Source organism: Lepidochelys olivacea (genome assembly GCF_965140295.1).
Source record: "Lepidochelys olivacea isolate rLepOli2 genome assembly, chromosome: 8".
In the NCBI taxonomy this organism is placed as follows: domain Eukaryota; kingdom Metazoa; phylum Chordata; order Testudines; family Cheloniidae; genus Lepidochelys; species Lepidochelys olivacea.
This window is the reverse complement of record NC_140418.1, coordinates 38,723,401-39,011,758: the sequence shown is the minus strand read 5'-3', so window position 1 is coordinate 39,011,758 and position 288,358 is coordinate 38,723,401. Positions and strand designations below refer to the sequence as shown.

At 47.5% G+C, this 288,358-nt stretch overlaps 2 protein-coding genes across 7 annotated transcripts; both read left to right on the top strand.

The window, feature by feature from the left end:
- The first annotated feature begins 20,522 nt into the window (after positions 1-20,522).
- On the top strand, positions 20,523-48,440 carry HDAC3 (histone deacetylase 3). Of its 6 annotated transcripts, XR_014712735.1 has the most exons (16): positions 20,527-21,918; positions 26,300-26,382; positions 30,150-30,292; positions 32,035-32,116; positions 32,519-32,575; positions 32,671-32,726; positions 34,671-34,804; positions 35,116-35,196; positions 35,279-35,352; positions 35,594-35,658; positions 36,093-36,182; positions 36,378-36,436; positions 38,476-38,555; positions 40,236-40,393; positions 46,934-47,279; positions 47,932-48,070. XR_014712735.1 is itself a non-coding variant. In XM_084637291.1 (15 exons), exons 1-15 carry the CDS (start codon positions 21,864-21,866, stop codon positions 48,080-48,082), a joined length of 1,368 nt encoding a protein of 455 aa, XP_084493417.1. In that variant the 5' UTR covers positions 20,523-21,863; the 3' UTR covers positions 48,083-48,439. The 6 variants fall into 6 exon arrangements, 5 of the variants coding, with proteins under 5 accessions (XP_084493417.1, XP_084493418.1, XP_084493421.1 ...); XM_084637291.1 differs by lacking the exon at positions 46,934-47,279 and having other exon boundaries at positions 20,523-21,918; positions 47,932-48,439; XM_084637292.1 differs by lacking the exon at positions 46,934-47,279 and having other exon boundaries at positions 20,524-21,147; positions 47,932-48,440.
- Positions 48,441-62,812: 14,372 nt separating this feature from the next.
- Positions 62,813-226,826, top strand: DIAPH1 (diaphanous related formin 1). Its single transcript, XM_084636395.1, has 27 exons — positions 62,813-62,997; positions 109,708-109,734; positions 110,595-110,753; positions 111,946-112,047; positions 126,948-127,078; positions 127,277-127,363; positions 131,110-131,173; positions 132,146-132,285; positions 132,471-132,579; positions 132,856-132,966; positions 135,761-135,879; positions 138,412-138,528; positions 141,685-141,800; positions 145,053-145,117; positions 145,779-145,958; positions 154,632-155,285; positions 157,705-157,819; positions 190,706-190,801; positions 190,976-191,070; positions 191,335-191,436; positions 196,574-196,813; positions 196,975-197,104; positions 198,556-198,682; positions 200,886-201,048; positions 201,233-201,368; positions 213,682-213,768; positions 223,861-226,826. Exons 1-27 carry the CDS (start codon positions 62,893-62,895, stop codon positions 224,022-224,024), a joined length of 3,741 nt encoding a protein of 1,246 aa, XP_084492521.1. The 5' UTR covers positions 62,813-62,892; the 3' UTR covers positions 224,025-226,826.
- The last annotated feature ends 61,532 nt before the right edge of the window (positions 226,827-288,358 follow it).

Below are 288,358 nucleotides of genomic sequence, written 5' to 3'. Positions count from 1 at the left end.
CACCACAGAGGATTGCCCAAAAAAAAAGAAGGCTGTCATTCAATAAATTTTAAAGTTGTAAACTTTTAAAGTGCTGTGCTTAAAGTGTTGTGTGGCATTTTCCTTCCCTCCTCCACCACCCCTCCTGGGCTACCTTGGTAGTCATCCCCCTATTTGTGTGATGAATTAATAAAGAATGCATCAATGTGAAGCAACAATGACTTTATTGCCTCTGCAAGCGGTGATTGAAGGGAGGAGGGGCGGATGGTTAGCTTACAGGGAAGTAGAGTGAACCAAGGGGCGGGGGGTTTAATCAAGGAGAAACAAACAGAACTTTCACACCGTGGCCTGGCCAGTCATGAAACTGGTTTTCAAAGCTTCTCTGATGCGTACCGTGCCCTCCTGTGCTCTTCTAACCACCCTGGTGTCTGGCTGCGCGTAACCAGCAGCCAGGCATTTTGCCTCAACCTCCCACCTCGCCATAAACATCTCCCCCTTACTCTCACAGATATTGTGGAGCACACAGCAAGCAGTAATAACAGTGGGAATATTGGTTTCGCTGAGGTCTAACCGAGTCAGTAAACTGCGCCAGCGCGCCTTTAAACGTCCAAATGCACATTCTACCACCATTCTGCACTTGCTCAGCCTGTAGTTGAACAGCTCCTGACTACTGTCCAGGATGCCTGTGTACGGCTTCATGAGCCATGGCATTAAGGGGTAGGCTGGGTCCCCAAGGATACATATAGGCATTTCGACATCCCCGGATGGGGAATGTTTTTGTACCATCCTTGAATATTGGGCTCTGTTTGCATGAGCACTCTGTGACTAGCACTTGTTAGGAATGTATATTTCTGCAATATCAGCCCTATTCTTGCCAGATTCTGTGAGCAGATCCTGCCTCATACCAGGCCTCTGATACAAGGGATTATGTTTTAGGCTCTCTTCCTACTACACAAGTAACAAATGTGAACTCCTGGATCACTGAACCAGTCTCACCATGGAGTCACAGATAGTCCTCTCAGACTCTCCAGTCTATCTTGCCACCCTAACAAACTGGACTTTGTGATAAAAGGTCACTTAAACCAAAAATCACACCACAGCAGATTACTTACAGTCCTAAGAGACCAGTCACTTACCCCAGATCAATTGATACTCCTGATCTTACACCAAAGCCAATCGACAGCCAATTCTATAGTAAACTAACTAAAGATTTATTAGCTAAGAAAAAGAATGGGAGTTATGGAGAGGTTAAAGCAGGTAAAATATATGTACAGGTGAATCTCAGTTTGTAACTGCAAATGGTGACAGTGATGTAATAAACTGCCAGTTTACCAAAAATCTTTCAGGGTATCCAGATAGTCTCTGGGGCTCTCTCCTTTGCATCTGGTACACTTCTTTGTAAGAGTCCAAACAGTTCAGAGATGATCTGTCTTTGTGTAAGCAGAGTCAGGATGAGCTCCACCCTGACATCTGGTGGTGAGGTGTGGCAAGTTGTGGAAAAGAACTGTTGTGGGATCCCCAGTGTCTCTGTTATTGGGGTGGGAAGAATAAACTGTTATTACCCTGATTATGGGAACTGTGCTTGGAACTGTACTTGGCCTTTTGTTATGATGGAGGGACTCACCATCATCTAAGTAGCACTCTCTAGGCAAGGGACATGGGTTCCAATTCTCTGTGAATTGAGAGAGGCTTGAGACAGGTATTAGTACCTGGTGGTGTGGGCCTGTAACACCAATTACACCTCTGTCTCTCTCCACGGTGGAATGTCAGGGCTAATTTTGGGTCTATTAAGAGTCTTGCTACAGGTATTGTGCTGAATTCACTTTGGCCTTATGGTGCACCAGCACTAAGGCTCCCACTACTATGAGCTGAAATCACTGAGCACTGTGTCAAGTAGTGGGGAGCCGGAAGATCTAGAGTGCAATGGTGCTGTTCATGGATAGGCTGGTGAAGTGTTTGTGAGACGTTGAGCAGAGCTGTTCATGAGATGGTGGAGTGGAGTGTTTGTGAAAGAGCAAGCTGTGCAGAGCGGAGCCGGTCGTGGTGGAGCAGAGCCCTGTGGGGCAGTCAGCTTCAGGACACGTAAGGTGCTCCTTTCCCCCCCACACACAGGCACATTTTAGCCAGACTGGGGAGTAACACTATGCAGATGAACTTTTGAACTCTGGGGCTGGACTTTTTTGGGCTTTGGGTGATTTGTGGATTGCTGGACTCAAGAGACGTTTGGGTTCTGGGACTCAAGAACCCGAGGGAAAGGATGTGGCCCAATTTGCTGGGGTGGGTCTTTGCTCATGGTTTGGTTAATGAACACTAGTTGTGGTGTTTCCCCAATTTAATGCTGATGTCCTTTACCTCATGTTATTAAAGATTCTCTGCTACACCGACACTCTGTGCTTGACAGAGGGGAAGTATTGCCTCTTTGAGGCACCCAGGGGGTGTGTAAGATTTTCCCAGGTCACTGGGTGGGGGCTCGAGCCAGCTTTGCATTTGCTTTGAAGAGAGGGAACCCCTGTGTACTGAACCCAGCCCTTGCTGCTATCAACTTGGCCTGGCAGAAGGGTTACATTTTTGGGGGCTAGTCTCAGGGTGGGGTGGCACAACCTTCTCTAATGCTTGCCCCAAAGCCTTCAACCACTCATCAGGTGATGGAGCAGCCTCCCAGGGTGAGACTCCTGGGTCAAGGACAAACAGACCCGGCATATCAGCCAAGGTCTTCCCCTCTTTCCCCAAAAAGGCTGACATTTTCTTTAAAAACTCCACTTCAGAGGCTGGTGAGGGCTGGCTCCCAGTAGTTATTACCTTCCACTCACCATCTTCCACTGCTATCGTGCCTGGAACCTGTAGAGGGTCCACAGCCGTCGACAGCTCACACAGTACAGCAAAATTTCCGTCCTCCCTCACAAACATGCGCTCACGCATTTTACACTTACTCAGGTACTCAGTGGATGCCCTTAAGGCAGGCTCTATTGAGCCTTCATCGAACGCCTCCGGCACCCTGGTCACCAGGACACAGTTCCTAGGCTTAATATTCATCCCCCTGCACCAATCCTCTAGCAAGTGTAGGGCCATTATACAAACTGTAATTTCTTTCCCAAATATAACAGATCAAAACAACAACAACCAGATTTTGGGTTTTCCCAATTTAATGACTCACCTAAGATGTGCTTGCGAGGGGTACTGACCCAGTCTTATCCCGGACGAGCCCCCAAAAATGTAACCCTTCTGCCAGGCCAAGTTGATAGCAGCAAGGGCCAGGTTCAGTACACAGGGGTTCCCTCTCTTCAAAGCAAATGCAAAGCTGGCTCGAGCCCCCACCCAGTGACCTGGGAAAATCTTACACACCCCCTGGGCGCCTCAAAGAGGCAATACTTCCCCTCTGTCAAGCACAGAGTGTCGGTGTAGCAGAGAATCTTTAATAACATGAGGTAAAGGACATCAGCATTAAATTGGGGAAACACCACAACTAGTGTTCATTAACCAAACCATGAGCAAAGACCCACCCCAGCAAATTGGGCCACATCCTTTCCCTCGGGTTCTTGAGTCCCAGAACCCAAACGTCTCTTGAGTCCAGCAATCCACAAATCACCCAAAGCTCAAAAAGTCCAGCCCCAGAGTTCAAAAGTTCATCTGCATAGTGTTACTCCCCAGTCTGGCTAAAATGTGCCTGTGTGTGGGGGAAAGAGATAAGGGGCACCTTACATGTCCTGAAGCTGACTGCCCACAGGGCTCCGCTCCACCACGACCAGCTCCGGTCTGCGCAGCTCACTGTCTCACAAATGGCTCCGCTCTGCACAGCTCACCTCGCCGTCTCACAAACACTCCGCCAGCCTATCCACAAACAGCACCACTGCACTCTAGATCTTCCGGCTCCCCACTACTTGACACAGTGCTCAGTGGTTCCAGCTCATGGTAGTGGGAGCCTTAGTGCTGGTGCACCATAAAGCCAAAGTGAATTCAGCACAGTACCTGTAGCAAGACTCTTAATAGACCCAAAATTAGCCCTGACATTCCACAGTGGAGAGAGACAGAGGTGTAATTAGTGTTTCAGGCCCTCACAAAAGGGCCTACACCACCAGGTACTAATACCTGTCTCAAGCCTCTCTCAATTCACAGAGAATTGGAACCCATGTCCCTTGCCTAGAGGGTGCTACTTAGATGATGGTGAGTCCCTCCATCATAACAAAAGGTCAAGTACAGTTCCAAGCACAGTTCCCATAATCAGAGTAATAACAATTTATTCTTCCCGCCCCAATAACAGAGACACTGGGGATCCCACAACAGCCAAAGTGACCGTTTGGGCAGTTATGGCCTCATTCTAGGTGGGGTAGGTGTGCCTATGCAAATGAGATCAGCCCCTGAAGTTCTTTTCCACAACTTGCCACACCTCACCACTAGATGTCAGGGTGGAGCTCATCCTGACTCTGCTTACCTTTGAATCTATTTTTATATCTTCTTCTGCCAGAGGACAAGGTGATAGTATCACTACCCACATGGGTTTTTCCTTGGATGATGGTGAGTGAAGAATGCACTTAGTCTTTGAACTCAATCATCACACACAATGACCACTTCCTTTGAAATTGGCCTTTTTTTCTGTTAAAGTTCTTAATTTGCTGTCCAAAAGGCTTCTTTTACAGGTTATTTAGTTACAGGGTTAACACAATGTAAATGTTTGCTATTGCACTAGGACACAGCTAAGTGAAAACAATGCAAGGAACTTTCCACTAGCTTTCATGAAGTTTAAACACCCAATACACTTATATATTTAACAATCGCTTTGATCTACACAAGTGAATTGACCTGAATACACTCTAGCATGACTTGGCCAGCCAGTATCAAACAGGTTGGTAAGCCTAACTTCAGGACCAGGCCAATTGGTTGAACCTATGTTAAAGAACAGAATTATCAGACACATAGATGAACATGATTTGTTGGGGAAGTGTCAACACAGCTTTTGTAAAAGAAAATCATGCCTCATTGCTCTATTAGAATCCTTTAAGGGTGTAAGCAAGCACGTGGACAGGGGTGATCCAGCTGATATAGAGTACTTGGACTTTCAGAAAGCCATTGACAAGATCCCACACCAAAGGCTCTTAAGCAAGATAGGAAGTCATGGGATAAGAGGGAAGGTCCCCTCATGGATCAGTAACTGGTTAAAAGACAGGAAACAAAGGGTGGGAATAAATGGTCACTTTTCACAATTGAGAGAGGTAAATAGTGGAGTCCCCCAACAATCTATACTGGGAATTATAATGTTTAACGTATTTGTAAACGAGCTGGAAAAGGGGGTAAATATTGATGTGGGAAAGTTTGCTGATGATACAAAATTACTCAAGCGAGTTAAATCCAAAGCTGACTGCGAAGAGTTGAAAAGGGATCTCACAAAAACTGGGCAACAAAATGGCACATGAAATGTAAGGTTCATATGTGCAAAGTACTGTAAATCAGAAAACATCCTCACAACTGTACATTCATAATGATAGGGTTGAGATCTTAAAGTCATCATGGATATTTCTTTGAAAACATCTGCTCAGCATTCAGTGGCAATAAAAAAAACTGAATAATGTTGGAAACCGTTAGGAAAGGAATAGATAATAAGACAGTAAATATCATAATGCCACTATATAAATCCATGTTACACCCACATCTTGAACACTGCATGCAGTTCTGGTCACCCTATCTCAAAAAAGATATGTTAGAAATGGAAAAAGGACAGAGAAGGACAACAAACGACTGAGGGCATGGAACGGCTGCCCTATGAGGAGAGATTAAAAAGGCTGGGATTGTTCATCTTAGGAAAGAGACAACTAAGCAGGGTATGATACAGGTCAATAAAATCATGAACTGTGTGGAGAAGGTGAATAAGGAAGTGTTATTCACAAGAACCAGAGGTCACCCAATGAAATTAATAGGCAACAGGAAGTACTTCTTCTAACAATACACAGTCAACCTGTGGAACTTATTGCCAGGAGATGTTGTGAAGTCCAAAAGTATAATTGGGTTCAAAACAGAATTAGATACATTTTTGGAGGATAGGTCTGTGACACTGCACCCCATACTCATCATAGTGGTATGATTATGATATGGTTATGACATACTTATGATGCACTTTGTACAAGTTGTGTCCAAGTGTCATTGGCAAAGTTGTGATTTGCTGAATATGATTATCCTATTTGTGTGCATATATCATTTTTGTATCTGAAGTTATGAATATTGACTATGTAGCTGTACTTCAAATATGCTTCCTCTGGGTAACACCCACAACTAGCCTTTCAGGTACAACAATGAAGAAGCTAGACAATGCTAATGACTGTTAGGATTGCTAGTGACAATGTAGGATTCAGGCCTGTATTTTTGCCTGAGATAGAATTTTGGGTTTTGTTTGCCCATTTGATTTTTAATATATTTATATTTTTACTAATATGTGTAAACAAAGGACAAAATCATTGTGTATGTTGCTTTTGCCAAGCCACATGGGGTTCTTAGTATAATGGAAACAAATAAGAACAGCTAAAGTGTTGCAGGGTATGGTGGAAGTGTAATATATAAGCATACACTGGAATGCTGCCTGGCTCCTTTCTCAAGCCAAGTGTGATGGTGTAGGGAGTGGGGAGTATTGATCTGGTAAGGTTGTGTGGAAGTTTTTCCGGTTTACTGTCTGCATTGGTGCTGGATAGTGGTGGGATATCAGGGTGTGACTTCACTTGAGGGATGATACTTGAGCATGTAACCTGAGCCCAGGAGGGGGTTGGGGCCAGGTGACACCTTCTGCCCGCGAAACTGAACAAAGGTTAGAGGAGGAGCCGGGGGTGTGTGGCTAGGTGGAGACTGCTGGAGAGGGTTTCAGTTTAGAGCTGGCTGGGGAAACGGAGGGAGGCCCAGAAGTGAGGTCCTGTTTTCTGTACCTACAAGCTCTGTTTTGGACTGTGTTCTTGTCATCTAATAAACCTTCTGTTTTACTGGCTGGCTGAGAGTCACAGTGAATTGCAGGAAGTGGGGGGTGCAAGATCCTGAATCCCCCACACTCCGTGACAATTGGTGGTAGCGGGGAGATGTACTGTACCCTGTGGATGGCGCTTCCTGCAGAAAGTGACTGGGGAGCAGTAAAATGAAGGGGGATTAACGAGGACCAGGTGTGCTGAAGGCCCAGAGAGGAGCAGTTTCGGGGGTGTAGGATCTGCGCTTAACTCCTGGGAGTGTCTGACCAGCAAGAAGGACTGTTGCAGTAATGGGATTCCGGGGTGGAGGAGTCTGCGGCTTGACCCTGGTGGAGAGAAGGACTATTGCAGGAACAGGGTCCCCCTGGTGAGTGGTTCCAGGGGCGGAGGAGTCTGCGGCTTGACCCTGGGAGAGAGGTGGTGACCTGGAGAAGGGCTGGCACAGTAGGGGTTCTTCCGGGAAACCGTGGGAAGCTAAGAGCACACAGGTCTGTGAGTCCACAGCAACTTGGGAACAGTGGAAAGATGTATAACCATCTCCTTAAGAGGGACCTGGTAGAGCTGTGCAAGAAGAGGGGGCTGCGTGTTGGAAAGCTCACCAAAGAACAGCTGATTGCCCAGCTGGAGGAGGAGGATCAGTCAGAGGAGCTGATCCCTGTCTCTGAGGGAAGCAGCCCGGCAGATGCAGGACGGACACTGGTGTCTGTCCCAGCTGGGAGGGGTCAAACTGCTGCTGAAGGCATTCCGAGACCTCTCCTACCTATGGCTAGGGGAGGGGCTGGAAGGAGCCCGGTGAGCACCGGGGGCACCGTGACTCCAGTGGCCAGCAGGGGATCCTCACGGCAGAGCTCCCCATCGCTAGAGCTGAGGCGGCTGGAATGGGAGAGGGAGATAAAACTGAAAGAGCTGGAGCTGAGGCAGCATGAACTGGAGGAGCGGGAGAAACAGCGACAGCATGAACTGGAGTTGGAAAGGCTGAGGAGCAGAGAGCCCTCTGCTGTGGTGAGTGAGGGGGGACCCAGGACTGCATGGAGCTTTGATAAGTGCATCTTGTCCCAGTTTAAGGAAGGGGAGGACATAGATGAATTCTTGATTGCCTTTGAGAAGGCCTGCAAGCTGCACAGGGTTGACGCTGCAGACAGGCTCCAGTTTCTCACCCCCTTACTGGACCCCAAAGTCGTGGGGATGTACAGCCGAATGGAAGGGGTGGAGGCAGGGGACTATGAACTGTTCAAAAAGGCCCCGCTATGCAAGTTTGGGATGACTCCTGAGGCATACCAGAAAAAGTTCCAGAGTCAGCGTAAAACCCCTGAGGACACATACTTGGAACTGATCCTCCAAATGGAGGGATATGTCCACAAGTGGGCAGATGGGGCCCAGACTAAGGAGGACATGGTTAAACTGATTGTTCTGGAGCAACTGTATGAACATTGCCCATCTGACCTGAGGATATGGTTGGTGGACAAAAAGCCAGAGGACTTGCAGAGCATCTGGCCGACGAGTTTGTGGACAGCTGGTCAGGGGGTGGAAAGGAGGAGTCCCAAAAGATTAAGCCCACCATGATGCAGCGAGTCACCCTGGGACCCCACAAAGGGGAAATGTGGAGAACCTCTCCCAATGGAAACAACTGACATCTGGACCAACCGCCCAGCTCAAGGGGACCAATGGAACATGAACTGCTATTACTGTGGGCAGAGAGGTCACATACGGACCCAGTGCCCCAAGCTCAAGGACAGACTGAGCAGACCAAACCCACACAGGGTTAACTGGGTAGAGACACAGCCGGAAGAGGGGCAAGCTTCCTAGGGAGGGGCGCTGGCAGCTTACCAACTGCTCAGGGGGGAGGAGTTACCCAGACCAGCTCCACTGGGGGGCTGGATGCTCCGGACTCAAGGTTCTCAGTTTACAGGGTGGGTGTGGGGCTGTCCCTGCAGAGCGAGTGCCTTGTTCCCCTAGAGGTGGATGGGAGGAAGGTCAATGGATACTGTGACATGGGCCCTGAGGTGATGCTGGCACGGCCTGAGGTGGTGGCCCCAGATCAGGTGGTGCCCAACAGGTATGGGCAGGACCCCATTCAAGGTGCCCGTGGCGAGGGTACTTCTGAAATGGGTAGCCAAGGAGGACCCCAAGGATGTGGGGGGGTGCACCATCATTTGCACACTGAGGTGTTGATGGGGCATGACCTAGATGATTGGCCAAGCAACCCCCAGAACACCCTAGTCGTGACCTGTAGCCAGAGCTGGTGAGGGGTGCTATGCCCTGACATCGGAGAGGGTACCTCACCAGAGGCACAGGACCCTACCCTGGTGGGAGGGAGTGCCCAGGGGCAAGGCTTAGAGGGGCAGCGGCTTCAGACCCAGCAGGCCAAGAGGGAGCAGGTCCCCATCCCTTCCCCAGCTGCTGAGTTCCAGGCCAAGTTGCAGAAAAATTCCCCCTTGCGGAAGCTAAGGAACCTGGCTGGCCTCAGTGTGGCACAGACCATGGGGAGAGGTTGCCAGGAGAGGTTCCTGTGGGAAAAGGGATTCCTGTACCAAGAATGGGCTCCCCCAGGGGAAATGGAGTCGTGGGAGATCTGGAGGCAGCTGGTAGTCCCCCAGAAGTATCACTGCAAGCTACTGTACCTGGCCCATGACATACCTCTTTCAGGACACCAAGGAATTCAGCGTACTGTAGCAGCCTCTGCCTGGAACTTTTACTGGCCTAGAGTCTTTACTATTGTCCAACAGTATTGCTGATCCCGTGACCCCTGTCAGAGGGTGGGGAAGGCCTGGGACAAGGGGAAAGTGGCTTTGAGACCTCTGCCCATTATAGAGGAGACTTTTCAGAAGGTGGCTTTGGACATAGTGGGTCCTCTCAGCAAGACGACCTGGTCGGGGAAGAAATACATTCTGGTGGTGGTAGATTTCACTACCCATTATCCCGAGGCAGTGGCCTTGTCCTCTATTGAAACAGACACCATGGCAGATGCACTGCTGACCATTTTCAGCTGAATGGAGTTCCCCAAAGAAGTCTTGACAGACCAAGGATCCAACTTCATGTCAGCCCTGCTCCGGTGCTTGTGAGAGAAATGTGGTGTCTGGCACATCTGGGCCTCAGCATATCACCCCCAGTCCAGTGGGCTGGTGGAGAGGTTCAACGGAACTCTAAAGATGAAGCTGAAAACCTTAATGAACCAGCACCCACAGGATTGGGACAAGTACTTACCTCACCTGCTGTTTGTGTACAGGGAAGTGCCCTGGTAGTCTACCGGGTTTTCGCCTTTTGAACTGTTATATGGAAGAAGGATAAGGGGGCCCCTGGACCTGATGAGAAACGAATGGGAGGGGAAGGCCACTTCCGGTGGAGAGTCAGTGGTGGAGTATGTCTTGACCTTCCGAGAAAGACTTGCTGAGCTCATGGGCTTGGCCAAGGAGAATCTGGCCAGAGCCCAGAGGAAACAGAAGGTCTGGTATGACTGCACGGTGTGGGGCCTATGCCACTAGAGACCAGGTGATGGTTCTCATCCTTGTGAGAAGAAACAAACTACAAGCCACCTGGGAAGGCCCTTTCAAGGTTGTCAAACTATGTGGCGCAACTATCTAACTGAGCGCACTGCCACCGGGTGTACCATGTGAATATGATGAAGCCATACTATGCCAGGGGGAATGTGGTGCTAGCTGTGTGTGGACATTGGGAGGAGCAGGGAGATGACCCCTTAGTAGATCTATTCCCTGAGACGGGAGTTGACTCCTCCCTGGAAACAATTCCCCTCTCTGATGAGCTAACCCCTGCCCAGCAAGCTGAGATCAGAGGGGTGTTGCATTTGTACCAACAGCTGTTTTCCAACCAGCCTGGACTCAATCTGATTGTCCACTGGGTGGAGACAGGATCGCACCCACCCATAAGATGCTCCCTCTTCCGAGTCACAGGGAAAACTGCTCAGGACCTGGAAAGAGAGGTCAGTGGCATGCTGGCTTTGGGGGTGATCCAGCCATCTGCCAGCCCTTGGGCCCCGCCTGTGGTGCTGGTCCCCAAAAAGGATGGGTTGATCCGGTTCTGTGTGAACTATCAGAAGCTTAATGCCATCACCGTATCTGATGCCTACCCAATACCCAGGCCTGATGAGCTCCTAGACAAACTGGGAGGAGCTCACTACTTTACCATCATGGATCTTACAAAGAGCTACTGGCAAGTGCCACTGGATGCTGATGCCAGGCTGAAATCTGCCTTTATCACCCATCTGGGGCTCTGAGTTCCTGACCCTGCCTTTTGGCCTCAAGGGGGTGCCCGCTACCTTCCAGTGCCTGGTGGATCAGCTACTGAGGGGGCTGGAGAGTTTTGTCATGGCATATATCGATGACATCTGTGTCTTTAGCCAGACCTGGGAGGACCATGTGTTCCAGGTTAAACAAGTGCTGGACTGACTCCAGAAGGTTGGGCTGACCATCAAAGCTGAGAAGTGCAAGGTGGGAATGGCTGAAGTATCTTACCTGGGCCACCGGGTGGGGAGTGGCTGCCTAAAGTCAGAACCAGCCAAGGTGGAGGGGATCAGAGACTGGTCCTCTCCCCAAACCAAAAAGCAGGTCCAAGCCTTTATTGGGATGGCGGGGTATTATTGAAGATTTGTGCCACACTTTAGCTCCATAGCCAGCCCCATCACTGAGCTATGCAAGAAGGGGAAGCCAGACCAGGTGGTCTGGACCGAGCAGTGCCAGAGGGCTCTCTGTGCGCTGAAGGAGGCTCTGGTCAGTGGCCCACTTCTGGTAACCCCAGACTTTGACAAGCCCTTTATGGTGTTCACCGATGCCTCAAACACGGGGCTGGGTGCAGTGTTAATGCAGGCTGATGAAAAGGAGGAGAGACATCCCATCATGTACTTGAGCAAGAAGTTGTTACCTCGGGAGCAAAACTATGCGGCCATAGAGAGGGAATGCCTGGCTATGGTATGGGCCCTTAAGAAACTAGAGCCATATCTATTTGGGCAACATTTCACTGTGTACACTGACCACTCCCCCTAACCTGGCTACACCAAATGAAAGGAGCCAATGCCAAGCTCCTGAGGTGGAGCCTGCTCCTGCAGGATTACTATATGGAGGTGGTCTATGTGAAGGGGAGTGCCAATGTGATAGCTGATGCGTTGTCCCAGAGAGGGGGGCCTGAACTTCACCAGATCACTGGTTAGAGTGACCCCACTCAGTTCAGTCTCGAAGGGGGGAGTATTGACCTGGTAATATTGCTTGGGAGTTTTACTGGTTTTGGTGCTGGATGGTGGTGGGATATCAGGGTGTGAAATCATTTGTGGGATGACACTTGAGCATGTAATCTGAGCCCAGGACGGGGTTGGGGCCAGGTGACACCTTCTGCCCATGACACTGAACAAAGGCTGGAGGAGGAGCCAGGGGGTGTGGTTGGGGGGAGATTGCTTGAGGGGGTTTCAGTTTAGAACTGGCTGGGGAAACGGAGGGAGACCCAGAAGCAGGGTCTGGGCTCCCTACCCGCCAAGATGGACCTGACTGAGGGGTCCTGTTTTCTGTACCTACAAGCTCTGTTTTGGACTGTGTTCCTGTCATCCAATAAACCTTCTGTTTTACTGGCTGGCTGAGAGTCACAGTGAATTGCAAGAAGTGGGGGGGTGCAGGGCCCTGACTCCCCCACACTCTGTTACACCAAGGTCGAGCAACCAGTTAGGAAGAGCAAGGGAGATGGTGGGAGAGGGGGGAAGAGGCATAAAAAACACTAAAACCCAAAAAAAAGCCTGTATTGGCCAAAATACAACCTTGTTCATTACCCCTCTCATGGAATATAAAAAAGGTGGGACAAAGACCCCAGGCTCACCACCCTTCAAAACGGAACATAACCATAAGTTGTAAAGGGTGTGACTAGGTATGTGCACTGCAGGTATATTTGGGCCTGGTAAGAAGAAGGAGGTGGGAATGGGGACACAAGCAAGGCTCTGCGGCATCAGAGCTGGGAAAGGGGACATGGGGTAAATGCTCTGTGGGGAGTCAGAGCTAGGAACGGAACACTGGTGTAACCCTTCTGCCTGTCAGAGTTGGCAGCAACAAGGGCCGCGTTCAGTATCTAGGGTTTCCATTCCAATAACACAATGCAAAACTGGCTCGAGCCCTGGGACAAATATATACCACCCCTGCTGGGTGCCTCCAAGAGGCAATACTTCCCCTCTCGCAAGCACAGAGTCTGAGTGTAGCAAAAAGCCTTTTAATAACAGAGAGAAACAGTGTGGCATTATGTTGGGGAACCACCACCAACAGGATTCATATCACAACCCATGAGCAAAAAACCCACCCCAAGCAAATTGGGGCGTGTCCTTTCCCTTTGGTTCTTGAGTCCAGCAACCCAAAATCACCCAAAGTCCCAACAGTCCAACAACCCAAAAGCCTCTATCCCTGGTCAGGGCAGCCCTAGAGTTTGAAAGTTTATCTGCAGAGTTTTACCTCCCAACCTGGGTGGAGATTGGGGTGGGGGGGGTCACCTCTCCATGGGGCTCCACTCTGCCAGCTGCCCCATGAGCTGCTCTAGGCATCCGACAAACTGCTCTGCTCTACCAGCCGCTCTGCTTGCCATCCCACAAACTGCAATGCTCTGCTCTGCCCTGCCAGCCGACCCGCAAACTGCTCCACCATATATCTTCAGGCTCCCCCACTACTTAACAGAACACTTCTGATTCCAGCTCTTAGTAAGTTTAGCTCTTTTGTGATTTCAGCTTGCAGTAGGGGAACCTCAGTGCTGGTGTACCATTAGCCCAAAGTGAATTCAGCTCAGCAGCCTGTAACTAGACTCCTAATAGAATCAAAATTAGCTCTGATATTCCACAGTGGAGAAAAGAGGAAGTGCAATTACCCTATAAGGCCCTCACCAGGGGGCCCTATTCCACCAACTATTAATACTTACTCCCAACCTCTCTCAATTCACAGAGAATTGGAACCCGTGTCCCTTGCCTAGCAAGTGCTATTTAGTTGATGGCGAGTCCCTCCATCATAACAAAAGGCCAGGTACAGTTCCACTGTCCTTGATTCACATAATCAGGGTAATAACAATTTATTCTTCCTGCCCCAATAACGGAGACACTGGGGATCCCACAGCAGCCAAAGTGACCATTTGGGCAGCTATGGCCTCATTCTAGGCGGGGTGGATGTTCCTATGCAAATAAGATCAGCCCCTGAAGTTCTTTTCCACAACTTGCTACGCCTCACCACCAGATGTCAGGGTGGAGCTCATCCTGACTCTGCTTACACTGGAAAACAAATTCTGCCAGCATGTAGCGCTATGGATGTGCTTGCTTGGAACTAACCCCAATAAACATTGCATTGCCTGCACTTCGGAGTTCTGATCTTCTGCTTTCTGTTTGCGTGACAAGAACCAAGGGAGGGGGTGAAGGGAAAGCCCTCTAACAGTGGCACATCAGCAAAGACAATGGATCATGGAAGAGCTTTGCCTTCCTGTGAACATTTCAGCCAGACTATGAGTAATGGCTGCTATTACTCAACAAGGCATGCAAGGGCATGTGACCAGACCACATGACACTGAACTCCATTTTGGTACCTATATTTTTCCACAAACTGGGCTGGGAACTTAGCTTGGAACAAAGGGTTCCCGCCATATGGAAAAAAACTATATAAAGTGGGGAGTGACATCATCTTGTGGACTCACCTCCCACACAAGAGAACTTCTGGAAACACTTGAGGAACAAAGACTCAACTGGGAGAAGTGCTGGTCCTAGGCTAAAGGCATTTCTATGGAAACTTAGTAGACTGCTTATATCATCAGTCAGGGTTAGAAATTGCTAATCTGAATCCTATTTATCTAGTACGTTAGGCTTAGTTTGCATTTTTATATATTTGCTAGGTAATCTGCTTTGATCTGTTTGCTATCACTTAAAATCTATCTTTTTGTAGTTAATAAACTTGTTTTATCTTAAGCAGTGTGTCTTTAAGTGAAGTATCTGAGAAAAATCTCAGCTTGCTTAACAGAGGCTTGGTGCATATCTTTCACACATTGAGGGAAAAGTGAAATATATTAATGAGCTTGCATTGTACAGATCCCAGTGCAGTGCAAGACAGTATAAGTCTGGGTATATACTACAGCAAGGAGGCAAGGCTGGAGAGCTGGGAAATTGGCTGTTGTCTCCTGATTGTCCTTGAATGACTTAGGTAAAGCACTCACCTAGCTCAAGTGGGTGTGTGGCGCCACCTGCTGTCATGTTGGGTCATAACAGGGCGTGGAGAGGCTGGCTGAATCACCGGCAGAGCAGTGTGACAAGGGCCAACCTAGTTGGCTGGTTAGGGGGCACAGCGGTTCCCACAGCTCCCAGACTGCACCTGTCACAAGGTCCATCAATGGTTATTAGCCAAAATGGTCAGGGATACAACCCTCTTCTCCGGGTGTCCCTAAACCTCTGACTGCCAGAAGCTGTAACTGAACAACATGGGATGGATCACTCAATTTTCCTCTTCAGAAGCCCCTAGCACCAGCCACTGTCAGAAGACAGGATACTGGGCTAGATGGACCTTTGGTCTGACCCAGTATGGCCATTCTTATGTAAGAACCTGTCAAAGTCAGATTCAGGACTCACATAATTTGTCAGACCACTCTGTTTATTAGCAAAGCGCTTTGCCAATGCACCCAGATACATGAGCCCCTCTCTGAGGCTCAAGCTAACTTATTTATACAAATAAGCCAAAGCCAATTTAACATAAGAGACAAAAGGAAGCAGAAACTGACAAATATACATACATATCTTATTTGCATACTAACGTTTACCAATCTCCTAGCTCAGTAGGAGCTTGAAGTTAATTAATTTGAGGACCCATTGTCTCACACTCCTTAACGTTTCTCTTCCTGACAACTATATTTCAACAAACCCTTCAAGTAGCATTTCTTTAATGAATTATAATTTCAATATAATTCATTCTACTTTCACAATCCCTCCTTTTGGTCAAGCTACTGGCCAGCTTAATCCTGTAGAGTCACAAATTTTAGCAAGCTTATTCTTAAGTACACCATTTCCTCTTTCAACTGCACCTGCACTCTGTGGGTGGTAGGGACAGTGCAACAGGTGTTTGATATGCAATATACAGTCCAAGTGTTGAACAAGTTGTCCAGTAAAATGTGTACCCTGATCACTGGACAGAGTAGCAGGAATTCCCTTGTCAGGCATAATATCATTTAACAAACATTTGGCAACAGACAGTGAGTCAGCCTTGCGACAAGGAAAGGCTTCAATCCAACCAGAGAATAAACATACCATAACCAATATAAATTCATATTGTTGACACTTAGGCATTTGTACAAAATCAAGTTGCCAATGCAAGAACGGTGCTTGAGGCAGGCCCCGGAACCCCTGGGCCACTTTTACAGGTTTACCAATACTATGGCTTTGGCAAATGGTACAGGCTGCACAGTGGCGGGATGCAAAAGAGCTAAAATGGGGGGGCCCACCATCCTGTCTTAGTTACAGCAGAGACCATCCCCTCCTTTCTGACATGCGAAACACCATGTAGCAGGGCGGCCAGAGACGGGTAGAGTGAAAAGGGGCCTACAAAGACGCCAGTACGCGAGCGCCAAAAAGAATCGGGATGTAGAGAGCAACCTTGGGCAACCCAGGATTCTTTCTCGGTTTCTGGGGCAGAGTCTTGGAGCGGGGTGAGGTCAGTGAGGGACAAGGAGGGTAAGAGGAGAGCGGAGAGCAAGGGAATCAGACATTTTGACTAGGCGTGCTGCAGCAGCCACAGCACGCAGGCAGAGGGGTAAGCCCTGGGCAACAGGGTCTAAAGTGGCAGAGAAATAAGCCACTGTGCGGTTCTTTTCTCTGTGCATCTGAGTGAGAACTCCAAGTGCACACCTAGATTGTTCATGGCAGAAAAGGGTAAAAGGCTTAGAATAGTCAGGCAGCCCTAAGGCAGGGGCAGAAGCCAAACCCTGTTTGAGGGAAACAAAGGCAGAATTGGCCTCAGGGGGCCACGGCATAGGGTCAGGCACAGAGAATCAAGTGAGTTCCTGGAGAAGTTTTGCAAGGGAGGCATATTGGGGAATCCATTGTCTGCAAAATCCAGCCATGCCTAAAAACTTCCAGACCTGGCATGGGGAACAGGGTCGGGGAAAGCTAATGATAGCTTGGTCGCGGGTGGGAGAAAGTGCACAGGAACCCTGGGAGAGGAGAAAGCCAAGGTATGTGACAGAAGCTTGACAGAGTTGTAGTTTAGAGCGAGAAGCTTTGTGACCCTTATTCGCTAGGGCAGTAAGGAGCACTAAAGAGGCAGTTTCAGAAGCAGACAATGAAGGGGAACAGAGGAGTAGATCATCTACATATTGGACTAGTGTGGACCTGGACGGGAAAACAAGGTCAGCAAGGTCTTGGGATAATCCTTGGGAAAAATATGACAGGCTTTCAGTATACCCCTGGGGCAGTGTGGTCCATGTGTACTGTTGCCCCTTGTAAGAAAAGGCAAACAGGAACTGGGAGTCAGGGTGAACCGGGACAGAAAAGAAAGCAGAGCACAAATCAACAACAGTAAAATGAGTTGCACCTGGTGGGATAGAAACCAGAATCTTTGAGAGGGGCAAGTTTTGATTCTGTCCACCTATGATTTGCCTCTTTCCACCACTGTATGAATTTCAATATAATTCATTCTACTTTCACAAACCTATGCATCTCCACCCTTCGTGGTCTCACCTGTTTCCATACTGCATACCATCAAAGGAGCTGAGAAGTTTTTGGAAAGTGTAGGGGACAACTTCCTGGTGCAAGTGCTGGAGGATCCAACTAGGGGCAGAGCCCTTCTTGACCTGCTGCTCACAAACAGGGAAGAATTAGCAGGGGAAGCAAAATGGATGGGAACCTGGGAGGCAGTGACCATAAGATGGTCGAGTTCAGGATCCTGACACAAGGAAGAAAGGAGAGCAGCAGAAAAGCAGAAGGACTTCAGAAAAGCAGACTTCGACTCCCTCAGGGAACTGATAGGCAGGATCCCCTGGGAGAATAACATGAGGGGGAAAGGAGTCCAGGAGACCTGGCTGTATTTTAAAGAATCCTTATTGAGGTTGCAGGAACAAACCATCACGATGTATAGAAAGAATAGTAAATATGGCAGGTGACCAGCTTGGCTTAACAGTGAAATCCTTGCTGATCTTAAACGCAAAAAAGAAGCTTACAAGAAGTGGAAGATTGGACAAATGACCAGGGAGGAGTATAAATACATTGCTCAGGCATGCAGGAGTGAAATCAAAAAGGCCAAATCACACTTGGAGTTGCAGCTTGTTAAGGGTAACAAGAAGGGTTTCTACAGGTATGTTAGCAACAAGAAGGTGGTCAGGGAAAGTGTGGGACCCTTACTGAATGGGGGAGGCAACCTAATGACAGAGGATGTGGAAAAAGCTAATGTATTCAATGCTTTTTTTGCCTCCATCTTCACGAAAAAGGTCAGCTCCCAGACTACTGCACTGGGCAGCACAGCATGGGGAGGAGGTGACCAGCCCTCTGTGGAGAAAGAAGTGGTTCAGGACTATTTAGAAAAGCTAGATGAGCACAAGTCCATGAGGCCGGATGTGCTGCATCCAAGGGTGCTAAAGGACTTGGCAGATGTGATTGCAGAGCCATTGGCCATTATCTTTGAAAACTCATGGTGATCGGGGGAGGCCCCAGATGACCGGAAAAAGGCTAATGTAGTGCCCATTTTTAAAAAAGGGAAGAAGGAGGATCTGGGGAACCACTGGCCAGTCAGCCTCACCTCAGTCCCTGGAAAAATCATGGAGCAGGTCCTCAAGGAATCGATTCTGAAGCACTTAGAGGAGAGGAAAGTGATCAGGAACAGTCAGCATGGATTCACCAAGGGCAAGCCATGCCTGACTAATCTAATTGCTTTCTATGACGAGATAACTGGCTCTGTGGATGAGGGGAAACCAGTGGATGTGTTATTCCTTGACTTTAGCAAAGCTTTTGATATGATCTTCCACAGTATTCTTGCCAGCAAGTTAAAGAAGTATGGGCTGGATGAATGGACTATAAAGTGGATAGAAAGCTGGCTAGATCGTCGGGCTCAACGGGTAGCGATCAATGGCTCCATGTCTAGTTGGCAGCCGGTATCAAGCGGAGTGCCCCAAGGGTCGGTCCTGGGTCCGGTTTTGTTCAATATCTTCATTAATGATCTGGAGGATGGCATGGATTGCACCCTCAGCAAGTTTGCAGATGACACTAAACTGGGAGGAGTGGTAGATATGCTGGAGGGTAGGGATAGGATACAGAGGGACCTAGACAAATTAGAGGATTGGGCCAAAAGAAATCTGATGAGGTTCAACAACGACAAGTGCAGAGTCCTGCACTTAGGATGGAAGAATGCCGTGCACCGCTACAGACTAGGGACCGGATGGCTAGGCAGCAGTTCTGCAGAAAAGGACCTAGGGGTTACAATGAACGAGAAGCTGGATATGAGTCAACAGTGTGTCCTTGTTGCCAAGAAGGCTAACAGCATTTTGGGCTGTGTAAGTAGGAGCATTGTCAGCAGATTGAGGGACATGATCGTTCTTCTCTATTTGGTATTGGTGAGGCCTCATGTGCAGTACTGCGTCCAGTTTTGGGCCCCACACTACAGAAAGGATGTGGACAAATTGGAAAGAGTCCAGCAGAGGGCAACAACAATGATTAGGGGGCTGAGGCACATGACTTATGAAGAGAGGCTGCAGGAACTGGGCTTATTTAGTCTGCAGAAGAGAAGAATGAGGGGAGATGATAACAGCCTTCAACTAACTGCACGGGGGGTTCCAAAGAGGATGGATCTAGACTGTTCTCAGAGGTAGCAGATGGCAGAACAAGGAGTAATGGTCTAAAGTTGCAGTAGGGGAAATTTAGGTTGGATATTATGCAAAACTTTTTCACTAGGAGGGTGGTGAAGCACTGGAATGCGTTACCTAGGCAGATGGTGGAATCTCCTTCCTTAGATGTTTTTAAGGTCAGGCTTGACCAAGCCCAGGCTGGGATGATTTAGTTGGAGATTGGTCCTGCTTTGAGCAGGGGATTGGACTAGATGACCTCCTGAGGTCCCTTCCAACCCTGATATTCTATCAGTCTATGAGATGATTCTATGATTAGTATATCCTGACATACATAAGAAGAAAAGGATTGTGGTGGGCAGATTTTGTCAGTGAATTGCTAAATCTTGGTTAGCTCCTCTTCAGAAAGGCAGGTACCTGAAACTGACTCTTAAATTCATGAGACAGCAGCTGCCTCATTAAGTTTGTTATAGGGCTGATTTCCTCTTTGGGACAGTTCCTTCTGTTGAGACAAGAATTCCCTTGGCTTCTGCAGCCACTGCAAAATCAGCCCTTTGAATACTAACATAGCCATTATGTTACATATATTATACTAACATAGCCATTATGTTACAAAACCTCATTATCAGCAGGTTTGATGTATGAGATGTAAAGATTTTCCCATTTGCTTTCAAAGATGCCCTCAAAGGCTGGAGTTAATGATATTGCTAACTTTTATTACCTGAAGCTTTAGGGAAATACTACTTTTTTAAGGTATATCTTTATTTAGGAATTCTTAGCAAGCTTGCACATACTATCTATGTAAATATCAGAGACAATACAATAAACATTACAGGAGTGACCTTATGTACAGTGAAATATTATATGATAACATTACTGGTGTTCTCTCTATTTAACAGGGTGTTACCATATTAGAGGAAAATATTTTTAGTGGATTTTTAATTGCTATATCAAGTGGTGAGTCTCAGATTTTTACCACCCTTTCTCTCTTTGATTCAAGTAGTTCTGGAGTGGATAATCTCTCTTTGAGGCTGTGGGTCTGGCCTTCTCTTGTGCTGATATTGCTGCCTTTCTGTGTGGGAGAAGGAATCTGTCCCTATTTTAGTGCCTATGTGTTTTTTTTCCTGCCCTCAGACACAAGGAGAGACTGATTTCCAAGTCTTTTATGCTTCATTTTTTATTTTTAACAATTGCTGTGGCCCTCCCTTTAATTATCAGACTTCTTACTATCCTAACCCTTGCCAGTTTGCAGAGCCCTGCAAATATGTGGATATCCACTTTATATCCAGGGACCGTTTGTGGATCGCATGTGGATACAAATTTTGTATCCGCGCAGGGCTTTAGCAGTTTGGATAGAGGCCGGTAGGAGGAGTCGGTTTTGAGTGACATTGACAGACAAGTCCCGGGTCATAGGCATCCACTGGCATTTCCTGTCCGTGGCATGAGGACCGAGGGCTGCACTGGCGATGTTAGTTTTTACGCTGCGTCCTTTCCGCTCTTGGGGTGGCCTTGCCCCTGCCCGCCTCTGAGCCCTGGGAGACAGCTCGGACTCGCTCACCCGGAGGCTGCTGCTGCGCTTTCCGGAGCCGGGGCGATCGCCCTAAGGCTTCTCCGTGCTGTTCACCGAGGCGCTAAGGCGGCCTGCGGGACCCCGCGGCCTCTCCTCCAAGCGCCGCTGCGCGCCTCGAGCGGGCCGCCGCTGGCCGGGGAAGGAAGAGCTCAGTCCCGGGCCCCACTCGCCGCCGCCTTGTTGGGTACAGCGCTCCCGGCAGCCCGGCCCGGTGTCAGCGCGGCCGCGCAAACGGGCGGGTTCCGGCTCCCGCGCCCCAGGGGGCCGCGCCAGGCTGTGCCCGGGGCGAGGCCGGCCGCGCCAGGCGCTGCCAGAGGCTGCAGGGAGCCGCGAGGACACGAGCTCCCCCAGGCTGCTCCGTGAGGACAGCGGGGTCACACCCCCTCTAGCTGCGTGCGCAGAAACCCTGATTGCAGCGCCGCGGGGGATGGGACGGGCCGCGAACCGAGGCTCGTCCGCTCTGCAAGGCCCCGCCCCCTGTAATTCCGCTCAGGGCCCAGCGGGGCGGGCTCGTGCGAGCAATCGGCGTTGGGGGCGGGGCTCGGAGCGCGGCGCGCTGATGTCACCGGTTGTGGGGGTGGCACGGAGGCGGCAGGTCCTAGCGGCGGCTCGCCATGGCTAAGACCGTGGCCTATTTCTACGACCCGGACGTGGGTAACTTCCATTACGGTAAGGGGTGCGTGGCCGGCGGCGGTCAGCGGCCCCGTCCTAAGCCCTGGGCGGCGGGCAGGGAGCGGGCCCTGCGTGGGTGGTGGAGGGTAGGGAGCGGGCCGTGGGCGGATAGGGCACCGGGGGGGGCAGGGAGCGGGCCCTGGGTGGGTGGTGGAGGGTAGGGAGCGGGCCGTGGGCGGATAGGGCACCGGGGGGGCAGGGAGCGGGCCCTGGGTGGGTGGTGGAGGGTAGGGAGCGGGCCGTGGGCGGATAGGGCACCGGGGGGGCAGGGAGCGGGCCCTGGGTGGGTGGTGGAGGGTAGGGAGCGGGCCGTGGGCGGATAGGGCACCGGGGGGGCAGGGAGCGGGCCCTGGGTGGGTGGTGGAGGGTAGGGAGCGGGCCGTGGGCGGATAGGGCACCGGGGGGGGCAGGGAGCGGGCCCTGGGTGGGTGGTGGAGGGTAGGGAGCGGGCCGTGGGCGGATAGGGCACCGGGGGGGCAGGGAGCGGGCCCTGGGTGGGTGGTGGAGGGTAGGGAGCGGGCCGTGGGCGGATAGGGCACCGGGGGGGGCAGGGAGCGGGCCCTGGGTGGGTGGTGGAGGGTAGGGAGCGGGCCGTGGGCGGATAGGGCACCGGGGGGGCAGGGAGCGGGCCCTGGGTGGGTGGTGGAGGGTAGGGAGCGGGCCGTGGGCGGATAGGGCACCGGGGGGGGCAGGGAGCGGGCCCTGGGTGGGTGGTGGAGGGTAGGGAGCGGGCCGTGGGCGGATAGGGCACCGGGGGGGCAGGGAGCGGGCCCTGGGTGGGTGGTGGAGGGTAGGGAGCGGGCCGTGGGCGGATAGGGCACCGGGGGGGGCAGGGAGCGGGCCCTGGGTGGGTGGTGGAGGGTAGGGAGCGGGCCGTGGGCGGATAGGGCACCGGGGGGGGGCAGGGAGCGGGCCCTGGGTGGGTGGGTGGTGGAGGGTAGGGAGCGGGCCCTGGGTGGATAGGGCACCGGGGGGGCAGGGAGTGGGCTCTGGGTGGGTAGGGGACCGGGGGGTAGGGAGCATTGCTCTGTGGAGCCACAACAAACTCTGAGTTTCACTTACATCCAGAATCATCTCTAGAACATTAAGAGGACTTTCACATAACCAACCCCCTTTCAGGCAAGCTGCTACACTCCATGGTTAAAGGGTTGGAAGAGGCATGCTCTTTCTCTCTGCAGCTTTTCTCACTGGCCATGTGTAGGTTACCACCCACAAGCTTAGGAACACTTCCTTCTTGAGTTTCAGTTAAGTCCAGAACCACCTCTGGGACAACTGAAATATCCTCAACCATCATAGGCTGAGAGGAACCTTCTATCTGCTCCACAAAGGACTGGAGGTACATTCTCCTTCATTTGGCACACTGCTATTTGCAACAGATAAAAAATTGGAAACCGTTTTTTCTTCAACAGATAAACTGTTGCCTTCCACAAACAGTGGCTCATCACACTGAGCTACTTTAAGCACATCACTTTTACCTATTTCAGGCTCACTTCTACAAACTTCACTTGCCAGCAATCCAGCACCCACCAGAAATCTACCCTTACCTTCCTCAGTTAGGGCTTCAAACTGACCAAGTTTACATTGCTCTGAAGAAATGTTTTCCTGAGCTGCTTTCTGTACTTCCTCTAATTCCAGATTCACTTCTGAGATATGACACACCGTCAGAAATTTCTTCACTATATAAACTGCTTCTCTCACTGGACAAACAGCTATTTTCCGCAATCCCAAGGCTGGAGACACACACTCTTCCTTGTTATAGCACATCTGGTTAAACACCCCCTCTTCAAAAAATCTCCCTGTTAGCTACAGATAATACAGAGGATTTACATTCATACTTTTTCTGGGACTGGGTTATGATGTTACCCTGATTAAACATAGTTACCACATCATTATTAAATAACAAACCAACATTCTTATAAACTGAGCAGATTCTGTCTCCATCATTGCCGTAGAGAGGAGCTGGACTTCCAGGATAACACAATTCCTGCTGTTCTTTCATTATTTTGATTTGGAATTTAAGTCTGGCAACTTGGGTCTCAGCTTGCAGCAGCTCCATTCGCCTCCTGTGAGATTCTCTGGCTCTCTCCTCAGCTTCTTTTTGCAGCTGGGCCAAGGATTGGTTCTCTTGCATCTGAAGTTCTGCCATTTCTTTCTCATGCTGAAGACACTGGCTATCTCTCATGCTTTGCAGTTTTGATTGTCGATCACTCATTGTGACTAACTTTAACCTTTAACACTTTCAGTATCAAAATTTTAAAGTTTGGAATAACATGAGATTCTGATCCAAAACCCAAACGGTCTGGTTCTGTGGATCCTGCCAAGACTATGCCAATGTGACCTGTAGTGCCTGGGGGAGCCCTCATTGGAAATGCCAAGGTCAGGGCAGGCTGCAAAAGGGAGAGCAGGTACTCCCAAGATTGGTGGGTCACACTGAAGTTAAACTCTCCAACCAGTCACAGACTGTGCTTCTGATCCCCCACACTGGCTATCAAGAAGCAAATAAATAAACCACACTGCCCCGTTTATTGCATTCCAGTTCTCTGGCTCTCAGTCAGCACCTAGATCCAGTACAGTGAGAAGTAATTTTAAAATTCTGCTCACATATACAAAATGTTCTTCTGACCCCAAAGGGTCAGCCGTGTTACCAGGTCAGTATAGGTTCGGATCTTACCCAAAATACCATGCTGCCAGCCAATCCTTTAGAGTCAAACAGGGGAGAGCAAACTTTTTGGCCTGAGGGCCACATCTGGGTATGGAAATTGTATGGTGTACCATGAATGCTCATGAAATTTGTTTTGGGGTGCAGGAGGGTGTGCGGGCTCTGAGGGGGCCAGAAATGAGGAGTTCATGGTGTGGGAGGGGGCTCCAGGCTGGGATTGAGGGGTTTGGAGGGCGGGAGGGTGCTCCGGGCTGGGATCGAGGGGTTTGGAGGGTGGGAGGAGGATCAGGGTTGGGGTATGGGAGGGGCTCAGGGGTGCAGGCTCCAGGCGGCACTTACCTCAAGGAGCTCCCGGAAGCAGGGGCATGACCCTCTCTGGCTCCTACATGGAAGTACGGCCAGACAGCTCTGCGCGCAGCCCTGTCTACAGGCGCCGCCCCTGTAGCTCCCATTTTCTGCAGTTCCCAGCCAATGGGAGCTGTGGGGGTGGTGCTTGGAGTGGGGGGAGTGCGCGGAGCACATAGGAGCCAGAGGCCGGACATACCGCTGCTTCCAGGAGTTGTGTGGAGCTGACCCCACTCCCTGGCTGGAACGTGGGAGCAGGGCATGCCCCAGACCCTGTTCCCCAGCAGGAGCTCGAGGGCCGGATTAAATCATCTGGTGGACCGGATGTGTCCCGCGGACCATAGTTTACCCACCCCTGGTCTAAAACTAAAGGTTTATTATAAAGAAAAAAGAACAAGAAGAGAACTGTTAAATAGTAAAACAGTCACATACATACAAAGACTTCAAAGTCCATATATCAGGTTCCTAGCAGTATTCGTGAGTTCGTTGGCTTGAAAGGCCCTCTGGAATACGTCCGCAGCTTGGATGGGTCATTCAGTCCTTTGTTCAGAGCTTCAGTTTGTAGCAAAGTTCCGCCAGAGGTAAGAAGCAGGATTGAAGACCAAATGGAAAAGATGCAGCTGTGTTTTTATAGTCTTTTGCCATGTGGCTTATGCTTCCTTTGTTTCAAACACAAACTGACTAGCCCATGGCTTGGAAGCCTTTTCTGTCCATAGGCATGCATTCTTGCTGAGTCCTCTGGCTTCTCTCAGTGGGTCAGTTGTATAGCTGATAGTCCTTAATGGGCCATCAAGCAGGCTAGGCAGTGCTGATGCTAAACTGTCTGGGGGTGTCGCCCACAAGCATAGCACAAGTTTGAAATACAGACATACATGCATAGCTATAAACCATAATACAAAGGTGATAGAAACACATAAATGAGATTATCATATCTGGCAAATTATAACTTTTGCAGATATCTTACATGGCATGTCTGGCATAAATCATTGCAATTTTACAATATTGGTATTCATAATATTCTGAAGTGTCCCCCAGATTCCATACAGCATCACAGAGTTCCTGTGTGTGGGGTGGGGAGGGGAGAGGACAGGGGGAGCTGGCCCTGTGTGTGAGGTGGGGAGGGGAGAGGGAAGGGGGAGCTAGCCCTGTGTATGGGGGGGATGAGGTGGGAGAGGGCAAGGGGAACTGGCCATGTGTGTGGGAGGGTGGGGGTGGGAGAAGGCAGAGGGAGGTGGTTCTGTGTGTGGAGTGGAGTGGGGAGGGGAGGGGAGAGGGCAGGGGAAGGTGGGGAGGGTTGCAGAGCGTGGTGTTTCTAGCTATGAATCCACTGTGTGTGATATGTGGGTGCTGACTGTCTTCTTTTTTTCTTTGCAGGTGCAGGACATCCCATGAAGCCTCATCGCTTGGCACTGACCCACAGTCTGGTGCTTCACTATGGCCTCTACAAGAAGATGATAGTAAGCCTCATGTATCTGATGATGCTGAGACTCCCGTCTCGGGGGAGCATTGTCTGTACCTGTAAAGCCCTACATATGCTGCAGACATAACCACGTTAAAATACAGTTATGAAATATGCTTGTCTGAACCATTTTATATTATGGCTTATTCTTGCCTGTATACACAAAAGTAATGGAACTGTATTAGGATAGAACATGGTTCTCTATCTGTCAGGGATGCTTTAAGCCAATGGTTTTCAACCTTTCCAGACTACTGTACTCCTATCAGGAGTCTGATTTGACATGCGTACTCAAGTTTCACTTCACTTAAAACTACTTGCTTATAAAATGAGACATAAAAATACAAGTGTCACAGCACACTATTACTGAAAAATTGCTTACGTTCTCATTTTTACCGAATAATTATAAACTATATCGATTGGAATATAACTATTTCAGTGTGATACTTGAGCGTATTTTTCACTTATGAGCCTTGTAATTCTGGTAGGCAGTGAAGTGACAGCAAGATTTCCATGCATACAGTTTCCACAGTATGCATCCGATGAAGGGAGCTGTAGCTCACGAAAGCTTATGCTCAAATAAATTGGTTAGTCTCTAAGGTGCCACAAGTACTCCTTTTCTTTTAGCAAGATTTAGGTTTTTCTTCACATTAAGTGTATTCCTATTCTTTGTCTTGGTGGCAGACATAGCCAAAAATGAGACTGCACAAATATATGTTGACCCAAAAGAAAACAGAACATCCAAAGCATGGTTCCCAAGGTTAATATACTCTTTCTGTACTAAACACCAGAACTAGGTTTGTGTAGAGTCATTAAACTTCATTTGCAGACTGTGGTCTGAGGAGAACTCAAGAAGATTTTCTTGCTGCCTGGCAGACTTGTTTCTGCTGCTAACATCTGATAAAATGAATGGGTTTCTTACCCAGTTGAGTTGAGCTGAGTTGGGGAATGAGTTGAATGTTGGGGAAGTAATTTGGTGTGCTCAGTTTCCCCTGTTCAGACCACATGAAGCATTGGAAAACAGATAAAGTTTTTGTATTGACATTTGGACTTCCAGAATTTAGTTTCCTTGGATATAAGCTTTCGCATTATCATAGAGATTCAGACTGTTAGTGTCATGGCCTTTCATGGACAATTTAGATCATTCAGTTTGCTAAATATATCTGTGAGATAGGCAAGTTAAGCTAACCACAGAGTGTTGTCAAAAACAGAAGTAAGAGGGGATTAATTATCAGAAAAAAACAAGTTAACCTCTTTGCATAATTCCAACTATCTGTCAAGTGCTTTCCCTCTTGAAAGCCAGTGAACCTCTGTGTGAAGCAACAGTTGCTGATGTTCTGACCCCATCTCTTTACAAGAATGCGAAACAGGTGAGCACTGAGTGGCCTGGACTTGATAAAGTTGACAGTTTTGACAGACTCATTAAAAACTTTATGCAGCTCAAAACTCATCTTTTTTGAAGCAAATTCTTAGTGCCCTGACTGCAAGGAAGGACTTTCTTTCCTGATCCTAGCTACAAGCCTGTTCACTCTCTTGGTCATTGCAGTGGCCCCATCAGTGCAGAGAAATTTGCATAAATTCCAACTCCTATTGTGTTTTTTAAAAAAAGTCAGTTTAAAAATGTACTCTCCATACTTTATCAAAACAGTATGTGCTTGTTGATATCAGTGGTTTCAGGGTAGCAAACATAAGCACTCAGCTGAGCTTCTCCACTAATATCCGTGGACTCATCAAGCTGAAGGGCAAATGTTTTTGCCATTTTAAGTTTCTCTACAAGTTGAGAAACAATATCCTCAGCAATTTCTTCAATTCTCTGATACAGTGTCATCTGATAAGGGCACTTCTTTGCGAGTATCACCTGCTTTTTTAATCAAGCATGTTTTCTGCAAGCACCACAGTGACAGGCAGAATAAGATCTTTGATTTTGCTACAAGAAAGGAGGCAGCATATGAAACTTTGAGTGTGTTTGTAGAAATAGTTGAAGTTTTTCATTTTAAGCTGACAAATATGGAAGTCAGAAAGCTTTCTCTGAATGGCAGTCCTAGCTCCAGCTGTAATATGAATTTCATCTGCAAGGGTAGATGTGCCTCTGTCCTGTGCCTATAGTACTATCATCTTATAATGGTGACCTAGACAAGCCTACCTTCTTCAGATACTCCTACTTGTTCCTGGGTTTTTGCATGTCTCGGTTTGGATTTTTCTTTGCACCTCCAAGAGTCTCTTTTTTTTTTTAATCCCATCTAAGAGGATTATTTCTGCATAAGTTGGCTCATGGTTAAATAAGTCCCACAGGCCCTGAATCATTGGAGCTAATAGTTCTGGTGTTCTTCTGGAACAACTCGTAAGTGAAAACTGATAGGAACCATCTTGAGCCATTGCCTCTTTCTTGCCTGATCCATCCCAGGACGTCTCTTAGTGAGAAGCACTTAAACCAGAATATTCATACAGAAAATACCATTCCTTATCCAGGCCAACATACAGTTCTTGCAAATTATTACAGGGCACATCATATTTGTCACAATGTACCATCTGGTGTCAGAAATATATACTCTGCAACACGAGTGGGTCATATGGATTAAATAATATGTCCACAGCCAAATGTACCATTTAAGTGTTGAGGGGAAACGCCAAAAATACATGATTTCAGATGTGGATTTCAAGATACCTGTTTGAAATTGTGAGGTAATTATTTTTATAAATAGCAACCAGCCATGCTAGAAAGATACTTGTTGGTCTCCATTTGTACCTTTCACAGAAGAGCTACTGATTGGGAAGAATAGCTTATTTGATGGGCCTTAACTGTAAATTCTCAAACTTCCAATGTTTGGGTTTTTTAAATATAAATTATTTAACTTCCTGGATCTCTAATCTTTCTTTTTAAAATGATAACGTTCTTTCAGGTTAAAAGTTTGATACTTTCTTAAAGTTAAGGCCAGTTTAAAAAACTCTGTGTGGGTATTTGTCCGTAGTGCTCTGTAGTTGCATGTTTCCATAGGCTCACGTTGTGCTTCAGCTATTTTTTTTCCTGAAGCTACTGAGTGTTTTAGTTTAAAATCTGTGAAATAGAGGATAGACACATTTGTGCATATCTGTAATTGTGGAGGTTTGTTTTTGTGCGTCAAATAGATAAGTAGTTCTGTTTTGCAGCTCTCTGGGTTTGGCTATGCAGGAAAATTTAGCAGAATAACAATAACAATATAATTATACCGATATAACTATACTGGTATAACTCCCTGTGAGGTCACTCTTATTCCGGAATAACCCTGTCCACATGGAGAGTTATACCTGTGTACTTATGTGAATACATTTCCCCAGGTACACAAGCCCATACTTTCTCCAATTTTTTTAAAAAGCAAAAATTTCTTAATTTTGTTAAAAGTATAATTTTAATTAGAGACAGAAAAAGAAAGGCAAAACTTAAGGTTCTGATTAATCTCAGAGCAGCTTAATTTCATCTCATTGTACATATGTAGTATTCTTGACTGTTAACTTAGTTAAAAGTGTACTTTAATATGAAAAAATGCAATGTTGGCATATTCATAATGTTGTGAACACCATCTCTTGAATCAATCCCTACTTTCCTGATCACTTTTTGTTTAAAATTTGCATGACACTTGTTAAGCTGAGCACATAGTTGAGCATTTTTAGACTGACACAGTGATTTGGGGTATTTGTCTATTTGGAGTTTATTTGGTGGTGAGATTTGTGGTAGCCAAGGTAAACCCAACTCTGAGTAGGAAATAACTGTTGTGTGTCCTTCTCTTGAAGGTTTTTAAACCATACCAGGCATCCCAGCATGATATGTGTCGCTTCCACTCGGAGGATTATATAGACTTCTTGCAGAGAGTGAGTCCCAACAACATGCAAGGATTCACCAAGAGCCTCAATGCCTTCAATGTGGGTGATGACTGGTGAGTATATAGCACCTGGCAGGTGAATGGGAAGCACAAGGGTTACAGTAATCTCATGTGATTACTTGGTGTGGTATGTATGCATCATAATGGTTCCATTAAATGTATGAATTTTACATTTTTAACTAAAAAAGCCCTGCAGTTTAATGGAGCCATCAAGATGTTGCACACACCTTATTGAGTAACTGTTGCTGCTGTAAATCTTCCTCTCCCTCCTCTTTTTAATCTCTTTGAGTTTCAGTTGTTAGAGTTTATGGTCTAGATTCAGACCTAAGTTAGGGACTGTAACTTTACTTGGGTTCGTGAGGCTCCTAGCTCTTGAAAACTTGGACAGAGATTTTCAAAGGAGGCTAATAATTTTGGTAGCCTCAGTTTTTTGGGTGCCAAACTTGAGAAAACTTAAAAGATTCTGAATTTCAGAAAGTGCACATAAACTCTGAAAATCAATGTCTCAAACTTTGCATCCCAAATCACTAGTCAATTTTGAAAATCTTGACCTCAAGCAATAAATAATAGGATAACAGTACAGTCTCTGTATACTAGTATTCCCACTAATCAGTGAGGACAGGATGAGAAGTGATGAGATTTAGTTGTCGGAGGCAGAGGCTGCTATCCTTGCTTTTCCATAGTTTCCTTCTCTCCAAACTGAATAAGCCCAGTGTTCTTAAATACAGTCTGCTTGGAGTTTCAGCTATTTGCAGGACTATAAAGTGCTATAGATGCAGGTCAGGCTGCCACCTGCTTTAGGGTGAGCTGATTTGTCATTCTTGCTCTCCATTGGTGGCCATATTACATGTTTTCACACACCTCGCAGGCCTGCACTCCTATGGCAGTGGTATTTGCTTTCTCCCTCAGCCAATCTTCTCATTGGGTTAATTTAACTATAGTTCTACTTTTGTGAAAACAGTGTGGTCAGATACAAGCTCTGGGGCCTGTTAACAAGCAAAACACATGGGAACAACAGATTTGAGGTCTATATTTTATTTCTGGTAGATTGTGTGTACACATTGATATGTTATGACTTGCACTTGTTAATGTGTGCATGCTGTGAGTCACTGAGAGTGAGTAAAGGAGTTCTTCTGCCGTAGCGATCCTGCCGGCGAGAGTGGGATTGCATGGTGGAGATGAGACATAGTTTGCTACTCTGAGCAAGTGCATTGTGCGTCCATAGATACAATTTATTGCTCACAGCAGTCTATGCACTAGGTAGGTGAATAACTGGGGAGCATCTACAAACTAACAGACTACAACCGCATGGGAAGATGGTGTGTGAGCAGATCTCTTGGACAGCCATGTTCCATATTATCATTGTTTTGCTGTGAAGTCCTGCTGTCTCCCTTGCACAGGATGCTTTGTGTTTTCTCTCTCCAGGACCTATCCCCATATACGCATCAGCATGGTAGAGGGCAGGATTTAGTCTGTATGTTTCCCATTCTCCAGGTCTGGAGTATATGATGAACATGATTGTTCCAGACTAACTTGAAAGTTTCTTGTAATTATTATCAAATCCACCAAGTTTTCCATAGTGTTTGCAAAGGATGGTGTAATGGTTGCCTATTGTCGTGTAGTCTGTGGTGAACAGGGTCAGAATGACCCCAAATTAACATTTCTCTAGCAGAGACTGCATTTTGATATTATTTGTCCAGTGTCACTGAGAGTTTTGTTCTGATCTCAATCCTGGAGACGTGTATCTGAGGTTGGGAGGTTCTATTCTGTTTGAATTTTGTGTTCTCTTTTTGCAGTCCAGTGTTCCCAGGTCTTTTTGAATTTTGCTCTCGCTATACAGGGGCCTCACTGCAGGGAGCAACGCAACTGAACAACAAGGTAACTCTGAGCTGATATTCTTGTCCTCTTTGAACACTGACGTGCCAACTGGCTGCTGTGGGGGATGGAGTCCCTAAACTAACCTATACCACATATGTTTATTGTACAAACACCAACTCGGTGTCACCTGGCTGTTAATTTGTGGGGAAATCTCTTGGATTCCTCCTGCCCCCACACTGACCGATTGCAAACACTGATTTAGTACAGCGTAAGTAGCTTGACTGGATGACAGATAGCGGGGCATCTGAAGGGACTGGATGGGTGGGGAGAAAGGGGAAAAAATAATTATTGTGAGCCACAACATGGGGGCAGGGCTGACGTCCATACTGACATGCAGGGTTGGGCTTGGGTTTGTTGCTATCTTGCTCTTATCTTTGAGCTAATCAGCTCTTCTTTTCTTAGATCTGTGATATTGCAATAAACTGGGCTGGAGGCCTGCATCATGCCAAGAAATTTGAGGTAATGACACAAGTCTAAGTATTTCTGTCTCTCACTCAAAGTTGGGCTCATTGCTGCTCTTCTTTTGACTCCATTTTATTTTCTTTGTACTGCAGGCTTCTGGGTTTTGTTACGTCAATGACATAGTTATCGGCATTCTGGAGCTGCTCAAGTAAGGACTCGGTGTGAGTGCAGCTGTGATACTGTTCTGGATTAGAAGTGATGCTCTGGGAGGGTAATGCTGTGTGATGTGGTCGTAATAGGATCCCCTCTGCTGATGGAGGGTTCTTCCCTTCTTGTTCTTCTTAATTTCAGTTATGCCTTAGACATAGCTCATCATTGGATGCCCTGGACAGTCTCTATTTCAGGCGTCTTCTATAGCCTGACAGCTGTTCAGATGGATCCCTGGCATGATTCTGCTCTTACGTCTCCAGACTCTCTCTACTGGTAGCTTTGCTTCTCTGCCAAGACCCTGCCATTGCAGAGTCTCAAACGCTCAGTTCTTGACTTACTATCCTGTCCTCATCCTCAGGAGCAGGAATAGTTCTCAGTTAAGGCAGAGGACTGAGAATAAGGGTAGCTGGTGCTAGCTTTGTTGATTGTTTTCTCAGTTTACCATCTGTGAAATATTTTTCTATTTCACAGGGCACTTGTGAGGCTTAATGTGTGTATAGTTCTTGCCATTGTTAAGCACTTTGTGATAAATGCAAAGTGTTGCTCTTTGGAAGAAAAAATTTGAACTACACGAGAATCTTTCTGGATTCTGAATTTAACTGTATTGGCTCAGGAAAGGGAGCTGAACATCACTGGAGACAGCATAATGGGGACCTCCGCTTTGGTCAACAAAGTGTAATTGTGGTCCAAAAAAAGGTCTAAACTCATAAGGAATGGGATGGAGAATTCTAGAAGGGCATTCTAATATTTTGTGGATTAATCAAGATTTGCCACCTCTAAACGTTACTACATTACTAGTCACCTCATCTCAAACAGGGTGTTGGCTCTGTTGAGGGTTATGTCCCCTCTCTCTTTAACATTAGTTAACATTTACAGTGGGGACTTACATGTTTTGATGCTTTATCTGACCTCTGCCTCATGGACCCAGTAAATTTATTGCCCAGTAAGTTTAATCTCTCCTGCATTCCCCTGAATGTCCACTTGACAAGAGGACACTTCTCAAGCCCAACTGCATCTCCTTTCTCTCCCCTGCATTCAGACCTCCGTTCTCAGTAACTTTGGCTTCAGCCTTCACTCAGCTTGCCTTTTTCCACATTCCCTGTCTCTGCAATGCTGCCTGTTGCTGTCTATGCAATAGTGCCCCTGGGCACTGTGTCCTTCTGCCCACCGTGGCTGGGATCCACATTCAGGCGTCCATCTGGATGACTGCACTTCGTTCCCCTGACCTCAAGTCCTGGCTCTCCAGACTCCAGAGTGATGATGCCAGCGCTGTGGCACATACAGAGAAGAACAACTGCTTCCATCTTCAAATTACTTTACTCCCCATTCGTTTCAGGAGCATTTAAAAATTGCTCTAATTTTTAAAGATTAACTAGATAGTAAATTCTTCAGGGCAAAGACTTTTGTACATAAAGTGCTTTCTAAACTTCTCTGACTATATAAGTCAGTCAATTCATGGACTTGCACTACCCAGCCTCATCGCAGGTTCCTCTCGCTTTGTGTGTTCAGCAGTGGCTTTGCATAATCTTGCTTCTGCCAGTGCAAGAACCTTCTCTGCAACCTTTGCCATCTGAACGAGCCCTCTGCATCTCTCTCTTTCATGTGCTTTCCATTGTGTCTCTAGTCTACTCTTCAAACCTGTTGTTCCTTGTTTGTGCCTCTTAATTTCTCTCTCTCTCTCCAGATATAACAGACAAGAGTATTTTAAGGTACTGTTTGTATGGTAGATGCTCTACGCAAATATTACTTTATGGTCTAATGACAGAGATATTCTCCAGAGACCTTAGTGGGGACCAGATGGGGTTCCTGAGCTGGAAGGCCTCTGACACATTACAGACTTGTGTTATGGGGGGTGGATTTTAGGAAGCCATAGCAAAGTGGTTGCTGTAGTTGGGATGGCACCAGTGGACTGTAATGCGCCTTTGTCTCCTGTTTCTGGCAGGTATCACCCACGTGTTCTCTACATTGACATTGATATTCATCACGGAGATGGTGTTCAGGAGGCCTTTTACTTGACAGACCGTGTCATGACAGTATCTTTTCACAAATATGGGAACTACTTCTTCCCTGGTACAGGTACAGAATCTTCACTGCCCCAGTGAAATGCAGATTTCAGGCCCCAATCACTGCTGTTATGTAGTAGTGTGAGGTTCTGGGTCTCTGGTTTCAGAGAGAGATGATTGAAGAAAGGAGTTCTGGAGAGTGGGGAGAGGCTGGGTGAAGGATATGGTCCCGTGGTAGTTTACAGAGTAGGTGGAAAGGATCTTCATGCCGTGATTGGGTCCATTGGCAGAAGTCTTGATTTGCTGTTGTCTGTACTGCCCACACCTGTGAAGTTTCAGAGCTGATCCTTGTGTGCTGTGACTGTGCCTCCTTTCCTCTGCCAGGTGACATGTACGAGGTTGGGGCAGAGAGTGGCCGCTATTACTGCCTCAATGTGCCACTGCGGGATGGCATTGATGACCAAAGTAAGTGGAATGCTTTCCCTGCCCCGCGATGTCCCTGCTTGCCCTCTTGAGCCATGATGACAATCTGCCTTTCTCTCTAAAGGTTATAAACACCTCTTCCAGCCAGTCATTAACCAGGTGGTGGACTATTACCAGCCCACATGCATAGTGCTGCAGGTAGGAGAGCGGGTCTGTGTGCATATGTTGCAGAGGGTATGGATAGGAGCTATGCACTCTCCAGTATTTGCATCTGTGGCTCCCTGGGGAAATATAGACAGATGGGGGCTGGCTGGCTGGAATGCTGCTTGTGGCTCTGTGGTAGGTGGGTATATCTGTGGGGTGCTGATGGCTTGTTAGGATGTGCATTTGGAGAGTAATGCTTCTTAGCCAGGACTCAGCTGTTCTTTCTCTTCCCTAGTGCGGTGCTGACTCCTTGGGTTGTGATCGTCTGGGTTGCTTTAACCTCAGTATAAGAGGACATGGGTAAGTTCAGCAGGGGTGTGGATGGAGCATTTAAAGGACCATCATTGCAGTCTGTGAAAGAATGCATTGGGTCCTTCACTGCGAGACTTGAGCTCAACGAGAGCAATCTAGTTCCCTGTGTGATAGGAGGCTCTCCTCAGAAGAGTGAATAAGGGGTAAGATTCTGCAGAAGCAGATTCCCCAGACTAGATTTGGGATCTCACAACATTTCTTCCGGCAATGCTCTGCCAGAATGCATGAATAACAAAGCTCAGATTTCTCTCAAGCCATGAGAACAGCTCCCATCAGGGCAAGGTTTGGGTTTCACTGATGGGAGCCCTGAACTCTGTGTATCATACGGTTAGGTATGTTACTGGGTTGCGCATGGTGCTGCATTGATGAGCTTAGATCAGCTGCTAACAGTCACAGGTTCCCCTTCTGCTTTGGGTTTTTAGGGAGTGTGTGGAGTATGTAAAGAGTTTCAACATCCCCCTTCTGGTGCTGGGAGGAGGTGGCTATACCGTTCGTAATGTGGCACGATGCTGGTGAGTCTTTCATATGCTTGTTGAAGAATGTCCTATTTGTTGCAGATGGCGTGAGGGTTATCAATGCTTGTGCTTCTTAGGACCTTTATTCAGCTGTAACTGGCTCTGAGTTTCAGGCAGACTGCCAGTAAGTACTATGTAATGGGGGGAAAAGTTGATCTTTTCTGGACTGAGTATAATGTTCTGTGTTTTTAGGACCTATGAAACGTCGCTGCTTGTGGATGAAGCAATTAGTGAGGAACTCCCATACAGTGGTGAGTCAGCATCATCTTGTTACAGATTACCATGTTGTGCCAATATTTAAATAGGGTAAGTGGGACGACCTGGGTAAGTATAGGCCTGTCAGTCAGACATGTGCGTGCGCATGCACACACACACACGCGCGCACACCCACCCACCCACACCCCCCCCCCCAAATATTTCCATGTTTAAATATGAATAGATAATACTATAGTAAATGAAACAATTAATTCCATGACTGTGGCTTTTTTGGGTAATACTCATTGCTAATTTGGCTCCTGAACCAGAGGCCTGAATATCACTGTTCTAATCATATATATATATTATTTGTCATGTCAAAATGACTGACCAAGTATTTACTGTATCAACTAAAATTGATTGATAACATAGTAAGAGCATCTTGATTGGTTAATAACTTAGATTGGTTAATAATTATATTACTCAGCGTTTTAAAGAGCCCACTTGCAGCTTGTGAGCTGCAGTCTGAGTATCATTGGATTAGAAAGACATAAAATCAACATAAGATACATTAAATGGAATAAAAACTGGCTAACTGACAGGTCTCAATGACAAATGGGGAATCATCATTGAATGAATGTGTTTCCACTGAGGTCCCACAGGAATCTGTTCTTCGCTCTATGCTATTTAATATTTTTATCAATGACTTGGGAAAAAAACATAAAATCATCAATGAGAAATTTTGGAGATGACACACACGAATTGGGGGAGTGGTAAATAATGAAAAGGATGAGGTCACTGTTACAGAGCTCTCTGGATCGCGTGGAAAGCTGGGTGCAAGCAAGCACTATGCATTTTAATATGACTAAATGTAAATGTATACATCTAGGAACAAAGAATGTAGGCCATACTTTCAGGATGTGGGACTCTATCCTGGGAAGCAGTGACTCTGGAAAAGATTCAGGAGTGGTGGTGGATAATCAACTGAACACGAGCTCCCAGTGCGATGCTGTGGCCAAAAGGATTAAAGTGATTCTTGGATGCCTAAACAGGGGAATCTTGAATAACTATAGAGAGGTTATTTTATCTCTGTATTTGGCACTGGTGTAATGGCTGCTGGAATCCTGTATCCAGTTCTGGTGTTCACAATTCAAGAAGACGGTTGATAAATTGGAGAGTGTTCGGAGCCACAAGAATGACTAAAAGGATTAGAAAACCCACCTTATAGTGCTAGACTCAAAGAGCTCAATATATTTATTTTAACAAAGAGAAGGTTAAGGGATGACTTGATTACAGTCTATAAATACCTGCAGGGTACCTTCAGATATTTGATAATGGGCTCTTTCGTCTAGCAGTGAAAGGTATAACACGATCCAGTGGCTGGAAGTTGAAATGAGACAAATTCAGATTGGAAATAAGGTATAATTTTTTAACAGTGACAGTAATTAACCATTAGAATAAGTTGCCAGAGTTGTGGTTGATTCTCCATCACTGGCAATTTTTATATCAAGATTGAATGCTTTTCTAAAAGATCTGTTTTAGGAATTATTTTAGGAAAGTCTCTGACCTATGTTGTTATAGAGCAGGTGAGACTAGCTGATCACAATGGTTCCTTTTAGCCTTGGAATAAATTAATCTGAGTTTCCCCACTCTCTTCATAAATTTAGCTAATGTGCCTCGAGGTTCTAATGCTTCAGGGACGTTAGCTGGATTCCACACTCTATGTTAATGAATGTTAACTAGAGTGGGGCTGAAGCAGTAGTATCTTCTGATCCTAACCCATGTGTTCTAGATCTTTCTTGCTTCCTACTATACACATCCCCCATCTGTGTTGGGCCTCACTGGGCAGACATATCTGCATTACAGTATCATGTTCTAAATTCCTCACACAGTGTTCCTGTGGGCTTTCTCTTTTCTTTCTGGCAGCGTACCCCTCATGATGACGGAGTTGGCTCTCACTGTGCTCTTGATGGTATGGTGACAGCTAGCATGGTGTAGGGTAGGCTGTTCCCATCTCTGCAGAACAGTGTTTCAGAAAAACTAGTTTCAAACTCTCCTCACCCCGATCTTTAACTCTTTACTGGTTCCCTCACAGAATACTTTGAGTACTTTGCTCCAGACTTCACCCTCCACCCAGATGTCAGTACAAGAATTGAGAACCAGAACTCTAGACAGGTGAGTGGCTCTGGCCTTGTCCTGGACATGCTACTCTGCATCACCCAACATAGCTATGTGATGTAGTCTGAAAAGAAAAGGTCTCTGCTTGATGCTAGATCCTGTGAAACCAGGTGGAGTTCAGCCAGTAGCTCACCCAGGAAAAACTTGTCAGGGCAGGGGCAACAAGAGGCTTTCCTGCTCATCACAGTGTTGGACACCATGCTTTCTTCTTTGCAGCCACAGGCACCAGCTTCTAATTTTCCCCATCCCCCACTACATCCCTTCCTCTAAGCCCTCACCCTGCCTCTTCCCACCCCTACTCCACCCTTGCCCCACCTCTTCCCTGTCTCTGCCCCTCCCCTGAGCGCGCCCCATTCCCGCTCCTCCCTCCCTTCCAGCGCCTTCTGCACACCCAGCTGTTCTGTGGCATGCAGGAGGCAGTGGGAAGGAGGGGGAGGAGTTGATTGGCGGGGGCTGGCAGCGGGAGGGAGGGAAACTTGGCTGCCAGTGGGTGCTAAGCACCTGCTAATTTTTCTCTGGGAGCTGGCACCTATGTTTGCAGCCCCACAGCATCTTTGAGATGTAGGGAGCTCTCTAAAGATACTTCATATTTGAGAAACTCGAAGGTCCTTTTACAATTTCCTTTCCACTTCTGAAGCCCCTGCCCTTAATCTTAGGCTTGGTCCTACGTCAGACTTATGTCTATATAACTAGGTCGCTCAGCAATGCAGTTACACCAACCTAACTCCCAGTGTAGGCTAGTGCTAATTGACAGGAGAAGTCTCCCATTGACATAGCTACTGCCTCTCAGGGAGGTGGATAACCCTTATGGCAGTGGCTCTCAACCTTTCCAGACTACGGTACCCCTTTCAGGAGTCTGATTTGTCTTGCGTACCCCAAGTTTCACCTCACTTAAACTATTTGCTTAAAACAGAACTCAAAATCAGACACAAAAATACAGAATTGTCGCAGTACATTCTTACTGAAAATTTTTTTACTTTCTCATTTTATCCTATAATTATAAACTAAATCATTTGGAATATAAATATTGTACTTATATTTCAGTGTATAGTATTTAGAGCAGTATAAGCAAGTCATTGTATGGAATTTTAGTTTTTACTGACTTCAGTAGTTCATTTTATGTAGCCTGTTGTAAAACTAGGCAAATCTCTAGATGAGTTGATGTGTACCCCTTGGAAGACCTCTGGAAACCCCTAGGGGTACACATACCCCTGGTTGATAACCACTGACCTACGGCAATGGGAGAAGCCCTCCTGTCAGCGTAGATAGTGTCTTTGCTGAAGTGCTACAGCAGCACAGCTGCATCCTTTTAAGTGCAGACCAAGCCCTCAGTGCCTGGGTTGAGTATATTATGTTCTATGCTACAGTTTAAAGCCATTTGCACTGATGGCATTTCACAGAATCATAGAATATCAGGGTTGGAAGGGACCTCAGGAGGTCATCTAGTCCAACCCCCTGCTCAAAGCAGGACCAATCCCCAATTTTTGCCCCAGATCAGCCCCCTCAAGGATTGAACTCACAACCCTGGGTTTAGCAGGCCAATGCTGAAACCACTGAGCTATCCATCCCCCATTTGCTTGGCCTTAGGGCATGCATGGTACAGGCAGGTGTTAATGCCAGCAATTGTGGTACTGTCTCTTCAATCTAAGCTGATCTGCTCCTTCTGTTCCTAACCAGTACTTGGATCAAATCAGACAGACAATATTTGAGAATCTGAAAATGCTGAACCATGCCCCCAGCGTCCAGATCCATGATGTTCCTTCTGACCTGCTCAGTTATGACCGTGCGGACGAGCCTGATCCAGAGGAGAGAGGCTCTGAGGAGAACTACAACAGGTACTGCACCTCTGGTTCTTGTTCTGATGAGCTGGGAAAGGGGCTCCTCTCTTATGTTCATCCCATCCCAGTGAGGGGAGATATGGTGGGGACTGTCCACATCCCAGAGTAGATATTGCATCCCTTTTTGTTCTCTGGTTCCTATCCAGAGAAACTTCTCTACTAGCATGTGGTTACATGCCTCAGAGGACATATCCTATGTCTGCTAGGCCAGGAGATGTGTCCCTCTTTCTAGCAACGTGTTCTTATCCCTTTGTCTAGACAAACTCTGCTCTTCTGAAAATGCTGGAAAAGGCTGCCTGTCCTTATGTTCTTGTCTGTCTTTTAGGCCTGAGGCTTCTAATGAGTTCTATGATGGTGACCACGATAATGATAAAGAAAGTGATGTCGAGATCTGAGGGCTGAGTTGTTGGACTCTGAACTGTGGGGCGGTCCCTATTAAGATGTTGGTGCTTGGTGGAGATGACTGGGATACACATGAGCCAGTAAAAGGTCTCTTCTTGGACCTCCCCTTTATATTTGATGCATGTGGCAGCAGGAGCAGCACTGCTGGGGCAGGCTGGCTATCTACGGAGTCATAGAGCAGTGAAACCTGTTCCTTACCTTCTCCAGTCCCTCAGGGCTCTGACTCTCACCACTAGGGCAAATGGAAATTCATGTGACACTTGGATCCACACCATGGTCTCTGTGCTGCTGCCATACAACCAGTTTCAGAGGCCAGTCTGCAGTGGCTTCACCAGCTCCTCTCAATACAGCTCAGGCTCCAGCCAGAGAGATGGGAGTCAGTGCTGTGGTGCCTAGAATCTCCCTGTCCCCTTCATCAGCACCACTCAATGTGTCCTTGTCCCTCTGCTCAGGCAAAAGATCTGAAGTCCACTGAAACCAGCAGTGAGGTTCACTTTCTGCCAGCTTTTCCAGCCATCCTAAGTTACTGTATTTGGGGAAACCCAGTAAAGAGGCAAGATCAGTTCTGGGTTTGAGACTTGGGGAAGGGGTGAGACTGGGCAGTTCTGGGTCCAACCTGGTGGAACAGGGAGGGGAGAACGTATTCAGAGTGTAGCCTTTGTCTTACTCTGGAGTAGCTTTGTTCTGTGTCTGCTGACAAGAACCACAGCTATTTGCCATATTTGGTTTTGTCCCAAGCTCCCTATCTAGATTTTTCCCTCAGGCTCAAATTACTTTGGAGCAGAGGGTGCAGGGGTTGGTTGCAGGAGGCTGTACCATACTTGGTGTGGTGCATTCCCACTTCTGTTGTAACCTTCAGACACCTTTCCCTCCCCTAGCCCAGGTCCTTTTATACATGGATAGAGAATTTGGGGTGAATCACATACCCTAAGTGGAAGGCCTTTCCCCTCACTAACAACCTGGAAGAATTCATTCTGTTCTGTGGTGAGGGAAGTGGCGCCTGAAGCTGAAAAGATGAGCTTTTCTACCCCTACCACAGTGTAGGGACCTTTCTCCTAGGGGGTACCCTCAATCCCGAATGCTCGGTCTGAGCCTGGGGGCTCGTGCTGTCTCTGTTTGGAGAATTTTGTCTTAGCTGGGGAGTGGAATGGGCATCAGCCTCCTGCTCTCTGTTTTCTGTTTGTTTTACCAATGTTTTTAAACAATAAACCAAGATGGTATTTTTTTGTATGTGATTTGCTGTTTTGTCTGAAAAGCTTATGTATGGTTTGCTTCTGTCCATGCCTCTGAGTGAAAGCACCAAAGGCTTCTAGCTAGTGCCCTCTGTGCAGATGAACTGACCGCCTTGCAGGGAGCAACAAGCCTTTGCTCTTAAGGGCATGTTTGGAGAAGGCATTTACAATCAATGGTCCTTTCCAGCCACAAACCTCCTTGAGTCTCTGCACCTTGCTATGTGTCCCACCCTTATTTCCCTAACCCTAGCACCCAAGGCTGAGTTCCCCATTACTGGGTCTCTAACTGTCCTCCACGACTGCCCCGCATGGTGATTGGGCCCCTCTCAATTGTTTAGAGTCATCTTTGTTAGCTAAAATGTTATCAGCTTTTATTCACCAGATAAGCTCTCACTAGCCAGAGTCATTAGTTGTTTCTCTTGATGTCTGTGGAGCAGTCCACTAATAAAACTTCCTGGATCATGTTTTCCTTTCTGCCCTTTGCCACTGCAGACACAGGAATGTTGAGAAGAGGCACAGAGCTTGGGATGTGAGGGCCTGAGACAACTGGCAACTTGATCTGATCTGTTAGAGGAGTGAACATGCTAAAAGGAACGTGTGTGTCATTAATGACAGGTTTCAGAGTAGCAGCCATATTAGTCTGTATTCGCAAAAAGAAAAGGAGTACTTGTGGCACCTTAGAGACTAACATTTATTTGAGCATAAGCTTTCGTGAGCTACAGCTCACTTCATCGGATGCATTCAGTGGAAAATACAGTGGGGAGATTTATATACATAGAGAACATGAAACAATGGGTGTTACCATACACACTGTAACCGGAGTGATCACTTAAGGTGAGCTATTACCAGCAGGAGAGCCGGGGGGGGGGGGGAACCTTTTGTAGTGATAATCAAGGTGGGCCATTTCCAGCAGTTGACTAGAACGTCTGAGGAGCGGTGGGGGGGGAGGTGGGAAACATGGGGAAATAGTTTTACTTTGTGTAATGACACATCCACTCCCAGTCTCTATTCAAGCCTAAGTTAATTGTATCCAGTTTGCAAATTAATTCCAATTCAGCAGTCTCTCGTTGGAGTCTGTTTTTGAAGTCTTTTTGTTGTAATATTGCAACCTTTAGGTCTGTAATCGAGTGACCAGAGAGATTGAAGTGTTCTCCGACTGGTTTTTGAATGTTATAATTCTTGACATCTGATTTGTGTCCATTTATTCTTTTACATAGAGACTGTCCAATTTGACCAATGTACATGGCAAAGGGGCATTGCTGGCACATGATGGCATATATCACATTGGTAGATGTGCAGGTGAACGAGCCTCTGATATTGTGGCTGTGATTAGGCCCTATGATGGTGTCCTCTGATTAGATATGTGGACACAGTTGGCAACGGGCTTTGTTGCAAGGATAGGTTCCTGAGTTAGTGGTTCTGTTGTGTGGTGTGTGGTTGCTGGTGAGTATTTGCTTCAGGTTGGGGGGGTTGTCTGTAGGCAAGGACTGGCCTGTCTCCCAAGATTTGTGAGAGTGATGGGGCGTCCTTCAGGATAGGTTGTAGATCCTTGATGATGCGTTGGAGAGGTTTTAGTTGGGGGCTGAAGGTGACGGCTAGTGGCGTTCTGTTATTTTCTTTGTTGGGCCTGTCCTGTAGTAGGTGTCATTAATGCAACTCATAGCCTAAAGATGCAGAATAATGGGGAGAGATATAAAGGTTGATGTTTACCACTGAGTCACAGCTATGCACAGTGGGCATTAATACAAAATATGTCAGGGAGCAGCACACCCAGAGAAATCTCTGCCTCTGACACTTAAGTTTTATTTATTTTGAACATTTCCACCTCCAACTGAATAGGCACATACCTGATCAGACCATTTGGTGCATTTAATGTAGCATTTTTCAGCTGAGAAACCCAGTGCTTTACAAATGTAGGTACTAGCCCCTTTTCATAGCTGGGTTAATAGAGGAACCAAAAGGTGAAGTGCCTTACCTGAAATCACACATTGAGTCAATGTCAGAGCCTGAACAGAACCCAGAATTTTTGACTGCTGATCCCATTCTGCTCTTCTAGTACACCTCACAGCATCAAAGAGTTACTCCAGAGCAACTTATCTCTGGCTGTATCAGACCATTTGGCAAGAGAATTCAGTGTCCCAACTTTGGCACTGGTCGGTACTTGCTGCTTCAGAGGACTGTAATACCTCCCTTTATAAGATACTGGTGGTTATTCTGTATTGTAGATGATGGTGAAATTCATTCCTGACCCTTACAGCCAATCTGCCTATTCACTGCAACAGGACACGCTGATTACTCTTATAATTAACTTACCTTGGAAATCTAACAGCCATTTCTTACAGTCAAAATTATTTCCCTCATAGAATTTGATTATTTGCTCTTGTGCAGAAGTGAATTCTGCAGTTTGTATGCTCCTGTTTCATTGAGTACCTTACTGTCTTTTCATTATGGAATAAAGTGAGGTGTGGGGTTGATTCACTGTATTTTCAGCCCCTTTCCTCATACTCCATACACAAACATAACCTACTTTTTGCTGACCACCACATGGTGCAGATCACAGGCACAGACTGGGCTACTTTAGGCATTCTTGCTTTTCCAGAATGCAAACTGTGTATCTCTACTGCTAGGTTTTGAATTGATGCAATGAATTTGGACGACAGTGCCAGGTTCTACACATCTAAAGTCTCTCATTTGAAAGGCAAGACTATCTTCCCATTGGTGTGTGTTCTTGGGTTGATCTTGCCTGTCATATCAGCAACACTGCACTAAACCCAATTTGCTAATGAGGCAAATGTATGTATTTAATAAAGGGCCATCCCAAACATTGAGGCCCTAATAGGTTACTGGGTTAAATAAGTAATGCAGTGTGATTATAGGGCTTTGGTCTGAAATACAGGATGGGGCCAAGGTCTGGTAACAACTAAAAGTAAATGAAGACTGATGCAATTATTTTGGGAAACGCTTTAGGACGGACAAACAATTGGTAAAACAATTACAATTTATAATGTACTTAGCTTTCTGATATATAGAGAGACTGAATAAATGCATTGAATCCCTGTTTTATCTGTCTTAAGGTTTTGCAATGCTACTCCTTCACATGTGAGCTCCTTCCACATAGAATAACTTAATATTGAAGTCCCTAAGGGAATTCTTGTCATCTCTGGCTCGTCTCCCTTTTAGTTATAGAAAGCTCTGTTTAAGGTAGATGGGATACTTTTGGGTGTGGTGGCTGATGATGCAAATGTCATTCTCATCATGCTGGGAAAACTATCAATTTTTGCAATGCCTCCTAAAGATGATAAAACCCTGAATTCATCTAATCTCCTCTGGAAGTTTATTCCAGAACCATATCCCTTTGACTTGAAAATGCTTTGTCCCCAGATATCTCTCACTTTATTCTGGGCTTTATGATCTGCATTGCCCTAGAGGAGCACGCTGTCTTGATGGTTTGTAGATTAAAATGTGGTCTACAATGTACCTTGGACCTGATCCATTATTGCTTTGAGGATTAGGACCAAAGCCTTAAACCAGTGGTTCTTAACCTTTACTGCAGCCTGCACTCCTTTGGTTCTCAAACTATGTTCTTGCACCCCTATCAAAAATCGCTGAAGTAGGTCAGTTCTCAAACCTAGATGTATTTTTGTTTGTATATTACAGTAATCGTTAAATGTATAATGTTAATAAATACATAGGTTTGATGAAACAAGTTGTACTTACGTGCCTGTGCTTAATTTGTGTCTTCGATGGTTTACCGTCTAAAAAAATCTGGCATGTCTTGCACCCCCAGAAAGGGCATCTCGCACCGCAGGTTAAGAACCACTGTCTTAAACTGACATTGGACCTAGACTGGGAGACAGTGGAGGGACTAGAGCATGGACTTGATGCGTTCATAGCAGCCTGAACCATGGAGAAGGCAGACAACCACATTCTATAGCAGCTGGAACCTTTACATTGTTTTTAAAATCAACTTCAGATGCAGTGAATTACAGTAATCTGGTGCGGAGATGACAAATGCATGGATCATTGTGGCCAGGTCCTCGCCCAGGAGGAAGGAAGGGGTGATGTTTCCTAGCAAGCTGGAGGTGAAAGAAGGGGGGTATTTAGTCACTGAAAGCTTAGGCCTTGTCTACACTACCAAGTTTTGTCACCAAAAACTGCCTTTTGTCGACCAGTGAATGCGTACACACTGCAATACAACTTTTGTCAGGAAAAATGCCCAGTTTTGGCGACTAAATACATCCACCCCGGTGAGAGACTTATGTCTTTTTCCTCTACATTTTTCTCAACAAAGTGCCAGTGTAGACACCATGCTTGATTTCATCACTTTAATTGGCCTCCAGGAGGTGTCCCACAATGCCCATCCTGACTGCTCTGGTCAGCAGTTTGAACTCCAATGCCCTGCAGCCAGGTAAACAACCATCCGCCCCTCCCCCTTAGAAGTCCGGGAATTTTTGAAATTCCATTTCCTGCTGGCTCGGAGTGGAGAGGTCTCATTGCATCTTCCCAAGTGACCATGGAGGGTTATTGCACCAAATGCTCTTCCGCTTGGACTACTGCAGAGCTGTTGGATCTGATCAGTATATGGGGAGAGCAGTCTGTGCAGTCCCAGCTGCGCTTGAGCCAAAGAAATTGGGATACCTACAGGCACATTTCTCAAAGTTTGTGCAAAAAGGGCTATGATCAGGACACGCTGCAGTGCAGAGCAAAGATAAAGGGGGAGGAGGGAAGCTCAGTGGTTTGAGCACTGGCCTGCTAAACCCAGGGTTGTGAGTTCAATCCTTGAGGGGGCCATTTAGGGATCTGGGGCAAAAATTGGGGATTGGCCCTGCTTTGAGCAGGGGGTTGGACTAGATGACCTCCTGAGGTCCCTTCCAACCCTGATATTCTATGATTGATTCTAAAGGAGCTGAGGCAGGCGAACCATAAGGCAAGGGAGGCAAACTGTCGCTCCGCTGCGTTCCCTAAAAGCTGACCATTTTATAAGGAGCTGGACACTATCCTTGGTGGCGACCTAACCTCCACCACCAAGAGCCCCATGGATATTTCGGAGGGCACGGAGGTGGCAGAAAGAGGACCTAACCTGGAGGATTAAGTTATTGATGAAGAGGTGGAGTTAGACGAGGATGTGCAGCTCCCAGCGTGGTCTCCCAGTGGGGCAGGCAGCCAGGAACTGCTCTCCACTCCAGAGGTGTCTAGCCAGTCTCAGCAGTTGCTCTCTGGGGAGCAAGAAGCAGGATATGAGATGCCTGGTAAGTGGCTGTGGCTTGTGTAGTGCGGAGGTGGGTTCAGGGTATAGAAATGTGGGAGGCTGGCTGTGTTTCTGTGAGCTGGACAATTCCCTGTGTAGCTAATCGGTACGGCGGAACAGAGTTTTGATTCACACTGAGATCTTCAGGAAAAAGTTTCCTGGATGTACTCGGTAACCCTCTACTGAAGGTTCCATGCCAGAGCAGCTTTGTTCCTTCCCCCATTGTAGGAAACTTTCCCGCACCATTTGGTAATCACTTGTGCAGGGACCAAAGTGGCACATAGGTGAGCAGCATAGGGAGCAGGGCAGAAGCCACAAGCATGGAGTAGGTGTACCCTGTTTCCCTGTTTACCTTTAGCAGTGAGATGTCTGCTAGAATGACCCCTGCCTGTGGAAAAGTGTGGGAGAATTTTAGAATTTTTTCCCTAGAATGCTGTATCACAACCCTTGCAAAGAGTATGTGCTCTTTTCCCCATGTGGCTCCCCCACCCCGCCAACAACATGCTTTGGGTGTTTGCAGAGATGTGTGCCTGGCTAGGGTCAGTGAGAAAGTGATGGCAATGTTGCAAAAGGTGTATTTAACTGAAATGTTACAAGGCTGTGTGTGAATTTAACAATCCCGCTTTTGTGCATTGTCCCTTGTGCTTCACCAGATGTGGCTTCCAGGAACACCCCACGCACCCCAGCCGAACATCACAGCCAGATAAGAAAGCGCCCAAGACACAGCAAAGAAGACATGTTCTGGGAGGTACTGCAGTGCTCCAATACAGAAAAAAGGGAACGCAAGGAGTGCTGGGAAGTTGAACGACAGGACAAAAAAGAGAATCAGGCATTTGTTAAGGACGCAACTGAGCAGATTAAAATAATGGAGGAGCAAACGCAGCTGCTGAAGTCCTTAATAATGCAGCAGTCTGAGCGCATCTGTGCTCAACCTCCATTGCAGCACATTCAGAACTCTTTTCCATGCCTCCCCCAAACTCCGCCCGCACGTTCCTTTCCACTTCCCAGGACTACTTAGTTTCTCCTTCACTCCACCCTCTTGGATAATTTTCACGATAGCTGGATCTACATACAGTTGTGAAAATTTGCTCTTCACAGGTTCCTCCTTTTCCACGAAGCATCTGTGTGTTTGTGTGTGCTGTTTCTTGTGCAATAAAAGCAAAGTTTTATAATGGTAAATCATCTTTCTTTTTTTCTACAAATTGAGATTGCAGGCACTACGAATACATGCACAGGCATTTTAACCATTTTCTTATTGGCAGATAAGGCCCCAAATGTCACCATTACCCCCTAGGAAAACTACATGTAATGTAACATTGAAGCATCTCTGACAGAGATATACATTACTTGTGCTCATTGTCAAAGTGCTGCCTCAAAGCCTCCCTGATTCAAATTGCCCCCCTCTGGGCTCCTCTGACAGCCTGGTATCTAGCTACTCAAAATCAGCGGCCAAGCAGTCTGCCTCAGCACTCCACCCCTGAACAAACCTTTCACCCTTAGCTTCACAGAGATTATGCAATGTACAGCATGCGGCTATGATCATGGGAATATTATCCTCATTAAGATCTAACCTGCCATAAGGGCATCACCAGCGTGCCTTTTAATCTGCCCAAGGCACATTCAACTGTCATCTGGCACCTACTCAGCCTGTTGTTGAACTGCTCCTTACTGCTGTCCTGGTGTCCTTTGTAAGGTTTTATGAGCCACGGCTGTAAGGGGTACGCTGGGTCTCCCAGGATCACTATGGGCATTTCAACATCCCCCACTGTAATCTTCTGGTTTGGAAAGAAAGTCCCTGCTTGCAGCTTTCTGTACAGGCCAGTGTTCCTGAAGACGCATGTGTCATGCACCTTCCTGGACCACCCCACGTTGATGTCAGTGAAACGCCCATGGTAATCCACAAGCCCCTGCAACACCCTTCCTATTGATGTACTCTGTCACAAGGTGGTCTGGTGCCAAAACTGGAATATGTGCAATTTATTGTTCACCCCTCCACAGTTAGGGAAATCCATTTCTGCAAAGCCTTCCACTATTTCACACACATTTCCCAGAGTCACGGTCCTTCGTAGCAGGATGTGATTTATTGTCCTGCACACTTGCCCCAGTGGTCAACTTCCCCACTCCAAATTGATTCACAACCGACTGGTAGCAGTCTGGAGTCGCCAGGTTCCACACAGTGATTGCCACATGCTTCTCTACTGAGAGGGCAACTCTCCTTCTGGTGTCCTTGTGCTGCAGGTCTGGGGCAAGCTCTGCACACAGTTACAGGAAGGTGGCTTTCTGCATCCAAAAGTTCTGTAGCCACTGCTAGTCATCCCACGCTTGCATGACAATACGATCCCACCATTTAGTGCTTACTTCCTGAACCCAAAAGCGACGGTCTACCCTATGCAGCTGCTCTGTGAATGCCAAAAGCAATCTCAAGTTGCTCCTATCCATAGCATGCAGAATATCAGGCACCTGCGAGTCTTCTTCAGTTAGGAACTTCACGATTAACTGCACTGCCATCTGCGATGTCTTTATGACAGTTAACAGAGCATAGGAGAGCAGTGTGGTATCCATCCCCTCTCACAAAGAAACCGGGGTGCACACCAAAGAAGGGCTGTTGCAAAAATGCTGGGAAAGAAAGCTGGAAGCCCATGGAGTGCTGGGACAGAAAGCAATGCATCACGGGACATTTAACCTGGTCCCAAGATGTGCGGCGATCTGCTCCGTCTTGCCACAACACCTAGTGACAGAAGGCGTTGAGCTGGACTGTGAGATAGGTACCCACAGTGCATTGCTCACACTGTTGATAACGGTGCCCCAACTGTGGATGCAATCTGCCGACAGAAGGAGCAAGTGTGAACATGAAATTCCGAATTTTATTGTGTTGACTTTTGGGTGTTGACATCACTTTTGTCGACAAAAATTGGTAGTGTATACATGGCCTTAGAGATTAATCAAACAGTAGCCTGAGGCATCAAACCACTTTGATGAATGGAGCCAGTGTGCTTTCAGTAGCAGAGGAGACTCTGTCCTGGCTAGTTCTTCCAAGTGTTTTTTCCCCTTTCAACCAGCATCACTTTGGTCTTGCCAGGGTTGAGTTTGAGCCAGCGGCCCTTTAACCAGGAGCCAATCTCTTGTATGAATTCTGAGATCTCAGCAGTGCTGGTGGTTGCAGTAGTGGAGAAGGAGAAAGATAGTAGTTGAGTGTCATTGGCATATGCTCCGCCTGTGGAGTCTTAGTACAATATTTCTCCAAGTGATTTCTGTAGATATTGAAAATGGGGACAGGTATTCATCCCATTGAACATTTCAAGTTCTGTATACTCAAAAATCTAAACAGTAGAAGTAGTTGTAGAAACATTGTCAATGCTTCACCAGTGTTCCATGTACATAAACATGCTGTCTCACTCTCCAGCCAGCAGAAACGGTGACTGCAATCACTGAGAGTTTGGCTTCCTTTTTAAAGGGGATCCTTGTTTGGATGAGCATGTCCTGTGAGATAATGGATAACATCAATGAAATACAGAATAAGCAAAGAGGCAGTGTCTCGGTTATTAAAGAGAAGGTGACTCAGCCATGTTTGCTGAATGCATTTCATGGGGCTGTTTGAATGTTTTACTTTCAGTTCAGCAATGAAATACAACAAAAAAGGTTTAAATGAGTTTCGGGGTGTGAATGATTGTTTAAAAATTGCATATAATGCATAAAATGTGAAACAAAAAGGAAGGTTTACTTACCAGTATGGAATTCTCAGAATCTATTGCCTCTGCAGATCTAACTATGCTTTAGGACTCACCTGTTCTGTGCCAGGGAGAACCTATGATGGTGGAAAGTGGTATTAGAGGATTTACATCATGCATCCTCCAATCATTCTGGAACAAAGAACATGTATGAAAAACCTTGCCCCTTAATTGTTCCTTGGTTCCTCTTAGGACCTCGTTCTGAAAAGGGAAGGATAGCAGGATTCAGTTTGGAACTGAGGAGGCAATATATTCAGAGAAACACCTGTCACCTCTTTTCTCTCACAAAACTGCCTCTGCAGATCCCACTTTAGGAAATTAGTGAGCAGTCAGGGGGAGGCCTGAGAAGTGCTAATTAGAGATGGAAGCACTGCACTCCCACTGAGAGCATCTGATTCAGCTTCCAAACTGAGAGACTAACATTTCAGAAAAGTCTAAGGCAAACTCTAAGTATCCTATTAGCAGGCTTTAGGAACTGACGTTACTTAAACAAGCAATAGTGGCTGCCTTTCCTCTGATGGAATAAGCTCAGTCCTCCTGGCACTGATATGGCAGTTAGATCATAACAGCTGAATACACAACTTGACCTCAGACAGAAGTCACCTGATTCTTATGCTCCTTATGTCACAAACAGTGTGACTTGCAAATGTTATGGCTTCTCTACAACAACTGAAACTAGGGCTACGTCTACACTACACAGCTTTTAGTGACATGTCTATGTTGCCACAGCTTCACCGCTAAAAACTGTGCAGTGTAGCCGCTGTTTGTTGGCTCTCTTGCCAACAAAAAACTTCTATCCCCAACGAGCGGTGTTGGCATTGTTGTCAGGAGAGCGCTCCTGCCAACAACGCGCTATTCATACTGGCACTTGCTGGGTTATTTCAGGGTTATTTTTTTTAACATCGCTGAAAGACAAAAGTTTTGTCATTCAATTGCCAGTATAGACATAGCCTAGGATTTTTAGAGGTGCCTAAGGGATTTAGATGCCCCAATTTAAAGTACATTTTTAATGACTTGCCTATCCAACCTAGCATCTTTGGGAAGATCAAGCACTCCACCTAGTTAGAAAAGATTGGGAACTGCATAGACTTGAGAGATGGAATTCTATAACAATCTTGGGTATGGATACTGGAAAAAGGCTGCAAAACTACCTTTTCTTATTTGAAAAATGATACAAGGACTTCACATATTCTAGAAGTAATGGCCACTAGAAATGTAACCTTGAGGGAAAGATCATGGAGAGAACATTAGCTTAAACTCAAAAGAGCTTCCAAAAACTTGATCAGGATTAAATGCACATCTCACAACATTCTAGATCTATTAGTTGTTGCATACAAATTTAATAGCCCTTTAAAGAATCAGTTTATCAAGGTATGAGAGAGAGAGAGCAAGTTAAACTACAATGGCTGTGAGATGAACTATGCTCCTGGACAGAGAGTTGTATTGGGATTGTGTCAGATTGGTGTGGCCATACTGAATGAATGGTGAAAGCATAACGTGACATGACTTAAACATGGCTGCAGAGGATCTAGGGAGCAGGTTCCCTTTAAGCAAAAGCAAATTTTATAAAGAACTGTCAAAGTCTGCATGTACGATCGATATTGAACCTATTGGTCAGTAAATATGGGCCCATGCAAAAGTAAATATCACATGTAAGTTCCAGAATTGAGCACAGGTGGACCTTACAGCAAGGACATCACACAGGGAGCCAGAGTGAATGATTGATAAGTGAGTAAACGTGGGGTGATCTTCATTCAGTACCACCCCGCCATGCCCCTTTTAAAACACTAATTAGGTGAAAATTAGTAACCACACACCCACGGGGCATGCTTTTAAGACAAGTGACTCCTTTGAGGAAAAAGAACATAAGAATCAAGTGTCAAAGTCAGATTCAGGACTCACATAATTTGTCAGACCACTCTGTTTGTTAGCAAAGCGCTTTGCCAATGCACCCAGATATGTGAGCCCCCCTCTGAGGCTCACGCTAACTTATTTATACAGCTAAGCCAAAGCCAATTTAACATGAGAGACAAAAGGAAGCAGAAACTGACAAATATACATACATATCTTATTTGCATACTAACGTTTACCAATCTCCTAGCTCAGTAGGAGCTTGAAGTTAATTAATTTGAGGACCCATTGTCTCACACTCCTTAATGTTTCTCTTCCTGACAACTATATTTCAACAAACTCTTCAAGTAGCATTTCTTTAATGAATTATAATTTCAATATAACTCATTCTACTTTCACAATCCCTCCTTTTGGTCAAGCTATGCAATGACCAACAATGACTGGGTTCCACATAGCAATCGTTCTTCATCTCTTTGTTCATCAGTGATATTTAAAATCATCAAATTAGCACTCTGGTTTGGGGCAGCTATCTGTGTAGCATGCCTGACACAATTTTGGATACAACAGGAAAGTAACTGAAAACATACAAAAATTACTAGGATTCCAAACAGGAGAGTTAGGGTTCCCTGAAACAACCAGTTTCGTATGCCAGATAAATAGAAAAGGTTACTTAGCCACTTCCATAAAGAACTTGGCTCTTTGTGGGGAAGATATGCGATTTGTTCTAAGTGGCTAGCATGATCTATTACCTCATTGGTGTTGTCTGGTATATACACACAGCAGTCTTTTCCAATGAGAGCACAAGTCCCTCCTTTTGCCGCCAGCACTATGTCCAATGCCTGACGGTTTTGGAGGGCCATCTGTCCGATTGCCCGTTTCTTTGGCCAGGGCTCTTAAACTTTCTCCGGTTTCATTTGCCATTATTTCAACTACTGCTTGTAACCTTAGGAGCCTTTTTGCATGGTGTATTACTCCCCCTAATGATATGAAGGAACCACCAGTGGCCTCTTCCCAGGTTAAGGGGCTTATGTTATTTACATACCATTGGGCATCTGTTAAGTCCCTTCTTTTTCACCTGAAATTGCGGAGGCGTTCTCGAGGGAAGGTTCCTAGCACTCGGAATTGTGGGAAGAGTCGGGTGGGATAACAGATTCCTGACCAATTAGCTGGTAGTGCGGTATAAACTCTGGTCCCACACACCCAGTGATGGCCTATTAAGGCCGGGAAGGGTTGGTTGCACCCATTTGTCGTATAGGTGTTTGCAAAGGAGGAGGAGTATCCCCCAAAGGGTACAGGGTAATTGTCCTTACGAGGAGTGGTGTTATTTGCATGACTGTAGGGGGAACATGAGATTGATTTCTCTGTTTGAATTCATATCTCCATACCCAGCCTGCCACTTTTTAGTTTTGTTTGAATAATCCCGTACACCCTTGGCCACAATATGCTGACGGCAACAGCTTTTCCCCAGATCCAGCCCTGTCCCATTACACACCCAACACCAATGACCTTTTCCCTCCACCACACTTATCCATTTAGATGCATTTATTCCCACTGCTTCCCAAGTGTCATTGCTGTTCCATATTTTGTTAAACGGACGAGGCCCTCCAGTGAGGTCTGGGGACTTGAGTGGGATAGCCAGGACAGGAACACCAGTTTGAGAGTGGGCTGGGATGTGGCTGCAGACCCAGCAATTAGAAATATTAAGGGTCTGAGCTATCCGCACCTGCTGCTGGATAAAAGAATTGTCATTGTGGTCTCCCCAGATCGTAAGATACCAGCAGTCGAGGAACGGCGTCTGCTTCTGCCAACCCTTACAAGAGCATAGATTGTAAGATATTGCAGACTGTTCCTCTATGTCTTCTTATGGAGTCAAAATTGACTCTGCGTCATCCTGAGGTGATGATTGGTTCTCTGGGGATGGTGCCTTCTTATACTGTGAAGCATGTATCCACGCTGTGATGCCAGATAGTTTAACAGCTGTCTGTGTAGTTAGCAGTACCTGATGAGGACCTTCCACCGGGGCTCCAAGGCATGCTTTCGATGATGGCGCCGTACGTAGACCCAATCACCTGACTCGAGGTTGTGGCAAGCGTCGGAGGTGGGTTCCGTGGGCCAGGCGGCTTGAACCTGTGAATGGAAGTGACTTACAGCTTGCATTAGTCCCTTGCAATACTGAAGGAGCGCACTGTGAGTCAAGTTCAAATCTGGAATGGGAGTAATGGTAGTCATAGCTCTCATAGGGCGTCCCATAACAATTTCAAAGGGACTTAATTTATGCCTTTGGGATGGAGTGGATTTCAAGTCCATAAGGGCTAATGGTAAGGCTACTGGCCAGCTTAATCCTGCAGAGTCACAAATTTTAGCAAGCTTATTCTTAAGTACACCATTTTGTCTTTCAACTGCACCTGCACTCTGTGAGTGGTAGGGACAGTGCAACAGGTGTTTGATATGCAATATACGGTCCAGGTGTTGAACAAGTTGTCCAGTAAAATGTGTACCCTGATCACTGGACAGAGTAGCAGGAATTCCCTTGGCAGGTATAATATGATTTAATGAACATTTGGCAACAGACAGTGAGTCAGCCTTGCGACAAGGAAAGGCTTCAATCCAACCAGAGAATAAACATACCATAACCAATATAAATTCATATTGTTGACACTTAGGCATTTGTACAAAATCAAGTTGCCAATGCAAGAATGGTGCTTGAGGCAGGCCCCGGAACCTCTGGGCCACTTTTACAGGTTTACCAATATTATGGCTTTGGCAAATGGTACAGGCTGCACAGTGGCGGGCTGCAAAAGAGCTAAAATGGGGGGGCCCCACCATCCTGTCTTAGTTATAGCAGAGACCATCCCCTCCTTTCCGACATGCAAAACACTGTGTAGCAGGGTGGCCAGAGACGGGTAGAGTGAAAAGGGAGCTACAAAGGCGCCAGTAGGCGAGCGCCAAAAAGAATCGGGATGTAGAGAGCAACCTTGGGCAACCCAGGATTCTTTCTCGGTTTCTGGGGCAGAGTCTTGGAGCGGGGTGAGGTCAGTGAGGGACAAGGAGGGTAAGAGGAGAGCGGAGAGCAAGGGAATCAGACATTTTGACTAGGCGTGCTGCAGCAGCCACAGCACGCAGGCAGGGGGGTAAGCCTTGGGCAACAGCGTCTAAAGTGGCAGAGAAATAAGCCACTGGGCAGTTCTTTTCTCTGTGCATCTGAGTGAGAACTTCAAGTGCACACCTAGATTGTTCATGGCAGAAAAGGGTAAAAGGCTTAGAATAGTCAGGCAGCCCTAAGGCAGGGGCAGAAGCCATACCCTGTTTGAGGGAAACAAAGGCAGAATTGGCCTCAGGGGGCCATGGCATGGGGTCAGGCACAGAGAATCAAGTGAGTTCCTGGAGAGGTTTTGCAAGGGAGGCATATTGGGGAATCCATTGTCTGCAAAATCCAGCCATGCCTAAAAACTTCCGGACCTGGCGTGGGGAGCGGGGTCGGAGAAAGCTAATGATAGCTTGGTCGCGGGTGGGAGAAAGTGCACGGGAACCCTGGGAGAGGAGAAAGCCAAGGTATGTGACAGAAGCTTGACAGAGTTGTAGTTTAGAGCAAGAAGCTTTGTGATCCTTATTTGCTAGGGCAGTAAGGAGCACTAAAGAGTCAGTTTCAGAGGCAGACAATGAAGGGGAACAGAGGAGTAGATCATCTACATATTGGACTAGTGTGGACCTGGACGGGAAAACAAGGTCAGCAAGGTCTTGGGCTAATGCTTGGGAAAAATATGACAGGCTTTCAATATACCCCTGGGGCAGTGAGGTCCATGTGTACTGTTGTCCCTTGTAAGAAAAGGCAAACAGGAACTGGGAGTCAGGGTGAACCGGGACAGAAAAGAAAGCAGAGCACAAATCAACAACAGTAAAATGAGTTGCATCTGGTGGGATAGAAACCAGAATCTTTGAGAGGGGCAAGTTGTGATTCTGTCCATCTATGATTTGCCTCTTCCCACCACTGCATGAAACAATCAACCTCTTCTTGCAGTGGGGGAGGTTTAGGTTGGATATTAGGAAAAACTTTTTCACTAGGAGGGTGGTGAAACACTGGAATGCGTTACTTAGGAAGGTGGTGGAATCTCCTTCCTTAGACATTTTTAAGGTCAGGCTTGCCAAAGCCCTGGCTGGGATAATTTAGTTGGGGATTGGTCCTGCTTTGAGCAGGGGGTTGGACTAGATGACCTCCTGAGGTCCCTTCCAACCCTGATATTCTATGATTCTATGATCCTTTTGCCAATTTAGTTTTAGGTTGGCCGAGTTTGTCTTTTAAGACGTCTACTTGGTCTTTGTCCCAAGATCCTAACAGTGGCCACTGAATTTTGGGATTCTCCTGAGTTAGCCTAGACCATTTTTCCAGAAATTTACAGGAGTCCGGACTCTTCCTAAAATACATAAAATGAGTCGGCGTTCCTTTAGGGAACTGTCCCGACTTAAACATCTGGTTACCCATACAGGAGGACTTTACACACCAATCACACAAGAAGGAAAGTCGGGTTCGTCAGAGCGATGCCCGGTGCAACACACAAAAGGAGCCCACAGGCTACTGCCTCAATTGCCCTTGCTTTCACACCAAGCGTTTTACCCAAGGCGTGGTGTGGCTCCGGTGGTGCAGATTTCACTCATTCAGACCATGGGGACAGGAACCCTTTGGTCAGCCAATCCCCGGATGGAGACGGCGCCCAGACTCAAACACACCACAGGGAGAACGGATAGACACAGAGACAAGACAGTCCTCAGTCCCGACAAAACACAGAAATAATTACCTGACCAGATTCCTGATGTCAGATCCTGGGATCCCTACCAGAACAGAGTGGGAACCAACATGTTCGATGGCGTAGACTTCACTGTGGTCATGCACCCTTCCATTCTGGCGGAGGACCGCTCGGGCCAAATGCCCAAGTGCCAGCTTGCCACAGCTGTCCTAAGAACAGTCAGGAGTCACACAGCCCCAGTGAAGAAGGTTGCCATCTCAGTGGAACCTCCGAATTGTCGAAGTCAGATTCAGCACTCACATAATTTGTCAGACCACTCTGTTTATTAGCAAAGCGCTTTGCCAATGCACCCAGATATGTGAGCCCCTCTCTGAGCCTCAAGCTAACTTATTTATTCAGCTAAGCCAAAGCCAATTTAACATAAGAGACAAAAGGAAGCAGAAACTGACAAATATACATACATATCTTATTTGCATACTAACGTTTACCAATCTCCTAGCTCAGTAGGAGCTTGAAGTTAATTAATTTGAGGACCCATTGTCTCACACTCCTTAATGTTTCTCTTCCTGACAACTATATTTCAACAAACCCTTCAAGTAGCATTTCTTTAATTAATTATAATTTCAATATAATTCATTCTACTTTCACACAAGCAAAGTAAATTACTGTGGTTGGGATTCCTTAATTGATGCTTGAAGAAGCAATGCTGCCAGACAGAGTAGCCAAAACTCTGCCCCGTGGCCTTGAGTAGGACTGTGAACCAGAGGGGTCTCAAGGCAACTAAGGCCTTGCTTCAAGGGAATCCGAGACAGACCAGAGGGCTGAGAAGAACAGACCAGGAGAGAAGACGCTGTCTGTAAAATTGGTAACCACCTTCTCTGTTTGCCAAGCAGGAACTGCGTGAGGCTAGCGCAGGGCCTGTTTGTGTATGTTTGTGAAAGAGAGACTTGCTAAGAGGAATGTGTAGCTCTTAATGTCTAACATAGGAGTTATGTACTTAATATAACCCTTTACCGCTTGTGTAATTCCTTCTCAATAAACTGCTGTGTATTGCAGATAATTACTGTGGACCTTTTTCACTGGTATGACAGTAATCTGCTCCACCGGGAGCCAGTAAAGATCCATTTCAGGGGTAGTAGCACTGTTGTCAACAAGTTGTAGCAAAAAAATAATGGAAGCACTTTACTTTTGATCATCTCAAACACTTTTTTTCATATATATTAAACTCCAATCATACATTCAGTGTCAATGTTGAAGTTACAGTCCAGTGATCTCTGGCTCCCCTGTTTAAAAATCAAGCGCTCCTGGGAATATGTACACTTCAGAATTAACTTAATAGTAGGGACTTTTCTTTTTGTTCCACACAGACTTGTTTATATTGGGGCCTACCAAAACGGGCACATATTAATTCACAAGGACACTGCTTCCTTAGAGACCCATTAAAAGCAAAATGTCTGATATTACAACACTGGAAATGCCTTACGCTTCCCAAGATAGGCATAAAAATGATCCCTGTAGACTAAAATACACAGCAGGGCTCAAAACAGTAGCATATAAAAGAAGGGAAGAGTTCCACAAATGTGATGACATTTGGTCTTTATTTTTAGAGTGATCTGACAAGTCTTTCCAGGAAGGTGATGTGTATGGGCAGATCTCTGGATGGGTCTGATGAAATACTTATAGACTGAGGATAGTGTTGTATAATGACAATTTCCTGGCTCTGCATGGCATTTCTTCTCATTGGTACGCTGTTCTGAGTGCCATCTTTCCCTCACTTCCTATAGCTCATTTCTATTTTCTCTCTGCTTTGGCCCTTTTTCTTTGAGATTTCTTACATCATAAAGCAGTGAACAAATCATAGAAGATCAGGGTTGGAAGGGACCTCAGGAGGTCATCTAGTCCAACCCCCTGCTCAAAGCAGGACCAATCCCCAACAAAATCATCCCAGCCAGGGCTTTGTCAAGCCTGACCTTAAAAACTTCTAAGGAAGGAGATTCCACCACCTCCCTAGGTAACCCATTCCAGTGTTTCACCATCCTCCTAGTGAAAAAGTTTTTCCTAATATCCAACCTAAACCTCCCCCACTGCAACTTGTGACCATTACTCCTCATTCTGTCATCCACCACCACTGAGAACAGTCTAGATCCATCCTCTTTGGAACCCCCTTTCAGGTACTTGAAAGCAGCTATCAAATCCCCCCTCATTCTTCTCTTCCACAGACTAAACAATCCCAGTTCCCTCAGCCTCTCCTCATAAGTCACGTGTTCCAGTCCCCTAATCATTTTTGTTGCAATCTGCTGGACGCTTTCCAATTTTTCCACATCTTTCTTGTAGTGTATGTAAAATATCAGTGTATGAGATTATGAATATGGCTCTGTTGTGTTTATCTTTTGTATTCTTATTTCATTGTTTTCCTTCATACAATAATAAATAATCAGAATAGGTTAGATAACATGATTAACATTGTAAAGGAGTGGACAAATTCTAGGAATGTTTCCACTTCAAAGCATAAGAATGCCTGGTGGAAGGTTTCCTGGATTGCAGCAGAACCTGTTCAGCCTCTTCGTAGAAAAGAAAAGGCTCAGCAGCTAGCAGCCCTCTCCTGCTGAATTTTTCTGACCATCCTAAGTAGAAAGAGGGAAGGATGGAAATGCACAGAGCCTATTGGCAACTTCTGGACTGTGCACCCAGGCTCTGCACCTTCATTCCAGTACCTTGAATGTTGTTTGTTGGTAAAGAAACACCAAGTTTGTACTAATTTGTAAGATACTAAAAGCTATATGTGCAGACATCACTGAACGCTGCCCTTGAAAGGAGGGTGCTGTGTACTATGGTACCCTAGTAATCCATAAAAGTTTAAACTTTGTAAGGGCCCTGTCAAGGTTCCTCCCCCACTCTGAACTCTAGGGTACAGATGTGGGGACCTGCATGAAAAACCTCCTAAGCTTATCTTTACAGCTTAGGTCAAAACTTCCCCAAGGTACAAAATATTCCACCCGTTGTCCTTGGACTGGCCGCTACCACCACCAAACTAATACTGGTTACTGGGGAAGAGCTGTTTGGACGCGTCCTTCCCCCCAAAATACTTCCCAAAACCTTACACCCCACTTCCTGGACAAGGTTTGGTAAAAAGCCTCACCAATTTGCCTAGGTGACTACAGACCCAGACCCTTGGATCTTAAGAACAATGAACAATCCTCCCAACACTTGCACCCCCCCTTTCCTGGGAAATGTTGGAATAAAAGCCTCACCAATTTGCATAGGTGACCACAGACCCAAACCCTTGGATCTGAGAATAATGAAAAAGCATTCAGTTTTTTACAAGAAGACTTTTAATAAAAAATAGAAGTAAATAGAAATAAAGAAATCCCCCCTGTAAAATCAGGATGGTAGATATCTAACAGGGTAATTAGATTCAAAAACATAGAGAACCCCTCTAGGCAAAACCTTAAGTTACAAAAAAGATACACAGACAGAAATAGTTATTCTATTCAGCACAATTCTTTTCTCAGCCATTTAAAGAAATCATAATCTAACACATACCTAGCTAGATTACTTACTAAAAGTTCTAAGACTCCATTCCTGGTCTATCCCCGGTAAAGACCAGCATATAGACAGACACAGACCCTTTGTTTCTCTCCCTCCTCCCAGCTTTTGAAAGTATCTTGTCTCCTCATTGGTCATTTTGGTCAGGTGCCAGCGAGGTTACCTTTAGCTTCTTAACCCTTTACAGGTGAGAGGAGCTTTCCCCTGGCCAGGAGGGATTTCAAAGGGGTTTACCCTTCCCTTTATATTTATGACAGGCCCTTTCTTTTGTTTCGCTGCTGTTAAAATGCCAGTAGTAAGAACAGTGACTGGATGAGAGAGAGATGAATCTGATACCTGGTTGTTTTTCTTCTCTGAGTAATTGGAGACTTGCAAGAATGATTTATACCTTCATTTCAGTGATAACTTGTTTTTATGTTCTATGAATGGGTTTATGGGGGAAGTTAGTTAATATACACTTACACAGTGTTGTTTTCTAATGTTGAAGATAAGCTGTTTTTCAGTCTTGGAATCATTGTCAGGGTGGTTTCCTTAGGGAAAAAAGGGAAGGGGAGCTGAGCCCTCAGTCTGGTGTCTTCCTTGATTTTTCATAATTGTAGTGGCAAGAAATGCATTTCAGCAACCTTAATGCTGTTTAAATTAAATTCCTTGAGAACTTCCTTGACATTTTTTAAAAAGAAAATCTCAAAAGTGGTTGGGTGGGTAGTGCTGAGTGGGGGAAATCGCTGCCCAAGTTCTGGGAAATCTTCAGCAGTGGGACTCTTTGTCCCCCTAACAGTTATATGGATTCATCAGCCCAGAAATCTGGGCAGCTTGCCCAGGCCCTGGCTCTGAAAGATGAAGTTATAACTCGGTCAAGTTAGTCTGTACACTGGGCGGTTAGCCCTTCCCCTTAGGATACAGGTGGCAGACCTTGCACTGTGGGGAGTGGGCCCCTGAAAATAACAGATGAGAAGCAGATCTGCTGGCCAGCAATGAAGGAGATAACCCAATAGGAGATAACCTTTTTGGTTTCATATCTGGTTGGGCTTCCTGGTTTTGGAGCACACAGCCATGGATATTTTGATTCACTTACTATGGGCTAGTCACTGATTCATTATCAGGTTGGTTTGGGTTTTCATCCCATAAAACTTAGTCTCTAAAAAGCCTTCAAATCAGAAAATTGCATGGGAACTTTCCTGGGGATGCGGAGCAGGTACACTTGGGCCCCTCCTGGGTTTGGTAGTTCTTACACAGGCACTGCTTCTCCAGTCTGGTCCAATCTAACTGAAGGCAGCGATGGGGCACCGCAGAGCTCTGTACCCTCTTGCTCCAGCAGCCAGCTGTGCCCCAGCAGCAGGTGTGGCGGGGCAGTGCCTTCAGCAGACACGACATCTGCCACCAGCGCTGCAGCAACACGCCAGAGGAGCGCCGCTGACTGCTCCCTCCCTCGGGAACAGATGGGCGGGGCAGGTTCCTCCAGCGAGGCCGGTCTCGGAGCCGAGAGCTGCGCCGCCCGCTCTAGCCGGCAGGTGACGCTGTTTCGGGTGTTGTCGCGGGCAGAGGGAAGGGAAGTGGCGTTTCTCGGAGCTTGTAGCCGCTGCCCCAGGAGGCCGGAAGCGGAAGTTTCGCCTCATGAATATTCCGCTCCCTATTGTGTATGCTAATTAGATGTTGCATGCGGAATGAGGCGGGCGGGGCCGGACGCGGCAGCGGTGCGGGGCGGTTGGGCAGCGCGGGCTCCGGGGCCTGAGGAGCCGGCGGCGCCATGGAGGGCGGTGGAGGTTCGGGGCGCAGTGGCCGGGACAAGAAGAAGGGGAAGGGCCCGGAGGAGGCTGCGGGGTCCGGGGACCCCGGCAAGTCCAAGAAATTCGTGAGTAGGGGGGCACACACACCCCGTGCGGGCACGCGCCGCCCCCGCGCGCGGCCCCGCCATGCTGCGCCGGCTCCCCGGCCCTCACCTGCGCTGCGCGTGTACCTGGCGCACCTGCTCGCGGCGCGGGCGGCTAGCCCCAAAGCTGGGATTGCCATAGCGGAGTAAAGGTCCCGCAGCCTGTTAGCAGCCGCCTCGTGCGAGCTTAGCCAGAGCAGGCAGCGTCTTCCTGTCCCTGGCTGGCGCTTAGCCGGAGCCCTGCAGCCTGTGGATCGCGGGCCCGGGGCAGGATCTGCTCGCCCTTACCAAACCATCGTGTGCCCGCTACCGTGGGGAGCTGGCAAACCCATGGCTGCCCTCCTTCCGGGTAGAGAGTTAGCCTTGGGGCACGGCCAGTGGCGGGCGCAACGGGGGGGTTAACAAGAGGTGTCCTCTTTTCCTGGGATGGGGTGGCTTATTCAACCTTGCTCCCCTCCCTGGACAGAAATTTCCTAACATCTCGTCCTACTGCCTTCAGTCTCCTTCCCATGAATTGCAGCCAGTGTTGAGTTTCCAGTGACCTCAGTCAGCTCTCTCGCTTTCCAGTTCATTTCACTCCACCCTTGTAGTTTATCTAGCTCTGGTGTGTTCCTCTGATTTGTGAGAGTATGTTATTCTGTAGAATTGGAGGCAGAGCTGCCTGTGGGACTGTAATAGTTTCTTCCCATCCTGGCCTACTTGACACATTTTGGATAACCACATGTTACTGTATGCTGAAATAAATTGGTTTGAATTTGTTTTGATTTTGGAGGAGTGGAGTTGAGCAAAACACTGTGTTTCTTCCAGGGATATTGTGCTTTACTATTTCCCTGCTGAAAACTCAGTTTCCAATTTCTTAGGTCTGAGGAAAATCTGTCATTGGTGGGGAAACTCTGACAGTGGGCCGAACTGATCTGGATTTTGTATAGTAAAGCATGCAATCTGTTTGACCTTTTTGCTTTATTGTGAAATGTCATCTGCCCAGGCTTGACCAGTGGGACAGCAGCATCCTGTGTGACCACGTGGAAAAGCTTCTCTTACAGTAGGCAAGCTACGTAGATCCAGCAAAATTTTAATTGAAGTTCATTTCTATTAGGGAAGGGGTGTCTGTGTGTAAAATCAAAATGTTGTCTGAACCCCTCCAAATTTGGGCTGGGGAGAAAATTCCAACTGTTTTTTTTAGACTTTGTCTTTACTACCAAAAAAAAAAAAAAGAGTGTGCTCTTGAGTTAGTGAACTAGAGTTAAGAATGCACATTTTTTTGGTAGTGGTAGTGAAGACAAGAACTTAGTGGAAGGCATTAGGTAACTGCTCTATTAGCAGCGTGCTATATCAGGTTGCTTGGATCTTCCTGGGTCCCTTTCCTGTTCATGGCATGTAAGTAACTCCACAAGGAATCTCAGTTTAAATTAGGTTTTTATTACAGGCCCTTTGGAGCCCTGTGTGCTGCAGACTAAGGTCTCTTACTGGTGATTGTTTTTGTCCAGTTATGAGGTGCTGCTAATCCGTTCAGTAGTACATACCTTTCTCTGCTGTAGGCAGGTTCTGATGGCAAATCCCAAGAGAGATGTGGATTAGCAGAAGGAGCTCTTGGGAAAAGAGATCATTGGGGCTGCTGTTAATCCCATGGCTCCTGAAATCCTGTGTGCTTGCAAGAAGCAGAGTATCCCCAAAGGGTGAGAGTTGGAGAGAAGGGAGGACAGGGTGATGTTTGATGTGCAGTGCCTATAGATTTCATACCATGCTTAAGGCATTGCATGTACTGGGGCCTTTATTGAGAGGTGGATATCTAATGTTTAGGGGTTTTGGAAAGTGCCAGCGTGTTGGATGCAGGCTTCTTCCTTCCCTAGCATGCTGTATTTCTTATATTTGGAATGAAACTAATTTCCATTTAAAGAACCATGGTGGGAGTGTCCAGTACTGATCACAGAGGAGTTGCCATTATTGCTGAAACATTCTGTATTATCATCTGCAGGTAAATTTAGATATGAGTAGGGCTTCATGGTGCACTTGCCAAACTGCAATAGACAGTGGAATTGTGATGAATGCACTCCTGCTTGGCAGTACACATTTTGCTCTCTAACCGCATAAACGAAATGAGAGGGAAACACCGATCACAGAAGTGCTCTTTGCTATGAAAAAGGGGGAAGCAAAGTGCCAGTATGCTTTCAGGCTGACGGTGGAAAGGAGTGTAGGGCAGTGGTTTTCAAACTGTGAGTTGTGGAATGTAAGGCACTAGGTCGCAGCGGCTCTCATCAGCACTGCTGACTGAGCCGTTAAAAGTCCTGTCGGTGGTGCTGCCTGGCTAAGGCAGGCTAGTCCCTACCTGTTCTGACACTGTGCTGCACCCCGGAAGTGACCAGCAGCAGGTCTGGCTCCTAGGCCGCTTGTGGGGGGTGGAGAGGGAGGGGCATGGGGCTGCATGCACTGTCCCGAGCACTGGCTCCACACTCACATAGGCCAGGAACCGGCCAATGGGAGCTGGGGCGGCAGGTGGTGCCTGTGGGTGAGAGCCGTGTGGAACCGCTTGTGTGCCTCCATCTAGGAGCTGGACCTGCTGCTGGCTGCTTCTGGGGCACAGCATGGTCCGCGGTGCCAGGACAGGCTGGAAGCCTGCCTTAGCACAACCACTGACCGGGAGCCGCCCAAGGTGAGCCCAAGCCCCTGTCACAGCCCTGAGCTCCCCCAAACCTGGAGCCCCTTCCTGCACCCCAAGCCCCTCATCCCCGGCCCCACCCTGCAGCCTTCACCCCCGCACCCCAACCCACTGTTGCAGCCCTGAGCCCCTCCCACACCCCAAACCCCTCATTCCCAGTTCCGTTGGGTGGTGGGCACGAACAATTTTCTTAAAGTGGGTTACCAGAAAAAAAGTTTGAAAACCACTGGTGTAGGGCAATACCCTCACCTCACCTCACCTCTGGAGTGCTTCTGGGTCCTTTGCTGTTTGCTTGCCACTAAGCAAATGCTGTCCTTTTACCCTGTTGGGTGGCCCTCAGTTTTGTCAGTGGGTTTAATTCTTTGTGGTTAGGTGTCAAGTGAGTTTGTGGTGTGGGTATGAGCTAGGATTGTGATATCAGAGAAAAGATGATATCACAGACCCTCGTCTGTAGTAGGTATTGGCTGCTGCTGGATGCAATGAAGTCGTATTAGATGGGTTAGAGGTTTGTTCTGGCATAGCAGATTCTGTCTGTAGAAGGATGAAGCCAAGTTGGGGGTGATTCAGACAAGAGCAACCAGAATGAATAAGGGGCTAGAGGGGCTGACTTGAGGAAAAATTAGGAGCCTGTAGTTCAGCTTGGCCAAGTGACAACAAGGTGGGGGAACGGTCTACAAGATTATGAAGGGTGTAAGAAGAAAGTATGAACTGTGGTTTGGTATGGAGAGAATACAAAGAACACAGCTCAAAAATGCATACAAAACCAAACTCCCTCCCCTTGCTAACACAACTTGAGATATTTAAACTGGAAAACCTTTTAAAATCTAATTAATTTTTCATTTATGTATATTGAAATATGTAAAATCTCCTTTTTAGGAATTAAAACAAAAACCCAGCTCTCTCCCTTTTTAAGAAAAGACAAAAGAAGGCTGAATATCAGGAAACATTTGTGAATGATAAGATCTTCTAGTCTGTGAAATAGTCTCTTAAGGGGAATATTGTGAAACCCCCATTGCTGGGGGCCAGGTACATTGGGACTAAGTATCAGAGTGGTAGCCGTGTTAGTCTGTATCCACAAAAACAAAGAGGAGTCTGGTGGCACCTTAAAGATTAACAGATTTATTTGGGCATAAGCTTTCATGGGTAAAAAACCCACTTCTTCAGAGGTTTGACTCCATGCATCTGAAGAAGTGGGTTTTTTACCCATGAAAGTTCATGCCCAAATAAATCTGTTAATCTTTATGGTGCCACCGGACTCCTCATTGTTTACACTGGGACTGTTGCCCAGGAGAAAATAGAGTAGGGAACAGTTCTGAACTGGCCTTTGAAGAAAGATGGGTGTTGGTTGGAAGCACAAATAGACTTAAATGCTCTAATAGCTTTTTTGCTTTTTATGATTAGGGGATCTCCTCACCTTACCTACAGATCTAGGATAATTGTGTGTCAGGAGAACTGGATTACTTCTTTCAATCTCTATGTTGCGGCCAGCAAGATCCCCTGTCTCTGGGAGTTGATGATGCCGCAGCTCAGAGTGGAGTGAGCAGATAGAAATACTAGCTAGTCTATAAAGCAGATTGCTAGGCCACTGTTAGTTTCGTCCTACATTATTATCGTCCTAAAGTAATTTTATTAGCCATAAAAGCAGGCTTTTTAGAGTGCTTTGGAATCAGCAAAACTCAACATCTGTGCCATAGTAATGCTCAGATCTGTGGCATGTAATCGTTTTTGCTGAAACTTCCAAGTAAAAAAGCAAGCAAACAAAAAGAAACACATTTTTGTTGAATTTTTCAAATGAAAAAGAATGAAACAGCCACTACAATATTCCTTTTGTTCATTTTGGTATTACAATTGCTAAAAATCTCGAATTTGGAACGTGTTTGAATTTAATGATGCCTTCAGATTTACAGTGTGTTGCATAATTTTTCACTGACTGTCTTTAACAGCAGGGAAGAGGAAGAGTTGGAGGTGCAGGCAATTGGGACTGTTGACACACAAAGGGCAGGAGACCATTTGCTTTTGATACTCAAGAGGTAGCTGAAAAGTTTTGCTGCTTGGAAGAGGGTGCATCTCCTGTTTCCCTCCCTCTTCTCCGCAGTGGTAGTGGTAACTTAACATTTTTGTCAAGGGCTTGAGCTCCTACTTTCCAGCTCCATCAGTTCTAGTCAGGAACCGGCTGCTGCCTCAACTCCCTCCCTCCTGCTAACACTGAACTCATATTATCTGGACACTTCTGCTATTGTGACTCAGCAGTAACATAGTTAAATTATCCACTTACATTGTCACTACTTTTGAGTTGTGACCCCATTGACTTGTTTTCTGACTGCTCTTTCAGCATCAACTTTGGTAGTTTCTCAACTTCCCTTCTTCTCACTTGATGTTCAATGGGGCTCTGCCTTTGGGCCCTTCCTAGTCTTTCTCGACAACTTGTCCTGGAGTAACCACATCTACATGGAAGTATCTTTGTATACTGATAACTCACAAATCTCTCTCTTCAAAACTTACCCGTCTCCCACGGCTTAGTTTTGCACGTGTATTTGATAGTATTTCAGAGAGACAATCGTGGCTGTCTGGATGCCAGCTCAGCGTAAATATGGCCCAAACTGACTGCCCATATTTTTCTTTGCAAACCTTCTCTGCTTCTGCCACCATCAAACTTCTTGCTCCTTGGCCTCCCCTGTGACTTCTCCCTCTTCTGTTTCCCACCCATCGAGGCTGTTACCAAGTCTTCCTCCTCAACATCCAAATTCTAACCTTTCTTTCCTGTCTCAGTGACTAAAATACTTATCTATTCCCTAGTCATCTCCAAAATTCTTTACTGCAGCCTTCTCCTTGTTGGCTTCATGGGTTCCTCTGTTGCTCCATTCTATCCAAAGTGCAGCTGCTATAATTATCTTCTTTGTCCATTGATCAAAAGAAATGTAGGGGGTCAGACATGAGAAGTTCAGTTTACACTAAGAAACTGAATCATAGTTGGAAGTTGACTGTTCCTGAAAAAGGCTTAACTGCTAGCGTAGAGCAGATGATAAATTCTCCTCATGAAGTCCCTTCACTGATTTCCCCCCTTGCCTATCCTATTACTTTTGCTCACTTTCAAAAACACTTTCTTGTCATTTTTGCCTTGGCCTACATCTCAGTTCTTGTTTCTTGTTGTTACCCACTTCACTTGGCCAATGATACCTGTTTCACTCTCCCCTTTATTTCTTTCTCCCATTTCTTTCATCATTCCTTCTTTTATAATGGGGTCCTAATTGGTGTCTGCTATAGACCACCAAATTGCACTAGGAAATGGGATGACTGCTTCCTTATGCACCTATCTACAATATGTAGGGGAAAAAAGCTGCATGATCATGGGGGGCTTCATTTTGAGTGGCATGCTGGAGGTCTCATGCTACCAGTACTAAAACATCCTTAGAATTTCTAAACATAATAGAGGACAATTTCATAATTCAAAAAGTGTTGCAGCCAGCACAGGGAATTCTATATTAGACTTTCTCCTAACAGATAAAGAGGAACTGACCATTAATTTTTAATTCTGTGATATCTTAGATACAAATGATCATGACTTGATCACGTTTATAATGTGCAAGCAAACTAAAGTCCAGACCAGTAATATATATACTTGATGCTTCAATACGGTCAGTTTCACAAGCTAAAACAATTATGAACCAAATTAGTAACATTCAGTGCATAGGATGGATGGGGTTTAGTGAATGAGAAGCTATTCAGCATTTTATTTTCTCCTCATTGAACAATGTGTGGCTCGAGGTCTTATTTACTGTACGCTGTTCAAACTGTGTTCTGAATACAAAATTATTAATTCCTCACTGGCTTTTCTATGACATGTATCACTGTAGTATCTGAGTGATTCATAAACATTAATTAATCTCCGCAGCACATGTGATATTATTCCCATTTTATGGATGGGGACATAAGTCACAGATTAAGGTCAAAAGTGTCTGCTGATTTTGGTATGCAGTTTGAGACACCTAGAACCTGATAGTTCCCATTGACTTCAGTTGTGTAAGTGCTCAGCTCTTTTGCAAATCAGAACCACAGTCTCTTGTTGGGTACTCAGAAAATGAGGAACACATACTTAATGATCATTTGTGAAAAGTTTGGTGTGACTTGCCCAGCATCACATAGGAACTCTATGTATACAGTGCTGTAGTCATGTTGGTCCCACCAACAGAAGTTCTCTCTCACCATCAGAAGTTGGTCCAATAAAATATCTTACTTACTTTCTGTCTCTAATAGGAATTCTATGGCAGAGGCAGAATCCGATTATTCAGAGCAGGTTCATCTTGTGCACTGAATAAAGCAGGGTAGAAAATAGCATGAAATTAAAGACTATATTGTATACACACAAGGGAGCTGAATTAAGATTGCACAGACAACCTTAATGTTCATTAGACATAGTTTTTGTGTGTAATTTCCTTTTAAAAATAGCAAACTGAAAAAACAGATTCCATCATGTGGCATCATATTGACACCCACATGGGTCATCAACAGGGTTGGAACCTTTAGATCCACTACACATGCCTCTGCCACTTGCTCTAATGGAGTAACTGATGGCATTGGTACATTGTTCTCCTCTGTGTGGACCAAAGAGGCATGAGAGACATCCTTTCCTAGTAGGTTTCAGAGATAATTGCTGACAGCAGAGGAGTGGTGAGACTCAGGAATCTTGAGTTGCATTCCAGGCTCTGGAAGGGCATAGCTCTAATGGGCACAGACTCTTCTATCCATTTTCCCAAGCTTGACCACTTCTGCCCTGTCTCCTCAAATCTGCTCCTGTTCCAGTCCTGATTCGTCCCCACCCTTGGCTCCTCCTCTGAGTCCCATTCTCCTTCCTTACCCAGTCAGTTCTAGTGTTCGCTGCTCTGGTTTCACATGCCAGTCTTTTTGCCCAGCCAATCCCAGTTTCCCACTTCTGACTCCTTGTGTGATCTGTCTCTCCCTGCTTTCCTAGCCTCCAGTCATTCTCCTTTTCGCCTCCAGCTTCCATTTCTAGTCTCCTTAACTAGCTAATGTCAGCCTCCCCTCCTCATAGTTCAAGGAATCACATATAGTTGGGGTTTTCAAACTTGGGGTCGGGACCCCTCGGGGGTCGTGAGGTTATTACAGGGGGGGTCACGAGCTGCCAACCTTCACCCCAACCCCGCTTTGCCTCCAGCATTTATAATGTTGTTAAATATATTAAAAAGTGTTTTTAATTTAAAGGGCGGGGGGGGGGGGTTGCATTCAAAGGCTTGCTATGTGAAAGGGGTCACCAGTAAAAAAAAGTTTGAGAACCACTGACATATAGGGTTGTTAGAACTTCTCAAAGAAGAGGTTGCAAGAATTTTTTTTAACATTGCAAAACCAGGTATTTTTCTCTAGACTCGTTTTCAGAAACGGCTGAACCATCTTGGCTGAAACGTTCAGAAAAATTCAGCCTAAGGCAGACACTTGGCATGGAAATCTTCAGGCCAAACTGTTAAAGTTTGGCAAAGTTATGAGCAGCTGAAAACAGGATCTTATAATGAAGGTGTTATGCAACCTTAAAAATAGGCAGTACTGCACATCAAAATATTTATATTTTAAATTTGCAATAACACTTTTCCATCTCTGGACTTCAACTCCCAAAAATTCATGCTTCAGGGAGCTGTGCTGAGAACAGTGGGATACATACCTCAGGTGAACCCACAGAGTGCAATGACATCATAAGGACTGGAGAAAGGGTGTGGCCCAGAAAATAGTTTACACAGTGAAGGAAGGCTGGCTAGTGTGGCTATGCAGAAATACAAATTGTTCAGTTATAGAAACACTTCAGTTTGAAACAGGCCACTAGAGTACAGAATGTAGACCAGACAGATTGCCTACGCAGTGGACGTACTGTGAGACAGTCAGGGGAGGATAATTTGCACACACAGGCTATAATGCCAATACTAGCCACCTACTATGGTATTACACTGATGGAGATTGGCGTAGCCAGCCCTGCTTGAAGTAAGTCTACTTCAAATGTTAGTATGATTGTTTTCTTTGTGCTGTAGGGAAAATCTTGTGTTGCTGCTTGGTTGTGTTGAAGCATATAGCAGAAGTTGCAAATGGTAGTTAGCGCACCAAAATACACTAGTGTAGAGGGAGCCTATAGAAAGTTTCTCCATGGACAGGATGATTACCTTCTCTATATAGTAAAACCACCTTAGGCAGGGCCTTAAGCTTTTTTTTATTTATTTATTTATTTATTTATTTATTTTAAAAGTATCTAGTCCTCACTGCTGGCTATTTTAGCAGAAACATCCAGCTAATGTGGCTATTCTGTATTCCCAAAGCCGCATCTGTACCTAATGCCAAAACTTGACAATTATACATTGTTGTAAAATCTGCAGCACATTGAAAACTGAAAATGTGGGGACAGTACAATAAATATAATTAATTGTCAAAATAAATAACATGGCCTCTACTGAATTAATTGTGTATTATTCATTTTCATACTTAGTTTAATTACAACTTCAAATTCTCTTGTAAATGAAGTTGTTTTGGAATTTTCACTCCATTGCGCCAGAGTGCAGAATCCAGGGACCTTGCTGTAATGTTTGTCTAGTTCATCCTGGAGTAAACAAAGTCTTGATTATAGGGCTGTGGTTAGCTTACACCTAGCTAAACACTTTCATCCTTTAGGCATCTAACGTCTTGGAAGTCGTAGTGGGGGGAGAGAGTCTGTTTTGCAAGTGCTGATCTTCTAAGCAGGACTAAAGTCTTAGGTCTTCACTGGGGGGGAAAGGTGTGTTCTCAACTCAAGTTAAAACCCTAGTCAAGAAAAGGCAGTTAGCAGGTCGAGTTAATGACTAGGCTTTCCCATCGTCTTTAACTTGGCCTGCTAATTTAGGTGAAAACTACAAACTGTCTTGGCTTCCCTAGTTTTTAGCTAACTTGATTAGGGGTATGGAACAACAAAATGATTAGAGGTATGGAACAGCTTCCATATGAGGAAAGATTAGTAAGACTGGGACTTTTCATCTTGGAAAAGAGACGACTAAAGGAGGATTTGATAGAGATCTATAAAATCATGACGGTGTGGAGAAAGTAAATAAGGAAGTGTTATTTACTTCACGTAACACAAGAACTAATGGTCACCAAATTAAATTAATAGGCAGCAGGTTTAAAACAAACAAAAGGAAGTATTTCTTCATAAAACGCACAGTCAACCTGTGGAACTCTTTGTCAGAGGATGTTGTGAAGGCCAAGACTATAACAGGGTTCAAGAAAGAACTGATAAGTTCCTGGAGGATAAGTCCATCGATGGCTAGTAGTCAGGATGGGCAGGGATGGTGTCCCTAGCCTCTGTTTGCCAGAAGCTGTGAATCGGTGACAGAGGATGGATCACTTGATGATGATTGCCTGTTCTGTTCATTTCCTCTGAAGCACCTGGCTGTGGCCACTGTCAGAAGACAGGATACTGGACTAGATGGACCTTTGGTCTGACCCAGTATGGCTGTTATGTTCTGTGCCAACCAACTCAGGCTCATGGGGCTCAAGCTGTGGGACTGTTTCATTGCCGTGTAGATTTCTGGGTTCAGGCTGAAGCCCGGGCTCTAGGCCCCCACCCTGCAGAGCCCTAGATCCCGGCTGCACCCTGAGCCCAGAAGTCTACACATCAATGAAACAGCCCTGCAGCCTGAGTCAGTGAGCCTGAGTTGGCTAGCATGGGACAGCCGTGGGTGTCTAGTTCCTCTGTAGACATATGCGTAAAGTCCTATATTTATCCCCAGGTGGAATGCTGGTAGTGCAGACTTCCCCATATTGCTTTCCCAATACGCTTTAAGTGAAGGGACCACTCATGGAGGTCTGGCAAGGATGTAAATCTCCCTGGGCCATTCAGCTTGGTGTATTTTTTGCAGACTACCAATCTGGTAGCCAGATAATACCAACTGTGGTGGTGGTGGTATAGTGTTGTAGATATCTGGGGGTAGTTCCATCAGGAATAAGATTGAGACACATTTCACACAGGCCACTCAACATGCATCAGGAAACATAGGCTTTCGTTCAAATCCAAACCAAAGTCAGTAGTGACCTAGTGATTTAGAGGTGAAAAGCTTTTTTCTTTTACCAGTGGCAGTGAACCATCCTGTTCCTCTGTAGCATTCTTGAAGATGCCTAGTTGGCTTCAGTGTCTGGAGAATCTGTATTAATGTAATAACTGCTGGCCTTTATAAGTGGGTTGCCATCAGGCTGTGAGAATGCTGTTCCATGTAGACTCCACTAATATGATAGAAGCTGCTGCTTTCTGTTTGCTAAGCTGCATGAGGTGGATGTTGGCGTTTAACTTTGTTGGAGACTTGCTGCATCGCTATGGTTTCTTCCGTTAGTTGTAGGCCTGTGAGTGACGTTTGTTTCCTGTGCTTGAAACCACAAGAAGTGGTGCCTGTCTTAGTCAGATATGCTATATTTGAAGTGAGCAGCAGCTGTTTTACTCCTCCTAGGCTGGGTGCCTTTATTAGTTACATTGTGAAAACTTTACCAGACACCTATGAACCAGATGTAGATAGGAAAAGCAAGGGTGTGTGTGTGTTGGGGTGTTTGGGGGCCACTGAGGTCTAGGTGAGAAGCCCAAATTCCTCCCTGTTCCCAATTGCTGTGACCTGGGGTTTTCTTTATGGGGAAATTTACTGGCATAATTGTACCACTATGGTTATACCGGTTAAACTACCACTATAGTTATACATGGGGACACCCTTATTCCAGAATGGGTGTGGGTGTGGTTATACTGCTATGTCTGTAGAGATATAATCTTAAATTTCCTCATGTTGGCAAGCCCTGTGTGTGTGATTTCTACCAAGGTGCTGACCATGGGACCAGGTAACAGGGCTCTACTTTTTTATATTTATTAGCATCTGGCTAATGTGTCTGATATATATTTTTCTGAAGCTTCTCCCCATTCTAGCTACAGTGTAGAGCCTTCTGTCTTTCCTGCTCCAGAGCTTCTTGACTGCTTTAAAGGAAGTGGAAGGGTCTTTCTCTACTGCTTTTTTCAAGCTTCCTGACTGCTGTATTATAGGGAGGGGAAGAAGCCTACACTACTGTATACCTCCCCAACCTCCATTCTGGGTGGTTCTTTCCTGTGAATAGCTTTAGTATCCATAGGACTGGAAGGGACATTGAGAGGTCATCTAGTCCAGTACCCTGCACTCATGGCAGAACTCAATATTCTCTAGACCAGGGGTCGGCAACCTTTCAGAAGTTGTGTGCCAAGTCTTCATTTTTTCACTGTAATTTAAGGTTCCGCGTGCCAGTAATACATTTTTAACGTTTTTAGAAGGTCTGTAATACATAACTAAACTATTGTTGTATGTAAAGTAAATAAGGTTTTTAAAATGTTTAAGAAACTTCATTTAAAATTAAATTAAAATGCAGATCTTATCAGTTTAGTGTGATCCTTGCCCTTGCTTTTCCTTGCTGAGTTTTCCAATGTCTGGCACGTATTTGGATAGTTTAAGCTGCACACAGGCTTCTGAATGATCAGTTGTAAACCGGCTCCGAGAGGGACAGAGGACAGTTTTCATGTGTGAAATACCTGTTCACACAGGTATGTGGATCCAAATGCTGAAAGCATTGCAAACACAAATTTCTTCAAACAGTTAAATTTCACTGGCAGGGACATTGAGCAGATCAGACTAGAGGCCCTGTGATCTCTCTCAGTAGCTTCAAGTGCCCTCCGCAGATCTCCAAACTTTGATGCCCTCAATTCTGAGCTTTTTAACTGAATGAGCTACATTTCGAAATCTTCAACACCCATCCACTGAAATACAGACAAATCCAAGTCGCTTTTGTTGAACTTTTCAGGTTTAATTGGAAAAGAAAGCATTGGGCCAAATCACTGGAAATCTTGAAATCTGTCAGAGAATTGATTCCAGTTCTTTCATGTACATTCCAATCTCATCGACACTGACAGTGCAAAGTGTCGATAGCTCTTCTATGTGTTGGAAGTAGCAGAAAGTTGAAGTTCAAACGGTTCAACAAATGATGTCAGTTAGAAACATGAGCTTACACAGCCATTTGTCACCATCCAGTTCGAGGTAGTTTTGTCTTTTTTCCAACAAAATGGCCTTGATTGCGTCAAAACAGTTTACAAAGCACACCAAAACTTTGCAACGACTTAGCCACCTAACGTTGCTGTGAAGTGAAATGAACAGACATCTAACTTTGATTTCTTAGGAGCTGACATTTTGTCAAATGTACCCCTCAACTTACAGTGGGGGAAAAATCGCGACAGATGGCACACACAACGTCAAACGCAATATACGTGATAGTGATGTAAGCAGCAAATCAGGATTTAAAAATGTCTCAGTACAGTGGGGCTGGAACAATTTTTTAAGGTGGGGGCGCTGAGCTGCCTCCTCTTGCCCCTGTCTGCACTCCTCACTGCCCCAGCCTGGAGCCAGTGGGTCACAGCTGGGGGGTGGTTGCAGAGCCCTGGGCCGGTGGCTGGGACCCCAGGATGGCAGCAGAGCACCTGGGACCAGTGATCAGGACCCGGGGCTGGTAGCAGGCTGAGCAGGGGCCGGTGGACGGGACCCCGGGTGGCAGGGGGTGGTGGTAGGACCCCAGGCCGGCAGCAGAGCCCCCAGGACTGGTGGCCGTGACCCGGGCAGTGTGAGTGCCACTCAAAATCATCTTGTGTGCCACAGGTTGCTGACCCCGATCTAGACCATTTCTGAGAGGTGTTTGTCTAGCCTGCTCTTAAAAATCTCCAATGATGGAGATTCCACAAGTTCCCTAGGCAATTTATTCCAGTGCTTAACCACCTTGACAATTAAGAAGTTTTTCCTAATGTCCAACCTAAACCTCCCTTTCTGTAATCTAAGCCCATTGCTTCTTGTCCTATCCTCAGAGGTTAAGAAAAACAATTTTTCTCCTTCCTCCTTGTAACAATCTTTTACATCCTTGAAAACAGTTATCATGTCCCCTCTGTCTTCTCTTTTCCAGACTGAACACACCCAGTTTTTTCAGTCTTCCCTCATAGGTCATGTTCTCTAGACCTTTAATCATTTTTGTCACTATTCTCTGGGCTCTCTCCAGTTTGTCCACATTTTTCCAGAAATGTGGCACCCAGAACTGGACACAATACTTCAGTTGAGGCCTAATCAATGCAGAGTAGAGTGGCAGAATTACTTCTCGTGTCTTACTTACAACACTCCTGCTAATACATCCCGGAATGAGGTTTGCTTTTTTTGCAACAGCCTTAGACTGTTGACTCATATTTAGCTTGTGGTCCACTATGACCCCCAGATCCCTTTCCACAGTACTCCTTCCTAGGCAGTCATTTCCCATTTTGTATGTGTGCAGCTAATTGTTCGTTCCTAAATAGAGTACTTTGGATTTGTCCTTATTGAATTTCATCCTGTTTACTTCAGACCATTTCTCCAGTTTGTCCAGATCATTTTGAATTATAATCCTATTGTCCAAAATAATTGTAATCCCTTCCAGCTTGGTATAGTCCGCAAACTTTGTAAGTGTACTCTGTGCTATTGTCTAAATCATTGATTGAATATATTGAACAGAACCGGACCTGGAACTGATCCCTGCGGGACCCCATTTGTTCTGTCCTTCCAGCATGACTGTGAACCACTGATAACTACTCTCTGGGAACAGTTTTCCAACCAGTTTTGCAACCACCTTATAGTAGTTCCATCTAGGTTGCATTTCCCTAGTTTGTTTATGAGACTGTCATGTGAGACAGTATCAAAAGCTTTGCTCAAGTCAAGTTATACCACCTCTACCGTATCCCCCCCTATCAACAAGGCTTGTTACCCTGTCAGAGAAAGCTATCAGGTTGGTTTGACCTGATTTGTTCTTGACAAATCCATGCTGTTACTTATCACCTTATTATCTTTTAGATGTTTGCAAATTGATTGCTTAATTATTTGGTCCATTATCTTTCTGTATACAGAAGTTAAGCTGACTGGTCTGTAATTCCCTGGGTGCTCCTTATTTCCCTTTTTATATATGGGCACTATATTTGCCCTTTTCCAGACTTCTGGAATCTCTCCAGTCTTCCATGACTTTTCAAAGATAATCGCTAATGACTCAGATATCTCCTCAGTCAGCTCCTTGAGTATTCTAGGATGCATTTCATCAGGCCCTGGTGACTTGAAGACATCTAATTTGTCTAAGTAAGTTTTAACTTGTTCTTTCTCTGTTTTAGCCTCTTCTGATCCTACCTCATTTCCACTAGTATTCACATGTTAGACGTCCAGTCACCACCAACCTTCTTGGTGAAAACTGAAACAAAGAAGTCATTAAGCACCTCTGCCATTTCCACATTATCTGTTATCTTCCCCCCCCCCATTGAGTAATGGGCCTACCCTGTCTTTGGTCTTCCTCTTGCTTCTAATATATCTGTAGAATGTTTTTTTGTTACCCTTTGTCTCTAACCATCTTTGCTGCAGCTCAGACTTTTCTAGAGTAGCAGCATAAAATTGACAGGATTCACAACTGCCTATGGGTTTTTGAATAGTAGTGGTGAAATTGACAAGAGTCTTGTTAATTTTGCTCTTTTTCTTGCCCAAACTCTGAGTAGCAGCGGAGGCATTGGACCGGTCTATCTTAAGGCTCAGGCAGACAGTACAGCATCCATTTACATTCATTGACTTATGAGGAGAGGCTGAGGGAACTGGGATTGTTTAGTGTGCAGAAGAGAAGAATGAGGGGGATTTGATAGCTGCTTTCAACTACCTGAGAGGTGGTTCCAGAGAGGATGGTTCTAGACTATTCTCAGTGGTAGAAGAGGACAGGACAAGGAGTAATGGTCTCAAGTTGCAGTGGGGGAGGTTTAGGTTGGATATTAGGAAAAACTTTTTCACTAGGAGGGTGGTGAAACACTGGAATGCGTTACCTAGGGAGGTGGTAGAATCTCCTTCCTTAGAAGTTTTTAAGGTCAGGCTTGACAAAGCCCTGGCTGGGATGATTTAATTGGGGATTGGTCCTGCTTTGAGCAGGGGGTTGGACTGGATGACCTCCTGAGGTCCCTTCCAACCCTGATATTCTATGATTCATTTCATATTTCAAGGTTTTCTTAACCATCAGGATTAGAAACTTAATTAAAAAAGAAGCTTAAATTCTGCCGTAATTGATGTCTTAGATGTTTGCAGTCACCGAGGAAAAAATCCTGTTCTCCATTTACTGGTGAGTTAGTAGATTTTAGAAGCTTACACAGTAGCTTTGATTTATCATTTATTCTTTCTGCTTCCAAATGCTGTTTCTTCCTGCTTCCCCTCATCCCCTCTGTAACCTATGTTTTCCTTCAACCCCTGTCCCACCCAGTGCTGTAGAGTAACTGCACCTCAGTTTGTGTGCACTGCTCCTTTATTGGAACTTCTCTTAAACACATAGTGGCTGCTTTGTCAATGACATATGCAGGTTCCCTTGGCATAGAGCTCGGTGAGGTTTAGTGCTTCTTTCTTTGTGTGCCAAGTTTGAGTAGGGAAGGGGTAAATTGGAAGAAAAAATCCTGGGGCCAGACATGCTTTAATAAAGATGACAGGAGAGAAAAGTAGGGAAAAATTCCTCTTCTGAGCTACCCATAGGAAACGGCCTCTCAGTTTAGTAGTTTTGCGGCTTGTTTTCAAATGTAGCTATTCATCAGAACTTTCGCATTAAGCAAATCAGCACCATAATTTTTTGACTAGTCAAGGTTTGGGGAAGTAGACAGCCTGTATCTAGGTCTGTTGGCAATGGCAGTAATCATCTGGCTGCCTGTAGCTTGGCTGTTGGTGATTGGGTTGGAAGAGTTAGCAGGGTGTGGAAGAGCTTGGAGACTGATGAGGAGAAGGGGTCAGGGAAGGAAGGAGCTCCTCTGAAATAGTCCTGTTCTACAGCAGGCTTTCAGTGTGCTTGCATTAATTGTTACTTGCTGACTTATTTCCACTCCCCTGTGTACTTCTCTTTCTCCTCCCGCCCCTTAACGTATAGTCATGGGAGTTGGGTGCACTTCCTTCCTGCTCTGGGGTTGACACTTGTGTACAGAAACAGGGGCAGGTCCCCAGCTGCAGGAATTTCCTGTGTCACAGATTCAGGGTGTGTCACCACCTGATTTCCATTTGTCAGGAAGGGCAGAACCAGCTGCACACAGCTCAATATGGGAGGGGAGTTTTACCATGTTGCTATAGAAACAAGTAAATAGCATTCCTTGGTCACTAGGACAGTTTTTTGTTTTGTTTTTTCCAGAAAACCAGACCAACACCTCTGTCTGAAAAGTCCTTCAGGGATGAAGGTAGAAATTAGAGCAGCCCCTTAGCTCAGGCCGTGGAGAGAGTCCTCTCTCCTCTGTGCCGCGCCCTCCCCCTCAGCCTCCCCCCCCCATTAGTGGAATGGGAGGTAACTCCAATATCTTGGACTTGTGAATGTGTACCTGTGCTGACTCAGACTTCCTTTGTTAGAACATAAGAACCACTATTCTGGGTCAGACTGATGGTCTAGCCCACTGTCCTGCTTTCCAACGGTGGTCAATGCCAGGTGCTTCAGAGGAAATGAACAGAACAGGCAATCATCAAGTTATCCATCCCCTGTCGTCCACTCCGAGCTTCTGCAAACAGAGGCTAGGGCCATCCAGAGCAAGGGGTTGCATCCCTCACTATCTTGGCTTCTAGCCATTTGGACCGATACTCCATGAACTTACCTAATTCTTTTTTGAACCTCCTTATAGTTTTGGCCTCCGCAGTGTCCCCTGGCAATGAGTTCCACAGCTTAACTGCATTGTGTGAAGAAGTACTTCCTTTTGTTTGTTTTAAATGTGCTGCCTATTAATTTCCATGAGTGTTGTGTTATGTGAAGGGGAAAATAACACTTCCTTATTCACTTTCTCCACACCATTCATGATTTTATAGATCTCTATCATATCTTCTCTTAGTTGTCCCTTTTCCAAAATGGAAAGTCCAGTCTTTTTAATCTCTCCTCATACAGAAGCTGTTCCATGCCCTTAATCATTTTTGTTGCCCTTCTCTATACCTTTTCCAATTTTAACGTATCTCTTTTGAGATGGAGTGACCATAACTGCATGCAATATTCAAGATGTGGGTGCACCATGGATTTATATAGTGGCATTATGATATTTTCTATCTTCTTATCTATCCCTTTCCTAATGGTTCTTAACGGGTGTTTGGTTTTCTGGAAAAAAAACAACACTGTCCCAGTGACCAAGGAATGCTGTTTACTTGTTTCTATAGGAACATGGTAAAGTTCTGCTTCATATTGTGCTTGTGAGCACCAGGTACTGCCCTTCCTGACACTTGGGACATACAGTTATCATCAGTGTCTAACACAGTAGACCTCTGGTATCTAGGCATTACCACAACACAAATAATCAAGTGAGTGAGTCTCTGGAATCCTGCTGCCTGTTGTTGCAGAAAGTGGTCATTTTTCGTCAGGTGCTTGTCCATAGATATATTTCATTCTTGGTAGTACATGTGTGTCCCATGTGCAGAAGATCAGAATCTTTTGGCCAGCCCTGTCTGTTGGGGCTGTGCCTGTGCCATTTATATCCTCATGCCCTCACCCAAGGTCATAAAGGGCAGAGCAGGGCCAACCCTAACCTCAGTTCCTTCTTACCATCCATGGCTATGAGACAGAACTGTGACCAGTGTCGCTCCTTTTGCGCACTTGCAATCTTAACTATATACAATCAATTGTTTTTTTAACTAGTTAGTTAGGATAGTTGGGTTTTATAGGCTTCTGTTCCAGATCGTTTAGCTGGTAGCAGGCTTCAGCCCTTATGGCTGAGCAAAAATCTCCAGGGAGATAAATTGCAGGAGTTTCCTGTGTCATAGCTCCAGGGTGTGTCATCACTCGATTTCCACTCAGCAGCATGATTGTTGATTTCTACCTAAACCAGATGAAATACTTACCAGTATTCTTCCCGGAGCCCCACTCAAACCCAGGGGAGATAAGATTCCACCATTGGGGTAGATGTAGAACCCTCTAATTTTTCCATGGCTAGAGCTAGGTCGTTCAGAGTCTCACCTACATTTTTTGTCACCTTTGCAGAGAGAATGTTGAGACCAGGCAGAGGTGAAAATAAGCCGGTCCGGTCTGGTACAGCGTACTGGCAAGAGCCGCTACACTGCCGACCATACCGGCTTCCCCAGGCTGGCAATTTAAAGGGCCTGGGGCTCCCAGCAGCAGCCGGAACCCTGGATCCTTTAAATTGATGCCAGAGCCCCACTGCCAGAGCTCCGGGGTAGTGGCAGCAGCTGGGAGCCCCTGGGGCTCCGTCGGCAATTTAAAGGGCCCGGGACTCCGCTGCGGTAGCGGCGGCTGGAGACCAGGCCCTTTAAATCACCGCCCAAGCCCCGCTGCCGGAGCCCTGGGGTAGCAGTGGCTTGGGGCTCTGGCGACAATTTAAAGGGGTAGCAGTGGTGGCCAGGAGCCCCGAGCCCCGTGGCTCCTGTCCGCCTCCACAGCTGGTAGCTCCAATGGTGATTTAAAGGGCCTGGGGCTCCTAGCTACCAAAGCTGGAGCCCCAGGCCCTTTAAATCGCCACCTGAGCCCCAAGGCTCCAGGCTGCCTCCGCAGCTGGTAGTTCCAACGGTGATTTAAAGGGCCCGGGCTCCTAGCTCCCGCAGCCGGAGCCCTGGGCCCTTTTTAAAGGCCCCGGGTATTTAAAGGCCCCGCCTCTTCCAGTTGAGGCCCCGTCCCCCCCTTCTCAGGACTCTGGCATACCGGTAAGTCCTTCAAGTTACTTTCACCCCAAGACCAGGCCATATAATCTCAAAGCCTATCTAAATGGGTAGCATACCTTAGTACAGCATGAGATCAGCTAGCTAGTTTAGGTCCTTCAGTTCATTCTGCAGCCAGGAAGCTTCTTTCCAAAGTGTTCCTATCTCAGAAATATGTAGAGTAGCTACTTGGGATCAGTTTATGCGTTTACTGAATGCTAATCCTTGGTAGATGTCTCTTTTGGCAAAGCTGCTTTAAAGTTTTTATTCAGATAAACTCTGATCACCCATCTCTGATACATCAGGTTACTGCTTGCAAGTCACTAAGAAGAGAATATGTGTGGGCAAGCACACAAAGAATAAAGAACAGTTACTTAACCATGGTTCTTTGAGATTCGTTTTTTTTTTCAATATATGTTCCTGCCCTCTTTCGCACTACTACGGAGTCCTATAAAACCTGGATTCTGTATTGATGAATACAGAATTCAGGGTTGGTTGGCCCTTCTCTTCCCTTTATACCCTTAGGTGGGGAGCAAAAGGTCATTTGGGGCACAGCCCCAGCCCCAATGAACACTGCTCGCCAAAAGATTCTGACCTTGAGCATACGGGGCACATGTGCACTATCAAGAGTGAAATCTGTTTGGACAACACATCCTGAAGAACCATATTTAGTGCAAGGAAAATAACCATTCTTTCCAGGGCTGGCCCTGTGTTTCTGGATAAATGTGACTCTCGCTAAAACAGTACTTAAAATAGCCAAAGTTTTGCCCATCTAGTGGAGGAGATGTGGGGTGTTGGACATAGGGCTGCACCAAAATTCCTCTTCAAATTTGTATTCAGCCAAAGTGTTGAGATCTGGCTTTTGCTGAGTAATTTATAAAATACCCATATAAAGCAAAGCAGTTAGAAAGTGTTGCTTCTTCCCCACGAGATCTGTGGCAGGAACAGGTTAACGGTTGCTTCTTTTTCCCTCCACTGTGGCCAGGACTGAAACAGTGACCTGTCATGGGAGATGTAGAAAGCAGTGCTCTTCAAATCTTCATGTTTGATGCCTTACTTGCTTTTCCTCTCCCACATGTCTCCTCAGTATTGGACCTCACTCCTGCATGGAAGTAAACTCTGGATCTCTTATGAGAGTTTCCTGTAGTGCCTAGGGAGGCTACTTGTCATTCTTCATTTTCACAAATTTGTATTTTAAATCTATTCAGTCACTATCCTCAAACTTTGCTTCCAAGACAGATTCAAATCTTCTTGTGGAAACGGACTGATTAGCTTATACTAGTAACATAGAGGATTAAGCTAAAGTATGTTTGGAGTAATTTTTAGAAACAAAACAGTAGGGTCACTTTTAAAAGTTATTACAATGAGGAGTCCTTGTGGCACTTAGAGACTAACAAATTTATTTGGGCATAAGCTTTCGTGGGCTATAACCCACTTCATCAGATGCATGGAGTGAAAAATACAGTAGGTAGGTATAAATATACAGCACATGAAAAGATGGGAGTTGCCTTACCAAGTGTGGGTCAGTGCTAACAAGGCCAATTCAGTCAGGATGGATGTGGCCCATTCCCAACAGTTGACAAAAAGGTGTGAGTATCAACAGAGGGAAAATTACTTTTTTTCGTGACCCAGCCACTCCCAGTCTTTATTCAGACCTAATTTGATGGTGTCAACTTTGCAAATCAATTCCAGTTCTGCAGTTTCTCATTGAAGTCTGTTTTTGAAGGTTGTTTGTTTTTTGAAGAATTGCCACTTTTAAGTCTATTATTGAGTGTCCAAATTATTGTTTTCAAAATGTTTAACCTCTTTGTAGAGACTGGGCATAAGAAGCATTTAATTCTGACAAGGGGTTCCAAACTGAACTTCCTCAATGCCTGTGTACTCCAAAGTAATGTTCTGTCTTCAATGATTTCAATAATGTTCTTATGACAAAAGCAAAGTAACAAAACATAACTTTTTTTTAATGAACACATCCATTCGCAGTTCTTGGTACATCATCCATGTCTTAAAAGGAATACTATAAGCCAGGAAAAATAACTTCATCTTAAATCTAGTCTGTCCTGGAAATCTTGGCAATAGATACGCTTTGCAACATATCCTGTATATCAAGAAATCTGGGCTAACTTAGGCCAAAGAGAGATGATGGGTACATCCAATAAGTTTACTAAAAACAGGCAGCCTTACCCTCACAAAAGGTAATATTTATTAGTTTTTTGATATTCACATCCTTCTGCAGTATCTGAACAAATAAATGTTATTTGGCTTTAACAAAAACACTTTAGTTTATTATGTATTTGACCAAATGTTGCAACTAGATACTACATCCTTTGCTGTGAAATCCCTTATATCTGTGTCTCATTGGGTATGACATCAGGCACCAAGCCTCAGTCTCAGTGCTTCCCTCCATGTGGAGTAGTTTGTCATTCATGCTAAAATCACTTGTCTAACTGGAGTGAGGTTTGTATTCATAGTTGGTTTTCCCTGATAATGTGTTGTCTGCAGTGTGATCTCCTTGCACTTCATGGGTCTGCTGATGGTTTGTGAAAAGGCCTGTGGGAGGAATCAGATGTTTCTGACACTGCTTTCTGCCTTCTGCTTGTGCCTTATGTGGACTGAAAAACAAGCATGCTGCCTTTCTGGTGTCTGGCCTGTGATACAGATTCCAGCATCTCCATTGGTTTAGTACACAAGGCAAAGGGTTACACTCACTAGAGAAAAAAGAAAAGGAGGACTTGTGGCACCTTAGAGACTAACAAATTTATTTGAGCATAAGCTTTTGTGAGCTACAGCTCACAAGTCCGATGAAGTGAGCTGTAGCTCACGAAAGCTTATGCTCAAATAAATTTGTTAGTCTCTAAGGTGCCACAAGTCCTCCTTTTCTTTTTGCGGATACAGACTAACATGGCTGCTACTCTGAAACCACTCACTAGAGACTTGACACTAAATGGCAGTGTATTTTCAGAGAATCCACTTACAGAAAGATTTCAAAAGTAGCTTTTAAAAGTGTCTCTCTTTGCACCTTGTGCTTTGGCAGGAAGAGCAATATTTTTCAATGACTAAGCCTTCTGAATCTTTTCTGAGTAGCTTTTAGGAAATGTGTATCGCAGGGGTGGGCAAACTTTTTGATCTGAGGGCCACATTGGGGTTGCGAAACTTTATGGAGGGCCGGGTAGGGAAGGCTGTGCCTCCCTAGACAGCCTGGACCCCGCCCCCTATCTGCCCCCTCCCTCTTTCCACCCCCTGACTGCCCCCCTCAGAAACCCTGACCCATCCAACCCCCCCTGCTCCTTGTCCCCTGACTGTCCCCTCCCGGGACCCTTGCCCCTAACCGCCCCCCGGGACCCAACCCCCATCCAACCCCCCTGCTCCCCATCCCCTGACTGCCTCCTGGAATTCCTTGGCCCTTATCCAACCCCTCGCTCCCTTACAGAGCGGCAGGAGCTTGCAGCCATGCCAGAGGGCTGGCAGCATGCTCAGGCTGCCGAGGAGAGGGGACAGAGGGGAGGGGCTGGGGGCTAGCCAGGCAGGACGGTCCCATGGGCTGGATGTGGCCCATGGGCTATAGTTTGCCCACCTCTGGTGTATTTGTTGCTCAAAGCTGCAAGGTTCTTGCTGTATTTGTGAATGACCATTGGAGGATTTGAAGGGACAGCAGTGTCTGGGACCATATCTCAATGCAGCAGCAGTGTTCAGCCATTAACCAAAACTGCTTGTTTATAGGCCATTCAGGGTCACCAAAGGGCTGGTTGCAGGCAGCAGAACAAGAGCTAGGATTTGGAAGCTAGTGACTTGTGGCTCATCTCTGTTGTCAGAAGATGGGATGATTCGTCTTGTGCCCCCAGCCTTAGGCCAGTTGCCATGTGATGTCAAAGCTGGTTTCAGGCAACTCATGATTTTTTGTTTCACAGTGAGTGGGAGGCGAATATTTGTAAAATTCACACAGTTTGAGAGGAGAGAAATGTGGGAAAGGTCAGAAATTGTGGGTGTTAAAGTTTTATATATCTATTCTAAAATATTTTACAAACAAATACAAACATATATATGTATACAGACAGATCTTGAAATATCCATTTGACTGTAGGGAACTTTCCATGGTGAGTAGCGAGACATCAGTGTTTAGAAAAGTGGTTTTCAACCTGTGGTCTGGGCACAGACTGTCTATGGGATCTGCAAAAGGCTGCTGTTACTATAGAACAGTATACTATAAAACTATAGGTTTTAAATTTATGGTCCGGGGTCCACAGACTGTCTGAGATTTCTAAAGGGTCCCGTACCTCCATTCGAAATTGTTTAGGGTCCACAAATGAACAAAAGGTGAAAACCACTGCTGTGGAATATAAGCTTTAGTTAAAAACAGAGTACGTTTCTAGCCATTATTGATGCTTTTGCTGAATCTGCAGACAGATTGCTCCAGTGCCTCTTCTGGTGCTTGCCTAGCACAAACAGAGCAGTTTCATTTCTGGTCAGTTTCATTGCTGTTCTTTAGAATCCTGGGCCAGCAGTGAAACCAATAGGAATCGTATCAATTTGTTGCTGCTTGCGAAAACTTTGAATAGCAGCATCAGGAGGAGCATGCACTAGTGTTGTGGGACTAGAGCAGGGGTGGGCAAACTTGTTGGCCTGAGGGCCACATCTGGGTATGGAAATTGTACGGTGGGCCATGAATGCTCACAAAATTGCAGGTTGGGGTGCGGGAGGGGGTGAGGGCTCCGGTTGGGGATGTGGACTCTGGGGGGAGCCAGAAATGAGGAGTTCAGGATGTGGGAGGGGGCTCCGGGCTGGGGCAGGGGTGTGGAGGTGAGCTTTCTGGCTGGGGACGAAGGCTCTGGGATGGGGCTGTGGGTGAGGGGTTGGGGGTGCAGGAGAGTGCTCTGGGCTGAGACTGAGGTGTTCAGAGGGTGGGAGGGGGTCAGAGGTGCAGGCTCTGGACAGGCGGCTCTGTGCACTGCCTTGTCCGCAGGTGCTGCCCCTGCAGCTCCCATTGGCCATGTTTCCCAGCCAATGGGAGCTGCGGGGGTGGTGGTTTGGGTGGGGGCAGTGTGCGGAGCCCCCTGGCTGCCCCTACACATAGGAGCCGGAGGGACAGGAGACAAGCCACTGCTTCTGGGAGCCACAGCACATGTGGAGTGGAGCAAGCCCCCGACCCCGCTCCCCGGCGGGAGCTTGAGGGTCGGATGCGGCTTCCTGGCCATAGTTTGCCCACCCCTGGACTAGAGGATGCATACAATAGGTAATATATCCAGGGATTTGGAGCAATCATATTTTTGAATTGCTCCGCTCTGGTACCAATTGTGACTGCTCCAGCTCCACTCCAACTCCACTCCGTGCTCCAACTCAAATTAATTTTTAACTAAATAAAAAAGTGCATACTGTAATTTTGAAAAAACATTATTTTAATCAGACTTTTAAAACAATTTAAATGTCATCAACAGTGATACAAACTAGAATAATTCATAATTCATTCTGTAAAAAATTATTGCAACAATCAAGTCGTCTTTCATAGCCTGCTGCAAATAATTTAAAATTAACTTTAAAACTGAAAACGGTTGCTCTACGCTAGCTTGAGTTGTTGGTATGCTCGAAGCAATTCTACAGGCAGCCTGAATGCAATGTGGGTAGCTGTGAATGGCATCAAAAACAGATTTCAGAGTAACAGCCATGTTAGTCTGTATTCGCAAAAAGAAAAGGAGTACTTGTGGCACTTTAGAGACTAACCAATTTATTAGAGCATAAGCTTTCGTGAGCTATAGCTCACTTCCTCAGATGCATATCGTGGAAACTGCAGCAGGCTTTATATATACACAGAGAATATGAAACAATACCTATTCCCACCCCACTGTCCTGCTGGTAATAGCTTATCTAAAGTGATTTCCAGCACAAATCCAGGTTTTCTCACCCTCCACCCCCCCACACAAATTCACTCTCCTGCTGGTGATAGCCCATCCAAAGTGACAACTCTTTACACAATGTGCATGACAATCAAGCTGGGCTATTTCCTGCATAAATCCAGGTTCTCACATCCCCCCCACCCCCATACACACACAAACTCACTCTCCTGCTGGTAATAGCTCATCCAAACTGACCACTCTTCAAGTTAAAATCCAAGTTAAACCAGAACATCTGGGGGGGGGGGGTAGGAAAAAACAAGAGGAAACAGGCTACCTTGCATAATGACTTAGCCACTCCAAGTCTCTATTTAAGCCTAAATTAATAGTATCCAATTTGCAAATGAATTCCAATTCAGCAGTTTCTCGCTGGAGTCTGGATTTGAAGTTTTTTTGTTTTAAGATAGCGACCTTCATGTCTGTGATCGCGTGACCAGAGAGATTGAAGTGTTCTCCGACTGGTTTATGAATGTTATAATTCTTGACATCTGATTTGTGTCCATTTATTCTTTTACGTAGAGACTGTCCAGTTTGACCAATGTACATGGCAGAGGGGCATTGCTGGCACATGATGGCATATATCACATTGGTGGATGTGCAGGTGAACGAGCCTCTGATAGTGTGGCTGATGTTATTAGGCCCTGTGATGGTGTCCCCTGAATAGATATGTGGGCACAGTTGGCAACGGGCTTTGTTGCAAGGATAAGTTCCTGGGTTAGTGGTTCTGTTGTGTGGTATGTGGTTGTTGGTGAGTATTTGCTTCAGGTTGCGGGGCTGTCTGTAGGCAAGGACTGGCCTGTCTCCCAAGATTTACTTAACTTTTAGCCTACCGATAGACTCCATCGCCTCACAATCTTCCTGAGAGTTTTTCTCGAATAATGCTTCATTATTCAATTATGAATTGCAGAAACTCGCTGGCTTCTTTCTTGTTTATCCAATTCCTTTTCGAGGGTGTCATCTTCTGAAGAATTAGTGCTTGAATTATCTCCATTTCCATGTGATGGTTGAAGACGTCTCAGGAATGAGGGGAGGGATAGCTCAGTGGTTTGAGCGTTGGCTTGCTAAACCCAGGGTTGTGAGTTCAATCCTTGAGGGGGCCATTTAGGGATCTGGGGTAAAAAATGGGGATTGGTCCTGCTTTGAGCAGGGGGTTGGACTAGATGACCTCCTGAGGTCCCTTCCAACCCTGATATTCTATGATGGACACTCAAACAAGTTCAGAGTGGAGATGGAAGTTTGAGAACAGCCTGCTATTTCTGAAGGATGTGAACTTTCCAAAACTGAAAATTCAATTGTTGATGACTCCTTTTGTTGTGTTTTGTTTTCTTCAGTCTCTTTCGCCAAGTTCAAATATAGCAATAGATTTTGTTTTTTGAGTCGTTGAGCAATATCAAGGAGCCCTTCCTTTGCCTTTGGTATTTCCTTTGAGGTAAGAAGTATCCAATACTGTGGGTCAACGTAAACTTCAGCAAGGAAATGAATATTGTCAAAAAGGCTTCACTTCATGTTTCTGCATGGAGGATAGAATTCCTTCTGCAATTGGTCCACCATTTTCTTGCAAGAATTTTGACAGTTTTTACCATTCCTTCATTAAAACTTCCGGGGTTAGATCGACAGCTTGAAGATTCATGGTTGTTTGGTTTGGCTTTGGCAAGAGGTCTCGCAGGTTCTTCACTTAATCCCATTCAGCTTTTGTTAACTTGAGTTCTCTTGTTCCAGCAGCAGCCGCTTGTTCACAGTAAGATTGAAAAACGAGAAGCCAATCAGTCATCGCAAATGTTGAACCCCAGTGAGTCACAGTATCCAATGATTGAGTCACCCCATGTAGATCAAGCAGAACACTTCGAATACTTGGGGTTCATAGTTTGACAATGAGTTGTTGAATTTTTGCCAGAAATTTCTTCTCATTTTCTTTGTTCGGTCCATCCCAGATTGCCAACTGAAGAGTGTGAATACCACACCTCATCAGTTGAACTTTTGAGTCGTCCTCATGAAGCCATGTTGGAAGTATGAGGCTAGGTCATTAACTCATTGTGCAGCAGCATCCATGTTGAGTTCGATTTCATCCATTCCTTTAGTTCCTTCATCAAGCAAAATAGCTTCAGTTCTGTCCACATCCCTGTTCTCAGAGGTAGAAATGGTTTCACTGTCGTCACTGAAATTTTTGACGGCATATGTCATGTTTGCTGCATTGTCAATGCAGATGCTCAGCACTTGCATTTCCCTGATCCCAAATTTTTCTAAAATAGCTTTTACTTGACTTTTCACGTACAAACAATTGTGATGCCCTTCAGTGTCGATTATGTCCAATGTTTTTACCACAGCTTTATCTTTTCCTTCTTTGTAGTACTGAGCATTGATTGCAAGGAAATTGCTGTTTCCACGGGTTGCCACATCCATTTTCAGGTAGCACAATTTTTGCTCCAAAGCTTGCTTGAGCTCTTTGCGACCACTAAATGACTAACTGCATTGTGCCCCATCGAAACGCCAAGCTGCCGACCCATTTCACCTGCAATTTTTTGGAATCCTTTGTTCTTTAGCCTGAAGGTAGTGAACGCTGTTGAACTCATTTCCATCAGCCCTTCACGGGAAGTATTGGCATCCATGGTGACTGTAACCTTTGAGGACTTCAAATATGAGTCAAGGTTTGTTTGCTCAATTTTGGAGCAGTCAAGATTTTCTGTGCTCCGGCTCAGCTCCAGCTCTGGGCAAAAACCTGCAGCTCCATTGCTCCGCACTCCAGCTCTGGGCTCTACTCCAAAGCCCTGAATATATCAGAGAATCCTCTCCAACAACCAGGAAAGCATTAGAGGTGTGGGGGAAAGAACTCTTTCCTTCCAGCAGTTGGTGGAGGATTATATTAGATAGCTACTAGCTAGAGGAAAGTACATAAATTAAGTCTCTATGCAAGGGGCCAGAGAAAGCATCCTAGAAATCACAGCAATCTCCTGCATTCCAGTAGCTGAGGTTAAGTGGATATTGGACTGGGTTTCTCTTACTGTTGAGGGTTGGGAGCCATCTTTGCATCAGCCTCTGGTTAATGTGTGTGAGGTACACTTTTCAAGCCCGGTATGAATGATTCTTGCCACTGAAGTACACGTGTAGCTGTTAAACACTACATGACAGTTTAAAGCAACTGAAACTGCAGAGGGAATTTAGGAAGAGTGTAATTTCCTGGATTAAATTTTGGCGGGAACATCCCAGAAGATTAATACTATTCTCTTATAAATTATACCATAGGATCTTTCAGGGCTTTGATTTCAGTGAACGATAGTGGTGATCCTGCACTTTTAGGACACCCTGCAGTTTTACCAATCTCCTGACTAAAAGGATCCTACTAACCTACAGGGCTGGCTGAGTCCATGGTGTTTTGTGGTGCTCCAACTTAGCTCTTTAGACAACTGGCTGTCTGGAGATTGGGAGCAGGAGGAATGGTGGATGTGGCTCAAGACCTCATTTCCTTAAGCTCAGCCACAGCTGCTCTAATGGCTCCATGTGAGAGAACTGGGTATGTCTTCACTGCTGTTAAGATTCTTTTACCTGGGTTTTATCTCTGCCCTCACTCATCTCTCCAGGGGTGGCATGGGACAATTTTCTTTCTTTGGCAGCAGCCTCGTGCTCCCTTTCCCCCCAAGGTCTACTATGCACCCTACATGCCCCCTTCATTAATTCCTACTAAATGTGGCTACTTCTCTGTGCTACTTGTGTCTCTTAGGACTTAGCTACACTTGCGAGTTATAACGCAATAAAGGAGCCCCGGGCGCACTAGCTCACTACCTGTCCACACTGGCAAGGCACGTAGAGCGCTCTGACTCTGTGGCTACAGTGCTGCTGGTACTCCACTTCAGCGAGTGGAATAACTTTTGCTGCACCCCCGCTGGAGCGCCACTGCGCCAGTGTGAACGAGGCTCTGATCCGCCTGTGGAAATGTCCCATAATCCCCTTAAGTCAAGTGGCCACTCTTGTCGTTGTTTGGAATTGGATATAGGAATGGGGAAATGCCCGTTGAAAGCTCCATTTCTGACAGCCGGCTGCTTATCTTCTCCAAGACAAAGCAACCATTACTGTGGAATGCTGTGTGTATGGGGGGGGGAAGGGAAGTCTGCTGCTGTCTGAACTTGCAAGACAGCATGCTGACATGCTCTCAGCCCCCCAAAAACCCACTCTCTCCCCCCACATACAACACACTCCCTGTCACACTCCACCCCCACCTCCCCATTTGAAAAGCATGTTGCAGCCACTTGCATGCTGGGATAGCTGCTCATAATGTACCGCTCCCAATGCCGCTGCAAGTGCTGCAAATGTGGCCACGCCAGTGCGCTTAAAGCTGTCAGTGTGGACAGACGGCAGCGCTTTCCCAACTGTGCTCTACGAAGGCTGGTTTAACTCAAAGCACTCTACATCTGCAAGTGTAGCCATGCCCTAACAGCAGCAGAGCTATAGGAGGAGGGCTATGTCTGGTGGTTTATAGCTGAATGGAAGGACAGACAGATGAGCCTTGTGGGGGAGTATTTGTCTTGCAAGGTCCAAGAGCTGCCTCATGCCCAAATTGGAATGGATGGTGGTGAAATATGAGCAGGAGATAGGAAGGGGGAAAGAGTAAGAGATGTTGAGTATCATTTGGAAATTACATTTAATCTTTTTTTTAAATTTCCTCAGTCTGCAAGGATATTAGTCCCCTTTGCCTCTGCCTTAGTATCTTATTTGTAAGGTCAAAAGTTCTAGCTGCAGAGTACCTCCTAGCACCACTCTGAGGTAATGAGTACAGTACTAGCTAAGGGAGAATGCAGTGCTGGATTGCCAGAACTGCTTCCTGCACAGCCCAGGGTGTTCATGAAGTTCTCCTGTCCAAGAATCGACTTGGTTCAATGCTGGGTTCTGACCTCACAAGCTAAGCAGAGTATCATAGAAGATCCCTGTTTAGCATGGTTTTCTAGTGGCACCTGTGGAAAGGTTCAAGACTAGCAGAGTTCAGGTGTTTACTCCTGGGGGAATTCTGCGCCACTGCACATGCGCAGAATTTATGTCTCCCACAGATTTCTTTGCTTCCCCTCAGACAAATGACTTTCTGATGGGGAAGCAAGGGAATCCAAAAGAGCAGTCATGCAACCTTCCCCAGCAGTATGTTTTGGGTGCCCAGGGCAGCCAGCAGAGAGGTAAATCACTGTGGGGCAGGAGATGGGACTGGGGAAGACCCGGCTGGTGCCTCCCGCTCTGTGTTGGGCTTAGCTGCTAGTCCCTGCTGGCCTGGGGAGGACAGGACTTCCTCTTCCCACGCACAGCATCCGGGGTTGGGTGAGACCCACACCCAGATTTCTCCGGCTGCTGGAAGCTCTGCAAACTCGCCCTCCCCCCTGTTTCCTGCACCCATTGCTCCTCAGCTGCATGGGGAGGGATCCCTGCCCAACCCTTGTGCATCCAGACCCCGTCAGACACAGACCCTCCCACCAAGCTTCACCCCCACACACTCAGAACTCCCCCCCCCCCCCCGATGAGCCACACTTTCTCTGCACCTGAACCACCACAATGAGCCACCTGCACCCGGATCCCCACCCCACTGAGTCCCAACCAGCTGCATCTGGACCCCACTCCCCCAGCATCTGGACCCCTCACCAAGCCCCCTACACCCAGACCCCTCTGCCGAGCTCTATTCCCCTCACACCCAGATGACCCCCGAGTGAGCCTCAACCGCATTCACTTGGACCTCCTTTGGAGAGTCCCATTACTATTGCACCCAGAACCCCCCCCAATAAGTCCCTGTGCATCCAGATCCCTCACTGAGCTGCCCACACCCAGATTGCCCCACACAGAACCCTCTCAACCCACACCTGGATCCCCCCACACTAAGCCCCTCCATGCTTGGATCCTGCCTTGCTGAGCCTGCCTGCACAGATCTGGCACGGAAGAGTGGAGCCCTGGGATGTTTCTGGGGCAGGCCCGGTCCTTGCGCTATGTCAGGGTTGGGTGCAGCCTCACCGTTGAGTCCGTGTCCCTGCGGGGAGCTGCACAGTGATCTCCTACCTCTGTGTAGCCGGTGGCCTGTGCTCCCCACTGCCATGCTGGAGCCTCCACATTTATTTGACAAATAAAGTTTGCAGAATGTTGCAGAATTTTAAAATATTGTGCACATAATTTTCATTTTTTTGGTGCATAATTTTTAATCTTTTGGCACAGGATGCCCTCAGCAGTAGGTGTGGGCTATTCTACAGTATATGGCCACTACGTGGAAGAGAGATGCTTATTGCCTGCTTGCCTGGTTTAGAAGGAGAAGCAGAAAATGTTTTACTGTCTGTTCTTGTATTCTGTTCAGAGCTGGACCATGTTTGTTTTGCATTTGCATTTCCACTTCCCTTTGCTTCTCTCCTATCTGGTCTTTGTTTGCTCCATATGCTCCACCAGTTGAAAATTTGAAGCCTTCCAAGAGGGGGTGTTGTTTGTTTAATTGTGGTGCCATGTGCAGGGGGACTGTGGCAGAACTCTAGGGGTTGCTTACCATGCCCTGTATGTGGGGGTCTCTTGGGTTCTGCATATGTTCCTAGTATGGGAGCTCAGTCTGTCCCTACAGAAGAAGAGGGATATATGTTTACTGGATGTGCCACTTGTTGATTTAGTGTGGGCCATGTGTGTGTTATGGGCTTACTCTTTCCCTGATGAGGTGGAAACCTCCCCTGAATGGCACTCTGTTCTCTAATTGGATAATGCCCTGAGGGCTGGGAGCTGGAGCAGCTGCTCTGCTGCTGTATGCCCTTGGCAGCCTCTTCATGGTTCACTTCAAGATAGGTCTGTAGGCCCCTGGAGTTTTGGGGTTGAAAGTAACTGAGCTGTTTTCAGGGGTTATGGCACAGTTGAGGTGGATGTCTGGCCCTTGGTGTGGGAATGCATCTTTGGCTATGGCCATATCTACACTATGAGGGCTATAGCTGTGCTGCTGTAATGCTGTAGGGTAGATGTTTCCTACAGTGACAGAAGGGGGTTTTCCTTTGATGTCGTTAATCCACTTCTCCAAGTGGCAGTAGCTAGATTGATGGACGAATTCTTCCATTGACCTAGCCATATCTACACCAGGTTTAGGTGGCTTAACTGTGGCACTCAGAGGTATGAATTTTTCACAACCCATAGTAATGTAGCTAGGTCTATCTAATTTTTAAGTGGAGACCAGGCCTATGTCAATAACTTTGAGAAACCAGAGGTATAGCTCTGAACAGCACAGTTTCTCATATGGGACTGATGAGCTGCAATAGCTTTTGGGGCTGACTTTATTGTTTCCTTTTCTGCCTTTCTTTTTTTTTTGGTAAGGAGAACATTTTTACTAGGTCCCCACATGTATGGGAGGTTTTTATGGATTGGAGTAGGGGGAAGGAACTAGAAGGGGCAGGGAATAGATTAGCCTGCAGAAGAGAAGAATGAGGGGGGATTTGATAGCTGCTTTCAACTACCTGAAAGGGGGTTCCAAAGAGGATGGCTCTAGACTGTTCTCAATGGTAGCAGATGACAGAACGAGGAGTAATGGTCTCAAGTTGCAGTGGGGGAGGTTTAGATTGGATATTAGGAAAAACTTTTTCACTAAGAGGGTGGTGAAACACTGGAATGCGTTACCTAGGGAGGTGGTAGAATCTCCTTCCTTAGAGGTTTTTAAGGTCAGGCTTGACAAAGCCCTGGCTGGGATGATTTAACTGGGAATTGGTCCTGCTTTGAGCAGGGGGTTGGACTAGATGACCTTCTGGGGTCCCTTCCAACCCTGATATTCTATGATTCTATGATTGGAGAGAAGAGGGATGGAAAGGGCCGTGTCACCTAGAACAGGTTCTACCTGTGATCTGCCCTCTTGTGCAACTATTAGAGAGATCCCCATACCAGCCTTCAGGCTGACTTCTAAATGATGGCTGGGATGATTTAGTTGGGGATTGGTCCTGCTTTGAGCAGGGGGTTGGACTAGATGACCTCCTGAGGTCCCTTCCAACCCTGATATTCTATGGTGTGGTCTAATGTTGAGTGAAAAAGTCCAGCTAGAGTGAGCTAAGGATTTGGATGGATTTGTGCGATGTGAATTGTTCCAGTAGGAGATCCCACCTATTCTTTGGTCACGGCGTGCTCTGGGAATGTTTATGGATGGCATGTCACTAATCTGTACTGTGGATAGGAGATTCCATAAGAGGAGGAATGGCCAGTGATATAGCTACATAGCTATTGGTTTAGATTTAAGAACACAAGAATGGCCATATTGGGTCATACCAATGGTCCATCTAGCCAAGCGTGCTGTATTCTGACAGTGGGCGGTGCCGAATGATTCAGAAGGAGTGAACAGAACAGGGCAATTCACTGAGTGATCCAACCTGTCATCCAGTCCCAGCTTCTAGCAGCCAGAAATTTAGGGACACCCAGAGCATGGGGTTGCATCCCTGACCATCTTGGCTATTAGCCATTGATGGACCTATCCTCCGTGAACTTATCTAATACTCTTTTGAACCCAGTTATATTTTTGGGCTTCAATACAAGCCCTAGCAATAAGTTCTTAATTTATAGGGCACCTAAAGTATCTTGAGCCCTTTACCAGGGTGGATAAAAATCAATGATTTTTTTTAAAAAATCAAAAAAATTGGATTTTTTTAATTTAAATCGGACTTTTTGATAAAATGCTTTGAGGAAAAAAAACTAACATACATTATAGCTCAAAGATATCTCATCAAGGAATAGGGATTATAAATTCTAATTCTATAGTATGAGACAATATATTCATGTAATGTTTAAGAAAAGTTTTGTAAATGAGTTCCAATAGTTCATGGATTAGGGACCCAATCTTATGGGGTTCCACAGGCTTCTGTATAGATTTTGGTTGATCTTTCTATCTACCCAATGGGACTATGTGCTCAGTCTAGAAGATACAATCAGAGATGTTTAGTTTTGCAGTTCTCAAACTGTGGATTTGTGTCTCCAGAGGTAACATGCTTGTTAACAGCAAAAATGTTTTTAAATAAATAATATAGAGGTGAGAAATAACAGACCTCAACTCTATTGTCCCTCTGCAAATTTGTGTACACAGAGTCAATCCCTTACCTCTCTCTAAAAGTGCAAAGTTTCAAAAAGTTCAATGAATAGAAGATTGTTGGGGGCCGAATAGATCTGGACAAGGAGAAGAAGTCTGGAGATAAATGTGAGAAGTGAGGGACATATTCTTGTTTTGTTAAAATATCATATGTTTGCTGTAGAAGAAAAAAATCCAGAATACTTAACGTTGTTTTAGTTAAATAAAACAATTTAAATGTCTGTCTGGTGATGTTCTCCTTCTCATACAGAATGGCAAGAAAATCCTCCAAATATTAAGGATTAACCTGTTGAATTGGAGATAGTTCACCTCCCAATGACTTCATAAATATCTGCTTCAATTACCTTTAGTAAATGAAATAACCAAACAATCATTCATTTTCTGATTTAGCTGTAAAACTAATCTGAAAATTTTCAAAATAAATCACTGTTTAAAAATGTATAAGTGTGTACCTTCTTAAAATGAAACCTACATCTATCTCTGAGTTGTGAAGAATATGAATTAAGGTTATAACAACCAACAAGAATGCACTTTTATATAGAAAACCATTATTAAATCGAGTCTTCCTGACTAGTGATTTAAATAATGATTGAAATCAATTTGATTTAAATCAAATCCACCCTACCCTTTACAGACATAAACAGGGACACAGTCCTTCCCTGCAGAGCTTACATTCAAGGTAGACAAGTAAATGAGGGAAAAGAAGCAAGAGAAGCTGGTGATCAGCCATATGTCATATTCTGTGATGATAGTCTCATTTCTAATCTGTTTTGTTATGGTTGGAAGTACTAGGCTTTACAAGCCTCATAGGGTATGCCTATACTGTCATTAGACACCTGCATTTGGCCTGTGGTAGCTGATTCAGGCTTGCAGGGGTTGGGCTAAGGGGCTGTTTAATTGTGGTGTAGATATTTGGGCTCTAGGACTCTCCCAGCTCACAGGATCCTAAAGCCTGAGCTCAAGCCCAAAAGTCTACACTGCAATTAAACAGCTCCTTAATCTGAGCCACATGAGACTGAATCAGTTGGCATGGGCCAACCGTGGGTTTTTAATTGCAGTGTAGACATACTCATGAAAGAGCATTCATAGGAGGAACCTGCAAGAGGAGGGGGTGAGGCAGGGATCTGCTACTTACTTTTTTCTTGGATATGAAGAATCGGGGAGTCACAACTGGGGGTATGGGGTACTGTTCACCTCAGCCAGCTAACAAGCGTTAAAATTACAATTCCTAGTTATAGACGGGGACATAGAAAGTAGACCTAGAAAGAGCTCTGCAAGTCAGTACGTGATTGTCTGTGCAGTCTCCAGGGCTTTGTTCCATGCACTTGTATAACAACCTAGTAAATTCACCATCTGGAAACTTCCTGATATTCTGCTTCTATGGTCTTTTTCTTGATTAAGGGGTTAAGCCTTGAAGAATGAGTTTTAATATCCTTTCCAACATTTTTATTGTTAATAACAACTCTGGATATTCTTCATATCATATTTAATAACAAAAAAGGCTGGAAGGGATATTAAACCTAATGCTTCAAGATTTAAAGCAATCTCTAATTATTTGAAATCAAGATGAGACCGAATGTGGGGGACAAATAACCTTGCCATAGGCAGATATGGAATACTTATACCTTTCTCTGATCCAGCTGGTGCTGGCCAGTGTCAGAGAAGGTACTGGACTAGATGGACCTCAGGTCTGATTTAGTCTGGCAGTTCTTATGCTCATCATCTCTTGATTCCTAACTATACTTCCTAGTTCCCTGCTTAGTAGTACCTTGGTGCCTCTCCTTAAAATGCTTCCTAGAGTATTAGCCTGTTCTGTGCCCCTAAATCAACCCTTTAGTAGCCACCCTTTATATATTTAGCTTTCTTTCCATCAGCCATTTCTACTAGCTCACCAGGTCACTTTTGTTGCTCCTTTGAACTCTCTCCAATTTGTTTACAATTATTTTTAAACCCTGGCTGAGAATAAAGTGTTTCCTTTTGACAGATACCCAGACATTCCCCTGTAAATTGTGAGCTGTTTGTGAGATCTGAGTAGTGTTTCTGTTGAATAAACAGGAAAGATTTGAGTATTACCTCTGTCATAAGTTCATTTCATAATTGTTCTGGAGCTGCTGGTTCTCCACCAGATCCATCCCATGAGAATTTTCCTCTGTGTCGAATTACAAGGAAAAGATCTCCAGTGAGGGAGAGGAGACCAAGTGGAGAGCCAGTGGCATGCTGTGGGTGAGAACTGGAGAAATAAATGTTCAGATGTTGCACAATAAAGCATAGTTCAAAGTGACTAAAAGTGGCCCAAGGAAGCTACCCTTTGGTTCTCTCAATACACCAACATGGACTTCAGGCAATTAACTGAAGAATAGGAATTAGGACTTCAACAGTGGACTCTGGGTAGAACAGAAAAGTGCACCAGACAACTACAGGCCCCAGTCAGACTGGAGTGTTGTGCAACATCAGTGTGTGCCTCCAGGGTTAGAAGACCCCTTGGAGACATAGCAATCTGTATGTACAAGGAAACAGTAGAGAGGTGATGATTAACAGATAATGCTCATAATTAGTCCATTATTGACCATCCTTATGGTGCTTAGTGACAGACACGCATTGCTCAGTTCCTTGAGAATCATAGAATATTAGGGTTGGAAGAGACCTCAGGAGGTCATCTAGTCCAGTGCCCTGCTCAAAGCAGGACCAACACCCACTAAATCATCCCAGCCAGGGCTTTGTCAAGCTGTGCCTTAAAAACCTCTAAGGATGGAGATTCCACCACCTCCCTAGGTAACCCATTCCAGTGCTTCACCCCCCCCCCCGCCCCCCAGTGAAATAGTGTTTCCTAATATCCAACCTAGACGTCCCCCACTACAACTTGAGACCATTGCTCCTTGTTTGGTCATCTGCTACCACTGAGAACAGCCGAGCTCCATCCTCTTTGGAACTCCCCTTCAGGTAGTTGAAGGCTGCTATCAAATCCCCCCCTCGCTCTTCTCTTCTGTGGACTAAATAACCCCAGTTCCCTCAGCCTCTCCTCGTAAGTCATGTGCCCCAGCCCCCTAATCATTTTTGTTGCCCTCCACTGGACTCTCTCCATTTTGTGCACATCCCTTCTGTAGTTGGCAGGGGCGGGCAAAACTGGACGCAATACTCTAGGTGTGGCCTCACCAGTGCCGAATAGAGGGGAATAATCACTTCCCTCAGTCTGCTGGCAGTGCTCCTACTAATGCAGCCCAATATGCCTTGGCCTTCTTGGCAACAAGGGCATACTGCTGACTCATATCCAGCTTCTCATCCACTGTAATCCCCAGGTCCTTTTCTGCAGAACTGCCACTTAGCCAGTCAGTCCCCAGTCTGTAGCAGTACATGGGATTCTTCCATCCTAAGTGCAGAACTCTGCACTTGCCCTTGTTGAACCTCATCAGGTTTCTTTTGGCCCAATCCTCCAATTTGTCTAGGTCACTCTGGACGCTATCCCTACTCTCCAGCGTATCTACCTCTCGCCACAGCCACGAACTTGCTGAGGGTGCAATTCATCTCATCATCCAGATCATTAATGAAGATGTTGAACAAAATCGGCATCAGGACCGACCCCTGGGGCACTCCACTTGATAATGGCTGCCAGCTAGACATCGAGACGTTGAGCCCGACGATCTATCCAGCTTTCTGTCCATCTTATAGTCCATTCATCTAATCTATATTTCCTTAACTTGCTGGCAAGAATACTGTGGGAGACCGTATCAAAAGCTTTGCTAAAGTCTAGATATATCACATCCACCACTTTCCCCATATCCACGGTGCCAGTTATCTCATCGTCTACAGCCTTCTTTCTCTGCCATAGGAACCCCCTTGCCACATCCTTAGTGGCATCCCATCAGACTTACTCTTGGCAGGTATAACAGGAGAGACTGCCTCTTGTTTATCAGGATGTACTCACTGCAGAAAATGCCTCTGCAAGCCTATCCTAACTCTCCTCCCCATCTCCAAAACAACTGTTTTAGGATGAATAATGGGTACATTGAATTCTTGCAGAGGGTTGCAAGAGCCAGCCAAAAGGGGTTGGTTTTGGGAAGCAGGAGAGATTGGAGCCAGGAGGGAAGCAGGAAGGGGCCATGCATATTCTTCTTCGAGTGGCCTGTGTATATACTTACTCTTGGGATGTGACAAAGATGCAGCTTGGACCTTTGGAGTGTTGTCACAGCTACAAATGTTTAGAGAGTGGAACTAAAAAATAATTTTATTTGCCAACCTCCTCCATTCCTTCCAACTGCAGTTGGACTAGGAACCTTGCTGGGTCGACAGGGGATGGATCACTTGATGATTACCTGTTCTATTCATTTCCTTTGGGGCACTTGGCATTGGCCAGTGTTAGAAGACAGGTTACTGGGCTAGATGGACCTTTGGTCTGACCCAGCGTGGCCGTTCTTATGTTCTTATGTCTTTGGACCTGGATTTATTGGAACGGATTGTTCCCTGTGCCACAGCTTCAATTTTTATTCTCTTCTCTTCTCTTCGACTAAGGATCTGAATCCTGGCACAGGTCCTTGATTCTGATATGTCAGAATAATAATAATAAAAAAAGAAATCAGGGTTCAAGAGATGTGCCTGTAGCCCTGCCTTTTTTCTTGCTTTGAATGCACATGTAGTATTAGGTCTAGATGTGGGAAGGTCATTTACCTCCTTGTTGCTTCATGTGCAGGACCTTCATCCCTAAGGCCAGAAAGGAGTATCAGAATCTCCTCCAAGCTATGATATTGTGTAACCCACACACCTTCTGGGTGTGGGGTTCTGTCCCATCTAGTGGCACTGAGACCGTTTAGAGAGAGTTAAATAAGTCTGCTCTACAGCCTTAGCTAAGAGCCAGTTGGCTTTTAACTCATGCTGTAGAGGCTCATGCACGAAGCTACAGAGGTCCCCAGTTTGATCTGCCGACGACTGGGGTCTGTGAGCGTTACAATTGCAGGAAACTTTAGCAGCTAAATCCTCTGAACCCAAAACAGGGACCCATAGGTGCTGGGAGATCAGCCGTGCTCCGACCCTTGAAGGGTTCAAAAAGCCCTGCAAAGTTCCAGTGAAGAAGACAGACACCAGTGCGGGTTACTATGAATCTGCAAAGATCAGATCCAACCAAACAAACATTTGACCTCACAGGTGTCCGCCTCTACTGAAAGAGCCAGTCTTTGAGAGCTAACAATCCAGTCCTTGAGCTGCTTCTTGCTGAAGAAATCCAAAAGAGTACCCATAGGGCTCTAGCATTTGAAGTCAGAGTCACAGCAAAGGGTGGTATTTGAAGCCAAACCTGTAGTATGGATCAACACCATGTCCTGAATCCAAGGCCATCATTTCCATGTTCAGAACCTCATTGTAAGCCCAATAAGGTCTCCAATGCTTCCTTAAAGACATTGTTTACTGTAGTGAGTTAGGTTCATTGTGTAAAATACTTAGAACACCCATAATTCGGATCCGTCTTCACAATGGGACTCTCTGTGTAGCATAGAATATGTTATCCTCATTGCTTACAGATAAAGGAAAAAAGGATAAGGTGGTGAAGCAGTTTCTCCTCTTTCTCTGGGAAAGGAAAAAAAAATACAAGGCAAAACCTGTTTCTTAAGCTATGTAAACCTCTCTTGAGATATGTGACCCTCCCTCTAGGACTCCCTACTGGTTCCCCAGGTAAATGTCTTATACACCTTTTGGCTTTTCACTTAACCCAGCAATCTCACTCACTGGTCCGGAGGGGACAGTCTTCTTTTTTTGTCCCAGGCATACTGTCTGAAGAAGGACTAGAAGAGCCTTTTGAACCTCTGGATATAGCAATAGATCTGGATGTTCAAACTTCATTGGATAACAATGTAGGTACATCTACTACTTCAGCCCCTGCAGAAAATATGCTCTAATTTCACAAACTCAGGAAGGATAGCTACTATCTTAAACATCCCTTAGGAAACCTTAGAGGACACTGCGCACCTAGGTTTTTTTATATGCTGGGTTCACTCTCTAGGAATAAGATTACACTGCCAGTTTTAGGCAGGTTATTACAGATGGCAAACAAATACCTAGCTAAATCCAGCATCTGGATAAGGAATTTCTTTAATAAAAAAAAAAAGAGCAAGTTATACTAGCTGCCTCCTGAGTGCTTCATTGGCAGTGGCAGCTGCCCTTCAAAGAGCTAAAGGGACTGGAGTCCACTCTAACTCTTCCAATAGAGAGGGTAAGAAGCTAGGTGCTCTGGATAGAAAGATGTTCTCTTCTGTCACACTGGGCATTAAAGTGGCAAAGTATCAGCTAGTAATGTCCAGAAACCAATAAGATCTGTGGAAGGAAAAAAGCTCTTTTTTCCTGTCATGGCCAGAAGACTAGATAAAACTTTCCAAAGCCCTTATTACCAAAGATAGGTCAGTTGCTAAGCATACCTTGAGAGCATCCTTCAATTCTTCTGATATGGCTTCTAGGAAAGGGTAATGCACTGTCAGATCAGCTGAGCCTTGTCTTGCATGATTGTTACAAGAGTCACTTAAGAACTCAGTAGCAAATAACATCTACTAGAGAGATATACAGAGAGAGACTCATTTGTGACAAGACACAACTCCAAATATCAGTGCTCCAGTGCAGGAGCAGATAACCAGACCCTGTTGGATGTGTTTCTTCTAGTCTGGGAGAGTAGTTCTCTGTGTGTTCACCCCCAATTCTTGTAATATAGAGAGTTCTTGTGGACAGTCAAAGAAGACAAAGTTATTCTGAGTGCCTTGGTCTGTGCAAGGACGTAACTATCACCTATTGCTATTATTAATCATGTTTATTATGGTAGTGCCTTAGAGCCAACCAAGAATGGGGCTAGGTGCTGTGCAAACAGAGTAGCAGATGGTTCCTGTCCCAAAGAGCTTACAGTCTGTCTCAGGGGTGGCCAACCTGAGCTTAAAAGGAGCCAGAATTTACCAATGTACATTGCCAAAGAGCCACACTAATACATCAGCAGCCCCCCCATCAGCGCCTGCACCTCCCGATCAGCTGTTTCATGGAGTTCAGGAGGCTCCGGGGGATGGGACGGGATGAGGGGGAGGAGCGAGGGTATGGCAGGCTCAAAGGAGGGCGCGGGAAGGGGTGGAGTAGGAGCTGGGCCTGTGGCAGAGCAGGGGTTGAGAAATGAGCAATCCCAGGCACATTGGAAAGTTGGCGCCTGTAGCTCCAGCCCCGGAGTCTGTACCTATACAAGGACCTGCATATTAACTTATGAAGAGCCGCAGATTGGTCACCCCGGTTTATCTGGACAATACTGACACGGGGAGGGAGTGTAACACACAGGCAGAGTGAATTATGTAATGACAGCAGAGGTCATTCTTATTTCAGCAAAAAAAATTTTAGTTGGGTTTAGTTAGGAGGGGGAGTGAGCTGAACGGAAAGGGAAGTGAAGGGGGCAGGGCAGAGAAGAAAAGGGGTAAGGGGGCAGGTGTGAAGGGAAGACACAGGAAGAGGAAGGTTGGAGCAAACATCCAATCAGTGCCAGGCAGAGACAGTCCAGTTAAAACTGTAGAAAGTCCTCTGTGTCTAAAGGACCAAAGATATGCTTTGGTTGCTTCTGCCCCTACTACATGGAGCTTTGGCTGGCTCCGCTCTGTAGTTTTGTCCCAAGGCCACATGGGTCCCAATGCCCCTAGAGTGTTTGGAGTTTCCCCTACACACTTCTGGGCATAGTGGGGAGAGGTGGTTCCCACTTGTAGGTTTATTTGTCTCTCCACACAATTGCAGACCTGTTGACCCAGCAGAGAGGTTGGATTTGTCATCCAAACCCAGACTCTCCACTTTACAGCATGTACCATAGGACTTTGACAGATCTGGAGCTGTCCTGCTTGGGAAAAGTACAGGTGATTCTGTTAAACTTCAAGAAGCAGACAGCTTGTCTGTGCTGTGATCATAAGTGGAAAATTATTCTTTTTGTGAACAACCAACAGTGATACAAACCTAGCTTCAGTGCCTATTCAATCTATACTGTAGTACTTACTTCATTTAAAATCCTTGGGCATTTCTTATTGTTGGTAAAAGTACATCTCAGCTCATCACAGCTTAATTGAGCAAAATACTGTATTTAGCCACAATATAGTAAAAAGATTCTTGAAGGGATTAATGAACGTCTACTCTTTGGTTAGGAAACACACACTGACATGGGACCTCTAGTACTTAGCTCATTAAACCTCCCTTTGAACCCGCGGAACAATGTTCCCTGCTTCACCTCTCAATTTGTACAGCCTTTATGGTAACTATTATTTCTGCTAGAAGAGTGAGCACACTGCACGTTTTCATGGCTGATCCCGCCCCCCCCCCCCACTTCTATGGTCTTTCACAAAGATAAAGTAGTTCTTTGTCCACACCCAAAATTTCTTCAAGGTGATAACAGAATTTCATCTCAATCAGTCCATAAACTTGCATTTTTCTTTAGGACTCGCTCAGGAGATGAAAAGCATCACTACACACCTTGATGTGTTTCCCTTTTAGAATAGGTCTAAAGAATACAGGAGATTACGTAGACTGTTTCCTCTCTTCTGAGGAAAAGAGTAAAAGTCAGGCAGTCTAACCGAACAACTTTCCAAGTGGGTTAGACTCTGTTTTTTATAAACACACCTATTTTCTTCTTCAAGGATGGCTTAGAGTGCACTCAGCAAGAGTGAAGGTCACTTACATGGCCTGTTTTAGACATATCCCCATATTGGAGAAACCGTAGAGCTGCAATTAGGAGCTCAAATCATATATTCATATGACATTCCTTAGATCTGGCAGGTAGATCTGATGCATAATTTGGTAAAGCGGTATTGCACTCTGTATAACCAGGTCTCTTCATCCCACCATCCAGAGGGGGGAGAACTGCTTGCCAAACTCTCAAAAGTGGGAATGTGTGGAAGCCATTCAGGAATAAACGAATGTTCCTCATCTATAACCAGAGTTCTTCAAGATGACCTCTGCACGTTCACTCTTCCCCATCCACCTTCCCCTTTTTCTAAAAGTCCTGATTTCAGCTTTGGATCTGACGAGGTGGTGGAAGGAACATAACATAAGAACGGTCATAGTGGGTCAGACCAAAGGTCCTTCTAACCCAGTATCCTATCTTCTGACAGTGGCCAATGCCAGATGCCCCCGAGGGAATGAACAGAACAGGTAATCATCAAGTGATCCATCACCCTCGCCCATTCCCAGCTTCTGGTAGAGGCTAGGGACACCATCCCTGCCCATCCTGGCTAATAGCCATTGATGGACCTATCCTCCATGAACTTATTTAGTTCTTTTTTGAACCCTGTTATAGTTTTGGCCTTCACAATATCCTCTGGCAAGGATTTCCACAGGTTGACTGTGTGTTGTGTGAAAAAATACTTCCTTTTGTTTGTTTTAAACCTGCCACCTATTAATTTCATTTGGTGACCCCTAGTTCTTGTGTTCTGAGGAGTAAATAACACTTCCTTATTTACTTTCTCCACATCAGTCATGATTTTATAGACCTCTGTCATCTCCAACTAAAATGGTTGACGTGCCACATCCCACTTTTATAGCCCTGCCTTCAAATGTTCGGAGGGGTAGGGGATGTGAGAGTTCTGCAAGAGGTACTAACTACTACTGAAGGGTTCCACCATACAAGCTGTACTGTTGCTATGCCCTAAGGGTAAGAATGTGCAAAAATCTATTGAAGAACTCCAGTTACAGATGAGTAGCCTCCCTTTACCTTGCAAAGGCCCCTACAAAATGCCTCCTTGCTCTGCCATTGGAACTCCCCCAAGGTGAGGGAGTTAGGAATATTGGTAACATGTAACTGGTACTGGTGTGGTGTGTACTCTGTTGCACAATGGGAGCAACTTCCACACAGCACCGTCTACGTTTCACAGCAATATCTATCCTGTCACCATGAAACATCCTTCATCATCACCCCCACTCAAACACACACAGCTATGGCTCAGAGTTGAAAATAGCAGCTGATGTAAAACTATCTGATTATTTTCAACAGAGATTTTTTTTGAGGTTGAGCTTTTTGCTATACTCTTTAAGTATCCAGATCCATTTCCTGGGCCTCAGCTGCCTTAATGTTGTCCAGGTGGCCTGACTCAGAGCTTCCTTCCCCCATCCCAATGTGTGATGAAGAAGTGGGGAATTTGTAATCCGCTTTAGCAGCTCACTTCCCTGGGTCGCTTCTGCTGTTCTGCCGTTGGCCCAGCATACCAGTTTACACACGTGGCTCCCTCTGTTCCTTGACCAAGCTGGATTCCAGCTCTGGCTCCATGGAACAGAAAAGCAGGGAGTGTGCCCTGTAATCTAGTTAACTCACTCTTGTGGGGAAACAGCTGGAGAGCAAGAGGTGGCTCCAGGCAGGTCCTGGGAGGGCAGAGAGAGAGAATGCAAAATATCAGCTGCCTAGCTGCAGCACAAGGAGGAAATTCCTTGGCAAACACAATTATCTTGAGAAAATGCCAAATAGCACAACCACAGAATCAAAGTCCATGGTGCCCTGACTGAGATGAAGGATTGTAGTTCACACCTCTTAAAGTTACTTTCTTCAGGCTCTCTGCAGACATTTGAGTTGGTTAAATTCAGATAATGTTTTCAAGGTTATTTCTACAGCAATAAGGGCTAGTAGAAAAATTTTTAAATGAAAGCTGAGGTTCTGGAGTACAGTTGAACAGCAGAGGATGAATTTCACAGCTGCAGAGTTTTGAAATACGTTGAGCCCTTTAGGGACCTTTAGTGGTGTCAAAGGAGCTTTTATCTTGGTTCTCTCAGAATCATGTGATCTTTGGATAACTTTTGGAGATGGGAAGGAAGGGAACTCTTGTGTGTAGTGTGGGCCATTCCAAAGCCCTATTAAGGGTTTAAACTATGTGATATGTTGGAGGTGGTTCACCTTTATGGCATTATCTTAAATTGTGGTGCACTGAAGTGAGCTGTAGCTCACGAAAGCTTATGCTCAAATAAATCGGTTAGTCTCTAAGGTGCCACAAATACTCCTTTTCTTTTTACCCCAATTCTGCATTTGATGCTGTAGTACAAGGGATGCGTATGGAAAGGAGCTATAATCCACGTTCTCTGTGATGCTCTTAACATCTGTTTCCAGGGGGCCTGATCTTCATTGACTGTGTTGTTACACTCTCTCTGTCATTAGAGCAGCAGCAGATCTGCTCCTTGTTATTCCCATATGTTGATTCTTTCTGCCCTCTGCTGGAGTCTCTGGTTTATGACAAATCAAAAAGCTGCAGTAGTGGAAATTACAGTCATGTGGATTCTGGATGCAGATAATAAAAAAACTAGGGAGCAAGAGTAATGAACTTCGCATTGCAGACAGAATTACTCCCTCAGTTAAAGATGGGAAAAGATGAGAGCCTGTCATGGAGTGTCCTGAAAGGGGATTTGCATTAAGGTGGCCTGCCCTTATGGAATCCATTCTTTATATCTGCTAAACACCCCTGATGATCCACAGAGGAAGGGTCATAGGTAATTCAGGTAGTTAGTTTCAACCTTTTGTGTGTCTGTGTAGAGTGGCAGGGAGGGAGAGAGGGAACTTGGTGTCTCTTTTACATTCCTAATAATTTGAAAGCAAACTGTCCCAGCTTCTGAAGTCATCACCTGTATATTCTGGGACGCACATACCCAAAACCAGGATTCCACCTGAAATGGAATACTGAGGTCCAACGTGCCCTTTAAGAGGACAGATCCCCTTCTGACAAAGCTGAGGGGATGGCAAGACCTGTGGTTGTCAGTGACGTGATTGAACTGAAAGGGCCCGATTTTCCTTTGCCTGGGCCATTCCTCTTATGTACAATGCCAAGTCTAAAACAAACTGTCTTGGCTGTTGAGATCGGGAGCAAGGGTTGCAATATAACAGGATTAGTTATGGTCCCACCATGCAACGATGTCCCTCCATCTGGTGAAAGCATAACTAATCCTGTCCCTTGTCCCGGATGGGAGATAAGGCCATACCTCTGCCTTCTGTTGTAAGGAAAGAGGGAATCATATATTGGAATAGATTGTCCCCTTCTGGCTGGGGACTAGATCCATGTGGTGGATTTGGTTTTGCTTTCCCCAAAAGGAATTCTTGAAGTCTTGAGTCAATGTGCATTACTAGAAAAGGTTTGAGTATGAGACAAAACTAAGTCAAAGAGGAAAGAGAAGGAAGCTTGTGCTTCGTGCAGTAATTGCTTCCCACTGCTCATGCTCTCATCTCTCAAATCTGTGGAACTGCTGTATGTCTGCATTGGTGAGTTAAATCTTTCCCCAGTGGTAGTGTGCAGGATATGGGAGTTTGGCATTGTTGTGTTCTGTTCACTCTGAACAGGAGTGGAACAAGCTGGGTTGTCACTACCCATTTTTTCTTCTCACCCTCACACATTCTGTGTTTGGAGGTGTGCCTTGTATCACTGATTTGTTTCTCCTCTTCTCCCTCCTCTTTCTGTCCCACAGACTTTGAAGCGGCTCATGGCGGATGAGGTAAGGATGGTGGTTTTCTTCTGCATGTGATGTCTCCTATTTGCTGTAACTTTCCTGTGCCTGGCTGTTTCTGGTTCCTCTGCTTGTTCTATTCTAGTCTTACTGTTTGAAGGCTTCAGCCCTTGCTGTCACATGGCTGCTCTGTGTGTGTTGTCTCTCTCATAAGGCATTTGCTTCTCTAGGATTCTCTAACTCTGCTTCTCAAACTATGACCTTGCATGCTCTGCTGACTCTTTCCTCATAAGCACTGGTTTAGTAGGCAATCTGAACACTGGCATTTTCCAGAGGGTTGGCTTTGCAAGACTGCTGACTGCAGGGATAGACCCTGTTTGTTGGCACCCAGGTTTTTGGTGTTTTAGATTTTTAGATTTCCCTGGAGAGGCATTGAATTCACATGGGAGTTGGCATTAGCAGTACCAGCAGATTTCTACTTATCCTCTGCCGGTGATGGTACATGGACATCTGGACAACACTGACTAACCTTGCAGTGTGTGACTTGTCAGACACATTGAGTAAAGGTGCTCCAGGGGTACAAAAACCCTTATCTACCACTTGGAGGGTCTACAGAGAATTTTGTCTCTGGTCTGTGAAGTTTCAAAAGTTTCCCTACTAATGTGCACCTGGTAGGTCCACAGATCACAAGTTACGGCCTCTTGGTGTCAGAAGTACCCCCAGACCGGTTGTGCTTTCTCTATCCATTGCCAGCAGTGCAAGCGTGGGAATGCCAAATATAGGAATGCAATTAGGGTAGTATGCCTGGCATTGGTTTTGGGACAGCATGTGTGGTTGAGGGTGATCACCGGAGTTGAGAGGTGCGAAATGAGGTTGTGCTGAGTTTGATTTCTGTTTCTCTCACTTAGCTGGAGCGATTCACTAGCATGCGGATAAAAAAGGAGAAGGAAAAATCCAACGTTGCTCATAGGAATTCCTCTGCTTCCTATATGGATGTTCCTAGTGCAGGCCAGATGCTACAGGAAATCACAGATCAGGATGTGCTGGGCCTCTTTGAACAGATGCTGGTAAGTTAATGACCCCAATGCAAATGCCCTTCCTTCCTTCACTGTGTGCTCTCTGGGTGTTTATCTTCCATTTTCCAGGACAAGAGGTGGAGACTGTAGTGCCTCTTAGTATCCTAGATGACTGGTGTTACACCTCATAACCACGATGCCTTATGTCAACCTACACCTCCTACCTCCATCACCATTGTAGAGCCTGCTCTGTTTCCTCACAACTCTCCAATGAAGGGTGGTCTGCTTTGATTCCTTAGCCTGTCATTTTTCACAGATAGTATAAGACAATGGTTCTCAGGGTTTTCCTGTGTAGACCTCTTCCTTCTTGCCTCTCAGTCCCAATCCTTCCCCATAACAGTTTTAGTACTTTAGGAGTGATAGTAAGACAGGATTAAGGAGAGAAGATGAAAATAAACTTGCTTTAATATTTTGGGATTTGCTGTATGGTTACATCTTCATCTCTGGGCCCTCTTCTCTTGAGTTCTCGCCTCCTTGTTTGCTGCTACACAGATGTTTGTGTTATTGGCAAACTTTACAGCAATTAAATTTACAACAAATTAAAACCCAGCAAACATGAAACAGACAGGCACATCTTGAGAAGGAGCCTAACTCGTTCCATTGAATAAAACATCACTGGAAACCCTAAGAGCCCAGACTGGATAATAAGTAGCAGAAGGTATCACTGCTTGACAGTTGACAGCTGCTTAATCATTGTGACAGAAGCAGCTCTGCAGATCAGAGAACTCCTGTGGTTAGTCAGTTGGCTCTTGGTTTCGTAAATTGTATGCTGAGAGATTCCACTGGGCTCCACAAACCCCTTTAGGAGTTGGGGGCTCCTCTCTGTCCCACTGGAATGCTAGCATCCCCCTGTGATGGAGGTAACTTTCTCTCGCTCTCCTCAGAGCACCATAATCTCCTTTGGGAAGTGTGTGCCAGGGGATGGGGGAGACTGCTCCTGTCTGCTTCTTATCTCAGGGGTCTCCTTTGACAGGATTTAAACACAAGTGCAGGCTATTCCCTCTGAGATTCTGATATGTGCTCACTGAACCATGTTTCAGGGCTTGCTGTGGCTGGGCTGCAAGCTTCCTGTTGCCTTGAGCAGATTGTGTTCCATGTAGCAAATGATGTTTCTGTGTGAGGGATGTTCCAAGCATCAGGGAATCTGTGCACAACTGAACATTTTCTTGCTTTTCTTCCACAGGTTGATATGAATCTGAATGAGGAGAAGCAGCAGCCTCTGAGGGAGAAGGACATAATAATCAAGAGGGAGATGGTGTCCCAGTATCTACATACCTCTAAAGCTGTGAGTACTCTTGCTCTGAGTACAGAAAGCTGCTTTGAGGGAGGTAGGGATATGGTGTTGTATAGCAACACTGCAAAGAACTCCTCACATCATAGGTTCTTAAGTGAAAATCTGACATGAAACACAAATCTCATGAACAATTTGAAAGAAATATACATTAACAATAAAAGCCCTAAAGACTGTGCACAAATGATGCACAGCCACCATCCCAATGACTTCCTAGTTCATTTTTACTTGCTAATTTAAGTTTTCCAATGAACTCTCAGGCTATGTCTACACTACGAAATTAGGTTGAATTTATAGAAGTCTATTTTTAGAAATTGATTTTATACAGTCGATTGTGTGTGCCCCCACTTAAGACCATTAAGTTGGCGGAGTGCGTCCACAGTACCGGGGCTGGCACTGACTTCTGGAGCGTTGAACTGTGGGTAGCTATCCCACAGTTCCCGCAGTCTCTGCAACCCATTGGAATTCTGGGTTGAGATCCCAATGCCTGACGGGGCAAAAAACATTGTCGCGGGTGGTTCTGGGTACATGTCGTCAGGCCCCCCCCCCCCCCCCCGTGAAAGCAACGGCAGACAATTGTTTTGCGTCTTTTTTCCTGGGTTACCCATGCAGATGCCATACCATGGCAAACATGGAGCCCGCTCAGCTCACTGTCACCATACGTCTCCTGGGTGCTGGCAGACGCGGGACTGCATTGCTACACAGCAGCAGCTCATTGCCTTGTGGCAGCAGATGGTGCATTACAACTGGTAGCCCTTCTCGTCATCTCTTGGGTTCTCCTGGCAGACCTTGGTGAGGTCTGTCATGGGCGCCTGGACATCAATGGGAGTGACTCAGGTCATTCTCTTCTTTAAGTTTTGTCTAATGGAGAGTCAGTCCTGCCTGGAATATTGGCAGAGGGATAGCTCAGTGGTTTGAGCATTGGCCTGCTAAACCTAGGGTTGTGAGTTCACTTCTTGAGGGGGATATTCTGCCTCAGGCTGCTCTCGCAGCCAGTAGCACCATGAGCACCCAGGAGATGATGACAGCTAGCAGTCGTACTGCATCATCTGCTGCCTTGCTCCCCCTCCCTCTGTGAAAGCAACGGCCGACAATCGTTTCATGCCTTTTTCTGTGCGGGCTTCATATTGCTGTCAGCATCGTCATCCACCCGCCGTTTCCGCTGCCACTCTGCTCTCCTGCGTTCCTGCAGACGCCATACCACGACAAGCATGGAGCCCGCTTAGATCACCGCGGCAGTTATGACCATTCTAAACACCACACACATTATCCAGCAGTATATGCAGAACCAGATCCTGCAAAAGCAGGTGAGTAGGTGAGGAGAGTGATGTGGACATGGACACAGACTTCTCTCAAAGTACGAGCCCCGGCAATGTGGACATCATGGTGGTAATGCGTCAGGTTTATGCCGTGGAATGCCTATTCTGGGCCCAGGAAACAAGCACAGACTGGTGGGACCGCATAGTGTTGCAGGTCTGGGATGATTCCCAATGGCTGCAAAACTTTCGCATGCATAAGGGCACTTTCATGGAACTTTGTGACTTGCTTTCCCCTGCCCTGAACCGCCAGAATACCAAGATGAGAGCAGCCCTCACAGTTCACAAGCAAGTGGCGATAGCCCTGTGGAAGCTTGCAACTCTAGACAGCTACTGATCAGTTGGGAATCAATTTGGAGTAGGCAGATCTACTGTGGGGGCTGCTGTGATCCAAGTAGCCAATGCAATCACTGAGCTGCTGCTACAAGGGTAGCGACTCTGGGAAATGTGCAGGTCATAGTGGATGGCTTTGCTGCAATGGGATTCCCTAACTGGTGGGGGGATAGACAGAACCCATATCCCTATCTTGGCACCAAAGCACCAAGGCAGCGAGTACATAAACCGAAAGGGGTACTTGTCAATGGTGCTGCAAGCACTGGTGGATCACAAGGGACGTTTCACCAACATCAGCGTGGGATGGCCGGGAAAGATACATGATGCTCGCATCTTCAGGAACTCTGGTCTGTTTCAACAGCTACAGCTAGGGACTTTCTTCCCAGACCAGAAAATAACCTTTGCGGATGTTGAAATGCCTATAGTTATCCTTGGGGACCCAGCCTACCCCTTAATGCCATGGCTCATGAAGCCATACACAGGCAGCCTGGACAGTAGTCAGGAGCTGTTCAACTATAGGCTGAGCAAGTGCAGAATGGTGGTAGAATGTGCATTTGGATGTTTAAAAGCGTGCTGGTGCAGTTTACTGACTCGGTTAGACCTCAGCGAAACCAATATTCCCACTGTTATTACTGCTTGCTGTGTGCTCCACAATATCTGTGAGAGTAAGGGGGAGACGTTTATGGCAGGGTGGGAGGTTGAGGCAAATTGTCTGGCTGCTGATTATGCGCAGCCAAACACCAGGGCTGTTAGAAGAATACAGGAGGATGCGGTGTGCATCAGAGAAGCTTTGAAAACCAGTTTCATGACTGGCCAGTGTGAAAGTTCTGTTTGTTTCTCCTTGATGAAAACCTCCGCCCCTTGGTTCACTCTGCTTCCCTGTAAGCTAACCACACTCCCCTCCCCGCTTCGATCACTACTTGCAGAGGCAATAAAGTCATTGTTGCTTCACATTGATGCATTCTTTATTAATTCATCACACAAACGGGGATAACTGCAAGATAGCTCAGGAGGGGTGGGAGAGGAGGGAAGGACAAGGCCACACTGCACTTTAAAACTTATTGAATGTCAGCTTTCTGTTGCTTGGGCAGTCATCTGGGGTGGAGTGGTTGGGTGCCTGGAGGCTGTGCCCCCCACGTTCTTGGGCATCTGGGTGAGGAGGCTATGGAACTTGAGGAGGAGGGCGGCTGGTCACACGGGGGCTGTAGTGGCTGTCTGTGCTCATGCTGCCTTTCCTGCAGCTCAACCATACACCGGAGCATATCAGTTTGATCCTCCAGTAGCCCCAGCATTGACTCCTGCCTTCTGTCAGCAAGCTGATGTCACCTATCATCTTCAACCCGCCACTTCTTATCTTCAACCCGCCACCTGGCCTCATGTTCATATTGTGCTTTTCTGGACTCTAACACTGTCTGCCTCCATGCATTCTGCTGGGCTCTTTCAGTGTGGGAGGACTGCATGAGCTCAGAGAACATTTCATCGCGAGTGCATTTTTTTCGCCTTCTAATCTTCGCTGCCTCTGGGACGGAGATGATAGGGGGAGTGTTGAAACATTTGTAGCTGTGGGAGAGAAAAAAAAGGGAGAGTGGTCGTTAAAGAGACACATTTTAGAGAACAATGGGTAGACTCTTTCAGGCTGAACCTTGCTGTTAACATTACATAGCACATGTACATTCCTTACAAGGTCACATTTTGCCTTTTATATTGAGGGTCTGCCAGTTTGGTGTGTGAGATCACACACGCAGAGCCGGCGGGCAACAGAATTCGGCTTGCAGGAAGCCATGGTAAGCCACAGTCTTTTGGCTTCTTTAACCTTCATAACATGTGGGAATGGTTTCAAACAGCTGTGCCCTCATTTCCCATACCGAACAGCTGTTGGGTTGGCTATTTAAAATGGACTGGCAGTTTAAAAGGAGGGGCTGCGGTTTTGCGTTAACGTGCATCACAAAGTCAACTAACCCCTCCACATACTCACACACCCACGCCCAATTCTCTGGGATGATCACTTCACACTTCCCCCCACCACGTGGCTAACAGCAGGGAAGATTTCTGTTCAGCCACAGGCAAAGAACCCAGCAGGAACGACCACCTCTGAATGTCCCTTTAATAAAATTCCCCTATTTCAACCAGGTGACCATGAATGATATCACACTCCTGAGGATAACACAGAGAGATAAAGAACGGATGTTGCTTGAATGTCAGCAAACACCGGGACCATATGCTGCCATGCTTTGTTATGCAGTGACTCCAAACTACGTGCTACTGGCCTGGTGTGGTAGTGTCCTACCGTGGAGGACGGAATAAGGCTGCCTTCCCCAGAAACCTTTGGCAAAGGCTTTGGGAGTACATCCAAGAGAGCTTTATGGAGATGTCCCTGGAGGATTTCCGCTCTATCCCCAGACACGTTAACAGACTTTTCCAGTAGCTGTATTGGCTGCAAATTAATCATTAAACCCGCTTGCTTTTAAACCATGTGTTATATTTACAAAGGTACACTCACCAGAGGTCCCTCCTCCTCCTTCTGGCGGGTCCGGGAGCCCGCCTTGGGTGGGTTCGGGGGGTACTGGCTCCAGGTCCAGGGTGAGAAACAGTTCCTGTTTCTCCGCTTGTTTGCTGTGCGCTATCTTCAACCTCCTCCTCCTCCTCCTCTTCCTCATCCCCAAAACGCGCATCCCTGTTGTGTGATGATCCATTGATGGAGTCAAAGCACGGGGTGGGATAGTGGTGGCTGTACCCCCTAGAATGGCATGCAGCTCATCATAGAAGTGGCATGTCTGGGGCTCTGACCCAGAGCAGCTGTTTGCCTCGCTGGTGTTTTGGTAGGCTTGCCTGAGCTCCTTAAGTTTCACACGGCACTGCTGTGGGTCCCTGTGATAGCCTCTGTCCTTCATGCCCTTGGAGATTTTTTTCAAATGTTCGGGCATTTCGTCTTATGGAACAGAGTTCTGATAGCATGGATTCGTCTCCCCATACAGCGATCAGATCCTGTACCTCCCGTTCGGTCTATACTGGAGCTCTTTTGCAATTCTGGGACTCCATCATGGTCACGTCTGCTGGTGAGATCTGCACTCACCTGCAGCTTGCCACGCTGGCCAAAGAGGAAATGAGATTCAGAAGTTCACAGGCCTTTTCCTGTCTACCTGGCCAGCGCATCTGAGTTAAGAGTGCTGTCTAGAGCAGTCACAGTGGAGCACTCTGGGTTAGCTTCAGGAGGCCAATGCCGTCGAATTGCTACCACACTACCCCAGATTTGACCCAGCAAGGTTGATTTCAGCGCTGATAATCCCCCCTTTAAGTCGAAGTAAATGGCTTCATCGTGTGGACGGGTGCAGGGTTAAATTGATCTAACGCTGCTAAATTCAACCGAAACTCTTAATGTAGACCAGGGCTCAATGAAGTGTTTGAAGAGGCTGAAATTAGCCCAATGCTGAGTTTTCATAAACCTTCTTCTCATAAATTCATCATATTGTATTATTTATTTTCATAACTATATTTTAATATAGCAGAATGAACAAAGATTTTGTATGGCTAAGTATTAAAAGATTACAGTAACCATTTTTTAAATGATTAGTTTAAAATAAAATACCCAGTTTCTGATAGTGCTCCATTATTTCAGGACATAGTATTGACTGTTTAAAAACATTCTTTTTAAAAGTGTGTTTAAGGTTTTATTCTGCTCCCCTGTTGGTGTTTATAAAGGGCTCCTCAGCAAGGGAGAAACTAGCTGAGAGTGTTGTCAGTTGACAACGTAAATAAAATGGGGGGAAATGTTTTTTGTTTTGTTTTTTGGTAACTTCTTTCATTTATAGTACATTTTATAACTGGTTGAAAATGCCAAGTGTGTTTTATGAAAATCTTCAAAAAATTCTCCAAAAAAACCCCCAACCCTTTTCAGTTTTTGAAACCTAAAATCCATTTTTTGGGGGAAGGGTCTCTTTTTAAAAATGGCATAAAGGGATGAGGGGTAGGGGGACAAACATTCAGTTTCTCAATTTTCCTTTTTTGTTGAAAACTCAAAACTGAAAAAACAAATTTTCTGTGAAGTTTGTTTCTAAAAAAAGTAATTTTTCATTTGAAATTTTTTTCTATGAAAATGGCCTTTTTGAAACAAAATGTTTTGTTTTAGTATATGTGCATGTTATAAGTAACTATATTAAGTACTAAAGTTCTACAACGATGTTTCAAGCTGACATTGCCTCTGTAGGGGGGGAGAGCCTCTCTTTAACCAAAGCTGTAAATAAACTTCCATTATAAGCTCGATTTTTGGTCTTCACTTCCAGAAAAGATCTTTTCCACTTTAAAAGTGTGATGTTTGGCTACAGGAGACTCTTCTATTCTTTAAAAAAATCAAAATGTGTGGTGAATCTGCCAAGTCATTTCTGATACATAGGGCTTAGAAAATACGTAGCTGGTATTATACTTCTTGAAAATCCTACTCCTGCTCTTCTTTCAAGCCCTCTCTTTGAATGGTTTGCACCACAAACTTCACATTTGAGTCCTAATGAGATCTAGTGCATAGAACAATATTGGACAAAGTTGGGTGCACATATGGGAAATTATTCAAAAAAATTTCTGAATCTTTGGACACACCATAAGGTCCTCATGGAGTTTTAAACTTCCCCAAGTGTCTGCTGGAGATCTCCACTTGCATTTTCCTTTTCCTTGCTTAAAGGCTTCAAAATGTAAACTCATCATGTGGGTAGTCTTACCAAAGTGATTTTCTCAACCAAAAACAAAACAAAAGCCCAGTCTCTAGTGTCCTGCTCCAGCTGCGCTTTTGACTACCCCTACCAAGACCAGCTTCCAGAGCTCCATCTTTATTTCTGGGCATCATCTCCTTTTCTTTCCCTCCCCCACTAGGAGGCAGGCAGTAATAGTTAGATTCTTCACCACGTGCACAGTCCACTTAGCTACACAGTGACTACAGTGGGAGCTGCTGGTGCTCAGTACCTCTGAAAATCAGGCCACTATTATTTAACTGCCTAAAGATGGGCTTAGGTGCCTAGGTTTAGACACCAGAGTTTTAAACCAGACACCAGTTGACTTTAGACACCAGAAAACATGCCTCTTACTCATGCTGCTTGAAGGGGCTGGAGTGGTAGAAGGGGTATTTCTCTGCATCTGTGCCTCTGAGTCCAAGGTACTAAGCCACATCCTACCTTGACTTGACCAGTCAATGAGTCTAGAAGGTCTGTTGGAATGTAGATGATTTGTTGGCCAGTTGAGTGTTCCAGTGCAGTGGAGTTGGTAACTCCATCAGCAGAGACGTTTGGGTTCAAGGAAGTTACAGTCTCCAGCTCTATCTGCTGTACTGCCTCAATTTAAGGACATTGAGTTTTGCTGAGAGATTTTCATTCAAATACTATGTTGTATTTTTTTCATTGAATAGCATGCATTATCTTTATACCTCACATAGAACATAATGATGGCAAAACAGAATATGTAGGAAGGAAGTATATAATTTAAAGAGGGTTTCCAAATATAAGTGTTTTAAAATACTTTCCTTTTTAAAACCTAAGGGAATGCTTTCACGCAACCATTTCAGCTACTTTAAATTGTAAATAGAAATCAGTTACATCACAATTAGAATGTAGTAGTTCAAGTCTTTGTCTAGGTGGATCCCACTTGTGTTGTACATGCACCTCATGTGCAAGATTGGAATCTTTTGCTAGGTTGTAGGCCACGGCAGGTCGGGGGCCGGGCTAGGTTAGGGCCGGGGGAGGGGCGCCTCTCCCCTAGCCATGACAGGTCGGCGCTTAATAGGCTGCTGCACAGCTTACAGGAAACTTAGAGTACCACTTTTATCATGGGAATTGCACCTCCCCTCTTCCTGCTGGGCCGGAACAGCTAGCTCCACGCTTAATCGGCTGAGTTCTAGACCCCAGCTTTCGAAAGGCAAAGCTCGGAAAGCCCCTCCCCCAGCAGGTTGGGATTTCCCTCCCATGTATGGGCAGGGGGGAAACTCCTGACACTGAGAGAGGGCTTTTCTCCAGCCCTGTGTATCAAAGCCAGGGACAGTCTTCAGGCCCCCTTCCCTGCAGGTAGAGGTCATTTGTGTGGAATCCCTTTCCCCTCTGGGAATGGGGAAGTAATGAATAGTAATTCCTCGCCCCATTTTTGGGGAAGGGGAGGCAATAGCAATTGATTTTGGGGGGGGAAATGAAGTTTTGTGCAGCTTCATGTGTGACGTTCCTTCACCAGTTAAGTGCCTGACTAGCCCACTGGAATGAGAAAGAGAGAACATGAGGAGGTGGCAGAGGTCACAGGCATTACTGGGAGGGTTGGGGGGCACATCTTGGTTATAGTCCTCTGGGATTCCTCAAGAGATCCAAACTGGCTTTGAAGGGCCAGACTCGTTTAGCTTACATATTCCTAAGGACTCTAAAGCTATTCTGAGGTCCTAGGGTATCTATACACTTACTACCAGGAGAAAATCCTCTAGATAGTAGAGCCAGTTCTGACAGGGAACTTCCTTTTTTCAACAACGCAGAGCTACTAACTACTATACGAGGTAGTCTCATCTCCTGCAAGAGAGCCGCTCCCTCTTCTCCTACCGCCTGCCTGACATTATCTTCCAAACTGCAGGTTTGACGTTCATGTCAAGAACCATGCATTGATGCCACCAGAGCTTCCTCTTCTCACCCCTATTTTGGGTTGTTGTCTTTCCCATTTTTCTCAACCATGGGCTGGGATAACTTCAGACCAATGGGTATTGTGAAATTAGTACCAAAGGTCACTCTATATAATTCAAGTCCTTGCTAATCTCCCACCCCGCTCCCGCTTCAGTGACCCATCTCATGAAACAACTGGGGGAAGAAGGTGGATTCCTTCATCTAGGAGCAACAGAAGAAGTACCTCAGGAGTTCAAGGGAAAGCTTTTCTAGTCCTGCTATGGAATGCATCCTATCCTGGGCCTGGGGCAACTAAAGAAATTCACACACCGTGCTTCAAGGATTGGCTAGAATCACAAGCTGAGAGCGATTCTGTTTACTTTCTTCTTGTAAATACTAATCTTTGAGGAAAAGACCTTGACCTTAACTCTCATTCCTTATGTGAATCCTCCTTTCACCTGTCTTCAGATATCCTCTTGCACCCAACCTACTCATTCACATTTCTAATATAACCCTCCCCTGCCATACTGCAAAGATGTGCCAACGTGGAGCTATTGACATTACGTACTTTTGATGCCAGTTCCAGTTGGAGATGTCAACTACTATATTGTAGGGGAGCTCATGAAACACTGTGCACTTCATTGCCACTACCATGCTATTGATGCTCAGCTCTATCACCTTCTCATCACACGCTAATAGTGTCTTCACCTAACTATGAAGGACGTGAATAAAATGCAGCTGGCTAAAGATTGAGGTTGTAGTTGCAGGAAGAAGGAAAAAATTCAAGTTACTAGCTGAAATTAGGGCTTGTCTTGACCCTGATCTCAGGTGAGTAACGGTCTCCAAATCCTGCTGAAATCACCACTGCTCCTGGACACCCAGACAGCATTAGTAGTAGAAATGCCTGTACCTTTTTCGCTGATTCAGAAGCTTGTACTCTTTTCATAGAATATCAGGGTTGGAAGGGACCCAGAAGGTCATCTAGTCCAACCCCCTGCTTGAAGCAGGACCAATTCCCAGTTAAATCATCCCAGCCAGGGCTTTGTCAGGCCTGACCTTAAAAACCTCTAAGGAAGGAGATTCTACCACCTCCCTAGGTAACGCATTCCAGTGTTTCACCACCCTCTTAGTGAAAAAGTTTTTCCTAATATCCAATCTAAACCTCCCCCACTGCAACTTGAGACCATTACTCCTCGTTCTGTCATCTGCTACCATTGAGAACAGTCTAGAGCCATCCTCTTTGGAACCCCCTTTCAGGTAGTTGAAAGCAGCTATCAAATCCCCCCTCATTCTTCTCTTCTGCAGGCTAAACAATCCCAGCTCCCTCAGCCTCTCCTCATAAGTCATGTGTTCCAGACCCCTAATCATTTTTGTTGCCCTTCGCTGGACTCTCTCCAATTTATCCACATCCTTCTTGAAGTGTGGGGCCCAAAACTGGACACAGTACTCCAGATGAGGCCTCACCAATGTTGAATAGAGGGGAACGATCACGTCCCTCGATCTGCTCGCTATGCCCCTACTTATACATCCCAAAATGCCATTGGCCTTCTTGGCAACAAGGGCACACTGCTGACTCATATCCAGCTTCTCGTCCACTGTCACCCCTAGGTCCTTTTCCGCAGAACTGCTGCCTAGCCATTCGGTCCCTAGTCTGTAGCGGTGCATTGGATTCTTCCGTCCTAAGTGCAGGACCCTGCACTTATCCTTATTGAACCTCATCAGATTCCTTTTGGCCCAATCTTCCAATTTGTCTAGGTCCTTCTGTATCCTATCCCTCCCCTCCAGCGTATCTACCACTCCTCCCAGTTTAGTATCATCCGCAAATTTGCTGAGAGTGCAATCCACACCATCCTGCAGATCATTTATGAAGATATTGAACAAAACCGGCCCCAGGACCGACCCTTGGGGCACTCCACTTGATACCGGCTGCCAACTAGACATGGAGCCATTGATCACTACCCGTTGAGCCCGACAATCTAGCCAGCTTTCTACCCACCTTATAGTGCAATCATCCAGCCCATACTTCCTTAACTTGCTGACAAGAAAAGTGTGGGAGACCGTGTCAAAAGCTTTGCTAAAGTCAAGAAACAATACATCCACTGCTTTCCCTTCATCCACAGAACCAGTAATCTCATCATAAAAGGCGATTAGATTAGTCAGGCATGACCTTCCCTTGGTGAATCCATGCTGGCTGTTCCTGATCACTTTCCTCTCATGCAAGTGCTTCAGGATTGATTCTTTGAGGACCTGCTCCATGATTTTTCCAGGGACTGAGGTGAGGCTGACTGGCCTGTAGTTCCCAGGATGCTCCTTCTTCCCTTTTTTAAAGATTGGCACTACATTAGCCTTTTTCCAGTCATCCGGGACTTCCCCCGTTCGCCATGAGTTTTCAAAGATAATGGCCAATGGCTCTGCAATCACAGCCGCCAATTCCTTCAGCACTCTCGGATGCAACTCGTCCGGCCCCATGGACTTGTGCACGTCCAGCTTTTCTAAATAGTCCCTAACCACCTCTATCTCCACAGAGGGCTGGCCATCTCTTCCGCATTTTGTGATGCCCAGCGCAGCAGTCTGGGAGCTGACCTTGTTAGTGAAAACAGAGGCAAAAAAAGCATTGAGTACATTAGCTTTTTCCACATCCTCTGTCACTAGGTTGCCTCCCTCATTCAATAAGGGGCCCACACTTTCCTTGGCTTTCTTCTTGTTGCCAACATACCTGAAGAAACCCTTCTTGTTACTCTTGACATCTCTGGCTAGCTGCAGCTCCAGGTGCGATTTGGCCCTCCTGATATCATTCCTACATGCCCGAGCAATATTTTTATACTCTTCCCTGGTCATATGTCCAACCTTACACTTCTTGTAAGCTTCTTTTTTATGTTTAAGATCCGCTAGGATTTCACCATTAAGCCAAGCTGGTCGCCTGCCATATTTACTATTCTTTTGACTCATCGGGATGGTTTGTCCCTGTAACCTCAACAGGGATTCCTTGAAATACAGCCAGCTCTCCTGGACTCCTTTCCCCTTCAAGTTAGTCCCCCAGGGGATCCTGGCCATCCGTTCCCTGAGAGAGTCGAAGTCTGCTTTCCTGAAGTCCAGGGTCCGTATCCTGCTGCTTACCTTTCTTCCCTGCGTCAGGATCCTGAACTCAACCAACTCATGGTCACTGCCTCCCAGATTCCCATCCACTTTTGCTTCCCCCACTAATTCTACCCGGTTTGTGAGCAGCAGGTCAAGAAAAGCGCCCCCCCTAGTTGGCTCCTCTAGCACTTGCGGCAGGAAATTGTCCCCTACGCTTTCCAAAAACTTCCTGGATTGTCTATGCACCGCTGTATTGCTCTCCCAGCAGATATCAGGAAAATTGAAGTCACCCATGAGAATCAGGGCATGCGATCTAGTAGCTTCCGTGAGCTGCCGGAAGAAAGCCTCATCTACCTCATCCCCCTGGTCCGGTGGTCTATAGCAGACTCCCACCACTACATCACTCTTGTTGCACACACTTCTAAACTTAATCCAGAGACACTCAGGTTTTTCTGCAGTTTCGTACCGGAGCTCTGAGCAGTCATACTGCTCCCTTACATACAGTGCTACTCCCCCACCTTTTCTGCCCTGCCTGTCCTTCCTGAACAGTTTATAACCATCCATGACAGTACTCCAGTCATGCGAGTTATCCCACCAAGTCTCTGTTATTCCGATCACGTCATAGTTCCTTGATATCACCAGGACCTCCAGTTCTCCCTGCTTGTTTCCAAGGCTTTGTGCATTTGTATATAAGCACTTGAGATAACCTGTTGATCGCCCCTCATTCCCAGTATGAGGCAGGAGCCCTCCCCTCACAGACATTCCTGCCTGTGCTTCCTCCTGGTATCCCGCTTTCCCACTTACCTCAGGGCTTTGGTCTCCTTCCCCCGGTGAACCTAGTTTAAAGCCCTCCTCACTAGGTTAGCCAGCCTGCTGGCAAAGATGCTCTTCCCTCTCTTCGTAAGATGTCTTCTTCTACCACTGAGAATAGTCTAGAACCATCCTCTCTGGAACCCCCTTTCAGGTAGTTGAAAGCAGCTATCAAATCCCCCCTCATTCTTCTCTTCTGCAGGCTAAACAATCCCAGCTCCCTCAGCCTCTCCTCATAAGTCATGTGTTCCAGACCCCTAATCATTTTTGTTGCCCTTCGCTGGACTCTCTCCAATTTATCCACATCCTTCTTGTAGTGTCGGGCCCAAAACTGGACACAGTACTCCAGATGAGGCCTCACCAATGTCGAATAGAGGAGAACGATCACGTCCCTCGATCTGCTCGCTATGCCCCTACTTATACATCCCAAAATGCCATTGGCCTTCTTGGCAACAAGGGCACACTGCTGACTCATATCCAGCTTCTCGTCCACTGTCACCCCTAGGTCCTTTTCCGCAGAACTGCTGCCTAGCCATTCGGTCCCTAGTCTGTAGCTGTGCATTGGGTTCTTCCGTCCTAAGTGCAGGACCCTGCACTTATCCTTATTGAACCTCATCAGATTTCTTTTGGCCCAATCCTCCAATTTGTCTAGGTCCTTCTGTATCCTATCCCTCCCCTCCAGCGTATCTACCACTCCTCCCAGTTTAGTATCAGTTTTTGGTCAGATGTGATCCCTGGCACAATAATCGGTTTATTCACAAGGGTGAATGATGGCAACTTTTGGCCTTAGAATGTATGAATGGCCTCCAGGCTTAATTACAGCAACACTTTTTTCTTAACGATGGCACTAAAGGGCGTATACAAGTTCCCATTCATTCAAACTGCAGCAGCCCACCTTTTCCACAAGGCAGACAGAGGGCACCTCATACCAGTGTATGACTGCCTTTGTGATCCAAGGAATTGAATCCTAATCTCAAAGACCTTAGTGCTGGGCCCCCAAGACTCCCCTCTCCCAGCCCCGCCCTGGAGCTTCTGTGGTGGGGAGAGGCGCCTCTCCCGCTCTAGCCCCAGGGCAGCCTGCACCCCAAATACCTCATCCCTGGCCCCACCCCAGAGCCCTCACCCCCAGGCAGAGCCCTAACCCCCCTGCACTCCAACCTTCTGCCTCATCCCCAGCCCCACTCCAGAGCCTGCACCCACAGCTGGAGTCCATACCCCAACCTTCTGCTCGAGCCCCTTATCCCCAGCCCCACCCCAGAGCCCGCAGCCCCACCCCTGCCATATGAATTTTGTTATGTCCACAAATATGAAGGTGATGTGTCACACATCACCTCCATATTGGTATGCATAATAAAAATCGTTCCACACATTCGTGGGAAAAATTAGAGGGAACACTGGTCAGGAGCCCTACAATTACAACAGAGTAAAATTTTAATTTAAATACCTGAAATCATAACATTTACAATTTTTAAAGTCCTATGAGTGTAATTGACCAAAATGGAGCATGAATTTGGTAGGCCCTACTTGTGTTCTGAAATACTCCAGTGAAAAGCATGTGAATGCACTGATGTACAAAGGGCCACTGGCCCAAACACAGGTCCTCTTCCGCTTCACCTATCCATCAGCAGTGTTGCCGGCACCCAGTGCCAGAGGCGAACAACAGCAAGGTTCGTTGCCCGGTACGCGTCACCCAATAATCACAATGGGGTGGAGAAGCAGAAAAGTTTATTTGCAGCTGCAAACAAGGTACAGGGAGAATAGAATCTCAAATCCTGCACACAGAGCTGGAAATTACACAGGCTTTTATACGTCCTTTCTTCAGCATACTTATCCAATAGCAAGCTGCCCTAAGTATCCATATAGCCAGCCAATCCGGTTACCAGCTAGTTCCCTTGATCTTTGTACCATCTGTTAAACCATACATAAAGCTGCTTTATTCAATATTGTTCTTCCATATCTGCCCTGTTTGGCCTTGTTTAGTTTCAGGCAGTCTGACTCTGCAACATATTGTTGCAGATCCTCAGCATAACTGCTGCAAGTGCCTCCAGGCAGGGGGGCCAAGGACACTTGGGCCTAGTGCAAGGGAGCTTCATCAACACTCGTGGTCTTCCATCCCCTTGAGCTACCTAGTGGCCATGCCCAGTGTCTTCAACAACTGTGCCAAACACCAACATCTCCCCTTCTATCCATCTGTATATAGTCCACAAACAGAACTGACTTGGGCACCATTCCTATAGGAGCTGGAGAGCCAAATCTGCCTCACTCACCAACTACTGATTGCCACCTCCCCCACTATAGTTACAGCCTACTGATATGACTTGTACTGATTGCCTGTAAGCTTGATGGATGGAGGGTCAGGGTAAGGGATCAGAAATGTAACTATGAAATACCTCTGACCTTCAAACTTTTTTTTTTTTAAATAACTCCAACATTCTAATTCAGTTGTGTGTCTGTGTTCGTGAGTGTATATTGAGAAAGCCAATTAAATATAACTTATATTTACTTTGAACACTAAACTAAATTAGGTAGTTTCAAGTTTTGAGGATGACTAAACTTTACAGCTAATTTAACGGTTAATGCTTCAGCTAGGCTAGCTTCACTCTGAAGCTCTTTGAAATGGAGGGCGCATGTATGTGTGTGCCCACTCACACAACATAAAAATACCATTTTGAAAACCCATTTCTATGCCCTGGTACTGCAGCCACAGTTAGTTTACCTAATAGCCTGTTCTTTCTTCCCTGTGTAGGGCATGAGTCAGAAGGAGAGCTCTAAGTCGGCCATGATTTATATCCAGGAGCTGAAATCAAATCTCAGGGATGCCCAATTGCTCGGTTGTTTGGAGTCTCTGCGAGTGTCACTCAACAACAATCCTGTCAGGTAAAGGGCTGGCTGGAGCAAAGGAGATCAGGCAGGGAGCTGAAGCTATAAGCAAGGGGGTTAGGTGCTTGCTTATCGTGGCTGCGGATGGTGCATTGTGATTGAATAGAGAAGAGAGAGGGCAGGGGGTGGTTGAGGGTTTTGTGACTTTCCGTCCTTCTATGTGCTGCTAATATGACTCTGTTGTGTTTCTTACAGCTGGGTACAGAATTTTGGGGCTGAGGGCCTCAACTGCCTGCTGGACATATTAAAAAGGCTCCATGATGAGAAGGACGAGGCACCCAGGTGAGGGACAAACTGAATGGAAGCTATTTATAAAGTGTACTAAGTGTGTCTGTTATGGTTCCAGGGTTAGCTGCACATCTGTCCCCTAGCTGGTCTCTCTGAGTGTGCCCCCTCAGCCATCAAACTTTGAGCTTTTTCCACAATCTTCCCGCTCTTAGACCAGGCCCTGGGGAGCAGCATCCTGTGTATCCTGAGGTCAGACCGAGTCTGAGCACTTGCTGTTCTTCCCTCTGCAAGTCTATGGCCAGTGGTGTCCAGTGAGCAGGCAGCCTTCTTAAAGCCAAGGGGAGTGTTCATTTTAGTAGTAGGAACAAAGCATTACAGAGAGAAGTGCTTTTGTTCTTCTGTGTTCATAGGTCTTTTCCCATCCTCGTCACAACCAGTTTTGTCGGTTGTTCCTCCATTGCCAGCCAATCATCAAAGCTAACGTTTCTGGCATTGTCCACTAACAACTGTCAAGTGTGTGTGCTGAGTGGTGGCTATCTTCAGCTATTCTTTCTCCTTTCTGCCTGTTTTTACAGACACACTCCTGTTGAATTAAATCATAGAATCATAGAATCATAGAATATCAGGGTTGGAAGGGACCCCAGAAGGTCATCTAGTCCAACCCCCTGCTCAAAGCAGGACCAATTCCCAGTTAAATCATCCCAGCCAGGGCTTTGTCAAGCCTGACCTTAAAAACCTCTAAGGAAGGAGATTCTACCACCTCCCTAGGTAACGCATTCCAGTGTTTCACCACCCTCTTAGTGAAAAAGTTTTTCCTAATATCCAATCTAAACCTCCCCCACTGCAACTTGAGACCATTACTCCTCGTTCTGTCATCTGCTACCATTGAGAACAGTCTAGAGCCATCCTCTTTGGAACCCCCTTTCAGGTAGTTGAAAGCAGCTATCAAATCCCCCCTCATTCTTCTCTTCTGCAGGCTAAACAATCCCAGCTCCCTCAGCCTCTCCTCATAACTCATGTGTTCCAGTCCCCTAATCATTTTTGTTGCCCTTCGCTGGACTCTCTCCAATTTATCCACATCCTTCTTGAAGTGTGGGGCCCAAAACTGGACACAGTACTCCAGATGAGGCCTCACCAATGTCGAATAGAGGGGAACGATCACGTCCCTCGATCTGCTCGCTATGCCCCTACTTATACATCCCAAAATGCCATTGGCCTTCTTGGCAACAAGGGCACACTGCTGACTCATATCCAGCTTCTCGTCCACTGTCACCCCTAGGTCCTTTTCTGCAGAACTGCTGCCTAGCCATTCGGTCCCTAGTCTGTAGCTGTGCATTGGGTTCTTCCGTCCTAAGTGCAGGACCCTGCACTTATCCTTATTGAACCTCATCAGATTCCTTTTGGCCCAATCCTCCAATTTGTCTAGGTCCTTCTGTATCCTATCCCTCCCCTCCAGCGTATCTACCACTCCTCCCAGTTTAGTATCATCCGCAAATTTGCTGAGAGTGCAATCCACACCATCCTCCAGATCATTTATGAAGATATTGAATAAAACGGGCCCCAGGACCGACCCCTGGGGCACTCCACTTGATACCGGCTGCCAACTAGACATGGAGCCATTGATCACTACCCGTTGAGCCCGACAATTTAGCCAGCTTTCTACCCACCTTATAGTGCATTCATCCAGCCCATACTTCCTTAACTTGCTGACAAGAATACTATGGGAGACCGTGTCAAAAGCTTTGCTAAAGTCAAGAAACAATACATCCACTGCTTTCCCTTCATCCACAGAACCAGTAATCTCATCATAAAAGGCGATTAGATTAGTCAGGCATGACCTTCCCTTGGTGAATCCATGCTGGCTGTTCCTGATCACTTTCCTCTCATGCAAGTGCTTCAGGATTGATTCTTTGAGGACCTGCTCCATGATTTTTCCAGGGACTGAGGTGAGGCTGACTGGCCTGTAGTTCCCAGGATCTTCCTTCTTCCCTTTTTTAAAGATTGGCGCTACATTAGCCTTTTTCCAGTCATCCGGGACTTCCCCGGTTCGCCACGAGTTTTCAAAGATAATGGCCAGTGGCTCTGCAATCACAGCCGCCAATTCCTTCAGCACTCTCGGATGCAACTCGTCCGGCCCCATGGACTTGTGCACGTCCAGCTTTTCTAAATAGTCCCTAACCGCCTCTATCTCCACAGAGGGCTGGCCATCTCTTCCGCATTTTGTGATGCCCAGCGCAGCAGTCTGGGAGCTGACCTTGTTAGTGAAAACAGAGGCAAAAAAAGCATTGAGTACATTAGCTTTTTCCACATCCTCTGTCACTAGGTTGCCTCCCTCATTCAGTAAGGGGCCCACACATTCCTTGGCTTTCTTCTTGTTGCCAACATACCTGAAGAAACCCTTCTTGTTACTCTTGACATCTCTGGCTAGCTGCAGCTCCAGGTGCGATTTGGCCCTCCTGATAACATTCCTACATGCCCGAGCAATATTTTTATACTCTTCCCTGGTCATATGTCCAACCTTCCACTTCTTGTAAGCTTCTTTTTTATGTTTAAGATCCGCTAGGATTTCACCATTAAGCCAAGTTGGTCGCCTGCCATATTTACTATTCTTTCGACTCATCGGGATGGTTTGTCCCTGTAACCTCAACAGGGATTCCTTGAAATACAGCCAGCTCTCCTGGACTCCTTTCCCCTTCAAGTTAGTCCCCCAGGGGATCCTGGCCATCCGTTCCCTGAGGGAGTCGAAGTCTGCTTTCCTGAAGTCCAGGGTCCGTATCCTGCTGCTTACCTTTCTTCCCTGCGTCAGGATCCTGAACTCAACCAACTCATGGTCACTGCCTCCCAGATTCCCATCCACTTTTGCTTCCCCCACTAATTCTACCCGGTTTGTGAGCAGCAGGTCAAGAAAATCTGTAAAGTCATACAGAAAATACCCCAATCACCAAGCTAACATACAATATTCATAAATTATCACAGGGCACCTCCAAATCCATCAAAGTTTCATGGTTAGGGCAGGAGTCTGGGAAGCAGGAAACCTGGATTCTTTTCCTGGCTCTGTAACACCCCCCCCTCTGTCTGTTTTCCCATCTATTAAATGGGGATGGTGGTACTTTTACCCATCTTTATGAAGTGCTTTGGGGTCTGTGGCTGAAGAGCTATATAAGTGGTAACTTATTATGCATAGCTCTCTATAGCTAGAGTCAAGTAAGATCCTGTCCTGTTACGTTTACAAGCTTTCATAATCCTAAAGGGCTTGTGAGGAGGCTACAGGATTATTACTGCATATACATGTTGTTTGGCTAATTGAAGGTGGTGGTGGGGGGCAACAAGAAGAAAGTCTTGGGGCAGGGAGGTTTCACTGTATGGTCAGAAGTGTGTGGGTGTGGGGAGGAGGGGGCATTGCTCCAGTACAGTTCAGTTATGGGGCAGTGGTTTGTGGCTAGGGTTTGCCAGAAGAGGTCTTTAGTGGGGTGAGATGAACAGGGATGAGTACGTGGCGGTGACTCATGGGGGGGCTAAAGGGCAGAGGCTAAAGTTGGGTAGGGAGTGTGTGTGTTGGTGGGTTATGGTGGGATGAGCGTGGAGGTTTTCCCGCAGGAGATGTAGCAGCCTTTTCCCTGTGTTTCTTTTGAATTCAGGTGTGTGTGTGGGGTTGGAGTCTTAGTGCAGCACTGGACACCTAAGACCTCTCCTGGCCCCACCTGAGAGTTGTGGGCCTACTGTCCTTTAATTGGGGGAAGCATGATGCCGTTTATCATGCTCCATGTGACTATTCATCAGCTGGCTTTCCTTCCTCACAGCTCCTATGACACTCGGAGCAAACATGAGATCATCCGATGCCTGAAGGCTTTCATGAACAACAAGGTGAGATCCCTGTCCTTTCCCTAGATACATCCGTATATTGCCACCTCCTCTTCCTCATGTGCTCTCTGCTCTGGTGGCATGGGGCCATCCCCAAAAGTGGTAGGGGAGGTGGGGATGAAGGCTCCTGACTCTTCAGTAAACCCTTGCTTACATTTCACTCACGCTTCTCACCCCCTTCCTCAGCCTGTGCACTTCTGCCTCCCTCCCCTCCCCCCCACCTCCGTCCTGTACTACTCCTACTTCTTCTGGGCCCACTGTATACTTTCTCTCAATCCTGCCATACTCTCTTTCAGACATTTGGGGACACTTTGGTACTGTGCTATCTTCAATCTGTGTCCTCCTCTCTGCTATACCTCTGCACACCTGTGGGCACTCTGAGGACACCAATATCCCTGTCTCCTTTGCTGTTTGTTTGTACTCTACATCTCTGCCCTCTGTCCAGCCTCCCCTTCTCTGTCTTTCTCACTCATGCCCCAGGCTGTCCTACTTTCCCTTCTCATTTGCAGGCATTCTGGGACACCTAGTACTAATTCTGTTAAACTCCCCTGTCCCTTTGGTTCTCTTCACCCTTCCTTTCTCACTCACATATGCTGTGAGATCTCTATCTCTCCTTTCTAGCTTCTTTGACTCCTTTCTTTCTGATACTGTTCTCACAGGGACTCACCTTTCATTGTGCACATCCATGCACACCTGTCAGGATCCCACTAAGTACCTTTCTTCTTGCTGGCTTTGACCCTTTAGGACACCCCAACTCCTACCCCCTTGTCCTTCCTTGGTCTCCCCTCTGAAATAATAGAAGGGATGTGTGGACAGACATTGGACAAGCGTCTTGCCACCTGCACTGTTTGTGGCGAAGTTGCTTCCCTTTAGCCTTAAAGCAGTCTCAGGTTTGAGGCATAAACAGTTCGCAGTATGCTCCTTAGTGGGCTAGCTGAGTCAAATATACTAACTCATCCTTTCTTTCCCCTTCAGTTTGGAATCAAGACAATGCTGGAAACAGAGGAGGGGATCTTGCTGTTGGTGAGAGCTGTTGACCCCAAAGTCCCTTCCATGATGATAGATGCTGTGAAACTGCTGTCAGCTCTCTGTATCCTGCCTCAGCCCGAGGACATGTACGTGTCTATGGGATTCATTCAACCACTCATCTCTCTTGAGGTTGCTCTCATTTGCCTCTCTGGAGTCCCCACTTCTCTCCTTGTCTCTTGGTTTTACAATGATGACACGCATGCATACCTCTTCCCTTTCCGCCCCACCCCCAATTGAGACTGCTGCTGATTCCCTCTTTCTACTGTTTCAGGCATGAGCGGGTTCTGGAGGCACTGACAGAGCGAGCAGAAGTGGACGAGGTGGAGCGATTCGGTCCCTTGTTGGATGGCCTGAAGGGCGGAACCTCTGTGGTACTGAAGGTACCTCAACCCTCAGTATATGTGGGCACTGTTGTCTGTTCTAGGGGAGGAGCAAGAGAGGATTGGTCTACTCTAGCAGTTTGACTGCTCTCTGTAGTGAGGATACAGGAGGGAGGGTGTAAGATACCATCTTTTTGATATCTCCCTATTTGTAGCACTTCCCTGGTTGATGGGTACAGTGTTCTGGGCATTCTGAGCGCCTGACTAGAAGTCTTGGATGAGGGGATAGAGACCTGGCTCACTCTGATACAGAAACTGTCTGTCTCCCTATTTTAGGTAGCCTGTATGCAGCTGATCAATGCCCTTATCATCCCTGCTGATGAGCTCGACTTCCGAGTTCACATTCGAAGTGAGCTGATGCGTTCTGGGTTGCAGCACATCCTTACGGTAAGAAGCAATCATCTCCTCCTATGGGGCACCATCATGCTCGATGAGAGAAGCAACAGCCACCATCTCAGCAGTTGTATTCATATTGAAAGTACCTAATACTGTTAAAAGGCTCTGGTAGTGACAAAGTAATATTGCTCTTCCCAATAAAAGAAAGTGGCTAGAGGCAAAAAGGCATCCTTTAAAAATTGCAAGTTAAATACTACTGAGGAAAGTAGAAAGAAGCATACGCTCTGGCAAGTCAAGTATAAAAAGTATAATTAGGCAGACTAAAAAAGAATTTGAAGAGCTACTAGCAAAATTCAAAAACTAATAGCAAAACGAACTGCCAAACAATCACTGGGCAATCAAGGTGCTAAAGGAGCACTCAAGGAAGATAAGGCCATTGCGGAGAAGCTAAATGAATTCTTTTTATTATTCTTCACCGTAGAGGATGTGAGGGAGATTTCCATACCTGAGCCATTCTTTTTAGGTGAGGAACTGTTCCATATTGAGTTATCAGTAGAGGATGTTTTGGAACAAATTGATAAATTAAACAGTAATAAGTCACCAGTACTAGATGGTATTGACCCAAGAGTTCTGAAGGAGCTCAAATATGAAATTGCAGAACTCCTAAGTGTGCTATTTAATTTGTCACTTAAATCAGCCTCTGTACTAGATGACTGGAGGAAAGCTAATGTGATGCCAATTTTTAAAAAGGCTCCAGAGGCGATCCTGGCAATTACAAGCCTAACTTAATTACCAGGCAAATTGGTTGAACTGGAGTAAAAAACAGAATTATCAGACACCTAGATAAACACTATTTGTTGGGGAAGGGTCAACACAGCTTTTGTAAAATGAAATAATGCCTTACCAATCTATTAGAATTCTTTGAGGGGGTCAACAATTGTGGACAAGGGTGACCAAGTAGATATAGTGTACTTGGATTTTCAGGAAGCCTCTTGCAAGGTCCCTCACTAAAGGCTACTATGCAAAGTAAGCAGTAATGGGATAAGAGCAGGGGTTCTCAAACTGGGGGTTGGGACCCCTCAGGGGGTTGCGAGGTTATTACATGGGGGGGGTCAAGAGCTGTCAGCCTCCACCCCAAGCCCCGCTTCATCTCCAGCATTTGTAATGATGTTAAATATATAAAAAAGTGGTTTTTAATGTATAAGGGGGGTTGCACTCAGAGGCTTGCTGTGTGAAAGGTGTCACCAGTACAAAAGTCTGAGAACCCCTGGATAAGGGGGAATGTCCCTTCATGGATCAGTAACTCGTTAAAAGACAAGAAACAACAAAAGCAGTGTCTCCCAGAGATATCTGTACTGGGGCTAGTGCTGTTCAACATATTCAGAAATGATCTGGGAAAAGGGTTAAACAGTGAGGTGGCAAAGTTTGTAGATGATACAAAATTACTCAAGATAGTTAAGTCCACAGCAGACTGCAGAGAGTTACAAAGGAATCTCACAAAACTAGATGACTGGGCATGTGAAATTCATGCAAATTAGTACACATTGGAAAACGTAATCCCAATCATACATACAAAATGATGGGATCTAAATTACTGGTTACCGGTCAAGAAAGAGATATTGGAGTCACTGTGGATAGTTCTCTGAAAACATCTGCTCATTGTGCAGCGGCAGTCACAAAAGCTAACAATGTTAGGAGCCATTATGAAAAGGATAGATAAGAAGACAGTAAAATCATAATGCCAGGATGTAAATTCATGGTACGCCCACGCCTTGAATATTGCATGCAGTTCTGGTGTTCCCATCTCAGAAAAGATATATTGGAATTGGAAAAAGTACAAAGAAGGGCCACAAAAATTATTAGGGGTATTAGAACAGCTTCCACATGAAGAAAGATTAAAAAGACACGGACTGTTCAGCTTGGAAAATAGATGACTAAGGGGGGATATGACAGAGGTCTATAAAATTATGAATGGTGTGGGGAAAGTGAATAAGAAAATGTTATTTACTCCCTCACATAACACAAGAACCCGGGGTCACGCACTGAAATTAATAGGCAGCAGGTTTAAAGCAAACAAAAAGAAGTATTTCACACAGTGCACAGTCAACCTCTGGAATTCATTGCCAGGGGATGTGAAGGCCAAAATTATAATGAGATTCAAAAAAGAATTAGATAAGTTCCTGGAGGAGAGGTCCATCAATGGCTATTAGGCAAGATCGTTAGGGATGCACCCCCATGCTCTGGGTGTCCCTAGCCTCTGACTGTCAGAAGCTGGGAATGGACAATAGGGACAATTGATTGCCTGTTCTGTTCATTCCTCTGAAGCACCTGGTATTGGCCACGGTCAGAAGACAAGGTACTGGGCTAAATTGACCATTGGTCTGACCCAGTATGGCTGTTCTATGTTCAAACCCTTGCTGCAGGAATGACGTGGGCTGTATTGCAGCCCTGTTCTTGCTCAGTGCTTCCTCTCTCTTAGTTACCAAGCCTCCCAGGGTCAGTTGGATGGTGATCACACTCCCTTTGCCGTTTATGTATACTGGCCCTGTCCATGTGACTGTGCACTCTCCTGGAGCGTATGATGATCCTATCTTCTTGTGACTGTGAATTGATATCATCACTGGTGGGCCTCTTACCTGTGGCTCCATGCTGGCCTGGGCTCTCCTGGGGCTTCCAGCAGACTTGTTTGCACATTAATGTATGTTGGCCCCTCATTACATTCCTTTGTGCTCTAACATAGCCCTTGTTTAGCTCCCATCTGAAAAACTGTATGCTCTCAAGTGATCCCACCAGAGTCTGTATAGCTTCTGATGGCCTCTCTATGATGTACTCATGCTCTTGGCAGGAGCTGCGGAAACTGGAGAATGAGGAACTGAAGGTACAGCTGAGTGTATTTGAAGAACATGGTGAGGAGGATTCTGAAGACCTCAGGAGCCGCCTTGAGGACATTCGCATTGAAATGGAATATCCTTCTGTTGCTTATTCGGCAGGGGTTGCGTTTGGGGCAGGAGTATCCCCAGGAAGTTTCTTACCGCCAGTCTTTGTACCATCCCTACCTCCATGTAGGGAGAGGGACTGAGGTTGATGGTCTTTCCTCTGGTCAAGTAATGTCTGGGCCGAGCACAGCTTGCTGTCATTAGGTCATATGGGTTCCAGGGCTTGTTTGGGTCAGAGCTGCCCAATACATTGTAGGATGCCTCTGATCCATCAGACAAAGTCTGAAGACATGAGTGAGTGAAGTACAGGCAGGTATGCCAATCCTCTGTTAGGGATTTGGCAGTTTATTAGCAAAAAGAAGAAGACCAGACCCTGGTCATTTGGGAGGATGCAGCTTGTCTGACACTTCCAGAAACTTTAGTTTTGGATTTCTGTTCAGACTTGACTTTTTATGGACACTGTAGTTTGTCTGTCCCTGTTTTGTGTGCAATAAATAGGCAGGCGTGGCAGAACTTGATTTTTATTTTTTTATAGTTTTGATGGATAATATTGGTTTATTTTTCAGCATTTTTTAATTTTTATCTATTTAAATTTTCACAGTTATGGGAAATTATGTGAAGGTCAGGTGATAGGTTTTGAGATTCAAAAAGATAAAGCTTCATAACCATTAAAACACAAAATGTCAACATCGAATGTCAAAATGTACAAAGTAAATATCAAACTCTAATTAAGTTTTCAAGCAGCATTTTTCTTATTTGCCTAACTGTAAATTTCTGTTATCAATGGAAATATTTTTGTTAACACACAGAGGCACTAAAAATTTTAATCAGCAGATTCCTGGCCACATGCAATAGGATAGTTTGTGCTCCTCCACCTTGGGGGCTGCCCGAAATAGGAGTTTGTGTGTCTCTATATATGTGTAACAGCCGTGTTAGTCTGTATCTGCAAAAAGAAAAGGAGTACTTGTGGCACCTTAGAGATTAACAAATTTATTTGTTATGTTTGTGGGCTCTCACTTTCCCCTCTAGTGAGCATGCCTTGTGGCCCAGAGACTAAGGGCTCCCTCCTTGCACATGGGGGTGTGAGTGGGCTGCATAATTTTGTACAGTTCTTTGTGCCTGTGATGTTGCATACACCTTTGTGTTGTTTTTCTCCTAGAAAATGTTATACAAACCAAACTGAATAAGTTGAATAAGTTGTCCTGTTCATATCATAGAATCATAGAATCATAGAATATCAGGGTTGGAAGGGACCCCAGAAGGTCATCTAGTCCAACCCCCTGCTCAAAGCAGGACCAATTCCCAGTTAAATCATCCCAGCCAGGGCTTTGTCAAGCCTGACCTTAAAAACCTCTAAGGAAGGAGATTCTACCACCTCCCTAGGTAACGCATTCCAGTGTTTCACCACCCTCTTAGTGAAAAAGTTTTTCCTAATATCCAATCTAAACCTCCCCCACTGCAACTTGAGACCATTACTCCTCGTTCTGTCATCTGCTACCATTGAGAACAGTCTAGAGCCATCCTCTTTGGAACCCCCTTTCAGGTAGTTGAAAGCAGCTATCAAATCCCCCCTCATTCTTCTCTTCTGCAGGCTAAACAATCCCAGCTCCCTCAGCCTCTCCTCATAACTCATGTGTTCCAGTCCCCTAATCATTTTTGTTGCCCTTCGCTGGACTCTCTCCAATTTATCCACATCCTTCTTGAAGTGTGGGGCCCAAAACTGGACACAGTACTCCAGATGAGGCCTCACCAATGTCGAATAGAGGGGAACGATCACGTCCCTCGATCTGCTCGCTATGCCCCTACTTATACAATATGTTGTACAGTTCATAAGTTGTACAGTTCTCTGTGCCTGTGATGTTGCATACACCTTTGTGTTGTTTTTCTCCTAGAAAATGTTATACAAACCAAACTGAATAAGTTGAATAAGTTGTCCTGTTCATATGTCTCACCCCATGAATGATGGGAAAAAGAAATGGATTTCTAATTTTTATTCTTCCCATCAATCCCCTCTTTTTTTTTAAAACTTAGATTTGTTTAGTTTCCAGGGAAGTTAGGTTGGCTGATCTGAGGGAGAAAAAGGGACTCTTGAAGCAGAAGGAGCCAAAGGGTCATTGCATAATGGTAAAGGTGTTACTTGGAGTGGGGGAGACATGTGACTTTGCCCTCATCCCCAAAGTGGAGACTGGGGATACTGTTTGGGGGTGCATAAGGGAGGGGTACAGAGAAACTAGACATTTGCCGTCTTGTGATCATGGAATGAATGAGCTACCAACAGCTTCCCCTTTTCTACCACCACTCCAATCAGGGACGAGAGTGTCACCTAGCAAATACTGGTTGGGCTTTAGAAAGGCTCAGGGAGAAGGAATTAGAGTCCCATTTTTGGCTAGTCTCCTGCAGTGTGTCCTCTTCCCCTTTCTGTATGAGAGGAATATGCATTGATAAAGTTTTGAGGATAGTACTTTGAAGGGCTAATGCCTTCCTCTACAGAGCAAAAGAGTAAGTAGAGCACCTGGATGTCTCCCCAGAGACCCTTCTGTTTCCTTAACCCTTTCTTCACTGATTTCAGTGAAGTCTTCCAGATTCTCCTCAACACAGTAAAGGATTCCAAAGCAGAGCCATTCTTCCTCTCTATCCTGCAGCACCTTCTGCTGATCCGCAATGATTATGAAGCCAGGTAAGGAGGGGAGCTTTGTGCTAGGCCTGCTGGAAGAGATGCTGGCAGTGTGTGGGAGAAACAGGCACTTTATTGGAAAAAATAATCCCAGCTACACATATATAATGATGAGTTCTAAATTAGCTTTCAGAGTGGTAGCCGTGTTAGTCTGTATCAGCAAACATAACGAGGAGTCGTTGTGGTACCTTAGAGACTAACACATTTATTTGGGCATAAGCTTTCGTGGGTTAGAACCCACTTCATCAGATGCATGGAGACAAAATACAAGAGCAGGTATAAATACATGAAAGCATAGGGGTTGCTTTACCAAGTGTGAGGTCAGTCTAATGAGAATAATAAATTAACAACAGGATACCAATTCAGCAGGAAAAATTCCTCCCTTGGTATCCTGCTGAATTGGTATCCTGTTATTAATTGATTTATCTTGTTAGACTGACCTCACACTTGGTAAAGCAATCCCCATCCTTTCATGTATTTATACCTGCTTCTGTATTTTCACTCCATGCATCTGATGAAGTGGGTTCTAACCCACGAAAGCTTATGCCCAGATAAATTTGTTAGTCTCTAAGATGCCACAAGGACTCCTAATTTTTTCTAAATTAGCTGTTGCCACTCAAGAAAAAGATCTTGGAATCATCATGGATAGTTCTCTGAAAACTTCAGCTCAATGCACAGCAGAATTCAAAAAGGCTAACAATGTTAGGGACTGTTAGGAATGGGATAGCAAATAAGACAGAAAATATGATAATGCCACTATATAAATTCACGGTATACCCACACCTTGAATGCTGTGTCTAGTCCTGGTCACTCCATTTCAAAAAAAGGATATAGTGGAACTGGAAAAGGTTCGGAGGAGGGCAACAGGGATGATCAAGGGTATGGAACATTGTCCATATGGAGAAAGACTAAAAAGATTAGAGCTGTTCATCTTAGAATAGAGATGATTAAGGAGGGATATGATAGAAAAAAATCATGAATGGTATAGAAAAAGTGAGTGGAGAAGTGTTATGTACCCTTTCCCACAATGCAAAAACCAGAGGTCACCTGATGAAATTAATAAGCAGCAACTTTAACCCTTAGAGCTAATCTTGTGCCCTGTGACAATTTGATATCAGCTAATGCAGCTTCAAGAACAGCTTGATTTCTTTTTTTTTTCTTTTTTTTTTTTTTGCTGTTTCGAAAATGCTCTAGGTTGTATTCAGTCTGGTACTTAGAGGTGGGAATGAAAAGATTATGCCATAAAGACGCAAGCATACTCTAAATTAACCTGTCCGAAGGTTCTGATTTGTTGTTAGGAGAAAATGACTGGAGGGTGACAGACAAGTTAAAGTTGACTGTGTTCTATGGCTTTTGGTATCTGTTAGAAAATCCCTTACCAGAAGACTTCTATTCTGGTATAATACCACCAAATACATTTAAATGAGGCCCCAGCAGTGTTGCGCTGTATCTGTGTATATCCTCTACCACTGTGGTTTTCAAACTGCGGGTCGCAATCCAGGTACTGGGTCACAGCAGCTCTGGTCAGGAGCCCTTAAAAGTCCTGTTGGCCATGCTGCCCGGCTAAGGCAGGCTAATTCCTATCTGTTCTGACACTGCGCTGCGCCCTGAAAGTGACCAGCAGCAGGTCCGGCTCCTAGGCAGGGGGGCCACGGGGCTCCGCGTGCTACCCCCACCCCAAGCACCAGCTCCGCACTCGCCAGTGGGAGCTGGGGGGGAGCCTGTAGGCAAGAACCGTGCGGAGCTGCTTGCACACCTCCACCTAGGAGCCAGACCTGCTGCTGGCCATTTCCGGGGTACAGCGCAGTCCGAGGTGCCAGGACAGGCAGGAAGCCTGCCTTAGGACCCCACTGCACTGCTGATCGGGAGCCACCCGAGGTAAGCCTGTGCCCCAACCCCACGCCTCAATCCCCTGGTCCAGCCCTGAGCCCCCCCAACCCAGAGCCCCCTCTTGCACCCCAAACCCCTCATTCTTGGCCCCACCTGCACCCCCAGCCCAGAGCCCGGACCCCCTCCCACACCTCTGCCCCAGCCCTGAGCCCCCCCAAACCCGCAACCCTCATCCCCACACCCCAACCCTCCACCCTAGCTTTGAGCCCCTCCCACACCCCAAACCCCTCATCCCCAGCTCCGTTGGGTCACAGGCATCAACACTTTTCTTCAACTGGGTCTCCAGAAAAAAAAGTTTGAAAACCACTGCTCTACAACATAGCCTTTGCTATGTGTATTTATACTGAAGGATTTGATATTGAGTAAACTTCTCTAGCTGTAGATATTCATATTTTCCAATAAATGACTCCACCTTCCCAGCCAACAGAACTGTGGAGTCCACCTCCTTAAATAATCTGTTTTCATTAATTATTTTTAACCTTGAGTGTGCCTATGTTTTGGGATATCTATGTAGTATGTTGCAAGTAAAGAGACATCGGATCCCCTTTCTGAATGTGATGTGATATTAATGCGGCTATCACGCCTAACTTGAAGGTAATTCATTATAGATACACAATTTAAAAAAAAAAGTTTAGGTTGGAAGGAAGTTTGTTAGGAGCAAATCGAAACAACCAAACTAATTGTCTCACTAACCAGCATTGTATACATTAATAATCTGTCTAGAATTTGTTTCCCAAACTCACTGTTGGGGAACAGCTCCTGTTGGTTTGGAATTAAAGTAGTCTGCTGCCAGCAGGTGGTGGTAGCTTGCCACAAGAAGGATGGAGCTCTGATCGAAGAAGATAGGCTCATAATGGAGGATAGAGAGTAGAAGGACATGAGACTAGTTCATAGAGTTTCTATGGAGTGATGGAGAGGCTAATTGCCAAGGTTTGTGAGAATGACAAGGCAGACAGGAGTAAAGAAATAAACAGTTTGGAGCATAGCCCACAATGTTCTTGGTATATAATGTGATGGTGTGGTGGGTATGTAGCTCTTGATTCTTCTTTGGCAGCAGCTTGTAACAGAGGCCACGTGGCATACCAAGATGTTTTACCTGGAGACCTAACTTGCTGAAGAGACCAAGTTTTGATCTTCAGACATTACATTTGTTACAGAGCCTTTGTAAACTTCTCTGTGGGGCCCCTGAGTGCATGGTACCCAAGGTTTTCAGGTGTATGACTTTATAGAGCCATGTTAACACTGTTTCCTTTTCTTCTCTTTCCATAGGGCTCAGTACTATAAGCTAATTGATGAATGCATTTCCCAGATAGTTCTGCATAAGAATGGTGCTGATCCAGACTTCAAATGCAAGCGCCTCAACATTGACATTGAGGGGCTAATAGGTAAGTCCTGAAGCTGTTCATATCACAATCAAAACGAACCCAGTCTGATGTGGTTCCAGAACAACCTCATTATTTAGTCCCTCAACTGCACTTTGAGCTTCTGACCAACAGAACTTCCTGCCTCTCTGTTTGTGTCTCTGGTTCTTCCTCCTTGAGAATGGGCTCTGCAATCACAACTAATACGCTCAGCTGGAGCCCTTTTTCTGAGGTGCCTTTTCTGTTGCTTTCTGCACTGGGAGTCTGTATGTGGGCCATTCCATACATCTTCATTTGGGGCTTGCCTTTCACCACACACCCCCTGCCCTGTACTGTGCTCGGCTGGGTATCTTGCCATCAGACTAGATTAGAAAACAGATCACATACAGCTTTCTCCCTAGGCCACCATGAGCACTTCATGCTGTGGCCAGCAGAGGGCATTGTAAGTGGAAGTAGAGCCAATGGTATGTCTCCTGGAAACTAGTACTGAGTCCATAGTGCTGTCACTTGTTGCCTCACTCAGTGAGGGAAGACTGTAAGGGGTACATTATGCTTTCTGTGAGGAAGGAGAACTTCCAGAAAAAACTGTTCTTTGCGTGGTTGCAGACATGTATTCCACTCAGGAGTGGGTGCCCAGTGCATCAAAGCAAGATAACATTGCTTAGCAGTTCACATCAGGGTGGCGCTCGCATCATCTGGCCCCCATAGACCCTCTCATGGATATTTAACTATTGTGCTGCCTTGACCCCACTCAGTTCTTTCTCACTGCCCACGGCTTGAATTGGAGTATTCTGGGTGGTATTTACCTCACTCTTTTGCCACACGAAGGACAGTGTTTGAAACCTCGTGAAGACATTGCACCAGGCAACAACAAACTATTAAAATACCCAACTAAACTAATCTGACACTAAGGTGGTGGTACTACTACTACTATTCAGAGTTTCTGTCTGGTTTTTTTGTATGTATGTAGTATGACAGGATCAGGCCAGATGGCTACAGGAGAGTGATTTTTTTTTTTTTTTTTGAAACAAGTCACTTTATTGGATGTAAGGTGTTACAAACACAAAAAAACAAAGGTGTGATTTTTTGGTACAGAATGACATTATCTAACAGTAGATACATGCACTGCTGGGCAGAAAGCTAGGAGACCTACTGAAACCCATGGGTGGCCTATGCTGAGGCTTTAGTTCTCACTGTCCCCCAGGGTGTGCTTGTAAAAGAGGTACTCTGCCATCCCATATTTGGGTGCTCCCATCTTGCGCAGGTTGGTCATATGCTCACCCAGTTCTTTGATGGACTTCACCTGCTCATCCAGGTAGTGGGTTTCAATGAGAAGTCAGATATATTAGCCCCAGGTTAAGTAGGTCCCTTTTCCCTGGATAAGGTAACAGGGGCAGTTCCAGAACAATCAGGAACTTTCTGGAAACAATTAAGGCAGACAGGCTGACTAGAACACCTGCAGCCAATCAAGAAGCGCTAGAATCAATTAAGACAGGCAGGCTAATCAGGGCAGCTGGGTTTAAAAAGGAGCTCACTTCAGTTTGTGGTGTGCGTTCGAGGAGCTGGGAGCAAGAGGCGCAAGAAGCTGAGAATGAGAAGGCGTACTGCTGGAAGACGGAGAAGTACAAGCGTTATCAGACATCAGGAGGAAGGTCCTGTGGTGAGAATAAAGAAGGTGTTGGGAAGAGGCCATGGGGAAGTAGCCCAGGGAGTTGTAGCTGTCACACAGCTGTTACAGGAGCCACTGTAGACAGCTGCAATCCACAGGGCCCTGGGCTGGAACCCGGAGTAGAGGGTGGGCCCGGGTTCCCCCCATTCCCCCAACTTCCGACTTGATACCAGAGGAATTGACCTAGACTGTGGGTTCTACCAGAGGGGAAGGTCTCTGGCCTGTTTCCCGATCCACTAGGTGGATCAGCAGAGACTGTGGGGATTGTTGTTCTTCCTTTTCCCCATGCTGGCCAGTGATGAGGCTAACTGAGTGAACGGCAGATTTGAGCCACGAAAGTGGCCAAACTGGGGGCTGCCTTGAACCTCTGAGGTGAGCAAATCCGCCAATAAGCGCAGGACCCACCAAGGCAGAGGAGGAACTTTGTCACAGTAGTTAGTTTATAGTTAGCAGTACTAACTATATACAAAAAAGCCAAGAGAAACTCTGAGGAGTAGTAGTAGTACCACCTTAGTGTTAGATTAGTTAATTGAGTATTTTAGTAGTTTGTTGTTGCCTGGTGCAATGCCTTCACCAGGTTTCAAATACTGTCCCTCATGTGGGATAGCTATCCTTAGTAGTGATTCCAATACTCAGTTCTTGTTGTGCCTGGGAGGATCTGATCGTCTGGCCCCTCAGAGGCCTTCGGTGCCACCATGAGGCTTTAACTTTTCTCCAAGGAGAAGAACAGACTGTTGTTCTTCCTCTCCTCTCCCAAGAGAGAAGTCTCATAAAACTGACTGTAGTCACTCTAAGATTCAGGGAGATTCTTCATCCTCTTAGAAGCTTAGGGCTTCATCCAGCCCCAAAACTGCTGGAGCCCTGCGGGCCACATTGGGGAGGTTCATGTGCCATGAGTTTGAGAACCCTGGTCTAGATTGACTTAGACTTTGGAAGGGCTGTTCTGCAGTTGTTATTTAAGTGGACACTGAGCCCCATCTCCATTGTTTACTGCTTAAGAATCACCTGAATGGAATACATGTCTGCAACCACTCGAAGAGGGGGAAAAAATAGTTACTGCCTGTACTGTAACTGTTGTTTGAGGTATCGGTACAGACATGTATTCCCACCCTCCGACCCTTCTGTGTCAGTCTCTCCATCTGAGAGTCTGGTGCAAAGGAATTGAGGGAGGTCATGGTGGGACCACCTTTAAATAGCCATGGGAGAGGCTCCGAGGGCCAGAGGATGCAAGTGCCACCCTGTTAGGTACTGTTAAAGAAAACTATTTGGGTGCACACACACTTGAGTGGAATACATGTCTGCACCCACATCTTGAAGAACAACAGTTACAGGACAGGTAAATAACTGGTTTTTGTTTTATGTGCCTGACTGAGTAAAAAGAAAGGTCTGTTTTCAGCAAAGGGTACTGTACAGATCGTGTTGCAAGGGTGTGAGTGGTAAGCTCCATCCAGGACTAAGTATTGCACTGGGGAAAGTGGTATTGGGGGTCGGAGGACTGTCTCTAGCAGGGCATGTAAGGGTTATGTGCCTTGTGGAGGAAGGGGAGAAGGAATAATTTTGGACACTATTGTGTGCCTAATTTTGTTTTCCCTTTTCCCCTTTTTTAGATAACTTGATTGATCAAACGAAGGTGGAGAAAAGTGAGGCCAAAGCAGTGGAGCTGGAGAAAAAGGTGTTTGGCTGGGGATGGGAGGTGAATGGTGTGTGGTATAGGCCTCTGAGCACTGTGATTAGAGACTGGGCTGCAGGTGCCATCAGATAGTGCCTTCCATTAGTTCATGCAGCAGAACTGTGGTTAATAGCCACTCAGCTCTGCATTTGACCTTTATCTTTGGGGAAGAGCCACATGTTTACTTTTTAATTTTAAAAAAGGATGTAGTTTTCACATTGAGGGGAGACAGTGTTCAGGGCTGTGCTGCTGGGTATGTGCGCCCACACACTTCTCACTCTCAATCAGGACCTGCAGATGACTGTCAACTGAAGCTGTGACTGGATGTAATTAAAAGGTTCACCTCTTGTCACGGCCATGAAAACAGCTGCCTTCAGACAGTGCCAAGAATTTGTAATGCATTTTCTCTATGTGAAGAGTTATTTGTGTGCATTTCAGTGTAAATATGGACTCCTTCACTTGGAGACTCAGGGCCAGTGACTTCTTCCCTGTTCTCCTTGGCCTTTTGGATTGTGCAATAGAATAAATCCTATCCTCTTGTAATGTGAGGAATGTCTGTGTGTTGGGGGTGGTTCTGGACTTTGAGAAGACTGAAGGGAAAGCAAGGGGAAGTAATTGTCTTATGCACATCATCTCCTAACCCATAATGCACATTGTCCCTCAGCTGGACTCAGAACTCACTGCACGGCATGAGCTTCAGGTTGAAATGAAGAAGATGGAAAGTGACTTTGAACAGAAACTCCTGGATTTAGATGCAGAGAAGCAGTTCCTGGACAAGGAGAAACAACAAATTACCCTAGAAAATCAGAGTCTGGAAAGCGAAGTCTCCAAGAAGAACAATGAGGTAATGGTCAAGCTGGGATCTGGACTGGGGGTATGGACTATAGTACCTTGGAGAGCATTGCCATCTCGCTAAACAGCCTACAGCACTCTGGAGATTTCTGTCTTTCAACTGGGCAGAGGAAACATTCAGGCTGGCATGTGCGGGGCGGGAAAGTGGGGAATTATCATGGATCCACAGGATGTGAGCTTCTTCCCAGCTTTTGAACAGTCCCTAGGACAAACCTCTTCTGTGTAGCATACCCCCAAGGGGTTTCACTCTTCCTTCAGAGTCGGCCACATGGCCCTAACATCCCCAAGATTCAACCTCTGGGCTCTAGCACTCCTGCTTTACATAGTGAGCTCTGCTCAGCGAGTCCAGTTGAGAGAGTCTCCTAGTCAGAGACTTGTACACTTTTCAGGGACCAATTCACCTCAGCAAGTATTTGCAGGGACACTTGGCAGCCTTTTCAAAACAGAGTAGGTTTTATTAGTCAACTGGGACACAGCACTGGAAGTTCTTAGGTTAGCATAGAGAAATAAATGTTAAGACGTAGTCCATCGCGCCAACCCAGAGCAATCAGCTAGCCAAGCTGCTATGGACTCCATTCCAGTCAATCTCTTTCTTTCTGTCCATCCCAGGTGAGAGCAGCAGAGCTGCTCCAAAAAGCCGACTCTTCTCCCCTTCCTGTCAGCTCTCAGTCCTTTGTTCAGGCAGAGCCAAGCTGTGTTCATATTCCCCTCCTGACAAAGCTTGTATCTGTTAAGTGTTCAGATTTGGCACTTCCATTCTTCCATTGTCTCTCTGATTTGGTTTGGTTTTAACTAGTTCTTTAATGACCCATTCATTCCACCCAGACAGCTAGTTGGCATACACACCTCATGTGTCCTGCACTGCTCCAAGAGCAAACTTAATTTACCCTTTTGCCCCACAGCATAGCAATGCAAAGTACAGAGGGAAAGTGAGGCACATATAGTCTTCCTAAAATATTACAGAAAATTCCACTCCTTGTTAAAAAAAAAAAAAAAAAGAAGCGGCAGGAGTAAAAATAATGCAGCAGAAGTTTAGCAGCAGGGTGGGGCTATCCAGCTTATTGCACCGAATGCAGGATGTATGATTACCTGCCTTCTGGGCAGGTGGCATATGTGTGCACTTGATGCAAGCAGCCCATCGTCCTCAGAGACCAAGTACCAGCTCTTGAGACCAGAGTGTGTGAACTGAAGGAGCTAAGGGAGACAGAGGTGTACGCAGATGAGACTTTCCAGGACACAGTAGAGTGGTTGCACCCCCAGTCTGACAACCTCTGTGCTGTTGAGGATGATGGGGAAGGAGAACCGCAAACTGGAGCAGAGGGAAACAATCCCATAGTTGGGACCCTCCTTTCAGATGATGATGTGGTAGCCTCTCACATTGAGGATACCCCTCTGGGAGAGGGAACCCCAACTATTAGGAAGAGACAGCTCATAGCAATGGGTGATTCAATCATTACAAATATAGATAGTTGGGTTTGTAATGACTGGGAGAACCACATGGTGAATTGCCTGCCTGGTGCGAAGGTTGCGGATTTCTTGAGACATCTAGACAGTTTATATGCCAGTGCTGGGGAGGAGCTGGTGGTCAGGTGACAGTGACATAGGGAAAAGTAGGAGAGAGGTCCTGGTAACCCAATTTAGGCTGCTAAGTAAGAGATTAAAGTCCAGGACCTCCATGGTTGCATTCTCTGCCCTTGATGCCAAGAAGTCTAATGGCATTTTGGGCTGTATAAGTAGGGGCATTGCCAGCAGATTGAGGGATGTGATCGTTCCCCTCTATTCGACATTGGTGAGGCCTCATCAGGAGTACTGTGGCCAGTTTTGGGCCCCACACTACAAGAAGGATGTGGAAAAACTGGAAAGCCTCCAGCGGAGGGCATCAAAAATGATTAGGGGACTGGAACACATGACTTATGAGGAGAGGCTGAGGGCACTGGGATTGTTTAGTCCGCAGAAGAGAAGCATGAGGGGGGATTTGAAGCTGCTTTCAGCTATCTGAAAGGGGGTTCCAAAGAGGATGAATCTGGACTGTTCGCAGTGGTAGCAGATGACAGAACAAGGAGTAATGGTCTCAAGTTGCAGTGGGGGAGGTTTAGGTTGGATATTAGGAAAAGCTTTTTCATGAGGAGGGTGGTGAAGCACTGGAATGTGTTACCTAGGGAGGTGGTGGAATCTCCTTCCTTAGAGGTTTTTAAGGTCAGGCTTGACAAAGCCCTGGTTGGGATGATTTAGTTGGGGATTGGCCCTGCTTTGAGCAGGGGATTGGACTAGATGACTTCCTGGCGCAGTGTTGTCCGCCCGGCCCCAGCCCGCGGGGGCAGGCTCCGGGTTGACCTGGTGTCAGGACGGGAAGGAAGCCCCGAGCCCGGGGCAGGGGGACCCGGGCGGAGCAGGGTCCGTCCGGCCCCAGCACGCGCTGCAGGCTCCGGGTTGACCTGGTGACTCCCCTGCCTCGGGTGGCCCCGATCCTTTTTTCCGTTTTTTTTTTTTTCTTTTTTGGCCGGAGAGTGGTCGGGTTGGCCCCCCCCCGCCACCCCTTTCGGGGTCGGTGAAAAAAAATTTTCAGACTTCCAGGGGCCCGATCCCTTGCCGCGGCGTTTCAGGCTGGCCGACGGGACTTCTCCGGCACAGGCTCCGCGTTGACCCGGTGACTCCCCTGCCTCGGGTGGGCCCGATCCTTTTTTCCGTTTTTTTTTTTCCTTTTCGGCCGGAGAGTGCCACTTCTTTCTCCACAGAGGGTTGTCACCTCCTCCCCATGCTGTGCTGCCCAGTGTAGTAGTCTGGGAGCCTACCTTGTTCGTGAAGACAGAGGCAAAAAAAGCATTGAGTACATTAGCTTTTTCCACATCCTCTGTCACTAGGTTGCCTCCTCCATTCAGTAAGGGGCCCACGCTTTCCTTGACTTTCTTCTTGTTGCTAACATACCTGAAGAAACCCTTCTTGTTACTCTTAACATCTCTTGCTAGCTGCAACTCCAAGTGTGATTTAGCCTTCCTGATTTCACTCCTGCATGGCAGAGCAATATTTTTATACTCCTCCCTTGTCATTTGTCCAATCTTCCACTTCTTGTAAGCTTCTTTTTTTGTGTTTAAGATCAGCAAGGATTTCACTGTTAAGCCAAGCTGGTCGCCTGCCATATTTACTATTCTTTCTACACATCGGGATGGTTTGTTCCTGTAACCTCAATAAGGATTCTTTAAAATACAGCTAGCTTTCCTGGACTCCTTTCCCCCTCATGTTGTTCTCCCAGGGGATCCTGCCCATCAGTTCCCTGGGGGAGTCAGTCTGCTTTTCTGAAGTCCAGGGTCCATATTCTGCTGCTCTCCTTTCTTGCTTTTGTCAGGATCCTGAACTCGACCATCTCATGGTCACTGCCTCCCAGGTTCCCATCCACTTTTGCTTCCCCTACTAATTCTTCCCTGTTTGTGAGCGGCAGGTCAAGAAGAGCACTGCCGCTAAGGGGTTCCTCCAGCACTTGCACCAGGAAATTGTCCCCTATGCTTTCCAAAAACTTCCTGGATTGTCTGTGCACTGCTGTATTGCTCTCCCAGCAGATATCAGGATGATTGAAGTCTCCCATAAGAACCAGGGCCTGCGATCTAGTAATTTCCGTTAGTTGCCGGAAGAAAGCCTCGTCCACCTCATCCCCCTGGTCAGGTGGTCTATAGCAGACTCCCACCACAACATCACCCTTGTTGCTCACACTTCTAAACTTAATCCAGAGACTCTCAGGTTTTTCTGCAGTTTCATACCAGAGCTCTGAGCAGTCATACTACTCTCTTACATACAATGCAGTTCCCCCACCTTTTCTGCCCTGCCTGTCCTACCTGAACAGTTTATATTCATCCGTGACAGTACTCCAGTCATGTGAGCTATACCACCAAGTCTCTGTTGTTCCAATCACATCATAATTCCTTGATTGTGCCAGGCCTTCCAGTTCTCCCTGCTTGTTTCCCAGGCTTCTTGCATTTGTGTATAGGCACTTGAGATAACTCGCTGATCGTCCCTCTTTCTCAGGGCTTTGGTCTCCTTCCCCAGGTGAACCTAGTTTAAAGCCCTCCTCACTAAGTTAGCCAGCCTGCTTGTGAAGATGCTCTTCCCTCTCTTCATTAGGTGGAGCCCGTCTCTGCCTAGCACTCCTCCTTCTTAGAACACCATCCCATGGTCAAAGAATCCAAAGCCTTCTCTCCGACACCACCTGCGTTAAAGACAAATAAAAGTGAAAACATGCATCTAAAAGTCTAAAACTTAATCTAGCAAGATACAGGCTTGGTTCAAGGTGGTTTCTCATCAGTCATTCTTCTTCCCAGCCAAGGCTGATTTTTCTTCAGTCAGGACTTTTTACAAAAGTACAAAGTGCTGGCTTCCCCTGTCTTAGGTGAAAGATCTTTACCTAAGCATGTTTATCACCTATATTCAGTTCCAGAGACTTGACTTAACCCCCCACCCCTCCACGCTTTAGTTGAAGGACCCATCTTTATCAGCTTGCAAGAGCTCTGGCCTCTTGTGTATGTCTAGTGGTGAATGCCAAAGATGGCTTCTGTCCTTGCTTAAAGTCCAGTTAACTTGTTTCAAGAGGCAGTGTGGCCCAGAGGGTGCCTGAGGCAGGCCTCACTGAAAATGCCAAGGTCAGCGCAGGCTGCAAAAGGGAGAACAGATCCTCCCCAAACTGATGTTTACCACTGAAGTTAAATTCACCAACCAGTCACAAACCGTGCTTCTGATTTCCCCCCCACCGGTTATCAAGAAACTAAAAAAGAAATCACGTAGCCCCATTTATTGCATTCCAGTTCTCTGGCTCCCAATCAGCACCTAGGTCCAGTATAGTGAGAAGTTATTTAAAAAACTCTGCTCACATATACAAAATGTTCTTCTGACCCCAAAGGGGCAGTCACGTTACCAGGTCAATATTAGTTTGGATCTTACCCAAAATACCACACTGCCAGCAATCCTTTAGTGTCTACAACTAAAGGTTTATTATAAGGAAAAAAGGACAAGAAGAGAGTTGTTAAATGATAAAGCACTCACATACATATAGAGACTTCAAAGTCCGTATATCAGGTTCTTAGAAGTATGTAGGGTTGCCAGTTGTGGATGGACATATTCCTGGGGGTTTATCACATGACATAATCTTTAAATTTCTGTAGCCTCCAGGACAGTCCTCGAGGATTGGCAACCCTAGGAGTATTAGTGAGTTTGCGGGCTTGAAAGTCCCTCGGGAACACATTCACAGCTTGGATAGATCATTCAGTCCTTTGTTCAGAGCTTTGTTTGTAGAAAAGTTACTCCAGAGGTACGAAGCAGGAATTAAGACAAAATGGAGATGATGCAACTGCCTTTTATTTTCCTTTTCCACATGGCTGGTACTTTCTTTGTCCCAAATACAAGCTTCACAGCACATGGGCATGGAAAAGCCTTAGAGTTTTGTCCATAGGTATGCCCCTACCTGCCTTGCGGAATCATAAGGTATAGTCCCTGGCTTTTCAATAGGTTCATTATACAGTTGATGACCCTTGTTGGGCCATCAAACACGCTAGGCAGTGCTGATGCTAGTACGTCTGGGGGTGTTACCCAGACACACAGCACAAGTTTTGAAATATAGCTATACCCTACATATCTATAACTCACAATACAAAAGTGACACAAACATATAAACAAGATTATCATACTTGGCAAATCTTAACATTCTCACAAAGGCCTTACATGGCCTATCTGGTCAGATTCCTTGCAATTTTGTAATATTGGTATCAACAATATCATAAAGTGTTCCACATATTCCATACAGCATCACAGGCAGGATGACCTCATGCTGTTCTTCCCTTCCTGTGCGCTTCCCATCTCACTGCATGATTGCTATGTAAATGGAAAATGACTGCCTAGGAAGGAGTACTGAGGAAAGGGATCTGGTATCATAGTGGACCACAAACTAAATATAAGTCAACAGTGTAACACTGTTGCAAAAAAAGCGAACATTATTCTGGGATGCATTAGTAGGAGTGTTGTAAGCAAGACACGAGAAGTAATTCTTCCGCTCTACTCCGTGCTGATTAGGCCTCAACTGGAGTATTGTGTCCAGTTCTGGGCACCACATTTCAGGAAGGATGTGGACAAATTGGAGAAAATCCAGAGAACAACAACAAAAATGATTAAAGATCTAGAAAGCATGACTTATAAGGGAAGATTGAAAAAATTGGGTTTGTTTAGTCTGGAAAAGAGAAGACTGAGAGGGGACATGGTCACAATTTTCAAATACATAAAAGGTGGTTACAAGGAGGAGGGGAAAAATTATTGTTCTTAACTGCTGAAGATAGGACAAGAAGCAATGGGCTTAAATTGCAGAAAGGGAGGTTTAGTTTGGACATTAGGAAAAACTTCTTAACTGTCAGGTGGTTCAGCACCCCTGGAATAAATTGTTTAGGGAGGTTGTGGAATCTCCATCATTGGAGATTTTTAAGAGGAGGTTAAACAAACACTTGTCAGAGATGGTCTAGATAGTACTTTAGTCCTGCCATGAGTGCAGGGGACTGGGATAGGTGGCCTCTTAAAGTCCTTTCCAGTCCTATGATTCTGTGAAGTGCGGCTTTCATTGTTTCTGATTCCACTATGCTGAATTTACATAGGAGAGAGAGAGATAGCTGTGACATTCCCTCGTGTCTGGGCAGACTGTACCGCCTAATATTAAGGAGTATCCATAATTCTTTATATGGTGTTAATACATACATTTCACAATATTAATCAGTGTGTCATTAGCTTTGAGAAAAAAACCTCACTCTATACAATTTTATAATACAGTAATATTGTGTACAATTAGTTGATTCAGTTGCTTATCACTTGTTGTTCAGCCCCCCATCTTTATATACAAGTAAACCTTTGAAATGAATCCTTCTGAAAAGTAAAACGTAAACCAAGTTGCTTCTCTCCTGTGGATGTAGACTCCATGCTATCTTCTTGTTAGTGTGAGGTTTGCCTCCATCCCCTGTTAGCTTGCTGGGTCTGTTTATTGCTTATATGTAAATTGAGGTAAACACACATTTCTTCATTTAGAATAGAACTGATTAACAACTCCCCAAATACACCTGATTTACACACACATTATTGAAAATTCCAGCACATATTCAGAACTCTTAATGCCCATTGCATACATACATCACGCAAGAATATTAATGATAAATGAGCTATTAGTTTTCAGAGGATATCTTCCAAGACCTATTTTGTACAAAGATTATTACAATATTGTGTAGGGTGTGAATATAGGGATTCTTAGTATCATACTATTAAATTGCCCATTTTTGGTGACAGAATTTAGGCTAGAGCATTCATTTCCTGAGTTCCAATCCAGTGTCCTAATCCTGAGACCCCAGAGCATTCTTGTCTTCCCCTCTGGCCTGACACACTTGAGCATTAGCAAAGGTTATTTTTATGTGTTAATTAGTTTTCTTCAGATCCCTCTCTGCCATGCTAGATCTCCTTCCACTAACCTGGAGCTCATGCCCTCCTTCCCCTTGGGTTGGAAATTAACTGCTGTGTTAATTTCGATGGAATAAGGAGGCCCAAAGAGTCAAAGGTTTTAACAGAACTCTGTCACTGTAAAATACTGAACAGTTATACATGGTTTGGTTTGGGGTTTTGAGTGCAGAGACCTCAGCTTGCCTAGTCCCATCACAAACATGTTCGAAACTTCATGCCAAGGTTTGGAATATTTTTTGATTGGGATACACAAGGGAAAAAGAATCAGAAACAAAACATAAAGCATTTAAACTTAACTAGAGTAGTTCTACAACCCAAACTTAATCCAAACTTAGCAAAAGTCCCTTTTTCAGAGAGAGGCTAATAATCCTCCTTAGTGGAGAAGAAGGGGTTAGTTCTGTCACTGAATTTTGAGTTCGTTGTTGTCGTCAACAGTGTTTCTCAGCAGACAGACATAAAAAGGAGAGAGGAGGTTAGAAAAGATTGGGAAAATATGGCTTTTTTTATTGAGGTTCTCAGGACTCTTCAGCACCAGTTAGACTTAATTTCCAACACACCGATTTTGGTCTGTTAATTTAGGATTCATTTTTGTTTATAATTCATGACATCAACACAGTCCTTGCATCCTATCACTATGTTAAAAACTAATCCAGACTTTGTCTCCTTTTTGTACGTTGCTCTACCAACGTTAATTGTTACAGGTTATTGTGATGTTTTATGAACTTTCACCTACTTTCCAGCAATTGAGCTCACAACTGGAGTAGGCCTGCTCCACCCCGATTATTATAACAGCACTCAGTACTGTGTCTCTGAGGCTTGTTTCTACTATTAGTTTTTATTTGTTATTTACTGTAACTTGCACTGTTAGGTGACCCGATTCTGCTCGCTACTACAGTGCAACCTGCTTAGAGGACAGTAGTATCACATCAGATTTACATTTTCCTGCATCCATCTGGTTGTAGGAGGACTTACATCCACTCTCTCAAAGGTCCAGTATATGGAGAAAACACATAGGTAACAGCATTCAGCAAGGTACCAATAATTCTCAAGCTAATGACCTGTGATGAAGTGAGTAGTACCTTAAAAAATTACTAGTCTACAGGTATGATATTGTTTTAGATATGGTCTCCTGTCTGCCCTACAGGGCTAGGAATTGGATACTCTGCTAATTTTGCTTGTTTTGCTCTTCTTTCTTTAGATCACTAAGTTGTTGAAGGAGCTTGAAGATACTAAGAGGGAAATGGCTGCTATCTCTTCTAAAGCTGCATCTGCCTCGCCCCTTCCACTGCTCCCTGGGGCGGCTGCGATTCCGCCCCCTCCCCCGCCGCTCCCTGGGGCGGCTGCGATTCCGCCCCCTCCCCCGCCGCTCCCTGGGGCGGCTGCGATTCCGCCCCCTCCCCCGCCGCTCCCTGGGGCGGCTGCGATTCCGCCCCCTCCCCCGCCGCTCCCTGGGGCGGCTGCGATTCCGCCCCCTCCCCCGCCGCTCCCTGGGGCGGCTGCGATTCCGCCCCCTCCCCCGCCGCTCCCTGGGGCGGCTGCGATCCCGCCCCCTCCCCCGCCGCTCCCTGGGGCGGCTGCGATCCCGCCCCCTCCCCCGCCGCTCCCTGGGGCGGCTGCGATCCCGCCCCCTCCCCCGCCGCTCCCTGGAGGTCCTGGGATCCCGCCCCCTCCCCCGCCGCTCCCTGGAGGTCCTGGGATCCCACCTCCTCCTCCAGGAATGGGTGCCCCTCCTCCTCCACCCCCTGGGTTTGGGGGCTGGGGAGCCACTGCAGCTCCAGCTCTCCCCTTTGGATTGGCTCCAAAGAAACCGTATAAGCCAGAAGTGCAACTGCGGAGACCTAACTGGTCTAAGGTAAGACCTGCTAACTGTCTTCCAGCGCCTTCCTATGTCAGGTGCTGTTGCCCACTCCATATTCTCTCCATCCTTTAGAAATGTGTGACTTTATCAGGGGTCCTCTGTGGTGCATGTGGGGAGGGGAGAGGAAACCACCTGAGGAACAGTGGTGCCTGGTGGCTAACGGAGGGCAAGAGCGTCTTTGTGGGTCAGGCCTCCCCTGCAATGTAGCAGTGTCATCACAGGAGTTGTGATGCCAAGGAACACACTGTTTCCTCTTTAGCCTGCAGCTGCTGATGAATGGACTCTGTGGTGTTTAATTTCATTTAATTTCACTTGTATTATTTATTGAATGTTTTCTGCCCTCTGCCTTGGAGGAAGTGTTTTGAAGGCAGCACCATAGTAACAGCCAATTTAATAATCACAACCTTTGTAAAATATGCAAGCAGTAGATAATTACCCTGCTCTAGAAAGCACTAGGCTGCTTTGTCATTTTAAATTAATTTTTTTCTCCTAGCTGTTTGGAGTTATTTTTTTTAACCGGGACAAAGACAATGAATGTGTATGTGAGCAGAATTGTTGCCCTGCAGACGTCTACCACAAGCAGGCAGCAAGTGTGCACAGCCCGGTCAAGCTGGCACCAGAGAGCCTGTGGGCATAGCAAGGAGGCTGACCTCCTCTTTCCTGCTGCATGGTTATTTCTTTTATTAGCACAGAGACGTTGCATGTAATAGCTCAGTGGGTTAATATACTAGCCTTCCACTTTGGAGGATCTGCATTCAAATCCTTTTCAGCCAGAACTGTAGCCAAGTTTGGTGGTTTCAGTGGTCATGTGTATGTATCACAAAATTGATGTGCAATTGAGCCCAATTGGCCTTATCTGCTCAGGAGAGGCCCAAAATTGGAATTGGCAAAGCAGTATGAGGATCCAGGACTGGAGTAGAAACAAGTCTGCTGCAGATCAGGATATAGGTGAATTGGCAGAGCTGTGTGCAATCCAAGGTCTGGGATATCCTGGTGTGCTACAGGCCAGGATTGGTGGAGCATTAGCAGAGCTGTGTGTAGGTAAAACAGTAAAAAATGTTGAACCTGTTTGCTCCTCGTCCACAATGTGGAAGTGTTGCTGGGGTTGTCCTTTTTCAGCTTTATGGCTTAATGTGCTGGTGCTGATAAAACAGGCAGAATTACTAGTAGAAACAGGTTTTCCGGTGATGATGGTGGTGTAGTAGTAATTGTATCAACTGCTTGTATTTTGATAGTGCCCTTACAGTTTCAGATGCTGTCTCACTTCCATAAGGACACAGTCTCTGACCTTAAGAGCTTACAATATAAGAAGTCAAGCAGCTTAAGATGAGTGGTGGAGAGGGATAAAACATACAGTCCAAATATGTGCTTTAAACTATCCCCATGGGCCTCTCAGTGTAATGTTAGTTATTTAACTTCTTGTAGAGAGGACACGGTAGAAGTAGCTCTTGAGAAGTGATTTGAATGAGAATGTAGAGGCTCTGAGGGGTCAGTTCAGGAGAAGAGTGACATGGAAGGTGGTGCTGTTGTAAAAGGGGTCACAAGGCTGGCATTGTTGTGGGAAGCAGTGTAATAAAGAGAAAAGAGACCTCCAGCAAGAGGGACGGGGAGGTCTTTGAGGTTGAGATTAAGAAGACTGAATTTTGTTTGGTGGAAAAGAGAGGGCTAGTAGAAGGATTCAGTATGTGTAGGGGAGAGACATGGGAAGAATGACTGTCAAGGAAGATGATCTCAGCAGCTACATTTGGTGTGGGCTGGAGAGGTGAAATGTGGGTTTCAGAGGGACCGGAGAGAAGGAGATTGCAATCGCCAGGGCAGAAGATGGTGGTGACCAGGATGAGCATTTTAGCTGTGTGGCTAGAAAGGAAAGGTTATGGGGGTTATGGAGAAAGACCTGGCAAGATCTGGACATAACCTGGATGTGTGAGTTAAGGCAGGGGAGCTGTCAAAGATGACCCGCAGAATATGGGCCTCAGTAACAGGATGACTGTACTGTCAACAGTAAGACTAGAAAGCCTAGTGAGGGTTTTGGAGGAAAACTGAGGGGTTCATATTTAGCCATGTTTCATTTAAGTTTGATGGTAAGACATCCGGGGAGAGATGGACACAGACTGAGTTAAGGGGCTGGATGGAGGGAAGCAGGTAGGGTGGACAAGTTGATTTGTGAGTCATTTGTTCCAAGATGGTAGTTGAAACTGAGCAGAAAGATCACCCTGAGAGAATGTGTAAAGGGAGAAGAGGAGGGAGCCAAGGACAGAGGCCTGTGGGTCACCTGCAAAGAGTAAGAGGGGAGGATCTGGACCAACTGAAAGATGTTAAAGGAACAAACAGAGAGGTGGGATGAGATCTCCTGTAAGCTGTGTATGTGTACACACAAATTTTGACTGTGCATCATGCTTTGCCTCCCCTACAGATTGTGGCTGAGGAGCTCTCCCAGAACTGTTTCTGGACCAAGGTGAAAGAAGATCGATTTGAGAATGATGAGCTCTTTGCCAAACTAACACTCACCTTCTCTGCCCAGACTAAGTGTAAGTGCTGAGCGCGGTGTCACTCCAGCTTCTTCAATCAGCACTGAAGAGTGAGAGGGATCTGGGAATGCATAAGGGGAACACTGAACTGCCTTCAGAAGGAGTACACTGGAGCTAGCTGCCAAGAGGCCATCTGCCGTGTAGTGGGAGGGAAGTTAGGCAAGGAGGACTTCTCAGTTGACATTTGAATGCCTTCATAGGCCAGTCTTTTCGTGGTGATTTTGTGATCTTTTTCTTTGGCATCTGAGTACTGTGCTGGAATGGGAACATGTGAGGTCGGAGAAGTCCATTCTAGTATGTGGTATTGTCCACTTGGTCTAACTTTCTTTTCCCCTCTCCTCTCCCCGCCCTGCTTCCTGTTCTGTGGATTCATCGGGCCGTTACCTGCAGCCTCCAAGGGTGAGTAGCATCAACCTGTCTGAGACTGCTTTGGGAGACTTTACCATCTGAAAAGCAATTTTGCTGAGGGGAGGAAGTGATTACTGCTTAATGAAAAAAGAAAAGGAGTACTTGTGGCACCCTAGAGGCTAACCAATTTATTTGAGCATAAGCTTTCGTGAGCTACAGCTCACTTTAGCTCACGAAAGCTTATGCTCAAATAAATTGGTTAGTCTCTAAGGTGCCACAAGTACTCCTTTTCTTTTTGCGAATACAGACTAACACGGCTGTTACTCTGAAACCTGCTCAATGAAAAGGATCCTTAGGATGGGGTGACTAGCCTGGAGGAGGGAACCTCAAAAAGAGGATGCTGGAAGTGGTTTCCTCCCACTAGCAGGCCTTTCCCCTCTTACTGCAATAGTATTAGTGATGGTTCCTGAGCGTTTGATTTACTCATTGAATACAGCTGAAATTCTCATACTCTCCCCCAAGTATGTGTCGGGGTCCTCCATGAGCCCCAGGCTCCCTTTCCCTCCGCTCTCATCCTTTTAAAGGAGTTGAGAACAGGATGCATAAATTTTGCCCCCACCTCCATTTTCTGTCTAGTACAACAGTGATGGTACTGTTTTATGTAGTTAGAGGGTTCCCCCACCATGAGTTCCTTGTCTAACTGATGCAGCACTCACCTAACTCCAGGTGTTTTCCAACTATGTCCTCTCTGAAGCTTTACCCTGAACTTAGTCTCCTTGTTTGTTCTGGGCCTTTGCTCTCCCCTCCCTGCAACACCTTCTCTGTATTGAGGGGTGAAGCCACACCCACCCACACCCCTACCAGTGACATGGGTTCCTTGTTTGTAAGGGTGAAATTTTGCTCTTCTTCCTCCTCCTCTTTGGGCTTCTTGTCTGTAGTTGGAGTGCCAGATCCCCTTCTGAAGTGTGGGATGAAGCTTTTCACCTACCTTTGTCTGTAGTGCAGGGTCCCTGCCTGGATGGGGTGCAGTGTGTGAAAGGGTTTGTCATGTTGCGGATCGAGATTGCAGCTTGGCTGATAAATTCGCTGCCTCATCTCCTCTCTGCTTTTTTGTTTTATTTAGATGTTCATCTCGACCCCTGATGAGTGAAGCTAATAAGCACAGCTTAAAACCCTCTGTCCCTCTCCCCTTCCCCAGCAGAATTAGCATATTTATAGACAGTATAATTTTTCCTCTTTAGCTGATCTGATGATGCCAGGCTGCACTTTTAATTTGTTTCAATATGAAGCTTGACAAGCTGCTAGGCGCCTCTGGCAGCTTTCAGGAAGTGACTCACACATTTGCATAACAGAAAAGTTCCCGCAGTGCTGCAATCAGACCCTATCCAACCTCGTTGGCTGCTCACAAGAGACTTGGGCAGACTCAGGATGCTGCCTACTGCTGGCATGCCACTCTCAAATGTTCTCCCTTCGTTCCCCCCTAAGCAGCTGCCTGAGCTTAGCACAACTTTCACAGCTACTCTTGCGAAAGCATCTGGGCAGTCATGGTCCCAAATGGGTGAAAACCTTGCACAGGTTTGGAGTAACTGCCTTGAAGGAGGCGATGAGGAAGCTCCCCTCCCTTCCCTAAGAGGTACCCTCACCAGTTGATAGGGTAGAGAAAGGGCCACTCTTTCCTGTCATTGATGCTCTTCTAATGCCACATGGCCAGGATTATGTCCCACCTAGGGAAAGGGCAGATAATCCTCCCAGGATTGCTTATTGTTTCTGTCAGAGGAAGGAACAGCAACACTTGGTGGGGGAGGGTGGCAGTGGACTGCTGGAGTCCATCGGTGTTGTGTCATGCTTTCCTTGATCTTCTCTCTCCCCCAGATGATTGTCTCTCAAAGCCTTGCGTTGCCGTGGGTGATACTGGCTCTTTATGCTTTCTCTGCAGTTGAATGGATTAGTGTTAGCCTTGTGCTGGCCGACAGGCTGCTCTCTCATCGTTATGATTACCACGGAGTGCATTCTGGGCAGAGGGAGGAGGGTTTGGTTGTTGTATGAATCTTCCCCAGTTGTGCTTGTGGATCTCTATTAGCCCATTTTCCCAAACTCTCACTGCCACCCCTGTGGGTTCCAGCCTCATTTTCACATGGGTTTTGTCTGGTAACTGCAGGCATTTAGGTGGCAGGCTCGCAGATTCTGTACTCCTAGTGGCAATCACTCCTTCCCTTTCTATCTCCTAAGCACTCTTTTCCTGACTGAGCCGTTCTCTTGTACAGAAACCCCCCTGCCTTTTAGGAAGGATTCCTAGACTCTTCTGTTGAAAGGGTCTGACCCTCTTTCACCAGTGGCCTCAGAGCTCTTTTAGAAATGATCTGAAATCAGCAGGGACACTCCCTCCCCTCCTTAAATAGTTGTTGTAATGAGACTTCTCAGTTCCTCTGTTTCTAGCATTCAGGGCTTGTCATGTCAGGAAACAATTGTATCTCTAGTCTTTTAAGTCAGAGTCTGACGTTTAGGGAAGGTTGGGAGCCCACTGCCTCAAAAGCAGTGCGTAGGTCAGTCTTGACAAGCAAATACCTATGACCTGTGCTGAGGTCATAACCTAGGCTCTGCTATGCAATCAGATGGTCCAGCATGCAGGGAAACCCAAGTGCAGGGCTAAAGTGCAGCCCGTGGAGCTCTTTGCTGTACCCAGCTCCTGCCACCATACAGAGCCACAGTCTGCTCAGATCACAATTCCACCATACTCTCTTGATTCAGCGGTGTGGCCATTGGTGCCTGACTCTCCTTCTCTATGAAAGATGAGGCCATGTGCAGTATGCTTTCTAGTGACAATTCAGTGCAGCTCTCTAGCTTCTATTCAGTTTTCCCATGTTTGGGCAAATTTGGTGACTCTGTGCACAAGGGACCCACTGTAAATCAGAGGTTTGAAGTGCTGTTTTTAAGTACCAGTGGATGGTGCCCATGAGAGCCTCATGCTGAACAGCTAGAATCAGGCCAACCCCAGGTATCTGTGATTTCGGGAAGAGTGAAGCGTGATCAACTGTTGAATCTGGGCAGTGTTAGCACAGCTGGTGCTGTATCGTGCAGTGGTAACAGTAAAAGGCAGGTTGTACAGTGCTGATGGAAAGCCTGAATGAGGCCCCAGGGTAGTGACTGGGGAAGGGTAGCTGCCTTTCTCACTAGGGTGGGCACTGTCTGAAGATAGTTCAAGCTGAAACATTGGGTTACTTAGCAGGGGACTGTAGTGATGAAAAGGGGTTTGGTGGTCTAGTGTCCCTGTCTCAAGGACTTCTGCTGTCTTGTGGAAATGCTCACTCTGAGTGACAGCCTGTACTCTGCATCTTCCAGTTCCTACTTGCGAAGTTGGGGATTTGTCCTCTGGGGAGCGGAAACTAAATGGCTGAGGTGGGTAGCTTGAGTAAACTATGCGTGAAAGAGTTACTACTCCCCACTTTTCTAACTGTGCTGAATGAATGCTGTGAAGGCTGCAACATCTCTATTAGACATTAAAGCTCCCCAAAGAGGCACCTCACACACTACTCCACAGGTAGACTCCACTTTAATATGAGCAGAGCACTCTTTAATTTTTAACTGGCTTTCAATTAAAACTACACAGCTGCACTTAGTTCTGTTTAATGGGTTTGGCAGTAGGCTGTGCCCTGCCCTCTGAAAGGTACAAACTGCACTTGGCCATCTCCCCCCGCCACCGCACTTGCCTGTGAAATATTTAACTCTGCTCTTCCTTTCAGCGGCCACACTTCTCTTTCAAAGTTTAATCATTTTCACCCAGAGGGTAAAGAAGAATTTCTCCTCTGTATGTGAAAGGAGACTTGGAATGAGATGTCAGCAGAATGGCTTTTCCTTTCCTCTTTCCCCTTTTCTCTCTCCTTTCCATGCTTCAGTGACTCCGGCTTTCCCTGATTTGTATTTCAATTAGTCAGTCAGACAGCTGATGACAGTTCAATTATTTAAATACTGGGGGTCTTGTTTTTAATATCTCTCTCAGGGAGGTGAGTGGTTTGGCAGGAAGAGTGATGGCTGAGCTGGCCCACCAGCATACTTGTACCCACTGACACTTGCCATCCATTCCTGGTGTGCCTGTCACTGTTAATCAGAGAGGTGACAGTGTGCTGAACATGCATAGGCTACCTTATCAGAGCTTGGGATCTGGGCCCCAGTGGACCTTCTATCAACTTTTCTAATCCCATGCTTCATTTTTGCAACTTCCCCACTCTGGTTGGCAGCCCATACTAATTGAAATATGGTGCACGCAGAATAGGGTGAATGGAAGGGGCTCCCCCTCAGAAAGTTTGCAGAGGTTTGTACAGTGTTTAGTGTGCATTAACTGGCACTCATCCCAGTGGCTGGCATCTCTCCTTTCCTTTCTCCTGCTCTCACAGGTGGATGCTGAAGCTCTCTTCCCCATCTCACTGAGTGCTCAATGCAGAATATCTTTCTGATAACTGTTTAATATTTATGGAGCTAAAAGCAAATGGAAGGCAAAGCACTCTCCTCTGTCTGTACCAAGGCAGCTTCTTCTCCTCAGAGGCTCCCAGCCTGTGAAAATTTCACAAGCTGTGAGGTTGCTCATGATAAATCAGTTGCTTTCTCAGCTGACTCCAGAATGAACTGAAACACAAATGGAATGCTGAGGGCAGCAGTGTCCTGGGGTCAGCCTCACTCCTCCCTTTGGGCTCTCATAATTTTGTGTTGGGACGTCAGAATTCCTTGGAGCTGCACAGTGTGATAGAAGAGGTGGTGCAGAGCCAGGAAGCCGATGTGTGTGGGAGACAGCTCCTATCTAAGAGTGTTGAGTGATGTTTCCTTGCCCTCCCTCTTCCCGGAGCTCCAATTCCCATCTATTACAGGGAATTTGCCTCTGTTTTGAGTAGAGGGTTTGTAGCTGTGCTCCGTCCTAACAGTTATTGTTGCAACAGCATGTGAACAAAGGCGATATGCAAACAGGAAGCACTTGCTAGATGCCTTGGCAGGACTATTAACGCTGATCCCAGGGTACTCCTTTGCCCCTCTCCCAAAAAAGAGAATGGGTTTTTTCTTTGCAAATAAAACGGATACAAAATTCAGTGAGAGGTTCTGACAGGAGGAGGTTAATGTATCCTGGCTGGGGTGAAATTACTGAAGCTGAGAGGTGTTCAGGAGCTTACATTAGGATTGTGCTTCTCAGTCCTGGGCATACTTCCATGTCAGTAGTTGTAGGAGAGCTCTCTTTACTGCAGGTAACTGCAGAATACAGCCTTCTGAATGTCTGTTCTCCTACAGATCAGGGTCTATGTGCTGTGCAGGTTTCACTGCCACTCTGGAGCTGTTCCTGAAGTCCATTACCAACAATGGTCTGCGCCATACAGGAACCTGGTACCATGGAATCTGCTTCCAGTGTGGCACAGCATTCATAGCTCTAAGCCCCTGTAAACAGAAGCTATTTGGGGTGTTGTTAAATGCAGAAACTGAACTGTTTTTTTTTTTCACCGTAACAGTGACACTTGCAATATCAACCATGCAATCTCCCCCCTTAAATAAAAAAAAATACCTACCCTAAGCAGAGTCTTTCCTTTTACCTGAAAGGTGAGAGAAGCCAGAGACTCCAAGAAGTCCACTAGAGACTTTGCTGTTGCTCATCTCTTCTATATACTACAACTATGGGCAGTGGTTCAAAACGTGAAGAGACACAGTTTCTTAATAAAACCCTTTGGAGGCAGCTGCTGCCCGTGTATCCTGAACCATGCTGCTCACAAATCTCTTCAACTTTGGATTCAAATTTTCCTGGGATGTTTTGTGTTCTAATTAGTCCCTTTTGCTCTCTGTCTGAGCAATGGAATACCGGGGAAGCGGAGAGGGAAGGCCCTTTGGATTGTAGGGTGCTGTGTACTCTCCCCTCCTCAAGGTAAAGTAGGGGTTGTGGATGGGATGCTGATGCCACTTTCCCAAAGTGAGACAAACTCAATCCCTGAGCATTAATATTTCAGGTCACTCCCATCTCATTGGTCACACCGCTGTGGTAAAAGCCCTGCCAGCCCCATCACCAAAGCTGGTAATTGCAAACACATGTAAGCACAATCCACCTTTGTGAAAACCTGCCAAAAAATTAATGTGTTTGGGGAGTGCTGGTGCTTGCTGTTGCTGAACGCAAAAGCTGTGGCTCACGCTTCAGTACCTGCCGTGCAGCTCAGCTCTTCTTGGCAGGTGGGGGAAAGGGAAAGCCCTTGTCCTTGTCCTTCTGTTTGGATCGCATTGTTTACCTTGTCTGATCTGACATACCGTGGCCACCAGCCCAGCAGAGGAAGGCCTTTAATCTCTGTGTGTGCACGTATGTGGGGGGTGAATTAGCTCACCCATTAGCGCAGGTGTCAAGTGGGGTCAGACACCTATGAGCAAACCACTTCTGTTTAAGTGTAGTTTTGAGTAGTGGACCCTTTGTGATCCTCTTCAGGCTGAGTGTGAATGACACTGTACTGCTCCAATTGTAGCTCTGGCATGAGGATTCAATAATAATCCTACTGGTTCTTTTAAAGGAAAACAAAACTGGTCTAGAGAGGCTTGAAGAATGCCCCTTCTCTATCCATAGCCAGGGCATTTTCAGGTCATTTTTTTAAATAGTGAAACCAGCATGCAATCATAAGTAAAGAAAGATTTGTTTGAGGCAGCCCCTGTGAGCCCATCCCTTCCACTCTACTGGCCTTCACTGGCTTCATCAGTGTCCCTTTCCTTCATTTCAGCTTCTCCAGTACTTCATTCTTTGTAAATGTCTCTCTCCAATGCTCTCTTGCTCTTGATTATCATGCACATTGTGTAGAGAGTTGTCACTTTGGATGGGCTATTACCAGCAGGAGAGTGAGTTTGTGTGTGGGGGGGTGGGGGGTGAGAAAACCTGGATTTGTGCTGGAAATGGCCCAACCTGATGATCACTTTAGATAAGCTATTACCAGCAGGACAGTGGGGTGGGAGGAGGTATTGTTTCATATTCTCTGTGTGTATATAAAGTCTGCTGCAGTTTCCACGATATGCATCCGATGAAGTGAGCTGTAGCTCACGAAAGCTCATGCTCAAATAAATTGGTTAGTCTCTAAGGTGCCACAAGTACTCCTTTTCTTTTTGCGAATACAGACTAACACGGCTGTTACTCTGAAACCTCTTGCTCTTTCTTTCTCATGTGGCTTTTCTGCCTGTCTCCTCACCATGATTTCTCCTCCCTGCTCTTCCTTTGCCCTCTTGGGCTGGGAGGCTATCATGCATGCCTTGGTCATTTCCCACATGTGGGTGACAAGTGTTTTAGAGGGAAAATTTGTGGGTGTCACCCTGCAGATGTGGGTTCGTCTGCCAGGAGGAGTGAGACTTGAGTTAAAGGAGTTTATTTCCAACTGTTTAACAGACCCCAAACACTGGAGACATGTGGTCTGGATTCCATTTCCAGGGCCATCTCCATGCCGTAAGGATGGGGGCTTGAGAAGACAAGCTCTGTATCTGTCTGCCCTTCATTCAAGCACTTCTGTCTCTGAAGCAGTCATTGAACCCTTGCTCTGCTCTCCCAAATTTTGTGTATAGATGGGCCCTGAAGGTATTGACTGGGAGGGGGTCGGTATTCTGCGGGCCCTGTGGTGGATCCTGTTGGCTCTGCAGGGCTGGAGCAACTGGCTGTGAACAGCTGCTGCAGAGCTCCGTGGGAACTAGGAGCAGCATGCTTGTTTTGCACAGCTTGAATATGCACAGACATTGTCAGTACTGTGGAAGACTGTGTTTCTGTGTGTGGGGAAGTTTTTCGGATCACCAGGGTTTCCTCAGCTTCCATTATTTGCTTCATTGCCTGTCAAACACAACTCCTGCCCCCACGCTAGACAGCACACACACCATTACACTTGCTTGTCTGAACAGCACTACATCATGTTACCTCAGATAATAAAAATCTTTGTGCCTGCCCTGCTCTTGTGCGGCCTGTGTATTGCCTGCTGCTTTGTCTGTCTTCGAGCAGACAGTTATGGCCTTGGTCTCCCTAGTTTTTCTACCCTTTTCCTCTTCTTCAAGAGGGTCAAATGCTTGTCTCTGAACAGACATTTACTTCTGGGAGCTTCATTATTCCATCACCAGACTCAGCTTTGATTCAGACAGGTTCATGCTGCTGCAAAGGTCACAGGGGAAGGAGAACTCCCAGCCTTTCTTCCTCTTCTGCCCTAATTACCCTCTGAGGAGCTGCAGCTCTTTAGAGCTCCACAAAAGCCACCTCAACCCAGTGCTCTCACTGGGAACACTTCAACCAGAAAAAAAGTTAGACCATGCTTAGAGTATTGAGATTTACTAATTTTCCTTGTCATCTGTGCTCATTATCAGTGTTACTGCACTGAAAGGGAGACTGCTAAGCTTGACCAAAACCAGGGATAAACCCCCAAGTCACTGCTGAATTTCCCTCTCACCAAGGGCTGTGTGTGCAGGGGAGAGTATGTAGCACCCCATGTTCCTCTCACCCACTACCCAGCCTGGAAGGGAGAAAGACATGCTCCCCCTAAACTCCCCCCATCCCTGCTCCCCATATTAAAATCAGAGCTTGTTGAGACGGGGGGTTTGTCTCTCAGCCCAGACCCCCACTAACCAATTTCTGTATGTGTGGGGGCAGAGGGCCCCAACGCAAAAGGGATGTTTTAGTAGTACTCTGGTTCTCTCTTCACTCCAAATCCCACTTTTCTGTAAGGCTGAAAGTACAAGCTATTCAATGTACCTGATACAGTTTTTCTAACAGAAAGTGGGCACTGAACCATAGCTGTTACCAGAAGAACCTCTGGGTCCCATGGGGGAGATGATGTGGAGATAGGTCCAAATAGTCTAGGAAAACTTCAACTAAAAAATAGAAAAAACTTATTTTCTAGTCAGTCTAGACTGGCTAAAAGGGAAAGAGCTTTGTAACCTGTTATCTACTGTTCTCTTAGCCCAGGAACTCCTTCTCCCAGTGGAAGGAATGTTACATAAAATTGCCCCCACCCCAGAACTGTTTCTAGAAACAAGTCCTTCTGCTAAAAATGAACTGTAAAATGAAGATGCCAAACGACAAGACTGGCAGCTCCTCAGGGTAAGGACCTTGTTCTGTACAGGGTTAGGCATTTCTTCAGCTGCCAAAGAAAATCCACAGAAACTACCTTGAGAAAATGTTCGAGTTGCCCTATTAAGCGTTCAGGTGTAAGGAAATGCCAGTGCCAGAGTCACTCATGCTATCTACCTAGACAAATTGGAGGATTGGGCCAAAAGAAATCTGATGAGGTTCACCAAGGGCAAGTGCAGAGTCCTGCACTTAGGACGGAAGAATCCCATGCCCTGCTACAATCTAGGGACCAAGTGGCTAGGCAGCAGTTCTGCAGAAAAGAACCTAGGGGTTACAGTGAACGAGAAGCTGGATATGAGTCAACAGTGTGCCCTTGTTGCCAAGAAGGCTAACAGCATTTTGGGCGGTATAAATAGGAGCATTGCCTGCAGATTGAGGAACGTGATCATTCCCCTCTATTGAGCATTGATGAGGCCTCATCTGCAGTACTGTGTCCAGTTTTGGGCCCCACACTACAAGAAGGATGTGGAAAGAGTGCGACAGAGGGCAACAAAAATGATTAAGGGGCTGGAGCACATGATTTATGAGAAGAGGCTGAGGGAACTGGGCTTGTTTAGTCTGCAGAGGAGAAGAATGAGGGGGGATTTGATAGCTGCTTTCAACTACCTGAAAGAGGTTTCCAAAGAGGATGGATCTAGACTGTTCGCAGTGGTGGCAGATGACAGAACAAAGAGCAGTGGTCTCAAGTTGCAGTGGGGGAGGTTTAGGTTGGATTTTAGGAAAAACTTTTTCACTAGGAGGGTGGTGAAGCACTGGAATGCGTTACCTAGGGAGGTGGTGGAATCTCCTTCCTTAGAGATTTTTAAGGTCAGGCTTGACAAAGCCCTGGCTGGGATGATTTAGTTGGAGATTGGCCCTGCTTTGAGCAGGGGGTTGGACTAGGTCCCTTCCAACCTTGATATTCTATGATTCTATTAATTCCATACTGATATGACTTCAATGCACTCTTATTACTGGGGCCCTGATCAGGGCGTGGGAGAGAGACCTATAGCACATAGTTGTATGGCTCAGATCAGCTATCCATCTAATCTAGGGTTTTGCCTTTGGGAGTGGCTGATACCTAATGTTTCAGAGGAAAGTGACACCCCTTCTCCTTGCCCAGAATGCACACTCACATGCAGAGAAATTGAGCCTGGAACCAGTGCTAACAGTTCATTCCCAGCATGGCTAGTGGAACCTATTTCAGCTCTCCTCACCTTCCTCATTTCAACCAGCAGATGGCGCCCAGAGCATATCATACCTCAGAAATAATCAGGGAACACTAAAGCAGCCCTGTACAGCTTTGATTTGGTTTTAGCTGTTCCTGATGCAAACTGTCCAGATGAGTTGCTTAATTTGGTAAATGCTCAGCAAAATGATGTTCTCTGAAGGGTGACAGAGCTGGACAGGCCCCATTAGGTCACCTACTCAGTCTCATGGGCACTAATGGAGGAACGGGGGCGGGGCAGGGACGGATAGCTCAGTGGTTTGAGCATTGGCCTGCTAAACCCAGGGTTGTGAGTGCAATCCTTGAGGGGGCCATTTAGGGATCTGGGGCAAAAATTGGGGCTTGGTCCTGCTTTGAGCAGGGGGTTGGAATAGATGACCTCCTGAGGTCCCTTCCAACCCTGATATTCTATGAGTGGTTGCTACAGCACATTTTCTGGGGCTTTCTTTGATCTATGCTGAAATGTGTCAAGGGACAAGGTCTCCAGCCTTTCCTTTGGAGATGGTTTCGCAGACCGTTGCAGGAGTGGCTGGCTGATGGCCAGCCTTAATTTCATCCCATCTCTGCTAGTTACACCCTGTATGCCACCCTAAATAATCCCTCCTCCCTCGCTGGGTTAGCCCCCCCGCCACGTTCTGCATATCATCCGAAGCAGTTCCCCTCCCTCTTCAGAGTTAACACCCTTCTGATGTTCCTGGGCCTTTAGTAGCTCTCTAACCAGGTTATGCAGAGTGAACTCATTTAAGCTGCATCTAAGGAGACCCCACGCTTCCCTTGCCATTGGCATGAGGAGTGGGGAGTGTAGCTTGCAATACACTGACAGAGGTAGGAAAGACTGAGCTTGTATTTTAATCACTAGCCCATGTACAACTCCTCAGTCACCTATGCTGGTGCTGTCTCTTTACTTGCAGAATTCAGGTAGAGGGGAGATCTCTGAGATTCTCCATTGTACCCAGCTCCTTTACATTGCTCTTGCAGAATACAGGCGTAGAATTGATTCCTGTGGTATATTTACTTTGTGTGCCCTGCATCGTAGCCCCTGGTATAGGGAGTGTGTTGAAGGCAGGCCAAGGGACAGATGTGCGGCATAGCCAGACTGTTACTGCATTCTCTTTTACTTCGAGTACTGGGCAGGGCTGAGAATATGGAGAGTGAAAAGGTGTCTTAAAGCCATTTTTGCCTCCTCCATTCTTGTGCTGAGTGTATGAACCAAGTAACAGTTAACAAACCCACTGGGTGTAAACCCACTTGCATGAGAGGAAAGTGATCAGGAACAGCCAGCATGGATTCACCAAGGGAAGGTCATGCCTGACTAATCTAATCGCCTTTTATGATGAGATTACTGGTTCTGTGGATGAAGGGAAAGCAGTGGATGTATTGTTTCTTGACTTTAGCAAAGCTTTTGACACGGTCTCCCACAGTATTCTTGTCAGCAAGTTAAGGAAGTATGGGCTGGATGAATGCACTATAAGGTGGGTAGAAAGCTGGCTAGATTGTCGGGCTCAACGGGTAGTGATCAATGGCTCCATGTCTAGTTGGCAGCCGGTATCAAGTGGAGTGCCCCAAGGGTCGGTCCTGGGGCCGGTTTTGTTCAATATCTTCATAAATGATCTGGAGGATGGTGTGGATTGCACTCTCAGCAAATTTGCGGATGATACTAAACTGGGAGGAGTGGTAGATACGCTGGAGGGGAGGGATAGGATACAGAAGGACCTAGACAAATTGGAGGATTGGGCCAAAAGAAATCTGATGAGGTTCAATAAGGATAAGTGCAGGGTCCTGCACTTAGGACGGAAGAACCCAATGCACAGCTACAGACTAGGGACCGAATGGCTAGGCAGCAGTTCTGCGGAAAAGGACCTAGGGGTGACAGTGGACGAGAAGCTGGATATGAGTCAGTAGTGTGCCCTTGTTGCCAAGAAGGCCAATGGCATTTTGGGATGTATAAGTAGGGGCATAGCGAGCAGATCGAGGGACGTGATCGTTCCCCTCTATTCGACATTGGTGAGGCCTCATCTGGAGTACTGTGTCCAGTTTTGGGCCCCACACTTCAAGAAGGATGTGGATAAATTGGAGAGAGTCCAGCGAAGGGCAACAAAAATGATTAGGGGACTGGAACACATGAGTTATGAGGAGAGGCTGAGGGAGCTGGGATTGTTTAGCCTGCAGAAGAGAAGAATGAGGGGGGATCTGATAGCTGCTTTCAACTACCTGAAAGGGGGTTCCAAAGAGGATGAGAACAGTCGTTCTCAATGGTAGCAGATGACAGAACGAGGAGTAATGGTCTCAAGTTGCAGTGGGGGAGGTTTAGATTGGATATTAGGAAAAACTTTTTCACTAAGAGGGTGGTGAAACACTGGAATGCGTTACCTAGGGAGGTGGTAGAATCTCCTTCCTTAGAGGTTTTTAAGGTCAGGCTTGACAAAGCCCTGGCTGGGATGATTTAACTGGGAATTGGTCCTGCTTTGAGCAGGGGGTTGGACTAGATGACCTTCTGGGGTCCCTTCCAACCCTGATATTCTATGATTCTAATCTCACTACCTCTCTCCTCAGTGACCAGCACAGGATCATTCCTTACAGTTCTTTTGCCAGGGCCTGCCATTTTTCCATTGGGATGAGAGTTCTGCTGCTTAACAGTTCTCCCCACTTTGAAAAGATTCTATTATTCAGCCTGTGTTTGCTTTCCTGTTGTCTGCTGTTACTCCTAGTTTACACCCCTATGATCCACCACAATCAGTTCTTCTCCTTCCTTTTAGCTTGCATCTTTCACATATTTGTAGTCAAATCTATGGGACAGATTCTGTCCCTTGCTATGGCCTGGCAGTATAAAAGAGCTGTAAAGCAAAGCAGAATGGAAATTTCCCCACACTGAAGCAGTGAGAGGCCAGTGCAGGCAGTACATCCCCTGGCATGTAGGCATTCTGGGACAGATTAAGGGCAGAAGGGGCAGTGACCAGAGCAGTTTTCACTCTGGCTATTCTGGGCTGTAGAGTAGCAATGCCAGGCTGCTGTACTTAAAGCAGCCCCTAGAATTGCTTTCTTGTACTGTAGGCAGTGGTGAGCTGGAGCTAGTTCATGCGAACCAGTTGTTAAATTTTGAAGCAGTTTTAGAACCGGTTGTTAACCCGCTTCCCTGCAGGGGGCGCTGAGGCTTTGATGGGCTCCGGCTGGGAAGTGATGTAATTCCTCCTCCGGCCTCCGGGGGCGCTACGCTGCGGGAGCCATGTGGGCTGCTGCCTGGCCCTGGGCACAAGCCCTGTTGCTGCTGCTGCTCCCCTGGCCCTGGGGCTCCCGCTGCTGCCTGGTGGGTCCCCGGGCTGCTCTGCTGGGCTTGGGCTGCGTCCTACTGCTCTCTCCGTGAGTACCAGCCACCCGTGCACCCCCTGCCTGCAGCCAGCCCCTGTCTCCAGCCGCCCCCGCACCCCCTGCCTGCAGCCAGCCCCTGTCTCCAGCCACCCCTGCATTCCCTACCTGCAGCGAGCCCCTGACTCCAGCCACCCCTGCCTGCAGCCAACCCCGCCGCACCCCCTGCCCTGCCCACACCAGCCCGTCTCCAGCCACTCCCACACCCCCTGCCTGCAGCCAGCCCCTGTCTCCAGCTGCCCCCGCACCCCCTGCCCGCAGCCAGCCCCTGTCTCCAGCTGCCCCCGCACCCCCTGCCCGCAGCCAGCCCCTGTCTCCAGCTGCCCCCGCACCCCCTGCCCGCAGCCAGCCCCTGTCTCCAGCTGCCCCCGCACCCCCTGCCCACAGCCAGCCCGTCTCCAGCCGCCCCCGCACCCCCTGCCCGCAGCCAGCCCCGCCGCACCCCCTGCCCTGCCCGTAGGCAGCCCCACACCTCTCCCTGCCCGCACCAGCTCCCGTCTCCAGCCACCCCTGCCTGCACCAGCCCCTGTCTCCAGCCACCCCTGCACCCCCTGCCCGCACCAGCCCCTGCCGCACCCCCTGCCCTGTCCGCAGCCAGCCCCTGTCTCCAGCCAGCCCTACACCCCCCTGCTCTGCCTGCATCCAGCCCCTACCTCCAGTCAGTTCCTGCCCTGTCTCCAGCCAGCCCCATACCCCCTTCCCTCCAGCCAACCCCGCACCCTCCTGCATCCAGCCAGCTCCGCACCCCCTGCCCTGCCTGCAGCCAGCCCCGCACCCCCTGCTTCCAGCTAGCCCTGCCCGACGCTTCTGTCTGCAGTTGGCCCCATGTCCAATGGTGCCCTGCAGTCCCCAGGGCAGTAACCCTGCACACCTGCTTCAATGAGGGGGGCATGGAGCAGCTGGGACCCACACATGTGCACACCCTAGGGTGACCAGACAGCAAGTGTGAAAAATCAGGACGGGGGTGGGGGGGTAATAGGAGCCTATATAAGAAAAAGACCCCAAAATCGGGACTGTCCCTATAAAATCGGGACATCTGGTCACCCTAGCACACCCCCAGGGAGTGGCGGGGACCCACACATATGAAACGGAGGTCATTTCTAGTTCAGGCCCATCTTTTTAAAAAAGAACTTTAGGCAGGGTTAACATACATCCGTATTTTCCCGGACAGGTCAGGCTTTTGGGTTCTTAAATCGCCGTCCAGGAGGAATTTTTAAATGTTAAAAATTCCTCCCAGGAAAATACGGATGTATGGTAACCCTGTTGGTACAAAAAATACATACTGGGGCACATCCCTTAAATCAGAGCTTTTTATAGGGAACCGGTTGTTAAGTTTTTGGCAGCTCATTACTGACTGTAGGTCATGTCAGCATCCAATGAAGTGAGCTGTAGCTCACGAAAGGTTATGCTCAAATAAATTTGTTAGTCTCTAAGGTGCCACAAGTCCTCCTTTTCTTTTTGCGAATACAGACTAACACGGCTGCTACTCTGAAACTTAGTTGAGTGAGACTTTTTGAATCTTACAATCTCTTTAGAACTTTTCAGGAGCAAAGTGTAGTTCTCCCTTTGAACACCAGGTGGCACATGGATCCGTTTGTTTTTTTGCCTGACTCTGTTTCACTGTTGGAGACTGAGGTTGATGCAACAATTCAGAGCAGTTTCAGAGTAACAGCTGTGCTAGTCTGTATTCGCAGAAAGAAAAGGAGTACTTGTGGCACCTTAGAGACTAACCAATTTATTTGAGCATAAGCTTTCGTGAGCTACAGCTCACTTCGTCGGATGCATACTGATGAAGTGAGCTGTTGCTCACGAAAGCTTATGCTCAAATAAATTGGTTAGCCTCTAAGGTGCCACAAGTACTCCTTTTCTTTTTGCAATTCAGAGAAGTGAGCTAATTTTCCCCAGGTTTTGAACTCCTTTCTATGCTCCCCACAACGGAATCCTGGGGAGAGGGAGGAAGATGAGGTGGCAGCACTGTGATGCACCCACTCAGCCTGCCAGGGCAGCCTTTAGAAACACTGTTAACTGAATCCTTATGCCATCACAGTATCTTTGTGTGAGTCTCAACATAGGCACAGCAGTTACACTGTCCCTCAGCTAGCAGCTACTGCCACCCACATTGTGCCAACCACACAATGGATGTTCCCTGCACACCCTTTCTGTGCCCTCCTGGGCTACATCGACTCATAGCTCTGGCAGCATGGGCAGCACTGCTTTATACCCCAAATCATACCTGTCTAGTGGGCAGTGATCCTCACACCTCACTACATCCTCCACTGACACTTGGGAGCTTCAATCACATGGGCATAAGTTACACCCCCCTGCTTGGTTACACTCCCAGAGAATACCTGCCACAGGGACACTGCTAACCCAGCACAAGCTGGATGCTGTGGTCCTAAGCACATTGACCCAGATCATACTAATCACACCAACATCCTTATGCTGCCCTGCTGGGCTAAGATAATATCTGCCATGTGGGCAGCAATCCATGCATAGCCTTACACTGCCATTCCCAGGCAGATGTAACCTTGCAACAGAGAAGGGAAAATATCCAAAGGAGCCAAGGTCTCACTGAAACTCAGTGGTGCCTAAGTCACTTTTGAAAATGGATTTTAGGCTTCTAAGTCACTTAGCTGCTTCTGAAAATTTTGCCCAATATCTGGATCCAGATGGCAGCACTGCTTTTACTATTCAGCTGGTCGCTCTTGGTCCTCTGGGTACAGGGATCGTGAACATGTTAAACCTAGAGCGCAGCACATGCTCCCACATGCCGGAACAGTGCCATCCTCAGATACACAGTGCATAGGTGGCATTAGTTCCAGTCCCTCCTGCTCACAAGTCTTTTCATTTGGGCAACTCTGGCTCAGAAAATGTTAGAAGATAGTACTGGCCCAGTGAACCCAGTGGATAGAAGTCCTTGTTAGCAACTGAACTTGTCCTGGACACCTGCTAACTAACCGGAGACTGATACAAAAATTTGGGCAGAGACCTCCACTGAGGTTCAGAGAATAACTCAGTGAGAAGCCTATCTCTGCTGTGCAGAGATGAATGTTTGTATCCTTACTAGGATGGGAACTGCCTTTTATATCTGCTTCTGCATGGAAGGTGTCTGATCAAACTGAAACCCAGCCCAGAACTTCACAACTGTTAGTTACATGGTCCAATACTCAACCACCCTTCTGGCTGTTATTTTTTAGAGTCCTCTAGTTCCTGCCTTTGTTGCCTATGGCTTCCCCAAGCACCTACATGGTGATACAAATATGATTTCTTGTCACTTTCACTGCTGTACAGGGGATTCTGAGTAGCAGCAGTAAAATGGGCAGAATTTTGTCAGTTTCACTTTGGTGCTTGCTTGCAAAGATGTCAGTCTGCAAAGACGGGGATCATATGCTGGGAAAACTGATTCATCATTCTCTGATGGCGAGGGCAACAGCATGAGTAGTGCAGGTGGTCTCGGGGGTTTTTACCATCATGATGTCTAGTCCTGCTTTGAGTGGGGTTAAGCAATACTGTGGTAAAAACGCCTGAGCCCTATGTACAATATGACCTCACCATTGTTACCACCAGCAAAGAATTACAGGTGTGTTTTCACAGGGAGACAGTCCAGCACAGGCTGTCCTATTTGGAAGGCTTTCTTTTAAACCACAGGTGCTAGGAACTGTTTTTAAAATGACGGCTTAATTTCTGCAGAATGATGGCTTAGGACAGTGTTCCAGGGAAACATTCCCTGTCTGTTTTTCAAGCCCTACACTCTACAGTCTGCTGTTGCTGGGGACGTAGGAGAGTCCACATTAAAGCGCACAATCCAGTGATTCAGCACCAGTACTAGCACCTTTAGGGTCCAGCAGGCAGTGCTTCCTATGGTACCCCTCTCAGTCCCCTGGCCAGGTATACCATAGATGAGAGAGAAGGTAGCTCAGAGGCTATCTCTTCCCATAGTGCCACCCTTGTCACACAGAACTCTAACACATAGCACTTGCATCTCATGCCCAGTTACAATGCTATCTACATGCCCCTGACATTGCCATTGTGTAATATGTTCATGTCTGGATAGCACCCAGTCCCTTGTAGTGCTGTTAAAACACAGCACTCACACCGAATCTAGGCATGGCACCCAGAGTCAACACAGCACGGAGCGCTCCTTATAATACACTGTGTCATCTCACGTAGCCACAAATCCAGACACAGAACCCAGTTGCGGCAATACTCCTTATGCTAATATTTTGCTACATGTGGAGGTGGGCCTTCTTGGGTACAGAGCACAGAATAGAGGAGGGAAGCTGGGACTGGGATAGGTCCATGACTCAGGTCCACCTGGTTCCCAAAAAATACTGAAGCATCAGCCTCTTTCCCTTCTCTACAGAAGCTGGTAATAGCAGCCGCTCTCACCAGCACACACTCTAGATTTATGGGCACCAGGGATAGTAAACATATCCAGCTCAATGGGCACTCCTCCCTATTCATCCTTAATGTCATCCATAGGTCCCACTCACACCACCAATAATAGTCCCCTACTGCAATGAGCAAAGCTCCCTGCATTATTCTAATTCCATCTGCAGATACATGACAGCCTATAGAAATTTGGTACCTATGACCCAGAATGATGCGCCCAATATTGGCATCAGTGTTGTGGTATCAGGGCCATTGTTTGTAAGATTTGCACTGAGAACGTTTAGTTTGGGGCTTCAGAGGAACCCTGAGTGAACTTCTTGCTGGAATTTACTCTGCCCTGAGATTCCTTAGCCCTGTGCCTTTTGGGGGCACCTCCTAGGACCCATTAGCTTGGGAAATCCATGTTGTTTTCTTTGGAAAATGTGTTTCCCTTAGTTTTAATGCTTTCCTGAGAGCTCCTGCATTGCTCCTCGCAGCCACCAGATGTGCGCAGTTGAGCCACTTTGGCTCTGGTTACTAGCAATGATGTCAGAGGAATTGGATTGGAGGAGGAAGTCACCTGATAATCTGTAACCCAGGCAATGGTGCAGCCCCCTTCTCCACCCGCACCCCCCTTCTTCTCCCCTTCAGCTGGCCTCCTTCTCAGAGACAAAGAGAGGAAAGGCAGGATTTATGCAGACAAAGGCTTTGCGGTGTTGGCAGGCTTCTCACCTTCCCCGTCTGGTCCTCTCTTTTATGCTAAAGCCCCTGGCCAGGATGGGGAAGGAGCAGCCTGGTTCACATTTTAGAGGCCCTTTTTCTTCTGAGCCTGACACAGGAGATTTGTCTCCTTCCTTTTCTGTGTGTGATCTGAGATGACAATCAGGGAAGTTTTTCAATCTGCTGCGGGGCTGGCTTGGTGAGGGGGGGACATCACTTGCACTCACACAGGCAGCTTTTGCTCCTCCAGGCTTTTTGACACTTTCTTGTTACGCAGTTTGAGAGGAGAAATTGGTAGGTTTTGTGCTAGTGACTGAAACAAAGTTGTCTAGAGGCACAGTGGGTACAGGAAGGCACTATGCACACCCTGTCCTTGACCCCGAGTCCGAGATACTTTTGCTGTTGCACTTCACTACTGCCCTGCAGCTCTCTGGCTGTATCAGTCCTAAAGATCTCCACAGCTCTGCCAGTGTACCTCATTCTTGTTCTGACACCCTCCCTGCACCCCCCTCTATATTCCAGTCTTCCATGCCCACACAGCACTCTCAGTGCACCTCCCTCTTGCTTTGTACTACACTCAGCTGTTCAGTCCTGGGCTCCCCACATGGCTCTGCCAGCGTTCCTCACTCCTGCCCTGCAGCACTCTCTGGACCCACCCAAATCTCTTACTTACACTTTCCCAGCACTCCCTTGTTGAGTCACCTAGGGTGTGCTGGGAATATGCTGGGCCAGTAGTTACAAGTCCCTAAGATGTGTTTAGTCATTCAGACACAGTCCTATATTGCTGATATAATCAGAAACTCCAATATTCTGCTTTGTTGCATCCCTCACTATTCCATACAGTAATTCTGTAAAAGCACCTAATTTACAACATCCTTGACTGTTCCTGTTCTATTCGCTCTGCCCAGGTACTTCAGTTCTGACCTCCAGCACCCCTGCTACTCCAGGCATAGAATCACTAAGCCTTAGATTCTCTTTGTATGTCTAATATATTGCTATGATTCCTGCAACTGGTGCAGTCAGTTGAATGGCTGTAGAGTCGAGTACCACTCTCCCTCCCCCGCCTGCCCATATATTTTGTGTGTGCAGTTGGGTGGGTATGCGGGCATGACTGCAGAGCTCTGGCTTCATTTGAGCTGGTCTGTATATTGGAAAGAGGCTACTATCAAGAAATGAGCTATACAGTGTGTTTCTAGGGTACAGAGTTCACTTCCTGGGCTCAACACTGTAAATAACCTGTGTGGTCCTCTCTCACGTTAGGGTACAATATTTGTGTGCTGATACTCTGAGTTTGTGCTTTCTATGGAAGTGTGGTACTCCTTGCAAGTAGAACCTCCGGAGTTATGGTGGTGCACTCAGGTGAAGGATGGCTACGATTTGTGCAGTACCTGAAAGTTCTGGGACCTTTACAGAACAAATGGAACACACTCATTGGCCTGAGGATCTTATTTCTATTTTAGACATGATACAATGAGTGAGGTCAAAAGGTGTAGTGTGGGAGGCCACAGAGCAAAGGTAAGATGAGGGTGGTGCTAGTGAGGTGATGCAGTTACTGAGATTAGTGGTGTGTGCAGCGTGGCTGTATTTGCATTTTAAATAGATGTGTACTTATTGTTTAGAATCTGCTTTTCTTACCTCTGATATTTTTCCTTTCTAAAACAGCTTCTCTTCCCTTCTCTCTGTTATGTTGGGGTGACTGCCATGGATTAGTCTTTGTGATCTTTAAGAGGCTCTCAAAGGGAGGAGGGAGTTTGAGGTTAATGTAATGGCCTTGTACCATGAGTGTAGTAGTCATCACGCTCTGTGTCGAGGGCATGCTGTATCTTGGGCATAGAGGCCTGGAGTAGCTGAGTTTGTGTAACATGGGTGTGTGATGCCCTTGTTCCTCCCAACCTTAGGGCTATGTTGATCAGGTTCAGTGATTCAGAGTAGGCCAGGCTATGTTGTAACTTTTCCTAGGCACAGCCTGTGTGTATAATTGCAGCATCTGGCTAGTTTCAGAGGGCTCTGTCCCAGGGATTATCAGAGCTTGCTCTCCCCAGTCTCCTTTCTGCAGAGTGTAGGCAGGAAGCATCTCCAGAAAGGATTTCCCGGGGAAGTGAGCCCATTGTTTCAGAGCTGGCAAGCTGGCCAAGCAGTTCCTTCATTTCCTCTTTTCCAGCACCAGAGGGTGCTCTTGCACTGTCATGCAGCTTGCTTGCTTTCCCTGCTGCATTCAGCCATTTTAGGCAGGGTGTTTTCCTTCCCCATGGTCTCCATTTTGTCTTTATGACGCAGAAAATAAAAAGATTGAGCAAGGGAGGAGTCTAGCTGAGGCAAAGCTGCTGCTGGAGCTGTCACTGTGCTGCATTCCTAAGAGTCACACTAAGTTGACTGCAAGCAAAGTCAGGAAGGCTTCACTTGCATAGCGTGGGGACCAGAGCAAGAGGCTCCTCCTTGCCTGTGCTGAGGAAGACAGGAAAGTGGGAGCTGTATGTGAAGGGAGCTCAGAGTGGAAACCCCCCCTGCTACCTAGAGTCTGGGGAGATAACAGCCTGAATTACCCATCCCCTAGATTCCCCCGACAGCCAGAGATTGCCCTCTCCTGCACCCTGCTCAGTACAGCTACTGGAGGGGGATGCCACAGCTGTGCCAGGGGAAGGAGCTTACACATCTGCAATATGGGGCTGTCTTCCCACCTTTGGAGAGGAGAGGAATTCCTCTCTGTGAGACTGGGATTGGGGGTTATCCCCCCACAAGTGGTGCAGAGTACAAAGCAGTCACAGTCGGGATAAGCCTTACCCCTCCAGCTGCTGTGTTATCCCAGCTTTGCCTGGGGAGCAGAGTTGCCCTGTTCCAGGGAGTGCAAGGTTTTATTGCCTTTTGTGTGTGTGTGTGGAGGGGGAAAGAGCTGGATTATTGTACCAGGTGCTCCGGGCGTGGGGGTGGGGGTTGTCTTCCCCAGCTACAGTGGGAGCCCATGCAGAAGTAACAGTATGTGTGACCAATGATTTCCTGTTGATATAGCTTTCTTTATAATTTGTGGTGTATATCTCAGGTGTCCTGCTCCTCCCTCTTGGTGTCCCAAGTGCTGTACAGTGGGATTGAGGAGGCGGGGCTTGCTCAGCCCAGGAGCAGACACCAGGTGGCGCACCAAGCTTTGGGAAGCTTTATTCTGCCTGCTGTGCTGCAGGAGTTCCTCTCTGATATCTGTTCCCTCCCCCCCCCCAAGCCCTTCTCCCCAAGATCCTGTACAAGTCAGGGGGAGGGGGCAGCACAGGGGAGTTGTGTGCTGTGTGTAATGCTAGCAGCCTTGTGCTTGTAGTGAAGTCAACAGCTGAATTCTGTACCTGAATGCCAGAGAGAAGTGGGGGCTTCTGGGGTCTGTGGCTCATAGCAGAGCAGTGTGTTCTGTCCTAATCTGGCAAACAGAGATCTCTGGGGAGGGGGCTGTGTTCTGCCCATGTGGGATCCAGGCATGTGGGGAAGAGGTATCTCTCTGGGGAGGGGGGGGTGTTCTGTCCCTGTAGGACCCAGGAATGCAGGGGGAAGAGGTGTTTGGGGAGGGGACTGTATTCTGTCCCTGTAGGACCCAGAGGAAAGGGTGTCTCTGGGAAAGGGGATGTGCTCCATTTGTCTTAGGGTACGTCTTAACTACCCGTCTTAACTACCCGCTGGCTCAGCAAGTAGTGATCGATCTATCGGGGATCGATTTATCGCGTCTAGTGTAGACGCGATAAATCGATCCCCGAATCCATGCCTGTACTCCACCTTGGCAGGAGGAGTAAGTGGAGTTGACAGGGGCGCCACCGCGGTTGACTCACCACCGTGAGGACGGCCAGGTAACTCGAACTAAGATACTTCGACTTCAGCTACGCGAATAGCGTATGTTAGTTCCAACCCCCCCCTCACCCCCTCAGTGCAGCCCAGGCCTTGGTTTTCTGTATAGCCCCTCTCTGCATGATTGCTGAGCTCTGCCTAGGAGCCTCAAAAAGTGTTTTGGCCTGAAGTGTGATGCTGTACCTGGAGGAATTATTTTGAGTGTTGGTTCGTAGGGGAGACTTTATTTATGTCTGAGCACAGTCACCCTTGGGGTGGGTCTGTTAGTTTTGAGTTTTTTTCAGGCAAGTAGTCCTACAGCGGGGGGGTCCTGTTCCCAAGACCTGGGTGTCTCCAGCTACATTGTTCCTATGAAATTTAGTTGTTTTGGGGATTGTAAAGATGAGACCGTCTTTGAGGTAGCCAAGTCTTCATCTGGCAGGTGTCTTGTACATTAGGGGACCAGAACTTTGAATTCTGCTGTGGAGTTAATGGTGACCCATGAGATTCATGATATTTTGCATACACTTTTGTTGCTAATGAGGTATGTTGCTTCAGCCTCTTTGTAGCAGTTGCACCTTAGCCTAGTGAGTTACACTAGTCCCAACTGCAGGTGATGAAAGCATTGATCTCTGGCTAGGTCATCTTCTAAGAGGAGTGGGTGAAGCCTACCCACCTTTGAAGGGGGCATTGATATTCTTTCTGATTTATCACTGATAACCATCACTAGCCTATGTCAGTCATGAAGAGGATGGGGGTCAGAGTTTCCAGGGCTTCTGACTGGGTGATGGGTTTGAACTGGATCAGGGCAGGTGAGGTGGGAGCATTCCAGGTTCAGAGAAGGTTTCCCTTGTCTCTCTCTCTCTCTGATTTGAGTGATTTTTATCTATACAGTTGGAGGGAAGCTCTTAGTGATTGTCAGGCTTTGATCTGTGTGTATGCGGGCATTGTGGGCCAATTAACCACTTCCCATGTGGAACAGTTCTGCTGGTTGTGATTGGGTTAATGTGATTGTGTATGTGTGAGAGAGAGAGAGAGGTTGCTTAAGTGCTGTGTGTGTCTGTATGTGGCTTTGAGGTTATTAATTGGTTGTAGCTGATCTGGGTTTGTACCATAGATGCTCCAGTCATCTGCCTTTTTACCTCACTTGCCATAGCCCATTGGAGAACCACAATGACTCGTGTGGAAGGTGTGAAGGGCAGAGAAGTTTAGTGCAGCTACTCTATCTCCCCAGTGGTTTTGCTCAGGGTTTCAGATGGGTTTGGCTCTAGGGAGGTCGCTATGTCCTCAGCCACACAGGCTATTTTTGAATAGTAGGTTTAGCTATTTGGTAAGAAATGGATTCATGTGCTTCCTGTACGGGCCATGTTCAAGAAAGTGGCTTGATGATCCTCTGTCTATACAGCATCTATTTCTGTAGTGTCTGAGGGCCTAAGCACTGTTCCCCACTCTCCACATCTGTCTGTCTGTCTAGGCTGCTCAGCCCTACTTTTAGTTCACACTTGTGCCTCCTTGTTGAACTGTGCTGTTGAATGGTAAGTCAAAAATGACCTAATAGGTCTCTTCCACCTCTCCTGTCTGCTTCCTCAATTCCAAGACTCAATTTATTCTCCAGGGTATTTTGTACAGTTTAATCCTAAAGTCCCAAGCAATGGGACTTCTATCCCTTTCCTAGGGACATGATTGCACAGTTTAATAGATTTTATGTTTTTCCCCTTTCTTTAATCATGTTATCTTTGCCCACACCCTAAATCCTTCATGCGAGAGCTCCCCAGGAGCATAGCATAGGCGCTTCCTTCATCCTAAGAGCCTCTCTGATATCTGGGAATTGTTATAGCAGCTGCTTTTCCTTTAAGCTTCTCTGAGTTGCAGTGTCCTTCATTTATGTGTGCACACAGAAAATTAGGTCAGTGACTGTGTTTTCAGTCGCTGCTCTGTCTGCTTTTAGCCTAGGATATGAGCACGTGACAGGGGGAGGGAATCCAAGGGGAAGCACCATCATGGGTTAGCTTCTGAGGAGAGAGATATGCTGCTCTTCCCTTCCATGTTACTATGGGCAGTATAGTCTCAATGTGAAAGAAGAGCAGGGCATTGGGGCTAGTGGGGGCAGTCCTGAGAGAATGTGATTGGCAGTTAATGTTCCTTCTGCCAAATATATTTTCAGGAAATCTATCTGTTATTTAGATCAATGTTGCAGCTTAATACTGTCCCATGCACTCCTCAGTAGGTGGAGGGGTTGGTTCTGCCCTTTGTAGTCACCTATGAGCCAAACCAGCTGGGAGGAAGAATTTAATCAGAAAAATGTGAATGATAATTAGGAATCATGTAAGAACACTGCACTAGCCACCCCAAAAGCCACAATTGAGAAAGAAGGCTGTGTTAGTTAAATAAATGACCTGGTTCAAAGGGGAAGTGAAGGCAGCTATTTATATATTTTTTTAATATATAAATAAAAAACAAATGAAAGAAAGGGGAAGTTGATAGTATTGAATATAAATCAGAAGTTAACAATTTGTAGAAAATTAATAAGGGAAGCAAAGGGTCACAAGGAGCAATCTATGGCCAGCAGAATTAAGGACAATAAGGAGTTTTTCAAATATATCAGGACCAAAAAGAATCCTAACAGTGGTATAGGTCCATTATTAGATGGAAATGGTAGAATTATCAATAGTAATGCAGAAAAAGCAGAAGTTTTCAATAAATATTTCTGTTCTGTAATTGGGGGGGAAAACAGATTATATAGTCTCATCATATGGTGATAACACACTTTCTATTCCACTACACTCTCTTGGGGATGTTAAATGGAAGCTTTTAAAGTCAGACTTTTTAAAATCAGCAGGTCCACATGATTTCCATCCAAGTGTTGTAAAAGAGCTGGCTGAGGAGATGGTTGAACTATTAATGTTGATTTTCAATAAGTCTTGGAGCGCTGGGGAAGTTCTAGAATAGCAAAAGAAAGCTAATGTGCCAGTTTTTAAAAGGGTAGGTGGGATGACCTAAGTAATTAAAAGCCTGTCAGCCTGACACTATTTAACATTTTTATCAGTTTATTTAACGTAAAATCATAACTGATGAAGTTTGCAGTTGACACAAAAATGGGGGGCGTGGTAAATAATGAAGAGGACAGTTCACTGATACTGAGTGATCTGGATCGCTTAGTGAACTGGACACAATCAAACAATATGCATTTTAATATGGCTAAATGTATACATTTAGGAACAAAACATGTTGTCCATACTTACAGGACAGGGGGCTGTATCCTGGGAAGCAGTGACTCTGAAAACATTTGGAGGGGGTGGGGTGGATAATCAACTGAACACATGATCCCCCTAGACACTGTGGCCAAAAGAGCTAATGTGATCCTGGTATGCATAAATTGGAATCTTGAATGGGAATAGAAAAGTTATTTTACCTCTATATTTAGCACTGCAACTGCTGCTGAAATACTGTATCTAGTTTTAGTGCCCACAATTCAAGAAGGATTTTGGTACATTGGAAAAGGTTTAAAGAGCCACAAGAATGGTTAAAGGATTAGAAAACCTGCCTTGTAGTGATAGATTCAAAGAGCTCAATCTATTTAGCTTAACAAAGAAAATGTTAAGGGATGACTTGATTAGTCTAGAAGTACCTGCGTGGGGAACAAATATTTAATAATGGGCACTGCAGTCTAGCAGAGAAAGGATAACATAATCCAGTGGGTGTAAATAGAAACTAGACAAATTCAGCCTGGAAATAAGGCGTAAGTCTTTGACTGTGAGAGTAACTAACAGTGCATCCGATGAAGTGAGCTGTAGCTCACGAAAGCTTATGCGCAAATAAATTTGTTAGTCTCTAAGGTGCCACAAGTACTCCTTTTCTTTTTGTGAATACAGACTAACACGGCTCTCTACTCTGAAACCTAACAATTTACCGAAGGGTGTAGTGGATTCTCCATCACTAACCATTTTTAAATCAAGATTGGATGTTTTTCTCAAAGTTCCACTCTAGGAATTATTTTGGGGCAGCTCTCTGGTCTGTTTTATACTGGAGGTCAGACTAGATGATCATGATGGTCCCTTCTGGCTTTGGAATCTGTGAATATACGCAAGAGGACTTCATAGCCATGCTGCAGTTTGAGGGCGTTAATAACCCTTTCCTTCGTTCCTTCAGCTTGCCTCTATTGCTGCTTTCAGAGTAACAGCCGTGTTAGTCTTCTGGAATTAGTATATCCTCTGCTCCCATCCCTTGGGAGATCATGGGATCAATGGGGGGTGCAGTCTTTTCAATATGGGATTACTTCAACCCATGATGTCACACGCAGCCAATGAAGGAGTGAGCTTTTAGGTGTCTGGACAGCATGCCATCTCAGTCTTCTCTCTTCTTGGGGAAGCTACTGCATATCTGAGAAGGTGAGGATGGCAGAGGGGGATGGGATCCTGGGGCCAGGGCCAGGCTCTTTTAGGGTGTGTTTAGACCCCTAAAATGCAAATTCCTGGAGTGATGACTGGAAGATCCCCCAACCCAGAAAGAAAAGAGCCTGTGACACAATGCCTGTCAAAGATAAGAAATGAGCCTCTGTCAAGGTGTGAGACATTTTGCCAGTGCACCAAGGGGAAGATTCAATATGTAGGGCCCTACCAAATTCATGGACGTGAAAAACACATCACAGATTATGAAATTTGGTCTTTTGCGTGCTTTTACCCTATACTATACAGATTTCACTGGGGAGACCAGCGTTTCACAAATTGGGGGTCCTGACCCAAAAGGGAGTTGCAAGGGGGTCGCAGGATTATTTTAGGAGGGGTCACAGTATTGCCACCCTTACTTCTGCACTGCTGCCTTCAGAGCTGGGCAGCCGAGAGTGGCGGCTGCTGACTGAGGCCCCAGCTCTGCAGGCAGCAGCGCAGAAGTAAGGGAGACAGTACCACATCATGCCATCCTTATTTCTGCACTGCTGCTGGTGCTGCCTTCAGAGCTGGGCTCCCGGGCAGCAGCCACCACTCTCCAGCTGCCCAGCTCTGAAGGCAGTGCTGCCACCAGCATAGGCGCCGACTCCATGGGTGCTCTGGGGCTGGAGCACCCACGGGGGAAAATTAGTGGGTGCTCAGCACCCACCGGCACCAGTCAACTGTTTATGAGGCCTGTGGGCCACATCAGCTGTTCAGTGGGGCTGTCGAGGGGGGCAATCAGCCGTTTTTTGCAAAGCCGGGAGCCACCACCAATCAGCTGTTTCCGGCTCTGAGCTGCTTCACTGATCAGTGCAGCCAAAACAGCTCTTCCCAGCAGGGCTGTTTAGCTGTTTTTTGGCCACCAGGCAATCCATGACATGGATTCTGCTCCTGGGGCAGGGGCTGAGTGACCCCACCGCCCCGCCTCCTCCTCCTACTTGCTTCTCACGGGCAGCAGACTGCTTTCTGTGGCTCTGCAGCTGAGCAGCTCCCAGCCTCGCTTCAACCTCTCAGCCAGCTAAAGACAGTGGCAGCAGCTGATAAGTGTATTTCAAAGCGGGTCTTGGGGTGAGGGTGGCTGGGGGGGGACTGAAACCCCTTCCCAGGTGGCTGTGCTGAGAGCCGGCACCTGGCGGCTGGCCGTTTGCATGGGAGGGCACCGGCTGCTGCCCAGCTGTCTGCCTCTGGCAGGGGGCTCAGTCAGAGGCGTCTCCAAAAACATCCCCTGGACCCCCGCAGCACAGAGAGACTGAGAGTACCAGCCCCCACCGGGCAGCTGGACCGGGATGGGCATGGGGGGGGGTCTCCTGGGCTGCTGTAGCATGCGGTGCCCCCCTGCTTGCCCTCCCTGCCCAGTCAGGGACACCTGCCTCTCAGGGACAGTGGCCATGTCTATGCAGTGCGCTTGGTCCCCTTCCCTGGCATCTGGGTGACTGCCTCTTATGGGAGTGGCGGGGTTGAAGGGAAGAGGCAGTGGGGAAGGGATGGGGTGGGGGAGAGAGAAACTCCAAGCTACCAGGGGAAACCTTCCTAGCAGTGCAATCTCTGCCTTGGGGTGTGCCACAAGTCTTCCTTTTCTTTCTCCCAAGGGAAGGGCTAGTGTGTGACCCTTGGGGTACAACCTGGGCTGGAACTATCTCCTGTTTAGTCCATGTGGTCTGGCAAACACAAGTCCAAGCATCATGTTGAGGGGAGGGGGGACATTGCTGAATCCCAGGGTTGAGTAATTCTCTGGTGATGGTCATTGAATTGCTAATTGTAATTCATGTGCTGCACAATGGCTGGTGATGGTTGTGTAACATCCACCCAGTCATTTGGTCAAGTGCCTTGTTGTTTCTGGGGAGTTGCCTTCTGGGCTACTCCCAAATTTGCAGCATATTTCATTAATACCATACAGCACAATCTCATAATTTCATACACTTTAATGATGTACATATTTCGACAGAACAGTGGGTTTCAGCAAATCATAACCTTTCCCATGATACCTTACATGGCATGCTTTATATGAAATATAAAGAATATATACAAATGATAAATATGGGGCTTAAAGAGCACAGTATGCCACTACCCCAAGGGATAGAGCAGTGGCTCTCAAACTTCTTTACATGACCCCTTTCACGTAGCAAGCCTCTTGAGTGCGACCCCCCCCCTTTACATTAAAAACACTTTTTATATATTTAACACCATTATAAATGCTGGAGGCAAAGCGGGGTTTGGGGTGGAGGTTGACAGCTTGCGACCCCCCATGTAATAACCTCATGACCCCCTGAGGAGTCCCGACACCCAGTTTGAGAACCCCTGGTATAGAGTGTCACAGCTAGAAACCCCAAGGCTTGGGACTTTTAAAAGGAGACTGGACAAAACATGCAGTAAGGATCAGCCCTGCATTGGCAGGGAGATGGACTGAGCCAGGATGATCAGTGTCAAGGTTCCTCCCCCACTCTGAACTCTAGGGTACAGATGTGGGGACCTGCATGAAAAACCTCCTAAGCTTATCTTTACCAACTTAGGTCAAAACTTCCCCAAGGTACAAAATATTCCACCCTTTGTCCTTGGATTGGCCGCTACTACCACCAAACTAATACTGGTTACTGGGGAAGAGCTGTTTGGACGTGTCTTTCCCCCCAAAATACTTCCCAAAACCTTGCACCCCACTTCCTGGACAAGGTTTGGTAAAAAGCCTCACCAATTTGCCTAGGTGACTACAGACCCAGACCCTTGGATCTTAAGAACAATGAACAATCCTCCCAACACTTGCACCCCCCCCTTTCCTGGGAAATGTTGGATAAAAAGCCTCACCAATTTGCGTAGGTGACCACAGACCCAAACCCTTGGGTCTGAGAACAATGAAAAAGCATTCAGTTTTCTTACAAGAAGACTTTTAATAAAAATAGAAGTAAATAGAAATAAAGAAATCCCCCCTGTAAAATCAGGATGGTAGATATCTTACAGGGTAATTAGATTCAAAAACATAGAGAACCCCTCTAGGCAAAACCTTAAGTTACAAAAAAGATACACAGACAGAAATAGTTATTCTATTCAGCACAATTCTTTTTTCAGCCATTTAAAGAAATCATAATCTAACACATACCTAGCTAGATTACTTACTAAAAGTTCTAAGACTCCATTCCTGGTCTTTCCCCGGCAGAAACCAGCATATAGACAGACACACAGACCCTTTGTTTCTCTCCCTCCTCCCAGCTTTTGAAAGTATCTTGTCTCCTCATTGGTCATTTTGGTCAGGTGCCAGCGAGGTTACCTTTAGCTTCTTAACCCTTTACAGGTGAGAGGAGCTTTCCCCTGGCCAGGAGGGATTTCAAAGGGGTTTAACCTTCCCTTTATATTTGTGACACGCCCCCGAAATCTCAGCTAGGGTGAAACACTGGCTGGGATTTCTTCCTGGAGCTCTAGGAAAAACAGAGTTAATAAGACACATGCATCTCTAAATATACTACCAAGTACATAAAGACTAACAATATTTTCCACATCTCAAGGACAATTTTAACCAGTTGATTCTGGGAAACTTTCATGGGAGAGTGCATCAGCCACTTTGTTAGAAGCTCCTGAGATGTGTTGGATGTCGAAATCAAAATCTTGGAGAGCTAAACTCCACCGAAGAAGTTTTTTGTTAGTTTCCTTGACGGTGTGAAGCCATTTCAGTGCAGCATGGTCGGTTTGCAGGTGGAAACGCCGTCCCCAAACATATGGGCGTAGCTTTTCCAGAGCGTAGACAATGGCGTAACATTTTTTTTCAGTGACTGACCAGTTGCTTTCCCTCAGACAGTTTTTTGCTGAGAAACACTACAGGGTGGAATTCTTGATCAGGTCCTTTCTGCATTAAAACTGCTCCCACACCACGCTCGGACGCATCTGTGGTTACTAGGAACGGTTTGTCAAAGTCTGGGGCCCTTCGTACAGGGTCAGACATGAGTGTCGCTTTAAGCTTGTTAAAGGCCTTCTGACACTTTTCGGTCCACTGAACAGCATTTGGCTGTTTCTTTTTGGTTAGGTCTGTCAGTGGGGTTACCTTTAGCTTCTTAACCCTTTACAGGTGAGAGGAGCTTTCCCCTGGCCAGGAGGGATTTCAAAGGGGTTTACCCTTCCCTTTATATTTATGACAATCACAGAGGGCTTTTCCCCCTGGAACTTCTATTATTCCATCCCACTCTCCTGGGAGTATAAATTCTGGTACTAAAGACCTAGTGCCGGGATCCCATATTGCCTTGCACTGGAATTGGGAATTAGTGCCCTGACGTGCATCTCCTCCTATTGGGCCAGTGTAGATCCTGCTGTTAGTACAGCTATTTGCAGGTGCCCTTGTATTTAGCTGAACCCTGGGACTCCGTCCCTGTGTATAGCCCCACTAAACTGAGAGCTAAACTGACACTACTATCCTGCTGTGTGGATACGAGTGTGCTTGCACAGTGAATTTTTGGCATGCACACGTGGCTATATTTATCTCATTGTGCTGGTAGTGCTACTTTCTTGGTGTAATGATGACATTATGCTAAGATGAATCCTGAAAATAGTGCCCTGGTGTGATGGTCACTCTGTGCTGTTCATGTGAATCCTGCATTTTTGTATGCTGTGTTGTTGTAGCCCTGTTGTTCCCAGGAAATTAGAGTGACAAGGTGGATGAGGTAATATCTTTTATTGGAGCAACTTTTGTTGGTGAGAGAGAGAGAAGCTTTGGAGCTTTCACAGAGTTCTTCTTCCTGAAGAAGAGTTCTGTGAAAGCTCCAAAACTTCTCTCTCTCACCAACAGAAGCTGGTCCAATAAAAGATATTACCTCATCCACCTTTCTTCTCTAATGTGAATAGCCTCCTTCCAAAACTGTCAGAGGTGCTCGGAGGAGGGGGCGGAGAGGAGCGAGCGGTGGGCAGACTGGGGAAGGGACGGAGCGGGAGTGGGGCCTTGGGAGGGGACGGAGCGGGGGTGGGGCCTTGGGAGGGCACCCACCGGCAAAACCAAAAGTCAGCACCTATGGCCACCAGCAGCAGTGCAGAAGTAAGGGTAGCAGTACCGCAACCCTCCCCACACACAATAACTTTGCAATACCCCCCCACCCCCCAACTCCTTTTTGGGTCAAGTCCCCTACAATTACAACACCATGAAATTTCAGATTTAAATACCTGAAATCATGAAATTTACAATTTTTAAAAATCCTATGACCATGAAATTGACCAAAATGGACCGTGAATCTGTTAGGGCCCTGTCAATATGGGCTTTTTCACCCATCTCTGAGGTCTGTCTGCTTGCCCAGTACATATTGCAGCAAATGTCATATTGCTAGGATATTTCTCTTCTGTCTGGGAGAGTCAAGGCTGCTTCTCTGTCCCTGAGCAGGAAGGTAAGGCTAGTGAGAGTAGCCGCCCTCCTCTCTCCGTCTCCTCTGTAAATGTCTGTGGCCTGTGTAGTGGTTTGTGGAACATGGACTGGACTGAGCTCTGAGCAGCAGGCAGCTTTATTTGGCAGGTGTGTGGAGAAGCACTGTGCTTCCAAGATGTGGGTGAAAGCTCCTTTTGTCTCTACTGACCTTAATTTCCTGTGCACGCAGCAAAGCAAGACCAGGAAGGCGGACAGGAGAAGAGTACACAAAAGAAAAAGGTCAAAGAGCTGAAAGTGTTGGATTCAAAGAGTGCACAGAATCTCTGTGAGTATGTTGGAATTAGGGAATTGCCCATGAGTCCAGGGGTGTGCATAAGCTTCCTGATGGGGCTCAATAGAGAGAGCCGACTGAGGCATAAAGTGACTTTGTCTCTATGTATTTCTTGGCTGAACACTGTCCCCACAGATTTATTTGTGCTTCTTTTTGTTACTCTGGCAGCGATTTTCCTGGGCTCCTTCCGTATGCCTTACGAGGAGATCAAGAATGTAATCATGGAGGTGAATGAGGCTGTGCTGACCGAGTCCATGGTGCAGGTGAGTGAGGATCAGGGAGGCAAATATCTTTCCCTGCAGTGGAGACTCCTTGTATTTGCTGGTCTGAGGTCTGTTTGGAGAAATGAGCTGATGGGATATCAGTCTTTCCTAAGAGCATTGCCTCCTTTCTTGGGTAGGAGGCTCCATGGCTTCCAGAGCTGCCTTCATTCCACATCATGTAGGAGTCACCCACCTTCTCTTGCTCTTGCCAGGGGGCCTGATTCATATGACTGTGCTTCACTGACTCACGTGTTTCTCCCTCAGAACCTGATTAAGCAGATGCCAGAGCCAGAACAGCTGAAAATGCTGTCAGAGCTGAGAGACGAGTACAATGAACTGGCTGAGTCTGAGCAGTTTGGTGTTGTGGTGAGTGCCCTGCCCTTGGAGTCAGAGACAGGTTTGATAGGATACCATTGTGCAGCTGCTCATGTGCACAGCATGTGGAGTCTCCCCACCAGGCCTGCAGTGTGTGTGATGCTGTTGTCCCCTTCCCTTCCCAGATCTGATCCCCCCCCTACCTCCCACTTAGTGTGTTCGTGGCATTGCCTTGGTATGTCCACTGTCTGGGAGTTGTGCATTTTATCTTGAGTCCTGAAACAGCTTTGGAGGGTTGCACACATTGATCCTCAGACGCCTCTCTGCCCTCGCAGTGGGTTACAAATGATAGTTCCTGTGTCACTGGCCTTCAAGAGGGAGTGGGGCCAGAGCACCTGGGAATTGTCAGCTGCTTCCCAGTTAGGCTTAAACGAGGGCACCTGGGACCTGGAGGTAGGAGGGAGACTCAGAGCTGCTTGAGAGCACTAAGAAAAGGGAAAATGAGAGCTATCTGTGAGTGAGGAGACTGGAGGAGGAGGAGGGAGAACTAGTCAGAAAGCCAACGGAGGGATTAGCCTGCTGAGCTTCCTGAGCCCAAGAGAGGGCTGGAGGCTGTATGCTGGCTAGCTGAAGCCAGAGGGCCAGAAAGCTAGGGGCAAGGAATCATAGAATATCAGGGTTGGAAGGGACCTCAGGAGGTCATCTCAAAGCAGGACCAATCCCCAGTTTTTGCCCCAGATCCCTAAATGGCCTTCTCAGGGATTGAATTCACAATCCTGGGTTTAGCAGGCCAATGCTCAAACCACTGAGCTATCCCTCCCCCGGCAACGTGAGAGATGCTGGAGCTGCACTAGAGAGCCTCAGTATAGAGAGAGATGCTGGGCTCTACTTGATGTACTATCTGAACTATGGCTGTGGAGCTTGCATTATGGTTTATGTGCAATGGCCTTTCTTTTGTAATAAATTAACCTTGCAAGGGTTGTTTGTACTCAGAAGCAGTGAAGGGGAAACTTAGGCAGCTGCACCTGGTGTGGTGTGGCTTGTCGAAGAGGGCACTCCAGGTGGGATCACTTCATGATGCTGCTACTCGGCAGTGTTTTTCTGGTGATAATTTCCCTTTCCCCAGCTTCGCACTTCAACTATGGTTAGTGGTATCTGTGTGTTGTTTTTTTTTTAAATTCCAGTTACAAGCCAGCTTTCACAAAACAAAATACATTTATTCTTAGGGCACTGTCCCATCGGGCAAATCCTAGCATTACAGAGAACATAAAAAACAGTAAAAAGGGTTCCAGAGTAACAGCCGTGTTAGTCTGTATTCGCAAAAAGAAAAGGAGTACTTGTGGCACCTTAGAGACTAACCAATTTATTTGAGCATAAGCTTTCGTGAGCTACAGCTCACTTCATCAGATACATACTGTGGAAAGTCACCCAGAATTCACCTACTACAGGACAGTCCTAACAAAGAAAATAACAGAACGCCACTAGCCGTCACCTTCAGCCCCCAACTAAAACCCCTCCAACGCATTATCAAGGATCTACAACCTATGCTGAAGGACGACCCAACACTCTCACAAATCTTGGGAGACAGGCCAGTCCTTGCCTACAGACAACCCCCCAACCTGAAGCGAATACTCCCAGCAACCACATATCACACAACAGGAACCCAGGAACCTATCCTTGCAACAAAGCTTGCCAACTGTACCCACATATCTATTCAGGGGACACCATCACAGGGCCTAATAACATCAGCCACACTATCAGAGGCTCGTTCACCTGCACATCTACCACTGTGATATATGCCATCATGTGCCAGCAATGCCCCTCTGCCATGTACATTGGTCAAACTGGACAGTCTCTACATAAAAGAATAAATGGTCACAAATCAGATGTCAAGAATTATAACATTCATAAACCAGTCGGAGAACACTTCAATCTCTCTGGTCACTCGATTTCTGATCTCAAAGTGACTATCCTTCAACAAAAAAAACTTCGAAAACAGACTCCAACGAGAGACTGCTGAATTGTAATTAATTTGCAAATTGGATACAATTAACTTAGGCTTGAATAGAGACTGGGAATGGTTGATTCATTATAAAAAGTAACCTATTTCCCCTTGTTTATTCCTTTCCCCGCCACCCCCACCCCACCCCCCACTGTTCCTCAGACGTTCTTGTTAAACCCTGGATTTGTGCTGGAAATGGCCCACCTTGATTATCATACACATTGTAAGGAGAGTGATCACTTTAGATAAGCTATTACCAGCAGGAGACTGGGGTGGGGGGAGAGAAAACCTTTTGTAGTGATAAACACCCATTTTTTCATGGTCTGTGTGTATAAAAACATCTTCTGTATTTTCCACAGTATGCATCCGATGAAGTGAGCTGTAGCTCACGAAAGCTTATGCTCAAATAAATTGGTTAGTCTCTAAGGTGCCACAAGTACTCCTTTGCTTTTTAGTAAAAAGGGTTAGTTCTCCTGGTTGCAAGTTCATGTCAGGCTTCAGATCAAGAACTAGAACAAGCTTGGGACAGTCCAGCTGTTTCTTTCTAGCATTTGGGCCTTTGATCTCTGATCTCCTGTATCTCCAGTCAATGTGCTCTCCTAAGGACAAAGCTTCAAAAGCCTGGGTTTTTGTATAAGTACTATTGTTGAATTTGCTTTAAGCACCCTCAGGGATTCCCCAGGAAACCCACTTAACACTTAATGTTGCAAAAGTCCAAGCCTGTCTGGCATGTTTCAGTATAGTCACTGAACACTTACACTTCCCAAGTCTCTCATCTATTACACCTGACATTTTGTTTTCCGACTGTCACCCTGCCCTGCTTGGACCAGCCTGCAGCTTCCTCTTGCTCTGCAGCTTTCCCCACAAAGGGAAGTTAATTGGATCACAGTACATGCTCCTTTATGGAGCCAACCAGCAGCAGGTAGGAAAGCAAGAAACAAGGGTCCAGGGAGTGGAGGAGACACAATTGTAGGCTGGAGAACAGTGCAGCAGCTGAGACCTGAGAAGCTGGGGAGAAAAGCTGCTGAAGCCAGCTACCAAAACCTTCCCTTTCCTGGCACATAGGGGGAAGAGGAGGTTCTGAGCTGGGTTGCCTTGGCCAGCATCACAGGAGCCAACGCCCAAAGAGTAGAGTCAGGGTGCCCAGAGAACAGTAACAAAACTCATCCTGGAAAATAGTCATTTACATTTTACATCAGTAAGAATTTTCAATTTAGTCATAGCTGGGTGGTTTTTGTGGGGGCTGGGAGGATGAGAACAAAGGATATGGATATTTCATGACAGTAGAATTATTATTGTTGTCTTGGAATTTAGGGGTTTTCCTTGCAGCATCTGGTCCCACTGTGCTGCCTCTGAAGGTCCCACTCTTCAATATCCCACCAGCGTCAGCAACTGCAGTCTAGTGTTCAGTCTTGGCACTACCTTCATTCCAGTAGTTCAGTAAGTAGACTCAGGGGATCATCACAGTGTCTACCAGTTACCAGCATCAGTCAGTTTCTTCAGCCACATCTTATTCCCAGGGTGAAACCTGGTCATGAAATGCCAATGGAAAGCCCAGACCAATAATAATTTATTTCCTTCCTTCCAGTCTAGTTCACTGACTGGACCACAGCCAAACCCAAGGGGTAGGATATCTAATTTCTTAGACACGTGGTTCTAGTCCTTCCCCACCCCTGTTTTCTATTGTAGAAAGCAAGACAAGAATTGGATTACAGAATCCTAATAATCTTGGTTGGGACCCATTAGCTGTGGTGTCTGGGCATTCTTGTGCTTATGAAAGAACTACCTGTGCTCTTAACCAGAGTTTCCAGAAGGAAATTCTGAGCCAGTCGCTTCACCTAGTGGCACGGATGTTGGAACCTTAGCCAATCTTAGACGCTTTGAGTCATTTATTCAAATAGAAGCATTTCTGTGTGTTCTTATAGTAAGGATGTGGCATCTCAGGTATGGCCTGTTCTTGTCATTTTGGAGCGTTTATTGTTCTTGATGAAATCTGGGTTATCTTTTTCTATAGTTAAGGTACATTTAGTCCCTAGAATGAGTTGTTCCACATGGATGGTAATTGTCATTGCTCATCCTTTGGTGAAACTATTTCCAAAGGGTCTTTTGCCTGTATACCCACCAATCTGTAAATCACCTAGTGTTTGGGATTTGAACTTGACCCTCCCTAGACTCATGGATGATCTGCTTGAGTCAATTCCTGACCAAGATAATGTAAGTTTCATCCCAGGCCATTTCCTTTCTGAACTTCTTTCTAAGCCCACAAGCTGGCCTTGAAGCTACTATTGAGCTAGAACTAAACAGTTTAATAAATTGCCTGGTTGTCATAAGAAAGGAAGAAGACCAAGCAACAAGCAATCTTCTATCAGTAACAGTGTACATTCAGCTATGTTATCTTAGATAGGGGTTCAAGTGTCAAGGAGCTATGGCTGCTTCAATGACCTGCTTCTTTGAGACTAAGACTACCATGAAGATCCTGTGTCATGGCTACGTTCGGGTGTAGTCTCTTGAGATTGGATCTGGATTTGATGTTCACCTTGGGAGGCCAGTGCTTCTGTCTCTGTTTAAATATATGCTTCTGAGTAACCCTGCCGCAGGTTCATTGCTATTACATCCCAAATCAGATGTTAGACTCTGATTTGGGAAAGCATCCCTATTCAGGAAAGCACTAAAGCACAGCCTTCATGTGCTTGAACCCAACAGGACTTCAGAGCCTATTTCCATGCTTTCTGGAATTGTGGCCTTAGAGTGGGAATCTGCAATGACGATTGTATGCAAGGGAAGGGCAGTTTACCTACCAGTAATTGAAGTTCTCCATGTGTATTTACTCTGCAGAGCTATGCTTCCTTGCCCATTTTCCCCTCATCTTTGTGGTCTAGAATTAGATTTTGCATACATGGAGTGGAACTGAGTATGGTTAGGCATGTGGGCATTACAGTCTAAATTTAAAAAATCTAATGTACCTTATGTTTGACTGAGTGTCAGTGTGTGTATCTTCTATGGTTAGTTGCTCTTAAATGATTCTGGGACTCGCAAGGTATAGCACACACCTCCTAGAGAGTGGATCTGCAAAGAGCTACCGTCACTGGTAAGTAGGCTTCCTTTCCTGTCCCCTTCCCTTCTCAGAACACCTTGTTTTCCGTTCCCCCTGTGTGTGACACTGTTCCTGTCCCCTTCCCTTCTCAGATTAGCTCGGTTTCCTGCCTGCGGCCCCGCCTCAATGCCATCCTCTTCAAGCTGCAATTTAATGAGCAGGTGGAGAATATCAAGCCTGAGATTGTCTCAGTAACAGCAGCCTGTGAGGAAGTACGCAAAAGTAAGAGCTTTTCCAACCTGCTGGAGATAATCCTACTGGTGGGCAACTTCATGAATGCAGGCTCTAGGAATGCTGGTGCCTTTGGCTTCAACATTAGCTTCCTCTGCAAGGTGAGTGTTTTTTCCATGGGCAGGTCAGGGCATTGCTTCCTCTGTGTTTTTCACACAGGGAAACCTTCAGGCATCTGTGCTTGGGGCAGCAAACCACTCTTGGCTAGTTTCGAGTAATCTGTGTGCTGTCCCATTCTCACAGCCAGTTTTCTCATTACCAGCTCCGAGACACAAAATCCACTGATCAGAAGTTAACATTGCTGCACTTCCTGACTGAGCTGTGTGAGCAGCAGTACCCTGATGTAATGAAGTTCCCTGATGAGCTCATCCACGTGGAGAAAGCCAGTCGAGGTATTTGTTGTTGTAGTGTGGGTGGAGAGTGTTACAGAAGGTGGTGTCAGAATAGGTGAAAGGTGGTGCAGGGTTACATGTGGGGTGCTGATATTGTTTTGGGAGAGTGGAGCTTTGTCTCTCTGTGTGGGTAGGAGTGGGAGAGTGGATCTTGAGCATGTGGAACAAAGACCATTTTTGTTTCTGTGTAAATGGACATTAGGCCAAAAGGTTGCTGTTGAAGCTAGTTCCCAGTGGTATGTGGTTTTGTGAGTATGATAAAAGGAAGGCCTCTCTGGACTGAGTAGTAGGGCTGCGCTGTGCTGTGTAGGGTTGTGAGGGACGCTCCCTGTACTCCCAGGTGTCCGTCCTTCCATTTGTTATATCTATTGTTTGTCCTGTGTGGAAGGCTGGCTGTGTTTAGTCTGTGTCCAAGGAGGAAGGAAAGAGGAGAGCAGCAGGATGCAGAGTGCAGATGTATCCTTCCTTCAGAGAGCAGGAATGGAAGCTGTCAGCAGAGTGCCCGGGGTCCTGGCTCCCCTTTCAATTCTGTATTCACTAACCAGCCTCATGTTTCTCTTCCATTAGTACTGATCACATATTCCTTTTTAGCCCTCAAGCTGTCTTCTGACCACAAACACAATAGAAATTCTAATATAAACAAACACCCTGTTTCTCAAGTGCACTGTGCTTCGTGCTGAAGGGGGCAAAGGTGGTTTTACGCTATCTTTGTAGATCACCAATCCTCGTTTAGCCTGAGGGCTGCTACAAGTGCCACCAAGCGATCTGTGACCCAAAGAAACTGTTCTGGCAGCCAGAAATCACTGAACCATAGAGGATCTCCTAGGCCGGGGGTTGCAAAGGAAGATGGTGTAGAACCTCTAGGCTGGGGGGAAGTCACAGGCAGCCTGTGTATGGCCCCTTACAAGAATGGCACAAAGGCAGCATAGTGGGGCCAGGAATCTGGCCCATCATCCCTTGCTTGTGCCCATTTGGACAGGGGAAGAGGAATGAGTGGAATGCTAGAGACATCGTCCGTCTGCTGGGTGTAGAAAACAAGTCCGCTTTGCCCTTCACCTGAGCTGATACCATCCATGAGTATATAGGGCCCTGTCTATGGTATGAACTGCTGCCAAGGACCCCAGGGAGCTTTGGTCTTGTCTGCACTGGCACAACGCCATTGTACTGGTGGAACTAGCCTTGCATTGAACTAGGTTAAGCTACACCAGTGTAAATGGTTAGAGCCCTGATGCAAAATTTGTATCTACATCCAATTCACAAACATGGCCCCGTGGATGTGGATATCCATGGATATAAAGCAGATATCCGCAGATTTGCAGGGTTCTATAAATAGTGCCTTTTCTCTGCATGGGTGCAGTTACAGTTGTATTTAAAATCCCACTGTGGACAAGGCCTTGATTTTGATGTGTATGTTGGGAATATCATACTCCATCTTTGTCTATCTCTTTCAGTCTCTGCTGAGAATTTACAGAAGAATTTGGATCAGATGAGGAAACAGATTTCAGACCTGCAGCATGATGTTGAGAAATTCCCCACTGCCACAGATGAGAAGGACAAATTTGTGGAAAAAATGACCATATCCTTTACCCCTAAGAAAGAGGGGCCTGTACAGGGGCACATGTTAGGGCAGAAGAGATCTCCAGTGCACTGCAAGGTTGTGGGGAGCTAGCACATGGGTATGTCCTGTGGAAGAAGACATCTCTGACATGGTGTTGGGAAAAGGCATGTTCATGCATGACTGAAGGGATCCCTGGTTCATTGTTTAGATGCACTATGCCATCAGCAGAGGAATCTCCACTTACTTCCAGGTCCTTGGATGCTGTGTGCAAGGGGATCCCCAGTGCCTTGTGGGCTCGTGTGTCTGTTACTCGTCTGGGTGCCAAAAATGCTTGGTACTTTGCGAGTTTGCTGGAAGTTGGTCTGCAGCTATGTGCCACAGACAGCAGGATTCTCTGTGCACCATATGGTGACGGCTGGAACTCAGGGTGTACCTCTACTGAGGGCAATATTTGGTATGCTACATTGTCTTGGGGAGTTGCTACCACAGGCAAGGGAATTCCATGTTCTGTGAGATGAGAGTTGGTACTTGGCATCTACCATGAGTGAGAGTATTCCTGTGCTACTGTTGGGGGACAAAACTGGGATGTAGATACGCTGTATTTGCATGTGTTTTGGGGACAAAAGCGCTCAGATGCAGGCACATTGCAGAGTGATGGTCAGGCTGACAGGTAGTCTGCTCTGGCTGAGGGGATTCTGGTGAGTTGCATGGATTTGGGATGCGGTTGTGTTGACTCCCACTGTACTGTGGTGGTGTGACACTCTGTACCTCGGGGGAACACCCAGCACCCCCATGTTGATCCTTGTAAAATGATTTTATGATATCCAATGCAAAGTTTGTCATGTCAGGTGTCTTCGGAAGGCTCATATTGCACTGAGCATTGTTGTTATAGTGATGTTATAGTAGTTGTTACAGTAATGTTATAGGTTATAATTTCATGTATATAGTTATGAGGCTGAAAATATATCCTCATGGCTTAAAGCAAGCCCAGGCAAAAACTCTCCAAGAGCAGAGAGGCAGTTCACACATTATCAGGGCATGTATGGAGCAAACAGGAACAAAGGACACTGGCCTAGGCAGCAACAAAAGGATCTGTTGGACTCTTGAGTGAGTCACCCCCCTTCCTTTTGTCAGTTTGGGACTGCAATGAAGTAATGCTTACCTGACTCTGAAGGGGGGCGAGGGCAAAGCCAAGAGGAAAGAAAGAACATGATAAAAGGGAGAGACGTTTGCAGCGTGCCATGCTCTTCCTCTCTCTTCCACAGACACCACACCAAGCGACTGAAGCGCTGATCAAAGGGGAGAGCCTGGCTGAAGAGCAACCAGTCAGCTAGAGAAGCATCTACGTTTGTAAGGGCATTAAAAGTGTTAAGATCAGCTTAGAATGCATTTTGCTTTTGTTTCATTTGACTAAATCTGACTTGTTATGCTTTGACTTATAATCACTTAAAATCTATCTTTCATAGTTAATAAATCTGTTTGTTTATTCTACCTGAAGCAGTTGTTTGGTTTGAAGCATGTCAGAATCTCCCCTTGGGATAACAAGCCTGGTGCATATCAATTTCTTTGTTAAATTAACGAACTCATATAAGCTTGCAGCGTCCAATGGGCGTAACTGGACGCTGCAAGACAGAGGTTCCTAGGGTTGTGTCTGGGACCGGAGATATTGGCTAGTGTCATTCGGTTGCAGAATTGAAGGAGCGTCTTACATACCAGAGGCTGTGTGTGAACAGCTCAGGAGTGAGGGTTCTCACATCAGAGCAGGGTAAGCCTGGCTCCCAGAGTCAAGGATTGGAGTGACCTAGCAGATCACCGGTCCAGATAACACCAGAGGGGAACATCACAGGTAGTAGGGGCCATATAGAAGGAGCAGCGCTGGTGCACTGTAAGGTCTCCCTTTGTAAGGGAATCCCTGGCAGGAGCGTGCTGTGGGAAGTCCAGTACATGCCATGCATATTCACACCTAGCCCTTCCTCCTCCCCCTTTAACATAAGACACTGAACCCTTGACCTCTTGAGCAGAGAATACTGGGGTGCACCCAGATGAGTATGCTGGGGATCACTGCAGTTGGAGGGGAAGTTCTCTATGCTGTCAGAGGAATCTTGCAAGCTAGAGAAGAGCCAATTGGTTAACCAGATAATTCTGGTACATGCACACACTATCCCTCACCCCTGTGTTTCCACAGAGCAGCTGATTTTAATCCTTGACTCTCAGATTTCACATCTTTGTGAAGGATGCTCAGGAGCAGTATGAAAAGCTGCGAATGATGCACTCAAATATGGAGAATCTTTTTAAGGAGATGGGCCAGTACTTCCTGTTTGATCCCAAGAAAATATCCATTGAGGAGTTCTTCATGGATCTGCACAACTTCAGGAACATGTTTCTGGTGAGCCAAGGGACCCTTTCCTCATCCTACCACTTAGCTCAGACCATTCCATCCTGTGCACCTAGCCCTGGTGTGATCTTTTCTCATCCTTTCCTACTGGGAAAGTAACTCTGTCTGTACAGTTACGCCCCTCTCAGACCTTTGCATCATCAGTTGCCCAAATAGCTGTTTTTCTCATTTGCAGCAATCTGCCAAGGAGAATCAGAAGCGGCGTGAGACAGAGGAGAAGATGCGCCGAGCAAAACTGGCGAAGGAGAAAGCTGAGAAGGAAAGACTGGAGAAGCAGCAGAAGAGAGAGCAGCTGATAGACATGAATGCAGGTACTAGAGGCAGTATGGTGATAAGTGAGGGGCAGTAGAGGTTCTGGTCTGAATGTGAAGCTGTAGCTATATTGTGGGTTGTAAGGTGCAAGAGAAAAGGGAAATGGCTTTGGGCCCCTGGTTGGGGTCTCAGTGATGGAGACAGCTCAGCACATGGAGAGGTCCTCTGACTAAGCATAGTGAATGTTTCTGTGTGAACGCCTTGGCTTCCAGCAGCAGCACAGAGCATTAGACTTTGGTTTGGGTTTATGCTGATTTATACATCCCCATAGCATTGCAGAGTTCTTCACAGACCAAAAAGAGTGAGCTGAGGAGCTTACCACCTATGTCAAATGTGGCAAATTACATGGCACAGGGAGAGGCACTGAACAAAAGGGGAGGGAATTCCTGTATTCCTATCCTGTGCTGTCTCTCCCCTCGGTCTCTTGGGACAGCTGGTAGATAAAGGAAGAAGAGCTCTGCTCTCTCTCATCTCCTCCCTTTCATTTCCAGATTGGCGTCCACTGTACTTTACCCAGCAGCAGTAAGATTCTCCCCCTTCCCCATGGCACCTATTCTCTAAATTGAAAACTAAGATCGCCAGTCTGTCCTCCTAGCTGTGGACCTCCAGACCGCTGATCTATTGGTAGCTATTTGCTGGGCCTTCTTCAGAACTGTTACATGCCCATTTAATAAACTACCTCAGACTGGACGCAGAACGACATGTGGAATGATTCTGCTGATCACTTTGTAAAACAGCAATAACTTCCAAGGCCATGGCGCCACCCCCACCTCAATCTGCAGCTTCGAGCTGCAAAGCAGCAGGAAGGGCTCTGTGGGCCACAGCTTTGAGAGCCACTTCCTGGGAGTGTCATTTAATTTCTTCTTTGAATGCTTGCTTGTGTCCATTGCATTCTAGGTGTGCTCATGCCCACGTGTGCGGCTGTTGGAGATTTTTGCCTTAGCAGTACCCGTAGGGCCAACTGTAGCGCCCTCTAGTATGCCACGCCCGTGCCACGGTATATTAGGCACTGCCAGCCTACGCCCTCTCAGTTCCTTCTTACCATCCATGGTGGTCAGTTGGAGCGCCTCTCTCTTGCTTATCAAGAGCTAGCGGTGTTTTTCCATTGGACTTCGGTCCTTTGTTTAATTGTAGTTAGTGTTAAGTAGTTAAGTAGCATAGTTAGCTGTTAGCTAGGGTCCCAGCTGGGACTTCCAGGGTTTAAATCCTGTTTGGTCTGTGGTAGGCCTGTGTCTGTGAGTGACCCCCACAACAGCTGCCTTAGATGCTTGGGGGAATCACATAAAGGAGTGTTGCTGAATCGGTAAAAACTTTCCGTCTCACACCCAGAAGGAGAGGGACATTCACCTCAGAGCCCTCCTGACGGAGTCCACTCTCCGTCCGGCTTTCAAGCCCTGTGTGCAGGCCATACCGAGTACTTCGGCCTCTCTGCACAGTGCGCCGCCGGCACCCGGGTCCTCTCAGCACCGTTCACTGTCGCCGGTGCCAAAGAAGAAGGCGAAGAAGCGAGCAACACCAACACCGAGCAAGAAGGCCCACGGGTCATCCAGTAGAGGCACTGGGCCTATCCGCCAGCCTTCTCCAGAGCAGTGTGAGCATGCCTCCGTGTCTGGGGCTCTTAGTCCCATTAAAGGTCCATCACGGACTCTGGTGAGTTGTATGGGACCCACCACCCTACCTGCACTGTCGTCATCCCAGACCCAGGAGCAGAGAGAGCACAGGTCTCCACCTGCTCTTGTGATGTCTCCAGTGTCGCAGGTCCAGACTAAGGCTCCCCGAGAGAGCAAGCCAGCTGTTAAGACCCCTCCGGGGGCGGGGGAGCACTGCAGATCGCCAGATAAGCAATCCCGTGGCAGGTTGCAACCGCGCCGTCGGTCACCCAAACCCTCCCCCGGACGTTATTCCCCAGTATAGGGTTGATGTTTCCCATGTTATGACCGACATTGTTCGCCCTATCACTGATCCGCGTCTATATGTCAGTCACAGTCACCAGCGCCATGGGACTGCTCCCACTTGTGTTACCGGTCTCCGCAACGCGGTTCTCCCCAATGGTGATCTCCCCAGCTCCAGGACTGCTCCCCCTAGTATAGCTACCGGTTGCTTACGCCTGGTCAGCGCTCACAGGTAGCTATGACTAGCAAGCAAACCCAGGCGTTGACAGCTCCTCCCTGGTCGCCAGAGAGTGGTTCCCCTGGCACGGAGGTCCAGTTCAGCCCATCACCACAGTCTTTGCAACGGGATTGGACACCAGAAACTGCCCTGCCATCCCCAGCACCACAGTGACCATATTGGGGAGCATGGGACGTTCTGGTGATGACAATGCCCCCTTCTCAGCACGCATCAGTGGCCATGTCAGAGCGGAGATCGACGGCACCAGGCCTGGTACCAGAAGCTCTCTGAGGTTGGGGTAGAGGACTCAGTGCCCACCCCCAAACCTCCCTCTCCAGCAGCGGCCAAGCCCCCAGCAACACCACCGGTGGCCAGGGCTGCCTCCTCTTCCCTGGACGAGCAGTCGCGGAACCTTCCAGGGCCAGCCCCCCGGATGACTTTAAAGAGCACCAAGGTCTTCTCAGGCGGGTGGCTGAGAACTTGGGGCTGGAAGTGCAGGAGATGACTGAGCAGGAGGACACCCTGTTCAATGTCCTCTCGGCCTCCATGCCCGCCCTGGTCACCTTGCCCTTACACGATGGAGGCCTTGCCGAATCACTGTGGCAGACCCCATCCCACCCACCTCAAAATAGTCCAAGAAAAAATATTTTGTGCCAGCAAAGGATTTTGAGTACCTTTATAGTCACCCACCCCTGGACTCGCTGGTTGTGTCTGCGGCCAATGAAGAGGACAAGCAGGTCCCCACCGCCTCTACTCCCAAGAATAAAGAAGCCAAAAAACTTGATTTATTTGGCGGAAAAATGTATTCAACTGCTAGCCTACAATTCCGGGCGACGATACCCTGGTGGAGGAAGGGACTACAGCAGCCAGATGCTCCCTGCAAATGGCATGGGACGCGGCGGACTCAGCAGCAAGGGTGGTCGCATCGGCGGTGGTTGTGCGACGCAGCTCCTGGCTCCATACGGTGGACCTCTCCCAGGAGATGCAGGCCTCGATTTAGGACCTCCCCTTTAACGGAGTTGGGCTCTTCTCCGATCAAACGGACGCCAGGCTTCACAGGTTGAAGGACGCTAAGGCTACCCTTCGCTCGTTGGGCATGCACACCCCACAGTTGGCCAGAAAGCCATTCTGGTCTCTGCCACCACTGAGGCCTTGGCAAGCTCAGCAGGGATTTACAAGGAGAAGGGACACTGGGTTTAGCCGCCGTGGTCCTTCCTCCTCTCTATCGCTGGCCCAACCCGGACCCGCTAAGCACCTGGGGGGCCAAAAGCGATCATTTTGAGGGTGCACTCGAGAGCGACGCCCCAGTCTGCCGGCTGGATCTTGCCCGTTCTTTCCTCAGTCGCCTTTCTCCCTACCACTCGGCCTGATTGCAGATTACCTCGGACCGCTGGGTCCTGGACATAGTAGCTCGGGACTACACCCTGCAGTTTATGGATACCCCTGCTTCCCATCCCCCTGCTTCCCCATCCCTCTTCAGGGACCCCTTTCATGAGCAACTCCTGGTTCAGGAGGTTGAAAAGGTCCTGCAGTTGGGGGCTGTGGAGGTGGTTTCTCGGGACATGAAAGGAAGAGGATTCTACTCCCGTTACTTCCTAATCCCCAAGGCCAAGGGGGCTTCAGACCCATCATGGACCCACATGGCCTCAACAAGTCTCTCAAGAAGTCCCACATGGTCTCTCTGGCCTCCATTATCCCCTCCCTGAATCGGGGGACTGGTACGCCACTCTTGACTTAAAGGATGCTTACATCCATGTCTCCATATTCCCAGGACACAGATGGTTCCTGCATTTTATAGTGGTGGGGCACCACTTTCAGTTCACAGCGCTATCCTTTGGCCTGTCCTTAGCCCCTACGGTGTTCACAAAATGCATGGCCAGTAGCGGCTTGTCTCAAACATCAGGGGGTCCAGATCTTCCCAGACCCCCAGTTGGACCTGTTTGCGTCCAGGCAGAACAGGAAGTGCCACGTGTTCTGCTCCCTATACAGCGGGGATGAGGGTTCCCTGTCAGACACCTTCCTGATCCCATGGTCAGGAGTGTTAATGTACACCTTTCCACCTGTACCGCTTATCCACAGAGTCCTGCCAAAGGTGAAGCAAGACAGAGCGTGGGTCATTCTCATTGCGCCAGTGAGGCCTCGCCAACACTGGCTCATCAAGGGCAGGTCTCCGGGACAGGTGTGAAGAAGCCTTGATCTGGTACACTCCACCTACAATGATTTGAGCCTGTTAATAAACACAGAAAAGTGCATGTTGAGGCCAGTCCAGTGCATAGAGTTTATTGGAGCGGTTCTCGATTCCACACGAGCCAGTACCTTCCTTCTGGAAGCACGCTTTCAGGCCAATGTGGATCTCATTGCCCATGTGAGGAGACATCCGATCACCACGGCCCACACTTGCCTGTGGCTGATGGGCCACATGACAGCGTGCATGTATGTGGTCAAGCGCGCCCGGCTTCATCTGTGACCCCTGCAAACGTGACTGACAACGGTCTACGTTCCCAGCAGGCAACCCCTAGACCGAGTGGTCACAGTGCCAGACCGCATCCTCTTGTCCTTGAACTGGTGGATCCATCCCAAGGCAGTGCTGTAGGGAGTTTCCTTTGTGCCCCTGTCACCGTCTCCCACCCATGTCTCGGAGGTGTCAGATCTAGGTTGGGGAACCTACCTGGGTGAGCTCTGCACCCAAGGTCGCTGGATGCAGCACGACTTAGCTCTTCATATCAACATCAGGGAGCTCAAGGCGGTGCGCCTGACCTGCCAGGTTTTTTTGCCCCACCTAACAGGCAAGGTGGTGCAGGTCCTCATGGGCAATACAGCCGCTATGTACTACATCAACAGGCAGGGCGGCGCCAGGTCCTTGGTCCTGTGTCAAGAGGCACTCAGCCTCTGAGACCTTTGTGTGCAGAATGCCATTCACCTGGTGGCCGCTCACTTACCTGGAACCAGGAATGTCCTGGCAGATCGCCTTAGCAGGACCTTCTTCTCTTGCCACAAGTGGTCCTTCCATCCAGAGGTGATTGACCTGATCTTCCGACAGTCGGGGACTCCCCAGTTGGACCTGTTTGCATCCAGGCAGAACAGGGAGTGCCAAGTGTTCTGCTCCCTATACAGCGAGGACGAGGGTTCCCTGTCAGACACCTTCCTGATCCCATGGTCGGGAGTGTTAATGTACACCTTTCCACCTGTACCACTTATCCACAGAGTCCTTCTAAAGGTGAAACAAGACAGAGTGTGGGTTATTCTCATTGCCTCAGTGAGGCCTCACCAACACTGGTTCAGCATACTGCTGATTCTTCATACAGCCCGCTGCAGTTACCTCTGTCCGGATCTGCTGTCCCAGAACCATAGCCATCTGCTGCACCCGAACCTGTCAGCTTCCTTTGTTACTGGTGAAAAAAGAGTCCCCACCTTTGTATTAATATGCTAAAATTGAATCCTCAAGTCCGTTTCATTGGTGCTTCATCCAGTTTCTTATCCCACTGTGTAATACAGTAGGTATTTCACCAGCTATCTCCTTGACCCTCTGCTAGATGATCTCTTACATGAGGATATTAATGAGATGTCTAATTACATGGTTGTTGGCATATGTTGCTAGGCCAGACACAGCCCTGGAAAGACCAGCCCCTGAGATGCAGTTGAGTGACACTCTATGCAGTGGCCATATGCTGTTTACAGTGACCTCCTCATTCTTAACCCATTTGTCACCCCATCTACAAACCTTTACTCTATACCAGGGTGGCCAGTCTGTGAACCAAGAGGCTCATGCAGGTTTTCTGTTAAGTGCTCTAGCCCAACAAATAACTGCCCTCTCTAGGAGCTGCCCCACAGCAGGGGCTTCCTCATTAACAGGCATAGTCTGCTCTATTCTACTAGACACATTCCTTTGTTACAGCATATGGACTCAGTTACAGCTCTTTTCCATTGATTTCCTGCCTCTCACATGATTTCCTGAAACTTATCCCCTCCTTCTGCCTGTGGGAATTTGCGTGCAGTAAAATGCCCGACAGGCTCACTTGCATTCCTTCCCAGCTTCTTGGGCTCTTCAAGCAAACAAATCCTGTCACAGAGCTTGTGTTGATCACTGTGAACTCTCACTGCTGCTCTACTGAAGACATGAATTCGTGGACCATGAGATCACAGGGTAGCTTTCCCCAGACAAATTTTCCAGCCCTCTAAGCGCATGTTCAGTGTCTTCTAGGGTTAATTGTGCCGCAGCTCTCATCAGAGAGGGATCCCCACCCCACCTCAGCATCTTCCCAGCTCAGTCTTTTGTTTACTTTTTGCCAACTGTTTCATCTGTAACACTGTCATGCTCTCTCCTCCTCCTTTCTCTCCCTCTCACCCTCCAAAGAAGCTGGGATGTTTGAGCCCCTGCATTCAAGGCAGGACAGTGATGGGCAGCAGGCTGCTCTTTGTTTTTCTGGGTTGCTGCTAGGTTTCTTTCCTGGCTGTTTTCTCATGAAGACCCCTGGGCTCCCCAGAGAAGCTGTGTGCCAGTGTTTCCCTCTAGGTTTATGGAGTGTTTCTGTTGGTTAGTCCCTTAGCTCTTGTCTGATGCCTTTGCTCTGGAGTTGGGCCGCTGTCTGTGCACTGTCCCGGGGGAGGCCCAGGAATGTAGCATTGCAGCAGCTGAATGCTTGAACTCTAGTATAAAGTTTGAACTCATCTGAGAGCTGCAGGAGGAGAAAATTGTTAAAATAAGCAAATGTACAAGTTAATGAGTTCCATCTCCTCCCCGGCACGTTTCAGTTTGCAGAAGGGGGAGGCCTGGCCAGAGGCCTGTACTAAGCAATCCCTGCTCAACAAGAGCATGTTCCTTTCACATCTGTCTTCAATCATGTCCCCTTTGGATTCTCCTGGCTCTTGTAGTTGCCAGAGGTTTCTAGGGCTGCTGCTGGTGTCACCCCACCCCTTCTTCCCCTTCTCCCCAGCAGTGGAGGAGGTGGTGGGAAGTGAATAAGACATTTTTGAGGACTCAAATTGCTGCTTTCTTCCCTCCTGGTGACTGGATGGAAGAGATCCCTGTGCAACTCTTTCTCTCAAGGTCCAAGTGGCTCAGCAAAACTCACAAGAAGGGCTATAGTCATAACACAAGAGCCTCTGATTTCAGGAGGAGAGGAGCATGTTAATAGAAGGTTATGCTGTCAATATTTTGCTGTAAAAGATTCCATAAACATCATAGAATCATAGAATATCAGGGTTGGAAGGGACCCCAGAAGGTCATCTAGTCCAACCCCCTGCTCGAAGCAGGACCAATTCCCAGTTAAATCATCCCAGCCAGGGCTTTGTCAAGCCTGACCTTAAAAACCTCTAAGGAAGGAGATTCTACCACCTCCCTAGGTAACGCATTCCAGTGTTTCACCACCCTCTTAGTGAAAAAGTTTTTCCTAATATCCAATCTAAACCTCCCCCACTGCAACTTGAGACCATTACTCCTCATTCTGTCATCTGCTACCATTGAGAACAGTCTAGAGCCATCCTCTTTGGAACCCCCTTTCAGGTAGTTGAAAGCAGCTATCAAATCCCCCCTCATTCTTCTCTTCTGCAGGCTAAACAATCCCAGCTCCCTCAGCCTCTCCTCATAAGTCATGTGTTCCAGACCCCTAATCATTTTTGTTGCCCTTCGCTGGACTCTCTCCAATTTATCCACATCCTTCTTGAAGCGTGGGGCCCAAAACTGGACACAGTACTCCAGATGAGGCCTCACCAATGTTGAATAGAGGGGAACGATCACGTCCCTCGATCTGCTCGCTATGCCCCTACTTATACATCCCAAAATGCCATTGGCCTTCTTGGCAACAAGGGCACACTACTGACTCATATCCAGCTTCTCGTCCACTGACACCCCTAGGTCCTTTTCCGCAGAACTGCTGCCTAGCCATTCGGTCCCTAGTCTGTAGCTGTGCATTGGGTTCTTCCGTCCTAAGTGCAGGACCCTGCACTTATCCTTATTGAACCTCATCAGATTTCTTTTGGCCCAATCCTCCAATTTGTCTAGGTCCTTCTGTATCCTATCCCTCCCCTCCAGCGTATCTACCACTCCTCCCAGTTTAGTATCATCCGCAAATTTGCTGAGAGTGCAATCCACACCATCCTCCAGATCATTTATGAAGATATTGAACAAAACCGGCCCCAGGACCGACCCTTGGGGCACTCCACTTGATACCGGCTGCCAACTAGACATGGAGCCATTGATCACATCTGTGGCATTTGCCATCATTTCAAGGCACAGAGGGCCCCAGTGATTAGTGCACCCCCTGAGGGGTCTGGAGTTCCCAGACAGTTAGTGCTGTGTATGTCCCAGGAGCTTCTCTCCCCACCCCGCCCCCAAATTGTTAGTGCTGTCTGTGTGCATCTCTGTAAACCCCTCCTCACCAGTTAGTACAATGCCTGTTCCAGGAGTTCTTTCCACCTCCCCTCAACTGATAGTGCCGTGCCTTTTCCAGTACTCTGGCCTCCTGACACGTATTTAATTGTATATTGCACATCTCACTACTGCCTTCACCCTCTGCAGGAATAGATCCCTTCCCAGCTTCTGGATCAGAGGATGTCAACTTAAACAAATGAGTTGTATAGAATCCCCATGTCTACTAAACCCTGGTTGGTGTTAGCTTTTAAGAGGGAGCAAATTCCAAAGCCGTTGGCCCATTGCTAAGAGTACCCTGCAGTCTACCCCATGGAATTGGCCCTGGGGCCAGAGAGCACTGTTTTATGCCAGCTGAAGCTTCCACCTGTTACACACGTTCATCCTGGAGGTAACAAAAGCCTGGATGTGGCAGGGCTGTATCAGTGAGGAAAGGGTGCAATTTGTGGGCCAGCTGAATATGGTAAAGGGCACTTAGGTTTCCATGGACAACTGGAAGCCTAGGAGCAGCAATGGAAGGAAGACTGTGAAACACTGAGCTAGAGGAGGGACGGTCAGTTCCTCAGGATGCTTTCCCTACCTTCCAGTTTTCTTGTTGTCTAGTCTGGGGTGAACTTAAACCAGGCAGCTGTTATCCAGGACCCTATCTCAGCTCATCTAGGCTCAGCGAATAGTAGTGCTGGGTGTAGTCAGCATACTTACTGGACTGCCATGCAGTCTCCCCTTCATGTGGGCATTGAAAGCAATGAAGTCTCTGTGTGATACCCAAGCCTAGAGGCAGGCTGATAAGGAACTGGGAAACCAGAAGAATCCAGATGCAATTGGCAATGACTTCCTACTGCCATCACTATCTCCTCCCCAGAAAATGCTGTTCAAGGCAGCAAAATTTAGCAAGATTCATGTCAGGGGATGGCTTCTTGTGTGAGAGCAGTGTGCTCAGCAGCTAGCCCTAATGAAGTGATCCGTTGAGAAAGAGCCTCAGCCATCCCTGGGGCTGAGTCACAGTGATAAGTGCCATGCTCATGCTAGTGACAGCCCCAGTGACTAGTGCTGAGTGTTCTTGTATCACTATGCTCCCAACCCTCCTGCTGCTTGGACACCTCACACTAGTGTTAGAGGTCTGGTAGCCACACAAGCCCCAGGGGTCGCACCCCAGTATAGCAGTGCCTCTCCTTTCATTTGCAGCTTAGTTTGGAGTTGGCCATTTTTCTGGAAACGTACTGTTACCAGCTACTTTGGTGCTGAGAATGTAGGTCAGGCACAGTGGGTTGTTTCTACCAGCAGGTGGCGCTGTGGGCAGTATGTCTGGAGCACACAGAAGCACTGACAGATGTTCCAATGTGATTTTATAGATTTAGGTTTCATCCAGAGCTGTTGTCATGGAAACAGATTTTCAGAGTGCTCATGCATTCATGGTTAACTCCTTCAGTGCCACACTGACTTCAAGAGAGGGCAGAGGGAGAATGCAAGGGACTTTCCCAAGCTCACTTTCCCCTCTTGTTATACATAGTGTGAGGCAGGGAATGTGAGGGCATCTGCTGGGCTTTCCTTCTTAAATGCATACCTACAGGGTCTCAGTCCTGGAGTGAAAGGGAATACTGGTGCCAGCTAAATCCCCAGTTGCTGGGTGCATGGGGAACAGCCAGCTGATTCAGGGAGGAGCATTTGACTTCACGCAGGACTCCATTTCTAGAACCCTTTAAAAACTACAGCTACTGCTACGCTGCCCGTGGAGTGTAATCTCAATGGAGGAGATTAGGGGTGTGTCTGCACTCTGCATAGTAGTCCTGGGACTGTTTTCTGCACTCTCTGAACACTGCTTCTTCATGGGAGCAGAATGTGGGGCTCTCCCAGGGCTTCCTCCAGTTGGAATAGGGTCCTTTGCAGGAGCTTTGTGCTTAGCTGGAGAAGGGAAGACTGAGCTGCTCGTCTGCTGTTTGGATCCTGGGCCAGGGCTACCTGTTGGGCAGGAGGGGGCAATGGTGCTGCCTGGCCTCTGTTACACAGGTGCCACATATGGCTCTGCTGGAACATGCTCTGTGAACGCAGTGACACGCTTGTTGCTAGGGATTGAGAGCAGCTGAGGCCAGATTAATCTCCCGAGGGGTCAGAGCACTGTACAGAGAGTGAGAAGGGATTTAGAGGGGCGTGGATGGCACTAATAATCAGAGACTCTAAAAAGAGAGGACCAGAAAACAAGAGAGCCAGGCAGGCACAAGGAGAATGCCTGAGACAGGGGAGGAGGGGGAGCTGATTCTTTGACAGCCTTTCTGGCACGTTCTCTGAAGTTTTCCATTCTCTCAAAGGCCCCAGCTGCTGGGTTATTTTGCTGCTGAGTGTGGCTTCAGAGGCTTTCCCTGCAAGCCATTCCCCTGCAGCTTTGGCAGTCAGCTTCTCTGTGCGGGGAGGAGTATATTCCCATTCAGTTCTGTGCCCTAATCAATCTCCCCAGCTTCTGTGCAAAATTCCAGAGAGGCCAGCACGTTCCTTGTCTGTGCTGGGGTGTGGTACTCTTCCTCCTCTGTGTGTATTGAGGCACAGGGGTGTTCTTCCAGCTTCCTCTCCCCTGTGCATGTGGAGGGAGGGGAAAAATCAGTTATTTTCTCCTCCCCCCCTCTCCCCCAGAGAAGGAATGGTTCTTTCACTGCTCCCCACACCTGTAGGGGGGCGGGGAAAGATATGAGAAGTTCTTTGTTTGCTCTCCTGGCAGGGGAGGGGAAAGGGAGAGATTGTTGTCCCCACACTCCCACTGTTCCCGCATGTGTGTCGTTCTCTGTGATCAGGAGCACATGTGTTATACCAATAAAATAAAAACCAGCAAGATCTTATTAAAGGGGAAAAGGCAAAATGCCACATTTATTGTGAATACAGAAAGAATCATAGTAAGCAGTTAGTCATAGCTATAACATTCCATTCAATTTCATATTTATTCACACATTCATTCATACACACACACACACACAGGTTCTGCAAGGTTGTTATCATAGTTACCAGCCTCAGAGTTGCTCATGCCAAGCCACTGGCCAGGTGGCCTGGACATGAGGAGGGAGCAGGACCTTGTCAGATGCTCATTTGATGCTCCTGGAAGTTGGTTTGCAGAATCAGACCCCAAAGTTCTCACTTTCTAGAGTCCATTTTTATAGGAATTTCTTCCTATGCCAGTCTGTGGGAATTGCTTCATCATGCTGTTGCTGAATCAATCAGCAGATGGCACATTCCTGACTGCTCCGTGCTGCCAGATGTTATCTTGTTCTTTGGTTCTCCCATTCTTGAGGCTGTTGGGTGGATTCCAGTCTGCCCTCCGGGGGTCCTCTGGTTATTTCCACTTGATGCCTTCTTCAGTCGATGGACACTGGATTCTTAGGCTGGCACCTCCATAATCATTCAGTTATTATCCACACCAAGCATCCATCCACATACATCCTCTATCTCTATTTTAATCACAATTGTTAACAAAGCGAGATGAATACAACAAAAGGGCACGGAGTCTCTGGGTGCTGTTTCTGTTGTTACAGGGTATTGCTTTGAGTCTCTCTCCGTGTGAGTAGTTGTTGTTACAGAGAATTGCTTTGAGAACAGACTCTGCCTTAGAATGTACTAACACAATTAGCAGCTTGTAAGTTTCACACATAGAGGGAGTGAAACAGTACCAAAAACCAAGAGACCTCTTAATTAGTAATACCCTGGAATTTAAACTATGGGGAATCAAACTCATTTGTGATTTTAATACAGAACTTCTTTAATATAATCCAACACATGGTGAGGGAGGACTGGAGGTGGCAGAAATGAATCGAGCACACTGCATGTCCCCATTTGACTTACTGTTTTCCTTGCAGAGGGTGATGAGACAGGGGTGATGGACAGCCTGATGGAGGCCCTGCAGTCAGGAGCAGCGTTCCGGAGGAAGAGAGGACCTCGCCAGGGTAAGCATTGCTTGAGACAGTCCCCTGGTGCAGAGAGTGATGGGAATTGGTCTGTTCTGTATGACAAGCAATCCTTGTGGCTAAGTATCCTGCCTCCAACAGTGGCCAGAGGCAAGTGTAAAAACTCCCATAAGGCACGTCATTGTGCAATGTTGTTCCTTCCTGACCCCAGCTAATGATCAACTAATACCCTGAAGCCAAAAATTTCTCAGCACTGCTAACTAGTGTCACTGTAGATGCTATTCCTTTGCGTGCCAAGGCCTTTTCAGCTTCTCCTAAATTGTTTTTCTGACTAATCGATAACAAATGTTGTTTGTACACAGTGTCTTTCATTCTGTCTTTGGTTCCCCAAATGCTTTTTGCAGCACTTCACCAGAATGGCATGGGTTAAGCTGTGGGACTTCTCCTGACTGCACAATGGTGGCTCTACTTTCTTGCAGAAGTGGTGAAGCACAACTGCACTGTTAAATGAAAATGGCTAGTAGAGACAGGACAGGATTGTAGGCATGCTCGCAGGTGGCGATTTGAGACGATCTGGAGAGTTGATGAAGTGGCGAGGTACAAGGAGAATGAATCCAGATGGCAGGCACTGCAGAGTACCAAGAGTGGCCAGAGGGTGGAGAAGAGGAATCTAATACTAGAAGCAGGAGGAGAGACTGAGACAATGAGGTTATCTTGGGCAGTTTTAAAAAATGGAGGCAATCTGAAGCAGATTCAGAAACAACTGGGCTACAAGATAATTGTTTGAGAATTGTAGCTGAACTGCTTTTTCTGAGAGTGTGCCAGGAACAGTGTGTTCTGGGTGTTCTGGAGTCTGGGCACATAGGATCTGTGGAAGCTGTAAAGAAGAGAGCTAGCTACAGTTATCCAAGCAGAGAACCTGAAGACCTGGATGAAGTGGGAGCAAGGACAAGTGTACTGGGTCATTGTTGTGAAGATGGTGGCAGATAGGTATGGGAGGTGAAGGAAAGCTGAGTTAAGAATGACACCATAGTTACTGAGAATGGACCTCTGAGTTGACTGGGAAGAGAGGAGATGCTGTTGGGTTTGAGAGAACTCCATTGTCCAGCAGAGTCACTTCTGAGTGGACATAAGGGAAAGGAAGCTGAGATGAAGCCACAACTTCACTGGGTCAGACAAGCAGCTGTATAGTAAGGAGGGTGCACTAGAAGTGTTGAGAGAAACTTACAACTCGGTTCTGTCAGCCTGAAATGATAGTGAAGGTTTCTCATTAGTGATAAAAGCAGAAGGCCAAGAATTTAACCCTGTGAGATGCCATAGAGCAGTGCTTTTAAAACTGGGGGTCGTGACCCAGTACTGGGTCGCGGAATGTAAGGCACTGGGTCGCGGTGGCGCCTGTCAGCACTGCCAACCAGGCCGTTAAAAATACAACTGGCAATGCTGCCTGGCTAAGGCAGGCTAGTCCCTACCTGTTCTGACACCATGCTGCACCCCGGAAGTGACCAACAGCAGGTCCAGCTCCTAGGTGGGGGGCCACGGGGCTCCACGCACTGCCCCTGCCCCAAGCACTGGCTCCACACTCCCATTTGCTAGGAGCTCGGGGGGGGGGACGGTGACTGTAGGCAAGAGCTTGCGTGCCTCCACCTAGGAGCCGGACCTGCTGCTGGCCACTTCCGGGGCGCAGCACGGTGCTAGGACAGGCAGGAAGCCTGCCTTAACACCACTGCTGTGCCACTGACAGGGAGCTGCCGAAGGTAAAGCCTGTGCCCCAATCCGCTGCCTCAGCCCTGAGCCCCCCTCCTGCACCCCAAACCCTTCATCCCCGGCCCCACCCCAGAGCCCTGATGCCCTTCCGCCCTCCCTGCCCCAGCCCAGAGCCCCCTCCCATACCCTGAACCCCTCATTCCCGGCCCCACCCTGCAGCCCTCACCTCCACTCCCCAACCCTCTGCCCCAGCCCTGAGCCCCTTCCAAACCCCTCATACCCACCTCTGTTGGGTCATGGGCATCAATAATATTCTTCAGCTGGGTCTCCAGAAAAAAAATTTTGAAAACCACTGCCGTAGAGGAGGGTCTGGAGGCAGAGGTGGAGCTACCTCCACAGATAGAGGTTTCTTAGGTAGGAGCAGAATTATGACTGGAGGGAACCGGAGACACATGTATAGCTGTGAATTAATCTCAGGAGGGAGGAATGATCAACCCCTAAGGTTCTGGTATGAGGAAGAGGGGAGGGGATAGAAAAGAAGAAGCCATTTCCACCCCTGAAAAATGGGAAGGTAAAGAAGGGGCAGGTGAGTGGAGAAAACAGTTAAAGATATTGGAGAGCTGGCAGATCTCCAGCAGCTTTGAAAATAAGGGAGGAAGAGAAATTAGTCTGCCATGCTGAGGGCAAATGAGAAGTATATATTGAGATTTCCAGCTCTTGAGCTGGGTAGAAAGGGCATATATGTGGGACTTGTGAATTTCAGAGTCTGCAGTTTATCTTTTTACCTGGGGGCGCTCCAGGTGCAGAAGAGAGAGCAAGTTCCCATGGAGCCAGCTGTCTTAATATCAGAGGGGACAGGAGAGGGTTATAGATATCAATTTAAGAGGCTTTGTGATAACTTTCTGAAGGACAAGCCAATGGAGAAAAGAGTTCAGATGTGATAAGGGAGTCTTCAGTGATCATGGGTAAGTGAGGAAAGCAGAGAAGGCTGTGGCTGCTGAAGAAACTGAGGGGATAACTATGGGCACGGATACAATTTTGTCGTGGAAAAATTAAGTAAAAATTCATGGAACAATCATGGGGAAAATATACAAAATCAGGCTATGGTCACAGTGGGGCTGACAGTGGGAGCCCTGCCACCTGGGACTGAAGCTGAAGAAGTCACGGAGATCTGTTAGTCCTGGAATCCGTGCCCTCGGTGACCAGATTGTATCCTTAACCATGGGCATGGGTTAGTGACAGGGCGAATGGGAATAGTGTCCCACAATGCAGTAGTGCCCACTCACCTTCCCATGTTCCATTCCATGATGCAGTGTGCCTGCACACGCCACACACTTTGGTCTTTCTGAGCATGCTCACTGGATTCAGGCAGGGAATTGCCATCTGGCAGTCAGCTTTCTATGGAGCATCAGCTGCTTCCTGTACAGGAGGCTTTGGATTCTTTTTGAGGAGGAGGAGCATTTCCCCTTCAGTACCTGTAAGAACAGGAAGGGAATATTACTCCATGTCTGTGGGATGTTAGGGATTGCGCCTTATGCCATAGAAGAGTTTGGGGCTTAGACAGAATGTAGTGATGCAGCTGGCCTCACATTTCCAAGCAAGACTGAGGAATAAGAGGAGCAGACCTAGGTCAGCTTTAGTGGATAGGCTGGGGCTCTGCAGAGACGATGTTGCAGCTGCATCAGGGGAACGTAGGCCCATTGTAAGTGCTGTCATCCAACTCCTTTGATTGTTTTTCAACCTTGCAATAAGGGGCTCAGGAGGTACCCAGGAGAGAGTGGTGTTCCAGGGAGCAGTGTGGGGTAAGCCATCTGGAATGGGCAATGTAGGCTTGGCTATGAGAAGTATTGCTCAGTTTTATCTGCTTAGAGACTGCATGTTGCCCTGGGTATTCCTTTGGCTTGTGGCTGGATCCCTCTTCTGCTCTCTTTATCAGGGTGTATGATGCTGTAGTTTGCAGAGGTACTCAGGGCTGGAACCTCATTTGCATCTCTGCCAGTCTCATTAGTAGCTTGTATCTGTGGGGGAACTTACTGGTCTTCATTTCCAGGGGCATATTTATAACTCTCCAGGTGCTGCATTTCCATATGTTCCCATAAATCTCCTACCCTAACTTAGTGTATTCCACCAGCACTACCAGTGCATTCTCACTGGGACATGTGCTCCCCGCCCCACCACTATGTGAGCTGTTAGGGCATTTCCTGGCCCCATATCACTCCTCACCCTAGCTCACTGCAGCAGCTGAAGAGCAGAGGAACTGTGTGTAAATCTTGTCAGCTCTGATCTTTGACTCTCTTCCCTTGGAGGCAGCTGTCTCTATTCAGAGGCGCTAGCAGCTCCTTGCTAGAATGTAAAGGAATGGAAAAGCCGACAGGCCTCTGGGGACTCTGCTTAGTAGCTTAAAGGGCTCATTGTGGGGAGGGTGAGGGTCAGCAAGGGGGATTTTTTTCCAACTACTTTGTTAAGAAAGGAGTGTAGGCCACTGTAGTTGGCAGGATGTGTGCACATAATAGCCCAGTGTCCTCCTGCAGTGAGACTGTGCAATTGTCCTGTAGTCATGGTTTTAACTCATTGATTCAGGGTTGGATTGTGACTTGAGTGACTCAGCTGGTCTCCTTTTCTGTATGCATGATGTTGCTCAGGCCATCTGCTGCTTGGGATAGAATTAAGAGAATAAAGAAATCGGTCAGGAATCCTGCTTCCACCAGTGAGGCTTGCTGTCTGGCCCACGTGTCCAAGGCCGTGTCCCAACACAAGGCGGCAGTGGTGTACCAGTGCTGGCCTCGGATTGGGGCTTGGCCTTCCCTTCCTCAGGCAAGACAAGGCCTCCGCATGTGGGGCGGAGAAGTGGCCCCGTCTCCTTGTTAGCCAGTGTCTATGCTGTCCCGCTTGTGGCAGAGAGAAAGATGGCCCTCCTTGATAAAGGTGGGAACTTACTAGTAATGGGCAATGAGTCCTTCCTCTGCCATCCCTCACTCCATTCCACAACACATTTTGTTTCTGGGGGTTGCATCTTAATCCATGGCAAGAACCTAATTTCTCTGGTTGGAGACACTAATAGCCAAGTGGCTCTGAATGCTTTACTGATCCTTTGCAGAGCTGCTGGAAACTTATGGTACAACTGTGGGAGAAACCCAAAGAGCTTCTCATCAACAGTCAGGGTCTGCTCTGTTGGGCTGACCCTGTAGCATGCTGCAAGCCTTTGCAGCTCAAAGCAGAGTTAACTGACACTAGGGAAAACACTGGAAGCTCCTGGAATATTGCCTACACTGGAGCTCCAAGCACTGCCATCGGTACCATAGCTATACTGGTGGCAGGACTGATGAGAATTACTGTTAAAATCCAGAGTGTAGGTCAGGCGGGTCCCTGGAGTTCTTGAGAAACTTGAGAGGGGGGAGAGAGAACTGTGTGTGTGTGTGTGTGTGTGTGTGTGTGTGTGTGTGTGTGTGTGTGAACGAGAACCTGCTGAATGTGAGGATGGGTCTGCATGTGAGAGAGAGAACACCTGCCAGAAGGAGGAGGATGGGGATAGGTCTGTGTGAGAGGAAGGGAGTGGGTCTGCATGATAGAGAGAACCTGCTCAAGGGATAGGAGGGAGCATGAGAGAGGGGTAACCTGTCAAGGTCTCCTTTGGGGGGAAGAGTATGCGTGATGGGCAGGGGGCTCACCTACTGGTGGTCGCAGTGGGTGTACTAGATGCAGGCTTCAGCTTTCTTGCCTCGTTCTCTGGAAGAGTCTTTCTAGTGTTTGGGCTGCAGACCCAGGAAGGAGGGGAGAGAAGGGAGATGTTGATAGGTTTGAAACAAAGATTGACTCCACCATTGTGTTAGCTGTGAGAACCCAGTTAGGCGGCTGGAGGGCTCCCACCTGGCCAGGAGACTCCGATGAGCATTTTGGGGTTCTGTATCATGGCTGTCCCCATCAGCAGGCCTGTGTCTGGCATCCCAGCAGAACCTCCCTCTCTCTCTCTCTCTCGCTCCGAGGTGTGAACTGGCCATATACAACATAGGCCATCTGGAATGGTTGGAGGTACAAAACCTCATTCAGAGTGGAGCTCCTGGTAGTGGTGGGGAGGCCCCCAGTTGCTGTCTGTTCTCTGGCTTGGGGCTGAAGGAGTGTTCTTAGTGGGATCTGACTGGTGCCTCTCTTATTTCCTGTTGCCAGACTCTCTTCTGTCACTCTGTGAGGTGGAGGAGGATACACCTGAGCGGGTAACACATGGGCATGTTGTTCTCCCCTCCCCAACTCTCGTTGTGTGTGTGTAACCCTTCATGTGCCGCAGGCAGGGAGGGTTAGAAGAGGAGACTGAGACACGCATGCAGCCTGAGGCTGCGGGTCTTGCAGTATCCCAGTAGTGAATTGAAATGGGCCTTCTTTAATGGTAACTAGGGAAGTGTTTGAATCTTGCACTGGTTCTTCCTTTTACTTTCCTATGTGAAGCATGGCCCAGCCTGGTTGCCTTTTTTAGACCTAGGGCTGGCCCACAGAGCTGGGCTTGCCAGGTCACCTTGCTCTCCGGATTTGGCCACAGCAGGCTTTTTTTCTTGCTGTCTCTCTCCTCGTTCTTCTCCTTTCCTGCCAGCATGTCCAGTGATCCTGACTCTAGTACTGCAGTGACCCATCATATGAGAATGCAGCCAGCTGACACCTCTGTCTACCCTTTTACTGCTTCAGTTATTCTCATTTTCCTCCTCCTTCTCTTCTCCACCCCCCACAGGAGCTCTCCAAGCACAGCCATAATCATTGCTTCTCAAGAAGTTTGGGTAGTGGACTAGGGAGCTTTGCCTGTATATTCCTGTAAATTTGGGTGTAGACAGCGGATTGGGTGTGCAGATTGTGATGGGGTTGGGCCTGAAAGATGGTGATGCAGGCAGTGGACTAAGGGACTGATGGAGATAAGCCCATGACCATAAGTGCAGGTAGTTCAGGGCTTATCTACACTTAGCAGCACACCAGGAGGGATTCTGTCGTCGGTTTAAGTAATCTGCCTCCCTGAGAGGTGGTACCTAGGTTGATGGAAGAATTCTTCTGTTGACCTAGTGCTGTCTACACCAGGTGTTAGGTTGGTATAGCAGTGTCTAACAGGTGTGTGGATTTTTGATACCCCTGAGAGATGTAGCTATGCAGATGTAAACTCCTAGTGTAGACCAGGGCTCAGGCTGTAGTATAAATGTGCCCTTAGGAAGGGAATGCAGGAAGAAACCTGGGAAGTCTGTAGCAAGGATAAGCCATTGAGCAAAAGGATTTAGGCAGGGAATGGGGGTCTGTGCCTCCCATTTGATCTGAGTTGAGACAAGAGACGGTTTGGGGGTGGTTCTGGTAGAGGCAGCTGATGGGAAACTGATGGGAATGTGGACTTGGGTGGGGAGAGATGTGATGGAAATAAGCCTTAGGAATGGAATACAGGCATAGGCTTGGAGGGCTACAGTAGGGATAAGGATGGAGGAGGTGGTGCAGGGAGCATACAGGAGAAAAGCTCAAAGAGGTGGTACTGGAAGCAGAGTGGAGGTTTGTGACACGGTTTAGTGATTAGGATTGGGGTGCAGGCAAAGGCTTGGTAGTTTATGGCTGCAGGATGTGGGCTTGGGCGGGTGAAATCTCCAACAGAGAGGGGGTGGGTGCAGGCAGGGAAGTGGGGTCCTGGGACAGGGATAAACACCTAGGGCCAGGAGAGTTCCAGGGAAGCAGTATCAGGGGAAGCCCAGGGGCTGCAGAGGAGAAGGATCTGTAACCAGGGTGCAAGCAGGGGCCTGGTGTGGCTGTCACAGGGAAAAGCCTTGAGTGGGTGTTGTATTGAGGATAGGTATTTAGCAGGGTCCTATAGGAGGCCCTAAAAAAGGATTAAGCCACATGTGGGGAGCCTCCACTTGGGAATTGTAGTTACATATTGTGCTTGCTGGTTGCATGTCTCCTTTGCATACTGTTGCGTATTTGTTCTTGGTGTTTGAAGCCCAATTTCTAGAGCAGGGGAGGGCAAACTACGGCCTGTGGGCCAGATCCAGCCCATCAGAGTTTTCAATCCGGCCCATGGGATTGCCAGCCCAGTGGTGCAGTGGAGCTAAGGCAAGCTCCCTGCCTGCCCTGGCCTGCGCCACTCCTGGAAGCGGGCAGCACCATATCCCTGTGGCCCCTCGGGGAGGGGGCGGCGGCAGAGGGCTCTGTGCGCTGCCTTCGCCTGCAGGCACCGCCCCCCGCAGCTCCCATTGGCCGGGGACAGGGAACCACGGCCAATGGGAGCTTCGTGGGTGGTACTCACAGACGAGGGCGGCGTGTGGCAGAGCCTCCTGCCCCGCCCCACTCCACCCCCAGGAGCCACTGCCAGACATGCTGGCCATTTCCAGGAGCAGCATGGGGCCAGGGCAGGCAGGAGCCTGCATTAGCCCCGCTGCACGCCACTGCCACCCCAGAGCTGCTCGAGGTAAGTGGCACCAGGCCGGAGCCTGCACCCCAAATCCCTCCTGCACCCCAGCCCCTTGCCCTGAGCCATACTCCGCACCCCCTCCTGCACCCAAGCCCCCTGCCGCACCACGCACCCCTCCTGCACCCCAACTCCCTGCCCTGAGCCCGCACCACGCACCCCTCCTGCACCCCAACTCCCTGCCCTGAGCCCACACCCTGCACTCCCTCCCACACCCCAACCCCCTGCCCCAGCCCTACATTCATGGTCCTGCATACAATTTCCCCATTCAGATGTGGCCCTCGGGCCAAAAATTTTGCCCACCCCTGTTCTAGAGGCTGCATGGGAAGCTTCACATTAGAAATGGATTTATTTTTTCTGTCTTGTAAAGAGTTAACTCTGTGACTGCAGTGTCTCAAGGCAGCATCTCAGCTGCTGCTCTGTATTTCTGTGTGCATCACCTTCTGCATTCTCCTCCCAACAGATTTCCTCCTGGACAGAGAGGCCTGAGAAAGTGCCTGCATGTGGGCCATAAGTTGAATTTGTGTGTGCATTTGTCTGAGAGTCTGTCTGACTGCATGCAACAGCATGTAGTGCACGAGGGTGTCTGATTGCGTGAGTTCTCCTGTGTGCACCTGTTCTAATGAGTGAGTGTGAGAGACGGTCTTTGTGTGGATATTCAGCGTATGGAGCTGTCTGAACTTGCATATCAATGGTGTTGGTGCATTGTCCTCCCTGCGTTAGTACTGTGCCCCAGCCTCAGCCATTCATTGTGCTGGAGCCCCCAGCGGGGCATAGTTGCTGTCCTAATTCAGAGCTGTTTGTTTGGCTGAGCCTCAAGCGTGATCCTAATGAAATCTAGAGCATCATGTTCTGACTGAGCTCAGGCCTTAAGCTGTAAAGAAACATCTTAAAGTATAAGAGCTGTCTGGGTGTTGTGCTACTGGACACCACAGCTCATCTGCAGCTGCAAGGCACTATTGGCTGTTATGTCCATGGAGTTATTTTGAGGGATGCAAAGTCTAGTGGGGACAGCCCTTTCCATTCAGCCTTGTGCCTTTCCTGCCTCCCTTCTCTGCTGGGAGCACAGTGCCCCCATAGAAAGCCCTTAGGTTCTCTTCCCAAGCCCAAGGGATGGGGAGCTGCCTGTTCTGTGATGATCATATTCCTGTAGTTTGGTTCTGTTCTCGGAAGTTTCCATGCTAATGTGTGGAGAGGACCTTCAACTCTCTGAAGTTCTTAACCTGTGATTTTTAACTCAGGGTAGATGCCCCTTCCCACAGTTTAGCCTTCTGGGACAGAAACTGGGAACTGGCTTTCTTGGGCTACCACCGCAGAAGCAGAGAAGTCCAAGAACATGTGCACTGAATGGTCTAGCTCATACACTAAGCAGCCCAATGACCTATACTGTGCTAAGCTGATTATGTGGACTCAGCATGTCTTTCCCATCTGTGACATCTACTCTCCTCTACTTTGCCAAGCCAGTGTAGAAGTATTCTATTAATTTCTAAAGGGCCTATAACCATGATATCTCTGCCTGTAGCATAGTTTTCTACACCATGTTCTACAGGATATTCTGCAGTCTATTTATAAATGTCCCAAGTGATGGGGCTCCCACTTTCCTGTGGCTCATCTATAGCCTCATAGATGTCACTGTCAGGAAGTGTTCTCTGAGATTTAGCTTAGATTTTCCTTTGCTTAATTCCATCCCTGTACTCCTGGGTATCCCATATTGCACTTCCCCATTCCCACCTCTTAATCAGTTCCCTTCACTTCTTGGTGTTCACAGCCTTCAAACTCTGGATGCTGTGTGGACCGTAGCTCTTTGAGAAGGGTCCCCTGATGCCTTAGGAACACTGAATGCTTCAGGAGCATTAAACAAGCATTTTTGGGGGTTGTCAGTGCATCACCCACCATGCCTCTGAGCCTGTTCTCTCTGAGCAGCCAGCACTGGAGGGTTGTGAGCTGTGCCAGAGTGAGCTTGCATAAGGGTTTCTCTGGGCTACTTCTCACAGTCTCTTCTCTTGCAGCAAAGAGAAAAGCCGGCTGTGCTGTCACCTCACTGCTAGCCTCGGAGCTGATGAAAGACGATGCGTTGAGTGCAGTATCAAGCAAGGCATTAAAGAGCAGCGAAGCATCAATGGATGGAGGGGCCCATGATGATAGCATGGAGATGATCAGCCGTTCAAGCTAGGCCTGGGCCCCAGACTAGGGCTGAAGCCTGAAGGACTGAAAGAGTTTTACAGAGGAAGCAAAATACACTGGGTCACTTTGCAATCTTTTTTGCATGGATCTGAGGGGCAGTCTGATTTCCTTCTTGCTCTTAGGGCTGCTTGTGCCAGCTTTAGCCTTATGGTTTTTGTTCCATATCTTGTCTCCAGGCTTCAATCTTTCTGCCTCTCAAATTACAAAGCAAAAAGCTTTACCTGAATGTAAGCCATGCTCGGAGCAAGGTGAGAGACACTGGGTCAAGCTCTCCCTTCCCTGCAGGGGATGGTAGAGTGTACTGGGAAAAAAGGTGCATTGATGGAGAGGTTAGAGGCCACAGCCCCACCCAAACATATCCCTGCATTGGGTGTTGCCAAAGCAGGAACATTACAAGCTGCCTTAACCCAGACTTCTTTAGTTTGTTACTTTGGGGGACGCTGCTGGGCCAGGACAGCCAAGGCACCAGTTCCACGGGTGACTTTCCTCCAGCGGGTCTCAAGGTTCCCAGCCCACTCCCTTATCACGTGTATGTGGGAGGAAACCTTATAGGTAAATTTAGCTGGACTTCTACTTCTCCAACTGCTGTGCTGTGTTCTTGGACCGAGCACCTTATCCTGTGCCCTGACTCTACTGTGTGCTAGGAGAGAAAGGGGCTCTCTAGACACCTGAGGTGGGAAGCTGTGCCCTTGCCTTCCTCAGGACCTGCTGCTTTCCTGCTCTTCACATGCCCTCCCTGTGCTTGCTCTATTTATTGCTAGCATTCCCTTAGGAGAGCCCTTCCTGCCACTGTGGAAATTATGTCATAGCAGTGATAACCCAACAGGAAGAGGTGAGTGTTTGCTTGGGGCCAAGAAGCTGCTTCTGGTGTAGTAGCTGCCTCTGCATGCTTTGGAGCCTAGGAATAAAGGTTAAGTGTATTGTTGTGTATCACTAAGTGGCCTGAGGTTGAGACATCCTCCCACCCAGTGTCACATGCCTGAGTGAAAGCATTCACAGCAGCCCGCCGGCAGCATCTGCTCAGAATGAATCCAGGCTGCACTTCTATCTGCACAGGACTCTCTCCATTGTACACGATTTTCCAATCTTTTGTGGCACATCCCTCGTGTTGCTGCAGCAAGGGCCCCAACTTCCTCGAGGCTGCTTGCTTCAGCTGTTGTGTTGTGCCATGCAGAGGAACTCCCCTCCCTCCTTGCCATGGCAACAGACAGGTGGAGCCTCCCTTTGGCTAAGAAATCACTTTGCAAATGTATCTATTTTTGTATCAGATTTTGTTTTAAAAGGAAATTTGAATGTAAGATAAAAATATCAGAAACATTTGCATGTTTGTGCAATTGCCTCCCTGCACTGTATGCCCCTCATTGTCCGCTGTAGGATGGAGGAATTGCCTGCCCGCCTGCAGCACAGCACTGTCCCTCTCTGTCCTCGCCGGGGGATTGGGCTGCCTACTTGCTGCTCTGCCTCTGGGTCCCATCCCCATGGGCAGAGAGCTGCTTCACTAGTGCACTGGCTGAGCCTGTCTGTTATGGGCATGAAATTAGGGGAGTGAAAACACTGGCTTTAGTGTCTCCCCTTCTCCCTGGTGTGAGATGATGTGTGATACTGTGTAGTTAAGCACCTATGGTTCTGGCAGCTCACAGCATTCCTGCTCCAACCTGGCCCAGTGGTGTTGGGATTGTGAAGGGCAGAGATGTGCCTGACATCCCAAGGCAGAGGGTGCGGGGAGCAATCCTGTCCCATGCCTCACGATGTTGTCAGTGGGCGCAATAGCTGGGAATGCCCATGGCTCGGCCCAGCTTCGGGCCCCTGTGTACTGAGGTGCTGCTATTCTTGTAATTTAATATATTTAAGGAGTCACGTTTGTGATGTGGCCGGAGTGATCTGTAAAGGCCCAGTGCAGACTGGGCCAGGCGCACACCTCTGCAGCTATTGCACCTGTGAGCTCTCTGCACACATGGACTGGGTGGGCAGGTGGGCTTTGCATGCACCTGTCCAACATTAGTGCCCCAAGCCCTGTACACTCTTTGCTGTGTAACTACCCTGCCTGTTGTGTCTGACCCTGAGAGCAGAGTGCCCCTCCCAGCTGCAGGCACAGCCAGCCCAAGTCCTTGCAGGAGGTTCTTTTCCTAGGGATTGCTCTTCACAAGCTGGGGTCACAGCGATAGGCTCCCATTTCTGCATTTGAAAGATAGTGAATTACAGGCATCTACTGTCCTCAGCTTATAGGACCTCTGCCCCATTCATGCTCTGCCTGTGGCACTCTTCGCCTTCCTCTTTCACAAAGGAAGGGTGTTGGGCCTGGAGCCTCTCGGCTGTGCTGGGAAGAGAAGTAGCAGCATGGGGCCTGAAAGGTAGTTGAGTCTGCAGCATTCAGGGAAGGAAACAGGTTGGGGCCTTTAGCTCTGGGGAGAGAAAGCAGAAGGGACGTTACCAAGGAGAACCAGCCCAAACAGGCTCTGATTTTAGCTCATTCTGGTATCCAGTATTCCCCTGAAGTTTTGTGCAGGTTGGAGGAACAGGAATTGAAGACTGCTGCAAGAGAGGAGTGGAGGCCCTTCTGTGGAGTTACCTGTGGTACTCGGAGCAGCAGTATGGGGCTGTGCTCCTCTGCAACCTCCTCCCCAAACCAAAGGTGTCACACTGGAGTCTTCGCAACTTTTATTTTTAAATCTACTTTGGTTATGTTTGATAACAACAACATTCCATTTTCATAGTGTTGAGGTATTTCCTGGGACTTGTGATCATAGCTGATTATTTTGGTTTGAAATGTTAATAAAAAATTGGAACTGTGCAGGATTTTCAGCCTCCCACTTCCTTTTATTAACGGCATGACACTGCTGGGCCCTTTGTCAGTGATGCAATGGCCAAGGGTATCGTGGGCTGTCCTCCACAGCCCTTTCCAGCTGCATTGTATGTGATTGGAGCAGAGGTAGAGGGACATTTTCAGGACAGCTCTCTCCTCCCCATACCCAGTCAGTTTGTGAGGAACCCTGATCCCCAGATACACCCACTCCCATTGCTGTCACATGACTCAGCAGCTCTCACTTGTGACAGTGTGCAATAAGCCTGAGCTCTGTTAGAGGATGCTCTCTAATACCCACCTCCGTCATGCTCCCAGTTGATTGTCTCATTTTATTCTAGTCTCACATGCTAGGGCTCCTGCCTGGTCCCCACAGGTATGTGATTTGTGAGCACTTTGGAGAGAAGCTGGAAATTTGAGTTAGTGAGGTGCTTGTACCATAGAGCAGGACCTTGGGAGGAGGCAGCTGCCTCCTTATGTTCTGGAAATTCAGTCTTGTAAGAGAGAAAAGAAGTGATTGAAAATTCACTGGAGGAGACAGGAGCTTCTGGAGTTCCTGGGTTGAGAGGAGGAAGTGTGGGACTGAAGCAATCTAGCTGTCGCCAGAGACAGTGGGATTTACCCCCACCCTGGAGACAGTGAGGGAGGTAAATTAACCTCACACCTCCCCAAGAGTTTGCTGGAGACAAGGACTGACCCCATCGACTGACGGCTCTACCTCTGCCAGCCACCCCGTCCACAAGCCTGACAGAGGGAGAGGAGCAGCAGCTTCACGGTAGTGGCAGAAAACTGAGCATTTTACTCCATCAATTGTCCTGGGCCTGGAGTTCATCTTAGAGCTAATAATGGTTGTGGGGCTGTGTATTACCTGCTGCAGCTGGTATGGTCAGAGATGTTGGGTGCAGCAGGCTCCAAGATAGCATGGGCATTGCAAAATGACACCAGGAGGGGCCATGTTGCCTTTCCATGGGCAAATGCCTGGCAGTTGGATACAATGCTAATAATTGAACCCAGAGAGATGATAGACAAATATGGAAGGGCTCAACAAACCCCCAGGGCCAGACCAGTGGAGACTTGCCCAAGAGCTTTTATTCTCCACTAGAATCATGAGAGTTGTCTTCCTTGGTTTTGAATCTGTGAGTGGATGCTGGTCTGGCAGCTCCATGATCTCTCCGCGCATGAGGGCTTCTTTATTTGTACAAAAAATGGAAAAAATAAAAGTTATTTTGAGTACAAAAAGATGCTTGTGACCTTTACTTTTTTTTGCATCTTGTGATTTGTTCTCTCTTCTATGCCTTCTCTGTCCGCAGTGTAGATTTGGATATAGGACATACCTGAAGTACAGACCTCTGGCTCTTGAAAACCAGCTCAGTCTAATGGGATGTTCCCCTAGGAGTGGACTGAACCCCTTTCTGTGAATCATGAATCCCTCTAATGCAGGCCACGCTGAAAAGTTGGGTGTCCTCAATGTTCTATTTTAGGGCTGAGGAGCTGGAGCACAGCATTTTTGGTGCCTTCGAGACTGGCTATCCCCACCATCTGAACCCCTCTAGCAAGGCGTGGGGTGTCCAAGAATCATAGAATCTCAGGGTTGGAAGGGACCTCAGGAGGTCATCTAGTCCAGCCCCCTGCTCAAAGCAGGACCAATCCCCAACTAAATCATCCCAACCAGGGGTTTGTCAAGCCTGACCTTGAAAACCTCTAAGGAAGGAGATTCCACCACCTGCCTAAGTAACCCATTCCAGTGCTTCACCAGCCTTCTAGTAAAAAAGTTTTTCCTAATATCCAACCTAAACCTCCCCCACTGCAACTTGAGACCATTACTCCTCATTCTGTCATCTGGTACCACTGAGAACAGTCTAGCTCCATTCTCTTTGGAATCCCCTTTAAGGTAGTTGAAAGCAGCTATCAAATACCCCCTCACTCTTCTCTTCCGCAGACTAAATAATCCCAGTTCGCTCAGCCTCTCCTCATAAATCATGTGCTCCAGCCCCCTAATCATTTTTGTTGCCCTCCACTGGACTCTTTCCACTTTTTCCACATCCTTGTAGTGTGGGGCACAAAACTGGACACAGTACTCCAGATAAGGCCTCACCAGTGCCGAATAGAGGGGAATGATCAAGTCCCTCGATCTGCTGGCAATGCCCCTACTTATACTGCCCCAAATGCTGTTAGCCTTCTTGGCAACAAGGTCACACTGTTGACTCTCATCCAGCTTTTCATCCGCTGTAACCCTTAAGTCCTTTTCTGCAGAACTGCTGCCAAGTCGCTCAGTCCCTAGTCTGTAGCGGTGCATGGGATTCTTCCATCCTAAGTGCAGGACTCTGCACTTGTCCTTGTTGAACCTCATCAGATTTCTTTTGGCCCAATCCTCTAATTTGTCTAGGTCCCTCTGTATCCTAGCCCTACCCTCCAGCGTATCTACCACACCTCCCAGTTTAGTGTCATCTGCAAACTTGCTGAGGGTGCAGTCCACACTATCCTCCAGATCATTAATGAAGATATTGAACAAATTATCCTTTACTTGCAGTATCAAAATGCTATTAATATTAGAAATTCCACTCCTTAAAGAAAAACATAAATTACCAAAATTGTCATGGACACATATTCCCCAGGAACAGAATATATGGACCCCTCAGGTCAAGGAAAGTGGTGATGAAAGAGCTGAGGTTTCTCAACGATAACCCAAAGCAGGGGTGAAGACCGGATGCAAAAGTTGTTCTCCGCACATGCCAGGGAGCTGGCTTCAAGCATCTATTCCAGAAGGACTTGAGCTGAGCTGCATGCATCTTTGTTTTTTTTCAAAGCTACCTGAAGTTTTGCAAGGACATAAAGCTGTTTCCATATCGCCATTGAGGAGGTACAAATGCTTTCCAATTCCCCTGTGTGTTGGGGCTCATGCAGGGATGAGCAATATTCTATGGCCTTGGTGAGGGATTGTTTATGTGGCTTTCCTATTTTTGTTCAAGTGGCTTTCCTATTTCCAGGATTGTTCCTAGTCATGTGTATGGGACAGGGTGGCAATGAAGGCTGTCTCCTCACTCTTTTGTGCACAGATCCTGGTGTGGCATTCCCCTGGTGTTATCTGAACGAGTGATCTGCTAAGTCACTCCAGTCCTTGACTCTGGGAGCCAGCCTTACCCTGCTCTGCTGTGAGAACCGCCACTCCTGGGCTGTTCACACACAACCTCCAGCATGTAAGCTGCTTGGATTGTGCAACCGAATGACTCTAGCTAATATCTCGGGTCCCAGACACAAGCCGAGAAACCTCCGTCTTGCAGTGTCCAGTTATGCCCGCTGAATGCTGCAAGCTTATATGAGTTCGTTAATTTAACAAAGAAATTGATATGTGCCAGGCTTGTTATTCCCAGGGGAATCTCTGACATGCTTCAAAGCAAACACGCTGCTTCAAGTAAAATAAACAAACAAATGTATTAACTACAAAGATAAATTTTAATTGATTATAAGTCAAAGCCCAAGAAGTCAGATTTGGTCAAATGAAATAAAGGCAAAACACATTCTAAGGTGATCTTTCAGTGCCCTTACAAACTTAGATGCTTCTCAGCAGAGGCTGGCTGGTTGCCCTTCAGCCAGGCTCTCCCTTTTGATCAGTGCTTCAGTCGCTTGGTGTGATGTCCGTAGATGGAAGTGAAAGAGAGAGGAAGAGCATGACAAAGCCTCTCCCTTTTATCATGTTCTTTCTTCCCTCTTGGCTTTGCGCCCCCTTCCCCGACCTTCAGGATCATGTGAGCATTACCTCATTGTAGTCCCAAACTGAGCAAAGGAAGGGGGGTGACTCACTTGAGAGTCCAACAGAGCTTTCTTGCTGCCTAGGCCAGTGTCCTTTGTTCCTGTGAGGCTGGGCTGGGTTTGTCCCATACATGCCCTGATGAGGTGTGAACTGCCCCTCTGCTCTTGGAAAGTTTTTGCCTGGGCTTCTTTTAAGTCATCAGGACACATTTTCAGCCTCATAACTAGATACATGAAATTACAACCTATAACATTACTATAATAACAATGCTCGGTGCATTATGAGCCTTGCAAAGACACCCGACATGACAAACTTGCATTGGATACTACACAATCATAAGGATGAATATGGGGGTTTAGGGTGTTTCCCCAAGATACAGAACATCATGCCTCCCCCCTTAGTTTACTGCAAGAGGTCAGTCACTGACTATCTTGAAGGCAGTTTGTGTTATAGTTCTCTTGGCATCCAGCCATTACGGCCATGCAGCGGTATGCCTCAGTTTCCTCATTCACACACAGCAAACCAGGTTTGTTATAGTTTCTCTGCTGTGATCATCTTTAAATCTGTTTACAGGAATAAACTGAGAACTAGTGTTACCATAAGGTTTAACATCAGTTACAAAATTCTTATCCCCAAACTTAACATTAATACCAATTTTTTTTATCACAGATGGGTGTTTACAAGTATCTTTATGATACCACGCCCTCTGTTCAGGTAGTGTAGTCTGAGGTTAGTTTGTTCATTACCCACGATGTCCTTTGAGTCTCTCCCATGTAATCAGTCACTGGCTTTTCTTTCCCTCCAGCGTTCCCCTCTGTGTGGGCTCTTAATCCTGTTTCTGGAATTTTGGTATCTCAGGGTCTGGCAAGATAAGGGTCCAGGAGGAGCCTGCACATTGCCTGGCCCTTTTGGGAATGGTCTCCCAACCCCAGGACTGTACATATACAGAAAATCCAGCTCCCTTTTTGGGGTTACCCTGTGTCCCGTTCCCCCCCCCCCCCCCGCCCCAAGCACGGAGTCCTTTCCTGCTCCCTTTTCCTAGAGGACTATGATCTGTGCTCTGTGGGCTAGGTGTGTTTACCCTTTGATCAGATACATCTTTTCCCAGCAGCTTCCCGTAACTGCTCTGGGTATCACCAGCCTGGGGGAAAACACCTCCTTCTCTGTCAGTTGGGTCATTTGTACTCTGGCAAACTACCACCTGGCAATTTCCTGGTCCCAACTCCTCTGTTATCACAGGCCTTGGAGCTGCATCTTGATTTAAAGAGACACAGTTACTTTCCAAAAACTTATCAGAAATAGCGTCCTGAAAAATTGGAACCTGGATTGGAGTACTCTGCCACCCCTTTCTCTGTCCCTGAGAAGTCAGCTGTGTGACTGCTCCCCTCCAGGAGGTCAGTTACACAGTTCCTTCTCAAACCTTGGGTCACAGGCTGAGTGCCTGGGTGCACAGATGCTGACCCAGCCATCCTCCTAGTGTCCTGGGCATCCTGCCCCAAGCGACTACAGTAGTGGGGAGACATTCCTTCCCCAGTTTCCTCCTCTGGGCCCCCTCCTAAGACACATTTCTTTGTGCTCCCTAGGAAGGGTTCTATCTCTTCTTCATCTGCAAAACTCTGCCAGCTAACAGCTTAATCACTGACAACACCTCTCCTGCTCCTGCACCTGAGGGCATGATGCCTTCTGCTGGAAAGGAGCTAGTTTCAGCCCCTCCCATACTTGGAAGCACAGTGCTTCCCTGGGTTATGGAGTCACAGGAATCCTCACCCACCTAAGTGGTTTTTGAGATCCCCTTCCCCTTTTCTGGGCTCTCCTCTGAGACACATTTATCTATGCTCCGTAGAGACAGGTTTGTCTCTGGTTCAGCTGCGACCTGCTGGCAGCTAACAACCTGGACAGTTCTCTCCCTGGCAGGCATTACACCCCCATCCCTTCCAGATGTGGTGTTGCCTCCAGATGCAGTGCAGGAGTTGGTCTCAACCACCTTCCCACCTGGAAACATGTGGCTTCCCTCTGCTGCAGAAGAATCAAGGAGACTCTCTCGCATTCTCTCAGCAATTCCTGAGACCTTACCTTTTCCCTCGAGGGTCCCAGCATAAAACTCCCTCCTGCTGCAGGCAAATACTTTAACCTGAGCTACATGGAAAAAATCATTACCAAGGAGCAGGTCGACTAGGAGGTGTTCCATAACCCCCACAGTCCAAACACTTTCCAAACCTTCCCAAACCACATGGATTTTAGCTAGTTGTATGAGGAATCTGCTTTTTCCCACCCACACAACCTCTGCCATTTGGCCAGGTAGCATACTGGCCTTTGGGACCACACTCTGCTTAACCAAAGATATCTGGGCCCCTGTATCCCTCTGCCCCAAGTACTCCATTAATTTGGACAGCCTTAACTTGCTCCATATCTGGGTTCTGCAGAGGCTAATGTCACAAAACCAGTATGATAGGTTTCAATTGCTTGGGTGGGGGGGTGTTCTGTGTTGAGGACAGCAGAAGTAACATGAGCTATTGGTTGCCTGCTTCCTCCTAGCACAGGGCATTTATTCCTCAGGTGATCAGTGGAATTACACTGATAGCACCTTTTGGGCTCTTCTGCTTTTACAGAAGATTTGGGATAGGAGTCACCAGTAGAGGAATGTTTTTGGGTAAGAGAATGTTTAGGCTCCCAGTCCCCTTCTCTCTTCCCAGGGGCAAAATGGGATCCTCCCTTCCCACCAGTTTTAAACCCCTCTTTCTGTGGTCTGCCCTCAATAGACACCTTAGTCTGAGCATAGAATCATAGAATATCAGGGTTGGAAGGGACCTCAGGAGGTCATCTAGTCCAACCCCCTGCTCAAAGCAGGACCAATCCCCAACTAAATCAAAGGCATCAGCTAAAAAAGCCATCTCATCCACAGTCTTTACGTCTTTGTCCCATAGACACTGCTTCACTTCGGCCTTACATATGCCTAGGAAATGCTCTTGAGCAACAAGATCAGGCAGTCCCTTAAAACTCGCCACCTCTTTACCCCTTACCCATTTTCCCAACAAATCTTTCATTTTGTTTACATATTTCCCATTACTCATACCAATATCCCTCTTAAGATTCCTAAATTTAACTTTATATGTCTCAGGGGTAACTTTGCAAAACAGTATCTTTAAATTTACAATAGTCTAAAGCATCTTCAATAGGCATTCCATTGAATACATTTGAAACTTTACCAGTTCATTTTGCAATCAGGGTAGGAACTCTCTTATCAGGGATTTCATGTATTACACACAGTCTTTCAAAGGTAGTCAGATATTCAGCAATATCGTCATCCTCACTGTATGCAGGACATAAATGTTCCCATTTGTGGATTTTTGGAGTGATGGGAGTCGTTGAGGTCAGGGGCCTCTGGTTCTGCTTCTCTAGCAGGTTCAGCTGGTGCATTCTCTCTCTTCTTTCTCTCTTTCTTTTGGCTCCAGTTCTTTCCATTGCAATAATCTCTGGTGCTCCCTCTCCTTTTCTGTAACCTGCAGCCTAAAAAGCTCCAACTTTGCAGTTGCTTCACTGCTTTCACTCATTTTCCTCCTTTCCTGTTCTTACTTCCCTTTCCCAAAATAAGCAAACAGAAAATAACTGACCTCCTCCTGACTGTTCTTAGCCACTGTGCTTAAGACTCACTTAAAATTGCAAATATGCGTGCTTAACATGTGAACTCCCCTTGGAGTAACAAGCCACATATACACCCTGTGCGACTGTGATGTTCCCCTGGTGTTATCTGGACCGGTGATCTGCTAAATCACTCCAATCCTTGACTCTGAGAGCCAGCCTTACCCTGCTCTGCTGTGAGAACCCCCACTCCTGGGCTGTTCACGCACAACCTCTGGCATGTAAGCTGCTTGGATTGTGCAACCGAATGACATTATTCAATATCTCCAGTCCCTGACACACCCCTAGGAATCTCCATCTTGCCATGTCCAGTTATGCCCGCTGAACGCTGCAAGCTTATATGAGTTTGTCAATTTAACAAAGAAATTGATATGTGCCAGGCTTGTTATTCCCAGGTGAATCTCTGACACGCTTCAAAGCAAACAAACAAATGTAATAACTACAAAGATAAATTTTAAGTGATTATAAGTCAAAGCACAAGAAGTCAGATTTGGTCAAATGAAATAAAGGCTAAACACATTCTAAGGTGATCTTAACACTTTCAGTTCCCTTACAAACTTAGATGCTTCTCAGCAGAGGCTGGCTGGTTGCCCTTCAGCCAGGCTCTCCCTTTTGATCAGTGCTTCAGTCGCTTGGTGTGGTGTCTGTAGATGTAGGTGGAAGAGAGAAGAAGAGCATGGCAAAGCCTCTCCCTTTTATCATGTTCTTTCTTCCCTCTTGGCTTTTCCCCCCCACCTTCAGGATCATGTGAGCATTACCTCATTGTAGTCCCAAACTGAGCAAAGGAAGGGGGGTGACTCACTCGAGAGTCCAACAGATGCTTTCTTGCTGCCTAGGCCAGTGTCCTTTGTTCCTGTAGGCTGGGCTGGGTTTGTCCCATACATGCCCTGATGAGGTGTGAACTGCCCCTCTGCTCTTGGAAAGTTTTTGCCTGGGCTTCTTTTAAGTCGTCAGGACACATTTTTAACCTCATAACTATATACATGAAATTACAACCTATAACATAACATTACTATAACAACAATGCTCGGTGCATCATGAGCCTTCCGAAGACACCTGACATGACAAACTTTGCATTGGATACTACACACTCATAAGGATGAACATGGGGTTGTAGTAGGGTGTTCCCCCAAGATACAGAACTTCACACCTGGAACTCCCCAAGATGGGCATGTTTATAGGAGGGATGTGTCACAGTTCAGGGCAACTGCACCTGTGTTCCCACTCTGTGCTCCACCAAGGAAGAGCATACATTCTGGGCACTGAGCTCCTCAGCCTTCATGTGTCTCTCCCTTCTCACTAGGGTTTTTCCAGGCAGCACAGTTCCCTACCTACACTGAATTCCCAGTAAGCCAGACTGCCTGAACAGGCCAGCAACTGCCCTTTGCTTTCTTTCCAGAGGCTATGAACAGCATAATTGCCCACAAGTATAAATTACCACACAGCCATGGGCAGCAGATATCACAGGCCAGAGGAGTCTGAGCCTCCCCAAACAACCCGGTGTGGCCCTGCCCATGCTCCACCCCCATGCTCCTTTCTACCTGCTTCCAGTTCCCGCTCTTATGCTGGAGCGGGCCAGCCTGCAGTCAGGACTCGGGTAGCTGGGGCTGGTGCATGTGCCAGCCTTCAGCCTGGGGCTGCGCCACCCACTTGGGACTGAGGGCTCTGGGGGGCCAGCCGCCACAGTGGGGGGCCTCTGTGCTCTGGTAGGGGAGTGGCGGGGCCCAGACAGAAGGGGAGGGGCCAGTGGCTAGCCTTCCCCAATGGGCAGTTCACAGGCCGCCCATGCACACAGGCTTTTCTAGGCAAGTACATTTATTCTGAAGGTGAAAGCATTACAGACAAAACACTCTAAAACAACAGAAGAATGTATATATGTGCTAATAAGCTCACCAGAGGTCACCACAACTCCAGCAAGGGCTCTGGTGGGAGTCAGTCCTTCAAATTCCAACAAGGGGTTTTTCTGTGGTTCAAATTCCGAACAGCCTTTGCTCAGAACTAGGATACCCATGAATGGGTTAGTCTTTCCGTTATATGGCTTGGGCCTTTGATTTTCAGATTCCTGGAACAGGTAACTAGACAGTGGTCCTCTCCTCCTTGCGTAAGTAGGGACATGGGCATTTGCATTCATCTCACCTTAGAGATTCCCCAGGCAAACCACTTGACTGTCCTAAAAGTCCTTTCTTGTCTGGCCTACTGTTCAGTACAGTCCACTGAAGTTAATAACACTTGCCATGGTTCACAATGATACGCAAACTTAATACAGAGTAAGGTCTCCCACAGGTATTGTGGGACTTTGTCGTAGTTGTCACAGAGTGTCAACCTCATTCTGAGCAGAGGGACAAATTTGTTTTGATGGTCTGTGGGTCTGAGTATAAATTTAAGGTGACATTTCACAGCAGAACTCCCACAGGTGGTGATGGGAATTTGCACAAGATCAAGGGGAGTGTGTCCTTAATTTAACATCGCTTAGTGGGAATTCAGGGCTTTTTCCTCCTTCCCTATCATCCTTTCTCTGTCTCCTCTTATTTCTTTCCCTGCAGCAGCTCCCAATTTCTGTCCCTGTAGGCTCCAGTCCACCCTGTTCCCTCTGCTAAAATGTACTGCAGTTAACATCCAAATTTCTTCACCAAGTAGTTGCTGACCCAACTTGAGGGGATGCCATTTTAGATTTGGTTTTGGTGAGTAGTAAGGACCTCATAGAAGAAATGGTTGTAGGGGACAACCTTGTTTTGAGCAATCATGAGCTAATTCAGTTTAAACTAAATGGAAGGATAAACAAAAATAGATCTGTGACGAGGGTTTTTTATTTCAAAAGGGCTGACTTTGAAAAATTAGGGAAATTAGTTAGGGAAGTGGATTGGACTGAAGAACTTGTGGATCTAAAGGTGGAGGAGGCCTGGAATTACTTCAAGTCAAAGTTGCAGAAACTATCAGAAGCCTGCATCCCAAGAAAGGGGAAAAAATTCATAGGCAGGAGTTGTAGACCAAGCTGGATGAACAAGCATCTCAGAGAGGTGAATAAGAAAAAGGAGAGAGCCTACAAGGAGTTGAAGATGGGAGGGATAAGCAAGGAAAGCTACCTTATTGAGGTCAGAACATGTAGGGATAAAGTAAGAAAGGCCAAAAGCCATGTAGAGTTGGACCTTGCAAAGGGAATTAAAACCAATAGTAAAAGGTTCTATAGCCATATAAATAAGAAGAAAACAAAGAAAGAAGAAGTGGGACTGCTAAACACTGAGGATGGAGTGGAGGTTAAGGATAATCTAGGCATGGCCCAATATCTAAACAAATACTTTGCCTCAGTCTTTAAGGAGGCTAATGAGGAGTTTAGGGATAATGGCAGGATGACAAATGTGAATGAGGCTATAGAGGTAGATATTACCACATCTGAGGTAGAAGTGAAACTCAAACAGCTTAATGGGACTAAATCGGGGGGCCCAGATAATCTTCATCCAAGAATATTAAAGGAATTGGCACATGAAATTGCAAGCCCATTAGCAAGAATTTTTAATGAATCTGTAAACTCAGGGGTTGTACTGTATGATTGGAGAATTGCTAACATAGTTCCTATTTTTAAGAAGTGGGGGAGAAGTGATCTGGGTAACTACAGGCCTGTTAGTTTGACATCTGTAGTATGCAAGGTCTTGGAAAAAATTTTGAAGGAGAAAGTAGTTAAGGACATTGAGGTCAATGGTAATTGGGACAAAATACAACATGGTTTTACAAAAGGTAGATCATGCCAAACCAACCCGATTCCTTTGAGAAGGTAACAGATTTTTTAGACAAAGGAAACACAGTAGATCTAATTTACCTTGATTTCAGTAAGGCATTTGATACGGTTCCACATAGGGAATTATTATTTAAATTTGAAAAGATGGGGATCAATATGAAAATTGAAAGATGGATAAGGAACTGGTTAAAGGAGAGACTACAACGGGTCATACTGAAAGGTGAACTCTCAGGCTGGAGGGAGGTTACTAGTAGAGTTCCTCAGGGATCAGTTTTGGGACCAATCTTATTTAATCTTTTTATTACTGACCTTGGCACAAAAAGTGGGAGTGTGCTAATAAAGTTTGTGGATGACACAAAGCTGGGAGGTATTTCCAAAACAGAGAAGTACTGGGATATCAAACAGGAAGATCTGGATGACCTTGTAAACTGGAGTAATAGGATAAAATTTAATAGTGAAAAGTGCAAGATCATGCATTTAGGGATTAATAACAAGAATTTTTGTTATAAACTGGGGATTCATCAGTTGGAAGTAACAGAGGAGGAGAAGGACCTCAGAGCATTGGTTGATCACAGGATGACTATGAGCCGCCAATGTGATATTGCCATGAAAAAAGCTAATGCAGTTTCTTGGGATGCATCAGGTGAGGTATTTCCAGTAGCGATAAGGAGGTGTTAGTACTGTTATACAAGGCCCTGGTGAGACCTCATCTGGAATATTGTGTGCAGTTCTGATCTCCCATGTTTAAGAAGGAGGAATTCAAACTAGAACAGGTACAGAGAAGGGCTACTAGGATGATCCGAGGAATGGAAAACCTGTCTTATGAAAGGAGACTCAAAGAACTTGGCTTGTTTAGCCTAACCAAAAGAAGGCTGAGGGGAGATATGATTGCTCTCTATAAATATATCAGAGGGTTAAATACTAGGGAGGGACAGGAATTATTTAAGCTCATCACCAGTGTGGACACAAGAACAAATGGATATAAACTGGCCATCAGGAAGTTTAGACTTGAAATTAGATGAAGGTTTCTAACCATTAAAGGAGTGAAGTTTTGGAACAGCCTTCCAAGGGGAGCAATGGGAGCGAAAGACATATCTGACTTCAAGACTAAGCTTGATAAATTTATGGAGGGGATGGTATGGGATAGCCTAATTTTGGCAATTAATTGATCTTTGACTGTTAGCAGTAAATATGCCCAATGGCCTGTGATGGGATGTTAGATGGAGTGGGATCTGAGTTACTACAGAGAATTTTTTCCTGGGTGTCTGGCTGGTGAGTCTTGCCCACATGCTCAGGGTTTAGCTGATCCACCATATTTGCGGTTGGGAAGGAATTTTCTTCCAGGGCAGATTGGCAGAAGCCCTGGGGGGTTTTCGCCTTCCTCTGCAGCGTGGGGCATGGGTCACTTGCTGGAGGATTCTCTGCACCTTGATGTCTTTAAACCAAGATTTGAGGACTTCAATAGCTCAGACATAGGTTAGGGGTTTATTATAGGAGTGGGTTGGTGAGAGTCTGTGGCCTGAGTTGTGCAAGAGGTCAGACTAGACGATCATAATGGTCCCTTCCGACCTTAAGTCTATGACTCTATGACTCTAAATGGGGGAGGGGGGGCAGAGAAGTCACCATCTGAGCCATTGTTTCAGGCTTTCTGCAGATTCAGGCAGACCTACTCCATCAGTCCTAGTGTGTCATCACAGGAAGATTTTCTTCATAAGCATGAATGTTCAGACTGTGCAGAATTTGCACATGCTCCCAAGGTTGTATGACTGCACCAGGCAGGGTGGAGCAGCGCTGGTTGTTTGACACCTTCAGTTCAGTGTCTAATTCCAGGAGTTTGAAAAGCTTGGCCATAAAGTCTGTGTCATGGTGAATTCCTGGAGCCGGAACATTCTGAATGCTGTTTGCTTGGTTCTCAAGGGCTCTGTAGCAAGGAACTGTTTTCAACAAGTGATTTTGCAAGTTACCTTTGCCCTTTACGCTCCAGTTTCACGTGTCTCTGTTCAATCCTAGATCCTCCAAGTCTAAGGCTGTCCAGTTTGGTATTGACAATAGCGCTGTGCTCAGCATTCTACAAACACACAGTAGTCTATGCCCCAGAGAGCTTTCAGTTTGAGACAAACAGACAAAAGGATTCAGCACTCACGCAGAGGGCTGGTTCATAACATTGTTAGTTCCATTATTTCTTTTTCACTCTGCAGGGAGGAGATGGGGTTTGAGGTGGGCTTTTTGTTTAATCCCTCTCCGTATGAGGGGCCAAAATATTAGAGCACGTGGAGTCCCTGTTCTCAGCCAGCATAGCAGATGGCTGCTGCCCACACTCCTCTGCCTGGAGGGAGTTTGAGCTCTTCTGCTCACCCCCACAGACTGGAAATGGCTGGGTCCTGTCTCTCTCCTGGGGGGAACAGGCAGTTTGTATATTAGATTAGATGAGTTTGGCACCACTAGAAATGAGCTGATATTTCCATCAAGCACTGGTGAGAGACCACAGAGGCACCGCGATCCCACAGGCCTCATGTTCCAAGCTCCTCTGGTGCCAGCACCGTATGAACTTTCTTCAGTGTTTTCTTTCAAAAAAGAACGAGATAAGTCCATGGAGGACAGGTCTACCAGTGGCTATTAGCCAGGATGGGCAGGGGTGGTGTCCCTAGCCTCCGTTTGCCAGAAGCTGGGAATGAGCGACAGGGAATGGATCACTTGATGATACCTGTTCTGTTCATTTCCTCTGGGGCACCTGGCATTGGCCACTGTGGGAAGACAAGATACTGGGCTAGATGGACCTTTGGTCTGACCCAGTATGGCCGTTCTTATAAACAGCAAATGGTAATAGGCCTCATTGACACTTCTTGTGCATGGGAAGTGCAGGACTATTCATGCTAATGTACAGGCTTCAAAAGTGGGTGAGCACTTTGCCCTCTAGACACTGACACAGATAAAAGCTTTACTTCTAATGCTGCCTAGGGGTATGTCTCCACAACTGTGCAAGGCAGGCTCAAGCCTAACCCCCCTTGTGTCCACACACCAATTGTGCTAATCTGTGGCTCAGACCCAGGGTCCCAGGACCCTGCAGGGCTGGAGACTCAGACCCCATGTGAAGCTGGGACCTAAGGTCTGAGCTCTATTGCTTTCCTGTGTGCACATGGCTCCAGTTTGACTTGGGACACAGAAGTCCTCCAGATGTATCCCAGAGTTCCTGGTGGCAGAGGAGCAGCACCGCAGGCAGCCAGCGCAGCATCTGGAAGCACCATTACTGCCTGGCCGAGCGGGCTCCCTGTTCCTGCTCCTCTTGCCGTGGCAGCAGTTTCTGCTTCATAGAATCATAGAAGATTAGGGTTGGAAGGGACCTCAGGAGGTCATCTAGTCCAACCCCCTGCTCAAAGCAGGACCAATCCCCAACTAAATCATCCCAGCTTCGGCTCCTCCTCACTGCTGCCCAGAGCCAGGAGCAAGGCTGACAGGCGGGAAGTGGGGGGACATCCCTCCCCCAGCCATGCTGATCCAGGAGCTCTACCACTCCCCTTCCTGCAGAACAGCCACTTGGTCCCTGCTCTGCTCTCTGGCCCTTGCTCCTAGTCCCTGCTCCTCCCCTACCCCTGCCCTTGCTGGGGCTGTGAGTTCAGGGGTTCCCAGGCTGCGTGCACTGTCAGGGCAGCAAGTGGGAGCCAGCCCCAAAAACTTCCCTGCAGCCTTCTGCAGTGGCAGCTTCAGCTCCTCCTCAGTGCAGGGAAGATTTGGGGCTGGCTCCCACTCACCACCCTGACAGTGTGCTCAGTCCAGGGGCCCCTGAACACACAGCCCGGGGTGGGGAGGTGGAGGTGGAGAGCAGACCCAGCAGCTGCCCTGCAGGGAGTGGAAGCAGCAAAGCTCCTGGCTCAGTACAGCTGGAGGAAGGATGACCTTCAACATCCTGGCTACTCCTCCTCCCTGCAGGGTAGCCCCTTGGTTCTGCTCTGCTCTTCCCTGCCTCTCCCCACATGGGGCTGCTGCACACTCTCAGGGCAGCAAGTGGGAGCCAGCCCCAAAGACTCCCTGCAGCTTCCCTGGGATCCCTTATCTCTGCCTCCCAGGGTGCACTGGGGCAGGGATAAGGGATTCCTGGGGAGTGCTGGAGCACCTTGCACCCCAAGCCCTAAGGATGCCCTTCACTGAAACCTGCATTTTGTGTCAAACTTCAAAACAGCCAAAAATAAACTAGCCAGCCCACCCCTTCCCTGAACATCCCATGTTACAAATTGCCAAGTTTCATTTGAGTAGTTTGATGGCCCTGGAGCCTGGTGTCCTAATTATCCTCAGAACAGGGACACGTGGGCATATTCCTGCCAGAGTGACTCAGCCTGGAGCTGGAGAGCCCAGTTCTCAGGTTAGCTGGTAGTTTGGTATGAAGCCTTCTCACACCTCAGCCTCCAAGAAAGCTAATTATTCCATTTGTACTCGTGTGCTCCTTATGGGCACCTGAATCCCACCAATAGCACCATCACAGGTAGGAAACAAGGTGGGCAGTAGAGTTTTCCAACGGTGCAAAATATGCATAGGGCTGGAGTGTCGCAGGGCAGTGCTAGGCACTTTGGCGTGGTGATACTTTGATTCAAGTCTGTGCTCTGCAGTGTGGACACCAGAGACTTAGGTTTGAGCACAGGTCAGAAAATCCTTAACTTAGGGTTAAAATGCAGTGTAGACGCTCAAGCCCAGGGTTTCCTGACACAGGTCAGCTGACTGGAGTCCCACTAACCCTGGGAATGCAGTGCTGGGTAGGCATATGCTAAGAGAGGCTGTAAAGTCTTTCTGTAGCCAAACAGCTCCCACTCCACCCGACGCTATATGTGCAGTTTGGCTGCTGGCCAACATATTTCTGTGTAGATATACGCAGAGCACAGACTGGTTACAACACGGTCGCAGCCCATGCAGTTGGAGTCATATGTTCAAGGTTTCTAGCCTGTCACAATTGATACAGGCACAGGGATATGCTTCAAAGATGACCTCTACAGCTGGGTCTCCAATTTTGTAGGGGGGAGGGGTTGAAAAATGTCATGCCCAAATGCAGGATTTGGGCTGCGGCATCTTTGAATAGGGGTCCCCGAGCAGAGTCCTGATCTCTATGTTTAAATATCCAGCCTGCTGCAGACTGTGTGCTGCACAGAGGATTGAACCAAGGGGCCCAATTGCTTGTGCACAAGCTCTTTTCTATAGAAACTGAGCTGAGCTGTCAAAGGTGAAACCCTGCAGACAGACATTCAGCAGAGCTGAAGGGAAGGAAGGGAAGTGGTGTAATGTCCAGTTTAAGTGCTCTAGAAACGTGAGCTCCTTTTATGCTGTTGGCTGAGAGTTTCAAGACTTTCCCTGAACCATGCAGCAGTAAAATGCTCCTTCTCCTCTCTCCATACATTTGTCATTTGCTTCTTATAGGCTGGTGTGCCACAGCTGTGCTCTGTTGCCTGAAGTGTGTAGCCAAATGAGCCCTACATGGTGATCGGAGAGTTCAATCAGCCACACTTGCAACCTGACCTTAGAGACAGAGCCGGCTCTAGGCACCAGCAAAACAAGCAGCTGCTTGGGGCGGCACGTTTCTAGGGCGGCATTCCGGCACCGGCCCTGCCACCACTAGAAATGTGCCCCCGCCACCCCAGCTCGCCTCTGCCTGCGCCCCTGAGCGCACCGTCGCTGCTCCGCTCCTCCCACCTCCCTCCCAGGCTTGCTGCATGCGAAACAGCTGTTTGGCGCGGCAAGCCTGGGAGGGAGGGAGGAGAAGCCGAGTGGCGGCATGCTCGGGGGAGGTGGCGGTGGTGGAGCGGAGGTCAGCTGGGGCCGGGAGCGGTTCCTCTCCCCCGTTACTTCCTGCGCTCCCCCCCCCCCCTCGCTCACCTCTGCTCCGCGTGCTCCCCTGAACGCGTTGCCTCTCCCTCACCTGAGAGGGACGGGGAGAAGCGGAGCGGCAGCGTGTTCAGGGGAGCAGGCGGAGTGGAGGTGAGCTAGGGTGGGGGCTTGCGGGGGGAGCCGCAGGAAGCAATGGGGGGGGAATTCGGCATGCCTGGGGGAGGAGGCGGGGAAGGGGTTGGGAAGGGCGGAGATAGGGTGGAGCCCGGGGCAGGGGGCATGAAAAAAAAGCGGGGACGGCCAAAAAATTTTTTTGCTTGGGGCGTCAAAAATCCTAGAGCTGGCCCTGCTTAGAGAGAATCAGTCAGCCCCAGAGCGTGCAGCTCACACTTACTAGGCTTGGAGACCCAAGTGTAGGAGCCCCCAGATGCTCTCTGAGAACCCTCTTGCAGTCTCTGCAGCCCTGATGATGGGGAAACCCCAGCCAGCTCCCACAGAAGAGGAAGGCAGGGGGCTGATAGTACCTGCTGTTTGGAAACAAAGATAATGAATCCCTTCCCTTGAGCACACCCCAGTGAGAGAAAACCTGGTGCAGCAGCTCCTGGCTCCTCTCCAGTTTCAAGTGAACAGTCTAAGCCATTAAAGCTGGAATCTGAGCCCCAATTTAGGGATGTATGGTAAGGCCCTTGCTGGGTTTAGCACCTCAGCAGTTGAGGAGGGTATTTTGAGGGAGGCTAATTATGGTGGAAGATTGTATGACAAAACTACTCAAATTACTGTTATGCAGAGTAAGTGGTCCAAGAGCACATGGTGCCAGACTGCCCAAGTAAAAGTGGCTGCAGCCCTTTCCTGGTTAATCCTTTGCCTTACTGAGTGGGTAGCTGAGTATTTCAGTCATGTTTCAGGCTCCCTTCAACCAGTCATGTTCCGTCTAGGCTCTCAAATAGAGGTGTTCTGTGGGGTCAGCCAAAGCCCAAATGTCAGAGAGTCTGGCAGGCCTGCTGGCTGATCCCGCGTGGAGGGCCCGAGGCCTGGGCACCACTTGTGCCCCATCTTTGGTGGGTTTTGTCATAGTTCAAGGCTGGCTGCACCTTTGCCCCTACTTACGCTTGGAGTGCAACACCCCCTCCCCCACCCAGGTATGATTGCCTTCCCCTGTCCTGGTGATACTCAGAGTGCAGAGCCCTGTGTACGAACTGGGACTCCTCAGCAGGCCTGGTGGGGGGATCATGCCCTGCTTGTCTCCCCTTTGGGAGCGGTGACCCATGTGCTTGTCCAGTGCCATAGAACAGCCTTTCCAAAGTGGTGTTTGATCCCGATAGAAGGGTCACGGCTTACCAGGAGCAAAGGGTTTGTAACCAAACCCATGGTCTGCACTTCTGCCTCACCTAATGCTTAGGTTGGTCTAGCTTATCCAGCCCACCCTACCTTCTGGGGACCGCGGTTCAGGCTGCTTCCTGGAACTCCCATAGGTCCGTCTCCCTGGCTTCGGAGGCCGACCTTTTATCAGACCCAAAGTTCTTTGGCTGCACGTATCTCTTCAGTTTGGTCAGTGTATGCAGCCTGGGGGGTGGGGGTGAAAGAGAGGTTTCCAAGCAGGTGGTTCTCTGCATTGTCCTTTAATGAAGGGTGCATGGCTCTCAGAAGCGTTGGGTCACTTTCTGGCCTACTGCACCCTAAGCCCTGCCTGAATTAGCCCTAAGTCACACAGCAAACACAGTCACCATCACACACACAACTGTACACAACATGAACACAATGCTACAGGCATCTTCCACATCCTTCACCAGCTTGTGTGGGACTGAAGTGGTGTGTAGCCCTCTGTGCCTAGTGCATTGCAGCCCCCTGGCGCAGGAGACATGATAGGAACGGGAAAACCTGGTCAGCCCAATCAGCCCATTCTGTCTGATCCAGCCCTCTGGGTCCCCCTGGGAGCCAGCATGCTGCTGGTCCTCTTCATCCCCACTTCCTTCTGTTTCAGCACATCCTCTCCATCACCCCTTGCTGAGTGTTATTTTGGCACTCACTTCTCCTCCCTTTGATCTTCTTCCCCCTGAGTGTTGCAGATGTCTTCCCTTTGCAGGAAACAAACAGCTCAGATGGTATGTCCTGTCCTCTCCATATTCCCTTGCTTTTAATTCCTACTTTTTTATTTTTTTACCTGAACATAAACAGGACGTGTGGGCTGCACAAGTTAGCACCTTACCCAAGCCATGAGTGAGACGCTGTCAGATGAGAGAACTCAGCCAAGCTGAGGCAAAATCTTGCTGCTGGGTTACAATCAATGAAGAAAGTTACAGCAGTGATTTCTAGAGCTGATCCCACAAGATGGCAGTTACAAGATAATTTTGAAGTGAGGAAAGCAGAGACCTGCCCTACTTTGACTCCTCTCATTCAGGTAGAACAATCACACAAAGCTATAGAATGTCACCTTCAAAGCACTTCCCAAAATTAGCTCACTACTAACCAGTTACTAATTGAACAGTCTCTGTGTCAGCTGTCTCAAGCTGGGGAGGGGGTGTGCGAAATGAGCTCTGAAGACCCTCAGTCTCCTGCTGCGAAGGCTGCTTACACCCGACGGCAGTGAGCAGGGCAATTGCCCCACAAGCTTTGTCTCCAGCCTTGATCAAGGTTCTTTTTGTACTGGTGAAATAGGAGAAGCAGGAAAGAGCTAAGAAAACAATCCTCAATTTCCTGGACTCCTAAAATAGATTCACTGACTTCCCTGTCAAAAGGAGTGAATCCAGATATGGCCAGATGGTTCCTCTGCCAGAAGAAACATCCCAGCTGCTGAGGGATGTTTTTGTGACCAGCAAGAGCCGAGTGACAGAATAGCTTTGTGTTTATTGTGTGTGGTGAATTCTTGCTCCTTTGTGCCATGAGCCAAGGCCAGGCCTGTGACATGGTTTATGTTGCAACTGGCAGGAGCAGGGGAAGGGAATAAATCTCATTGTGAAATGCAGCACAGAACTGCAGCAATTGTCCCAGGCTTAAGGAAGCTGCTCTGTGATATCAATATTTTATGGTCCAGCATGAAATCTCCTGTGAATAATAATCAGCTGCTGTGTACCACTGCTCCCTGCATAGCTCACTTGCTGCAAGGGAGCTGTTATTTCAGCAGGGATTATCAGAAGCATCAAATCTTTTGTCATGAGCAAAATGGGACTTTCGGGCCCCGTGTCCTGTGAAAGATGCTAGCAGAGTCCCCAGTGCAGCTCCAAAGAACCAAGGCTAAGATGGTCCACGGTGAGCTGAGGAAGGGACACCCCATTGTGCCTTGCAGGAGGAACAGGGGGGCATCTACAAGAGGAAGCTTGCTCCTGCAAGGACTTCTAGATCACTACAAGGAGCCACCAGTGTGTCTGGCACAGACAGGAGCCAGCCACACACAAGGCACCCCCAGGTCTGCCCAGGAGCTGGGCTTGCTCCCTGAGGGAGGAGCCCTGACAACACCCCATTGAGTTGAGCTAATGCCAGGTTGCTCTCCTGTTACTGCCTCACCGACTAACCTGATCACCTCCCCCTCCCTCTCCTGGACACTCACTTTCATCCCCCCTTGAGGGTCTCCTGTCCCTAGGAGATTGGATCTCTGTCCCAGCACTATGGGGCTGGCGTGATTATGCTGGCAGGGCAATATGGAAGTTTCTGCTGTGTCTCTGCTGTTGGTTGTGATCCTAGAAGTTTCCTGTAGCTGGGGGTGCACAGTGGGTTGCAGGGAGCTTCTTTGCTACTCCCCCCCCCCTTTGAATCTGCTACAAAAAGGTCCAGCCATCTGCTCCTGGAAGGCTTGGGAATGACAGTGGCCAGTGGGGTCCCCCAAGGCTGTCAGGTAAGACATGGGGAGTGTCGGGTGGGGAGGTGCAGCCTCACTGAGATCTCTGGCTGGTAGAGGGGTTGTCTGGGTTAGTTGGGAGTGTCCAGGCGACGGGAGCAGAGGTCTGGGCCTGTTGGCGGGAAAGGATGCTGTCTGCTGGAAAGTGAAGAGATCTGAGATGAAATTCACTGGTTTTATTATGAGAGCAGGTGAGTTTTCCCAGGTTCACTGACGTTTTTGGGTTCAAAGAAACTTGAAGTTCAAGGGCTGCAAAGCAGGCGCTGGGGACCTGACACCAGGGGCTTGTCTGAGCCCAAGGTGTGTGTGTGTGCATGTGTGTGTGCATGTGTACAAAAGAATGTGCTGCGGCAGAGGAGAGACCTCAGGAAGGAGCAGGTGGGACCAGAGGCTAGCGGGGAGAGGGAATGAGAGAGAGAGAGGCACAGAGGATGAGGAGACCGTGGGGGGGTGAGGGCGGGGGAGAAGGTTCCACTAGACAAGGGTGGGGGAACCAAGCGTTTTCAGCCGAGGAATTGGGCCCAGCTCATCCATCCCCGCAGATGATGGAGGGAAGATTGGGCCCATCATCTGCCACAAAAGACAATAGAGGTTGGAGTCCCTGGTCCTCCCCCATCCTCAAGATGACGCCATCAGATAGAAGGACAAAGGCTGCAGGGCCTGTGGGAGATGGGAGGACCTAAAGAGACTGGAGGAGACCTTGGCAGGTTTGCAGTGATCAGACACCTACGCAAATCAGGGAACACTGCTTTGTGCCAGACTGAACAGCTGGAGGTTCTCCATTGATGTGTGGATCTTTGTACCGTTGGTTCTGGTCTGATGCATGCATCTCAGTACTGCTAGCCTGGAGGGGGACATCACCTGCTCTGGTATAGATTTCTGTAATGTTAGTACCTGGACCTGCGTTCTGATTTCTGTAAGGCTGGTTCACTGCACAGACTAACTAACCTTAGGAAAGCTAATGCTGTTTGTGTGTGTTACTGTCACTCCCCTGGCAAGCCAAGAAGTAGAGTGTGACTTTATTTCAGAGTGAAAAATCGATTCTTTCCCTTTGAGTCACAGCGGAAATGGGGAAAAGTGTGAAACTCTTTACATGACATTGGGCTCGACTGGCAACCCACAGTGACTCACTGGGTTTACTGGGGGAGGAAGTGCCAGGACTGTTGGGGGCATGTGGTGGTCACAAGCTGGCCCGTGGGCAGGGAATCCAAGACCAAATAACCAGGGCTTTGGATGCTGAGAAGCAAAAACATGCCCAGTGAAGTTCCCAAAAAGAAAGCCCAAGTCACCTTCTTGTTTTTCATCTGTGATAAATTGTCCCTCCAGGTAAACACCTCCCCGCAACACACCCCCCCTCCCCTCATCACACACACCCCTCTCCCCAACACACACACAGGACCAGATCCTCAGCTGGTGTAAATCAGTGTAGCTCTGCTGAAATCAATAGACCTATGCTGTTTTACATCACTGCCGATCAGGCCACTCAAACCCTTAATGCTCACTCCTCACTCCATACATTGTATGAGCTTCACTCTCCTGTCTAAGACCCCCTACAAAGATAGGGCTACATAAGCCACCTTGCATCTACCTGGTTGTGCATGTGTCTGCATGTAGATCTGTCCCGCACTGATGGCAGTGCCTTGTTACAGCGATGCAGTAACACCTTCCCAAGCGGCGCTGAGCTGTAGTCGCTGCACTGAGGTCAGTGTAGCACGAGTGCAGACACCGGGTTACTTACGTCAACCCTAACAGTCCTCCAGCAGCGGTTCCATAATGCCTGACATGGACCGCTGTGGTCACAACTGTGAACTCTCCTGCCCAGGGGTCCCAGATACTTTAAAGTCCCGGGAAGTTCAGAGATGCCTTTTCCTGTGTGTCCAGCTTGGCGAGCACACGTAGCAGCTCTCCATTGTTGTGCGCAGCTGCCCATGCTGGCTACACACTCCAGACACACTCTGGCCTGGCATAGATAGGAGACATTGGATCTCCTGGACCTGTGGGGAGAAGAGGCTGTGCAAGATCAGCTACAGACCAGCTGTAGAAACGTAGACAACTGCTAGCAGATAGCTTGGGAGATGCAGGAGAAGGGATACAACAGGGCCCAGCAGCAGTGTCACGTGAAAGCGAAGGAACTGCATCAGTTGGCCAGGGAGGCAAACAGTCAATCCAGTGCCAAGCCCCAGGCCTGCTGCTTTTATAAACAGCTGTATGCCATGCTTGGCAGAGACCCTGCTACCACCCCCACAGACCAGAGGAGATACCTCTCAGGAGCCTGAGTCACAGGCCCTGCTGTGAACAGCGAGGACAAGGAGGAGGTGGAGAAGGAAGAGCAGGCTGGGGGACATGCAACCATGGGGGTCCAGCTATGCCACAAGCTAGGACCCTTTTGTGACTCCACTGCAGTCCCAGCAGTCAAGCACTGGAAAGCCAGATGCAGCGGAAGGAACCTCAGGTAAGTGTGTAATTTGTTATTTCCCATGACAGTGATGTACTGGTGGTACCCCCCAACTACACAGGACACAGATATCAACTTTTCATTAATGTACTCGTACAGAAGAGGTACCATGCTGAGCGGTAGCATTGCTTTCTGCTTTTCATTCCCCTGTGGACTTAGGCCATGCAGAGCAGTTTGGTTTTGTATGCAGGGATGTCATAGACTCATAGACTTTAAGGTCAGAAGGGACCATTATGATCGTCCAGTCTGACCTCCTGCACAATGCAGGCCACGGAATCTCACCCACCCACTCCTATAACAAACCCCTAACTTATGTCTGAGCTATTGAAGTCCTCAAATTGTGGTTTATAGACTTCAAGGTGCAGAGAATCCTCCAGCAAGTGACCTGTGCCCCACGCTGTCATGTCCCGGGAATCCTCCTGAGAGAGCTCGATTAAATTTTCATGGAGGTGCCCTGCAATCCTCTCCTGAAGGTTTCTGGGAATGGCAGCCTTATTGTTTGCCCACGCCAGTCAGCGATAACTTCGGCCGGCACCATTGCAGTACACAGGCCAGCAACATATGGGCTGAGCCTTTGAATGAGGGATGGTTGTTCTAGAACCGTTTGGGGATGAATTAGTTTTGTTTTCTGTTTCCTTGTTTTATCAAAGTGTCAAGCAGCTCTTAATACGTTTTGCACAGCACGAGCCAGACTCCACCGTACACACAAAGGTATCAGCTAGCAAAATGCAGCCACTCAGCATAGCCAGCCAGCCAGCCAGTCCAAGCTACACTCCTCCAAGCCCTTGTCTCATCCTCACTGTTCCTCTCAGCCTCTCCTCTCCTCCAAGCCCAACTATATCTCCTTCCCCCCGCCCACCTGTCCAGTCTCATATACCCTCCCCAGCCCCAGGTTCTCTCTAATCTCTAGAATATCTTGTGTTTATCCTTGCTGTCATTGATACTTCCTGCTACCAAAGTTCTTTGTCTCATCCTTTCCCTCTCTTCCCTGTCTAGTCCTCCTTCTCCCTCTTAATGCTTTCTCTTCCCATCTCTGGGCCTGCTCAGTCTCACTCATGTAGCAGGATCCCTTCCTTCTGTATTAATGTTAGGGCAGATTTTAAAGTGTCTCACCCTTAAAAGTGGGTTTTGCTCTTTGAATTTCAAAATTTCACTGTTTATAGTTTTTCCTTTGTTCAGATGGCCCTGGCTGGTCTGCTCTGTCCTCCCCCTAACTCTCTCTCTCTCTCTCTCTCTCTCTCATCTTTGTTGTTGCTTGGCCAGTGAATCACTTTAGCCAAAAATATTTAGCAAGCCTTAACTGAGCAGTTTGTGACTATGATGCATGGGATTCTTCCATCCCTACTTGGCTTCACAGGCCTATAATACAGTGTGTATTAGTTAGAATGTGAAACATATCTAGTACCAATGGAGATGCTGCTGACCAGCTGAGAATTCCTTCCAGATTGTCTCAGGGGCCGAGCCTTCTCCTAGACTCTTTGGCTAGAGCAAAGGCTGTCCCTGCATTAATGGATGGCATAGCATGTAATTTGGGGCTAACCCAGTCCCCTGGTAATTGCTGCAGGTCACATTGGTCCCAGTATCACCTCTTACCCCACATTCCTAGCCCACTCAAGGGCAGAGATCATGCCCCGTCCGAATAAAGTCAGAAGATCATATTTTGGGCTATGATGCTTTTTTCCCTCCATCCTGAGCTGCTGCAGGCAAATGTTTAAGCTCCCAAATGGCATGTGAGAGGCACTTTCAGCTGAGGATCTCCAAGCACTTTACAATAGTTAACTAAGCCTCACCCCGCCCGCAGAAGGCAAGTCAGCAATTTTTATCCATATACATTTTAGTGGGGGGAGGGACTGGAACTCAGAGAGGGGCAATGACTTGTCCAGGGCCACCCCCTGGCTCAGAGGCAAAGATTGGCCTAGACCACAGGGATCCTGACTCTGACTTCCCTGCTCTAACCACTGTCCCACTCACTTATCTCTATACCCCTTGGATGGCAGCTACATGATGATTCCACAATGGAGTTTTTGAGAAGAGCTTTTAAAACTGTCTCCCATGTTACAGAGCTCTGAATAGCCAGGCAGAGGGGCTCTGGGCTTCTGTTCAGGGTTAACTCTGGTTGCAGTGGCAGTGAGTTTGGTACATTTTTCACTGGGATAGGAGGCATGTGTTCTGTAATTTATGCTCAGTCTGCGGGAAGCTCTTTCAGTTACATTATGGGTATGTGCCAGCTGCTGAGTAATAACTGTCATGGCCCACAAGGAAAAGGCTATAGAGAGAAGCTGATACAGGAGCCTCTTTTACTTGCAACAGGGGACACCAGACTCCCAGAATAATGGAGACACGATCTCATTCCCAGGAGAAGAGATCAGTATCACTGAAAAAGGTAATGTGAATAGGCAACGTTGTTCTCATAACAACATGCACTCCGCTGTGAGCAGACTGAGGAAGGGATGGCCAAGTCGCCCTCTACCCTTTAAGGCCTCATTTCTTAGGTTGGGACATAATACTCTGCAAGACATTTGACAAAGGACTTGGCAATGCTGGTTCCCCAAGTGTCTGATACACACCCTGGGCATGGATTGCAGGTGACACTAAAAGTCTGGTTTCCTGACTTCCCTAGTTTTCCTTTGTATCACAAGTGTTTTAAAAGTCCCACTGTGGCATCCCCATTTAATTGCATGAGCTCTTAGGGCTGTTGAAAACCAATATCTCTTTGCATGTCTGTACACCTTTCGTTCAGCGATCTGAAGTGCTTTACTTATACTAATGAAGTAGCCCTCACAACCACTCTGGATGGATGGTTAGCAGTGAGAAAGCAAGGCATGGAGGAGTGCAAGACTAGAGTCACAAAGGAATGTTGGCACCTGCCTCTTTCGGTGCCCAAGTTCAACATTTAGATGCCACTGTCATCCTCAAAACTTCTGCTCAGCTGCTGCCAAGTTTCTGCCAGTGGGCATGTGCAAAGCAAGTCCTGATGCTGCCCCATAGATAATGAGCTGCTCTGAGCCCTTGCTCACACCAGGTGAGATTTCCAAACTAAGCGTTCCCTTGCCTAGCTCACCCGCAGCGCTAGACTCAGTAGCTGTGCTCAGGTCACACCTAATCAGCACAAAAGACAGTCGGGGTGAGCAGGTTGGGAATTTTTCTGCCTGGAAGGCCTGTGTGTCAGAATACCCAGGGTGTGGGAGATCCAGATCTGAATCACCATGCTGCCTGATTTGGAGCAAGGACTTCAAGTGTCATTTCCCATATGTGAGGTGAGTGCCCTGGCCACCAGGCTACTGGCTATTCTGGCATGGGGACTTTCTCAATCTCCCCTGCTGGAGCTATTCTGCTTTGTATGAATAACCAGATAGCTACTGGAGCAGAGTTTAGTCTCCCACATCCCAGGGGAGTGCCCTCACCACTGGGCTAGAGAGGGACTCACCCACTGAGTATTTAAGTATTTATACAAAGTGGAACAGCTCCACACTTCAGGAGAGGCTGAGAATCCTGAGCAGAGATCCATGCCTCTCTCTGGCCTGTCAGGCAGGTGCTAGGGCCCAGATAAGCTGAATTAGGAGCTGAAGTACCTTTGTGGATCTACGCCTTTAAGCTCCACCCCTTTCACTTCTTGCTAGTTTAGATGTTTCCCGACCCAGCTGGCTGGCTCTGAGAATCCCTTTGAATGAATTTGCTTAAAACCAAGGATTTGAACCCAGGTCTCCCATATCCCAGGTGGGCACCCCAGCCACCAGGGACGGACAGATGGATGCATGCGCACGTGCACACATACAAAAGGTACAGGTGTTGTTCTGCTCCTCCACCTCTGTGTCCTACAGCCAGCCTTTCTGCTGTGGGGGTCTATCAGGTCATGCTTGCCAGCATGGCCTGATCCTGAAGGCATGCCCTGAGCACACCTACAGGATCAGGCCCCATTGTTGAGATAGGCAGAGGAATGCCTGCTTTGAGAATCCTGCTTCAGGACCACTGAGGCTCCAGCTTGTCCTTGGGCTCTGAGCAGCTTGTTGGCTGTATAGTGGCATCAAGACTCAGGTGGCTTTGCAAATGCCGACCGGAGGAAACGGAGGTGCCTACAGGATCAGGGAGCTGCTGAAGAGTGGTTTTGAGAAAGTTAGTGGTGCCTAAATGCTGGCTTTTGGCACCTAAAGGGGCAGTTAGGTGCCTAAATACCTTTGTGAATCTAGGCCACTGTGAGTCAGTTCCTGGTGCAGGAGTCCAGGTCTCAGGTTGTAACCATTAGATCACCTCTTCTCTCTGATATATAACTGATGTGCAATAACATCACATGTCGCCCCTCTCCTACCCATGCTCCCTCTCCCATAGCAGAGGACACGCTTTGAACTTGGGCGGTGGATACAGTGACTATTGGAAATAACACTGGGGGACACTTATTTTGTACCTTTCCATAGAATTAAAGATTTATCTAGAAACTAGGAGGATAGTTCTGAGTTCACTACCTGAGAGTTTAGGACAGGCCTAGTCATGCCGAGCTAAGAAATGGAGCCTTCTGGACCAGTACACTTTGGAAGGAACCACAGAAATCACCATTCTTCAACCCAAGTGCCTTTCTGACACGATATCTGCCAATGATATTGTGTATCCAGATGTGAAACTAGGCTGATATCCTCTGTAGTCAGCTAGGTCCTATTACCAGGGTGGAACCCAGCTACTCACTGGGGATCAGGGAAGTCACCGGAGGAATTAGTTTTATTGCTGCAGGGTTAGGGCACAGCTTGGCAGCTGCACTTAATGGAAACGCTGTCTGATATTTACTTTCATTGCTGTCTCTGGGTGCAGGCACTGGACCCAGAGGGTACAGTTCTCGGAAGGTGTCTTGTCTGGTATAACAATCATAGTTTGAAGCTGGTCCCCTCAGACTTCACTGTCATAGAGAAACATTGGCTGGGTAACTACCTGGAACCAAAATTGGGCCAGTTTGGTTCCTGAGACAAAACAGGAGGCAGCTGAGGATCCCACACCCGCATCCAAGCTCCCATCATAGCTGACTCCCCCAGCCTGGTAGTGGGACCAGAAAGAGAGGAAACAAATGTCTACCAGACCCAGACCCCCCTCTTCTTACAATGTTCTTCCAGCAGCAGAAGAGGCCTCAGCTTGGCACCCTCTCCTGCCTAGGACCCTACAAACAATAAGGCTGGCCCTGGGTTAAGGGCTCCTCTCCTCCTGGTATAACATGGTCTGGTTGGAAGGGTTTTATTGCAATTCTCCAACCATTAGATCCAAACATTTTCCTCTCCTCTTTTTCTGGCTTTCTCTCTCTCTCCCATGCCTGGTCTGCCTCTCTCTCTTCCCCTCTTTCCTGTTCACTCCCCATTATGTGTTCTCTCTTTACAGCTATAATTTCATGGCTTTGGCTGCAGCTGTTACATTGAGGCTGAGCAGATACAGATCTTCTCTGATTGAATCCAGGAGGCTCCACCAGCATGCATGAGCAGCTCCAGAGCTGCCTGCAGAACACAGCCTTTGCTGTTGTACTGAAATGCATGTGCAGATGGGAGGGGGATTTATTGGGACAATGCTGGATTTCTTTGGGAAATAGTCAACCGGGATATGGAGGTACAGTAGTGGCTCTTAGAAAAACAAGAAAAGCTTTGGCTGAGTCAGAGACACATCATCCCTGGCTTTGCAAAACGTTAAGTAACTGCTTTCCGCCAGAGCTGGCACCAGGCGTAAGCGGACTAAACAATTACTTAGGGCTCTGAGCAGCTCAAGGGGGCCTCTATTTGTTTTTTTATTATGTGTTCGGGGGGAGGGCGACATATTCCTGCTTCGGGCCCCCAATGGATTAGCATTGCCTCTGCTAACTGCTGCAGACTCCCAAACTGACCGTAAAGGAACTGATAGTTAAATCAGGGGGGAAATCAAGTGGAAGGGTCCCACCACTCACCCCTGTGTCAGCCACACATCACTTTGGAGGTGTGAACAGCACGCGAGGGGGTGGGAGAGAATGTCGCTGGCAAAGGCACTGCATTGCGCCACTAGCTAAGTGGCTCTCAAACTTTTTCCCTGGTGACCCCTTTCACACAGCAAGTCTCTGGGTGCGGCCCCCTATAAATTAAAAACACATTTTTATATAACACCATTATAAATGCTGGGCGCAAAGCTGTTGCCCTGCCCTGCTCCACCCGCAAAGCCCGAGTCCAGGGGGTGTGCCAGGTCTATAGTGCATGCTGCTATGGCTATTACTGAGCTGCCCATAGGCAGCGCTGGGGAGGCTGCTATAATTTAGAGCAGCTACCCGCACTACCTAAATGACACTGTGGGTTGTTTTGGCCCCTGCAGCCACCCAGAATCTGGATGGCCAGGCCTGTGATGCTGCCCGCGCTCCCCAGCCCCGTTAACGCGCTCAGCACTAAGGTGTCTCCAGGGGCGGTGAGTAATATGGGCCTGTGGTGCCCAGGCTCCAGCAAATTCAGGGCCTGGGGGGTCCAGCTCCACCAATGTTCTGGGCCCAATCTCTCCCCCAGCCCTGCCTGCTGCCCCCATGCGCCTCCCCCGGAGCATCCCCGCCTGTGCTCTGGGCAGTGGACGGCTGCCCTGCCACTCCATGCTGCACTCCCTCACCAGCTGCTGCCACTTCTGGCTACAAGGGAGCAGTGCTGGGGGCAGGCTGAGGAGGCTGCTGCACCTGCGGAGGGAGGAGGGGAGGAGGCACATGGCACCCACCCCAGCAGGTGACTCCGAGTCAACTCTGGGGGTGGTGGGGGATGACTTATCCTGGCTGGACCTCCAGAGCGGCAGCTTTGGGGGGCTTGGGTGAGTGTTGTGCCAGGGGGAGCTCACTGCTGCTGACAGGGAGAGGGCTGGGGGGAGTCCTCTGCTCTGGCTCCTCGCCCCAGCCCTGGGGCAGCCTGCCTGCTGCACCCCCAAAATCCTCATCCCCAGGCCAGCCCCACGCCCCACACCCCCTCCCACACGCCAAACCCCTGTCCCAGCCCAGAGCCCACACCCAGCACACAAACTCCCTCCTAGAGCCTGCACCCCTCCTGCACCCAGAGCCTTAGGCAGCAGCAGCGGGGTGTGTGTGTGTGTGTGTGCGGGGGTTGACTTGGACCTGTTCTGGGCACCACTCAAAATTATACAAACCTGCCATCCCTGGGTGTCTCCCTAGTTCTTGCATAAGGACTAGCTCCGGGAATCCGTCACACACATACTTAACTTTATGCTTGTGAGTAGTCCCATTGAATGCACATGAGTGTTTGCAGGCTCAGGGCCATCCATTTAACTACAGCATATTGTCCAAGGACACTCATGTTAGCTGCCTTCCCTCTCCAATGTACAGTCCTTCATAACTATAATCCTCAGTTACAAGACTTAAGAAATTAAAGAGCAAGTTTTATTCTGATTTCTAACACTTAGAAACCATGGGCTAGAAATAATAATAAAGGACTAGTAGGAGGGCTAATACAGCAGAAATGGAACTTGATGAACATTCTTCAGGAGGAAAAATGTGTGCTCACAGAAAGCAGGTCAAACTAACTCTCATCATTCCCACACAAAGAGTTCAGATAATGAGCAGTAACTTGGGGGAGGGAAATCTTACAACTCTGTAGTTATTAAATGAAACCACATGTCTGGAAGCCAAGACACTCAGTTAATGGGAAAGTTTTCCAAATACAAATGTATCTGAGCGTTTTTCTTAAAGCTTCTTAGATCTTCAAGCTGTGGCCACCTTAAATCCAGCCAGGAGAAACATGGCCTAAGTTTGCATCAGGCCATATGAAGGTTGCTTGCGTCTGACTTGGCACTGTGCAGTCCAGCCTGCCTAAAGGGCAGTGCATAGCTGAGCTGCCCCAAGAGCCGGCGTAGCAACTGGATTGTGACACTCTGTCTCTACTTCCCTCTTACCCCATGGGGAAAGGAAGCTGCTCCAGACATTTCTATGGTGCAGTTTACTTCTGGCTCTGCCCCAGAGCAGATATGTTTGAGCAGCAGGGGAGAGGGAGGGAGAAGAGATATGTGCACACAAGTGGTATGAGCATGCAACTGTGTAAATGTGTAGTGACATTATATGATTAAAAAACACCAGGTAGATCATTGTTGCTATATTGCTGTTATATAATTGCAACAAATCTTATACAAAATGTGTCAAGTAAGCTGTCAATGGAAAAGCTATGATTTGTTAAATATGATTATGCTATTTGTATGTATGTATCATTTTTGTCTCTGAAGTTATGAATATAATTATGTAGCCATATTGCAAATGTTTACGCCTGTGGTAACACCAACAAGGTATTTAGACAGCACATTGTGAGGGAACTATTCAAGTTGAACGGTCCATCAAAGAACACTTAACTCACAGTGGACCATGGAAGATGCCTAATTACACTTAATGGACTTTCCTGTGAACATTCTAACTAGAGTTTGGGTAATGGCCTCTGCTATGACTAAGCGAAGCAGGCGTGGACATGTGACTTGCCTCATGTGATGCCAAACTCCATCTTGTTACCTGTAAATTTGCACAAACTAGAACAAAGGATTTCCCTTCACTTGGCAGAAGCTATTAAAAGCCCTGGAAACATCTCCATTTTGCCTCTTTCCTGCTTAAATCTCTGGACTATGGACTTATACTAATGGGAGCATTCTAACCTAGGGACTGAGGTCCTTCCAATGATTTGGAAGCAACCAGAGACTTAACAAGCCAGCCGTTTAATTACTTCACTGCTACAAGCCTGATCCAAGAACTTTGCAATTGTTGTATGTATTTGATTCCTTTAACCAATTTTAATTCTTTTCTTTCTTTCTTTCTATTTATAAATAAATCTTTAGATAGTAGATACTAAAGGATTGGCAACAGCATGATTCTTGGGTAAAAGCTGAGTTACATATTGACCTGGTTGTGTGGCTGGTCCTTTGGTATCAGAAGAACCCTTTTGCTTGATGAAATTGGTTTTAAATAACCACTCATCATTAAGTCTAGTGTCTGGGTGTTGAATCCAGGACTGGAACGCCTAAGGAGGCTGCATTTCTGACTTCTTGTTAGCCAGTGTGGTGAGACAGAAGTTTACTTTTGTTACTGGATTGGTATATCTCATGGAAGATTAACCACCAGTTTTGGGGTGTGTCTGCCCTTTTTCCCAGCAGCTTGTCCTGAATTTTGTCTTCTCAGTTGTGACCCATGAAGGCATGGTGACATGTGCATGTGCACGTGATTTATTATAGCCATATGTGGTCACAGTGTGTGTATACATATGGATGCAATGCTATGTATGCACACAGGTGGTGTGTGTGTGTCTATGTATGTATCCACAGTGTGTGTGTGTGTGCGCATGCACAGCCACACTAAGGCTATGGAGGCTGAACTCCTTTCCCTGACATACTGAACAGGGCTGGGTCACATTGATAAGACAATAGGGGTGGTCTGCACTTCCAGACACGATGTAAATCTTGTAGTATAATTTTCCTATGGATGTAAACGGAGGATTCCAGTTTCCAGAAATGATATTGGTCCATTGCTAGATGGTAATGGTAGAATTAACAATAATAATGCAGAAAAGGCAGAAGTGTTCTATCAATATTTCTGTTCTGTATTTGGGGGGGAAACATATGTTGTAGTCATAGCATATGATGATGATAATACCCTTCCCATTTCACTAATATCTCAGAAGGATGTTAAACAGCAGCTATTAAAGTGAGACATTTTTAAATCAGCAGGTCCATATAACTTGCAGCCAAGAGTTTTAAAAGAGCTGGCTGAGGAGCTTGCTGTACCAGTAATGTTGATTTTCAATAAGTCTTGGAACACTGAGGAAGTCCAGAAGACTGAAAGAAATCTAATGTTGTGCTAATATTTAAAAAGGGTAAACGGGATGACCCACTGTCTGGGATTCAGAAAGAAAGAGGTTGAGAACCCCTGGCTTAGAGCCCAGCAGGAGCGGGATAAAATCCCCAAACAAAATGAACTAGGGATCTCTCTGCTGGTTGGATTCTTGGGGGCAAAGTGTTTCTGGGCATACGTGAAAGATTCCCAGCTGCTTAGCCTGGGTTATCACTAAAGGACATAGAAAGCTTGCTGATTAGAGAACCTTTTATTACCTTTGGAAACTTAAGATTGGAACTCATTTGTGTATATGTGTTTACCTGCTTTAACCCTATAAATAACTCTCTGGTTTCTTTTTCCTATTTAATAAATCTTTATATAGTTTATTATAGGAATGGCAATGAGTGCTGTCTTTGGTGTGAGCTCTAAGGTGCAAGTGACCTGGGGGTAAGTGACTGTTCCTTTAGGACTGGGAGTAACCTGAATATTGCTGTGATCCTTGGTGTAAGGGACCAGCTATCACAAAGGCAGGCTCACCTGCATGGCAATATAGATCAGGATACCCAAGGGGACTGTCTGTGATCCCATGGTAAGTCTGTTACAGTGCCTGAGGAGTCTACACTTGACAGTTCATTGGTGAAATCTAAGAATAGAACTCACAACCAATTTGGGGTTTGTGCCCTGCTTCCTAACAGTCTGCCCTGAGGTTGGCACTCCCACTCTAGAGTCACTGCAGGCAGCACTCCAAATATAGTAAATGCCAATCAACTTGGTATTATGGAACTCAGATCCTGTCAAAATAATTTGATATTTTTATGAGATTACAAATTTGGTTGATAAAGATAATAATGTTGCTATAAAATACTTAGACTTCTGTAAGGGGGCTGACTTTGTAAGGTATGACCTTTTGATTTAAAAACCAGTATGATATAAAATTAACATGGCACGCATTGAATGGATTAAATTATGGCTAACTGATAGGTCACAAAATTTATGTGTAAATAGGAAATAATCATCAAACTGGTGTGTTTCTAGTGGGGTGCTGCAGGAATTGGTTCTTGCCCCTATTCTATTTAAAATTTTTATCAACGACCTGGAAGAAAACATCACATTTTCACTGAAAAAGTTTACAGATTATACAAAAATTTGGGAGGGGTGGACAAATAATGAAGAGGGCAGGTCACTGATACAGAGCAATCTAGATTGCTTAGTAAAATGGGTACAGGCAAACACTATGCATTTTAACATGGCCAAATGTATACATCTAGGAACAAAGAATGTAGGCCATACTTACAGGATGGGGACTCTATTCTGGGAAGCAGTGACTCTGAAAAAGGGCTTGGGGTTCCTGGTAGATAATCAGTTAAACATGAGCTCCCAGTGTGATGCTGTGGCCAAAAGGGCTAATGTGATCCTTGGAGGCATAAACAAGGGAATCTTGGGCAGGAGTAAAGAAGTTATTTATCAGAATATCTTTGTTTTTAAATGTTTGCAAACCGTATGCTGAGACACAGGTACGAACCCCTGTGTTTGTTTTGGGTCCATAGATTTTATTAAAATAATACAGCACAGGCTGGAGCTGTGGCTTTCTCTACATTTTAAAAACAGATAAGACTAATTAGGCTAGCCAGTGATCCATGCACTGTAGTCTGCCTTAGCAAGGCTCTAGGGGTCACCCCTTCAGTTTGCTTGTTTTTTCACACAGACTTCTTTCCTAACTTTTTAAACGCTGTTAACATTTTAACAATGGTGAGATTGCATTGAAAGATACTTTGTGAAAGTTATAACAAGTATTTTATTCCATTTACTGATTGTAAAAGACAAAAACCATCTCTTTGTGACTGCATGAAGCTCAGAGATAGCCATTCTGAAGAACACCCCTCGACTTTCCCTCCATACTTTTAACACTTCCTAAACATGCAGTGTTTCATTATATAAAGTTTTTTTTAACATCTAACATGAAAATACAGCATTGACTGAGATGTAACATAACATGACCTTTTTAAATGATATTCTGTATGCAGTGAGACCTATTTGAAGAATTGTTTGTTTGTTTTAAAAAAAGTTTTGATATTTCATTGACAAGCAGTATTGACTGAGCTGTAACAAGACAAGGCCACTCTTAGGGATATTTTGTGAACTAAAAAGGCTTAAGATACTAGCCTATCCTTTTTAAAATAGTGTTTTTAAAGTACCAAAACAGCAACTGCGTAAGAACATGCAAACTGGCAATTGAGGAGAGTTTACATATGCATTTTAATAAAAAAACAAAATTAACAAAAAAGAAACAAGATTGCTTTTAAAATTTGGATTTTAAAATTTAAATGGAGGATAAACACATTTTAAAAAAAGCCACAGCCACAGAGATCGGGCCATGGTGGTGAGAAAGCTGTCTGGGGGGGAATGCAACAGAAAAACTCGTACTTAAATCTAAAAGTCCTAAGAAAATGAAAGCTTAATATAACTTTTGCATGGATTTGTTAAAAAGTGGGGAGGAAAATAAACTTCTCTCTGATTCGCTGGATTACACAATAAGGGGAATATAAACTAGCTGTTACTAAGGTTCTGTGGTTTTCACTCTGGGGTGTTTCTGCATGCTCTTTTTTTTTAATAGAAACACACCTGTAAAAATGTTAAATAAAGGGCTCTGTCTTCATATAGGCTTGTCTTTTAAAGTGTTTATTCCTTTACAAAACTTAATATAACTTTCATTTGTATTTGTTGAAAAGCAGGTGAAGAAACAGCCTTCTTATCTTTGATCCACTGGCTTACAAAAACTGTTTTTGCTAACAGTGGGTTTGCTGAAAAAGCATGCTGCTTCAGATTGTCCTTACTAAAAAATGACCGATGTTAGTCTAAAGTCTCGGGGGTAACTTTTTTATCACTATCAATTACTTTTATAAACAGATTCTCTGTGTTTTTAACCCTGGGATGTTTCTGCATGCTCACTTTTTATTGAAACATATGCAAAAGTGCTAAATAAAGGGATGTCTTCATATAGGCTTGTCTGTTAAAGTATTTATTCCTTTACAAGACTTAATATAACTTTCACCTCTAGTTGTTAAAAAGTGGGGGAAGAAACAAACTTCTCTCTGATCCACTGGTTTACAGAATAGGGGAATATAAACTGGCAGTTACTAAGGACCTGTGGTTTTAAATCTGAGGTGTTTCTGAATGCTCTATTTTATTGAAACACACCTGTAAAAATGTTAAATAAAGGGATGTGTCTTCATATAGATTTGTCTTTTCAAGAGTTTATTTCTTTACAAAACTTAATATAACTTTTACTTGCTTTTGTTAAAAAGTGGGGGAAGAAGCAGACTTCTTATCTCTGATCCACTGACTCACAGATGCTGTTTTTGCTAACAGTAGCTCAGTTTTTTTTAGATAAGAATAAGGCATTAAGGGAGGTCATGTGTGTTCTTTTTTAACCTATCTTTATATTTTTCTTTTATTGTTTTTAAGTGCTCTTTTCTTAACCTACCCTTATATATACCAAGGGAATCTCTGTATTTGGCACTGTTGCAACCACTGCTGGAATACTGTGTCCAGTTTTAGTGACTACAGTTCAAGAAGGATGCTGATAAATTGGAGATGGTTCAGAGAAGAGCCATGAGAATGAATAAAAGATTATAGTGATAGACTTAAGAAGCTCAGTCTATTTAGATAAACAGACAGAAGGTAAAGCAGTGATTCTCAAACTTTTTAACTGGTGACCTGTTAGCCGACGGCCAAGGATGTTTGGTGAGGTGCCAGCTATGCCCGTTTATACCATCCGTGACTTTAACCGCTAGGACGCACTGTCCCTTCGCGGCGGGCAGCCCGGGCTAGGCTGACGGATGCCCCAAGGTCCTAACCACCCGTGACTTTAACTGCTAGAGCTCAGAGCTCCTTCGCAGTGGGCAGTCAATACTGACTGACAGGTGCCCCAATGGCAGCACTAAGAGCCTCTCCACACCCGTGACTTTAACTGCTAGAGCTCAGAGCTCCTTCGCAGCGGGCAGCCAGGATTGACTGACAGGTGCCCCAAGAGTTTGCCCCGTGGAGGCGGCACAACTCAACGCTAGGCTCTTAGTACTCTCACCTAATGGCCAGGCTTTAGAGCCAAAACGGCTGAGGTTCTTTAATTGTGTTGGCTGCTTTACAGTAAACCAGAGAAAACAAGTCAGGCTTATGCATAAATGGTTACCAAAAATTTATTAAGCTAGATTCTAATCATGTGGTTACAAAATTGCTAGTGCCTACTTATTTAAATGTAGAGATGTTACACACACAAACAAGTTACAAAACTGAAGCCACAATCCCAAAGAAAGAAAACAAAGTATAGAGCTCTATTTCAAAATATGTGTACACTAAAGATAGGAGATCAGGTGTGGGTGCTTCTTACCCTCCTTGCATCTCTCGATTCCAGCGGTGCCAAGCCAGGATCGGTCACTCAATTCCGTGGAAAGACGAATAAGGGACAAGGCGTAGGGACCCTCTTAGCTGCAGAAGCCTTGGGAGGCTGTCACTTATCTGACCAGCAGATAGATAGTGAAAGCACTCAAAAATCATGGTGCTGTAGGTCCCCTACTTATACCTCTGTACTCCTTTATTCTCTTTCTCCTTTCTTATGCCAAATTGAGGCTGGTCTGTCGGGGTGACGCCAGCTTTCGCAAGAGTAGTTTACACTTGCAAAGGAGAGAAACAATAAGTGTCGACGACTGGACATTTCTTTTATCAGGGTAAATATTTTCCCAACTAGGATGTTGGTGTGTGTGCATCACGCTATTTAGTAGGGGCTAACAGCCATGTCTGTCACAGGGCCTCTGCCTGCTGTGAGCTTAATCGTTGTATCTGTTCCCAGAGGCACATTGTAGCAGCACACCTGTGCTTTCACAGCTTCAAAGGCTGTGCTGGAATATATGTTAAGTGCCCTGTTCCTGCTTCCTCCTGTGTTTCCAGCAATGCTGGTCTGAGAGGGGGGGGGGCTGGCTGTCTGGCTACATGACCCCTTTCACATAGCAACCTCTGAGTGCCACCTCCCTCCTTATAAATTAAAAACACTTTTTTATATATTTAACACCATTATAAATACTGGAGTCATAGCCGGGTTTGGGGTGGAGACTGACAGTTCACGATCCCCCACATAATAACCTCATGACCCCCCTGAAGGGTCCCAACCCCCAGTTTGAGATCCCCTGAGGTAAAGGGATTACTTGATTTCAGTCTATAGGTACATACATGGAACATACAAATATTTGATAATGGGATCTTCAATCTAGCTGAGAAAGATCTAATATGATCCAATGGCTGGAAGTTGAAGCTAGACAACTTCAGACTGGAAATAAGGAGTAAACTTTTAACCATGAGAGTAATTAACCATTGGAACAATTTATCAAGGGTGGGGGAGGATTGTCTATCACTGACAATTTTAAAATCAAAATTGGGTGTTTTTCTAAAAGATCTGCTCTAGGGATTATTTTGATGAAGTTCTGTGGCCTTCTCTGGCCAGGAGGTCAGACTAGATGATCACAATGGGCCCTTCTGGCCTTGGACACCATGAATCTAACCCCTTTCACCAGAACTAAATTCATTTCAAATATCCTGAGGTCCGGACAAGCTGCATGAATTATTAGGGAGGCGTGCTGCATTTTAGAGTCCTTCTCATGACAGTGTTGTAGTCAGGGCACTGCTGTGAAGAAGCTCATGTGGCAAGCTCTGACTTTGCTGAAATAAAAATTCATAGAGGTTAAAGCCAGAAGGGATAATTACTATGATAATTTAATCTGCATAATTTAATTCAATCCTGCATAACACAGGCCATTGATTTCACCCTGTGATTCATGCATCTTCCAGATATTTTAAGCCTTGTGAATCCAGTAGCACTGTTTCAACAGAATCTTGTGGCAGTGAATTCCATGGGATAATTTACTGCGGGTTTTTTAAGTCTTATATTTTAAACTTGTTGCTTCTTTAATGTAATTGGACATTCCCTTGTTCCTCATATTGTGAGATGGGTGAATAGGAGCATTCATGACTGCTGGAACTTTCTTCTGCACAGAGGCAGCCCTTTGGAGCTGAGACAGCTCCTGCAGTGATGGGTTCTGCTTATTTACAGGGTTTTGAGGGGAGGGGGGCAATTCAGCCCTGCTGGAGGGTAAAGGACCCTGTGGCCAACTCACCTACTACTCAGTTACAAAACAAGAGTTTGTCCTGCACCCCACAAGCTGCCCACATGCACCTGCACCACCACTTCTGTCCTGAGGGGCCCCCTAATCTGCATCTTTATCTTGAAGGCACCTGTATACATACCTGCCCCTCATGGGGTGGGGGTTGAATTTGAGCCCTGATGCCACCCCATGTGTCAGGCAGTGTGCTTCTGGCTATTGTAAGGGGGTGGTGGTGGATCCAAGTTAAAAAAAAAAAGTAGGAAGATGGGCCTGATTCAGAAAAGGCTGAGAACCCCTGGCCTAGGGGCACCATTTCCCCAGCTCCCTCCCTGCAGCAGGGGCCTCCTGACACCCCCCCCCCATTAGACCCCAAGCTCTGGGGCTGTCGATTGCTTGGCCAGGAGGGAGAGCTGCCTGCACTGCCCCTGCTGGGCTTGGAACTCTGTGGGGTTTCCCTTCTGGCGGGAGAAGCACAGAGCTCTTAAATTATGAGACACATCACTGCGTGTTGTGCTCCCCTCCCCCTTTGGATGGAAGCAGAAGGGGGGGCACCATGAGGAGGAGAAAGGGCAGGGGAGTGCGGAGGAGCTAGGTTGGGGATGTAGAGGTCTTCCCCTCCCCGCATCCCCACTTTAGGGCCAGCTCTCACATCGCACTGGCAGGTCTCCTGAATGACTGATGGGAGTTTGGGCGCCTGGTGAGCCACGGAGAGCTCTCCTCCCTGGAGGCCCACCTCCCCTCTGCCCGCCATGAAGCTGTAATGCACAGCTCAGGCTGAGAGCAGAGGGAGATTTCATGGTTTCCTGAAATCTGACCCACATCTGCACACAGGCCAGCTGCTGGCCTCACCGCCAGAGACAGCCTCTTTGTTCCTACTCCCCATGGTTGGGGAGTGAGACATAGAATCATAGAATAGTAAGGTTGGAAGAGACCTCAGGAGGTCACCTAGTCCAACCCCCTGCTCAAACCAGGACCAACACCAACTAAATCATCCCAGCCAGGGCTTTGTCAGGCTGGGCCTTAAAAACCTCTAAGGACAGAGATTCCGCCACTTCCCTAGGTAACGCATTCCAGTGCTTCACTACCCTCCTAGTGAAATAGAGTTTCCTAATATCCAACCTAGACCTCCCCAACTGCAACTTGAGACCATTGCTTCTTGTTCTGTCATCTGCCACCACTGAGAAAAAGCTGAGTTCCATCCTCTTTTGAACCCCCCTTCAGATAGTTGAAGGCTGTTATCAAATCCCCCCTCACTCTTCTTTTCTGCAGACTAAACAAACCCAGTTCCCTCAGCCTCTCTTCGTAACTCATGTGCTCCAGTCCCCTGATCATTTTTGTTGCCCTCCACTGGACTCTGTCCTATTTGTCCACGTCCCTTCTGTAGTGGGGGGACCAAAATACAATACTCCAGATGTGGCCTCACCAGTGCCGAATAGAGGGGAATAATCACTTCCCTCGATCTGCTGGCAGTGCACCTACTAATGCAGCCCAACATGCCGTTAGCCTTCTTGACAACAAGGGCACACTGCTGACTCATATCCAGCTTCTCATCCACTGTAATCCCCAAGTCCTTTTCTGCAGAACTGCTGCTTATTTAGTCGGTCTCCAGCCCGTAGCAGTGTATGAGATTCTTCCATCCTAAGTGCAGGACTCTGCACTTGTCCCTGTTGAACCTCATCAGATTTCTTTTGGCTCAATGCTCCAATTTGTCTAGGTCACTCTGGACCCTATCCCTACCCTCCAGCATATCTACCTTTCCCTCCAACTTAGTGTCACCTGCGAACTTGCTGAGGCTGCAATCCATCCCATCATCCAGATCATTAATAAAGATGTTGAACAAAACTGGCCCCAGGACCAACTCCTGGGGCACTCTGCTTGATACCGGCTGCCAACTAGACATTGAACCGTTGATCACTACCCGTTGAGCCCAACAATCTAGCCAGCTTTTCTATCCACCTTATAGTCCATTCATCCAACCCATACTTTTTAACTTCCTGGCAAGAATACTGTGGGAGACTGTATCAAAAGCTTTGCTGAAGTCCAAATATATCACGTCCACTGCTTTCCGCATATCCACGGAGCCAGTTATCTCATCCTAGAAGGCAATCAGGTTGGACAGGCATGACTTGCCCTTGGTGAATCCATGTTGACTGTTCCTGATCACCTTCCTCTCCTCTGAGCGCTTCAAAATGGTTTCCTTGAGGACCTGCCCATGATGTTTCCAGGAACTGAGGCGAGACTGTAGTTCTCCAGGTTCTCCTTCTTCCGTTTTTTAAAGATGGGCCATATATTTGCCATACCAGGGGCCAGATGCACCCACATATACACACCCCTTCTCCCATTCACTCCCCAGCCAACACAGCACCATGATACAGAAAATCTCTACCCAACACACTCCAGGTTCACATTTCCCATTCCCCTGTGCACACTGCATCTCCCATGCGCCTGTCCTATACCCACAACCCTGTCCCAGTGCAGACCATTCACCCCTCTAGGCACATGCCTGCCATTCACTAGGACATGCACTCCTAGCTCTCCAACATACCCTGCACACACCTTACAAAGGAACATAACTCACTGCCCAGAAACACCCCCCACCCCAAACGCACACACATCAGATACAGGCACATCCCACATCATCCCAGCTTGGGGAATCAGGGGACCTGGCTGACCCTCCCCAGTAGTATGTTTCAGGTGCCCAGGGCAGCCTTCAGAGAGGTAAATCAGTGTGGGGCAGGGGGAGGGACTGGAGAAGACCGGGCTGGTGTCTCCTACCCTGTGCCCGGCTCAGCTGCTAGTCCCGGCTGGGCTGGAGAGGACGGGACTTCCTCTTCCCCTGCATGGTATCCAGGGCCATGTCAGACCCACCCCCAGATTTCTCCCCCAGCTGTTGGAAGCTCTGCAAGCTCTCCCCACCCACCACACTTCCTGCACCCATTGCTCCTCAGCTGCAGGGGGAGGAATCACTGTACAGTGAGCTGCTCCCCTATCTACCCAAACCCCATGCACCCAGACCCTCCCACCAAGTGTCACCCCCACACCCAAAACCACACTGACAAGCCACCCACACCTGGATCCCCACCCTACCAAGCCCCAACCAGATGCACACAGATCCCCACACCACTGAGTCCCACTCCCCCAGCATCTGGAACCCCGCACTGAATCCTCCACACCCAGACCCCCCTGCCAAGCTCTATCCCTCCCACACCCAGACACACACCCCCTGCTGAGCCTCAACCACCTTTACCTGGACCGCCCCTGCACAGTCCCATTACTATTGCACCCAGAACCCCCCAACAAGCCCCTGTGCATCCAGATCCCCCACTGAGCTGCCCGCACCCAGATTGCCCCACACAGACACCTCTCATCCCACTCCTGGATCCCCCCACCCTAAGCCCCTCCACGCTTGGATTCTGCCTTGCTGAGCTTGCCTGCCCACACCTGGTGCCCCTGGCACAGAGGGGCAGGGCCCTGGTGTGTTTCTGGGGCAGGCCCGGTCCTTGTGCTGTGTCAGGTTTGGGTGCAGTCTCACCCAAATAACATTTGCAGGATTTGAAAATATTGTGTGCAGCATTTTTAAATTTTTGGTGGAGAATTTTTAATTTTTTGGCACAGAATGGCCTCAGGAGTAAAATATCACCCAGAGGTTACTTTAACACCTGAAACTACCACGGCAAAATCCATTGCGAGCCAGGCCAATACCTGCTTCCAGCTCCTTTTCAATTAAACAACTGGACCCAAATGCACACTCCAGCCACAGCCCCAGACACTCCAGACATCAGATTTATTTAGGGAGTGAATTCTCTGCAGACACTTGGCTTTGCTGCATTGAGTTGGGCTCATCAGATTTGCTGAATCCCAGAGCCACAGGAGAAGGCCCGGGGGCTCCGCCCGAATTCGGGGGAAGCTGAGATTAGTTTTACCTTGCTAAATAGGGAAATAGAAGGGGGAGGGGGAACAATGGGCATCCGCGAAGTCTTGCAGGGAGGAGGAAGAGGGGAGGGAGATATTGCTGACTCCTGGGCAATGAAGGGCCCGGGGGAGGAGCAGTACTCTGGGGCCAGAGGAACGCTGCAGGTCCCGGAGAGGGGAGGGGAAGTGGGAGAAACAGGACCCGATCCTAACGGTCACACCCACATAAACGACAATTCTGGGATCTCCAGCTCCCCAGGATCCGCCTCTATATTCCTGGCCCCTGAGAGCCCAGCCCCGTTGGAGGGAGGGTGTCAAGCCTTACAGGAGCAGGCGACCTTGTTGTATCTCCCTGCGTTGTTTGCGCCGGCTCCAACTCCCCACCCCGGGTCAGTCAGAGACAGGGGTGCTGATGATAGAAACCATGTATGTGGTGTTTGTTATTACTACTTCAAGGCCTGGGGTGCTGCAACACCACTGCTCAGAGAGCGGGAGAGGCAGGCAGGAAGGAACTGGGGAAGGGAAAAGGGTTTGCAGGCCACGGGAGCCTCTGGCTCTGGCCGCGGCTGGTGCAGCTCCCAGCAGGCAGACTGGCCCGTATGAGAGCTGCCTTCTCCTCCCCCAACCAGGGAGAAGATCGCTTCGGTTTTCATCACCTCTCGGCAGAGCGCTGAGCTGGGTGCCTGGAAAGCTCCGGAGTCACACCCCAGCCCGGCTGAACGGAATCTGCCTGCGCGGGCGGGCGGGCACGGCTGCCCTTGGGCAGACCGGCTCCCTGCAGGCCCGCCCGGGACACTGCCTCGCCAGAGTGCCCCCTAGTCCCTGTAGAGCCTGGGAGACACGAGTCCAGCGGGTCCAGGCCCTTTGATCTCCCACACGACTGTTTCTCATTACCAGCAGAAGCGTTTAATTACTCCCCTCCCCCCATGTGCGCAGCAGGGATCGCTTTGAACCTGCCCTCCGAATTCACTCCAGCTGGCTCCGTCCCGCCAAGGCCGGGTCCTTGGGGAGGTGGGCAGCACAGAGCCGGGACAGGAGTACAGCAAATATTTTCCAGAGTTTGTCTTCAGTGTCCCGGCCGCCCCTAGTCTGACCCACCGCAGCCCCAGGGACTTTCTACGGTTCCCCGGGCAGTCTGGAGCCGATTAACCTGGTGGCCCCGCAGAACAAATCACCCGGCTCTGATCTCCCTGGGCGGCTCTGGACACAGCCAGGGCTTTGTGCCTAGCCGCGTTGCCCATACCCCAGCACCGGGGCATCCTCCTGCCAGCAGCGAGTATCGCCCCCCGCGTCGAGATTTGCCGTCGGTGATTGTGTATGCACAACTCAGCGCAGGTGCGGGCGGGGGTAGGGGCGGTGGGAGAAGGGCACTGATGTCCGCACAGAGCGTGTATGTGGAGGGAGGGGCAGGTGTGTTCATGTGGGGGTGGGGACGAGTCTGTGTCAGTGTGTCTATGGCGGAGGGGCGTGCCTGAGCCTGCTAGATGGGCTGGGTGTGGACGGACAGCAGCCTGCGTCTGGGTGGGGCGATGTCGGGGGGAGTGTGAGCTGGGGGTGCAGCCATGCAGTGTCGGGGTGTGGTGTGCGCACCTGTGTGCCGGGGTTGGGGGGGAGTGAAGGATTTGTCCATCTCCAAGGCTTCCAGAGCAGCGAGCCTGGTCTGTCGGTCGGTCGCTCGCTCGCTCGCTGGGGGGCGGGGCGGTGTCTCGGCTGCTCCTGGAGTCTCCCCCTCGCTTTCCCTTTCAGCGAGCCCCAGAATACTGCAGGCCCGCGCGAACTGCCGTCTCCGGGCTTCCCGCTCTCATTGCAGCGGTGCTCGCCGGAGCTTTAGGAACTAAACCAACCGTGACTCCAGCGGGGAAGGGGGCTGGGCGGGAGGAGCGGAGCCCCAGTTGGAGCATACGGGGTGGAGGGCGGCTCTGCCCCCATCCCCGCCGCAGCGCCCTGCTCAACAGGCCTGGGCTCCGGCACAGGGCGCTGCGGGCGCGGACTGGAGTCCTGGGTCGGTGGCTCTGCTCCTGCCATACACGCTCTTGGTGCGCCTGAGTCACGCTGCTTCCCGGCACAGAGCGACTCTGTGGGCTGCTCGGAGCAGCCGCTCGGCGCCGGCTAGCCTGGCCCGGCCTTGCCCAGAGGGAGCGGGGCTGTGCTGCGGTCGCTCCACTCTGACCCGCGGGCTGCTTTGGTTTGTGCCTCTCACGTGCCCCAGGAGGCGCTGTATAGCCCCCGCCCGTCCCACAGCCCCGTAACTGTCCAACTGCCAGCCCCTTCCAGCGGGGAGGGGGTGCGATTTACTGACACTGTCGCCGCAGTGACTCGGCCAAGCCCCTGGGAGTCGGTGGGAGAGCCGGGATTTCCTGATGTCAGGCACACACAGCGGGGACTGCTGGCGAGCACCTCCGGTAGGGGGCCAGACCTCTGTCCGGCGCCATTCCTGCTTCCCAGTCCGCCAGCAGCGTTAGGGTTGGGATTGTGCTACCTGTTTGCCAGCTGTTGTCACAGTTTCCGGGGTTTAACCGTTCCCCCCCGTCTGCAGCTCCTTGAGGCAGAGAGGAGACAATAAGGGCTATACTCGCAAGGGATTTAGGGGTCTAACTGCCACTTTAGGTGCCTAAATCCAACATTTAGATTCTCAACCCCCTGCTTAGCTGCTGCCTAACCCTGCAGGTGCCTAAATCCTCTAGGTACCTAAATCCTTTAGGTGCCTCAGTTTCCACTTGTAAAGTCCCTATGGTGCTTAAATTACTCCTGGTGGGTATGGGCAGAGCCACCTCCCTCCCAGCTGCGGTGCCTAGCTCATGCCTAGGCCCTGGTGGGCTCCTCAAACAATTCCACTACCTGCCGCCCCTGTGAGGCCCAATCCCCTCTGGTTCTCAGTGCACCTACCAGATGGGGTGCAGGAAAGAGGCAGAGACCCTAATCCCCATTGTACCCAATAGTCCAGTAGTTGGAGCCCTCAGCCAGATTCCTATGCCCTTTGTCTAATGTAGAGTAGGGACTTGACCCCAGGCCTCCCACAAGAATTCACTAACCACCGACCTAGGGGGTATGCTGGAGCAGAGCTTTCTCTATCTCTCACAGGGGTAACCATGTTAGTCTGTATCCACAAAAACAAGGAGGAGTCCTGTGGCACCTTAAAGACTAACAGATTTATTTGGGCATAAGATTGAGGGCAAAACCCCCACTTTTTCTCTATCTCTATTGTTGAAGGTGCTTGATAAAAATACTTAAATACTCCTTGGCAGGGACTTGGATCCCAGAGGAGTGTCCTGGCACTGGATTATGCCCTGGATTCCTCTTGTGCGCTCTCCCAGACCCAATGAACATTGAAGTATTTTATACAAAGTTGAACAGCTTCTTTAGGAGAGTTGGAAACACACCGAATCCTGGATACGCCTTGGCCTGCTGGTTAGCGCGCTAACCACTGAGCTATTGGGCATAAGGGAAGACACCACCTGTTTTTCGGAGAAAGGACAGAACCCTTCCCCCCATCTGGGCTCAAGGGGCTGGCCCCTGCGCGGCCTGGCTGGTGGATCTTAAAGGAATTCCTCTTTCTTTCAGTAGCTTGGGTGGGTAGGGGGTACTCGGGTCCTGGCAGACAAAAGCATCTTTGATCTAAATTGCACTGGCCCGCAGTGGGAATGGCCCGTTTTTCAGCAGTTGGTGGGTGAGTTTAGCCGAGGGCTGTCACGAGTTTGCTGCCTCCCATGGCAGAGGCTGCGGGATGATCCCATCAGGAAAGTATGGACGCACGGTGCTCCCGGCCAGACACGGGCTCTGTGTTTTTCTTTTCAAAGGGAAATGTAACAGCAGCCTCTCTGCGCTCCCCTCCCCGGTTGCCGCTGGCACCTCTGGGTCTCTCTTTCTGTACATGTCCCCCCGCCTCCTGCAAGCACAGAGAGCCATTCAGAGTGGATGCGCTCCACCCATCCCCCCTTTTCTGCATGGAGACAGAGGCCGTTGCTGCCTTCAGGGATTGCGGCATCCCCATGGTTAATTCATGGCAGCTGCGCTCGCAGCTCCCCACTTGAGATGCAGGTAAGCCCATGATCCGGAGCCTCATGTCTCAAACCCAAGTGCCGCCAGCCGAGCGCGAATGGAACCCTGATCTTCCCCTCCCCCGTTTGCTTTTCCTGTCACAGCAGGGGCGTTTTTTTTCAGAATCTCCCTTTTCTGCACCGCCTCCACAGAGCCTCGCCTGCGCCTTAGGTCTGCAGCCGGCTGCTGAAATGTTCTCTGCGCAGGAATCCCAGGAACAAGCGTTGCCCTATGGACCTAGTGCCCGCATGTCCTGCTCAGCTGTTCCCCAAGGGTCCTGCTCAGTTCTGCTCTCCTGCGATCCCTGCCCTGCACGCGCACACTCACACTTCCACAAAAACACAAATTCCAACCAACAGAGACAGCCCCATTCTTGGCTCTGCTGCGGGGGAGGGGAGGCGATAGCCCTGTCTCAGAGATGCCCACGTTTTTCTAGGCAGTCATTGGCACTGGAGAGTGGAAGATTTTGTTGCTATGACAACGATGGTTTAAAAGCGAGAAGTGGAGAGAAATCTTTTCGCCACAAACAGCCCCTCTCAGGGAGACAGTCTGGGCTCTGGAACAAAGGTTCCAGAAATACTCGCTGGAGGGCTTCCAGCTCCCCTCCCAGTCACACATAGCTGGGCCCGGCAGCCACAGCCCATCGCACACGAAATATGTATTACTCGGAGTTCTCTGGGGTGCACAGTAATTATGCTTCTCTCAGACTCATGCCAGCAGCCTTTTAATTAGGCCGAAATAACCCTTTGAGCGGCAGACCCGCCTGCCACGCACAGTCCGGATTGCCCTCTGACAAAGGAGAGGCGCCAGGGTACTGAGCTGAGCTGTCACGCAGGGGCCCAGCTGTGATCGCGGGGAGCAGTCAGGCATGTGACCCTGTTGCCGAGGCCTGGGTTTTCTCACTAGGAATGTGCGGAAATGTGAAGGTGTGTATCCAAGAGACACCTCGGAATAGCAACCCCGGCAAACCGCAGCTTCCCGAATGAGTTCATCTCGACCCTGCAAGCTCCAAGGCAGCGTGATATTTCTGACTGTTTTTCTAACACTTCCCTTCTCCGCTTCCGCACTACCTGATTAAACCATGAGCTCAGCCTTTCTTCAGCACCTTCTCCTCTGCCTGGAGACAAGGGACGCAGCAGCCTGCGCTCATTCGTCCTCATGTTTTTCCTGCTCCCTTTTCCAACCCCTGCCACCTCTGCTTAGTGTCCTACATTCCCTCCCGGTCTGTCTCAGCCACAGCCAAAGCTGGGTGATGTGTTTTCCTTTTGCTGCCTTTGTGGTCGTGACCATTATCCGGTAATAAGCTTCTCTGAGTCACACTATGTTTTTTCTTTCCTGGCTCTTTTGCGTGGTGTCCCAGGCAGAAGGCGCAGAGCCCTGTTTTACTTGTGTCAGGGAGTGTGGGGGAGTCCGGGGCCTGCACCCCTCTTCCTGGGATTCACTGTGATTCTCAGACAGCCAGTAAAATGGAAGGTTTATTGGACAACAGGAACACAGTCTAAAACAGAGCTTGTGGGTACAACCAGGACCCCTCAGTCAAGTCCTTCTGGGGGGCAGGAAGCTGAGACCCCAGCCCTGGGGTTCCCTGCATTCCACCACCCAGCACCAAACTGAAAACTAATCCCTCCCCCCCCCCCAGCAGGCTCTCTCTTGCAGCCTCTGTCCACATTCCCAGGCAGAGGTGTTACCTCCCCCTCCCCCTCCTGGCTCAGGTTACAGGCTCTCAGGTCTCCCATTCCCAGTGAAGCTCCCCTGCCACATCCCCAGGTCAACACTCCCCCCTCCCTGCTGCGTCACAACTTGGGCTGCTAAAGGCACTAGACCAAGAAGAGCGAAGTGTGAGGGGTCAGACAACAATAGTTTTGAGGGGGAAGGCAAAAGCGGTGGCCCTAAAATATAGTTTGAAGGGTTGCATGATCCTAGGAGCAGTTGCCAGACGGGTTTACAGCTCTCAGCAGCGCCTCAACCCTCCACCCCTGAAATCAGACGTCTACCCGGTATGTGCCATTGGTCCAGGCAGGTTACTGGATGGCTTGCTGACCATGTTCTACACCCATAAGTTCTGGCTGCTGTTCCTGGGCCTCACAGACCCCCCAGAACCCCATTCCTAAAATAGCAGGCCTTCCTGCTTGTCCTGGGCCAACAAGCCCGTGCCTGCCAAGCCAGACCTGGCTGCATTTCGGGGGGTCTCTATAGTGTGCCAAAATTTGGAGAGCGACAGGGGTTGTGGAAGTGTAAGCTTTGATGATGTCTGTGTAGCATAATGTGTCTTGTTCCTAACGCACCCACCCCCTGCGCGGAGATCTGCCACCGAGGGCTGACTCCAGCTGAGGGAAGGCTGAGCTCCTGTACAATTAAATAAGATGTCATTAGTCAGCGCAGCACTGCCAGGATCGATAGGAAATGATGCAGATTAAATGGCAGGAGATTTTTAAACGGGACTTAAAGGGACTGGAGGCGAGTGGCACATTCAAGGCCGGTCAGTGGAGTGAACCAGTATCGACGTTCCATTTACTGCCCAGGCCCCGGGGAGCCGCACGAGGGGCAGGCAGCCGCAGCGAGCCCAGTGGGAGTGTGAAACGGGGAGGGGCTGCAGAGCCCGTCTCACAGCACCTGGGAGACCAAATGGCGGCAAAAGGCCTCGTCCAGCCCCTGACGGAATTCAGCGAGGAGTAAAGACACCCCCCCCCCCCCAGGGACTCCAGACACCAGCCTGCTGAGTCCCCATGTCAGACTGCCCATTGCCCCACAGACACGTGACAGGCCAGGAGACCATAGCTGGACTCCGTTGAAGTGTGTGTGTGTGTGTGGGGGGGGTGTTTGTGCGGAGAGACAAAATTGCAGCGTGCAGAAGACGGAAAATGTCCCCGTTCCTCTAAACTCTCGGGTCTCTGGCTGGACACAATCAGCTCCCTTGACCTTTAGCTGGGAGAAGCCAATCCCCCTGCATCAGTGCGATTTAGAGCTTGTTATGGAGCAACCGCAAATCTGAGGCCAAAACAGAGCAAGAGGGCAGGGCCATGGCGCAGAGGGGCTATACAGGCGCAGCCAGGGAGAGAAGTCGGGGGTGGGTGACCGGTATGTAAGCAGTGTCAGGATGAGCTCCACCCTGACATCTGGTGGTGAGGTGTGGCAAGTTGTGGAAAAGAACTTCAGGGGCTGATCTTATTTGCATAGGCACACCCACCCCACCTAGAATGAGACCATAGCTGCCCAAATGGTCACTTTGGCGCTGTGGGACCCCCAGTGTCTCTGTTATTGGGGCAGGAAGAATAAATTGTTATTACCCTGATTATGGGAACTGTGCTTGGAACTGTACTTGGCCTTTTGTTATGATGGAGGGACTCACCATCAACTAAGTAGCACTCGCTAGGCAAGATTCATGGGTTTTAAAACTGTGAATTGAGAGAGGCTGGGGACAAGCATTAATACTTGGTGGTATGGGCCTCTTGGTGAGGGTCTTACATGCTAATTGCACTTCCTCCTCTCTCCACTGTGGAATATCAGAGCTAATTTTGATTCCATTAGGAGTCTAGTTACAGGCTGCTGAGCTCACTTGGGGCTAATGGTGCACCAGCACTGAGGCTCCCCTACTACAAGCTGAATTCACCAAAGAGCTGAACTGACTAAGAGCTGAAATCACTGAGCATTGTGTTAAGTAGGGGGGGAGCCTGAAGATATATTGTGGAGCAGTTTGCGGGAGGGCTGGAGTGCCTTGTGGACAGGCTGGTGGAGCAGTTCGGAGGGCGGGAGCTGCTGGTGGGATGTGGAGCAGTTCGTGGGACGGTGGGATGCGGAGCTGAGTGAAGGAGTTTGTGGGGCAGCTGTGTTCGTGGGGCGGCTGGCGGAGCAAAGTGAAGGGTTATGGAGCTGTGGGGTGGTCAGCTTCAGATCATGTAAGGTGCCTCTTACCCCCCTCCCATCTCCACCCAGGTTGGGAGGTAAAGCTCTGCAGATAAACTTTCGAACTCTGGGGCTGCCCTGACCAGGGACAGAGACTTTTGGGTCATTGGATTTTTGGGACTTTGGGTGATTTGGGGTTGCTGGACTCAAGAACCAAAGGGAAAGGGGCCTGTCCCAATTTGCTTGGGGTGGGTTTTTTTTGCTCATGGGTTGTGTTATGAATCCTGTTGGTGGTGTTTCCCCAACATAATGCCACACTGTTTCTCTCTATTATTAAAAGGCTTTTTACTACACTCAGACTATGTGCTTGCGAGAGGGGAAGTATTGCCTCTTGGAGGCGCCCAGCGGGGGTGGTATATATTTGTCCCAGGTCACTGGGTGGGGGCTCGAGCCGGTTTGCATTGTGTTATTGGAATGGATCCCCTAGATATTGAACCCAGCCCTTGTTGCTGCCAACTCTGACGGGCAGAAGGGTTACACATATAAACGGCTAAGGAAAGAAACCAGCGAGATCAGCTGAGGACAAATGGAGCCTGCGCCTTCTGGCTTTAAATTGTAGCACCATCGGCATTTCGCAACTGCTTACACCATTCTGCTGTGGCTGGGCAGAGTCAGAGCCAGGGCAGCCACGACACAATGCCGGCAATGACCGTCACCATCCGCCACTCCCACCAGCCCGGTGCCCAGCGAGCCCAGTGCGCTGAGTACAAACCAGGATTCCTGAGCTCAGAGGGACAGGCGCACTCAGACACAGGAAAGGGGCTGCCAGCCAGGGCAAGATGGCACACTTGAGATAGCAGAAGAGAAAGAGCCTGACATTTCTTGGGGGCTTCCTTTCTCCCCCCAGCTAGCCCGTCAGAGACTGTCCCCCTGTGGCCAGGCCAGGCCCTAATTCGGGGAGCTCCCCCTCCAGCTTGGTGATAGGCTGTGAAAGGAGCCAGCCACCCAGGGGTGCTAACAGCCCATCCCACCCAGATGTTCTCAGAGGGTTTATGAGCTAGGGTGTAGCAACTGGGGCAATTGGCTGGGGCCCCAAGCTACAGGGGCGCGAGGGTGCTCGGTGCTTCAGAAATGTAGGAGCCAGAAGGGGAGGTGGGGCAGGAGGCACACCTCTTAGTTTCTGCTGGTGGAGGGGGGTCTAATGCCAGCCCTGATCGCCTGTGAAATGTCCCTGGTGTGCTCTGGAGTTAGACACTGTTACAGTCAGTGCCTTAGGGGCACAGGTGTGGGTGGGGTCCTGTGCCCCTCACGTTACCTTTATTTCACCTACGGTGCCTTTGAGGGTAGATCCAGGCACGTGGGGACTTTGGTCCAGAGCCTCACAGGCACTTAGGCTCTTACAGGGCAATGAAATAAATGGGAATTAGGTTCCCACATACTTTTGAGGATCTGGGTCTTTCAGCTTGAGCCCAACCCCACCTTCTCCACCGCCCCCACAGGTTTATCTGTGGCAGGGAAGGGTCTTCTGGGGACCGGCGCCCTTTTTAATAGTTACTCCCCCCGTAAGCCTGGCACCAGCTCATTGCTGTGCCTCTGAGTTTAAATGGCCGCCACGACGCAGACTCGCCTCTGACGTTAATTCTGCTCTAGCTCTAGCTCAGCCATGAGTTATCGACCGAGTCCTCCCGTCCCTGCAGCCCAGCCGCACTCACTCGCCTCCGTGCTTCAGGCTGGCGCCTGTGAGCAGCCGGAGCTTTGAGGCTCAGGTTCCCCTCCCCCACCCTCGGCTTCGCTGCGCACATCTGCAGCGAGCGACTCAGCTCTAGCGCCCCGGCTGCCCTAAGCGCTGCGGCCTAATCCGGGCCCTGGGCGCCCCCTCACACGCAGCCCCCGGCAAGCTGCAGCAGCAGCCCGCTCCCATGCACCTGCTCCCGCGCGTTCAGCCTGCCCGGACATAGCGGTGGCACAAGGGCAGGGCCGGAGGGCTCTTTCCTTGCACCCACATGAAGGGCTCACTCCGCGAGGGGTCCTGCTGCAGGGGGTCCCCCCTCCCCGGCCTGTGCTGCAGCCAGGTGCAGCTGGTGTCAAGGCCCCTGCGCCTTAGGGACAGAGGCGGGGAACAGTGTGTGTGTGTGTGGGGGGGGGGGCTTGTAACAGCGCCTAGCCGTGATGGGGCGGGCGGGGGGGGGCGGCAGAACTCTGTCATACATGTGGAGGGGCCGAGGGAAAACAGCATCCTGCCAGTAATGGGGGAGAGGGGAGTGTAAGTCCTGTCAGTGATGGGGGAGGGGGAGTGCTGTGCTCCGCCACTGATGGGGGCGGGGAGAATAGCAGTGTGTCAGTGACTGGGGGGCGGGGAGGGGCTCAGTGGATCCTGTGACGGATCCTGTGACTGATGAGGGATGGGGCGCGCTGGGCCCCTCTGTGATTGGAGGTGCGGAGATGAGATCCCTGTTAGTGGTGGAGGAAGGGGAGAAACAAGCAACCTGCCAGTGAGAGGGGAGGGAGAGCATTGGGGCCTGTCAGAGATGGGTAAAAGTGAGCACTGGGTCCTTCATTAACGGGGGAGGGGGAGGGCTGGGTCCTGTCAGTGATGAGGGAGGGGGAGAGAAAATCACCCTGTGACTGAGAGGGGAAATGGATGGGGATGGTTGGGTCCTTTCGGTGATGGGGGTGTGGGGAGAGAAAAGTACCCCATGACAGATGAGGAAGGGAAAGGCTGGGCCATGTCATGTCACTGATGAGGGGTGGGGGAGAAAAGCCCCCTGACAGTGATGGGGGTGGTGGGCAGAGGATGCTTTCAAGGATGGGTATGGGGAGGAGGGAGTACAGCTCCCTGTTAGTGATAGGGGATGGGGAGCACTGACGCCTGTCAGAGAGGGCAGAAAGGGAGTGCAGGGTCTTTCATTAACAGAGTAGGGGGGTGCTGAGCCCTCGCCATGTTGGGGGAGCAGAAGTGTAGGGCTCTGTCAGTGATGGGGGGAGAACAGCACCCCATCAGTGGTGGAGGAGGGGGAAGGCTGGCCTTCGCCAATGATGCGGGAGAGGGAGAGGAAAGCACCTTGTGACTGATGAGGATGGGGAGGCCTGGGCCCTGTAACTAATGGGGGATGGGGAGCGCTGACCCCTGTCAGAGATGGAGTAAGGTGAGTGCTGGCTGCTGGGTCTTTCATTACCTGGGGAGGGGAGCACTGAGCCCTCTCAATGTTGGGGGAGGAGGAGCGTTGGGTTCTGTCAGTGATGTGGGAGGGGTAGAATAGCACCCTGTCAGTGATGGGGAGCACTAGGCCCTGTCACTGATGTGGAGTGTTGTGGTGGGACAACATTGGGGCCTGTCAGTGATGACTGAGGGGGGTGCTGAGCCTTGTCACTGACAGGTTGAGATGGTGATGGAGGGCTGATGGGGATTGGAGTGTTGGGGTGCTGCACCGTGTCAGTGATGGGGGAGGGAAGGGGGGATGTTGGTCCCTGTCACTGATGGGGGAGTGGGCTGGGGGAATGCTGGGCTCTGTCAGTGACGGGGGAGGGGAGTGGGGGATGTTGGGCCTTGTCACTGATGTATATGGGGTGGTGGGCGAATGCTGGGCCCTGTCAGTGACGGGAGAGGGTTGGTGAAATAGCACTGGGCCTTTTCACTGCTGGTGGTAGAGGTGGTGGGGTAGCAATGGGCGCTGTCACGGATGACTGTGGGGTTGGTGCGGAAGCACTGGGCCCTGTCAGAATGATTGGAGAGGTGGGGACAGAAAACAGGGACATTTCTCTTCTAATCTCTCAATTCCCTGGCCTTAAAACATAAGCGATTTCCCATCTGTGGAATGTATGTGCCCATACTCCTCTCCACTGCCAGCTCTATGGCACACTCTCTCTTCTCCACAAGCCTGCAGAGACTTCTGTGTGGGCTCTGCTACTTAACCCCAAACAGGAGCAAGCGTATGCAGATTGAGGGCTTGTCTACACTGGCACTTTACAGTGCTGCAACTTTCTCGCTCAGGGGTGTGAAAAAACACTCCTCTGAGCGCAGCAAAGCACCAGTGTAGACAGTGTACCAGCACTGGGAGTCGTGCTTCCAGCACTGGGAGCTATGCCCCTTGTGGAGGTGGTTTTTTTAGAGAGCTGGGAGAGCTCTCTCCCGGCGCTCTGCTGCGACTACACAGCCACACTGCCAGTGTGGACTAGCCCTAAGTTTGCAGTACTTAGAATGCTGTTACTCCCTTCACGCCATGGATTCCCCTCAGGGGGCTGCCTGCATCCTTCCTAGCCATGCTTTGCCAGGGGCCACAGAGGCCAGGAGACCAAGCACTGGTGCTCAAGGGATAATTCACAGTTTTCACTACATTACATGGGAATAAACCCTGCAGCATGAGCCTCTGTATCACTTTCTGAAGGTTGAATGATAATTTACTATACCTATGCTAGTCATCTAAGTCTGCAGCCTAGACACAGCAGTCACATAGAAAGCCATGCAGACAGGCAGACAGACTCTCTTAGGAACAACTTTACAATCAGTTCAGAAGAAACCATTTTATTATTTTTTCCCAAAGAAAAAAAGCAATATAAATATTAGAGTATAAAACTTGCGTGTAGCACATTGAACATTGGTCTATATGGATATAAGAGGATATAAGCATTTATATAATATATAAGTATAATTCAATATTAGACACATTGAAAGGACGAGTGTGTTTCATTTCACATACACTTAGAGCACAGATCACACAGAAAGAAGATAAAGAGAAATTGAAAATACTGATGTCCACAAGTTATTTACTGAGATAAAAGTAACACACCACTAGTACAAAACACTCTCTACACTAACTCAGATTGCTGATTAAAAGGAAATATAAACACTACAATTCATCTACAGTACTTCTAGAAGGGTCACATAATAACTACATTAGTTTGTATAAGCCTTACTAACTGTGTAAACTGTTTCTAGTGCAGCCACCGTAGAGGGTGACTGGGATCAGTACAAAAATCATACACAGACAAGTTCTTCGCATAGACAAGTCCTGTTTCTCTAGACACAAGGAGATAGCAGTTGGCTAACGAGGCATCAGTTAGTGCACAATGCTCTGGTGAATACTGCCGGACGCTGTGCTGCATCAGGCCAGGCAAGCACCCTGGCTGCTTGGAGAAAGTTTAGTCTGAGTGATCACAGAAGGCTGGATCTTCTCAGATGAGTTATTCATTACAAATTAAAACAATCCTGGCATAGCTATCCCTGTATCTTTGCCTTTGCCTTCCCAGGTCTGTTCCACTTACTTTGATATAGGAAGCTGGCCCAGTGTAAAGGGCATCCCCCTTCTCTAGCTAAAGAGGGGCTTAAGGGTTCAATACAGCCTTCCTCACTGAGTAGGTGCTTGTGGAGACTCGATGCCAAGCTGACTTGATGCTAAGGGCACACTGCACGCTCTCTCTTTGCTGTGTCCGGACCAACAGTGAGCAGAGTACATAGTTACAAAGGGCACATAGTGGAGAGACCCTTCTTCCTGACAATCTTATTCTATCAATGTGGTAAAAATCCCAATACCAGTGGTACCAAAAACAAGGCAAAGTCTTGTCCATATTTCTGACTAAATCCAGTGGATTTTGAGTCACATCTAATAGCTTGTGTACAGCTACAGTTTGGACTGGAATGAGCGTGTGGTCTGGCAGTATCCTTCCTCTTGGTCACCTGACTGACCTGGGCCCTCCTGTGAGCATCTCCAGAGCAGCTCTCAGGCCCACTGGCTTTGCAGTCAGTGGCATGTGCTCAGCTCCAGTTCTTGGATCCCTTATTTGTGAGTATGGTCCCTTGGTCCCATCAAATCAACTGTCAGTTACTGAGTATCCAGTTCTGAAGGCTAATGAACAAAGGCTGTCCTTGGCTGCTCTGCATAGACATGGAATGTGCAAATCTCATCACTGCTCTTGGCCAGAGCAGTGACTCTTTATAACACATTGTGCCACTTATTACTGAACCCCACTCCCAGAGAGACACTGCTTGGCCGGCACTGAGACTCACTTATCTCACAGTGTATTTACACCATGCTGTACATGCATGCAATGATGACTTCCCTAGATCTGGAAGAGTTCGCTGTCCTACTGTAGATGTGAGGTGAGTATTTTGCATGCAGTTCAATGTGCAGAAATGTGAAGCATTCAGTCTCTATTCCATACAAATAGATCAGAGTTTATTCTCTGATAATATCATTCCTTGCTTAGCTTAGCCTTTCATTGTTTTAAGGAGCTGCAGCTCCTTGTTCTCACAGCAGGGGACTTAGACTTTCTTAACTTGAGTTCCAGGAAAACATTAACTGTACATATAAATATTTACTGCAAAGAATTGAGGAGATGAATTTGTTCTTTAGAGGCCTCTAAATCAATATGGACAGGTTTTGTATAGCTCAATAATGCTAGTGGCATGCTCTGCACTTAGATCTTTTCCACTGCAGATTGAATGCATTCCCTGTCTCTCAGACATCATGATTTTTGTTTCATATTTCAGGCCATCACTGGTCACACTTAAAAAAAATTAATGTTTAAAATGCATCTTAGCCTTATTCCCATCGGCTCATGCAGTGTAAACACTTATTTCTTTTAGGACAACAGGTAAACAGGAACTGAAGCACTCCCTACCAACTTCGTAACTAGGAATCCATTTCAAGGTTCCTCAGGGTCAGATTCACTAATGGAAAATTAAATATCAAAATCTGGAACATGGGTTCTAATTTGGGGAACTTTTTTTTTTTGAAAATGATCTAAAGTATATAAATAAAAAAAAATCCATGTTACAATTATTTACACTGGGCAAAGCCAAGAACAAGCCTCATGGCTTTCTTGGACCATTCTGGAGCAAACCAAATCCAAAGACATGTTTAAAAGATTTTACATCCTTGCACATTAAATTACCCAAGTGATAGTATAAAATATTAGTTAGTATTAACAGGGCACTTGTTTTTTTGTTTTGTTTTGTTTCCAATTATTTTTCATCATGAGGACTAATAGTAGGAGCCCCTACTCCTAGCTCTGATGATGACATACATTCGTAGTGTTTCCTGCTTTTTCATCACAAAATTCACATTCATCCTCTATCCTAGGCTGTGATTTGGGGGAGTGCTGGAGGGGTCTGCCCTGTAGGTCTAAGCTGCTGATGGTCTGCCAATTCTACTTCTTCTCCTTCTTCCCAGACTTCTTCTTGTTTCCACCTGAAGAGCCTGAGCTCTTCCCATCTCGTTTACCTGAGGAGTTGGAGAGGGTGGCAGTGCTGCCGGGGATGTACACATTTTGCCTGTAGTCAGGGACGTGCTGCAGTGTGAACTGGGGGCCATACCTGGTGCTGAGGCCCATAGTGCCGGCTCCTCCTCCCAGAGTAGAGTTCCCATCAGCTGCTTCTGCACAGGGCACAGGAGGGAAGACCATTAATATCTACACGAGTAAATTTTCAACTTATTATTAATTATTCCTATTACAATAGAGCCTTCAGGCATCAACCAAGATTGGGGCCTTTTGTGCCAGGCGCTCCACAGACATATAGTGAGAGACAGTCCCTGTCCCAAAGAGCTTGCAATCTACACAGACAAGCAAGACAATGTCACACGGGAGTCAGTGGGAGAGTCAGGCAGTGAAGCCAGATCTCCTGAGTGCTAGTCCAGAGCTTCAGTCACAAGATCATCCTTAGATTGTGCAAAACTGTAATGTTTCATAAGAGAATGAAGGAGCAGATCTGTTCAAAGGCTCTTGGCACAAAGGGGGTGATTACAACATGGGAACAGAATGGGAACACAAATGAATTACTACTGATGAGCCACTACACTGACAGTAAAATGAGTTTCTTTGGCTAAACAGAGGTAACTTTCTAAACCAAAATATCAGAGCCTTCTATTACAGAAAGATAACAATTTATCAGAGCAGCATAAGACTTGCTGTGGCATGGGTGTCAGGAATAGAGCACAGAAGGCATAGGGGGAAAGCAGCAGTGCCAGTAGTGCATATCTAAGAATGGGGAGCAGGGCACAGGGCCAGGGCGGTGGGAAAGCAAGAGAACTCCTATCAACAGTTAAAATCCTTACTTCTCCGACTCCAAAAAATCACTCTCAAAAGAGAGGGGCAGGTCAGTTCCTGGAGTTGCAACAGTTATTTGGTGCTCCATGATTAAATGGGGAGTGCAGCATCTGATCATCCCAACCCTGTTTCTGTTCAGGACACGCTGCTGCTAGTAATGGTGCTGTCATTTACATGTTCAGGACAGCGCACTAGGAAGGTGATGGAAAGAAATCCTATGGGCTTATCTGATCTTACTGCTGAACTCTTAGGTTTGGTACTCCTACCATCTGCCAGTCTGGTATTGGCACCTCAGTCTTTGCTGCATGGCTGCTCTAGACCCATCACTAGCTAGCCTCAAGGGGCTAACGTAGTCACACTTTGATCCCTGCCTGACAATTTCAGTACCTTTCACCTTGGTATACATCTGCCACCTAATATTCAAAATACTTTCCTTCCCCATCCAGAGAAACCAGAGCATTATAAAGGTATTTAAACCAACTACTCAAGCCATAACTATTATGCACTAAGAAAATTCCATCACTGGGTAATGTCATATGTAGCAGTTCTTTCTAACCACTTTAACCCTGGCCCCAGTATTGCTGTAGCATGGGTCTAATGTGGAGAGTAAAATATGTGGGTTAAAGGAAATTCCTATAATGCAGCAGTACTGAGTGGTCTGGGGGAGTTGAGCATAATGTGGTAAATACAGCTGCAGTAGCTTCTGTCATGGTTCTGTGCTGCAATTCTAAGCTGGGGAGCAGAGCATAGGAGGGAGGTAGATAAGTAGAAGGTTCCTGTAGTGCTGATATTACAGGAGCAAAGCAGGGCACTCCTCTCATGCTGTAATGCTGACGTGAAGAGAATGCAGGAGAGAGACATGGAAGGGAGAAAAGGGGGAAGAACTTCTGTAATGCAGGCTGTGAGTCACAGAGCATAGAGAGGACTTGGGCAAGCCGGGAATTCGTGTAATAGTTCAAGGAGTGGCTAATTCACAGGAGTCACCATGCGCATGGACACTGAAGTTACCTATCAGAAGTGATCGAGATCAGAGGTTCTCAAAAAGTGGCCCATGGACCATCATTTGTTTGTGGAATCCTTTCTGATTAGCCACGGAAAATTCTGAGATCTATGCACTGGGGGACTGGGTATTTAGGGGGAAAGTTTTTTTCTAACAAAATAGTCTGCAGAATGAAAAAGATGGATAATCACTGATGCTGGTGACTCCAATGCCCCATGGAGAAGAATTCTGTTAGCTCAAGAACACCTTGGAGCAGTAAGGCAATCTGTACCCTTGCACTAGCTCAATCTTCCCCCTAGCTCAGGAATCACATGCAAGATGGACATACTTTATCAGTTTTGGGGTGAGAAACCTCCTAGGGATAGAATCAGCACAGCCACACCACTTCCCTGACTCTCTCCTGATTACTGCTGAAGTCACTGGGTTAATAATGGGTCTACTATCACCCAACCCAGTAGTATTAGGTGCTTATCCTTAAATAAATCATGCATGGGAACTACTGACCTTGCATTCAATAGCATATATCTGATCTGGAGACTAGAGATCAGTGGGGGTGATAGAGCAAGACTGAGCACTATATGATTGTCCTGCCCAGAATTTTACCCTCATTGTTCTCCTTTCTTCTTTAATCTTTCTTTCAAATTGTATTTTTAATCTTCTTTTAATTTAAAATATTTGCCTTGCTTTTTTAAAAAAAATTGTGCAAATGATCTGTGTTCTGCTACTGAAGACGATCAGCTGGTGATGGAGACCTTAATGCTGGCACCCAGCCAGCTCCTACTTGTGGATTCCCTGCTCCCCTGTAATACAGTACCACAACAATGGGACATATTTGCACTGAACCAAATAGGGTCTCATTTGTAGCATTCTAAACAATGGGTTTTCTTGTTGATTTTTAGAAGTAAAAGGAGAAGAGGCTTGAGGTGTCAGAGGAACACAGTGTAAGGGCCCAAGGGACAGTGCACAAGAACTGCTAGTGGAAGCTCACAGGGCTTTGTAAAGTACAAAACCATGCTGCACGGAAATGCCATTTTGGACTCTGGAGTGAAATTGGTCAGCCTCTCTAAAGGTTTATGATTTCCCAGCTGGATTATATAGTCTTGGGATACTTGGCTACATTTCTCTTTAGAACTGATTCCTGAAATTGGGTAGGATTGCTTTTAAGAGTCTATATAGGGGCAGGGAGCATATACATTTTAATTATATTTATTGCTAATCCACAAAGCTAACTATTTATTCCTTAAAAGCAGCAAAGAGTCCTGTGGCACCTTATAGACTAACAGACGTATTGGAGCATAAGCTTTCGTGGGTGAATACCCACTTCTTCAGACGCATACATGTATTCACCCACGAAAACTTATGCTCCAATTCGTCCGTTAGTCTACAAGGTACCACAGGACTCTCTGCTGCTTTTACAGATCCAGACTAACTACCCTCTGATACTATTTATTCCTTGGTTTTATAGTTCACCCCATGGAGAGTGTTTAAACATCTTCTGCCTTCTCATTGTTTTAAAATGTACCCAGAGACCTGTAA

What these genes read in the sequence shown, in the direction of transcription:
- HDAC3 (XM_084637291.1), top strand. Translation starts at nt 21,864, where the DNA reads ATGGCTAAGACCGTGGCCTATTTCTACGACCCGGACGTGGGTAACTTC. An exon ending in CAACGCAACTGAACAACAAG is followed by an intron (nt 32,117 to 32,518) that starts GTAACTCTGAGC and finishes TTCTTTTCTTAG; the next exon opens with ATCTGTGATATTGCAATAAA. An exon ending in TGAGGAACTCCCATACAGTG is followed by an intron (nt 36,437 to 38,475) that starts GTGAGTCAGCAT and finishes GTTCCCTCACAG; the next exon opens with AATACTTTGAGTACTTTGCT.
- DIAPH1 (XM_084636395.1), top strand. Translation starts at nt 62,893, where the DNA reads ATGGAGGGCGGTGGAGGTTCGGGGCGCAGTGGCCGGGACAAGAAGAAG. An exon ending in GCCTCTTTGAACAGATGCTG is followed by an intron (nt 110,754 to 111,945) that starts GTAAGTTAATGA and finishes TTTCTTCCACAG; the next exon opens with GTTGATATGAATCTGAATGA. An exon ending in TTTGTGGAAAAAATGACCAT is followed by an intron (nt 198,683 to 200,885) that starts ATCCTTTACCCC and finishes CAGATTTCACAT; the next exon opens with CTTTGTGAAGGATGCTCAGG.